Raw genomic sequence first — 288,358 nt, 5'->3', positions numbered from 1 at the left:
TTAAAGAAACATCACTATAAATACACATCACTATAAAGAGACATCGCTTTAAATACATATCACTATACAGAGGCATCACTTTAAAGAGACATCATTATAAGGAGACATCACTTAAAGAAACATCACAATAAAGAGACATCATTTTAAAGAGGTATTGCTGTAAAGAGGCATCATTGTAAGGAGACATCACTATAAGGAGACATCACTATAAAGAGACATCACTTTAAAGAGACATCACTTTAAAGAGGCATCGTTGTAAAGAGGCAACATTATAAGGAGACATCACTGTAAAGATACATCACTATAGAGACATCACTTAAAGATACATCACTTCAAAGAGACATCACTTAAAGAGACTACACTTTGAAGAGGCATCGTTGTAAAGAAGCATCATTATAAGGAGACATCACTATAAAGACACATCACTATAAAGAGGCATCGCTTTAAAGAGACATCACTATAAAGAGAGATCACTTTAAAAGAGACATCACTATAAAGAGACATCACTTCTAAAGAGACATCGCTATAAAGAGACATCACTTTAAAAGAGACATCACTATAAAGCGTCAGCACTATAAAGAGACATCACTATAAAGATCTATCACTATAAAGAGACATCACTTCTTAAGGGACATCACTTTAAAGAGACTTCACAATAAAGATACATCACTTAAAGAGACATTACTTTAAAGAGACATCACAATAAAGAGCCTTCACTTAAAGAGACATCACTTTAAAGATGCATCGCTGTAAAGAGGCATCATTATAAGGAGAACTCACTTAAAGAGACATCACTATAAAGAGACATCACTTAAAGAGACATCTCTTTAAAGAGACTTCTCAAATAAAGAGACATCGCTTAAAGAGATATCAATTTAAAGAGACAACACTTGAAAGAGGCATCGCTGTAAAAAGGCATCATTATAAGGAGACATCACTATAAAGAGACATCACTTCAAAGAGACTACACAATAAAGAGACATCACTTAAAGAGACATCACTATAAACACACATCACTTAAAGAGACATCACTTTAAAGAGAATTCACAATAAAAAGACGCCACTTAAGGAGACATCACTTTAAAGATACATAACTTTAAAGAGACATCACTTAAAGAGGCATCGCTGTAAAGAGGCATCATCATAAGGAGACATCACTATAAAGACACATCACTATAAAGAGACATCGCTTTAAATACATATCACTATAAAGAGGCATCACTTAAAGGAATATCACTATAAAGAGAAATCACTTAAAGAGACAACACTTAAAGAGACATCACTATAAACACACATCACTTAAAGAGACATCACTTTAAAGAGAATTCACAATAAAGAGACGTCACTTAAGGAGACATCAGTATAAAGAGACATCACTATAAAGAGACATCGCTTTAAAGAGATATCACTAAAATGAGACATCAGTATAAAGAGACGTCACTATAAAGAGACATCACTATAAAGAGGCATCGCTTTAAAGAGACTTCACAATAAAGAGACATAACTTAAAGAGACAATACTTTAAAGAGACATCACTTAAACAGACATCACTTTAAAGAGGCATCGCTGTACAGAGACATCACTATAAGGAGACATCACTATAAAGAGACATCACTTTAAAGAGACATCACTTTAAAGAGGCATCGTTGTAAAGAGGCAACATTATAAGAAGACATCACTGTAAAGATACATCACTATAGAGACATCACTTAAAGATACATCACTTCAAAGAGACATCACTTAAAGAGACTACACTTTGAAGAGGCATCGTTGTAAAGAAGCATCATTATAAGGAGACATCACTATAAAGACACATCACTATAAAGAGGCATCGCTTTAAAGAGACATCACTATAAAGAGAGATCACTTTAAAAGAGACATCACTATAAAGAGACATCACTTCTAAAGAGACATCGCTATAAAGAGACATCACTTTAAAAGAGACATCACTATAAAGCGTCAGCACTATAAAGAGACATCACTATAAAGATCTATCACTATAAAGAGACATCACTTCTAAAGGGACATCACTTTAAAGAGACTTCACAATAAAGATACATCACTTAAAGAGACATTACTTTAAAGAGACATCACAATAAAGAGCCTTCACTTAAAGAGACATCACTTTAAAGATGCATCGCTGTAAAGAGGCATCATTATAAGGAGACCTCACTTAAAGAGACATCACTATAAAGAGACATCACTTAAAGAGACATCTCTTTAAAGAGACTTCTCAAATAAAGAGACATCGCTTAAAGAGATATCAATTTAAAGAGACAACACTTGAAAGAGGCATCGCTGTAAAAAGGCATCATTATAAGGAGACATCACTATAAAGAGACATCACTTCAAAGAGACTACACAATAAAGAGACATCACTATAAACACACATCACTTAAAGAGACATCACTTTAAAGAGAATTCACAATAAAAAGACGCCACTTAAGGAGACATCACTTTAAAGATACATACCTTTAAAGAGACATCACTTAAAGAGACATCACTTTGAAGAGGCATCGCTGTAAAGAGGCATCATCATAAGGAGACATCACTATAAAGACACATCACTATAAAGAGACATCGCTTTAAATACATATCACTATAAAGAGGCATCACTCAAAGGAATATCACTATAAAGAGAAATCACTTAAAGAGACATCACTTTAAAGAGAATTCACAATAAAGAGACGTCACTTAAGGAGACATCAGTATAAAGAGACATCACTATAAAGAGACATCGCTTTAAAGAGATATCACTAAAATGAGACATCAGTATAAAGAGACGTCACTATAAAGAGACATCACTATAAAGAGGCATCGCTTTAAAGAGACTTCACAATAAAGAGACATAACTTAAAGAGACAATACTTTAAAGAGACATCACTTAAACAGACATCACTTTAAAGAGGCATCGCTGTACAGAGGCATCATTATAAGGAGACATCACTATGAAGAGACATCACTATAAAGAGACATCGCTTTAAAGAGATATCACTTTTAAGAGACATTGTAAGGAGACATCACTTAAAGAGAAATCACTATAAAGAGACATCACTTCTAAAGGGACATCACTTTAAAGAGACTTCACAATAAAGATACATCACTGAAAGAGACATCACTTTAAAGAGACATCACAAGAAAGAGACTTCACTTAAAGAGACAACACTTTAAAGAGGCATCGCTGTAAAGAGGCATCATTATAAGGAGACATCACTTAAAGAGACATCACTATAAAGAGACATCACTAAAAGAGACATAACTATAAAGAGAAATCGCTTTAAAGAAACATCACTATAAAGAGACATCACTTCAAAGACACTTCACAACAAATAGACATCACTTAAAGATACATCGGTATAAACACACATCACTTAAAGAGACATCACTTAAAGAGACATCACTATAAAGAGAAATCACTTAAAGAGACATCACTTTAAAGAGACTTCTCAAATAAAGAGACATCGCTTAAAGAGACATCAATTTAAAGAGACATCACTTTAAAGAGGCATCGCTGTAAAAAGGCATCATTGTAAGGACACATCACTATAAAGAGACATCACTATAAAGAGACATCACTTCGTAGACACTTCACAACAAAGAAACATCACTGAAAGAGACATCACTTTAAACAGACATCACAAGAGAGAGACTTCACTTAAAGAGACAACACTTTAAAGAGGCATCGCTGTAAAGAGGCATCATTATAAGGAGACATCACTTAAAGAGACATCACTATAAAGAGACATCACTAAAAGAGACATTACTATAAAGAGACATCACTTAAAGAGACATCACTATAAACACACATCACTTAAAGAGACATCACTTTAAAGAGAATTATCAATAAAGAGACGTCACTTAAGGAGACATCAGTATAAAGAGACATCACTATAAAGAGACATCGCTTTAAAGAGATAACACTAAAATGAGACATCAGTATAAAGAGACGTCACTATAAAGAGACATCACTATAAAGAGGCATCGCTTTAAAGAGACTTCACAATAAAGAGACATAACTTAAAGAGACAATACTTTAAAGAGACATCACTTAAACAGACATCACTTTAAAGAGGCATCGCTGTACAGAGGCATCATTATAAGGAGACATCACTATGAAGAGACATCACTATAAAGAGACATCGCTTTAAAGAGATATCACTTTTAAGAGACATTGTAAGGAGACATCACTTAAAGAGAAATCACTATAAAGAGACATCACTTCTAAAGGGACATCACTTTAAAGAGACTTCACAATAAAGATACATCACTGAAAGAGACATCACTATAAAGAGACATCACTAAAAGAGACATAACTATAAAGAGAAATCGCTTTAAAGAAACATCACTATAAAGAGACATCACTTCAAAGACACTTCACAACAAATAGACATCACTTAAAGAGACATCGGTATAAACACACATCACTTAAAGAGACATCACTTAAAGAGACATCACTATAAAGAGAAATCACTTAAAGAGACATCACTTTAAAGAGACTTCTCAAATAAAGAGACATCGCTTAAAGAGACATCAATTTAAAGAGACATCACTTTAAAGAGGCATCGCTGTAAAAAGGCATCATTGTAAGGACACATCACTATAAAGAGACATCACTATAAAGAGACATCACTTCGTAGACACTTCACAATAAAGATACATCACTGAAAGAGACATCACTTTAAACAGACATCACAAGAGAGAGACTTCACTTAAAGAGACAACACTTTAAAGAGGCATCGCTGTAAAGAGGCATCATTATAAGGAGACATCACTTAAAGAGACATCACTATAAAGAGACATCACTAAAAGAGACATTACTATAAAGAGACATCGCTTTAAGGAGACATCACTATAAAGAGACATCACTTCAAAGACACTTCACAATAAATAGACATCACTTAAAGAGACATCACTTTAAAGAGACATCACAATAAAGAGACTTCACTTAAAGAGACATCACTTTAAAGAGGCATCGCTGTAAAGAGGCATCATTATAAGGAGACATCACTTAAAGAGACATCACTATAAAGAGACATCACTATAAACACACATCACTTAAAGAGACATCACTTTAAAGAGAATTCACAATAAATAGACACCACTTAAAGAGACATCACTTTGAAGAGGCATCGCTGTAAAGAAGCATCATTATAAGGAGACATCAGTATAAAGAGACATCACTATAAAGAGACATCGCTTTAAAGAGATATCACTAAAAAGAGACATCAGTATAAAGAGACGTCACTATAAAGAGACATCACCATAAAGAGACATCGCTTTAAAGAGATATCACTTTAAAGAGACATTGTAAAGAGACATCACTATAAAGAGACATCACTTCTAAAGGGACGTCACTTTAAAGAGACTTCACAATAAAGATACATCACTTAAAGAGACATTACTTTAAAGAGACATCACAATAAAGAGCCTTCACTTAAAGAGAAATCACTTAAAAGAGGCATCGCTGTAAAAAGGCATCATTGTAAGGAGACATCACTATAAAGAGACATCACTTTAAAGAGACTTCACAATAAAGAGACAACACTTAAAGAGACATCACTTTGAAGAGGCATCGCTGTAACGAGGCATCATTATAAGGAGACATCACTTAAAGAGACATCACTATAAAGAGACATCACTATAAACACACATCACTTAAAGAGACATCACTTAAAAAGACATCACTATAAAGAGACATCACTTTAAAGAGACTTCTCAAATAAAGAGACATCGCTTAAAAAGACATCAATTTAAAGAGACATCACTTTAAAGAGGCATCGCTGTAAAAAGGCATTATTGTAAGGACACATCACTATAAAGAGACATCACTTCAAAGACACTTCACAATAAAGAGACATCACTTAGAGAGACATCACTATAAATACACATCACTTAAAGAGACATCACTTTTTTTTTTTTTTTTTTTATAAATTTATTTCTGATTTTTCCCTTTTTTCTCCCAATTTAGTGGCCAATTGATCCCTATTTTAATTCAAACACCCACCCTCGTATTGCATGCATTCGCCAACTGCATCTCTCCGGCCGGCAGTCTCGAAGGAAAGCGCCTCCCCACTTTCGTGACAAGGCGAATCCAAGCCGAACCACTGTTTTTCCGACACACACAGAGACGCATTCACATGACGAACACAAGCCGACTCCGCCCCCCTCCCGAAGACAGCGTTGCCAATGATTGCTGCTTCACCGAGTCCGGCCATAGTCGGATCTGACGAGACCGGGGCGCGAACCCCAGTCCCCAGTGGGCAACTGCATCGACACCAAGCCGATGCTTAGACCGCTACGCCACCGCGGACGAAGAGACATCACTTTAAAGAGGCATCGCTGTAAAGAGGCATCATTATAAGGAGATATCAGCATAAAGAGACATGACTATAAAGAGACATCGCTTTAAAGAGATATCACTAAAAAGAGACATAAGTATAAAGAGACATTACTTAAAGAGACATCACTTTGAAGAGGCATTGCTGTAACGAGGCACCATCATAAGGAGACATCACTATAAAGACACATCACTATAAAGAGACATCGCTTTAAATACACATCACTATACAAATGCATCACTTTAAAGAGACATCATTATAAGGAGACATCACTTAAAGAGACATCACTTTAAAGAGGTATTGCTGTAAAGAGGCATCATTGTAAGGAGACATCACTATAAGGAGACATCACTATAAAGAGACATCACTTTAAAGAGACATCACTTTAAAGAGGCATCGTTGTAAAGAGGCAACATTATAAGGAGACATCACTGTAAAGAGACATCACTATAAAGAGACATCACTAAAAGAGACATCACTATAAAGAGACATCGCTTTAAAGACACATCACTATAAAGACACATCAACTCAAAGACACTTCACAATAAATAGACATCACTTAAAGAGACATCACTATAAAGAGACATCACTAAAAGAGACATCACTATAAAGAGACATCACTATAAAGAGACATCACTATAAAGAGACATCACTTCAAAGACATTTCACAATAAAGAGACATCACTTAAAGAAACATCACTATAAATACACATCACTTAAAGAGACATCACTTTAAAGAGGCATCGCTGTAAAGAGGCATCATTATAAGGAGACATCACTTAAAGAGACATCACTATAAAGAGACATCACTATAAACACACATCACTTAAAGAGACATCGCTTTAAAGAGAATTCACAATAAATAGACGCCACTTAGAGACATCACTTTAAAGAGGCATCGCTGTAAAGAGGCATCATTATAAGGAGACATCACTTAAAGAGACATCACTATAAAGAGACATCACTAAAAGAGACATTACTATAAAGAGACATCACTTAAAGAGACATCACTATAAACACACATCACTTAAAGAGACATCACTTTAAAGATAATTATCAATAAAGAGACGTCACTTAAGGAGACATCAGTATAAAGAGACATCACTATAAAGAGACATCGCTTTAAAGAGATATCACTAAAATGAGACATCAGTATAAAGAGACGTCACTATAAAGAGACATCACTATAAAGAGGCATCGCTTTAAAGAGACTTCACAATAAAGAGACATAACTTAAAGAGACAATACTTTAAAGAGACATCACTTAAACAGACATCACTTTAAAGAGGCATCGCTGTACAGAGGCATCATTATAAGGAGACATCACTATGAAGAGACATCACTATAAAGAGACATCGCTTTAAAGAGATATCACTTTTAAGAGACATTGTAAGGAGACATCACTTAAAGAGAAATCACTATAAAGAGACATCACTTCTAAAGGAACATCACTTTAAAGAGACTTCACAATAAAGATACATCACTGAAAGAAACATCACTTTAAAGAGACATCACAAGAAAGAGACTTCACTTTAAAGAGACAACACTTTAAAGAGGCATCGCTGTAAAGAGGCATCATTATAAGGAGACATCACTTAAAGAGACATCACTATAAAGAGACATCACTAAAAGAGACATAACTATAAAGAGAAATCGCTTTAAAGAAACATCACTATAAAGAGACATCACTTCAAAGACACTTCACAACAAATAGACATCACTTAAAGAGACATCGGTATAAACACACATCACTTAAAGAGACATCACTTAAAGAGACATCACTATAAAGAGAAATCACTTAAAGAGACATCACTTTAAAGAGACTTCTCAAATAAAGAGACATCGCTTAAAGAGACATCAATTTAAAGAGACATCACTTTAAAGAGGCATCGCTGTAAAAAGGCATCATTGTAAGGACACATCACTATAAAGAGACATCACTATAAAGAGACATCACTTCGTAGACACTTCACAATAAAGATACATCACTGAAAGAGACATCACTTTAAACAGACATCACAAGAGAGAGACTTCACTTAAAGAGACAACACTTTAAAGAGGCATCGCTGTAAAGAGGCATCATTATAAGGAGACATCACTTAAAGAGACATCACTATAAAGAGACATCACTAAAAGAGACATTACTATAAAGAGACATCGCTTTAAGGAGACATCACTATAAAGAGACATCACTTCAAAGACACTTCACAATAAATAGACATCACTTAAAGAGACATCACTTTAAAGAGACATCACAATAAAGAGACTTCACTTAAAGAGACATCACTTTAAAGAGGCATCGCTGTAAAGAGGCATCATTATAAGGAGACATCACTTAAAGAGACATCACTATAAAGAGACATCACTATAAACACACATCACTTAAAGAGACATCACTTTAAAGAGAATTCACATTAAATAGACACCACTTAAAGAGACATCACTTTGAAGAGGCATCGCTGTAAAGACGCATCATTATAAGGAGACATCAGTATAAAGAGACATCACTATAAAGAGACATCGCTTTAAAGAGATATCACTAAAAAGAGACATCAGTATAAAGAGACGTCACTATAAAGAGACATCACCATAAAGAGACATCGCTTTAAAGAGATATCACTTTAAAGAGACATTGTAAGGAGACATCACTTAAAGAGACATCACTATAAAGAGACATCACTTCTAAAGGGACGTCACTTTAAAGAGACTTCACAATAAAGATACATCACTTAAAGAGACATTACTTTAAAGAGACATCACAATAAAGAGCCTTCACTTAAAGAGAAATCACTTAAAAGAGGCATCGCTGTAAAAAGGCATCATTGTAAGGAGACATCACTATAAAGAGACATCACTTTAAAGAGACTTCACAATAAAGAGACAACACTTAAAGAGACATCACTTTGAAGAGGCATCGCTGTAACGAGGCATCATTATAAGGAGACATCACTTAAAGAGACATCACTATAAAGAGACATCACTATAAACACACATCACTTAAAGAGACATCACTTAAAAAGACATCACTATAAAGAGACATCACTTTAAAGAGACTTCTCAAATAAAGAGACATCGCTTAAAAAGACATCAATTTAAAGAGACATCACTTTAAAGAGGCATCGCTGTAAAAAGGCATTATTGTAAGGACACATCACTATAAAGAGACATCACTTCAAAGACACTTCACAATAAAGAGACATCACTTAGAGAGACATCACTATAAATACACATCACTTAAAGAGACATCACTTTTTTTTTCTTTTTTTTTTATAAATTTATTTCTGATTTTTCCCTTTTTTCTCCCAATTTAGTGGCCAATTGATCCCTATTTTAATTCAAACACCCACCCTCGTATTGCATGCGTTCGCCAACTGCATCTCTCCGGCCGGCAGTCTCGAAGGAAAGCGCCTCCCCACTTTCGTGACAAGGCGAATCCAAGCCGAACCACTGTTTTTCCGACACACACAGAGACGCATTCACATGACGAACACAAGCCGACTCCGCCCCCCTCCCGAAGACAGCGTTGCCAATGATTGCTGCTTCACCGAGTCCGGCCATAGTCGGATCTGACGAGACCGGGGCGCGAACCCCAGTCCCCAGTGGGCAACTGCATCGACACCAAGCCGATGCTTAGACCGCTACGCCACCGCGGACGAAGAGACATCACTTTAAAGAGGCATCGCTGTAAAGAGGCATCATTATAAGGAGATATCAGCATAAAGAGACATGACTATAAAGAGACATCGCTTTAAAGAGATATCACTAAAAAGAGACATAAGTATAAAGAGACGTCACTATAAAGAGACATTACTTAAAGAGACATCACTTTGAAGAGGCATTGCTGTAACGAGGCACCATCATAAGGAGACATCACTATAAAGACACATCACTATAAAGAGACATCGCTTTAAATACACATCACTATACAAATGCATCACTTTAAAGAGACATCATTATAAGGAGACATCACTTAAAGAGACATCACTTTAAAGAGGTATTGCTGTAAAGAGGCATCATTGTAAGGAGACATCACTATAAGGAGACATCACTATAAAGAGACATCACTTTAAAGAGACATCACTTTAAAGAGGCATCGTTGTAAAGAGGCAACATTATAAGGAGACATCACTGTAAAGAGACATCACTATAAAGAGACATCACTAAAAGAGACATCACTATAAAGAGACATCGCTTTAAAGACACATCACTATAAAGACACATCAACTCAAAGACACTTCACAATAAATAGACATCACTTAAAGAGACATCACTATAAAGAGACATCACTATAAAGAGACATCACTAAAAGAGACATCACTATGAAGAGACATCACTATAAAGAGACATCACTTCAAAGACATTTCACAATAAAGAGACATCACTTAAAGAAACATCACTATAAATACACATCACTTAAAGAGACATCACTTTAAAGAGGCATCGCTGTAAAGAGGCATCATTATAAGGAGACATCACTTAAAGAGACATCACTATAAAGAGACATCACTATAAACACACATCACTTAAAGAGACATCGCTTTAAAGAGAATTCACAATAAATAGACGCCACTTAAAGAGACATCACTTTAAAGAGGCATCGCTGTAAAGAGGCATCATTATAAGGAGACATCACTTAAAGAGACATCACTATAAAGAGACATCACTATAAACACACATCACTTAAAGAGACATCACTTTAAAGAGAATTCACAATAAATAGACACCACTGAAAGAGACATCACTTTAAACAGACATCACAAGAGAGAGACTTCACTTAAAGAGACAACACTTTAAAGAGGCATCGCTGTAAAGAGGCATCATTATAAGGAGACATCACTTAAAGAGACATCACTATAAAGAGACATCACTAAAAGAGACATTACTATAAAGAGACATCGCTTTAAGGAGACATCACTATAAAGAGACATCACTTCAAAGACACTTCACAATAAATAGACATCACTTAAAGAGACATCACTTTAAAGAGACATCACAATAAAGAGACTTCACTTAAAGAGACATCACTTTAAAGAGGCATCGCTGTAAAGAGGCATCATTATAAGGAGACATCACTTAAAGAGACATCACTATAAAGAGACATCACTATAAACACACATCACTTAAAGAGACATCACTTTAAAGAGAATTCACATTAAATAGACACCACTTAAAGAGACATCACTTTGAAGAGGCATCGCTGTAAAGACGCATCATTATAAGGAGACATCAGTATAAAGAGACATCACTATAAAGAGACATCGCTTTAAAGAGATATCACTAAAAAGAGACATCAGTATAAAGAGACGTCACTATAAAGAGACATCACCATAAAGAGACATCGCTTTAAAGAGATATCACTTTAAAGAGACATTGTAAGGAGACATCACTTAAAGAGACATCACTATAAAGAGACATCACTTCTAAAGGGACGTCACTTTAAAGAGACTTCACAATAAAGATACATCACTTAAAGAGACATTACTTTAAAGAGACATCACAATAAAGAGCCTTCACTTAAAGAGAAATCACTTAAAAGAGGCATCGCTGTAAAAAGGCATCATTGTAAGGAGACATCACTATAAAGAGACATCACTTTAAAGAGACTTCACAATAAAGAGACAACACTTAAAGAGACATCACTTTGAAGAGGCATCGCTGTAACGAGGCATCATTATAAGGAGACATCACTTAAAGAGACATCACTATAAAGAGACATCACTATAAACACACATCACTTAAAGAGACATCACTTAAAAAGACATCACTATAAAGAGACATCACTTTAAAGAGACTTCTCAAATAAAGAGACATCGCTTAAAAAGACATCAATTTAAAGAGACATCACTTTAAAGAGGCATCGCTGTAAAAAGGCATTATTGTAAGGACACATCACTATAAAGAGACATCACTTCAAAGACACTTCACAATAAAGAGACATCACTTAGAGAGACATCACTATAAATACACATCACTTAAAGAGACATCACTTTTTTTTTTTTTTTTTTTTATAAATTTATTTCTGATTTTTCCCTTTTTTCTCCCAATTTAGTGGCCAATTGATCCCTATTTTAATTCAAACACCCACCCTCGTATTGCATGCGTTCGCCAACTGCATCTCTCCGGCCGGCAGTCTCGAAGGAAAGCGCCTCCCCACTTTCGTGACAAGGCGAATCCAAGCCGAACCACTGTTTTTCCGACACACACAGAGACGCATTCACATGACGAACACAAGCCGACTCCGCCCCCCTCCCGAAGACAGCGTTGCCAATGATTGCTGCTTCACCGAGTCCGGCCATAGTCGGATCTGACGAGACCGGGGCGCGAACCCCAGTCCCCAGTGGGCAACTGCATCGACACCAAGCCGATGCTTAGACCGCTACGCCACCGCGGACGAAGAGACATCACTTTAAAGAGGCATCGCTGTAAAGAGGCATCATTATAAGGAGATATCAGCATAAAGAGACATGACTATAAAGAGACATCGCTTTAAAGAGATATCACTAAAAAGAGACATAAGTATAAAGAGACGTCACTATAAAGAGACATTACTTAAAGAGACATCACTTTGAAGAGGCATTGCTGTAACGAGGCACCATCATAAGGAGACATCACTATAAAGACACATCACTATAAAGAGACATCGCTTTAAATACACATCACTATACAAATGCATCACTTTAAAGAGACATCATTATAAGGAGACATCACTTAAAGAGACATCACTTTAAAGAGGTATTGCTGTAAAGAGGCATCATTGTAAGGAGACATCACTATAAGGAGACATCACTATAAAGAGACATCACTTTAAAGAGACATCACTTTAAAGAGGCATCGTTGTAAAGAGGCAACATTATAAGGAGACATCACTGTAAAGAGACATCACTATAAAGAGACATCACTAAAAGAGACATCACTATAAAGAGACATCGCTTTAAAGACACATCACTATAAAGACACATCAACTCAAAGACACTTCACAATAAATAGACATCACTTAAAGAGACATCACTATAAAGAGACATCACTATAAAGAGACATCACTAAAAGAGACATCACTATAAAGAGACATCACTATAAAGAGACATCACTTCAAAGACATTTCACAATAAAGAGACATCACTTAAAGAAACATCACTATAAATACACATCACTTAAAGAGACATCACTTTAAAGAGGCATCGCTGTAAAGAGGCATCATTATAAGGAGACATCACTTAAAGAGACATCACTATAAAGAGACATCACTATAAACACACATCACTTAAAGAGACATCGCTTTAAAGAGAATTCACAATAAATAGACGCCACTTAAAGAGACATCACTTTAAAGAGGCATCGCTGTAAAGAGGCATCATTATAAGGAGACATCACTTAAAGAGACATCACTATAAAGAGACATCACTATAAACACACATCACTTAAAGAGACATCACTTTAAAGAGAATTCACAATAAATAGACACCACTTAAAGAGACATCACTTTGAAGAGGCATCGCTGTAAAGAAGCATCATTATAAGGAGACATCAGTATAAAGAGACATCACTATAAAGAGACATCGCTTTAAAGAGATATCACTAAAAAGAGACATCAGTATAAAGAGACGTCACTATAAAGAGACATCACCATAAAGAGACATCGCTTTAAAGAGATATCACTTTAAAGAGACATTGTAAGGAGACATCACTTAAAGAGACATCACTATAAAGAGACATCACTTCTAAAGGGACGTCACTTTAAAGAGACTTCACAATAAAGATACATCACTTAAAGAGACATTACTTTAAAGAGACATCACAATAAAGAGCCTTCACTTAAAGAGAAATCACTTAAAAGAGGCATCGCTGTAAAAAGGCATCATTGTAAGGAGACATCACTATAAAGAGACATCACTTTAAAGAGACTTCACAATAAAGAGACAACACTTAAAGAGACATCACTTTGAAGAGGCATCGCTGTAACGAGGCATCATTATAAGGAGACATCACTTAAAGAGACATCACTATAAAGAGACATCACTATAAACACACATCACTTAAAGAGACATCACTTAAAAAGACATCACTATAAAGAGACATCACTTTAAAGAGACTTCTCAAATAAAGAGACATCGCTTAAAAAGACATCAATTTAAAGAGACATCACTTTAAAGAGGCATCGCTGTAAAAAGGCATTATTGTAAGGACACATCACTATAAAGAGACATCACTTCAAAGACACTTCACAATAAAGAGACATCACTTAGAGAGACATCACTATAAATACACATCACTTAAAGAGACATCACTTTTTTTTTTCTTTTTTTTTTATAAATTTATTTCTGATTTTTCCCTTTTTTCTCCCAATTTAGTGGCCAATTGATCCCTATTTTAATTCAAACACCCACCCTCGTATTGCATGCGTTCGCCAACTGCATCTCTCCGGCCGGCAGTCTCGAAGGAAAGCGCCTCCCCACTTTCGTGACAAGGCGAATCCAAGCCGAACCACTGTTTTTCCGACACACACAGAGACGCATTCACATGACGAACACAAGCCGACTCCGCCCCCCTCCCGAAGACAGCGTTGCCAATGATTGCTGCTTCACCGAGTCCGGCCATAGTCGGATCTGACGAGACCGGGGCGCGAACCCCAGTCCCCAGTGGGCAACTGCATCGACACCAAGCCGATGCTTAGACCGCTACGCCACCGCGGACGAAGAGACATCACTTTAAAGAGGCATCGCTGTAAAGAGGCATCATTATAAGGAGATATCAGCATAAAGAGACATGACTATAAAGAGACATCGCTTTAAAGAGATATCACTAAAAAGAGACATAAGTATAAAGAGACGTCACTATAAAGAGACATTACTTAAAGAGACATCACTTTGAAGAGGCATTGCTGTAACGAGGCACCATCATAAGGAGACATCACTATAAAGACACATCACTATAAAGAGACATCGCTTTAAATACACATCACTATACAAATGCATCACTTTAAAGAGACATCATTATAAGGAGACATCACTTAAAGAGACATCACTGTAAAGAGGCATCATTGTAAGGAGACATCACTATAAGGAGACATCACTATAAAGAGACATCACTTTAAAGAGACATCACTTTAAAGAGGCATCGTTGTAAAGAGGCAACATTATAAGAAGACATCACTGTAAAGAGACATCACTATAGAGACATCACTTAAAGAGACATCACTTCAAAGAGACATCACTTAAAGAGACTACACTTTGAAGAGGCATCGTTGTAAAGAAGCATCATTATTAGGAGACATCACTATAAAGACACATCACTATAAAGAGGCATCGCTTTAAAGAGACATCACTATAAAGAGAGATCACTTTAAAAGAGACATCGCTATAAAGAGACATCACTTCTAAAGAGACATCGCTATAAAGAGACATCACATTAAAAGAGACATCACTATAAAGTGTCAGCACTATAAAGAGACATCACTATAAAGATTCATCACTATAAAGAGACATCACTTCTAAAGGGACATCACAATAAAGAGCCTTCACTTAAAGAGACAACACTTAAAAGAGGCATCGCTGTAAAAAGGCATCATTATAAGGAGACATCACTATGAAGAGACATCACTTCAAAGAGACTACACAATAAAGAGACATCACTTAAAGAGACATCACTATAAACACACATCACATAAAGAGACGCCACTTAAGGAGACATCACTTTAAAGAGACATCACTTAAAGAGACATCACTTTGAAGAGGCATCGCTGTAAAGAGGCATCATCATAAGGAGACGTCACTATAAAGACACATCACTATAAAGAGACATCGCTTTAAATACATATCACTATAAAGAGGCATCACTTAAAGAAACATCACTATAAAGAGAAATCACTTTAAAGAGGTATTGCTGTAAAGAGACGTCACTATAAAGAGACATCACTATAAAGAGACATCGCTTTAAAGAGACTTCACAATAAAGAGACATCACTTAAAGAGACATCACTTTAAAGAGAATTCACTTTAAAGAGACATCACTTAAACAGACATCACTTTAAAGAGGCATCGCTGTAAAGAGGCATCATTATAAGGAGACATCACTATAAAGAGACATATAAAGAGACATCGCTTTAAAGAGATATCACTATAAAGAGAGTTCTCAAATAAAGAGACATCACTTAAAGAGACAGCAATTTAAAGAGACATAACTTTAAAGAGATATCACTTTAAAGAGACATTGTAAGGAGACATCACCTAAAGAGACATCACTATAAACAGACATCAATTAAAGAGACATCACTTTAAAGACACTTCGCAAATAAAGAGATCAGTTAAAGAGACATCCATTTAAAGAGACATCACTTTAAAGAGGCATCGCTGTATAGAGACATCATTGTAAGGAGACATCACTATAAAGAGACATCACTATAAAGAGACATCACTTCAAAGAGACTTCACAATAAAGAGACATCACTTAAAGAGACATCACTATAAACACACATCACTTAAAGAGACATCACTTTAAAGATAATTCACATTAAAGAGACGTCACTTAAGGAGAAATCACTTTAAAGAGACATCACTTTAAAGAGACATCACTTAAACAGACATCGCGTTGAAGAGGCATCGCTGTAAAGAGGCATCATTGTAAGGAGACATCACTATAAAGAGACATCACTATAAAGAGACATCACTTCAAAGAGACTTCACAATAAAGAGATATCACTTAAAGAGACATCACAATAAACACACATCACTTAAAGAGACATCACTTTAAAGAGAATTCACATTAAAGAGACGTCACTTAAGGAGAAATCACTTTAAAGAGACATCACTTTAAAGAGACATCACTTAAACAGACATCGCGTTGAAGAGGTATCGCTGTAAAGAGGCATCATTGTAAGGAGACATCACTATAAAGAGACATAGCTTTAAAGAGACATCATTATAAGGACACATCACTTAAAGAGACATCACTATAAAGAAACATCACTTTAAAGAGGTATTGCTGTAAAGAGGCAACATTATAAGGAGACATCACTGTAAAGAGACATCACTATAGAGACATCACTTAAAAGAGACATCACTTCAAAGAGACTTCACAATAAAGAGACATCATTTAAAGAGACATCACTATAAACACACATCACTTAAAGAGACATCACTTTAAAGAGGCATCGCTGTAAAGAGGCATCATTATAAGGACACATCAGTATAAAGAGACATCACTATAAAGAGACATCGCTTTAAAGAGATATCACTAAAAAGAGACATCAGTATAAAGAGACATCACTATAAAGAGACATCACTATAAAGAGGCATCACTTTAAAGAGACTTCACAATAAAGAGACATCAATTAAAGAGACATCACTTTAAAGAGACATCACTTTAAAGAGACATCACTTAAACAGACATCACTTTAAAGAGGCATCACTGTAAAGAGGCACCATTATAAGGACATATCACTATAAAGAGACATCACTATAAAGAGACATCGCTTTAAAGAGATATCACTTTAAAGAGACACTGTAAGGAGACATCACTTAAAGAGACATCACTATAAAGAGACATCACTTCTAAAGGGACATCACTTTAAAGACCTTCACAATAAAGATACATCACTTAAAGAGACATTACTTTAAAGAGACATCACAATAAAGAGCCTTCATTAAAGAGACATCACTTTAAAGAGGCATCGCTGTAAAGAGGCATCATTATAAGGAGACATCACTTAAAGAGACATCACTATAAAGAGACATCACGTAAAGAGACATCACTTTAAAGAGACTTCTCAAATAAAGAGACATCGCTTAAAGAGATATCATTGTAAAGAGACATCACTTAAAAGAGGCATCGCTGTAAAAAGGCATCATTATAAGAAGACATCACTATAAAGAGACATCACTTCAAAGAGACTTGACAATAAAGAGACATCACTTAAAGAGAAATCACTATAAACACACATCACTTAAAGAGACATCACTTTAAAGAGAATTCACAATAAAGAGACGCCACTTAAGGAGACATCACTTTAAAGAGACATCACTTAAACAGACAACACTTTGAAAAGGCATCGCTGTAAAGAGGCATCATCATAAGGAGATATCACTATAAAGACACATCACTATAAAGAGACATCGCTTTAAATACATATCACTATAAAGAGGCATCACTTAAAGAAACATCACTATAAAGAGACATCACTTTAAAGAGGTATTGCTGTAAAGAGACGTCACTATAAAGAGACATCACTATAAAGAGGCATCGCTTTAAAGAGACTTCACAATAAAGAGACATCTCTTAAAGAGACATCACTTAAAAGAGAATTCACTTTAAAGAGACATCACTTAAACAGACATCACTTTAAAGAGGCATCGCTGCAAAGAGGCATCATTATAAGGAGACATCACTATAAAGAGACATCACTATAAAGAGACGTCGCTTTAAAGAGATATCACTATAAAGAGATTTCTCTAATAAAGAGACATCACTTAAAGAGACATCAATTTAAAGAGACATCACATTAAAGAGATATCACTTTAAAGAGACATTGTGAGGAGACATCACTTAAAGAGATATCACTATAAACACACATCACTTAAAGAGACATCACTTTAAAGATAATTCACATTAAAGAGACGTCACTTAAAAAGAAATCACTTTAAAGAGACATCACTTTAAAGAGACATCACTTAAACAGACATCGCGTTGAAGAGGCATCGCTGTAAAGAGGCATCATTGTAGGGAGACATCACTATAAAGAGACATCACTATAAAGAGACATCACTTCAAAGAGGCATCGCTGTAAAGAGGCATCATTATAAGGACACATCAGTATAAAGAGACATCACTATAAAGAGACATCGCTTTAAAGAGATATCACTAAAAAGAGACATCAGTATAAAGAGACATCACTATAAAGAGACATCACTATAAAGAGGCATCACTTTAAAGAGACTTCACAATAAAGAGACATCAATTAAAGAGACATCACTTTAAAGAGACATCACTTTAAAGAGACATCACTTAAACAGACATCACTTTAAAGAGGCATCACTGTAAAGAGGCACCATTATAAGGACACATCACTATAAAGAGACATCACTATAAAGAGACATCGCTTTAAAGAGATATCACTTTAAAGAGACACTGTAAGGAGACATCACTTAAAGAGACATCACTATAAAGAGACATCACTTCTAAAGGGACATCACTTTAAAGACCTTCACAATAAAGATACATCACTTAAAGAGACATTACTTTAAAGAGACATCACAATAAAGAGCCTTCATTAAAGAGACATCACTTTAAAGAGGCATCGCTGTAAAGAGGCATCATTATAAGGAGACATCACTTAAAGAGACATCACTATAAAGAGACATCACGTAAAGAGACATCACTTTAAAGAGACTTCTCAAATAAAGAGACATCGCTTAAAGAGATATCATTGTAAAGAGACATCACTTAAAAGAGGCATCGCTGTAAAAAGGCATCATTATAAGAAGACATCACTATAAAGAGACATCACTTCAAAGAGACTTGACAATAAAGAGACATCACTTAAAGAGAAATCACTATAAACACACATCACTTAAAGAGACATCACTTTAAAGAGAATTCACAATAAAGAGACGCCACTTAAGGAGACATCACTTTAAAGAGACATCACTTAAACAGACAACACTTTGAAAAGGCATCGCTGTAAAGAGGCATCATCATAAGGAGATATCACTATAAAGACACATCACTATAAAGAGACATCGCTTTAAATACATATCACTATAAAGAGGCATCACTTAAAGAAACATCACTATAAAGAGACATCACTTTAAAGAGGTATTGCTGTAAAGAGACGTCACTATAAAGAGACATCACTATAAAGAGGCATCGCTTTAAAGAGACTTCACAATAAAGAGACATCTCTTAAAGAGACATCACTTAAAAGAGAATTCACTTTAAAGAGACATCACTTAAACAGACATCACTTTAAAGAGGCATCGCTGCAAAGAGGCATCATTATAAGGAGACATCACTATAAAGAGACATCACTATAAAGAGACGTCGCTTTAAAGAGATATCACTATAAAGAGATTTCTCTAATAAAGAGACATCACTTAAAGAGACATCAATTTAAAGAGACATCACATTAAAGAGATATCACTTTAAAGAGACATTGTGAGGAGACATCACTTAAAGAGATATCACTATAAACACACATCACTTAAAGAGACATCACTTTAAAGATAATTCACATTAAAGAGACGTCACTTAAAAAGAAATCACTTTAAAGAGACATCACTTTAAAGAGACATCACTTAAACAGACATCGCGTTGAAGAGGCATCGCTGTAAAGAGGCATCATTGTAGGGAGACATCACTATAAAGAGACATCACTATAAAGAGACATCACTTCAAAGAGGCATCGCTGTAAAGAGGCATCATTATAAGGACACATCAGTATAAAGAGACATCACTATAAAGAGACATCGCTTTAAAGAGATATCACTAAAAAGAGACATCAGTATAAAGAGACATCACTATAAAGAGACATCACTATAAAGAGGCATCACTTTAAAGAGACTTCACAATAAAGAGACATCAATTAAAGAGACATCACTTTAAAGAGACATCACTTTAAAGAGACATCACTTAAACAGACATCACTTTAAAGAGGCATCACTGTAAAGAGGCACCATTATAAGGACACATCACTATAAAGAGACATCACTATAAAGAGACATCGCTTTAAAGAGATATCACTTTAAAGAGACACTGTAAGGAGACATCACTTAAAGAGACATCACTATAAAGAGACATCACTTCTAAAGGGACATCACTTTAAAGACCTTCACAATAAAGATACATCACTTAAAGAGACATTACTTTAAAGAGACATCACAATAAAGAGCCTTCATTAAAGAGACATCACTTTAAAGAGGCATCGCTGTAAAGAGGCATCATTATAAGGAGACATCACTTAAAGAGACATCACTATAAAGAGACATCACGTAAAGAGACATCACTTTAAAGAGACTTCTCAAATAAAGAGACATCGCTTAAAGAGATATCATTGTAAAGAGACATCACTTAAAAGAGGCATCGCTGTAAAAAGGCATCATTATAAGAAGACATCACTATAAAGAGACATCACTTCAAAGAGACTTGACAATAAAGAGACATCACTTAAAGAGAAATCACTATAAACACACATCACTTAAAGAGACATCACTTTAAAGAGAATTCACAATAAAGAGACGCCACTTAAGGAGACATCACTTTAAAGAGACATCACTTAAACAGACAACACTTTGAAAAGGCATCGCTGTAAAGAGGCATCATCATAAGGAGATATCACTATAAAGACACATCACTATAAAGAGACATCGCTTTAAATACATATCACTATAAAGAGGCATCACTTAAAGAAACATCACTATAAAGAGACATCACTTTAAAGAGGTATTGCTGTAAAGAGACGTCACTATAAAGAGACATCACTATAAAGAGGCATCGCTTTAAAGAGACTTCACAATAAAGAGACATCTCTTAAAGAGACATCACTTAAAAGAGAATTCACTTTAAAGAGACATCACTTAAACAGACATCACTTTAAAGAGGCATCGCTGCAAAGAGGCATCATTATAAGGAGACATCACTATAAAGAGACATCACTATAAAGAGACGTCGCTTTAAAGAGATATCACTATAAAGAGATTTCTCTAATAAAGAGACATCACTTAAAGAGACATCAATTTAAAGAGACATCACATTAAAGAGATATCACTTTAAAGAGACATTGTGAGGAGACATCACTTAAAGAGATATCACTATAAACACACATCACTTAAAGAGACATCACTTTAAAGATAATTCACATTAAAGAGACGTCACTTAAAAAGAAATCACTTTAAAGAGACATCACTTTAAAGAGACATCACTTAAACAGACATCGCGTTGAAGAGGCATCGCTGTAAAGAGGCATCATTGTAGGGAGACATCACTATAAAGAGACATCACTATAAAGAGACATCACTTCAAAGAGACTTCACAATAAACACACATCACTTAAAGAGACATCACTTTAAAGAGAATTCACATTAAAGAGACGTCACTTAAGGAGAAATCACTTTAAAGACATCACTTTAAAGAGACATCACTTAAACAGACATCGCGTTGAAGAGGTATCGCTGTAAAGAGGCATCATTGTAAGGAGACATCACTATAAAGAGACATAGCTTTAAAGAGACATCATTATAAGGACACATCACTTAAAGAGACATCACTATAAAGAAACATCACTTTAAAGAGGTATTGCTGTAAAGAGGCAACATTATAAGGAGACATCACTGTAAAGAGACATCACTATAGAGACATCACTTAAAAGAGACATCACTTCAAAGAGACTTCACAATAAAGAGACATCATTTAAAGAGACATCACTATAAACACACATCACTTAAAGAGACATCACTTTAAAGAGGCATCGCTGTAAAGAGGCATCATTATAAGGACACATCAGTATAAAGAGACATCACTATAAAGAGACATCGCTAAAAAGAGACATCAGTATAAAGAGACGTCACTATAAAGAGACATCACTATAAAGAGGCATCACTTTAAAGAGACTTCACAATAAAGAGACATCAATTAAAGAGACATCAATTAAAGAGACATCACTTTAAAGAGACATCACTTTAAAGAGACATCACTTAAACAGACATCACTTTAAAGAGGCATCACTGTAAAGAGGCACCATTATAAGGACACATCACTATAAAGAGACATCACTATAAAGAGACATCACTTCAAAGAGACTTCACAATAAAGAGACATCACTTAAAGAGACATCACTATAAACACACATCACTTAAAGAGACATCACTTTAAAGATAATTCACATTAAAGAGACGTCACTTAAGGAGAAATCACTTTAAAGAGACATCACTTTAAAGAGACATCACTTAAACAGACATCGCGTTGAAGAGGCATCGCTGTAAAGAGGCATCATTGTAAGGAGACATCACTATAAAGAGACATCACTATAAAGAGACATAGCTTTAAAGAGACATCATTATAAGGACACATCACTTAAAGAGACATCACTATAAAGAAACATCACTTTAAAGAGGTATTGCTGTAAAGAGGCAACATTATAAGGAGACATCACTGTAAAGAGACATCACTATAGAGACATCACTTAAAAGAGACATCACTTCAAAGAGACTTCACAATAAAGAGACATCATTTAAAGAGACATCACTATAAACACACATCACTTAAAGAGACATCACTTCAAAGAGGCATCGCTGTAAAGAGGCATCATTATAAGGACACATCAGTATAAAGAGACATCACTATAAAGAGACATCGCTTTAAAGAGATATCACTAAAAAGAGACATCAGTATAAAGAGACATCACTATAAAGAGACATCACTATAAAGAGGCATCACTTTAAAGAGACTTCACAATAAAGAGACATCAATTAAAGAGACATCACTTTAAAGAGACATCACTTTAAAGAGACATCACTTAAACAGACATCACTTTAAAGAGGCATCACTGTAAAGAGGCACCATTATAAGGACACATCACTATAAAGAGACATCACTATAAAGAGACATCGCTTTAAAGAGATATCACTTTAAAGAGACACTGTAAGGAGACATCACTTAAAGAGACATCACTATAAAGAGACATCACTTCTAAAGGGACATCACTTTAAAGACCTTCACAATAAAGATACATCACTTAAAGAGACATTACTTTAAAGAGACATCACAATAAAGAGCCTTCATTAAAGAGACATCACTTTAAAGAGGCATCGCTGTAAAGAGGCATCATTATAAGGAGACATCACTTAAAGAGACATCACTATAAAGAGACATCACGTAAAGAGACATCACTTTAAAGAGACTTCTCAAATAAAGAGACATCGCTTAAAGAGATATCATTGTAAAGAGACATCACTTAAAAGAGGCATCGCTGTAAAAAGGCATCATTATAAGAAGACATCACTATAAAGAGACATCACTTCAAAGAGACTTGACAATAAAGAGACATCACTTAAAGAGAAATCACTATAAACACACATCACTTAAAGAGACATCACTTTAAAGAGAATTCACAATAAAGAGACGCCACTTAAGGAGACATCACTTTAAAGAGACATCACTTAAACAGACAACACTTTGAAAAGGCATCGCTGTAAAGAGGCATCATCATAAGGAGATATCACTATAAAGACACATCACTATAAAGAGACATCGCTTTAAATACATATCACTATAAAGAGGCATCACTTAAAGAAACATCACTATAAAGAGACATCACTTTAAAGAGGTATTGCTGTAAAGAGACGTCACTATAAAGAGACATCACTATAAAGAGGCATCGCTTTAAAGAGACTTCACAATAAAGAGACATCTCTTAAAGAGACATCACTTAAAAGAGAATTCACTTTAAAGAGACATCACTTAAACAGACATCACTTTAAAGAGGCATCGCTGCAAAGAGGCATCATTATAAGGAGACATCACTATAAAGAGACATCACTATAAAGAGACGTCGCTTTAAAGAGATATCACTATAGAGAGATTTCTCTAATAAAGAGACATCACTTAAAGAGACATCACATTAAAGAGATATCACTTTAAAGAGACAATGTGAGGAGACATCACTTAAAGAGATATCACTATAAACACACATCACTTAAAGAGACATCACTTTAACGATAATTCACATTAAAGAGACGTCACTTAAAAAGAAATCACTTTAAAGAGACATCACTTTAAAGAGACATCACTTAAACAGACATCGCGTTGAAGAGGCATCGCTGTAAAGAGGCATCATTGTAGGGAGACATCACTATAAAGAGACATCACTATAAAGAGACATCACTTCAAAGAGACTTCACAATAAACACACATCACTTAAAGAGACATCACTTTAAAGAGAATTCACATTAAAGAGACGTCACTTAAGGAGAAATCACTTTAAAGAGACATCACTTTAAAGAGACATCACTTAAACAGACATCGCGTTGAAGAGGTATCGCTGTAAAGAGGCATCATTGTAAGGAGACATCACTATAAAGAGACATAGCTTTAAAGAGACATCATTATAAGGACACATCACTTAAAGAGACATCACTATAAAGAAACATCACTTTAAAGAGGTATTGCTGTAAAGAGGCAACATTATAAGGAGACATCACTGTAAAGAGACATCACTATAGAGACATCACTTAAAAGAGACATCACTTCAAAGAGACTTCACAATAAAGAGACATCATTTAAAGAGACATCACTATAAACACACATCACTTAAAGAGACATCACTTTAAAGAGGCATCGCTGTAAAGAGGTATCATTATAAGGACACATCAGTATAAAGAGACATCACTATAAAGAGACATCACTAAAAAGAGACATCAGTATAAAGAGACGTCACTATAAAGAGACATCACTATAAAGAGGCATCACTTTAAAGAGACTTCACAATAAAGAGACATCAATTAAAGAGACATCAATTAAAGAGACATCACTTTAAAGAGACATCACTTTAAAGAGACATCACTTAAACAGACATCACTTTAAAGAGGCATCACTGTAAAGAGGCACCATTATAAGGACACATCACTATAAAGAGACATCACTATAAAGAGACATCACTTCAAAGAGACTTCACAATAAAGAGACATCACTTAAAGAGACATCACTATAAACACACATCACTTAAAGAGACATCACTTTAAAGATAATTCACATTAAAGAGACGTCACTTAAGGAGAAATCACTTTAAAGAGACATCACTTTAAAGAGACATCACTTAAACAGACATCGCGTTGAAGAGGCATCGCTGTAAAGAGGCATCATTGTAAGGAGACATCACTATAAAGAGACATCACTATAAAGAGACATCACTTCAAAGAGACTTCACAATAAAGAGACATCACTTAAAGAGACATCACAATAAACACACATCACTTAAAGAGACATCACTTTAAAGAGAATTCACATTAAAGAGACGTCACTTAAGGAGAAATCACTTTAAAGAGACATCACTTTAAAGAGACATCACTTAAACAGACATCGCGTTGAAGAGGTATCGCTGTAAAGAGGCATCATTGTAAGGAGACATCACTATAAAGAGACATAGCTTTAAAGAGACATCATTATAAGGACACATCACTTAAAGAGACATCACTATAAAGAAACATCACTTTAAAGAGGTATTGCTGTAAAGAGGCAACATTATAAGGAGACATCACTGTAAAGAGACATCACTATAGAGACATCACTTAAAAGAGACATCACTTCAAAGAGACTTCACAATAAAGAGACATCATTTAAAGAGACATCACTATAAACACACATCACTTAAAGAGACATCACTTTAAAGAGGCATCGCTGTAAAGAGGCATCATTATAAGGACACATCAGTATAAAGAGACATCACTATAAAGAGACATCGCTTTAAAGAGATATCACTAAAAAGAGACATCAGTATAAAGAGACATCACTATAAAGAGACATCACTATAAAGAGGCATCACTTTAAAGAGACTTCACAATAAAGAGACATCAATTAAAGAGACATCACTTTAAAGAGACATCACTTTAAAGAGACATCACTTAAACAGACATCACTTTAAAGAGGCATCACTGTAAAGAGGCACCATTATAAGGACACATCACTATAAAGAGACATCACTATAAAGAGACATCGCTTTAAAGAGATATCACTTTAAAGAGACACTGTAAGGAGACATCACTTAAAGAGACATCACTATAAAGAGACATCACTTCTAAAGGGACATCACTTTAAAGACCTTCACAATAAAGATACATCACTTAAAGAGACATTACTTTAAAGAGACATCACAATAAAGAGCCTTCATTAAAGAGACATCACTTTAAAGAGGCATCGCTGTAAAGAGGCATCATTATAAGGAGACATCACTTAAAGAGACATCACTATAAAGAGACATCACGTAAAGAGACATCACTTTAAAGAGACTTCTCAAATAAAGAGACATCGCTTAAAGAGATATCATTGTAAAGAGACATCACTTAAAAGAGGCATCGCTGTAAAAAGGCATCATTATAAGAAGACATCACTATAAAGAGACATCACTTCAAAGAGACTTGACAATAAAGAGACATCACTTAAAGAGAAATCACTATAAACACACATCACTTAAAGAGACATCACTTTAAAGAGAATTCACAATAAAGAGACGCCACTTAAGGAGACATCACTTTAAAGAGACATCACTTAAACAGACAACACTTTGAAAAGGCATCGCTGTAAAGAGGCATCATCATAAGGAGATATCACTATAAAGACACATCACTATAAAGAGACATCGCTTTAAATACATATCACTATAAAGAGGCATCACTTAAAGAAACATCACTATAAAGAGACATCACTTTAAAGAGGTATTGCTGTAAAGAGACGTCACTATAAAGAGACATCACTATAAAGAGGCATCGCTTTAAAGAGACTTCACAATAAAGAGACATCTCTTAAAGAGACATCACTTAAAAGAGAATTCACTTTAAAGAGACATCACTTAAACAGACATCACTTTAAAGAGGCATCGCTGCAAAGAGGCATCATTATAAGGAGACATCACTATAAAGAGACATCACTATAAAGAGACGTCGCTTTAAAGAGATATCACTATAAAGAGATTTCTCTAATAAAGAGACATCACTTCAAGAGACATCAATTTAAAGAGACATCACATTAAAGAGATATCACTTTAAAGAGACATTGTGAGGAGACATCACTTAAAGAGATATCAATTAAAGAGACATCACTTTAAAGAGACTTCGCAAATAAAGAGATCACTTAAAGAGACATCCATTTAAAGAGACATCACTTTAAAGAGGCATCGCAGTAAAGAGACATCATTGTAAGGAGACATCACTATAAAGAGACATCACTATAAAGAGACATCACTTCGCAGAGACTTCACAATACAGAGACATCACTTAAAGAGACATCACTATAAACACACATCACTTAAAGAGACATCGCTTTAAAGAGAATTCACAATAAAGAGACATCACCTAAGGAGAAATCACTTTAAAGAGACATCAGCTTAAAGAGACATCACTTAAAGAGACATCGCGTTGAAGAGGCATCGCTGTAAAGAGGCATCATTGTAAGGAGACATCACTATAAAGAGACATAGCTTTAAAGAGACATCATTATAAGGAGACATCACTTAAAGAGACATCACTATAAAGAAACATCACTTTAAAGAGGTATTGCTGTAAAGAGTCATCATTGTAAGGAGACATCACTATAAAGAGACATCACTATAAAGAGACATCACTTTAAAGAGGCATCGCTGTAAAGAGGCAACATTATAAGGACACATCACTGTAAAGAGACATCACTATGAAGAGACATCACTTCAAATACACTTCACAATAAATAGACATCACTTAAAGAGACATCACTATAAACACACATCACTTAAAGAGACATAACTTTAAAGAGAATTCACAATAAAGAGACACCACTTAAGGAGACATCACTATAAAGAGAAATCACTTAAAGAGACATTGCTTAAAGAGACATCACTTTAAAGAGATATCACTTTAAAGAGGCATCGCTGTAAAAAGGCATCATTGTAAGGAGACATCACTATAAAGAGACATCACTATAAAGAGACATCACTTAAAGAGACATCACTTTAAAGAGGCATCGCTGTAAAGAGGCATCACTTAAAGAGACATCACTATAAAGAGACATCGCTTTAAAGAGATATCACTAAAAATTGACATCAGTATAAAGAGACGTCACTATAAAGAGACATCACTATAAAGGGACATCGCTTTAAAGAGGCATCGCTGTAAAGAGGCATCATTGTAAGGAGACATCACTTAAAGAGACATCACTATAAAGATACATCACTTGAAGAGACATTACTTTAAAGAGACATCACAATAAAGAGCCTTCACTTAAAGAGAAATCACTTTAAAGAGGCATCGCTGTAAAGAGGCATCATTATAAGGAGACATCACTTAAAGAGACATCACTATAAAGAGACATAACTTAAAGAGACATCACTTTAAAGAGACTTCTCAAATAAAGAGACATCGCTTAAAGAGATATCAATTTAAAGAGACACCACTTAAAAGAGGCATCGCTGTAAAAAGGCATCATTGTAAGGAGACATCACTATAAAGAGACATCACTTCAAAGAGACTTCACAATAAAGAGACATCACTTAAAGAGACATCACTATAAGCACATATCACTTAAAGAGACATCACGTTAAAGAGAATTCACAATAAAGAGACGCCACTTAAAGAGATCACTTTGAAGAGGCATCGCTGTAAAGAGGCATCATCATAAGGAGACATCAATATAAAGACACATCACTATAAAGAGACATCGCTTTAAATACATATCACTATAAAGAGGCATCACTTTAAAGAGACATCATTATAAGGAGACATCACTTAAAGAGACATCACTTTAAAGAGACATCACTTTAAAGAGGCATCGCTGTAAAGAGGCAACATTATAAGGAGACATCACTGTAAAGAGACATCACTATGGAGACATCACTTAAAGAGACATCACTTAAAGAGACTACACTTTGAAGAGGCATCGTTGTAAAGAAGCATCATTATAAGGAGACATCACTATAAAGACACATCACTATAAAGAGGCATCGCTTTAGAGACATCACTATAAAGAGACATCACTATAAAGAGGCATCGCTTTAAAGAGACATCGCTATAAAGAGACATCGCTATAAAGAGACATCACTTTAAAAGAGACATCACTATAAAGCGTCAGCACTATAAAGACACATCACTATAAAGATTCATCACTATAAAGAGACATCACTTTTAAAGAGACATCGCTATAAAGAGACATCACTTTAAAAGAGACATCAATATAAAGCGTCAGCACGATAAAGAGACATCACTATAAAGATTCATCACTATAAAGAGACATCACTTCTAAAGGGACATCACTTTAAAGAGACATCACAATAAAGATACATCACTTAAAGAGACATTACTTTAAAGAGACATCACAATAAAGAGCCTTCACTTAAAGAGACATCACTTTAAAGAGGCATCGCTGTAAAGAGGCATCATTATAAGGAGACATCACTTAAAGAGACATCACTATAAAGAGACATCACTTAAAGAGACATCACTTTAAAGAGACTTCTCAAATAAAGAGACATCGCTTAAAGAGATATCAATTTAAAGAGACAACACTTAAAAGAGGCATCACTGTAAAAAGGCATCATTATAAGGAGACATCACTATAAAGAGACGTCACTTCAAAGAGACTACACAATAAAGAGACATAACTATAAACACACATCACTTAAAAAGACATCACTTTAAAGAGAATTCACAATAAAGAGACGCCACTTAAGGAGACATCACTTTAAAGAGACATCACTTAAAGAGACAACACTTTGAAAAGGCATCGCTGTAAAGAGGCATCATCATAAGGAGATATCACTATAAAGACACATCACTATAAAGAGACATCGCTTTAAATACATATCACTATAAAGAGGCATCACTTAAAGAAACATCACTATAAAGAGACATCACTTTAAAGAGGTATTGCTGTAAAGAGACGTCACTATAAAGAGACATCACTATAAAGAGGCATCGCTTTAAAGAGACTTCACAATAAAGAGACATCTCTTAAAGAGACATCACTTAAAAGAGAATTCACTTTAAAGAGACATCACTTAAACAGACATCACTTTAAAGAGGCATCGCTGCAAAGAGGCATCATTATAAGGAGACATCACTATAAAGAGACATCACTATAAAGAGACGTCGCTTTAAAGAGATATCACTATAAAGAGATTTCTCTAATAAAGAGACATCACTTAAAGAGACATCACATTAAAGAGATATCACTTTAAAGAGACATTGTGAGGAGACATCACTTAAAGAGATATCAATTAAAGAGACATCACTTTAAAGAGACTTCGCAAATAAAGAGATCACTTAAAGAGACATCCATTTAAAGAGACATCACTTTAAAGAGGCATCGCAGTAAAGAGACATCATTGTAAGGAGACATCACTATAAAGAGACATCACTATAAAGAGACATCACTTCGCAGAGACTTCACAATACAGAGACATCACTTAAAGAGACATCACTATAAACACACATCACTTAAAGAGACATCGCTTTAAAGAGAATTCACAATAAAGAGACATCACCTAAGGAGAAATCACTTTAAAGAGACATCAGCTTAAAGAGACATCACTTAAAGAGACATCGCGTTGAAGAGGCATCGCTGTAAAGAGGCATCATTGTAAGGAGACATCACTATAAAGAGACATAGCTTTAAAGAGACATCATTATAAGGAGACATCACTTAAAGAGACATCACTATAAAGAAACATCACTTTAAAGAGGTATTGCTGTAAAGAGTCATCATTGTAAGGAGACATCACTATAAAGAGACATCACTATAAAGAGACATCACTTTAAAGAGGCATCGCTGTAAAGAGGCAACATTATAAGGACACATCACTGTAAAGAGACATCACTATGAAGAGACATCACTTCAAATACACTTCACAATAAATAGACATCACTTAAAGAGACATCACTATAAACACACATCACTTAAAGAGACATAACTTTAAAGAGAATTCACAATAAAGAGACACCACTTAAGGAGACATCACTATAAAGAGAAATCACTTAAAGAGACATTGCTTAAAGAGACATCACTTTAAAGAGATATCACTTTAAAGAGGCATCGCTGTAAAAAGGCATCATTGTAAGGAGACATCACTATAAAGAGACATCACTATAAAGAGACATCACTTAAAGAGACATCACTTTAAAGAGGCATCGCTGTAAAGAGGCATCACTTAAAGAGACATCACTATAAAGAGACATCGCTTTAAAGAGATATCACTAAAAATTGACATCAGTATAAAGAGACGTCACTATAAAGAGACATCACTATAAAGGGACATCGCTTTAAAGAGGCATCGCTGTAAAGAGGCATCATTGTAAGGAGACATCACTTAAAGAGACATCACTATAAAGATACATCACTTGAAGAGACATTACTTTAAAGAGACATCACAATAAAGAGCCTTCACTTAAAGAGAAATCACTTTAAAGAGGCATCGCTGTAAAGAGGCATCATTATAAGGAGACATCACTTAAAGAGACATCACTATAAAGAGACATAACTTAAAGAGACATCACTTTAAAGAGACTTCTCAAATAAAGAGACATCGCTTAAAGAGATATCAATTTAAAGAGACACCACTTAAAAGAGGCATCGCTGTAAAAAGGCATCATTGTAAGGAGACATCACTATAAAGAGACATCACTTCAAAGAGACTTCACAATAAAGAGACATCACTTAAAGAGACATCACTATAAGCACATATCACTTAAAGAGACATCACGTTAAAGAGAATTCACAATAAAGAGACGCCACTTAAAGAGATCACTTTGAAGAGGCATCGCTGTAAAGAGGCATCATCATAAGGAGACATCAATATAAAGACACATCACTATAAAGAGACATCGCTTTAAATACATATCACTATAAAGAGGCATCACTTTAAAGAGACATCATTATAAGGAGACATCACTTAAAGAGACATCACTTTAAAGAGACATCACTTTAAAGAGGCATCGCTGTAAAGAGGCAACATTATAAGGAGACATCACTGTAAAGAGACATCACTATGGAGACATCACTTAAAGAGACATCACTTAAAGAGACTACACTTTGAAGAGGCATCGTTGTAAAGAAGCATCATTATAAGGAGACATCACTATAAAGACACATCACTATAAAGAGGCATCGCTTTAGAGACATCACTATAAAGAGACATCACTATAAAGAGGCATCGCTTTAAAGAGACATCGCTATAAAGAGACATCGCTATAAAGAGACATCACTTTAAAAGAGACATCACTATAAAGCGTCAGCACTATAAAGACACATCACTATAAAGATTCATCACTATAAAGAGACATCACTTTTAAAGAGACATCGCTATAAAGAGACATCACTTTAAAAGAGACATCAATATAAAGCGTCAGCACGATAAAGAGACATCACTATAAAGATTCATCACTATAAAGAGACATCACTTCTAAAGGGACATCACTTTAAAGAGACATCACAATAAAGATACATCACTTAAAGAGACATTACTTTAAAGAGACATCACAATAAAGAGCCTTCACTTAAAGAGACATCACTTTAAAGAGGCATCGCTGTAAAGAGGCATCATTATAAGGAGACATCACTTAAAGAGACATCACTATAAAGAGACATCACTTAAAGAGACATCACTTTAAAGAGACTTCTCAAATAAAGAGACATCGCTTAAAGAGATATCAATTTAAAGAGACAACACTTAAAAGAGGCATCACTGTAAAAAGGCATCATTATAAGGAGACATCACTATAAAGAGACGTCACTTCAAAGAGACTACACAATAAAGAGACATAACTATAAACACACATCACTTAAAAAGACATCACTTTAAAGAGAATTCACAATAAAGAGACGCCACTTAAGGAGACATCACTTTAAAGAGACATCACTTAAAGAGACAACACTTTGAAAAGGCATCGCTGTAAAGAGGCATCATCATAAGGAGATATCACTATAAAGACACATCACTATAAAGAGACATCGCTTTAAATACATATCACTATAAAGAGGCATCACTTAAAGAAACATCACTATAAAGAGACATCACTTTAAAGAGGTATTGCTGTAAAGAGACGTCACTATAAAGAGACATCACTATAAAGAGGCATCGCTTTAAAGAGACTTCACAATAAAGAGACATCTCTTAAAGAGACATCACTTAAAAGAGAATTCACTTTAAAGAGACATCACTTAAACAGACATCACTTTAAAGAGGCATCGCTGCAAAGAGGCATCATTATAAGGAGACATCACTATAAAGAGACATCACTATAAAGAGACGTCGCTTTAAAGAGATATCACTATAAAGAGATTTCTCTAATAAAGAGACATCACTTAAAGAGACATCACATTAAAGAGATATCACTTTAAAGAGACATTGTGAGGAGACATCACTTAAAGAGATATCAATTAAAGAGACATCACTTTAAAGAGACTTCGCAAATAAAGAGATCACTTAAAGAGACATCCATTTAAAGAGACATCACTTTAAAGAGGCATCGCAGTAAAGAGACATCATTGTAAGGAGACATCACTATAAAGAGACATCACTATAAAGAGACATCACTTCGCAGAGACTTCACAATACAGAGACATCACTTAAAGAGACATCACTATAAACACACATCACTTAAAGAGACATCGCTTTAAAGAGAATTCACAATAAAGAGACATCACCTAAGGAGAAATCACTTTAAAGAGACATCAGCTTAAAGAGACATCACTTAAAGAGACATCGCGTTGAAGAGGCATCGCTGTAAAGAGGCATCATTGTAAGGAGACATCACTATAAAGAGACATAGCTTTAAAGAAACATCATTATAAGGAGACATCACTTAAAGAGACATCACTATAAAGAAACATCACTTTAAAGAGGTATTGCTGTAAAGAGTCATCATTGTAAGGAGACATCACTATAAAGAGACATCACTATAAAGAGACATCACTTTAAAGAGGCATCGCTGTAAAGAGGCAACATTATAAGGACACATCACTGTAAAGAGACATCACTATGAAGAGACATCACTTCAAATACACTTCACAATAAATAGACATCACTTAAAGAGACATCACTATAAACACACATCACTTAAAGAGACATAACTTTAAAGAGAATTCACAATAAAGAGACACCACTTAAGGAGACATCACTATAAAGAGAAATCACTTAAAGAGACATTGCTTAAAGAGACATCACTTTAAAGAGATATCACTTTAAAGAGGCATCGCTGTAAAAAGGCATCATTGTAAGGAGACATCACTATAAAGAGACATCACTATAAAGAGACATCACTTAAAGAGACATCACTTTAAAGAGGCATCGCTGTAAAGAGGCATCACTTAAAGAGACATCACTATAAAGAGACATCGCTTTAAAGAGATATCACTAAAAATTGACATCAGTATAAAGAGACGTCACTATAAAGAGACATCACTATAAAGGGACATCGCTTTAAAGAGGCATCGCTGTAAAGAGGCATCATTGTAAGGAGACATCACTTAAAGAGACATCACTATAAAGATACATCACTTGAAGAGACATTACTTTAAAGAGACATCACAATAAAGAGCCTTCACTTAAAGAGACATCAATTTAAAGAGACATCACATTAAAGAGATATCACTTTAAAGAGACATTGTGAGGAGACATCACTTAAAGAGATATCACTATAAACACACATCACTTAAAGAGACATCACTTTAAAGATAATTCACATTAAAGAGACGTCACTTAAAAAGAAATCACTTTAAAGAGACATCACTTTAAAGAGACATCACTTAAACAGACATCGCGTTGAAGAGGCATCGCTGTAAAGAGGCATCATTGTAGGGAGACATCACTATAAAGAGACATCACTATAAAGAGACATCACTTCAAAGAGACTTCACAATAAACACACATCACTTAAAGAGACATCACTTTAAAGAGAATTCACATTAAAGAGACGTCACTTAAGGAGAAATCACTTTAAAGAGACATCACTTTAAAGAGACATCACTTAAACAGACATCGCGTTGAAGAGGTATCGCTGTAAAGAGGCATCATTGTAAGGAGACATCACTATAAAGAGACATAGCTTTAAAGAGACATCATTATAAGGACACATCACTTAAAGAGACATCACTATAAAGAAACATCACTTTAAAGAGGTATTGCTGTAAAGAGGCAACATTATAAGGAGACATCACTGTAAAGAGACATCACTATAGAGACATCACTTAAAAGAGACATCACTTCAAAGAGACTTCACAATAAAGAGACATCATTTAAAGAGACATCACTATAAACACACATCACTTAAAGAGACATCACTTTAAAGAGGCATCGCTGTAAAGAGGCATCATTATAAGGACACATCAGTATAAAGAGACATCACTATAAAGAGACATCACTAAAAAGAGACATCAGTATAAAGAGACGTCACTATAAAGAGACATCACTATAAAGAGGCATCACTTTAAAGAGACTTCACAATAAAGAGACATCAATTAAAGAGACATCAATTAAAGAGACATCACTTTAAAGAGACATCACTTTAAAGAGACATCACTTAAACAGACATCACTTTAAAGAGGCATCACTGTAAAGAGGCACCATTATAAGGACACATCACTATAAAGAGACATCACTATAAAGAGACATCACTTCAAAGAGACTTCACAATAAAGAGACATCACTTAAAGAGACATCACTATAAACACACATCACTTAAAGAGACATCACTTTAAAGATAATTCACATTAAAGAGACGTCACTTAAGGAGAAATCACTTTAAAGAGACATCACTTTAAAGAGACATCACTTAAACAGACATCGCGTTGAAGAGGCATCGCTGTAAAGAGGCATCATTGTAAGGAGACATCACTATAAAGAGACATCACTATAAAGAGACATCACTTCAAAGAGACTTCACAATAAAGAGACATCACTTAAAGAGACATCACAATAAACACACATCACTTAAAGAGACATCACTTTAAAGAGAATTCACATTAAAGAGACGTCACTTAAGGAGAAATCACTTTAAAGAGACATCACTTTAAAGAGACATCACTTAAACAGACATCGCGTTGAAGAGGTATCGCTGTAAAGAGGCATCATTGTAAGGAGACATCACTATAAAGAGACATAGCTTTAAAGAGACATCATTATAAGGACACATCACTTAAAGAGACATCACTATAAAGAAACATCACTTTAAAGAGGTATTGCTGTAAAGAGGCAACATTATAAGGAGACATCACTGTAAAGAGACATCACTATAGAGACATCACTTAAAAGAGACATCACTTCAAAGAGACTTCACAATAAAGAGACATCATTTAAAGAGACATCACTATAAACACACATCACTTAAAGAGACATCACTTTAAAGAGGCATCGCTGTAAAGAGGCATCATTATAAGGACACATCAGTATAAAGAGACATCACTATAAAGAGACATCGCTTTAAAGAGATATCACTAAAAAGAGACATCAGTATAAAGAGACATCACTATAAAGAGACATCACTATAAAGAGGCATCACTTTAAAGAGACTTCACAATAAAGAGACATCAATTAAAGAGACATCACTTTAAAGAGACATCACTTTAAAGAGACATCACTTAAACAGACATCACTTTAAAGAGGCATCACTGTAAAGAGGCACCATTATAAGGACACATCACTATAAAGAGACATCACTATAAAGAGACATCGCTTTAAAGAGATATCACTTTAAAGAGACACTGTAAGGAGACATCACTTAAAGAGACATCACTATAAAGAGACATCACTTCTAAAGGGACATCACTTTAAAGACCTTCACAATAAAGATACATCACTTAAAGAGACATTACTTTAAAGAGACATCACAATAAAGAGCCTTCATTAAAGAGACATCACTTTAAAGAGGCATCGCTGTAAAGAGGCATCATTATAAGGAGACATCACTTAAAGAGACATCACTATAAAGAGACATCACGTAAAGAGACATCACTTTAAAGAGACTTCTCAAATAAAGACACATCGCTTAAAGAGATATCATTGTAAAGAGACATCACTTAAAAGAGGCATCGCTGTAAAAAGGCATCATTATAAGAAGACATCACTATAAAGAGACATCACTTCAAAGAGACTTGACAATAAAGAGACATCACTTAAAGAGAAATCACTATAAACACACATCACTTAAAGAGACATCACTTTAAAGAGAATTCACAATAAAGAGACGCCACTTAAGGAGACATCACTTTAAAGAGACATCACTTAAACAGACAACACTTTGAAAAGGCATCGCTGTAAAGAGGCATCATCATAAGGAGATATCACTATAAAGACACATCACTATAAAGAGACATCGCTTTAAATACATATCACTATAAAGAGGCATCACTTAAAGAAACATCACTATAAAGAGACATCACTTTAAAGAGGTATTGCTGTAAAGAGACGTCACTATAAAGAGACATCACTATAAAGAGGCATCGCTTTAAAGAGACTTCACAATAAAGAGACATCTCTTAAAGAGACATCACTTAAAAGAGAATTCACTTTAAAGAGACATCACTTAAACAGACATCACTTTAAAGAGGCATCGCTGCAAAGAGGCATCATTATAAGGAGACATCACTATAAAGAGACATCACTATAAAGAGACGTCGCTTTAAAGAGATATCACTATAAAGAGATTTCTCTAATAAAGAGACATCACTTCAAGAGACATCAATTTAAAGAGACATCACATTAAAGAGATATCACTTTAAAGAGACATTGTGAGGAGACATCACTTAAAGAGATATCAATTAAAGAGACATCACTTTAAAGAGACTTCGCAAATAAAGAGATCACTTAAAGAGACATCCATTTAAAGAGACATCACTTTAAAGAGGCATCGCAGTAAAGAGACATCATTGTAAGGAGACATCACTATAAAGAGACATCACTATAAAGAGACATCACTTCGCAGAGACTTCACAATACAGAGACATCACTTAAAGAGACATCACTATAAACACACATCACTTAAAGAGACATCGCTTTAAAGAGAATTCACAATAAAGAGACATCACCTAAGGAGAAATCACTTTAAAGAGACATCAGCTTAAAGAGACATCACTTAAAGAGACATCGCGTTGAAGAGGCATCGCTGTAAAGAGGCATCATTGTAAGGAGACATCACTATAAAGAGACATAGCTTTAAAGAGACATCATTATAAGGAGACATCACTTAAAGAGACATCACTATAAAGAAACATCACTTTAAAGAGGTATTGCTGTAAAGAGTCATCATTGTAAGGAGACATCACTATAAAGAGACATCACTATAAAGAGACATCACTTTAAAGAGGCATCGCTGTAAAGAGGCAACATTATAAGGACACATCACTGTAAAGAGACATCACTATGAAGAGACATCACTTCAAATACACTTCACAATAAATAGACATCACTTAAAGAGACATCACTATAAACACACATCACTTAAAGAGACATAACTTTAAAGAGAATTCACAATAAAGAGACACCACTTAAGGAGACATCACTATAAAGAGAAATCACTTAAAGAGACATTGCTTAAAGAGACATCACTTTAAAGAGATATCACTTTAAAGAGGCATCGCTGTAAAAAGGCATCATTGTAAGGAGACATCACTATAAAGAGACATCACTATAAAGAGACATCACTTAAAGAGACATCACTTTAAAGAGGCATCGCTGTAAAGAGGCATCACTTAAAGAGACATCACTATAAAGAGACATCGCTTTAAAGAGATATCACTAAAAATTGACATCAGTATAAAGAGACGTCACTATAAAGAGACATCACTATAAAGGGACATCGCTTTAAAGAGGCATCGCTGTAAAGAGGCATCATTGTAAGGAGACATCACTTAAAGAGACATCACTATAAAGATACATCACTTGAAGAGACATTACTTTAAAGAGACATCACAATAAAGAGCCTTCACTTAAAGAGAAATCACTTTAAAGAGGCATCGCTGTAAAGAGGCATCATTATAAGGAGACATCACTTAAAGAGACATCACTGTAAAGAGACATCACTATATAGACATCACTTTAAGACACATCACTTTAAAGAGACTTCACAATATAGAGACATCATTTAAAGAGACATCACTATAAACACACATCACTTAAAGAGACATCAATTTAAAGAGAATTCACAATAAAGAGACGCCACTTAAAGAGACATCACTTTGAAGAGGCATCGCTGTAAAGAGGCATCATCATAAGGAGACATCACTATAAAGACACATTACTATAAAGAGACATCGCTCTAAATACATATCACTATAAAGAGGCATCACTTTAAAGAGACATCATTATAAGGAGACATCACTTAAAGAAACATCACAATAAAGAAACATCACTTTAAAGAGGTATTGCTGTAAAGAGGCATCATTGTAAGGAGACATCACTATAAAGAGATATCACTTTAAAGAGACATCACTTTAAAGAGGCATCGCTGTAAAGACGCAACATTATAAGGAGACATCACTGTAAAGAGACATCACTATAGAGACATCACTTAAAGAGACATCACTTCAAAGAGACATCACTTAAAGAGACAACACTATAAAGAGGCATCGCTTTAAAGAGACATCACTATAAAGAGACATCACAATAAAGCGTCATCACTATAAACAGACATCACTTCTAAAGAGACATCACTATAAAAGGACATCACTATATAGAGACATCACTATAAACACACATCACTTAAAGAGACATCACAATAAATAGACATCACGTAAAGAGACCTCACTATAAACACACATCACTTAAACAGACATCACTTTAAAGAGAATTAACAATAAAGAGACGTCACTTAAGGAGACATCACTTTAAAGAGACATCCCTTTAAATAGACATCACTTAAAGAGACATCACTTTGAAGAGGCATCGCTGTAAAGAGTCATCATCATAAGGAGACATCACTATAAAGAGACATCACTATAAAGAGACGTCACTTCAAAGAGACTTCACAATAAAGAGACATCATTTAAAGAGACATCACTATAAACACACATCACTTAAAGAGACATCACTTTAAAGAGAATTCACAATAAAGAGACGCCACTTAAAGAGACATCACTTTGAAGAGGCATCGCTGTAAAGAGGCATCATCATAAGGAGACATCACTATAAAGACACATTACTATAAAGAGACATCGCTCTAAATACATATCACTATAAAGAGGCATCACTTTAAAGAGACATCATTATAAGGAGACATCACTTTAAAGAGGTATTGCTGTAAAGAGGCATCATTGTAAGGAGACATCACTATAAAGAGACATCACTTTAAAGAGACATCACTTTAAAGAGGCATCGCTGTAAAGACGCAACATTATAAGGAGACATCACTGTAAAGAGACATCACTATAGAGACATCACTTAAAGAGACATCACTTCAAAGAGACAACACTATAAAGAGGCATCGCTTTAAAGAGACATCACTATAAAGAGACATCACAATAAAGCGTCATCACTATAAACAGACATCACTATAAAAAGACATCACTATATAGAGACATCACTATAAACACACATCACTTAAAGAGACATCACAATAAATAGACATCACGTAAAGAGACCTCACTATAAACACACATCACTTAAACAGACATCACTTTAAAGAGAATTAACAATAAAGAGACGTCACTTAAGGAGACATCACTTTAAAGAGACATCCCTTTAAATAGACATCACTTAAAGAGACATCACTTTGAAGAGGCATCGCTGTTAAGAGTCATCATCATAAGGAGACATCACTATAAAGAGACATCACTATAAAGAGACGTCACTTCAAAGAGACTACACAATAAAGAGACATCACTTAAAGAGACATCACTATAAACACACATCACTTATAGAGACATCACTTCAAAGAGAATTCACAATAAAGAGACGCCACTTAAAGAGACATCACTATAAAGAGACATCACTTTAAAGAGACTTCTCAAATAAAGAGACATGCCTTAAAGAGACATCACTTTAAAGAGATATCACTTTATAGTGGCATCGCTGTAAAAAGGCATCATTGTAAGGAGACATCACTATAAAGAGACATCACTATAAAGAGACATCACTTAAAGAGACATCACTATAAACACACATCACTTAAAGAGACATCACTATAAAGAGACATCACTTAAAGAGACATCACTATAAACACACATCACTTAAAGAGACATCACTATAAACACACATCACTATAAAGAGACATCACTATAAAGAGACATCACTTAAAGAGACATCACTATAAACACACATCACTTAAAGAGACATCACTATAAACACACATCACTTAAAGAGACATCACTTAAAGAGACATCACTATAAACACACATCACTTAAAGAGACATCACTTTAAAGAGGCATTGCTGTAAAGAGGCATCATTATAAGGAGACATCAGTATAAAGAGACATCACTATAAAGCATCAGCACTATAAAGAGACATCACTATAAAGATTCATCACTATAAAGAGACATGGCTATAAAGAGACATCACTTTAAAAGAGACATCACTATAAAGCGTCAGCACGATAAAGAGACATCACTATAAAGATTCATTGCTATAAAGAGACATCACTTCTAAAGGGACATCACTTTAAAGAGACATCACAATAAAGATACATCACTTAAAGAGACATTACTTTAAAGAGACATCACAATAAAGAGCCTTCACTTAAAGAGACATCACTTTAAAGAGGCATCGCTGTAAAGAGGCATCATTATAAGGAGACATCACTTAAAGAGACATCACTATAAAGAGACATCACTTAAAGAGACATTACTTTAAAGAGACTTCTCAAGTAAAGAGACATCGCTTAAAGAGATATCAATTTAAAGAGACAACACTTAAAAGAGGCATCACTGTAAAAAGGCATCATTATAAGGAGACATCACTATAAAGAGACATCACTTCAAAGAGACTACACAATAAAGAGACATAACTATAAACACACATCACTTAAAAAGACATCACTTTAAAGAGAATTCACAATAAAGAGATGCCACTTAAGGAGACATCACTTTAAAGAGACATCACTTAAAGAGACATCACTTTGAAGAGGCATCGCTGTAAAGAGGCATCATCATAAGGAGACATCACTATAAAGACACATCACAATAAAGAGACATCGCTTTAAATACATATCACTATAAAGAGGCATCACTTAAAGAAAAATCACTATAAAGAGACATCACTTTAAAGAGGTATTGCTGTAAAGAGACATCACTATAAAGAGACATCACTATAAAGAGACATCGCTTTAAAGAGATATCACTATAAAGATACTTCTCAAATAAAGAGACATCACTTAAAGAGACATCAATTTAAAGAGACATCACTTTAAAGAGATATCACTTTAAAGAGACATTGTAAGGAGACATCACTATAAAGAGACATCACTATAAAGAGACATCACTTCAAAGAGACTACACAATAAAGAGACATCACTATAAACACACATCACTTAAAGAGACATCACTTTAAAGAGAATTCACAATAAAGAGACGTCACTTAAGGAGAAATCACTTTAAAGAGACATCACTTTAAAGAGACATCACTTAAAGAGACATCGTGTTGAAGAGGCATCGCTGTAAAGAGGCATCATTGTAAGGAGACATCACTATAAAGAGACATAGCTTTAAAGAGACATCATTATAAGGAGACATCACTTAAAGAGACATCACTATAAAGAAACATCACTTTAAAGAGGTATTGCTGTAAAGAGTCATCATTGTAAGGAGACATCACTTTAAAGAGGCATCGCTGTAAAGAGGCAATATTATAAGGAGACATCACTGTAAAGAGACATCACTATATAGACATCACTTAAAGACACATCACTTTAAAGAGACTTCACAATAAAGAGACATCATTTAAAGAGACATCACTATAAACACACATCACTTAAAGAGACATCAATTTAAAGAGAATTCACAATAAAGAGACGCCACTTAAAGAGACATCACTTTGAAGAGGCATCGCTGTAAAGAGGCATCATCATAAGGAGACATCACTATAAAGACACATTACTATAAAGAGACATCGCTCTAAATACATATCACTATAAAGAGGCATCACTTTAAAGAGACATCATTATAAGGAGACATCACTTAAAGAAACATCACAATAAAGAGACATCACTTTAAAGAGGTATTGCTGTAAAGAGGCATCATTGTAAGGAGACATCACTATAAAGAGATATCACTTTAAAGAGACATCACTTTAAAGAGGCATCGCTGTAAAGACGCAACATTATAAGGAGACATCACTGTAAAGAGACATCACTATAGAGACATCACTTAAAGAGACATCACTTCAAAGAGACATCACTTAAAGAGACAACACTATAAAGAGGCATCGCTTTAAAGAGACATCACTATAAAGAGACATCACTATAAACAGACATCACTTCTAAAGAGACATCACTATAAAAGGACATCACTATATAGAGACATCACTATAAACACACATCACTTAAAGAGACATCAATTTAAAGAGAATTAACAATAAAGAGACGTCACTTAAGGAGACATCACTTTAAAGAGACATCCCTTTAAATAGACATCACTTAAAGAGACATCACTTTGAAGAGGCATCGCTGTAAAGAGTCATCATCATAAGGAGACATCACTATAAAGAGACATCACTATAAAGAGACGTCACTTCAAAGAGACTTCACAATAAAGAGACATCATTTAAAGAGACATCACTATAAACACACATCACTTAAAGAGACATCACTTTAAAGAGAATTCACAATAAAGAGACGCCACTTAAAGAGACATCACTTTGAAAAGGCATCGCTGTAAAGAGGCATCATCATAAGGAGACATCACTATAAAGACACATTACTATAAAGAGACATCGCTCTAAATACATATCACTATAAAGAGGCATCACTTTAAAGAGACATCATTATAAGGAGACATCACTTAAAGAAACATCACAATAAAGAGACATCACTTTAAAGAGGTATTGCTGTAAAGAGGCATCATTGTAAGGAGACATCACTATAAAGAGACATCACTTTAAAGAGACATCACTTTAAAGAGGCATCGCTGTAAAGACGCAACATTATAAGGAGACATCACTGTAAAGAGACATCACTATAGAGACATCACTTAAAGAAACATCACTTCAAAGAGACAACACTATAAAGAGGCATCGCTTTAAAGAGACATCACTATAAAGAGACATCACAATAAAGCGTCATCACTATAAACAGACATCACTATAAAAAGACATCACTATATAGAGACATCACTATAAACACACATCACTTAAAGAGACATCCCTTTAAATAGACATCACTTAAAGAGACATCCCTTTGAAGAGGCATCGCTGTTAAGAGTCATCATCATAAGGAGACATCACTATAAAGAGACATCACTATAAAGAGACGTCACTTCAAAGAGACTACACAATAAAGAGACATCACTTAAAGAGACATCACTATAAACACACATCACTTATAGAGACATCACTTCAAAGAGAATTCACAATAAAGAGACGCCACTTAAAGAGACATCACTATAAAGAGACATCACTTTAAAGAGACTTCTCAAATAAAGAGACATGCCTTAAAGAGACATCACTTTAAAGAGATATCACTTTATAGTGGCATCGCTGTAAAAAGTCATCATTGTAAGGAGACATCACTATAAAGAGACATCACTATAAAGAAACATCACTTAAAGAGACATCACTTAAAGAGACATCACTATAAACAGACATCACTTAAAGAGACATCACTTTAAAGAGGCATTGCTGTAAAGAGGCATCATTATAAGGAGACATCAGTATAAAGAGACATCACTATAAAGCATCAGCACTATAAAGAGACATCACTATAAAGATTCATCACTATAAAGAGACATGGCTATAAAGAGACATCACTTTAAAAGAGACATCACTATAAAGCGTCAGCACGATAAAGAGACATCACTATAAAGATTCATCGCTATAAAGAGACATCACTTCTAAAGGGACATCACTTTAAAGAGACATCACAATAAAGATACATCACTTAAAGAGACATTACTTTAAAGAGACATCACAATAAAGAGCCTTCACTTAAAGAGACATCACTTTAAAGAGGCATCGCTGTAAAGAGGCATCATTATAAGGAGACATCACTTAAAGAGACATCACTATAGAGACATCACTTAAAGAGACATCACTTTAAAGAGACTTCTCAAGTAAAGTGACATCGCTAAAAGAGATATCAATTTAAAGAGACAACACTTAAAAGAGGCATCACTGTAAAAAGGCATCATTATAAGGAGACATCACTATAAAGAGACATCACTTCAAAGAGACTACACAATAAAGAGACATCACTATAAACACACATCACTTAAAGAGACATCACTTTAAAGAGAATTCACAATAAAGAGAAGCCACTTAAGGAGACATCAATTTAAAGAGACATCACTTTAAAGAGACATCACTTAAAGAGAAATCACTTTGAAGAGGCATCGCTGTAGAGTCATCATCATAAGGAGACATCACTATAAAGAGACATCACTATAAAGAGACATTGCTATAAAGAGGCATCACTATAAAGAGACATCGCTTTAAATAGACATCACTATAAAGAGACATCGCTATAAAGAGGCATCACTGTAAAGAGACATCACTATAAAGAGACATCACTCTAAAGAGACATCACTGTAAAGAGACATCACTATAAAGAGACATCACTTCAAATAGACATCACTATAAAGAGACATCACTTTAAAGAGGCATCACTGTAAAAAGTCATCACTTCAAATAGACATCACTACAAAGAGACATCACTATAAAGAGATCACTTAAACAGACATCACTATAAAGACACATCACTTAAAGAGACATCACTATAAAGAGACATCACTGTAAAGAGGCATCCTGTTTAAAGAGACATCACTTTAAAGAGACATCGCTATAAAGAGGCATCACTATAAAGAGACATCGCTATAAATAGACATCACTATAAAGAGACATCGCTATAAAGAGGCATCACTGTAAAGAGACATCACTATAAAGAGACATCACTTCAAATAGACATCACTATAAAGAGACATCACTTTAAAGAGGCATCACTGTAAAAAGTCATCACTTCAAATAGACATCACTACAAAGAGACATCACTATAAAGAGACATCACATAAAGAGACATCACTATAAAGACACATCACTTAAAGAGACATCACTATAAAGAGACATCACTGTAAAGAGACATCACTTTAAAGAGGCATCACTATAAAGAGACATCACTATAAAGAGACATCACTTTAAAGAGACATCACTATAAAGAGACATCACTATAAAGAGACATCGCTATAAATAGACATCGCTATAAAGAGGCATCACTGTAAAGAGACATCACTATAAAGAGACATCACTGTAAAGAGACATCACTTTAAAGAGACATCACTATAAAGAGACATCACTGTAAAGAGACGTCACTTTAAAGAAGCATCACTATAAAAAGTCATCACTTCAAATAGACATCACTACAAAGAGACATCACTATAAAGAGACATCACTTAAAGAGACATCACTGTAAAGACACATCACAATAAAGAGACATCACTTAAAGAGACATCACTTTAAAGAGACATCACTTAAACAGACATCACTTTAAAGAGACATCGCTGTAAAGAGGCATCATTATAAGCAGACATCACTTAAAATTACATCACTATAAAGAGACATCACTTTAAGAGACATCACTTCTAAAGAGACATCACTTTAAAGAGACTTGGCAAATAAAGAGATCACTTAAACAGACATCACTTTAAAGAGACATCGCTGTAAAGAGTCATCACTTAAAGAGACATCACTATGAACACACATCACTTAAAGAGACATCACTTTAAAGAGACATCACTTTGAAGAGGCATCGCTGTAAAGAGACATCCTGTTTAAAGAGACATCACTTTAAAGAGACATCGCTATAAAGAGGCATCACTGTAAAGAGGCATCACTATAAAGAGACTTCACTTTAAAGAGACATCACTTTAAAGAGACATCACTGTAAAGAGGCATCACTATAAAGAGACATCACTTCAAATAGACATCACTATAAAGAGACATCACTATAAAGAGACATCACTATAAAGAGACATCGCTATAAATAGACATCGCTATAAAGAGGCAACACTGTAAAGAGACATCACTATAAAGAGACATCACTCTAAAGAGACATCACTGTAAAGAGACATCAATTTAAAGAGACATCACTATAAAGAGACATCACTTCAAATAGACATCACTATAAAGAGACATCACTGTAAAGAGACGTCACCTTAAAGAAGCATCACTATAAAAAGTCATCACTTCAAATAGACATCACTACAGAGAGACATCACTATAAAGAGACATCACTTAAAGAGACATCACTATAAAGAGACATCACTGTAAAGACACATCACAATAAAGAGACATCACTTAAAGAGACATCACTTTAAAGAGACATCACTTAAACAGACATCACTTTAAAGAGACATCGCTGTAAAGAGGCATCATTATAAGCAGACATCACTTAAAATTACATCACTATAAAGAGACATCACTTAAAGAGACATCACTTCTAAAGACACATCACTTTAAAGAGACTTCGCAAATAAAGAGATCACTTAAACAGACATAACTTTAAAGAGACATCGCTGTAAAGAGTCATCACTTAAAGAGACATCACTATGAACACACATCACTTAAAGAGACATCACTTTAAAGAGACATCACTTAAAGACACATCACTTTGAAGAGGCATCGCTGTAAAGATACATCCTGTTTAAAGAGACATCAGTTTAAAGAGACATCGCTATAAAGAGGCATCACTGTAAAGAGGCATCACTATAAAGAGACTTCACTTTAAAGAGACATCACTTTAAAGAGACATCACTTTAAAGAGACATCGCTGTAAGGAGCCATCATTATAAGAAGACATCACTATAAATAGACATCACTAAAAGAGACATCGCTTTAAAGAGATATCACTTTAAAGAGACTTCTCAAGTTAAGTGACATCGCTAAAAGAGATATCAATTTAAAGAGACAACACTTAAAAGAGGCATCACTGTAAAAAGGCATCATTATAAGGAGACATCACTATAAAGAGACATCACTTCAAAGAGACTACACAATAAAGAGACATCACTATAAACACACATCACTTAAAGAGACATCACTTTAAAGAGAATTCACAATAAAGAGAAGCCACTTAAGGAGACATCAATTTAAAGAGACATCACTTTAAAGAGACATCACTTAAAGAGAAATCACTTTGAAGAGGCATCGCTGTAGAGTCATCATCATAAGGAGACATCACTATAAAGAGACATCACTATAAAGAGACATTGCTATAAAGAGGCATCACTATAAAGAGACATCGCTTTAAATAGACATCACTATAAAGAGACATCGCTATAAAGAGGCATCACTGTAAAGAGACATCACTATAAAGAGACATCACTCTAAAGAGACATCACTCTAAAGAGACATCACTATAAAGAGACATCACTTCAAATAGACATCACTATAAAGAGACATCACTTTAAAGAGGCATCACTGTAAAAAGTCATCACTTCAAATAGACATCACTACAAAGAGACATCACTATAAAGAGATCACTTAAACAGACATCACTATAAAGACACATCACTTAAAGAGACATCACTATAAAGAGACATCACTGTAAAGAGGCATCCTGTTTAAAGAGACATCACTTTAAAGAGACATCGCTATAAAGAGGCATCACTATAAAGAGACATCGCTATAAATAGACATCACTATAAAGAGACATCGCTATAAAGAGGCATCACTGTAAAGAGACATCACTATAAAGAGACATCACTTCAAATAGACATCACTATAAAGAGACATCACTTTAAAGAGGCATCACTGTAAAAAGTCATCACTTCAAATAGACATCACTACAAAGAGACATCACTATAAAGAGACATCACATAAAGAGACATCACTATAAAGACACATCACTTAAAGAGACATCACTATAAAGAGACATCACTGTAAAGAGACATCACTTTAAAGAGGCATCACTATAAAGAGACATCACTATAAAGAGACATCACTTTAAAGAGACATCACTATAAAGAGACATCACTATAAAGAGACATCGCTATAAATAGACATCGCTATAAAGAGGCATCACTGTAAAGAGACATCACTATAAAGAGACATCACTGTAAAGAGACATCACTTTAAAGAGACATCACTATAAAGAGACATCACTGTAAAGAGACGTCACTTTAAAGAAGCATCACTATAAAAAGTCATCACTTCAAATAGACATCACTACAAAGAGACATCACTATAAAGAGACATCACTTAAAGAGACATCACTGTAAAGACACATCACAATAAAGAGACATCACTTAAAGAGACATCACTTTAAAGAGACATCACTTAAACAGACATCACTTTAAAGAGACATCGCTGTAAAGAGGCATCATTATAAGCAGACATCACTTAAAATTACATCACTATAAAGAGACATCACTTTAAGAGACATCACTTCTAAAGAGACATCACTTTAAAGAGACTTGGCAAATAAAGAGATCACTTAAACAGACATCACTTTAAAGAGACATCGCTGTAAAGAGTCATCACTTAAAGAGACATCACTATGAACACACATCACTTAAAGAGACATCACTTTAAAGAGACATCACTTTGAAGAGGCATCGCTGTAAAGAGACATCCTGTTTAAAGAGACATCACTTTAAAGAGACATCGCTATAAAGAGGCATCACTGTAAAGAGGCATCACTATAAAGAGACTTCACTTTAAAGAGACATCACTTTAAAGAGACATCACTGTAAAGAGGCATCACTATAAAGAGACATCACTTCAAATAGACATCACTATAAAGAGACATCACTATAAAGAGACATCACTATAAAGAGACATCGCTATAAATAGACATCGCTATAAAGAGGCAACACTGTAAAGAGACATCACTATAAAGAGACATCACTCTAAAGAGACATCACTGTAAAGAGACATCAATTTAAAGAGACATCACTATAAAGAGACATCACTTCAAATAGACATCACTATAAAGAGACATCACTGTAAAGAGACGTCACCTTAAAGAAGCATCACTATAAAAAGTCATCACTTCAAATAGACATCACTACAGAGAGACATCACTATAAAGAGACATCACTTAAAGAGACATCACTATAAAGAGACATCACTGTAAAGACACATCACAATAAAGAGACATCACTTAAAGAGACATCACTTTAAAGAGACATCACTTAAACAGACATCACTTTAAAGAGACATCTCTGTAAAGAGGCATCATTATAAGCAGACATCACTTAAAATTACATCACTATAAAGAGACATCACTTAAAGAGACATCACTTCTAAAGACACATCACTTTAAAGAGACTTCGCAAATAAAGAGATCACTTAAACAGACATAACTTTAAAGAGACATCGCTGTAAAGAGTCATCACTTAAAGAGACATCACTATGAACACACATCACTTAAAGAGACATCACTTTAAAGAGACATCACTTAAAGACACATCACTTTGAAGAGGCATCGCTGTAAAGATACATCCTGTTTAAAGAGACATCAGTTTAAAGAGACATCGCTATAAAGAGGCATCACTGTAAAGAGGCATCACTATAAAGAGACTTCACTTTAAAGAGACATCACTTTAAAGAGACATCACTTTAAAGAGACATCGCTGTAAGGAGCCATCATTATAAGAAGACATCACTATAAATAGACATCACTAAAAGAGACATCGCTTTAAAGAGATATCACTTTAAAGAGACATTATAAGGAGACATCACTTAAAGAGACATCACTTTAAAGAGACATCGCTATAAAGAGGCATCATGGTAAAGAGGCATCACTATAAAGAGACATCACCTTAAAGAGACATCACTATAAAGAGACATCACTTCAAAGAGACTTCACAATAAAGAGACATCACTTAAAGAGACATCACTATGAACACACATCACTTGAAGAGACATAACTTTAAAGAGAATTAACAATAAAGAGACGTCACCTAAGGAGACATCACTTTAAAGAGACAACACTTTGAAGAGGCATCGCTGTAAAGAGGCATCATTATAAGGAGACATCACTATAAAGAGACATCACTATAAAGAGACATTGCTTTAAAAAGATATCACTATAAGAGACTTCTCAAATAAAGAGACATCACTTAAAGAGACATCAATTTAAAGAGACATCGCTATAAATAGACATCGCTATAAAGAGGCATCACTGTAAAGAGACATCACTATAAAGAGACATCACTGTAAAGAGACATCACTGTAAAGAGACATTACTTTAAAGAGACGTCACTCTAAAGAGACATCACTTTTAAAGAGACATCGCTATAAAGAGACATCGGTATAAAGGGGCATCACTTTAAAGAGACATAAGATTTAAGAGACATCACTGTAAAGAGACATCACTTTAAAGAGACATCACTATGAAGACACAGCAATTTAAAGAGACATCGCTATAAAGAGGCATCACTATAAAGAGACATCCTGTTTAAAGAGACATCACTTTAAAGAGACATCGCTATAAAGAGGCATCACTATAAAGAGACATCGCTATAAATAGACATCACTATAAAGAGACATCGCTATAAAGAGGCATCACTGTAAAGAGACATCACTATAAAGAGACATCACTTCAAATAGACATCACTATAAAGAGACATCACTTTAAAGAGGCATCACTGTAAAAAGTCATCACTTCAAATAGACATCACTACAAAGAGACATCACTATAAAGAGACATCACATAAAGAGACATCACTATAAAGACACATCACTTAAAGAGACATCACTATAAAGAGACATCACTGTAAAGAGACATCACTTTAAAGAGGCATCACTATAAAGAGACATCACTATAAAGAGACATCACTTTAAAGAGACATCACTATAAAGAGACATCACTATAAAGAGACATCGCTATAAATAGACATCGCTATAAAGAGGCATCACTGTAAAGAGACATCACTATAAAGAGACATCACTGTAAAGAGACATCACTTTAAAGAGACATCACTGTAAAGAGACATCACTTCAAATAGACATCACTATAAAGAGACATCACTGTAAAGAGACGTCACTTTAAAGAAGCATCACTATAAAAAGTCATCACTTCAAATAGACATCACTACAAAGAGACATCACTATAAAGAGACATCACTTAAAGAGACATCACTGTAAAGACACATCACAATAAAGAGACATCACTTAAAGAGACATCACTTTAAAGAGACATCACTTAAACAGACATCACTTTAAAGAGACATCGCTGTAAAGAGGCATCATTATAAGCAGACATCACTTAAAATTACATCACTATAAAGAGACATCACTTTAAGAGACATCACTTCTAAAGAGACATCACTTTAAAGAGACTTGGCAAATAAAGAGATCACTTAAACAGACATCACTTTAAAGAGACATCGCTGTAAAGAGTCATCACTTAAAGAGACATCACTATGAACACACATCACTTAAAGAGACATCACTTTAAAGAGACATCACTTTGAAGAGGCATCGCTGTAAAGAGACATCCTGTTTAAAGAGACATCACTTTAAAGAGACATCGCTATAAAGAGGCATCATTATAAGGAGACATCACTATAAAGAGACATCACTATAAAGAGACATTGCTTTAAAAAGATATCACTATAAGAGACTTCTCAAATAAAGAGACATCACTTAAAGAGACATCAATTTAAAGAGACATCGCTATAAATAGACATCGCTATAAAGAGGCATCACTGTAAAGAGACATCACTATAAAGAGACATCACTGTAAAGAGACATCACTGTAAAGAGACATTACTTTAAAGAGACGTCACTCTAAAGAGACATCACTTTTAAAGAGACATCGCTATAAAGAGACATCGGTATAAAGGGGCATCACTTTAAAGAGACATAAGATTTAAGAGACATCAATGTAAAGAGACATCACTTTAAAGAGACATCACTATGAAGACACAGCAATTTAAAGAGACATCGCTATAAAGAGGCATCACTATAAAGAGACATCCTGTTTAAAGAGACATCACTTTAAAGAGACATCGCTATAAAGAGGCATCACTATAAAGAGACATCGCTATAAATAGACATCACTATAAAGAGACATCGCTATAAAGAGGCATCACTGTAAAGAGACATCACTATAAAGAGACATCACTTCAAATAGACATCACTATAAAGAGACATCACTTTAAAGAGGCATCACTGTAAAAAGTCATCACTTCAAATAGACATCACTACAAAGAGACATCACTATAAAGAGACATCACATAAAGAGACATCACTATAAAGACACATCACTTAAAGAGACATCACTATAAAGAGACATCACTGTAAAGAGACATCACTTTAAAGAGGCATCACTATAAAGAGACATCACTATAAAGAGACATCACTTTAAAGAGACATCACTATAAAGAGACATCACTATAAAGAGACATCGCTATAAATAGACATCGCTATAAAGAGGCATCACTGTAAAGAGACATCACTATAAAGAGACATCACTGTAAAGAGACATCACTTTAAAGAGACATCACTGTAAAGAGACATCACTTCAAATAGACATCACTATAAAGAGACATCACTGTAAAGAGACGTCACTTTAAAGAAGCATCACTATAAAAAGTCATCACTTCAAATAGACATCACTACAAAGAGACATCACTATAAAGAGACGTCACCTAAGGAGACATCACTTTAAAGAGACAACACTTAAAGAGACATCACTTTGAAGAGGCATCGCTGTAAAGAGGCATCATTATAAGGAGACATCACTATAAAGAGACATCACTATAAAGAGACATTGCTTTAAAAAGATATCACTATAAGAGACTTCTCAAATAAAGAGACATCACTTAAAGAGACATCAATTTAAAGAGACATCGCTATAAATAGACATCGCTATAAAGAGGCATCACTGTAAAGAGACATCACTATAAAGAGACATCACTGTAAAGAGACATCACTGTAAAGAGACATTACTTTAAAGAGACGTCACTCTAAAGAGACATCACTTTTAAAGAGACATCGCTATAAAGAGACATCGGTATAAAGGGGCATCACTTTAAAGAGACATAAGATTTAAGAGACATCACTGTAAAGAGACATCACTTTAAAGAGACATCACTATGAAGACACAGCAATTTAAAGAGACATCGCTATAAAGAGGCATCACTATAAAGAGACATCCTGTTTAAAGAGACATCACTTTAAAGAGACATCGCTATAAAGAGGCATCACTATAAAGAGACATCGCTATAAATAGACATCACTATAAAGAGACATCGCTATAAAGAGGCATCACTGTAAAGAGACATCACTATAAAGAGACATCACTTCAAATAGACATCACTATAAAGAGACATCACTTTAAAGAGGCATCACTGTAAAAAGTCATCACTTCAAATAGACATCACTACAAAGAGACATCACTATAAAGAGACATCACATAAAGAGACATCACTATAAAGACACATCACTTAAAGAGACATCACTATAAAGAGACATCACTGTAAAGAGACATCACTTTAAAGAGGCATCACTATAAAGAGACATCACTATAAAGAGACATCACTTTAAAGAGACATCACTATAAAGAGACATCACTATAAAGAGACATCGCTATAAATAGACATCGCTATAAAGAGGCATCACTGTAAAGAGACATCACTATAAAGAGACATCACTGTAAAGAGACATCACTTTAAAGAGACATCACTGTAAAGAGACATCACTTCAAATAGACATCACTATAAAGAGACATCACTGTAAAGAGACGTCACTTTAAAGAAGCATCACTATAAAAAGTCATCACTTCAAATAGACATCACTACAAAGAGACATCACTATAAAGAGACATCACTTAAAGAGACATCACTGTAAAGACACATCACAATAAAGAGACATCACTTAAAGAGACATCACTTTAAAGAGACATCACTTAAACAGACATCACTTTAAAGAGACATCGCTGTAAAGAGGCATCATTATAAGCAGACATCACTTAAAATTACATCACTATAAAGAGACATCACTTTAAGAGACATCACTTCTAAAGAGACATCACTTTAAAGAGACTTGGCAAATAAAGAGATCACTTAAACAGACATCACTTTAAAGAGACATCGCTGTAAAGAGTCATCACTTAAAGAGACATCACTATGAACACACATCACTTAAAGAGACATCACTTTAAAGAGACATCACTTTGAAGAGGCATCGCTGTAAAGAGACATCCTGTTTAAAGAGACATCACTTTAAAGAGACATCGCTATAAAGAGGCATCATTATAAGGAGACATCACTATAAAGAGACATCACTATAAAGAGACATTGCTTTAAAAAGATATCACTATAAGAGACTTCTCAAATAAAGAGACATCACTTAAAGAGACATCAATTTAAAGAGACATCGCTATAAATAGACATCGCTATAAAGAGGCATCACTGTAAAGAGACATCACTATAAAGAGACATCACTGTAAAGAGACATCACTGTAAAGAGACATTACTTTAAAGAGACGTCACTCTAAAGAGACATCACTTTTAAAGAGACATCGCTATAAAGAGACATCGGTATAAAGGGGCATCACTTTAAAGAGACATAAGATTTAAGAGACATCACTGTAAAGAGACATCACTTTAAAGAGACATCGCTATAAAGAGGCATCACTATAAAGAGACATCGCTATAAATAGACATCACTATAAAGAGACATCGCTATAAAGAGGCATCACTGTAAAGAGACATCACTATAAAGAGACATCACTTCAAATAGACATCACTTTAAAGAGACATCACTTTAAAGAGGCATCACTATAAAGAGACATCGCTATAAATAGACATCGCTATAAAGAGGCATCACTGTAAAGAGACATCACTATAAAGAGACATCACTGTAAAGAGACATCACTTTAAAGAGACATCACTGTAAAGAGACATCACTTCAAATAGACATCACTATAAAGAGACATCACTGTAAAGAGACGTCACTTTAAAGAAGCATCACTATAAAAAGTCATCACTTCAAATAGACATCACTACAAAGAGACATCACTATAAAGAGACGTCACCTAAGGAGACATCACTTTAAAGAGACAACACTTAAAGAGACATCACTTTGAAGAGGCATCGCTGTAAAGAGGCATCATTATAAGGAGACATCACTATAAAGAGACATCACTATAAAGAGACATTGCTTTAAAAAGATATCACTATAAGAGACTTCTCAAATAAAGAGACATCACTTAAAGAGACATCAATTTAAAGAGACATCGCTATAAATAGACATCGCTATAAAGAGGCATCACTGTAAAGAGACATCACTATAAAGAGACATCACTGTAAAGAGACATCACTGTAAAGAGACATTACTTTAAAGAGACGTCACTCTAAAGAGACATCACTTTTAAAGAGACATCGCTATAAAGAGACATCGGTATAAAGGGGCATCACTTTAAAGAGACATAAGATTTAAGAGACATCACTGTAAAGAGACATCACTTTAAAGAGACATCACTATGAAGACACAGCAATTTAAAGAGACATCGCTATAAAGAGGCATCACTATAAAGAGACATCCTGTTTAAAGAGACATCACTTTAAAGAGACATCGCTATAAAGAGGCATCACTATAAAGAGACATCGCTATAAATAGACATCACTATAAAGAGACATCGCTATAAAGAGGCATCACTGTAAAGAGACATCACTATAAAGAGACATCACTTCAAATAGACATCACTATAAAGAGACATCACTTTAAAGAGGCATCACTGTAAAAAGTCATCACTTCAAATAGACATCACTACAAAGAGACATCACTATAAAGAGACATCACATAAAGAGACATCACTATAAAGACACATCACTTAAAGAGACATCACTATAAAGAGACATCACTGTAAAGAGACATCACTTTAAAGAGGCATCACTATAAAGAGACATCACTATAAAGAGACATCACTTTAAAGAGACATCACTATAAAGAGACATCACTATAAAGAGACATCGCTATAAATAGACATCGCTATAAAGAGGCATCACTGTAAAGAGACATCACTATAAAGAGACATCACTGTAAAGAGACATCACTTTAAAGAGACATCACTGTAAAGAGACATCACTTCAAATAGACATCACTATAAAGAGACATCACTGTAAAGAGACGTCACTTTAAAGAAGCATCACTATAAAAAGTCATCACTTCAAATAGATATCACTACAAAGAGACATCACTATAAAGAGACATCACTTAAAGAGACATCACTGTAAAGACACATCACAATAAAGAGACATCACTTAAAGAGACATCACTTTAAAGAGACATCACTTAAACAGACATCACTTTAAAGAGACATCGCTGTAAAGAGGCATCATTATAAGCAGACATCACTTAAAATTACATCACTATAAAGAGACATCACTTTAAGAGACATCACTTCTAAAGAGACATCACTTTAAAGAGACTTGGCAAATAAAGAGATCACTTAAACAGACATCACTTTAAAGAGACATCGCTGTAAAGAGTCATCACTTAAAGAGACATCACTATGAACACACATCACTTAAAGAGACATCACTTTAAAGAGACATCACTTTGAAGAGGCATCGCTGTAAAGAGACATCCTGTTTAAAGAGACATCACTTTAAAGAGACATCGCTATAAAGAGGCATCACTGTAAAGAGGCATCACTATAAAGAGACTTCACTTTAAAGAGACATCACTTTAAAGAGACATCACTGTAAAGAGGCATCACTATAAAGAGACATCACTTCAAATAGACATCACTATAAAGAGACATCACTATAAAGAGACATCACTATAAAGAGACATCGCTATAAATAGACATCGCTATAAAGAGGCAACACTGTAAAGAGACATCACTATAAAGAGACATCACTCTAAAGAGACATCACTGTAAAGAGACATCAATTTAAAGAGACAACACTATAAAGAGACATCACTTCAAATAGACATCACTATAAAGAGACATCACTGTAAAGAGACGTCACTTTAAAGAAGCATCACTATAAAAAGTCATCACTTCAAATAGACATCACTACAGAGAGACATCACTATAAAGAGACATCACTTAAAGAGACATCACTATAAAGAGACATCACTGTAAAGACACATCACAATAAAGAGACATCACTTAAAGAGACATCACTTTAAAGAGACATCACTTAAACAGACATCACTTTAAAGAGACATCGCTGTAAAGAGGCATCATTATAAGCAGACATCACTTAAAATTACATCACTATAGAGAGACATCACTTAAAGAGACATCACTTCTAAAGACACATCACTTTAAAGAGACTTCGCAAATAAAGAGATCACTTAAACAGACATAACTTTAAAGAGACATCGCTGTAAAGAGTCATCACTTAAAGAGACATCACTATGAACACACATCACTTAAAGAGACATCACTTTAAAGAGACATCACTTAAAGACACATCACTTTGAAGAGGCATCGCTGTAAAGATACATCCTGTTTAAAGAGACATCAGTTTAAAGAGACATCGCTATAAAGAGGCATCACTGTAAAGAGGCATCACTATAAAGAGACTTCACTTTAAAGAGACATCACTTTAAAGAGACATCACTTTAAAGAGACATCGCTGTAAGGAGCCATCATTATAAGAAGACATCACTATAAATAGACATCACTAAAAGAGACATCGCTTTAAAGAGATATCACTTTAAAGAGACATTATAAGGAGACATCACTTAAAGAGACATCACTTTAAAGAGACATCGCTATAAAGAGGCATCATGGTAAAGAGGCATCACTATAAAGAGACATCACCTTAAAGAGACATCACTATAAAGAGACATCACTTCAAAGAGACTTCACAATAAAGAGACATCACTTAAAGAGACATCACTATGAACACACATCACTTAAAGAGACATAACTTTAAAGAGAATTAACAATAAAGAGACGTCACCTAAGGAGACATCACTTTAAAGAGACAACACTTAAAGAGACATCACTTTGAAGAGGCATCGCTGTAAAGAGGCATCATTATAAGGAGACATCACTATAAAGAGACATCACTATAAAGAGACATTGCTTTAAAAAGATATCACTATAAGAGACTTCTCAAATAAAGAGACATCACTTAAAGAGACATCAATTTAAAGAGACATCGCTATAAATAGACATCGCTATAAAGAGGCATCACTGTAAAGAGACATCACTATAAAGAGACATCACTGTAAAGAGACATCACTGTAAAGAGACATTACTTTAAAGAGACGTCACTGTAAAGAGACATCACTTTTAAAGAGACATCGCTATAAAGAGACATCGGTATAAAGGGGCATCACTTTAAAGAGACATAAGATTTAAGAGACATCACTGTAAAGAGACATCACTTTAAAGAGACATCACTATGAAGACACAGCAATTTAAAGAGACATCGCTATAAAGAGGCATCACTATAAAGAGACATCCTGTTTAAAGAGACATCACTTTAAAGAGACATCGCTATAAAGAGGCATCACTATAAAGAGACATCGCTATAAATAGACATCACTATAAAGAGACATCGCTATAAAGAGGCATCACTGTAAAGAGACATCACTATAAAGAGACATCACTTCAAATAGACATCACTATAAAGAGACATCACTTTAAAGAGGCATCACTGTAAAAAGTCATCACTTCAAATAGACATCACTACAAAGAGACATCACTATAAAGAGACATCACATAAAGAGACATCACTATAAAGACACATCACTATAAAGAGACATCACTGTAAAGAGACATCACTTTAAAGAGGCATCACTATAAAGAGACATCACTTAAAGAGACATCACTTTAAAGAGACATCACTTAAACAGACATCACTTTAAAGAGACATCGCTGTAAAGAGGCATCATTATAAGCAGACATCACTTAAAATTACATCACTATAAAGAGACATCACTTTAAGAGACATCACTTCTAAAGAGACATCACTTTAAAGAGACTTGGCAAATAAAGAGATCACTTAAACAGACATCACTTTAAAGAGACATCGCTGTAAAGAGTCATCACTTAAAGAGAGATCACTATGAACACACATCACTTAAAGAGACATCACTTTAAAGAGACATCACTTTGAAGAGGCATCGCTGTAAAGAGACATCCTGTTTAAAGAGACATCACTGTAAAGAGACATCACTTTAAAGAGACATCACTATAAAGAGACATCACTTCAAATAGACATCACTATAAAGAGACATCACTGTAAAGAGACGTCACTTTAAAGAAGCATCACTATAAAAAGTCATCACTTCAAATAGACATCACTACAGAGAGACATCACTATAAAGAGACATCACTTAAAGATACATCACTATAAAGAGACATCACTGTAAAGACACATCACAATAAAGAGACATCACTTAAAGAGACATCACTTTAAAGAGACATCACTTAAACAGACATCACTTTAAAGAGACATCGCTGTAAAGAGGCATCATTATAAGCAGACATCACTTAAAATTACATCACTATAAAGAGACATCACTTAAAGAGACATCACTTCTAAAGACACATCACTTTAAAGAGACTTCGCAAATAAAGAGATCACTTAAACAGACATCACTTTAAAGAGACATCGCTGTAAAGAGTCATCACTTAAAGAGACATCACTATGAACACACATCACTTAAAGAGACATCACTTTAAAGAGACATCACTTAAAGACACATCACTTTGAAGAGGCATCGCTGTAAAGATACATCCTGTTTAAAGAGACATCAGTTTAAAGAGACATCGCTATAAAGAGGCATCACTGTAAAGAGGCATCACTATAAAGAGACTTCACTTTAAAGAGACATCACTTTAAAGAGACATCACTTTAAAGAGACATCACTTAAAGAGAAATCACTTTGAAGAGGCATCGCTGTAGAGTCATCATCATAAGGAGACATCACTATAAAGACACATCACAATAAAGAGACATCGCTTTGAATACATATCACTATAAAGAGGCATCACTATAAAGAGACATCCTGTTTAAAGAGACATCACTTTAAAGAGACATCGCTATAAAGAGGCATCACTGTAAAGAGGCATCACTATAAAGAGACATCACTATAAAGAGACATCGCTATAAAGAGGCATCACTATAAAGAGACATCGCTTTAAATAGACATCACTATAAAGAGACATCGCTATAAAGAGGCATCACTGTAAAGAGACATCACTATAAAGAGACATCACTCTAAAGAGACATCACTGTAAAGAGACATCACTATAAAGAGACATCACTTCAAATAGACATCACTATAAAGAGACATCACTTTAAAGAGGCATCACTGTAAAAAGTCATCACTTCAAATAGACATCACTACAAAGAGACATCACTATAAAGAGATCACTTAAACAGACATCACTATAAAGACACATCACTTAAAGAGACATCACTATAAAGAGACATCACTGTAAAGAGGCATCACTATAAAGAGACATCACTTCAAATAGACATCACTATAAAGAGACATCACTATAAAGAGACATCACTATAAAGAGACATCGCTATAAATAGACATCGCTATAAAGAGGCATCACTGTAAAGAGACATCACTATAAAGAGACATCACTCTAAAGAGACATCACTGTAAAGAGACATCACTTTAAAGAGACATCACTATAAAGAGACATCACTTCAAATAGACATCACTATAAAGAGACATCACTGTAAAGAGACGTCACTTTAAAGAAGCATCACTATAAAAAGTCATCACTTCAAATAGACATCACTACAGAGAGACATCACTATAAAGAGACATCACTTAAAGAGACATCACTATAAAGAGACATCACTGTAAAGACACATCACAATAAAGAGACATCACTTAAAGAGACATCACTTTAAAGAGACATCACTTAAACAGACATCACTTTAAATAGACATCGCTGTAAAGAGGCATCATTATAAGCAGACATCACTTAAAATTACATCACTATAAAGAGACATCACTTAAAGAGACATCACTTCTAAAGACACATCACTTTAAAGAGACTTCGCAAATAAAGAGATCACTTAAACAGACATAACTTTAAAGAGACATCGCTGTAAAGAGTCATCACTTAAAGAGACATCACTATGAACACACATCACTTAAAGAGACATCACTTTAAAGAGACATCACTTAAAGACACATCACTTTGAAGAGGCATCGCTGTAAAGATACATCCTGTTTAAAGAGACATCAGTTTAAAGAGACATCGCTATAAAGAGGCATCACTGTAAAGAGGCATCACTATAAAGAGACTTCACTTTAAAGAGACATCACTTTAAAGAGACATCACTTTAAAGAGACATCGCTGTAAGGAGCCATCATTATAAGAAGACATCACTATAAATAGACATCACTAAAAGAGACATCGCTTTAAAGAGATATCACTTTAAAGAGACATTATAAGGAGACATCACTTAAAGAGACATCACTTTAAAGAGACATCATGGTAAAGAGGCATCACTATAAAGAGACATCACCTTAAAGAGACATCACTATGAACACACATCACTTAAAGAGACATAACTTTAAAGAGAATTAACAATAAAGAGACGTCACCTAAGGAGACATCACTTTAAAGAGACAACACTTAAAGAGACATCACTTTGAAGAGGCATCGCTGTAAAGAGGCATCATTATAAGGAGACATCACTATAAAGAGACATCACTATAAAGAGACATTGCTTTAAAAAGATATCACTATAAGAGACTTCTCAAATAAAGAGACATCACTTAAAGAGACATCAATTTAAAGAGACATCGCTATAAATAGACATCGCTATAAAGAGGCATCACTGTAAAGAGACATCACTATAAAGAGACATCACTGTAAAGAGACATCACTGTAAAGAGACATTACTTTAAAGAGACGTCACTCTAAAGAGACATCACTTTTAAAGAGACATCGCTATAAAGAGACATCGGTATAAAGGGGCATCACTTTAAAGAGACATAAGATTTAAGAGACATCACTGTAAAGAGACATCACTTTAAAGAGACATCACTATGAAGACACAGCAATTTAAAGAGACATCGCTATAAAGAGGCATCACTATAAAGAGACATCCTGTTTAAAGAGACATCACTTTAAAGAGACATCGCTATAAAGAGGCATCACTATAAAGAGACATCGCTATAAATAGACATCACTATAAAGAGACATCGCTATAAAGAGGCATCACTGTAAAGAGACATCACTATAAAGAGACATCACTTCAAATAGACATCACTATAAAGAGACATCACTTTAAAGAGGCATCACTGTAAAAAGTCATCACTTCAAATAGACATCACTACAAAGAGACATCACTATAAAGAGACATCACATAAAGAGACATCACTATAAAGAGACATCACTTAAAGAGACATCACTATAAAGAGACATCACTGTAAAGACACATCACAATAAAGAGACATCACTTAAAGAGACATCACTTTAAAGAGACATCACTTTAAAGAGAATTCACAATAAAGAGACGTCACTTAAGGAGACATCACTTTAAAGAGACATCACTTTAAAGAGACATCATTTAGAGACATCACTTTGAAGAGGCATCGCTGTAAAGAGGCATCATTATAAGGAGACATCACTATAAAGAGACATCACTATAAAGAGACATCGCTTTAAAGAGATATCACTATAAAGAGACTTCTCAAATAAAGAGACATCACTTAAAGACACATCAATTTAAAGAGACACCACTTTAAAGAGGCATCGCTGTAAAGAGACATCACTTTAAAGAGGCATCACTATAAAGAGGCATCGCTGTAAAGAGGCAACATTATAAGGAGACATCACTGTAAAGAGACATCACTATAAAGAGACATCACTTAAAGAGACATCACTTAAAGAGACATCACTTTAAAGAGAATTCACAATAAAGAGACGTCACTTAAGGAGACGTCACTTACGGAGACATCACTTTGAAGAGGCATCGCTGTAAAGAGGCATCATTATAAGGAGACATCACTATAAAGAGACATCACTATATAGAGACATCGCTTTAAAGAGATATCACTATAAAGAGACTTCTCAAAGCAAGAGAGTCAAGATTGAGATGGCTTGGACATGTGTGGAGGAGAGATGATGAGTATATTGGGAGAAGGATGCTGAATATGGAGCTGCCAGGGAAGAGGAGAAGAGGAAGGCCAAAGAGGAGGTTTATGGATGTGGTGAGGGAAGACATGCAGGTGGCTGGTGTGACAGAGGAAGATGCAGAAGACAGGAAGAAATGGAAACGGATGATCGGCTGTGGGGACCCCTAACGGGAGCAGCCGAAAGTAGCAGTAGACTATGAAGAGACTTCTCAAATAAAGAGACATCACTATAAAGAGACATCACTTCAAAGAGACTTCACAATAAAGAGACATCACTTAAAGAGACATCACTATAAACACACATCATTTAAAGAGACATCACTTTAAAGAGAATTCACAATAAAGAGACATCACTTAAAGAGACATCACTATAAAGAGACATCGCTTTAAAGAGATATCACTATAAAGAGGAATCGCTTTAAAGAGACATCATTATAAGGAGAAATCCCAAAGAGACATCACTATAAGGAGAAATCATTTAAAGATACATCACTTTAAAGAGACATCACTTAAATAGACATCACTTTAAAGCGGCATCGCTGTTAAGAGGCATCATTATAAGGAGACATCACTATAAAGAGACAACACTATAAAGAGACATCACTATAAAGAGACATCACTTTTAAGAGACATCGCTATAAAGAGACATCGGTATAAAGAGGCATCACTTTAAAGAGACATCACTATGAAGACACAGCAATTTAAAGAGACATCACTGTAAAGAGACATCACTATAAAGAAACATCACTTTAAAGAGGCATCAATGTAAAAAGTCATCACTTCAAATAGACATCACTACAAAGAGAAATCACTATAAAGAGACATCACTTAAAGAGACATCACTATAAAGACACATCACTTAAAGAGACATCACTTTAAAGAGGCATCACTATAAAGAGAAATCACTTCAAATAGACATCACTATAAAGAGACATCACTATAAAGCGACATCACTTTAAAGAGACATCACTATAAAGAGACATCACTATAAAGAGGCAGCACTTTAAAGAGACATCACCATAAAGAGACATCGCTATAAAGAGGCATCACTATAAAGAGACATCGCTATAAATAGACATCGCTATAAAGAGGCATCACTGTAAAGAGACATCACCATAAAGAGACATCACTCTAAAGAGACATCACTGTAAAGAGACATCACTTTAAAGAGACATCACTATAGAGACATCACTTCAAATAGACATCACTATAAAGAGACATCACTGTAAAGAGACGTCACTTTAAAGAAGCATCACTATAAAAAGTCATCACTTCAAATAGACATCACTACAAAGAGACATCATTATAAAGAGACATCACTTAAAGAGGCATCATTGTAAGGAGACATCACTATAAAGAGACATCACTATAAAGAGACATCACTTCAAAGAGACTTCACAATAAAGAGACATCACTTAAAGAGACATCACTATAAACACACAACACTTAAAGAGACATCACTTTAAAGAGAATTCACAATAAAGAGACGTCACTTAAAGAGACATCACTATAAAGAGACATCACTTTAAAGAGACATCACTTTAAAGAGAATTCACAATAAAGAGACGTCACTTAAGGAGACATCACTTTAAAGAGACATCACTTTAAAGAGACATCATTTAGAGACATCACTTTGAAGAGGCATCGCTGTAAAGAGGCATCATTATAAGGAGACATCACTATAAAGAGACATCACTATAAAGAGACATCGCTTTAAAGAGATATCACTATAAAGAGACTTCTCAAATAAAGAGACATCACTTAAAGACACATCAATTTAAAGAGACACCACTTTAAAGAGGCATCGCTGTAAAGAGACATCACTTTAAAGAGGCATCACTATAAAGAGGCATCGCTGTAAAGAGGCAACATTATAAGGAGACATCACTGTAAAGAGACATCACTATAAAGAGACATCTCTTAAAGAGACATCACTTAAAGAGACATCACTTTAAAGAGAATTCACAATAAAGAGACGTCACTTAAGGAGACGTCACTTACGGAGACATCACTTTGAAGAGGCATCGCTGTAAAGAGGCATCATTATAAGGAGACATCACTATAAAGAGACATCACTATATAGAGACATCGCTTTAAAGAGATATCACTATAAAGAGACTTCTCAAAGCAAGAGAGGCAAGATTGAGATGGCTTGGACATGTGTGGAGGAGAGATGATGAGTATATTGGGAGAAGGATGCTGAATATGGAGCTGCCAGGGAAGAGGAGAAGAGGAAGGCCAAAGAGGAGGTTTATGGATGTGGTGAGGGAAGACATGCAGGTGGCTGGTGTGACAGAGGAAGATGCAGAAGACAGGAAGAAATGGAAACGGATGATCGGCTGTGGGGACCCCTAACGGGAGCAGCCGAAAGTAGCAGTAGACTATGAAGAGACTTCTCAAATAAAGAGACATCACTATAAAGAGACATCACTTCAAAGAGACTTCACAATAAAGAGACATCACTTAAAGAGACATCACTATAAACACACATCACTTAAAGAGACATCACTTTAAAGAGAATTCACAATAAAGAGACATCACTTAAAGAGACATCACTATAAAGAGACATCGCTTTAAAGAGATATCACTATAAAGAGGCATCGCTTTAAAGAGACATCATTATAAGGAGAAATCCCAAAGAGACATCACTATAAGGAGAAATCATTTAAAGATACATCACTTTAAAGAGACATCACTTAAATAGACATCACTTTAAAGCGGCATCGCTGTTAAGAGGCATCATTATAAGGAGACATCACTATAAAGAGACAACACTATAAAGAGACATCACTATAAAGAGACATCACTTTTAAGAGACATCGCTATAAAGAGACATCGGTATAAAGAGGCATCACTTTAAAGAGACATCACTATGAAGACACAGCAATTTAAAGAGACATCACTGTAAAGAGACATCACTATAAAGAAACATCACTTTAAAGAGGCATCAATGTAAAAAGTCATCACTTCAAATAGACATCACTACAAAGAGAAATCACTATAAAGAGACATCACTTAAAGAGACATCACTATAAAGACACATCACTTAAAGAGACATCACTATAAAGAGACATCACTGTAAAGACACATCACAATAAAGAGACATCACTTAAAGAGACATCACTTTAAAGAGACATCACTTTAAAGAGAATTCACAATAAAGAGACGTCACTTAAGGAGACATCACTTTAAAGAGACATCACTTTAAAGAGACATCATTTAGAGACATCACTTTGAAGAGGCATCGCTGTAAAGAGGCATCATTATAAGGAGACATCACTATAAAGAGACATCACTATAAAGAGACATCGCTTTAAAGAGATATCACTATAAAGAGACTTCTCAAATAAAGAGACATCACTTAAAGACACATCAATTTAAAGAGACACCACTTTAAAGAGGCATCGCTGTAAAGAGACATCACTTTAAAGAGGCATCACTATAAAGAGGCATCGCTGTAAAGAGGCAACATTATAAGGAGACATCACTGTAAAGAGACATCACTATAAAGAGACATCACTTAAAGAGACATCACTTAAAGAGACATCACTTTAAAGAGAATTCACAATAAAGAGACGTCACTTAAGGAGACGTCACTTACGGAGACATCACTTTGAAGAGGCATCGCTGTAAAGAGGCATCATTATAAGGAGACATCACTATAAAGAGACATCACTATATAGAGACATCGCTTTAAAGAGATATCACTATAAAGAGACTTCTCAAAGCAAGAGAGTCAAGATTGAGATGGCTTGGACATGTGTGGAGGAGAGATGATGAGTATATTGGGAGAAGGATGCTGAATATGGAGCTGCCAGGGAAGAGGAGAAGAGGAAGGCCAAAGAGGAGGTTTATGGATGTGGTGAGGGAAGACATGCAGGTGGCTGGTGTGACAGAGGAAGATGCAGAAGACAGGAAGAAATGGAAACGGATGATCGGCTGTGGGGACCCCTAACGGGAGCAGCCGAAAGTAGCAGTAGACTATGAAGAGACTTCTCAAATAAAGAGACATCACTATAAAGAGACATCACTTCAAAGAGACTTCACAATAAAGAGACATCACTTAAAGAGACATCACTATAAACACACATCATTTAAAGAGACATCACTTTAAAGAGAATTCACAATAAAGAGACATCACTTAAAGAGACATCACTATAAAGAGGCATCGCTTTAAAGAGATATCACTATAAAGAGGCATCGCTTTAAAGAGACATCATTATAAGGAGAAATCCCAAAGAGACATCACTATAAGGAGAAATCATTTAAAGATACATCACTTTAAAGAGACATCACTTAAATAGACATCACTTTAAAGCGGCATCGCTGTTAAGAGGCATCATTATAAGGAGACATCACTATAAAGAGACAACACTATAAAGAGACATCACTATAAAGAGACATCACTTTTAAGAGACATCGCTATAAAGAGACATCGGTATAAAGAGGCATCACTTTAAAGAGACATCACTATGAAGACACAGCAATTTAAAGAGACATCACTGTAAAGAGACATCACTATAAAGAAACATCACTTTAAAGAGGCATCAATGTAAAAAGTCATCACTTCAAATAGACATCACTACAAAGAGAAATCACTATAAAGAGACATCACTTAAAGAGACATCACTATAAAGACACATCACTTAAAGAGACATCACTATAAAGAGACATCACTGTAAAGAGACATCACTTTAAAGAGGCATCACTATAAAGAGACATCACTTCAAATAGACATCACTATAAAGAGACATCACTATAAAGCGACATCACTTTAAAGAGACATCACTATAAAGAGACATCACTATAAAGAGGCAGCACTTTAAAGAGACATCACCATAAAGAGACATCGCTATAAAGAGGCATCACTATAAAGAGACATCGCTATAAATAGACATCGCTATAAAGAGGCATCACTGTAAAGAGACATCACCATAAAGCGACATCACTCTAAAGAGACATCACTGTAAAGAGACATCACTTTAAAGAGACATCACTATAGAGACATCACTTCAAATAGACATCACTATAAAGAGACATCACTGTAAAGAGACGTCACTTTAAAGAAGCATCACTATAAAAAGTCATCACTTCAAATAGACATCACTACAAAGAGACATCATTATAAAGAGACATCACTTAAAGAGGCATCATTGTAAGGAGACATCACTATAAAGAGACATCACTATAAAGAGACATCACTTCAAAGAGACTTCACAATAAAGAGACATCACTTAAAGAGACATCACTATAAACACACAACACTTAAAGAGACATCACTTTAAAGAGAATTCACAATAAAGAGACGTCACTTAAAGAGACATCACTATAAAGAGACATCACTTTAAAGAGACATCACTTTAAAGAGAATTCACAATAAAGAGACGTCACTTAAGGAGACATCACTTTAAAGAGACATCACTTTAAAGAGACATCATTTAGAGACATCACTTTGAAGAGGCATCGCTGTAAAGAGGCATCATTATAAGGAGACATCACTATAAAGAGACATCACTATAAAGAGACATCGCTTTAAAGAGATATCACTATAAAGAGACTTCTCAAATAAAGAGACATCACTTAAAGACACATCAATTTAAAGAGACACCACTTTAAAGAGGCATCGCTGTAAAGAGACATCACTTTAAAGAGGCATCACTATAAAGAGGCATCGCTGTAAAGAGGCAACATTATAAGGAGACATCACTGTAAAGAGACATCACTATAAAGAGACATCTCTTAAAGAGACATCACTTAAAGAGACATCACTTTAAAGAGAATTCACAATAAAGAGACGTCACTTAAGGAGACGTCACTTACGGAGACCTCACTTTGAAGAGGCATCGCTGTAAAGAGGCATCATTATAAGGAGACATCACTATAAAGAGACATCACTATATAGAGACATCGCTTTAAAGAGATATCACTATAAAGAGACTTCTCAAAGCAAGAGAGTCAAGATTGAGATGGCTTGGACATGTGTGGAGGAGAGATGATGAGTATATTGGGAGAAGGATGCTGAATATGGAGCTGCCAGGGAAGAGGAGAAGAGGAAGGCCAAAGAGGAGGTTTATGGATGTGGTGAGGGAAGACATGCAGGTGGCTGGTGTGACAGAGGAAGATGCAGAAGACAGGAAGAAATGGAAACGGATGATCGGCTGTGGGGACCCCTAACGGGAGCAGCCGAAAGTAGCAGTAGACTATGAAGAGACTTCTCAAATAAAGAGACATCACTATAAAGAGACATCACTTCAAAGAGACTTCACAATAAAGAGACATCACTTAAAGAGACATCACTATAAACACACATCACTTAAAGAGACATCACTTTAAAGAGAATTCACAATAAAGAGACATCACTTAAAGAGACATCACTATAAAGAGACATCGCTTTAAAGAGATATCACTATAAAGAGGCATCGCTTTAAAGAGACATCATTATAAGGAGAAATCCCAAAGAGACATCACTATAAGGAGAAATCATTTAAAGATACATCACTTTAAAGAGACATCACTTAAATAGACATCACTTTAAAGCGGCATCGCTGTTAAGAGGCATCATTATAAGGAGACATCACTATAAAGAGACAACACTATAAAGAGACATCACTATAAAGAGACATCACTTTTAAGAGACATCGCTATAAAGAGACATCGGTATAAAGAGGCATCACTTTAAAGAGACATCACTATGAAGACACAGCAATTTAAAGAGACATCACTGTAAAGAGACATCACTATAAAGAAACATCACTTTAAAGAGGCATCAATGTAAAAAGTCATCACTTCAAATAGACATCACTACAAAGAGAAATCACTATAAAGAGACATCACTTAAAGAGACATCACTATAAAGACACATCACTTAAAGAGACATCACTATAAAGAGACATCACTGTAAAGAGACATCACTTTAAAGAGGCATCACTATAAAGAGACATCACTTCAAATAGACATCACTATAAAGAGACATCACTATAAAGCGACATCACTTTAAAGAGACATCACTATAAAGAGACATCACTATAAAGAGGCAGCACTTTAAAGAGACATCACCATAAAGAGACATCGCTATAAAGAGGCATCACTATAAAGAGACATCGCTATAAATAGACATCGCTATAAAGAGGCATCACTGTAAAGAGACATCACCATAAAGAGACATCACTCTAAAGAGACATCACTGTAAAGAGACATCACTTTAAAGAGACATCACTATAGAGACATCACTTCAAATAGACATCACTATAAAGAGACATCACTGTAAAGAGACGTCACTTTAAAGAAGCATCACTATAAAAAGTCATCACTTCAAATAGACATCACTACAAAGAGACATCATTATAAAGAGACATCACTTAAAGAGGCATCATTGTAAGGAGACATCACTATAAAGAGACATCACTATAAAGAGACATCACTTCAAAGAGACTTCACAATAAAGAGACATCACTTAAAGAGACATCACTATAAACACACAACACTTAAAGAGACATCACTTTAAAGAGAATTCACAATAAAGAGACGTCACTTAAAGAGACATCACTATAAAGAGACATCACTTTAAAGAGACATCACTTTAAAGAGAATTCACAATAAAGAGACGTCACTTAAAGAGACATCACTATAAAGAGACATCACTTTAAAGAGACATCATTTAGAGACATCACTTTGAAGAGGCATCGCTGTAAAGAGGCATCATTATAAGGAGACATCACTATAAAGAGACATCACTATAAAGAGACATCGCTTTAAAGAGATATCACTATAAAGAGACTTCTCAAATAAAGAGACATCACTTAAAGACACATCAATTTAAAGAGACACCACTTTAAAGAGGCATCGCTGTAAAGAGACATCACTTTAAAGAGGCATCACTATAAAGAGGCATCGCTGTAAAGAGGCAACATTATAAGGAGACATCACTGTAAAGAGACATCACTATAAAGAGACATCACTTAAAGAGACATCACTTTAAAGAGAATTCACAATAAAGAGACGTCACTTAAGGAGACGTCACTTACGGAGACATCACTTTGAAGAGGCATCGCTGTAAAGAGGCATCATTATAAGGAGACATCACTATAAAGAGACATCACTATATAGAGACATCGCTTTAAAGAGATATCACTATAAAGAGACTTCTCAAAGCAAGAGAGGCAAGATTGAGATGGCTTGGACATGTGTGGAGGAGAGATGATGAGTATATTGGGAGAAGGATGCTGAATATGGAGCTGCCAGGGAAGAGGAGAAGAGGAAGGCCAAAGAGGAGGTTTATGGATGTGGTGAGGGAAGACATGCAGGTGGCTAGTGTGACAGAGGAAGACGCAGAAGACAGGAAGAAATGGAAACGGATGATCCGCTGTGGCGACCCCTAACGGGAGCAGCCAATAGTAGCAGTAGACTATAAAGAGACTTCTCAAATAAAGAGACATCACTATAAAGAGACATCACTTCAAAGAGACTTCACAATAAAGAGACATCACTTAAAGAGACATCACTATAAACACACATCACTTAAAGAGACATCACTTTAAAAAGAATTCACAATAAAGAGACATCACTTACAGAGACATCACTATAAAGAGGCATCGCTTTAAAGAGACATCATTATAAGGAGAAATCACTTAAAAAGACATCACTATAAGGAGAAATCACTTAAAGATACATCACTTTAAAGAGACATCACTTAAATAGAAATCACTTTAAAGCGGCATCGCTGTTAAGAGGCATCATTATAAGGAGACATCACTATAAAGAGATATCACTATAAAGAGACATCACTATAAAGAGACATCGCTATAAGGAGACATCACTTTAAAGAGACATCACTATGAAGACACAGCAATTTATAGAGACATCACTGTAAAGAGACATAACTATAAAGAGACATCACTTCAAATAGACATCACTATAAAGAAACATCACTTTAAAGAGGCATCACTGTAAAAAGTCATCACTTCAAATAGACATCACTACAAAGAGACATCACTATAAAGAGACATCACTTAAAGAGACATCACTATAAAGACACATCACTTAAAGAGACATCACTATAAAGAGACATCACTGTAAAGAGACATCACTATAAAGAGACATCACTTCAAATAGACATCACTATAAAGAGACATCACTATAAAGAGGCAGCACTTTAAAGAGACATCACCATAAAGAGACATCGCTATAAAGAGGCATCACTATAAAGAGACATCGCTATAAAAAGACATCGCTATAAAGAGGCATCACTGTAAAGAGACATCACTATAAAGAGACATCACTTCAAATAGACATCACTATAAAGAGACATCACTGTAAAGAGACGTCACTTTAAAGAAGCATCACTATAAAAAGTCATCACTTCAAATAGACATCACTACAAAGAGACATCACTATAAAGAGGCATCATTGTAAGGAGACATCACTATAAAGAGACATCACTATAAAGAGACATCACTTTAAAGAGAATTCACAATAAAGAGACGTCACTTAAAGAGACATCACTATAAAGAGACATCACTTTAAAGAGACATCACTTTAAATAGAATTCACAATAGAGAGACGTCACTTAAGGAGACATCACTTTAAAGAGACATCACTTTAAAGAGACATCATTTAGAGACATCACTTTGAAGAAGCATCGCTGTAAAGAGGCATCATTATAAGGAGACATCACTATAAAGAGACATCACTATAAAGAGACATCGCTTTAAAGAGATATCACTATAAAGAGACTTCTCAAATAAAAAGACATCACTTAAAGACACATCAATTTAAAGAGACACCACTTTAAAGAGGCATCGCTGTAAAGAGACATCACTTTAAAGAGGCATCACTATAAAGAGGCATCGCTGTAAAGAGGCAACATTATAAGGAGACATCACTGTAAAGAGACATCACTATAAAGAGACATCACTTAAAGAGACATCACTTTAAAGAGAATTCACAATAAAGAGACGTCACTTAAGGAGACGTCACTTAAGGAGACATCACTTTGAAGAGGCATCGCTGTAAAGAGGCATCATTATAAGGAGACATCACTATAAAGAGACATCACTATATAGAGACACCGCTTTAAAGAGATATCACTATAAAGAGACTTCTCAAAGCAAGAGAGGCAAGATTGAGATGGCTTGGACATGTGTGGAGGAGAGATGATGAGTATATTGGGGGAAGGATGCTGAATATGGAGCTGCCAGGGAAGAGGAGAAGAGGAAGGCCAAAGAGGAGGTTTATGGATGTGGTGAGGGAAGACATGGAGGTGGCTGGTGTGACAGAGGAAGACGCAGAAGACAGGAAGAAATGGAAACGGATGATCCGCTGTGGCGACCCCTAACGGGAGCAGCCGAAAGTAGCAGTAGACTATAAAGAGACTTCTCAAATAAAGAGACATCACTATAAAGAGACATCACTTCAAAGAGACTTCACAATAAAGAAACATCACTTAAAGATACATCACTATAAACACACATCACTTAAAGAGACATCACTTTAAAGAGAATTCACAATAAAGAGACAACACTTAAAGAGACATCACTATAAAGAGACCGCTTTAAAGAGACATCATTATAAGGAGACATCACTTAAATAGACATCACTTTAAAGCGGCATCGCTGTTAAGAGGCATCATTATAAGGAGACATCACTATAAAGAGACAACACTATAAAGAGACATCACTATAAAGAGACATCACTTTTAAGAGACATCGCTATAAGGAGACATCACTATAAAAATACATCACTATAAAAAGACATCACTATAAAGACATCACTTTTAAAGACACATCGCTATAAAGAGACATCGGTATGAAGAGGCATCACTTTAAAGAGACATACGATTTAAGAGACATCACTGTAAAGAGACATCACTTTAAAGAGACATCACTATGAAGACACAGCAATTTAAAGAGACATCGCTATAAAGAGGCATCACTATAAAGAGACATCCTGTTTAAAGAGACATCACTTTAAAGAGACATCGCTATAAAGAGACATCACTATAAAGAGACATCACTTCAAAGAGACTTCACAATAAAGAGACATCACTTAAAGAGACATCACTATAAAGAGGCATCGCTTTAAAGAGACATCACTTAAAGAGACATCACTTTAAAGAGAATTCACAATAAAGAGACGTCACTTAAGGAGACGTCACTTACGGAGACATCACTTTGAAGAGGCATCGCTGTAAAGAGGCATCATTATAAGGAGACATCACTATAAAGAGACATCCCTATAAAAAGACATCGCTTTAAAGAGATATCACTATAAAGAGACTTCTCAAATAAAGAGACATCAGTTTAAGAGACATCAATTTAAAGAGATATCACTATAAAGAGACATCGCTTTAAAGAGATATCACTAAAATGAGACATCAGTATAAAGAGACGTCACTATAAAGAGACATCACTATAAAGAGGCATCGCTTTAAAGAGACTTCACAATAAAGAGACATCACTTAAAGAGACAATACTTTAAAGAGACATCACTTAAACAGACATCACTTTAAAGAGGCATCGCTGTACAGAGGCATCATTATAAGGAGACATCACTATGAAGAGACATCACTATAAAGAGACATCGCTTTAAAGAGATATCACTTTTAAGAGACATTGTAAGGAGATATCACTTAAAGAGAAATCACTATAAAGAGATATCACTTAAAGAGACATCACTTCTAAAGGGACATCACTTTAAAGAGACTTCACAATAAAGATACATCACTGAATGAGACATCACTTTAAAGAGACATCACAAGAAAGAGACTTCACTTAAAGACACAACAATTTAAAGAGGCATCGCTGTAAAAAGTCATCATTATAAGGAGACATCACTTAAAGACACATCCCTATAAAGAGACATCACTAAAAGAGACATCAGTATAAAGAGACATCACTTAAAGAGACATCACTTTAAAGAGACTTCTCAAATAGAGACATCGCTTAAGAGACATCAATTTAAAGAGACATCACTTTAAAGAGGCATCGCTGTAAAAAGGCATCATTGTAAGGACACATCACTATAAAGACACATCACTTAAAGAGACATCACTATAAACACACATCACTTAAAGAGACATCACTTTAAAGAGGCATCGCTGTAAAGAGGCATCATTATAAGGAGACATCAGTATAAACAGACATGACTATAAAGAGACATCGCTTTAAAGAGAAATCACTAAAAAGAGACATCAGTATAAAGAGACGTCACTATAAAGAAACATAACTATAAAGAGGCATCGCTTTAAAGAGACTTCACAATGAAGAGACATCACTTAAAGAGACATCACTTTAAAGAGACATCACTTAAACAGACATCACTTTTAAGAGACATTGTAACAAGACATCACTTAAAGAGAAATCACTATAAAGAGACATCACTTAAAGAGACATCACTTTAAAGAGACTTCACAATAAAGATACATCACTGAAAGAGACATCACTTTAAAGAGACATCACAAGAAAGAGACTTCACTTAAAGAGACAACACTTTAAAGAGGCATCGCTGTAAAGAGGCACCATTATAAGGAGACATCACTTAAAGAGACATCACTATAAAGAGACATCAGTATAAAGAGACATCGCTTTAAAGAGACATCACTATAAAGAGACATCACTTCAAAGACACTTCACAATAAATAGACATCACTTAAAGAGACATCACTATAAACACACATCACTTAAAGAGACATCACTTAAAGAGACATCACTATAAAGTGACATCACTTAAAGAGACATCACTTTAAAGAGACTTCTCAAATAAAGAGACATCGCTTAAAGAGACATCAATTTAAAGAGACATCACTTTAAAGAGGCATCACTGTAAAAAGGCATCATTGTAAGGACACATCACTATAAAGACACATCACTATAAAGAGACATCACTTCAAAGACACTTCACAATAAAGAGACATCACTTAAAGAGACATCACTATAAACACACATCACTTAAAGAGACATCACTTTAAAGAGGCATCGCTGTAAAGAGGCATCATTATACGGAGACATCAGTATAAAGACACATGACTATAAAGAGACATCGCTTTAAAGAGATATCACTAAAAAGAGACATAAGTATAAAGAGACGTCACTATAAAGAGACATTACTATAAAGAGGCATCGCTTTAAAGAGACTTCACAATAAAGAGACATCACTTAAAGAGACATCACTTTAAAGAGACATCACTTTAAAGAGACATCACTTAAACAGACATCACTTTAAAGAGGCATCGCTGTAAAGAGGCATCATTATAAGGAGACATCAGTATAAAGAGACGTCACTATAAAGAGACATCACTATAAAGAGGCATCACTTTAAAGAGACTTCACAATAAAGAGACATCACTTAAAGAAACGATACTTTAAAGAGACATCACTTAAACAGACATCACTTTAAAGAGGCATCGCTGTACAGAGGCATCATTATAAGGAGACATCACTATGAAGAGACATCACTATAAAGAGACATAACTATAAAGAGACATCGCTTTAAAGAGATATCACTCTAAAGAGACATTGTAAGGAGACATCACTATAAAGAGACATCACTATACAGAGACATCACTTAAAGAGACAACACTTCTAAAGGGACATCACTTTAAAGAGACTTCACAATAAAGATACATCACTTAAAGAGACATCACTTTCAAGAGACATCATAATAAAGAGACTTCACTTAAAGAGACATCACTTTAAAGAGGCATCGCTGTAAAGAGGCATCATTATAAGGATACATCACTTAAAGAGACATCACTATAAAGAGACATCACTATAAACACACATCACTTAAAGAGACATCACTTTAAAGAGAATTTACAATAAATAGACGCCACTTAAAGAGACATCACTTTGAAGAGGCATCGCTGTAAAGAAGCATCACTATAAAGTGACATCACTATAAAGAGACATCACTTCAAAGAGACTTCACAATAAAGAGACATCACTTAAACAGACATCACTTTAAAGAGACATCGCTGTAAAGAGGCATCATTATAAGGAGACATCACTATAAAGACACATCACTATAAAGAGACATCGCTTTAAATACATATCACTATAAAGAGGCATAACTTAAAGAAACATCACTATAAAGAGACATCACTATAAAGGGGCATCGCTTTAAAGAGACTTCACAATAAAGAGACATCACTTAAAGAGACATCACTTTAAAGAGACATCACTTTAAAGAGACATCACTTAAACAGACATCACTTTAAAGAGGCATCGCTGTAAAGAGGCATCATTATAAGGAGACATCACTATAAAGAGACATCCCTATAAAAAGACATCGCTTTAAAGATATATCACTATAAAGAGACTTCTCAAATAAAGAGACATCAGTTTAAGAGACATCAATTTAAAGAGACATCACTTTAAAGAGACATTGTTAGGAGACATCACTTAAAGAGACATCACTATAAAGAGACATCCATTTAAAGACACATTACTTTAAAGAGGCATCGCTGTAAAGAGACATCATTGTAAGGAGACATCACTATAAGGAGACATCACTTCAAAGAGACTTCACAATAAAGAGACATCACTTAAAGAGACATCACTATAAACACACATCACTTAAAGAGACATCACTTTAAAGAGGCATCGCTGTAAAAAGGCATCATTGTAAGGACACATCACTATAAAGACACATCACTTAAAGAGACATCACTATAAACACACATCACTTAAAGAGACATCACTTTAAAGAGGCATCGCTGTAAAGAGGCATCATTATAAGGAGACATCAGTATAAACAGACATGACTATAAAGAGACATCGCTTTAAAGAGAAATCACTAAAAAGAGACATCAGTATAAAGAGACGTCACTATAAAGAAACATAACTATAAAGAGGCATCGCTTTAAAGAGACTTCACAATGAAGAGACATCACTTAAAGAGACATCACTTTAAAGAGACATCACTTAAACAGACATCACTTTTAAGAGACATTGTAACAAGACATCACTTAAAGAGAAATCACTATAAAGAGACATCACTTAAAGAGACATCACTTTAAAGAGACTTCACAATAAAGATACATCACTGAAAGAGACATCACTTTAAAGAGACATCACAAGAAAGAGACTTCACTTAAAGAGACAACACTTTAAAGAGGCATCGCTGTAAAGAGGCACCATTATAAGGAGACATCACTTAAAGAGACATCACTATAAAGAGACATCAGTATAAAGAGACATCGCTTTAAAGAGACATCACTATAAAGAGACATCACTTCAAAGACACTTCACAATAAATAGACATCACTTAAAGAGACATCACTATAAACACACATCACTTAAAGAGACATCACTTAAAGAGACATCACTATAAAGTGACATCACTTAAAGAGACATCACTTTAAAGAGACTTCTCAAATAAAGAGACATCGCTTAAAGAGACATCAATTTAAAGAGACATCACTTTAAAGAGGCATCGCTGTAAAAAGGCATCATTGTAAGGACACATCACTATAAAGACACATCACTATAAAGAGACATCACTTCAAAGACACTTCACAATAAAGAGACATCACTTAAAGAGACATCACTATAAACACACATCACTTAAAGAGACATCACTTTAAAGAAGCATCGCTGTAAAGAGGCATCATTATAAGGAGACATCAGTATAAAGAGACATGACTATAAAGAGACATCGCTTTAAAGAGATATCACTAAAAAGAGACATAAGTATAAAGAGACGTCACTATAAAGAGACATTACTATAAAGAGGCATCGCTTTAAAGAGACTTCACAATAAAGAGACATCACTTAAAGAGACATCACTTTAAAGAGACATCACTTTAAAGAGACATCACTTAAACAGACATCACTTTAAAGAGGCATCGCTGTAAAGAGGCATCATTATAAGGAGACATCAGTATAAAGAGACGTCACTATAAAGAGACATCACTATAAAGAGGCATCACTTTAAAGAGACTTCACAATAAAGAGACATCACTTAAAGAAACGATACTTTAAAGAGACATCACTTAAACAGACATCACTTTAAAGAGGCATCGCTGTACAGAGGCATCATTATAAGGAGACATCACTATGAAGAGACATCACTATAAAGAGACATAACTATAAAGAGACATCGCTTTAAAGAGATATCACTCTAAAGAGACATTGTAAGGAGACATCACTATAAAGAGACATCACTATACAGAGACATCACTTAAAGAGACAACACTTCTAAAGGGACATCACTTTAAAGAGACTTCACAATAAAGATACATCACTTAAAGAGACATCACTTTCAAGAGACATCATAATAAAGAGACTTCACTTAAAGAGACATCACTTTAAAGAGGCATCGCTGTAAAGAGGCATCATTATAAGGATACATCACTTAAAGAGACATCACTATAAAGAGACATCACTATAAACACACATCACTTAAAGAGACATCACTTTAAAGAGAATTTACAATAAATAGACGCCACTTAAAGAGACATCACTTTGAAGAGGCATCGCTGTAAAGAAGCATCACTATAAAGTGACATCACTATAAAGAGACATCACTTCAAAGAGACTTCACAATAAAGAGACATCACTTAAACAGACATCACTTTAAAGAGACATCGCTGTAAAGAGGCATCATTATAAGGAGACATCACTATAAAGACACATCACTATAAAGAGACATCGCTTTAAATACATATCACTATAAAGAGGCATAACTTAAAGAAACATCACTATAAAGAGACATCACTATAAAGGGGCATCGCTTTAAAGAGACTTCACAATAAAGAGACATCACTTAAAGAGACATCACTTTAAAGAGACATCACTTTAAAGAGACATCACTTAAACAGACATCACTTTAAAGAGGCATCGCTGTAAAGAGGCATCATTATAAGGAGACATCACTATAAAGAGACATCCCTATAAAAAGACATCGCTTTAAAGATATATCACTATAAAGAGACTTCTCAAATAAAGAGACATCAGTTTAAGAGACATCAATTTAAAGAGACATCACTTTAAAGAGACATTGTCAGGAGACATCACTTAAAGAGACATCACTATAAAGAGACATCCATTTAAAGACACATTACTTTAAAGAGGCATCGCTGTAAAGAGACATCATTGTAAGGAGACATCACTATAAGGAGACATCACTTCAAAGAGACTTCACAATAAAGAGACATCACTTAAAGAGACATCACTATAAACACACATCACTTAAAGAGACATCACTTTAAAGAGGCATCGCTGTAAAAAGGCATCATTGTAAGGACACATCACTATAAAGACACATCACTTAAAGAGACATCACTATAAACACACATCACTTAAAGAGACATCATTTTAAAGAGGCATCGCTGTAAAGAGGCATCATTATAAGGAGACATCAGTATAAACAGACATGACTATAAAGAGACATCGCTTTAAAGAGAAATCACTAAAAAGAGACATCAGTATAAAGAGACGTCACTATAAAGAAACATAACTATAAAGAGGCATCGCTTTAAAGAGACTTCACAATGAAGAGACATCACTTAAAGAGACATCACTTTAAAGAGACATCACTTAAACAGACATCACTTTTAAGAGACATTGTAACAAGACATCACTTAAAGAGAAATCACTATAAAGAGACATCACTTAAAGAGACATCACTTTAAAGAGACTTCACAATAAAGATACATCACTGAAAGAGACATCACTTTAAAGAGACATCACAAGAAAGAGACTTCACTTAAAGAGACAACACTTTAAAGAGGCATCGCTGTAAAGAGGCACCATTATAAGGAGACATCACTTAAAGAGACATCACTTTAAAGAGAATTCACAATAAAGAGACGTCACTTAAGGAGACATCAGTATAAAGAGACAAAACTATAAAGAGACATCGCTTTAAAGAGATATCACTAAAATGAGACATCAGTATAAAGAGACGTCACTATAAAGAGACATCACTATAAAGAGGCATCGCTTTAAAGAGACTTCACAATAAGGAGACATCACTTAAAGAGACAATACTTTAAAGAGACATCACTTAAACAGACATCACTTTAAAGAGGCATCGCTGTACAGAGGCATCATTATAAGGAGACATCAGTATGACGAGACATCACTATAAAGAGACATCGCTTTAAAGAGATATCACTTTTAAGAGACATTGTAAGGAGACATCACTTAAAGAGAAATCACTATAAAGAGACATCACTTAAAGAGACATCACTTCTAAAGGGACATCACTTTAAAGAGACTTCACAATAAAGATACATCACTGAATGAGACATCACTTTAAAGAGACATCACAAGAAAGAGACTTCACTTAAAGAGACAACACTTTAAAGAGGCATCGCTGTAAAGAGTCATCATTATAAGGAGACATCACTTAAAGAGACATCACTATAAAGAGACATCACTAAAAGAGACATCAGTATAAAGAGACATCGCTTTAAAGAGACATCACTATAAAGAGACATCACTTCACAATAATTAGACATCACTTAAAGAGACATCACTATAAACACACGTCACTTAAAGAGACATCACTTAAAGAGACATCACTATAAAGAGACATCACTTAAAGAGACATCACTTTAAAGAGACTTCTCAAATAGAGACATCGCTTAAAGAGACATCAATTTAAAGAGACATCACTTTAAAGAGGCATCGCTGTAAAAAGGCATCATTGTAAGGACACATCACTATAAAGACACATCACTTTAAAGAGGCATCACTATAAACACACATCACTTAAAGAGACAACACTTTAAAGAGGCATCGCTGTAAAGAGGCATCATTATAAGGAGACATCAGTATAAACAGACATGACTATAAAGAGACATCGCTTTAAAGAGATATCACTAAAAAGAGACATCAGTATAAAGAGACGTCACTATAAAGAGACATTACTATAAAGAGGCATCGCTTTAAAGAGACTTCACAATAAAGAGACATCACTTAAAGAGACATCACTTTAAAGAGACATCACTTTAAAGAGACATCACTTAAACAGACATCACTTTAAAGAGGCATCGCTGTAAAGAGGCATCATTATAAGGAGACATCACTATAAAGAGACATAACTATAAAGAGACATAGCTTTAAAGAGACATCACTTTAAAGAGACATTGTAAGGAGACATCACTATAAAGAGACATCACTATACAGAGACATCACTTAAAGAGACAACACTTCTAAAGGGACATCACTTTAAAGAGACTTCACAATAAAGATACATCACTTAAAGAGACATCACAATAAAGAGACTTCACTTAAAGAGACCACTTTAAAGAGGCATCGCTGTAAAGAGGCATCATTATAAGGAGACATCACTTAAAGAGACATCACTATAAAGACACATCACTATAAACACACATCACTTAAAGAGACATCACTTTAAAGTGAATTCACAATAAATAGACGCCACTTAAAGAGACATCACTTTGAAGAGGCATCGCTGTAAAGAAGCATCATTATAAGGAGACATCACTATAAAGAGACATCACTATAAAGAGACTTCACAATAAAGAGACATCACTTAAAGAGACATCACTATAAACACACATCACTTAAAGAGACAACACTTGAAAGAGGCATCGCTGTAAAGAGGCATCATTATAAGGAGACATCAGTATAAAGAGACATCACTATAAAGAGACATCGCTTTAAAGAGATATCACTAAAAAGAGACATCAGTATAAAGAGACGTCACTTAAGGAGACATCAGTATAAAGAGACATCACTATAAAGAGACATCGCTTTAAAGAGATATCACTAAAATGAGACATCAGTATAAAGAGACGTCACTATAAAGAGACATCACTATAAAGAGGCATCGCTTTAAAGAGACTTCACAATAAAGAGACATAACTTAAAGAGACAATACTTTAAAGAGACATCACTTAAACAGACATCACTTTAAAGAGGCATCGCTGTACAGAGACATCACTATAAGGAGACATCACTATAAAGAGACATCACTTTAAAGAGACATCACTTTAAAGAGGCATCGTTGTAAAGAGGCAACATTATAAGAAGACATCACTGTAAAGATACATCACTATAGAGACATCACTTAAAGATACATCACTTCAAAGAGACATCACTTAAAGAGACTACACTTTGAAGAGGCATCGTTGTAAAGAAGCATCATTATAAGGAGACATCACTATAAAGACACATCACTATAAAGAGGCATCGCTTTAAAGAGACATCACTATAAAGAGAGATCACTTTAAAAGAGACATCACTATAAAGAGACATCACTTCTAAAGAGACATCGCTATAAAGAGACATCACTTTAAAAGAGACATCACTATAAAGCGTCAGCACTATAAAGAGACATCACTATAAAGATCTATCACTATAAAGAGACATCACTTCTAAAGGGACATCACTTTAAAGAGACTTCACAATAAAGATACATCACTTAAAGAGACATTACTTTAAAGAGACATCACAATAAAGAGCCTTCACTTAAAGAGACATCACTTTAAAGATGCATCGCTGTAAAGAGGCATCATTATAAGGAGACCTCACTTAAAGAGACATCACTATAAAGAGACATCACTTAAAGAGACATCTCTTTAAAGAGACTTCTCAAATAAAGAGACATCGCTTAAAGAGATATCAATTTAAAGAGACAACACTTGAAAGAGGCATCGCTGTATAAAGGCATCATTATAAGGAGACATCACTATAAAGAGACATCACTTCAAAGAGACTACACAATAAAGAGACATCACTATAAACACACATCACTTAAAGAGACATCACTTTAAAGAGAATTCACAATAAAAAGACGCCACTTAAGGAGACATCACTTTAAAGATACATAACTTTAAAGAGACATCACTTAAAGAGACATCACTTTGAAGAGGCATCGCTGTAAAGAGGCATCATCATAAGGAGACATCACTATAAAGACACATCACTATAAAGAGACATCGCTTTAAATACATATCACTATAAAGAGGCATCACTCAAAGGAATATCACTATAAAGAGAAATCACTTAAAGAGACATCACTTAAAGAGACATCACTTTAAAGAGAATTCACAATAAAGAGACGTCACTTAAGGAGACATCAGTATAAAGAGACATCACTATAAAGAGACATCGCTTTAAAGAGATATCACTAAAATGAGACATCAGTATAAAGAGACGTCACTATAAAGAGACATCACTATAAAGAGGCATCGCTTTAAAGAGACTTCACAATAAAGAGACATAACTTAAAGAGACAATACTTTAAAGAGACATCACTTAAACAGACATCACTTTAAAAAGGCATCGCTGTACAGAGGCATCATTATAAGGAGACATCACTATGAAGAGACATCACTATAAAGAGACATCGCTTTAAAGAGATATCACTTTTAAGAGACATTGTAAGGAGACATCACTTAAAGAGAAATCACTATAAAGAGACATCACTTCTAAAGGGACATCACTTTAAAGAGACTTCACAATAAAGATACATCACTGAAAGAGACATCACTTTAAAGAGACATCACAAGAAAGAGACTTCACTTAAAGAGACAACACTTTAAAGAGGCATCGCTGTAAAGAGGCATCATTATAAGGAGACATCACTTAAAGAGACATCACTATAAAGAGACATCACTAAAAGAGACATAACTATAAAGAGAAATCGCTTTAAAGAAACATCACTATAAAGAGACATCACTTCAAAGACACTTCACAACAAATAGACATCACTTAAAGATACATCGGTATAAACACACATCACTTAAAGAGACATCACTATAAAGAGAAATCACTTAAAGAGACATCACTTTAAAGAGACTTCTCAAATAAAGAGACATCGCTTAAGGAGACATCAATTTAAAGAGACATCACTTTAAAGAGGCATCGCTGTAAAAAGGCATCATTGTAAGGACACATCACTATAAAGAGACATCACTATAAAGAGACATCACTTCGTAGACACTTCACAACAAAGATACATCACTGAAGGAGACATCACTTTAAACAGACATCACAAGAGAGAGACTTCACTTAAAGAGACAACACTTTAAAGAGGCATCGCTGTAAAGAGGCATCATTATAAGGAGACATCACTTAAAGAGACATCACTATAAAGAGACATCACTAAAAGAGACATTACTATAAAGAGACATCGCTTTAAGGAGACATCACTATAAAGAGACATCACTTCAAAGACACTTCACAATAAATAGACATCACTTAAAGAGACATCACTTTAAAGAGAATTCACAATAAATAGACACCACTTAAAGAGACATCACTTTGAAGAGGCACCGCTGTAAAGAAGCATCATTATAAGGAGACATCACTATAAAGAGACATCACTATAAAGAGACATCACCTCAAAGAGACTTCACAATAAAGAGACATCACTTAAAGAGACATCACTATAAAGAGACATCACTAAAAGAGACATCACTATAAAGAGACATCGCTTTAAAGACACATCACTATAAAGACACATCAACTCAAAGACACTTCACAATAAATAGACATCACTTAAAGAGACATCACTATAAAGAGACATCACTAAAAGAGACATCACTATAAAGAGACATCACTATAAAGAGACATCACTATAAAGAGACATCACTTCAAAGACACTTCACAATAAAGAGACATCACTTAAAGAAACATCACTATAAATACACATCACTATAAAGAGACATCGCTTTAAATACATATCACTATACAGAGGCATCACTTTAAAGAGACATCATTATAAGGAGACATCACTTAAAGAAACATCACAATAAAGAGACATCATTTTAAAGAGGTATTGCTGTAAAGAGGCATCATTGTAAGGAGACATCACTATAAGGAGACATCACTATAAAGAGACATCACTTTAAAGAGACATCACTTTAAAGAGGCATCGTTGTAAAGAGGCAACATTATAAGGAGACATCACTGTAAAGATACATCACTATAGAGACATCACTTAAAGATACATCACTTCAAAGAGACATCACTTAAAGAGACTACACTTTGAAGAGGCATCGTTGTAAAGAAGCATCATTATAAGGAGACATCACTATAAAGACACATCACTATAAAGAGGCATCGCTTTAAAGAGACATCACTATAAAGAGAGATCACTTTAAAAGAGACATCACTATGAAGAGACATCACTATAAAGAGACATCGCTTTAAAGAGATATCACTTTTAAGAGACATTGTAAGGAGACATCACTTAAAGAGAAATCACTATAAAGAGACATCACTTCTAAAGGGACATCACTTTAAAGAGACTTCACAATAAAGATACATCACTGAAAGAGACATCACTTTAAAGAGACATCACAAGAAAGAGACTTCACTTAAAGAGACAACACTTTAAAGAGGCATCGCTGTAAAGAGGCATCATTATAAGGAGACATCACTTAAAGAGACATCACTATAAAGAGACATCACTAAAAGAGACATAACTATAAAGAGAAATCGCTTTAAAGAAACATCACTATAAAGAGACATCACTTCAAAGACACTTCACAACAAATAGACATCACTTAAAGATACATCGGTATAAACACACATCACTTAAAGAGACATCACTTAAAGAGACATCACTATAAAGAGAAATCACTTAAAGAGACATCACTTTAAAGAGACTTCTCAAATAAAGAGACATCGCTTAAGGAGACATCAATTTAAAGAGACATCACTTTAAAGAGGCATCGCTGTAAAAAGGCATCATTGTAAGGACACATCACTATAAAGAGACATCACTATAAAGAGACATCACTTCGTAGACACTTCACAACAAAGATACATCACTGAAGGAGACATCACTTTAAACAGACATCACAAGAGAGAGACTTCACTTAAAGAGACAACACTTTAAAGAGGCATCGCTGTAAAGAGGCATCATTATAAGGAGACATCACTTAAAGAGACATCACTATAAAGAGACATCACTAAAAGAGACATTACTATAAAGAGACATCGCTTTAAGGAGACATCACTATAAAGAGACATCACTTCAAAGACACTTCACAATAAATAGACATCACTTAAAGAGACATCACTTTAAAGAGACATCACAATAAAGAGACTTCACTTAAAGAGACATCACTTTAAAGAGGCATCGCTGTAAAGAGGCATCATTATAAGGAGACATCACTTAAAGAGACATCACTATAAAGAGACATCACTTAAAGAGACATCACTTTAAAGAGAATTCACAATAAATAGACACCACTTAAAGAGACATCACTTTGAAGAGGCATCGCTGTAAAGAAGCATCATTATAAGGAGACATCACTTAAAGAGACATCACTATAAAGAGACATCACTAAAAGAGACATTACTATAAAGAGACATCGCTTTAAGGAGACATCACTATAAAGAGACATCACTTCAAAGACACTTCACAATAAATAGACATCACTTAAAGAGACATCACTTTAAAGAGACATCACAATAAAGAGACTTCACTTAAAGAGACATCACTTTAAAGAGGCATCGCTGTAAAGAGGCATCATTATAAGGAGACATCACTTAAAGAGACATCACTATAAAGAGACATCACTTAAAGAGACATCACTTTAAAGAGAATTCACAATAAATAGACACCACTTAAAGAGACATCACTTTGAAGAGGCATCGCTGTAAAGAAGCATCATTATAAGGAGACATCACTATAAAGAGACATCACTATAAAGAGACATCACTTCAAAGAGACTTCACAATAAAGAGACATCACTTAAAGAGACATCACTATAAAGAGACATCACTAAAAGAGACATCACTATAAAGAGACATCGCTTTAAAGACACATCACTATAAAGACACATCAACTCAAAGACACTTCACAATAAATAGACATCACTTAAAGAGACATCACTATAAAGAGACATCACTAAAAGAGACATCACTATAAAGAGACATCACTATAAAGAGACATCACTATAAAGAGACATCACTTCAAAGACACTTCACAATAAAGAGACATCACTTAAAGAAACATCACTATAAATACACATCACTATAAAGAGACATCGCTTTAAATACATATCACTATACAGAGGCATCACTTTAAAGAGACATCATTATAAGGAGACATCACTTAAAGAAACATCACAATAAAGAGACATCATTTTAAAGAGGTATTGCTGTAAAGAGGCATCATTGTAAGGAGACATCACTATAAGGAGACATCACTATAAAGAGACATCACTTTAAAGAGACATCACTTTAAAGAGGCATCGTTGTAAAGAGGCAACATTATAAGGAGACATCACTGTAAAGATACATCACTATAGAGACATCACTTAAAGATACATCACTTCAAAGAGACATCACTTAAAGAGACTACACTTTGAAGAGGCATCGTTGTAAAGAAGCATCATTATAAGGAGACATCACTATAAAGACACATCACTATAAAGAGGCATCGCTTTAAAGAGACATCACTATAAAGAGAGATCACTTTAAAAGAGACATCACTATGAAGAGACATCACTATAAAGAGACATCGCTTTAAAGAGATATCACTTTTAAGAGACATTGTAAGGAGACATCACTTAAAGAGAAATCACTATAAAGAGACATCACTTCTAAAGGGACATCACTTTAAAGAGACTTCACAATAAAGATACATCACTGAAAGAGACATCACTTTAAAGAGACATCACAAGAAAGAGACTTCACTTAAAGAGACAACACTTTAAAGAGGCATCGCTGTAAAGAGGCATCATTATAAGGAGACATCACTTAAAGAGACATCACTATAAAGAGACATCACTAAAAGAGACATAACTATAAAGAGAAATCGCTTTAAAGAAACATCACTATAAAGAGACATCACTTCAAAGACACTTCACAACAAATAGACATCACTTAAAGATACATCGGTATAAACACACATCACTTAAAGAGACATCACTTAAAGGGACATCACTATAAAGAGAAATCACTTAAAGAGACATCACTTTAAAGAGACTTCTCAAATAAAGAGACATCGCTTAAGGAGACATCAATTTAAAGAGACATCACTTTAAAGAGGCATCGCTGTAAAAAGGCATCATTGTAAGGACACATCACTATAAAGAGACATCACTATAAAGAGACATCACTTCGTAGACACTTCACAACAAAGATACATCACTGAAGGAGACATCACTTTAAACAGACATCACAAGAGAGAGACTTCACTTAAAGAGACAACACTTTAAAGAGGCATCGCTGTAAAGAGGCATCATTATAAGGAGACATCACTTAAAGAGACATCACTATAAAGAGACATCACTAAAAGAGACATTACTATAAAGAGACATCGCTTTAAGGAGACATCACTATAAAGAGACATCACTTCAAAGACACTTCACAATAAATAGACATCACTTAAAGAGACATCACTTTAAAGAGACATCACAATAAAGAGACTTCACTTAAAGAGACATCACTTTAAAGAGGCATCGCTGTAAAGAGGCATCATTATAAGGAGACATCACTTAAAGAGACATCACTATAAAGAGACATCACTATAAACACACATCACTTAAAGAGACATCACTTTAAAGAGAATTCACAATAAATAGACACCACTTAAAGAGACATCACTTTGAAGAGGCACCGCTGTAAAGAAGCATCATTATAAGGAGACATCACTATAAAGAGACATCACTATAAAGAGACATCACTTCAAAGAGACTTCACAATAAAGAGACATCACTTAAAGAGACATCACTATAAAGAGACATCACTAAAAGAGACATCACTATAAAGAGACATCACTAAAAGAGACATCACTATAAAGAGACATCACTATAAAGAGACATCACTATAAAGAGACATCACTTCAAAGACACTTCACAATAAAGAGACATCACTTAAAGAAACATCACTATAAATACACATCACTATAAAGAGACATCGCTTTAAATACATATCACTATACAGAGGCATCACTTTAAAGAGACATCATTATAAGGAGACATCACTTAAAGAAACATCACAATAAAGAGACATCATTTTAAAGAGGTATTGCTGTAAAGAGGCATCATTGTAAGGAGACATCACTATAAGGAGACATCACTATAAAGAGACATCACTTTAAAGAGACATCACTTTAAAGAGGCATCGTTGTAAAGAGGCAACATTATAAGGAGACATCACTGTAAAGATACATCACTATAGAGACATCACTTAAAGATACATCACTTCAAAGAGACATCACTTAAAGAGACTACACTTTGAAGAGGCATCGTTGTAAAGAAGCATCATTATAAGGAGACATCACTATAAAGACACATCACTATAAAGAGGCATCGCTTTAAAGAGACATCACTATAAAGAGAGATCACTTTAAAAGAGACATCACTATGAAGAGACATCACTATAAAGAGACATCGCTTTAAAGAGATATCACTTTTAAGAGACATTGTAAGGAGACATCACTTAAAGAGAAATCACTATAAAGAGACATCACTTCTAAAGGGACATCACTTTAAAGAGACTTCACAATAAAGATACATCACTGAAAGAGACATCACTTTAAAGAGACATCACAAGAAAGAGACTTCACTTAAAGAGACAACACTTTAAAGAGGCATCGCTGTAAAGAGGCATCATTATAAGGAGACATCACTTAAAGAGACATCACTATAAAGAGACATCACTAAAAGAGACATAACTATAAAGAGAAATCGCTTTAAAGAAACATCACTATAAAGAGACATCACTTCAAAGACACTTCACAACAAATAGACATCACTTAAAGATACATCGGTATAAACACACATCACTTAAAGAGACATCACTTAAAGAGACATCACTATAAAGAGAAATCACTTAAAGAGACATCACTTTAAAGAGACTTCTCAAATAAAGAGACATCGCTTAAGGAGACATCAATTTAAAGAGACATCACTTTAAAGAGGCATCGCTGTAAAAAGGCATCATTGTAAGGACACATCACTATAAAGAGACATCACTATAAAGAGACATCACTTCGTAGACACTTCACAACAAAGATACATCACTGAAGGAGACATCACTTTAAACAGACATCACAAGAGAGAGACTTCACTTAAAGAGACAACACTTTAAAGAGGCATCGCTGTAAAGAGGCACAATTATAAGGAGACATCACTTAAAGAGACATCACTATAAAGAGACATCACTAAAAGAGACATTACTATAAAGAGACATCGCTTTAAGGAGACATCACTATAAAGAGACATCACTTCAAAGACACTTCACAATAAATAGACATCACTTAAAGAGACATCACTATAAAGAGACATCACTAAAAGAGACATAACTATAAAGAGAAATCGCTTTAAAGAAACATCACTATAAAGAGACATCACTTCAAAGACACTTCACAACAAATAGACATCACTTAAAGATACATCGGTATAAACACACATCACTTAAAGAGACATCACTTAAAGAGACATCACTATAAAGAGAAATCACTTAAAGAGACATCACTTTAAAGAGACTTCTCAAATAAAGAGACATCGCTTAAGGAGACATCAATTTAAAGAGACATCACTTTAAAGAGGCATCGCTGTAAAAAGGCATCATTGTAAGGACACATCACTATAAAGAGACATCACTATAAAGAGACATCACTTCGTAGACACTTCACAACAAAGATACATCACTGAAGGAGACATCACTATAAAGAGACATCACTTTAAAGAGACATCACTTTAAAGAGGCATCGTTGTAAAGAGGCAACATTATAAGGAGACATCACTGTAAAGATACATCACTATAGAGACATCACTTAAAGATACATCACTTCAAAGAGACATCACTTAAAGAGACTACACTTTGAAGAGGCATCGTTGTAAAGAAGCATCATTATAAGGAGACATCACTATAAAGACACATCACTATAAAGAGGCATCGCTTTAAAGAGACATCACTATAAAGAGAGATCACTTTAAAAGAGACATCACTATGAAGAGACATCACTATAAAGAGACATCGCTTTAAAGAGATATCACTTTTAAGAGACATTGTAAGGAGACATCACTTAAAGAGAAATCACTATAAAGAGACATCACTTCTAAAGGGACATCACTTTAAAGAGACTTCACAATAAAGATACATCACTGAAAGAGACATCACTTTAAAGAGACATCACAAGAAAGAGACTTCACTTAAAGAGACAACACTTTAAAGAGGCATCGCTGTAAAGAGGCATCATTATAAGGAGACATCACTTAAAGAGACATCACTATAAAGAGACATCACTAAAAGAGACATAACTATAAAGAGAAATCGCTTTAAAGAAACATCACTATAAAGAGACATCACTTCAAAGACACTTCACAACAAATAGACATCACTTAAAGATACATCGGTATAAACACACATCACTTAAAGAGACATCACTTAAAGGGACATCACTATAAAGAGAAATCACTTAAAGAGACATCACTTTAAAGAGACTTCTCAAATAAAGAGACATCGCTTAAGGAGACATCAATTTAAAGAGACATCACTTTAAAGAGGCATCGCTGTAAAAAGGCATCATTGTAAGGACACATCACTATAAAGAGACATCACTATAAAGAGACATCACTTCGTAGACACTTCACAACAAAGATACATCACTGAAGGAGACATCACTTTAAACAGACATCACAAGAGAGAGACTTCACTTAAAGAGACAACACTTTAAAGAGGCATCGCTGTAAAGAGGCATCATTATAAGGAGACATCACTTAAAGAGACATCACTATAAAGAGACATCACTAAAAGAGACATTACTATAAAGAGACATCGCTTTAAGGAGACATCACTATAAAGAGACATCACTTCAAAGACACTTCACAATAAATAGACATCACTTAAAGAGACATCACTTTAAAGAGACATCACAATAAAGAGACTTCACTTAAAGAGACATCACTTTAAAGAGGCATCGCTGTAAAGAGGCATCATTATAAGGAGACATCACTTAAAGAGACATCACTATAAAGAGACATCACTATAAACACACATCACTTAAAGAGACATCACTTTAAAGAGAATTCACAATAAATAGACACCACTTAAAGAGACATCACTTTGAAGAGGCACCGCTGTAAAGAAGCATCATTATAAGGAGACATCACTATAAAGAGACATCACTATAAAGAGACATCACTTCAAAGAGACTTCACAATAAAGAGACATCACTTAAAGAGACATCACTATAAAGAGACATCACTAAAAGAGACATCACTATAAAGAGACATCACTAAAAGAGACATCACTATAAAGAGACATCACTATAAAGAGACATCACTATAAAGAGACATCACTTCAAAGACACTTCACAATAAAGAGACATCACTTAAAGAAACATCACTATAAATACACATCACTATAAAGAGACATCGCTTTAAATACATATCACTATACAGAGGCATCACTTTAAAGAGACATCATTATAAGGAGACATCACTTAAAGAAACATCACAATAAAGAGACATCATTTTAAAGAGGTATTGCTGTAAAGAGGCATCATTGTAAGGAGACATCACTATAAGGAGACATCACTATAAAGAGACATCACTTTAAAGAGACATCACTTTAAAGAGGCATCGTTGTAAAGAGGCAACATTATAAGGAGACATCACTGTAAAGATACATCACTATAGAGACATCACTTAAAGATACATCACTTCAAAGAGACATCACTTAAAGAGACTACACTTTGAAGAGGCATCGTTGTAAAGAAGCATCATTATAAGGAGACATCACTATAAAGACACATCACTATAAAGAGGCATCGCTTTAAAGAGACATCACTATAAAGAGAGATCACTTTAAAAGAGACATCACTATGAAGAGACATCACTATAAAGAGACATCGCTTTAAAGAGATATCACTTTTAAGAGACATTGTAAGGAGACATCACTTAAAGAGAAATCACTATAAAGAGACATCACTTCTAAAGGGACATCACTTTAAAGAGACTTCACAATAAAGATACATCACTGAAAGAGACATCACTTTAAAGAGACATCACAAGAAAGAGACTTCACTTAAAGAGACAACACTTTAAAGAGGCATCGCTGTAAAGAGGCATCATTATAAGGAGACATCACTTAAAGAGACATCACTATAAAGAGACATCACTAAAAGAGACATAACTATAAAGAGAAATCGCTTTAAAGAAACATCACTATAAAGAGACATCACTTCAAAGACACTTCACAACAAATAGACATCACTTAAAGATACATCGGTATAAACACACATCACTTAAAGAGACATCACTTAAAGAGACATCACTATAAAGAGAAATCACTTAAAGAGACATCACTTTAAAGAGACTTCTCAAATAAAGAGACATCGCTTAAGGAGACATCAATTTAAAGAGACATCACTTTAAAGAGGCATCGCTGTAAAAAGGCATCATTGTAAGGACACATCACTATAAAGAGACATCACTATAAAGAGACATCACTTCGTAGACACTTCACAACAAAGATACATCACTGAAGGAGACATCACTTTAAACAGACATCACAAGAGAGAGACTTCACTTAAAGAGACAACACTTTAAAGAGGCATCGCTGTAAAGAGGCACAATTATAAGGAGACATCACTTAAAGAGACATCACTATAAAGAGACATCACTAAAAGAGACATTACTATAAAGAGACATCGCTTTAAGGAGACATCACTATAAAGAGACATCACTTCAAAGACACTTCACAATAAATAGACATCACTTAAAGAGACATCACTATAAAGAGACATCACTAAAAGAGACATAACTATAAAGAGAAATCGCTTTAAAGAAACATCACTATAAAGAGACATCACTTCAAAGACACTTCACAACAAATAGACATCACTTAAAGATACATCGGTATAAACACACATCACTTAAAGAGACATCACTTAAAGAGACATCACTATAAAGAGAAATCACTTAAAGAGACATCACTTTAAAGAGACTTCTCAAATAAAGAGACATCGCTTAAGGAGACATCAATTTAAAGAGACATCACTTTAAAGAGGCATCGCTGTAAAAAGGCATCATTGTAAGGACACATCACTATAAAGAGACATCACTATAAAGAGACATCACTTCGTAGACACTTCACAACAAAGATACATCACTGAAGGAGACATCACTTTAAACAGACATCACAAGAGAGAGACTTCACTTAAAGAGACAACACTTTAAAGAGGCATCGCTGTAAAGAGGCACAATTATAAGGAGACATCACTTAAAGAGACATCACTATAAAGAGACATCACTAAAAGAGACATTACTATAAAGAGACATCGCTTTAAGGAGACATCACTATAAAGAGACATCACTTCAAAGACACTTCACAATAAATAGACATCACTTAAAGAGACATCACTTTAAAGAGACATCACAATAAAGAGACTTCACTTAAAGAGACATCACTTTAAAGAGGCATCGCTGTAAAGAGGCATCATTATAAGGAGACATCACTTAAAGAGACATCACTATAAACACACATCACTTAAAGAGACATCACTTTAAAGAGAATTCACAATAAATAGACACCACTTAAAGAGACATCACTTTGAAGAGGCATCGCTGTAAAGAAGCATCATTATAAGGAGACATCACTATAAAGAGACATCACTATAAAGAGACATCACTTCAAAGAGACTTCACAATAAAGAGACATCACTTAAAGAGACATCACTATAAAGAGACATCACTAAAAGAGACATCACTATAAAGAGACATCGCTTTAAAGACACATCACTATAAAGACACATCAACTCAAAGACACTTCACAATAAATAGACATCACTTAAAGAGACATCACTATAAAGAGACATCACTAAAAGAGACATCACTATAAAGAGACATCACTATAAAGAGACATCACTATAAAGAGACATCACTTCAAAGACACTTCACAATAAAGAGACATCACTTAAAGAAACATCACTATAAATACACATCACTATAAAGAGACATCGCTTTAAATACATATCACTATACAGAGGCATCACTTTAAAGAGACATCATTATAAGGAGACATCACTTAAAGAAACATCACAATAAAGAGACATCATTTTAAAGAGGTATTGCTGTAAAGAGGCATCATTGTAAGGAGACATCACTATAAGGAGACATCACTATAAAGAGACATCACTTTAAAGAGACATCACTTTAAAGAGGCATCGTTGTAAAGAGGCAACATTATAAGGAGACATCACTGTAAAGATACATCACTATAGAGACATCACTTAAAGATACATCACTTCAAAGAGACATCACTTAAAGAGACTACACTTTGAAGAGGCATCGTTGTAAAGAAGCATCATTATAAGGAGACATCACTATAAAGACACATCACTATAAAGAGGCATCGCTTTAAAGAGACATCACTATAAAGAGAGATCACTTTAAAAGAGACATCACTATGAAGAGACATCACTATAAAGAGACATCGCTTTAAAGAGATATCACTTTTAAGAGACATTGTAAGGAGACATCACTTAAAGAGAAATCACTATAAAGAGACATCACTTCTAAAGGGACATCACTTTAAAGAGACTTCACAATAAAGATACATCACTGAAAGAGACATCACTTTAAAGAGACATCACAAGAAAGAGACTTCACTTGAAGAGACAACACTTTAAAGAGGCATCGCTGTAAAGAGGCATCATTATAAGGAGACATCACTTAAAGAGACATCACTATAAAGAGACATCACTAAAAGAGACATAACTATAAAGAGAAATCGCTTTAAAGAAACATCACTATAAAGAGACATCACTTCAAAGACACTTCACAACAAATAGACATCACTTAAAGATACATCGGTATAAACACACATCACTTAAAGAGACATCACTTAAAGAGACATCACTATAAAGAGAAATCACTTAAAGAGACATCACTTTAAAGAGACTTCTCAAATAAAGAGACATCGCTTAAGGAGACATCAATTTAAAGAGACATCACTTTAAAGAGGCATCGCTGTAAAAAGGCATCATTGTAAGGACACATCACTATAAAGAGACATCACTATAAAGAGACATCACTTCGTAGACACTTCACAACAAAGATACATCACTGAAGGAGACATCACTTTAAACAGACATCACAAGAGAGAGAATTCACTTAAAGAGACAACACTTTAAAGAGGCATCGCTGTAAAGAGGCATCATTATAAGGAGACATCACTTAAAGAGACATCACTATAAAGAGACATCACTAAAAGAGACATTACTATAAAGAGACATCGCTTTAAGGAGACATCACTATAAAGAGACATCACTTCAAAGACACTTCACAATAAATAGACATCACTTAAAGAGACATCACTTTAAAGAGACATCACAATAAAGAGACTTCACTTAAAGAGACATCACTTTAAAGAGGCATCGCTGTAAAGAGGCATCATTATAAGGAGACATCACTTAAAGAGACATCACTATAAAGAGACATCACTATAAACACACATCATTTAAAGAGACATCACTTTAAAGAGAATTTACAATAAATAGACACCACTTAGAGACATCACTTTGAAGAGGCATCGCTGTAAAGAAGCATCATTATAAGGAGACATCACTATAAAGAGACATCACTATAAAGAGACATCACTTCAAAGAGACTTCACAATAAAGAGACATCACTTAAAGAGACATCACTATAAAGAGACATCACTAAAAGAGACATCACTATAAAGAGACATCGCTTTAAAGACACATCACTATAAAGACACATCAACTCAAAGACACTTCACAATAAATAGACATCACTTAAAGAGACATCACTATAAAGAGACATCACTAAAAGAGACATCACTATAAAGAGACATCACTATAAAGAGACATCACTATAAAGAGACATCACTTCAAAGACACTTCACAATAAAGAGACATCACTTAAAGAAACATCACTATAAATACACATCACTATAAAGAGACATCGCTTTAAATACATATCACTATACAGAGGCATCACTTTAAAGAGACATCATTATAAGGAGACATCACTTAAAGAAACATCACAATAAAGAGACATCATTTTAAAGAGGTATTGCTGTAAAGAGGCATCATTGTAAGGAGACATCACTATAAGGAGACATCACTATAAAGAGACATCACTAAAAGAGACATTACTATAAAGAGACATCGCTTTAAGGAGACATCACTATAAAGAGACATCACTTCAAAGACACTTCACAATAAATAGACATCACTTAAAGAGACATCACTTTAAAGAGACATCACAATAAAGAGACTTCACTTAAAGAGACATCACTTTAAAGAGGCATCGCTGTAAAGAGGCATCATTATAAGGAGACATCACTTAAAGAGACATCACTATAAAGAGACATCACTATAAACACACATCATTTAAAGAGACATCACTTTAAAGAGAATTTACAATAAATAGACACCACTTAGAGACATCACTTTGAAGAGGCATCGCTGTAAAGAAGCATCATTATAAGGAGATATCACTATAAAGAGACATCACTATAAAGAGACATCACTTCAAAGAGACTTCACAATAAAGAGACATCACTTAAAGAGACATCACTATAAAGAGACATCACTAAAAGAGACATCACTATAAAGAGACATCGCTTTAAAGACACATCACTATAAAGACACATCAACTCAAAGACACTTCACAATAAATAGACATCACTTAAAGAGACATCACTATAAAGAGACATCACTAAAAGAGACATCACTATAAAGAGACATCACTATAAAGAGACATCACTATAAAGAGACATCACTTCAAAGACACTTCACAATAAAGAGACATCACTTAAAGAAACATCACTATAAATACACATCACTATAAAGAGACATCGCTTTAAATACATATCACTATACAGAGGCATCACTTTAAAGAGACATCATTATAAGGAGACATCACTTAAAGAAACATCACAATAAAGAGACATCATTTTAAAGAGGTATTGCTGTAAAGAGGCATCATTGTAAGGAGACATCACTATAAGGAGACATCACTATAAAGAGACATCACTTTAAAGAGACATCACTTTAAAGAGGCATCGTTGTAAAGAGGCAACATTATAAGGAGACATCACTGTAAAGATACATCACTATAGAGACATCACTTAAAGATACATCACTTCAAAGAGACATCACTTAAAGAGACTACACTTTGAAGAGGCATCGTTGTAAAGAAGCATCATTATAAGGAGACATCACTATAAAGACACATCACTATAAAGAGGCATCGCTTTAAAGAGACATCACTATAAAGAGAGATCACTTTAAAAGAGACATCACTATGAAGAGACATCACTATAAAGAGACATCGCTTTAAAGAGATATCACTTTTAAGAGACATTGTAAGGAGACATCACTTAAAGAGAAATCACTATAAAGAGACATCACTTCTAAAGGGACATCACTTTAAAGAGACTTCACAATAAAGATACATCACTGAAAGAGACATCACTTTAAAGAGACATCACAAGAAAGAGACTTCACTTAAAGAGACAACACTTTAAAGAGGCATCGCTGTAAAGAGGCATCATTATAAGGAGACATCACTTAAAGAGACATCACTATAAAGAGACATCACTAAAAGAGACATAACTATAAAGAGAAATCGCTTTAAAGAAACATCACTATAAAGAGACATCACTTCAAAGACACTTCACAACAAATAGACATCACTTAAAGATACATCGGTATAAACACACATCACTTAAAGAGACATCACTTAAAGAGACATCACTATAAAGAGAAATCACTTAAAGAGACATCACTTTAAAGAGACTTCTCAAATAAAGAGACATCGCTTAAGGAGACATCAATTTAAAGAGACATCACTTTAAAGAGGCATCGCTGTAAAAAGGCATCATTGTAAGGACACATCACTATAAAGAGACATCACTATAAAGAGACATCACTTCGTAGACACTTCACAACAAAGATACATCACTGAAGGAGACATCACTTTAAACAGACATCACAAGAGAGAGACTTCACTTAAAGAGACAACACTTTAAAGAGGCATCGCTGTAAAGAGGCATCATTATAAGGAGACATCACTTAAAGAGACATCACTATAAAGAGACATCACTAAAAGAGACATTACTATAAAGAGACATCGCTTTAAGGAGACATCACTATAAAGAGACATCACTTCAAAGACACTTCACAATAAATAGACATCACTTAAAGAGACATCACTTTAAAGAGACATCACAATAAAGAGACTTCACTTAAAGAGACATCACTTTAAAGAGGCATCGCTGTAAAGAGGCATCATTATAAGGAGACACCACTTAAAGAGACATCACTATAAAGAGACATCACTATAAACACACATCATTTAAAGAGACATCACTTTAAAGAGAATTTACAATAAATAGACACCACTTAGAGACATCACTTTGAAGAGGCATCGCTGTAAAGAAGCATCATTATAAGGAGACATCACTATAAAGAGACATCACTATAAAGAGACATCACTTCAAAGAGACTTCACAATAAAGAGACATCACTTAAAGAGACATCACTATAAAGAGACATCACTAAAAGAGACATCACTATAAAGAGACATCGCTTTAAAGACACATCACTATAAAGACACATCAACTCAAAGACACTTCACAATAAATAGACATCACTTAAAGAGACATCACTATAAAGAGACATCACTAAAAGAGACATCACTATAAAGAGACATCACTATAAAGAGACATCACTATAAAGAGACATCACTTCAAAGACACTTCACAATAAAGAGACATCACTTAAAGAAACATCACTATAAATACACATCACTATAAAGAGACATCGCTTTAAATACATATCACTATACAGAGGCATCACTTTAAAGAGACATCATTGTAAGGAGACATCACTTAAAGAAACATCACAATAAAGAGACATCATTTTAAAGAGGTATTGCTGTAAAGAGGCATCATTGTAAGGAGACATCACTATAAGGAGACATCACTATAAAGAGACATCACTTTAAAGAGACATCACTTTAAAGAGGCATCGTTGTAAAGAGGCAACATTATAAGGAGACATCACTGTAAAGATACATCACTATAGAGACATCACTTAAAGATACATCACTTCAAAGAGACATCACTTAAAGAGACTACACTTTGAAGAGGCATCGTTGTAAAGAAGCATCATTATAAGGAGACATCACTATAAAGACACATCACTATAAAGAGGCATCGCTTTAAAGAGACATCACTATAAAGAGAGATCACTTTAAAAGAGACATCACTATAAAGAGACATCACTTCTAAAGAGACATCGCTATAAAGAGACATCACTTTAAAAGAGACATCACTATAAAGCGTCAGCACTATAAAGAGACATCACTATAAAGATCTATCACTATAAAGAGACATCACTTCTTAAGGGACATCACTTTAAAGAGACTTCACAATAAAGATACATCACTTAAAGAGACATTACTTTAAAGAGACATCACAATAAAGAGCCTTCACTTAAAGAGACATCACTTTAAAGATGCATCGCTGTAAAGAGGCATCATTATAAGGAGAACTCACTTAAAGAGACATCACTATAAAGAGACATCACTTAAAGAGACATCTCTTTAAAGAGACTTCTCAAATAAAGAGACATCGCTTAAAGAGATATCAATTTAAAGAGACAACACTTGAAAGAGGCATCGCTGTAAAAAGGCATCATTATAAGGAGACATCACTATAAAGAGACATCACTTCAAAGAGACTACACAATAAAGAGACATCACTTAAAGAGACATCACTATAAACACACATCACTTAAAGAGACATCACTTTAAAGAGAATTCACAATAAAAAGACGCCACTTAAGGAGACATCACTTTAAAGATACATAACTTTAAAGAGACATCACTTAAAGAGGCATCGCTGTAAAGAGGCATCATCATAAGGAGACATCACTATAAAGACACATCACTATAAAGAGACATCGCTTTAAATACATATCACTATAAAGAGGCATCACTTAAAGGAATATCACTATAAAGAGAAATCACTTAAAGAGACAACACTTAAAGAGACATCACTATAAACACACATCACTTAAAGAGACATCACTTTAAAGAGAATTCACAATAAAGAGACGTCACTTAAGGAGACATCAGTATAAAGAGACATCACTATAAAGAGACATCGCTTTAAAGAGATATCACTAAAATGAGACATCAGTATAAAGAGACGTCACTGTAAAGAGACATCACTATAAAGAGGCATCGCTTTAAAGAGACTTCACAATAAAGAGACATAACTTAAAGAGACAATACTTTAAAGAGACATCACTTAAACAGACATCACTTTAAAGAGGCATCGCTGTACAGAGACATCACTATAAGGAGACATCACTATAAAGAGACATCACTTTAAAGAGACATCACTTTAAAGAGGCATCGTTGTAAAGAGGCAACATTATAAGAAGACATCACTGTAAAGATACATCACTATAGAGACATCACTTAAAGATACATCACTTCAAAGAGACATCACTTAAAGAGACTACACTTTGAAGAGGCATCGTTGTAAAGAAGCATCATTATAAGGAGACATCACTATAAAGACACATCACTATAAAGAGGCATCGCTTTAAAAAGACATCACTATAAAGAGAGATCACTTTAAAAGAGACATCACTCTAAAGAGACATCACTTCTAAAGAGACATCGCTATAAAGAGACATCACTTTAAAAGAGACATCACTATAAAGCGTCAGCACTATAAAGAGACATCACTATAAAGATCTATCACTATAAAGAGACATCACTTCTAAAGGGACATCACTTTAAAGAGACTTCACAATAAAGATACATCACTTAAAGAGACATTACTTTAAAGAGACATCACAATAAAGAGCCTTCACTTAAAGAGACATCACTTTAAAGATGCATCGCTGTAAAGAGGCATCATTATAAGGAGACCTCACTTAAAGAGACATCACTATAAAGAGACATCACTTAAAGAGACATCTCTTTAAAGAGACTTCTCAAATAAAGAGACATCGCTTAAAGAGATATCAATTTAAAGAGACAACACTTGAAAGAGGCATCGCTGTAAAAAGGCATCATTATAAGGAGACATCACTATAAAGAGACATCACTTCAAAGAGACTACACAATAAAGAGACATCACTATAAACACACATCACTTAAAGAGACATCACTTTAAAGAGAATTCACAATAAAAAGACGCCACTTAAGGAGACATCACTTTAAAGATACATAACTTTAAAGAGACATCACTTAAAGAGACATCACTTTGAAGAGGCATCGCTGTAAAGAGGCGTCATCATAAGGAGACATCACTATAAAGACACATCACTATAAAGAGACATCGCTTTAAATACATATCACTATAAAGAGGCATCACTCAAAGGAATATCACTATAAAGAGAAATCACTTAAAGAGACATCACTTAAAGAGACATCACTATAAACACACATCAGTTAAAGAGACATCACTTTAAAGAGAATTCACAATAAAGAGACGTCACTTAAGGAGACATCAGTATAAAGAGACATCACTATAAAGAGACATCGCTTTAAAGAGATATCACTAAAATGAGACATCAGTATAAAGAGACGTCACTATAAAGAGACATCACTATAAAGAGGCATCGCTTTAAAGAGACTTCACAATAAAGAGACATAACTTAAAGAGACAATACTTTAAAGAGACATCACTTAAACAGACATCACTTTAAAGAGGCATCGCTGTACAGAGGCATCATTATAAGGAGACATCACTATGAAGAGACATCACTATAAAGAGACATCGCTTTAAAGAGATATCACTTTTAAGAGACATTGTAAGGAGACATCACTTAAAGAGAAATCACTATAAAGAGACATCACTTCTAAAGGGACATCACTTTAAAGAGACTTCACAATAAAGATACATCACTGAAAGAGACATCACTTTAAAGAGACATCACAAGAAAGAGACTTCACTTAAAGAGACAACACTTTAAAGAGGCATCGCTGTAAAGAGGCATCATTATAAGGAGACATCACTTAAAGAGACATCACTATAAAGAGACATCACTAAAAGAGACATCAGTATAAAGAGACATCACTTAAAGATACATCGGTATAAACACACATCACTTAAAGAGACATCACTTAAAGAGACATCACTATAAAGAGAAATCACTTAAAGAGACATCACTTTAAAGAGACTTCTCAAATAAAGAGACATCGCTTAAAGAGACATCAATTTAAAGAGACATCACTTTAAAGAGGCATCGCTGTAAAAAGGCATCATTGTAAGGACACATCACTATAAAGAGACATCACTATAAAGAGACATCACTTCGTAGACACTTCACAACAAAGAAACATCACTGAAAGAGACATCACTTTAAACAGACATCACAAGAGAGAGACTTCACTTAAAGAGACAACACTTTAAAGAGGCATCGCTGTAAAGAGGCATCATTATAAGGAGACATCACTTAAAGAGACATCACTATAAAGAGACATCACTAAAAGAGACATTACTATAAAGAGACATCACTTAAAGAGACATCACTATAAACACACATCACTTAAAGAGACATCACTTTAAAGAGAATTATCAATAAAGAGACGTCACTTAAGGAGACATCAGTATAAAGAGACATCACTATAAAGAGACATCGCTTTAAAGAGATAACACTAAAATGAGACATCAGTATAAAGAGACGTCACTATAAAGAGACATCACTATAAAGAGGCATCGCTTTAAAGAGACTTCACAATAAAGAGACATAACTTAAAGAGACAATACTTTAAAGAGACATCACTTAAACAGACATCACTTTAAAGAGGCATCGCTGTACAGAGGCATCATTATAAGGAGACATCACTATGAAGAGACATCACTATAAAGAGACATCGCTTTAAAGAGATATCACTTTTAAAAGACATTGTAAGGAGACATCACTTAAAGAGAAATCACTATAAAGAGACATCACTTCTAAAGGGACATCACTTTAAAGAGACTTCACAATAAAGATACATCACTGAAAGAGACATCACTATAAAGAGACATCACTAAAAGAGACATAACTATAAAGAGAAATCGCTTTAAAGAAACATCACTATAAAGAGACATCACTTCAAAGACACTTCACAACAAATAGACATCACTTAAAGAGACATCGGTATAAACACACATCACTTAAAGAGACATCACTTAAAGAGACATCACTATAAAGAGAAATCACTTAAAGAGACATCACTTTAAAGAGACTTCTCAAATAAAGAGACATCGCTTAAAGAGACATCAATTTAAAGAGACATCACTTTAAAGAGGCATCGCTGTAAAAAGGCATCATTGTAAGGACACATCACTATAAAGAGACATCACTATAAAGAGACATCACTTCGTAGACACTTCACAATAAAGATACATCACTGAAAGAGACATCACTTTAAACAGACATCACAAGAGAGAGACTTCACTTAAAGAGACAACACTTTAAAGAGGCATCGCTGTAAAGAGGCATCATTATAAGGAGACATCACTTAAAGAGACATCACTATAAAGAGACATCACTAAAAGAGACATTACTATAAAGAGACATCGCTTTAAGGAGACATCACTATAAAGAGACATCACTTCAAAGACACTTCACAATAAATAGACATCACTTAAAGAGACATCACTTTAAAGAGACATCACAATAAAGAGACTTCACTTAAAGAGACATCACTTTAAAGAGGCATCGCTGTAAAGAGGCATCATTATAAGGAGACATCACTTAAAGAGACATCACTATAAAGAGACATCACTATAAACACACATCACTTAAAGAGACATCACTTTAAAGAGAATTCACAATAAATAGACACCACTTAAAGAGACATCACTTTGAAGAGGCATCGCTGTAAAGAAGCATCATTATAAGGAGACATCAGTATAAAGAGACATCACTATAAAGAGACATCGCTTTAAAGAGATATCACTAAAAAGAGACATCAGTATAAAGAGACGTCACTATAAAGAGACATCACCATAAAGAGACATCGCTTTAAAGAGATATCACTTTAAAGAGACATTGTAAGGAGACATCACTTAAAGAGACATCACTATAAAGAGACATCACTTCTAAAGGGACGTCACTTTAAAGAGACTTCACAATAAAGATACATCACTTAAAGAGACATTACTTTAAAGAGACATCACAATAAAGAGCCTTCACTTAAAGAGAAATCACTTAAAAGAGGCATCGCTGTAAAAAGGCATCATTGTAAGGAGACATCACTATAAAGAGACATCACTTTAAAGAGACTTCACAATAAAGAGACAACACTTAAAGAGACATCACTTTGAAGAGGCATCGCTGTAACGAGGCATCATTATAAGGAGACATCACTTAAAGAGACATCACTATAAAGAGACATCACTATAAACACACATCACTTAAAGAGACATCACTTAAAAAGACATCACTATAAAGAGACATCACTTTAAAGAGACTTCTCAAATAAAGAGACATCGCTTAAAAAGACATCAATTTAAAGAGACATCACTTTAAAGAGGCATCGCTGTAAAAAGGCATTATTGTAAGGACACATCACTATAAAGAGACATCACTTCAAAGACACTTCACAATAAAGAGACATCACTTAGAGAGACATCACTATAAATACACATCACTTAAAGAGACATCACTTTTTTTTTTTTTTTTTTTTTATAAATTTATTTCTGATTTTTCCCTTTTTTCTCCCAATTTAGTGGCCAATTGATCCCTATTTTAATTCAAACACCCACCCTCGTATTGCATGCGTTCGCCAACTGCATCTCTCCGGCCGGCAGTCTCGAAGGAAAGCGCCTCCCCACTTTCGTGACAAGGCGAATCCAAGCCGAACCACTGTTTTTCCGACACACACAGAGACGCATTCACATGACGAACACAAGCCGACTCCGCCCCCCTCCCGAAGACAGCGTTGCCAATGATTGCTGCTTCACCGAGTCCGGCCATAGTCGGATCTGACGAGACCGGGGCGCGAACCCCAGTCCCCAGTGGGCAACTGCATCGACACCAAGCCGATGCTTAGACCGCTACGCCACCGCGGACGAAGAGACATCACTTTAAAGAGGCATCGCTGTAAAGAGGCATCATTATAAGGAGATATCAGCATAAAGAGACATGACTATAAAGAGACATCGCTTTAAAGAGATATCACTAAAAAGAGACATAAGTATAAAGAGACGTCACTATAAAGAGACATTACTTAAAGAGACATCACTTTGAAGAGGCATTGCTGTAACGAGGCACCATCATAAGGAGACATCACTATAAAGACACATCACTATAAAGAGACATCGCTTTAAATACACATCACTATACAAATGCATCACTTTAAAGAGACATCATTATAAGGAGACATCACTTAAAGAGACATCACTTTAAAGAGGTATTGCTGTAAAGAGGCATCATTGTAAGGAGACATCACTATAAGGAGACATCACTATAAAGAGACATCACTTTAAAGAGACATCACTTTAAAGAGGCATCGTTGTAAAGAGGCAACATTATAAGGAGACATCACTGTAAAGAGACATCACTATAAAGAGACATCACTAAAAGAGACATCACTATAAAGAGACATCGCTTTAAAGACACATCACTATAAAGACACATCAACTCAAAGACACTTCACAATAAATAGACATCACTTAAAGAGACATCACTATAAAGAGACATCACTAAAAGAGACATCACTATAAAGAGACATCACTATAAAGAGACATCACTATAAAGAGACATCACTTCAAAGACATTTCACAATAAAGAGACATCACTTAAAGAAACATCACTATAAATACACATCACTTAAAGAGACATCACTTTAAAGAGGCATCGCTGTAAAGAGGCATCATTATAAGGAGACATCACTTAAAGAGACATCACTATAAAGAGACATCACTATAAACACACATCACTTAAAGAGACATCGCTTTAAAGAGAATTCACAATAAATAGACGCCACTTAGAGACATCACTTTAAAGAGGCATCGCTGTAAAGAGGCATCATTATAAGGAGACATCACTTAAAGAGACATCACTATAAAGAGACATCACTAAAAGAGACATTACTATAAAGAGACATCACTTAAAGAGACATCACTATAAACACACATCACTTAAAGAGACATCACTTTAAAGATAATTATCAATAAAGAGACGTCACTTAAGGAGACATCAGTATAAAGAGACATCACTATAAAGAGACATCGCTTTAAAGAGATATCACTAAAATGAGACATCAGTATAAAGAGACGTCACTATAAAGAGACATCACTATAAAGAGGCATCGCTTTAAAGAGACTTCACAATAAAGAGACATAACTTAAAGAGACAATACTTTAAAGAGACATCACTTAAACAGACATCACTTTAAAGAGGCATCGCTGTACAGAGGCATCATTATAAGGAGACATCACTATGAAGAGACATCACTATAAAGAGACATCGCTTTAAAGAGATATCACTTTTAAGAGACATTGTAAGGAGACATCACTTAAAGAGAAATCACTATAAAGAGACATCACTTCTAAAGGAACATCACTTTAAAGAGACTTCACAATAAAGATACATCACTGAAAGAAACATCACTTTAAAGAGACATCACAAGAAAGAGACTTCACTTTAAAGAGACAACACTTTAAAGAGGCATCGCTGTAAAGAGGCATCATTATAAGGAGACATCACTTAAAGAGACATCACTATAAAGAGACATCACTAAAAGAGACATAACTATAAAGAGAAATCGCTTTAAAGAAACATCACTATAAAGAGACATCACTTCAAAGACACTTCACAACAAATAGACATCACTTAAAGAGACATCGGTATAAACACACATCACTTAAAGAGACATCACTTAAAGAGACATCACTATAAAGAGAAATCACTTAAAGAGACATCACTTTAAAGAGACTTCTCAAATAAAGAGACATCGCTTAAAGAGACATCAATTTAAAGAGACATCACTTTAAAGAGGCATCGCTGTAAAAAGGCATCATTGTAAGGACACATCACTATAAAGAGACATCACTATAAAGAGACATCACTTCGTAGACACTTCACAATAAAGATACATCACTGAAAGAGACATCACTTTAAACAGACATCACAAGAGAGAGACTTCACTTAAAGAGACAACACTTTAAAGAGGCATCGCTGTAAAGAGGCATCATTATAAGGAGACATCACTTAAAGAGACATCACTATAAAGAGACATCACTAAAAGAGACATTACTATAAAGAGACATCGCTTTAAGGAGACATCACTATAAAGAGACATCACTTCAAAGACACTTCACAATAAATAGACATCACTTAAAGAGACATCACTTTAAAGAGACATCACAATAAAGAGACTTCACTTAAAGAGACATCACTTTAAAGAGGCATCGCTGTAAAGAGGCATCATTATAAGGAGACATCACTTAAAGAGACATCACTATAAAGAGACATCACTATAAACACACATCACTTAAAGAGACATCACTTTAAAGAGAATTCACATTAAATAGACACCACTTAAAGAGACATCACTTTGAAGAGGCATCGCTGTAAAGACGCATCATTATAAGGAGACATCAGTATAAAGAGACATCACTATAAAGAGACATCGCTTTAAAGAGATATCACTAAAAAGAGACATCAGTATAAAGAGACGTCACTATAAAGAGACATCACCATAAAGAGACATCGCTTTAAAGAGATATCACTTTAAAGAGACATTGTAAGGAGACATCACTTAAAGAGACATCACTATAAAGAGACATCACTTCTAAAGGGACGTCACTTTAAAGAGACTTCACAATAAAGATACATCACTTAAAGAGACATTACTTTAAAGAGACATCACAATAAAGAGCCTTCACTTAAAGAGAAATCACTTAAAAGAGGCATCGCTGTAAAAAGGCATCATTGTAAGGAGACATCACTATAAAGAGACATCACTTTAAAGAGACTTCACAATAAAGAGACAACACTTAAAGAGACATCACTTTGAAGAGGCATCGCTGTAACGAGGCATCATTATAAGGAGACATCACTTAAAGAGACATCACTATAAAGAGACATCACTATAAACACACATCACTTAAAGAGACATCACTTAAAAAGACATCACTATAAAGAGACATCACTTTAAAGAGACTTCTCAAATAAAGAGACATCGCTTAAAAAGACATCAATTTAAAGAGACATCACTTTAAAGAGGCATCGCTGTAAAAAGGCATTATTGTAAGGACACATCACTATAAAGAGACATCACTTCAAAGACACTTCACAATAAAGAGACATCACTTAGAGAGACATCACTATAAATACACATCACTTAAAGAGACATCACTTTTTTTTTTTTTTTTTTATAAATTTATTTCTGATTTTTCCCTTTTTTCTCCCAATTTAGTGGCCAATTGATCCCTATTTTAATTCAAACACCCACCCTCGTATTGCATGCGTTCGCCAACTGCATCTCTCCGGCCGGCAGTCTCGAAGGAAAGCGCCTCCCCACTTTCGTGACAAGGCGAATCCAAGCCGAACCACTGTTTTTCCGACACACACAGAGACGCATTCACATGACGAACACAAGCCGACTCCGCCCCCCTCCCGAAGACAGCGTTGCCAATGATTGCTGCTTCACCGAGTCCGGCCATAGTCGGATCTGACGAGACCGGGGCGCGAACCCCAGTCCCCAGTGGGCAACTGCATCGACACCAAGCCGATGCTTAGACCGCTACGCCACCGCGGACGAAGAGACATCACTTTAAAGAGGCATCGCTGTAAAGAGGCATCATTATAAGGAGATATCAGCATAAAGAGACATGACTATAAAGAGACATCGCTTTAAAGAGATATCACTAAAAAGAGACATAAGTATAAAGAGACGTCACTATAAAGAGACATTACTTAAAGAGACATCACTTTGAAGAGGCATTGCTGTAACGAGGCACCATCATAAGGAGACATCACTATAAAGACACATCACTATAAAGAGACATCGCTTTAAATACACATCACTATACAAATGCATCACTTTAAAGAGACATCATTATAAGGAGACATCACTTAAAGAGACATCACTTTAAAGAGGTATTGCTGTAAAGAGGCATCATTGTAAGGAGACATCACTATAAGGAGACATCACTATAAAGAGACATCACTTTAAAGAGACATCACTTTAAAGAGGCATCGTTGTAAAGAGGCAACATTATAAGGAGACATCACTGTAAAGAGACATCACTATAAAGAGACATCACTAAAAGAGACATCACTATAAAGAGACATCGCTTTAAAGACACATCACTATAAAGACACATCAACTCAAAGACACTTCACAATAAATAGACATCACTTAAAGAGACATCACTATAAAGAGACATCACTATAAAGAGACATCACTAAAAGAGACATCACTATAAAGAGACATCACTATAAAGAGACATCACTTCAAAGACATTTCACAATAAAGAGACATCACTTAAAGAAACATCACTATAAATACACATCACTTAAAGAGACATCACTTTAAAGAGGCATCGCTGTAAAGAGGCATCATTATAAGGAGACATCACTTAAAGAGACATCACTATAAAGAGACATCACTATAAACACACATCACTTAAAGAGACATCGCTTTAAAGAGAATTCACAATAAATAGACGCCACTTAAAGAGACATCACTTTAAAGAGGCATCGCTGTAAAGAGGCATCATTATAAGGAGACATCACTTAAAGAGACATCACTATAAAGAGACATCACTATAAACACACATCACTTAAAGAGACATCACTTTAAAGAGAATTCACAATAAATGGACACCACTTAAAGAGACATCACTTTGAAGAGGCATCGCTGTAAAGAAGCATCATTATAAGGAGACATCAGTATAAAGAGACATCACTATAAAGAGACATCGCTTTAAAGAGATATCACTAAAAAGAGACATCAGTATAAAGAGACGTCACTATAAAGAGACATCACCATAAAGAGACATCGCTTTAAAGAGATATCACTTTAAAGAGACATTGTAAGGAGACATCACTTAAAGAGACATCACTATAAAGAGACATCACTTCTAAAGGGACGTCACTTTAAAGAGACTTCACAATAAAGATACATCACTTAAAGAGACATTACTTTAAAGAGACATCACAATAAAGAGCCTTCACTTAAAGAGAAATCACTTAAAAGAGGCATCGCTGTAAAAAGGCATCATTGTAAGGAGACATCACTATAAAGAGACATCACTTTAAAGAGACTTCACAATAAAGAGACAACACTTAAAGAGACATCACTTTGAAGAGGCATCGCTGTAACGAGGCATCATTATAAGGAGACATCACTTAAAGAGACATCACTATAAAGAGACATCACTATAAACACACATCACTTAAAGAGACATCACTTAAAAAGACATCACTATAAAGAGACATCACTTTAAAGAGACTTCTCAAATAAAGAGACATCGCTTAAAAAGACATCAATTTAAAGAGACATCACTTTAAAGAGGCATCGCTGTAAAAAGGCATTATTGTAAGGACACATCACTATAAAGAGACATCACTTCAAAGACACTTCACAATAAAGAGACATCACTTAGAGAGACATCACTATAAATACACATCACTTAAAGAGACATCACTTTTTTTTTTCTTTTTTTTTTTATAAATTTATTTCTGATTTTTCCCTTTTTTCTCCCAATTTAGTGGCCAATTGATCCCTATTTTAATTCAAACACCCACCCTCGTATTGCATGCGTTCGCCAACTGCATCTCTCCGGCCGGCAGTCTCGAAGGAAAGCGCCTCCCCACTTTCGTGACAAGGCGAATCCAAGCCGAACCACTGTTTTTCCGACACACACAGAGACGCATTCACATGACGAACACAAGCCGACTCCGCCCCCCTCCCGAAGACAGCGTTGCCAATGATTGCTGCTTCACCGAGTCCGGCCATAGTCGGATCTGACGAGACCGGGGCGCGAACCCCAGTCCCCAGTGGGCAACTGCATCGACACCAAGCCGATGCTTAGACCGCTACGCCACCGCGGACGAAGAGACATCACTTTAAAGAGGCATCGCTGTAAAGAGGCATCATTATAAGGAGATATCAGCATAAAGAGACATGACTATAAAGAGACATCGCTTTAAAGAGATATCACTAAAAAGAGACATAAGTATAAAGAGACGTCACTATAAAGAGACATTACTTAAAGAGACATCACTTTGAAGAGGCATTGCTGTAACGAGGCACCATCATAAGGAGACATCACTATAAAGACACATCACTATAAAGAGACATCGCTTTAAATACACATCACTATACAAATGCATCACTTTAAAGAGACATCATTATAAGGAGACATCACTTAAAGAGACATCACTTTAAAGAGGTATTGCTGTAAAGAGGCATCATTGTAAGGAGACATCACTATAAGGAGACATCACTATAAAGAGACATCACTTTAAAGAGACATCACTTTAAAGAGGCATCGTTGTAAAGAGGCAACATTATAAGGAGACATCACTGTAAAGAGACATCACTATAAAGAGACATCACTAAAAGAGACATCACTATAAAGAGACATCGCTTTAAAGACACATCACTATAAAGACACATCAACTCAAAGACACTTCACAATAAATAGACATCACTTAAAGAGACATCACTATAAAGAGACATCACTAAAAGAGACATCACTATAAAGAGACATCACTATAAAGAGACATCACTATAAAGAGACATCACTTCAAAGACATTTCACAATAAAGAGACATCACTTAAAGAAACATCACTATAAATACACATCACTTAAAGAGACATCGCTTTAAAGAGGCATCGCTGTAAAGAGGCATCATTATAAGGAGACATCACTTAAAGAGACATCACTATAAAGAGACATCACTATAAACACACATCACTTAAAGAGACATCGCTTTAAAGAGAATTCACAATAAATAGACGCCACTTAAAGAGACATCACTTTGAAGAGGCATCGCTGTAAAGAAGCATCATTATAAGGAGACATCACTATAAAGAGACATCACTATAAAGAGACATCACTTCAAAGAGACTTCACAATAAAGAGACATCACTTAAAGAGACATCACTATAAACACACATCACTTAAAGAGACATCACTTTAAAGAGGTATCGCTGTAAAGAGGCATCATTATAAGGAGACATCAGTATAAAGAGACATCACTATAAAGAGACATCGCTTTAAAGAGATATCACTAAAAAGAGACATCAGTATAAAGAGACGTCACTATAAAGAGACATCACCATAAAGAGACATCGCTTTAAAGAGATATCACTTTAAAGAGACATTGTAAGGAGACATCACTTAAAGAGACATCACTATAAAGAGACATCACTTCTAAAGGGACGTCACTTTAAAGAGACTTCACAATAAAGATACATCACTTAAAGAGACATTACTTTAAAGAGACATCACAATAAAGAGCCTTCACTTAAAGAGAAATCACTTAAAAGAGGCATCGCTGTAAAAAGGCATCATTGTAAGGAGACATCACTATAAAGAGACATCACTTTAAAGAGACTTCACAATAAAGAGACAACACTTAAAGAGACATCACTTTGAAGAGGCATCGCTGTAACGAGGCATCATTATAAGGAGACATCACTTAAAGAGACATCACTATAAAGAGACATCACTATAAACACACATCACTTAAAGAGACATCACTTAAAAAGACATCACTATAAAGAGACATCACTTTAAAGAGACTTCTGAAATAAAGAGACATCGCTTAAAAAGACATCAATTTAAAGAGACATCACTTTAAAGAGGCATCGCTGTAAAAAGGCATTATTGTAAGGACACATCACTATAAAGAGACATCACTTCAAAGACACTTCACAATAAAGAGACATCACTTAGAGAGACATCACTATAAATACACATCACTTAAAGAGACATCACTTTTTTTTTTTTTTTTTTTTATAAATTTATTTCTGATTTTTCCCTTTTTTCTCCCAATTTAGTGGCCAATTGATCCCTATTTTAATTCAAACACCCACCCTCGTATTGCATGCGTTCGCCAACTGCATCTCTCCGGCCGGCAGTCTCGAAGGAAAGCGCCTCCCCACTTTCGTGACAAGGCGAATCCAAGCCGAACCACTGTTTTTCCGACACACACAGAGACGCATTCACATGACGAACACAAGCCGACTCCGCCCCCCTCCCGAAGACAGCGTTGCCAATGATTGCTGCTTCACCGAGTCCGGCCATAGTCGGATCTGACGAGACCGGGGCGCGAACCCCAGTCCCCAGTGGGCAACTGCATCGACACCAAGCCGATGCTTAGACCGCTACGCCACCGCGGACGAAGAGACATCACTTTAAAGAGGCATCGCTGTAAAGAGGCATCATTATAAGGAGATATCAGCATAAAGAGACATGACTATAAAGAGACATCGCTTTAAAGAGATATCACTAAAAAGAGACATAAGTATAAAGAGACGTCACTATAAAGAGACATTACTTAAAGAGACATCACTTTGAAGAGGCATTGCTGTAACGAGGCACCATCATAAGGAGACATCACTATAAAGACACATCACTATAAAGAGACATCGCTTTAAATACACATCACTATACAAATGCATCACTTTAAAGAGACATCATTATAAGGAGACATCACTTAAAGAGACATCACTGTAAAGAGGCATCATTGTAAGGAGACATCACTATAAGGAGACATCACTATAAAGAGACATCACTTTAAAGAGACATCACTTTAAAGAGGCATCGTTGTAAAGAGGCAACATTATAAGAAGACATCACTGTAAAGAGACATCACTATAGAGACATCACTTAAAGAGACATCACTTCAAAGAGACATCACTTAAAGAGACTACACTTTGAAGAGGCATCGTTGTAAAGAAGCATCATTATTAGGAGACATCACTATAAAGACACATCACTATAAAGAGGCATCGCTTTAAAGAGACATCACTATAAAGAGAGATCACTTTAAAAGAGACATCGCTATAAAGAGACATCACTTCTAAAGAGACATCGCTATAAAGAGACATCACATTAAAAGAGACATCACTATAAAGTGTCAGCACTATAAAGAGACATCACTATAAAGATTCATCACTATAAAGAGACATCACTTCTAAAGGGACATCACAATAAAGAGCCTTCACTTAAAGAGACAACACTTAAAAGAGGCATCGCTGTAAAAAGGCATCATTATAAGGAGACATCACTATGAAGAGACATCACTTCAAAGAGACTACACAATAAAGAGACATCACTTAAAGAGACATCACTATAAACACACATCACATAAAGAGACGCCACTTAAGGACACATCACTTTAAAGAGACATCACTTAAAGAGACATCACTTTGAAGAGGCATCGCTGTAAAGAGGCATCATCATAAGGAGACGTCACTATAAAGACACATCACTATAAAGAGACATCGCTTTAAATACATATCACTATAAAGAGGCATCACTTAAAGAAACATCACTATAAAGAGAAATCACTTTAAAGAGGTATTGCTGTAAAGAGACGTCACTATAAAGAGACATCACTATAAAGAGGCATCGCTTTAAAGAGACTTCACAATAAAGAGACATCACTTAAAGAGACATCACTTTAAAGAGAATTCACTTTAAAGAGACATCACTTAAACAGACATCACTTTAAAGAGGCATCGCTGTAAAGAGGCATCATTATAAGGAGACATCACTATAAAGAGACATATAAAGAGACATCGCTTTAAAGAGATATCACTATAAAGAGAGTTCTCAAATAAAGAGACATCACTTAAAGAGACAGCAATTTAAAGAGACATAACTTTAAAGAGATATCACTTTAAAGAGACATTGTAAGGAGACATCACCTAAAGAGACATCACTATAAACAGACATCAATTAAAGAGACATCACTTTAAAGACACTTCGCAAATAAAGAGATCAGTTAAAGAGACATCCATTTAAAGAGACATCACTTTAAAGAGGCATCGCTGTATAGAGACATCATTGTAAGGAGACATCACTATAAAGAGACATCACTATAAAGAGACATCACTTCAAAGAGACTTCACAATAAAGAGACATCACTTAAAGAGACATCACTATAAACACACATCACTTAAAGAGACATCACTTTAAAGATAATTCACATTAAAGAGACGTCACTTAAGGAGAAATCACTTTAAAGAGACATCACTTTAAAGAGACATCACTTAAACAGACATCGCGTTGAAGAGGCATCGCTGTAAAGAGGCATCATTGTAAGGAGACATCACTATAAAGAGACATCACTATAAAGAGACATCACTTCAAAGAGACTTCACAATAAAGAGATATCACTTAAAGAGACATCACAATAAACACACATCACTTAAAGAGACATCACTTTAAAGAGAATTCACATTAAAGAGACGTCACTTAAGGAGAAATCACTTTAAAGAGACATCACTTTAAAGAGACATCACTTAAACAGACATCGCGTTGAAGAGGTATCGCTGTAAAGAGGCATCATTGTAAGGAGACATCACTATAAAGAGACATAGCTTTAAAGAGACATCATTATAAGGACACATCACTTAAAGAGACATCACTATAAAGAAACATCACTTTAAAGAGGTATTGCTGTAAAGAGGCAACATTATAAGGAGACATCACTGTAAAGAGACATCACTATAGAGACATCACTTAAAAGAGACATCACTTCAAAGAGACTTCACAATAAAGAGACATCATTTAAAGAGACATCACTATAAACACACATCACTTAAAGAGACATCACTTTAAAGAGGCATCGCTGTAAAGAGGCATCATTATAAGGACACATCAGTATAAAGAGACATCACTATAAAGAGACATCGCTTTAAAGAGATATCACTAAAAAGAGACATCAGTATAAAGAGACATCACTATAAAGAGACATCACTATAAAGAGGCATCACTTTAAAGAGACTTCACAATAAAGAGACATCAATTAAAGAGACATCACTTTAAAGAGACATCACTTTAAAGAGACATCACTTAAACAGACATCACTTTAAAGAGGCATCACTGTAAAGAGGCACCATTATAAGGACACATCACTATAAAGAGACATCACTATAAAGAGACATCGCTTTAAAGAGATATCACTTTAAAGAGACACTGTAAGGAGACATCACTTAAAGAGACATCACTATAAAGAGACATCACTTCTAAAGGGACATCACTTTAAAGACCTTCACAATAAAGATACATCACTTAAAGAGACATTACTTTAAAGAGACATCACAATAAAGAGCCTTCATTAAAGAGACATCACTTTAAAGAGGCATCGCTGTAAAGAGGCATCATTATAAGGAGACATCACTTAAAGAGACATCACTATAAAGAGACATCACGTAAAGAGACATCACTTTAAAGAGACTTCTCAAATAAAGAGACATCGCTTAAAGAGATATCATTGTAAAGAGACATCACTTAAAAGAGGCATCGCTGTAAAAAGGCATCATTATAAGAAGACATCACTATAAAGAGACATCACTTCAAAGAGACTTGACAATAAAGAGACATCACTTAAAGAGAAATCACTATAAACACACATCACTTAAAGAGACATCACTTTAAAGAGAATTCACAATAAAGAGACGCCACTTAAGGAGACATCACTTTAAAGAGACATCACTTAAACAGACAACACTTTGAAAAGGCATCGCTGTAAAGAGGCATCATCATAAGGAGATATCACTATAAAGACACATCACTATAAAGAGACATCGCTTTAAATACATATCACTATAAAGAGGCATCACTTAAAGAAACATCACTATAAAGAGACATCACTTTAAAGAGGTATTGCTGTAAAGAGACGTCACTATAAAGAGACATCACTATAAAGAGGCATCGCTTTAAAGAGACTTCACAATAAAGAGACATCTCTTAAAGAGACATCACTTAAAAGAGAATTCACTTTAAAGAGACATCACTTAAACAGACATCACTTTAAAGAGGCATCGCTGCAAAGAGGCATCATTATAATAGACATCACTATAAAGAGACATCACTATAAAGAGACGTCGCTTTAAAGAGATATCACTATAAAGAGATTTCTCTAATAAAGAGACATCACTTAAAGAGACATCAATTTAAAGAGACATCACATTAAAGAGATATCACTTTAAAGAGACATTGTGAGGAGACATCACTTAAAGAGATATCACTATAAACACACATCACTTAAAGAGACATCACTTTAAAGATAATTCACATTAAAGAGACGTCACTTAAAAAGAAATCACTTTAAAGAGACATCACTTTAAAGAGACATCACTTAAACAGACATCGCGTTGAAGAGGCATCGCTGTAAAGAGGCATCATTGTAGGGAGACATCACTATAAAGAGACATCACTATAAAGAGACATCACTTCAAAGAGGCATCGCTGTAAAGAGGCATCATTATAAGGACACATCAGTATAAAGAGACATCACTATAAAGAGACATCGCTTTAAAGAGATATCACTAAAAAGAGACATCAGTATAAAGAGACATCACTATAAAGAGACATCACTATAAAGAGGCATCACTTTAAAGAGACTTCACAATAAAGAGACATCAATTAAAGAGACATCACTTTAAAGAGACATCACTTTAAAGAGACATCACTTAAACAGACATCACTTTAAAGAGGCATCACTGTAAAGAGGCACCATTATAAGGACACATCACTATAAAGAGACATCACTATAAAGAGACATCGCTTTAAAGAGATATCACTTTAAAGAGACACTGTAAGGAGACATCACTTAAAGAGACATCACTATAAAGAGACATCACTCCTAAAGGGACATCACTTTAAAGACCTTCACAATAAAGATACATCACTTAAAGAGACATTACTTTAAAGAGACATCACAATAAAGAGCCTTCATTAAAGAGACATCACTTTAAAGAGGCATCGCTGTAAAGAGGCATCATTATAAGGAGACATCACTTAAAGAGACATCACTATAAAGAGACATCACGTAAAGAGACATCACTTTAAAGAGACTTCTCAAATAAAGAGACATCGCTTAAAGAGATATCATTGTAAAGAGACATCACTTAAAAGAGGCATCGCTGTAAAAAGGCATCATTATAAGAAGACATCACTATAAAGAGACATCACTTCAAAGAGACTTGACAATAAAGAGACATCACTTAAAGAGAAATCACTATAAACACACATCACTTAAAGAGACATCACTTTAAAGAGAATTCACAATAAAGAGACGCCACTTAAGGAGACATCACTTTAAAGAGACATCACTTAAACAGACAACACTTTGAAAAGGCATCGCTGTAAAGAGGCATCATCATAAGGAGATATCACTATAAAGACACATCACTATAAAGAGACATCGCTTTAAATACATATCACTATAAAGAGGCATCACTTAAAGAAACATCACTATAAAGAGACATCACTTTAAAGAGGTATTGCTGTAAAGAGACGTCACTATAAAGAGACATCACTATAAAGAGGCATCGCTTTAAAGAGACTTCACAATAAAGAGACATCTCTTAAAGAGACATCACTTAAAAGAGAATTCACTTTAAAGAGACATCACTTAAACAGACATCACTTTAAAGAGGCGTCGCTGCAAAGAGGCATCATTATAAGGAGACATCACTATAAAGAGACATCACTATAAAGAGACGTCGCTTTAAAGAGATATCACTATAAAGAGATTTCTCTAATAAAGAGACATCACTTAAAGAGACATCAATTTAAAGAGACATCACATTAAAGAGATATCACTTTAAAGAGACATTGTGAGGAGACATCACTTAAAGAGATATCACTATAAACACACATCACTTAAAGAGACATCACTTTAAAGATAATTCACATTAAAGAGACGTCACTTAAAAAGAAATCACTTTAAAGAGACATCACTTTAAAGAGACATCACTTAAACAGACATCGCGTTGAAGAGGCATCGCTGTAAAGAGGCATCATTGTAGGGAGACATCACTATAAAGAGACATCACTATAAAGAGACATCACTTCAAAGAGACTTCACAATAAACACACATCACTTAAAGAGACATCACTTTAAAGAGAATTCACATTAAAGAGACGTCACTTAAGGAGAAATCACTTTAAAGAGACATCACTTTAAAGAGACATCACTTAAACAGACATCGCGTTGAAGAGGTATCGCTGTAAAGAGGCATCATTGTAAGGAGACATCACTATAAAGAGACATAGCTTTAAAGAGACATCATTATAAGGACACATCACTTAAAGAGACATCACTATAAAGAAACATCACTTTAAAGAGGTATTGCTGTAAAGAGGCAACATTATAAGGAGACATCACTGTAAAGAGACATCACTATAGAGACATCACTTAAAAGAGACATCACTTCAAAGAGACTTCACAATAAAGAGACATCATTTAAAGAGACATCACTATAAACACACATCACTTAAAGAGACATCACTTTAAAGAGGCATCGCTGTAAAGAGGCATCATTATAAGGACACATCAGTATAAAGAGACATCACTATAAAGAGACATCACTAAAAAGAGACATCAGTATAAAGAGACGTCACTATAAAGAGACATCACTATAAAGAGGCATCACTTTAAAGAGACTTCACAATAAAGAGACATCAATTAAAGAGACATCAATTAAAGAGACATCACTTTAAAGAGACATCACTTTAAAGAGACATCACTTAAACAGACATCACTTTAAAGAGGCATCACTGTAAAGAGGCACCATTATAAGGACACATCACTATAAAGAGACATCACTATAAAGAGACATCACTTCAAAGAGACTTCACAATAAAGAGACATCACTTAAAGAGACATCACTATAAACACACATCACTTAAAGAGACATCACTTTAAAGATAATTCACATTAAAGAGACGTCACTTAAGGAGAAATCACTTTAAAGAGACATCACTTTAAAGAGACATCACTTAAACAGACATCGCGTTGAAGAGGCATCGCTGTAAAGAGGCATCATTGTAAGGAGACATCACTATAAAGAGACATCACTATAAAGAGACATCACTTCAAAGAGACTTCACAATAAAGAGACATCACTTAAAGAGACATCACAATAAACACACATCACTTAAAGAGACATCACTTTAAAGAGAATTCACATTAAAGAGACGTCACTTAAGGAGAAATCACTTTAAAGAGACATCACTTTAAAGAGACATCACTTAAACAGACATCGCGTTGAAGAGGTATCGCTGTAAAGAGGCATCATTGTAAGGAGACATCACTATAAAGAGACATAGCTTTAAAGAGACATCATTATAAGGACACATCACTTAAAGAGACATCACTATAAAGAAACATCACTTTAAAGAGGTATTGCTGTAAAGAGGCAACATTATAAGGAGACATCACTGTAAAGAGACATCACTATAGAGACATCACTTAAAAGAGACATCACTTCAAAGAGACTTCACAATAAAGAGACATCATTTAAAGAGACATCACTATAAACACACATCACTTAAAGAGACATCACTTTAAAGAGGCATCGCTGTAAAGAGGCATCATTATAAGGACACATCAGTATAAAGAGACATCACTATAAAGAGACATCGCTTTAAAGAGATATCACTAAAAAGAGACATCAGTATAAAGAGACATCACTATAAAGAGACATCACTATAAAGAGGCATCACTTTAAAGAGACTTCACAATAAAGAGACATCAATTAAAGAGACATCACTTTAAAGAGACATCACTTTAAAGAGACATCACTTAAACAGACATCACTTTAAAGAGGCATCACTGTAAAGAGGCACCATTATAAGGACACATCACTATAAAGAGACATCACTATAAAGAGACATCGCTTTAAAGAGATATCACTTTAAAGAGACACTGTAAGGAGACATCACTTAAAGAGACATCACTATAAAGAGACATCACTTCTAAAGGGACATCACTTTAAAGACCTTCACAATAAAGATACATCACTTAAAGAGACATTACTTTAAAGAGACATCACAATAAAGAGCCTTCATTAAAGAGACATCACTTTAAAGAGGCATCGCTGTAAAGAGGCATCATTATAAGGAGACATCACTTAAAGAGACATCACTATAAAGAGACATCACGTAAAGAGACATCACTTTAAAGAGACTTCTCAAATAAAGAGACATCGCTTAAAGAGATATCATTGTAAAGAGACATCACTTAAAAGAGGCATCGCTGTAAAAAGGCATCATTATAAGAAGACATCACTATAAAGAGACATCACTTCAAAGAGACTTGACAATAAAGAGACATCACTTAAAGAGAAATCACTATAAACACACATCACTTAAAGAGACATCACTTTAAAGAGAATTCACAATAAAGAGACGCCACTTAAGGAGACATCACTTTAAAGAGACATCACTTAAACAGACAACACTTTGAAAAGGCATCGCTGTAAAGAGGCATCATCATAAGGAGATATCACTATAAAGACACATCACTATAAAGAGACATCGCTTTAAATACATATCACTATAAAGAGGCATCACTTAAAGAAACATCACTATAAAGAGACATCACTTTAAAGAGGTATTGCTGTAAAGAGACGTCACTATAAAGAGACATCACTATAAAGAGGCATCGCTTTAAAGAGACTTCACAATAAAGAGACATCTCTTAAAGAGACATCACTTAAAAGAGAATTCACTTTAAAGAGACATCACTTAAACAGACATCACTTTAAAGAGGCATCGCTGCAAAGAGGCATCATTATAAGGAGACATCACTATAAAGAGACATCACTATAAAGAGACGTCGCTTTAAAGAGATATCACTATAAAGAGATTTCTCTAATAAAGAGACATCACTTAAAGAGACATCAATTTAAAGAGACATCACATTAAAGAGATATCACTTTAAAGAGACATTGTGAGGAGACATCACTTAAAGAGATATCACTATAAACACACATCACTTAAAGAGACATCACTTTAAAGATAATTCACATTAAAGAGACGTCACTTAAAAAGAAATCACTTTAAAGAGACATCACTTTAAAGAGACATCACTTAAACAGACATCGCGTTGAAGAGGCATCGCTGTAAAGAGGCATCATTGTAGGGAGACATCACTATAAAGAGACATCACTATAAAGAGACATCACTTCAAAGAGGCATCGCTGTAAAGAGGCATCATTATAAGGACACATCAGTATAAAGAGACATCACTATAAAGAGACATCGCTTTAAAGAGATATCACTAAAAAGAGACATCAGTATAAAGAGACATCACTATAAAGAGACATCACTATAAAGAGGCATCACTTTAAAGAGACTTCACAATAAAGAGACATCAATTAAAGAGACATCACTTTAAAGAGACATCACTTTAAAGAGACATCACTTAAACAGACATCACTTTAAAGAGGCATCACTGTAAAGAGGCACCATTATAAGGACACATCACTATAAAGAGACATCACTATAAAGAGACATCGCTTTAAAGAGATATCACTTTAAAGAGACACTGTAAGGAGACATCACTTAAAGAGACATCACTATAAAGAGACATCACTTCTAAAGGGACATCACTTTAAAGACCTTCACAATAAAGATACATCACTTAAAGAGACATTACTTTAAAGAGACATCACAATAAAGAGCCTTCATTAAAGAGACATCACTTTAAAGAGGCATCGCTGTAAAGAGGCATCATTATAAGGAGACATCACTTAAAGAGACATCACTATAAAGAGACATCACGTAAAGAGACATCACTTTAAAGAGACTTCTCAAATAAAGAGACATCGCTTAAAGAGATATCATTGTAAAGAGACATCACTTAAAAGAGGCATCGCTGTAAAAAGGCATCATTATAAGAAGACATCACTATAAAGAGACATCACTTCAAAGAGACTTGACAATAAAGAGACATCACTTAAAGAGAAATCACTATAAACACACATCACTTAAAGAGACATCACTTTAAAGAGAATTCACAATAAAGAGACGCCACTTAAGGAGACATCACTTTAAAGAGACATCACTTAAACAGACAACACTTTGAAAAGGCATCGCTGTAAAGAGGCATCATCATAAGGAGATATCACTATAAAGACACATCACTATAAAGAGACATCGCTTTAAATACATATCACTATAAAGAGGCATCACTTAAAGAAACATCACTATAAAGAGACATCACTTTAAAGAGGTATTGCTGTAAAGAGACGTCACTATAAAGAGACATCACTATAAAGAGGCATCGCTTTAAAGAGACTTCACAATAAAGAGACATCTCTTAAAGAGACATCACTTAAAAGAGAATTCACTTTAAAGAGACATCACTTAAACAGACATCACTTTAAAGAGGCATCGCTGCAAAGAGGCATCATTATAAGGAGACATCACTATAAAGAGACATCACTATAAAGAGACGTCGCTTTAAAGAGATATCACTATAAAGAGATTTCTCTAATAAAGAGACATCACTTCAAGAGACATCAATTTAAAGAGACATCACATTAAAGAGATATCACTTTAAAGAGACATTGTGAGGAGACATCACTTAAAGAGATATCACTATAAACACACATCACTTAAAGAGACATCACTTTAAAGATAATTCACATTAAAGAGACGTCACTTAAAAAGAAATCACTTTAAAGAGACATCACTTTAAAGAGACATCACTTAAACAGACATCGCGTTGAAGAGGCATCGCTGTAAAGAGGCATCATTGTAGGGAGACATCACTATAAAGAGACATCACTATAAAGAGACATCACTTCAAAGAGACTTCACAATAAACACACATCACTTAAAGAGACATCACTTTAAAGAGAATTCACATTAAAGAGACGTCACTTAAGGAGAAATCACTTTAAAGAGACATCACTTTAAAGAGACATCACTTAAACAGACATCGCGTTGAAGAGGTATCGCTGTAAAGAGGCATCATTGTAAGGAGACATCACTATAAAGAGACATAGCTTTAAAGAGACATCATTATAAGGACACATCACTTAAAGAGACATCACTATAAAGAAACATCACTTTAAAGAGGTATTGCTGTAAAGAGGCAACATTATAAGGAGACATCACTGTAAAGAGACATCACTATAGAGACATCACTTAAAAGAGACATCACTTCAAAGAGACTTCACAATAAAGAGACATCATTTAAAGAGACATCACTATAAACACACATCACTTAAAGAGACATCACTTTAAAGAGGCATCGCTGTAAAGAGGCATCATTATAAGGACACATCAGTATAAAGAGACATCACTATAAAGAGACATCACTAAAAAGAGACATCAGTATAAAGAGACGTCACTATAAAGAGACATCACTATAAAGAGGCATCACTTTAAAGAGACTTCACAATAAAGAGACATCAATTAAAGAGACATCAATTAAAGAGACATCACTTTAAAGAGACATCACTTTAAAGAGACATCACTTAAACAGACATCACTTTAAAGAGGCATCACTGTAAAGAGGCACCATTATAAGGACACATCACTATAAAGAGACATCACTATAAAGAGACATCACTTCAAAGAGACTTCACAATAAAGAGACATCACTTAAAGAGACATCACTATAAACACACATCACTTAAAGAGACATCACTTTAAAGATAATTCACATTAAAGAGACGTCACTTAAGGAGAAATCACTTTAAAGAGACATCACTTTAAAGAGACATCACTTAAACAGACATCGCGTTGAAGAGGCATCGCTGTAAAGAGGCATCATTGTAAGGAGACATCACTATAAAGAGACATCACTATAAAGAGACATCACTTCAAAGAGACTTCACAATAAAGAGACATCACTTAAAGAGACATCACAATAAACACACATCACTTAAAGAGACATCACTTTAAAGAGAATTCACATTAAAGAGACGTCACTTAAGGAGAAATCACTTTAAAGAGACATCACTTTAAAGAGACATCACTTAAACAGACATCGCGTTGAAGAGGTATCGCTGTAAAGAGGCATCATTGTAAGGAGACATCACTATAAAGAGACATAGCTTTAAAGAGACATCATTATAAGGACACATCACTTAAAGAGACATCACTATAAAGAAACATCACTTTAAAGAGGTATTGCTGTAAAGAGGCAACATTATAAGGAGACATCACTGTAAAGAGACATCACTATAGAGACATCACTTAAAAGAGACATCACTTCAAAGAGACTTCACAATAAAGAGACATCATTTAAAGAGACATCACTATAAACACACATCACTTAAAGAGACATCACTTTAAAGAGGCATCGCTGTAAAGAGGCATCATTATAAGGACACATCAGTATAAAGAGACATCACTATAAAGAGACATCGCTTTAAAGAGATATCACTAAAAAGAGACATCAGTATAAAGAGACATCACTATAAAGAGACATCACTATAAAGAGGCATCACTTTAAAGAGACTTCACAATAAAGAGACATCAATTAAAGAGACATCACTTTAAAGAGACATCACTTTAAAGAGACATCACTTAAACAGACATCACTTTAAAGAGGCATCACTGTAAAGAGGCACCATTATAAGGACACATCACTATAAAGAGACATCACTATAAAGAGACATCGCTTTAAAGAGATATCACTTTAAAGAGACACTGTAAGGAGACATCACTTAAAGAGACATCACTATAAAGAGACATCACTTCTAAAGGGACATCACTTTAAAGACCTTCACAATAAAGATACATCACTTAAAGAGACATTACTTTAAAGAGACATCACAATAAAGAGCCTTCATTAAAGAGACATCACTTTAAAGAGGCATCGCTGTAAAGAGGCATCATTATAAGGAGACATCACTTAAAGAGACATCACTATAAAGAGACATCACGTAAAGAGACATCACTTTAAAGAGACTTCTCAAATAAAGAGACATCGCTTAAAGAGATATCATTGTAAAGAGACATCACTTAAAAGAGGCATCGCTGTAAAAAGGCATCATTATAAGAAGACATCACTATAAAGAGACATCACTTCAAAGAGACTTGACAATAAAGAGACATCACTTAAAGAGAAATCACTATAAACACACATCACTTAAAGAGACATCACTTTAAAGAGAATTCACAATAAAGAGACGCCACTTAAGGAGACATCACTTTAAAGAGACATCACTTAAACAGACAACACTTTGAAAAGGCATCGCTGTAAAGAGGCATCATCATAAGGAGATATCACTATAAAGACACATCACTATAAAGAGACATCGCTTTAAATACATATCACTATAAAGAGGCATCACTTAAAGAAACATCACTATAAAGAGACATCACTTTAAAGAGGTATTGCTGTAAAGAGACGTCACTATAAAGAGACATCACTATAAAGAGGCATCGCTTTAAAGAGACTTCACAATAAAGAGACATCTCTTAAAGAGACATCACTTAAAAGAGAATTCACTTTAAAGAGACATCACTTAAACAGACATCACTTTAAAGAGGCATCGCTGCAAAGAGGCATCATTATAAGGAGACATCACTATAAAGAGACATCACTATAAAGAGACGTCGCTTTAAAGAGATATCACTATAAAGAGATTTCTCTAATAAAGAGACATCACTTCAAGAGACATCAATTTAAAGAGACATCACATTAAAGAGATATCACTTTAAAGAGACATTGTGAGGAGACATCACTTAAAGAGATATCAATTAAAGAGACATCACTTTAAAGAGACTTCGCAAATAAAGAGATCACTTAAAGAGACATCCATTTAAAGAGACATCACTTTAAAGAGGCATCGCAGTAAAGAGACATCATTGTAAGGAGACATCACTATAAAGAGACATCACTATAAAGAGACATCACTTCGCAGAGACTTCACAATACAGAGACATCACTTAAAGAGACATCACTATAAACACACATCACTTAAAGAGACATCGCTTTAAAGAGAATTCACAATAAAGAGACATCACCTAAGGAGAAATCACTTTAAAGAGACATCAGCTTAAAGAGACATCACTTAAAGAGACATCGCGTTGAAGAGGCATCGCTGTAAAGAGGCATCATTGTAAGGAGACATCACTATAAAGAGACATAGCTTTAAAGAGACATCATTATAAGGAGACATCACTTAAAGAGACATCACTATAAAGAGACATCACTTTAAAGAGGCATCGCTGTAAAGAGGCAACATTATAAGGACACATCACTGTAAAGAGACATCACTATGAAGAGACATCACTTCAAATACACTTCACAATAAATAGACATCACTTAAAGAGACATCACTATAAACACACATCACTTAAAGAGACATAACTTTAAAGAGAATTCACAATAAAGAGACACCACTTAAGGAGACATCACTATAAAGAGAAATCACTTAAAGAGACATTGCTTAAAGAGACATCACTTTAAAGAGATATCACTTTAAAGAGGCATCGCTGTAAAAAGGCATCATTGTAAGGAGACATCACTATAAAGAGACATCACTATAAAGAGACATCACTTAAAGAGACATCACTTTAAAGAGGCATCGCTGTAAAGAGGCATCACTTAAAGAGACATCACTATAAAGAGACATCGCTTTAAAGAGATATCACTAAAAATTGACATCAGTATAAAGAGACGTCACTATAAAGAGACATCACTATAAAGGGACATCGCTTTAAAGAGGCATCGCTGTAAAGAGGCATCATTGTAAGGAGACATCACTTAAAGAGACATCACTATAAAGATACATCACTTGAAGAGACATTACTTTAAAGAGACATCACAATAAAGAGCCTTCACTTAAAGAGAAATCACTTTAAAGAGGCATCGCTGTAAAGAGGCATCATTATAAGGAGACATCACTTAAAGAGACATCACTATAAAGAGACATAACTTAAAGAGACATCACTTTAAAGAGACTTCTCAAATAAAGAGACATCGCTTAAAGAGATATCAATTTAAAGAGACACCACTTAAAAGAGGCATCGCTGTAAAAAGGCATCATTGTAAGGAGACATCACTATAAAGAGACATCACTTCAAAGAGACTTCACAATAAAGAGACATCACTTAAAGAGACATCACTATAAGCACATATCACTTAAAGAGACATCACGTTAAAGAGAATTCACAATAAAGAGACGCCACTTAAAGAGATCACTTTGAAGAGGCATCGCTGTAAAGAGGCATCATCATAAGGAGACATCAATATAAAGACACATCACTATAAAGAGACATCGCTTTAAATACATATCACTATAAAGAGGCATCACTTTAAAGAGACATCATTATAAGGAGACATCACTTAAAGAGACATCACTTTAAAGAGACATCACTTTAAAGAGGCATCGCTGTAAAAAGGCAACATTATAAGGAGACATCACTGTAAAGAGACATCACTATGGAGACATCACTTAAAGAGACATCACTTAAAGAGACTACACTTTGAAGAGGCATCGTTGTAAAGAAGCATCATTATAAGGAGACATCACTATAAAGACACATCACTATAAAGAGGCATCGCTTTAGAGACATCACTATAAAGAGACATCACTATAAAGAGGCATCGCTTTAAAGAGACATCGCTATAAAGAGACATCGCTATAAAGAGACATCACTTTAAAAGAGACATCACTATAAAGCGTCAGCACTATAAAGACACATCACTATAAAGATTCATCACTATAAAGAGACATCACTTTTAAAGAGACATCGCTATAAAGAGACATCACTTTAAAAGAGACATCAATATAAAGCGTCAGCACGATAAAGAGACATCACTATAAAGATTCATCACTATAAAGAGACATCACTTCTAAAGGGACATCACTTTAAAGAGACATCACAATAAAGATACATCACTTAAAGAGACATTACTTTAAAGAGACATCACAATAAAGAGCCTTCACTTAAAGAGACATCACTTTAAAGAGGCATCGCTGTAAAGAGGCATCATTATAAGGAGACATCACTTAAAGAGACATCACTATAAAGAGACATCACTTAAAGAGACATCACTTTAAAGAGACTTCTCAAATAAAGAGACATCGCTTAAAGAGATATCAATTTAAAGAGACAACACTTAAAAGAGGCATCACTGTAAAAAGGCATCATTATAAGGAGACATCACTATAAAGAGACGTCACTTCAAAGAGACTACACAATAAAGAGACATAACTATAAACACACATCACTTAAAAAGACATCACTTTAAAGAGAATTCACAATAAAGAGACGCCACTTAAGGAGACATCACTTTAAAGAGACATCACTTAAAGAGACATCACTTTGAAGAGGCATCGCTGTAAAGAGGCATCATCATAAGGAGACATCACTATAAAGACACATCACAATAAAGAGACATCGCTTTAAATACATATCACTATAAAGAGGCATCACTTAAAGAAAAATCACTATAAAGAGACATCACTTTAAAGAGGTATTGCTGTAAAGAGACATCACTATAAAGAGACATCACTATAAAGAGACATCACTTAAAGAGACATCACTTAAAGAGACATCAATTTAAAGAGACATCACTTTAAGAGATATCACTTTAAAGAGACATTGTAAAGAGACATCACTATAAAGAGACATCACTTCAAAGAGACTTCACTTAAAGAGACATCACTATAAACACACATCACTTAAAGAGACATCACTTTAAAGAGAATTCACAATAAAGAGACGTCACTTAAGGAGAAATCACTTTAAAGAGACATCACTTTAAAGAGACATCACTTAAAGAGACATCGTGTTGAAGAGGCATCGCTGTAAAGAGACATCATTATAAGGAGACATCACTTAAAGAGACATCACTATAAAGAAACATCACTTTAAAGAGGTATTGCTTTAAAGAGTCATCATTGTAAGGAGACATCACTTTAAAGAGGCATCGCTGTAAAGAGGCAATATTATAAGGAGACATCACTGTAAAGAGACATCACTATATAGACATCACTTAAAGAGACATCACTTTAAAGAGACTTCACAATAAAGAGACATCATTTAAAGAGACATCACTATAAACACACATCACTTAAAGAGACATCAATTTAAAGAGAATTCACAATAAAGAGACGCCACTTAAAGAGACATCACTTTGAAGAGGCATCGCTGTAAAGAGGCATCATCATAAGGAGACATCACTATAAAGACACATTACTATAAAGAGACATCGCTCTAAATACATATCACTATAAAGAGGCATCACTTTAAAGAGACATCATTATAAGGAGACATCACTTAAAGAAACATCACAATAAAGAGACATCACTTTAAAGAGGTATTGCTGTAAAGAGGCATCATTGTAAGGAGACATCACTATAAAGAGACATCACTTTAAAGAGACATCACTTTAAAGAGGCATCGCTGTAAAGACGCAACATTATAAGGAGACATCACTGTAAAGAGACATCACTATAGAGACATCACTTAAAGAGACATCACTTCAAAGAGACATCACTTAAAGAGACAACACTATAAAGAGGCATCGCTTTAAAGAGACATCACTATAAAGAGACATCACAATAAAGCGTCATCACTATAAACAGACATCACTTCTAAAGAGACATCACTATAAAAGGACATCACTATATAGAGACATTACTATAAGCACACATCACTTAAAGAGACATCACAATAAATAGACATCACGTAAAGAGACCTCACTATAAACACACATCACTTAAACAGACATCACTTTAAAGAGAATTAACAATAAAGAGACGTCACTTAAGGAGACATCACTTTAAAGAGACATCCCTTTAAATAGACATCACTTAAAGAGACATCGTGTTGAAGAGGCATCGCTGTAAAGAGTCATCATCATAAGGAGACATCACTATAAAGAGACATCACTATAAAGAGACGTCACTTCAAAGAGACTTCACAATAAAGAGACATCATTTAAAGAGACATCACTATAAACACACATCACTTAAAGAGACATCACTTTAAAGAGAATTCACAATAAAGAGACGCCACTTAAAGAGACATCACTTTGAAGAGGCATCGCTGTAAAGAGGCATCATCATAAGGAGACATCACTATAAAGACACATTACTATAAAGAGACATCGCTCTAAATACATATCACTATAAAGAGGCATCACTTTAAAGAGACATCATTATAAGGAGACATCACTTTAAAGAGGTATTGCTGTAAAGAGGCATCATTGTAAGGAGACATCACTATAAAGAGACATCACTTTAAAGAGACATCACTTTAAAGAGGCATCGCTGTAAAGACGCAACATTATAAGGAGACATCACTGTAAAGAGACATCACTATAGAGACATCACTTAAAGAGACATCACTTCCAAGAGACAACACTATAAAGAGGCATCGCTTTAAAGAGACATCACTATAAAGAGACATCACAATAAAGCGTCATCACTATAAACAGACATCACTATATAGAGACATCACTATAAACACACATCACTTAAAGAGACATCACAATAAATAGACATCACGTAAAGAGACCTCACTATAAACACACATCACTTAAACAGACATCACTTTAAAGAGAATTAACAATAAAGAGACGTCACTTAAGGAGACATCACTTTAAAGAGACATCCCTTTAAATAGACATCACTTAAAGAGACATCACTTTGAAGAGGCATCGCTGTTAAGAGTCATCATCATAAGGAGACATCACTATAAAGAGACATCACTATAAAGAGACGTCACTTCAAAGAGACTACACAATAAAGAGACATCACTTAAAGAGACATCACTATAAACACAAATCACTTATAGAGACATCACTTCAAAGAGAATTCACAATAAAGAGACGCCACTTAAAGAGACATCACTATAAAGAGACATCACTTTAAAGAGACTTCTCAAATAAAGAGACATGCCTTAAAGAGACATCACTTTAAAGAGATATCACTTTATAGTGGCATCGCTGTAAAAAGGCATCAATGTAAGGAGACATCACTACAAAGAGACATCACTATAAAGAGACATCACTTAAAGAGACATCACTATAAACACACATCACTTAAAGAGACATCACTATAAACACACATCACTATAAAGAGACATCACTTCAAAGAGACTACACAATAAAGAGACATCACTATAAACACACATCACTTAAAGAGACATCACTTTAAAGAGAATTCACAATAAAGAGACGTCACTTAAGGAGAAATCACTTTAAAGAGACATCACTTTAAAGAGACATCACTTAAAGAGACATCGTGTTGAAGAGGCATCGCTGTAAAGAGGCATCATTGTAAGGAGACATCACTATAAAGAGACATAGCTTTAAAGAGACATCATTATAAGGAGACATCACTTAAAGAGACATCACTATAAAGAAACATCACTTTAAAGAGGTATTGCTGTAAAGAGTCATCATTGTAAGGAGACATCACTTTAAAGAGGCATCGCTGTAAAGAGGCAATATTATAAGGAGACATCACTGTAAAGAGACATCACTATATAGACATCACTTTAAGACACATCACTTTAAAGAGACTTCACAATATAGAGACATCATTTAAAGAGACATCACTATAAACACACATCACTTAAAGAGACATCAATTTAAAGAGAATTCACAATAAAGAGACGCCACTTAAAGAGACATCACTTTGAAGAGGCATCGCTGTAAAGAGGCATCATCATAAGGAGACATCACTATAAAGACACATTACTATAAAGAGACATCGCTCTAAATACATATCACTATAAAGAGGCATCACTTTAAAGAGACATCATTATAAGGAGACATCACTTAAAGAAACATCACAATAAAGAGACATCACTTTAAAGAGGTATTGCTGTAAAGAGGCATCATTGTAAGGAGACATCACTATAAAGAGATATCACTTTAAAGAGACATCACTTTAAAGAGGCATCGCTGTAAAGACGCAACATTATAAGGAGACATCACTGTAAAGAGACATCACTATAGAGACATCACTTAAAGAGACATCACTTCAAAGAGACATCACTTAAAGAGACAACACTATAAAGAGGCATCGCTTTAAAGAGACATCACTATAAAGAGACATCACTATAAACAGACATCACTTCTAAAGAGACATCACTTCTAAAGAGACATCACTATAAAAGGACATCACTATATAGAGACATCACTATAAACACACATCACTTAAAGAGACATCACAATAAATAGACATCACGTAAAGAGACCTCACTATAAACACACATCACTTAAACAGACATCACTTTAAAGAGAATTAACAATAAAGAGACGTCACTTAAGGAGACATCACTTTAAAGAGACATCCCTTTAAATAGACATCACTTAAAGAGACATCACTTTGAAGAGGCATCGCTGTAAAGAGTCATCATCATAAGGAGACATCACTATAAAGAGACATCACTATAAAGAGACGTCACTTCAAAGAGACTTCACAATAAAGAGACATCATTTAAAGAGACATCACTATAAACACACATCACTTAAAGAGACATCACTTTAAAGAGAATTCACAATAAAGAGACGCCACTTAAAGAGACATCACTTTGAAGAGGCATCGCTGTAAAGAGGCATCATCATAAGGAGACATCACTATAAAGACACATTACTATAAAGAGACATCGCTCTAAATACATATCACTATAAAGAGGCATCACTTTAAAGAGACATCATTATAAGGAGACATCACTTTAAAGAGGTATTGCTGTAAAGAGGCATCATTGTAAGGAGACATCACTATAAAGAGACATCACTTTAAAGAGACATCACTTTAAAGAGGCATCGCTGTAAAGACGCAACATTATAAGGAGACATCACTGTAAAGAGACATCACTATAGAGACATCACTTAAAGAGACATCACTTCAAAGAGACAACACTATAAAGAGGCATCGCTTTAAAGAGACATCACTATAAAGAGACATCACAATAAAGCGTCATCACTATAAACAGACATCACTATGAAAAGACATCACTATATAGAGACATCACTATAAACACACATCACTTAAAGAGACATCACAATAAATAGACATCACGTAAAGAGACCTCACTATAAACACACATCACTTAAACAGACATCACTTTAAAGAGAATTAACAATAAAGAGACGTCACTTAAGGAGACATCACTTTAAAGAGACATCCCTTTAAATAGACATCACTTTGAAGAGGCATCGCTGTTAAGAGTCATCATCATAAGGAGACATCACTATAAAGAGACATCACTATAAAGAGACGTCACTTCAAAGAGACTACACAATAAAGAGACATCACTTAAAGAGACATCACTATAAACACACATCACTTATAGAGACATCACTTCAAAGAGAATTCACAATAAAGAGACGCCACTTAAAGAGACATCACTATAAAGAGACATCACTTTAAAGAGACTTCTCAAATAAAGAGACATGCCTTAAAGAGACATCACTTTAAAGAGATATCACTTTATAGTGGCATCGCTGTAAAAAGGCATCATTGTAAGGAGACATCACTATAAAGAGACATCACTATAAAGAGACATCACTTAAAGAGACATCACTATAAACACACATCACTTAAAGAGACATCACTATAAACACACATCACTATAAAGAGACATCACTTCAAAGAGACTACACAATAAAGAGACATCACTATAAACACACATCACTTAAAGAGACATCACTTTAAAGAGAATTCACAATAAAGAGACGTCACTTAAGGAGAAATAACTTTAAAGAGACATCACTTTAAAGAGACATCACTTAAAGAGACATCGTGTTGAAGAGGCATCGCTGTAAAGAGGCATCATTGTAAGGAGACATCACTATAAAGAGACATAGCTTTAAAGAGACATCATTATAAGGAGACATCACTTAAAGAGACATCACTATAAAGAAACATCACTTTAAAGAGGTATTGCTGTAAAGAGTCATCATTGTAAGGAGACATCACTTTAAAGAGGCATCGCTGTAAAGAGGCAATATTATAAGGAGACATCACTGTAAAGAGACATCACTATATAGACATCACTTAAAGACACATCACTTTAAAGAGACTTCACAATATAGAGACATCATTTAAAGAGACATCACTATAAACACACATCACTTAAAGAGACATCAATTTAAAGAGAATTCACAATAAAGAGACGCCACTTAAAGAGACATCACTTTGAAGAGGCATCGCTGTAAAGAGGCATCATCATAAGGAGACATCACTATAAAGACACATTACTATAAAGAGACATCGCTCTAAATACATATCACTATAAAGAGGCATCACTTTAAAGAGACATCATTATAAGGAGACATCACTTAAAGAAACATCACAATAAAGAAACATCACTTTAAAGAGGTATTGCTGTAAAGAGGCATCATTGTAAGGAGACATCACTATAAAGAGATATCACTTTAAAGAGACATCACTTTAAAGAGGCATCGCTGTAAAGACGCAACATTATAAGGAGACATCACTGTAAAGAGACATCACTATAGAGACATCACTTAAAGAGACATCACTTCAAAGAGACATCACTTAAAGAGACAACACTATAAAGAGGCATCGCTTTAAAGAGACATCACTATAAAGAGACATCACAATAAAGCGTCATCACTATAAACAGACATCACTTCTAAAGAGACATCACTATAAAAGGACATCACTATATAGAGACATCACTATAAACACACATCACTTAAAGAGACATCACAATAAATAGACATCACGTAAAGAGACCTCACTATAAACACACATCACTTAAACAGACATCACTTTAAAGAGAATTAACAATAAAGAGACGTCACTTAAGGAGACATCACTTTAAAGAGACATCCCTTTAAATAGACATCACTTAAAGAGACATCACTTTGAAGAGGCATCGCTGTAAAGAGTCATCATCATAAGGAGACATCACTATAAAGAGACATCACTATAAAGAGACGTCACTTCAAAGAGACTTCACAATAAAGAGACATCATTTAAAGAGACATCACTATAAACACACATCACTTAAAGAGACATCACTTTAAAGAGAATTCACAATAAAGAGACGCCACTTAAAGAGACATCACTTTGAAGAGGCATCGCTGTAAAGAGGCATCATCATAAGGAGACATCACTATAAAGACACATTACTATAAAGAGACATCGCTCTAAATACATATCACTATAAAGAGGCATCACTTTAAAGAGACATCATTATAAGGAGACATCACTTTAAAGAGGTATTGCTGTAAAGAGGCATCATTGTAAGGAGACATCACTATAAAGAGACATCACTTTAAAGAGACATCACTTTAAAGAGGCATCGCTGTAAAGACGCAACATTATAAGGAGACATCACTGTAAAGAGACATCACTATAGAGACATCACTTAAAGAGACATCACTTCAAAGAGACAACACTATAAAGAGGCATCGCTTTAAAGAGACATCACTATAAAGAGACATCACAATAAAGCGTCATCACTATAAACAGACATCACTATAAAAAGACATCACTATATAGAGACATCACTATAAACACACATCACTTAAAGAGACATCACAATAAATAGACATCACGTAAAGAGACCTCACTATAAACACACATCACTTAAACAGACATCACTTTAAAGAGAATTAACAATAAAGAGACGTCACTTAAGGAGACATCACTTTAAAGAGACATCCCTTTAAATAGACATCACTTAAAGAGACATCACTTTGAAGAGGCATCGCTGTTAAGAGTCATCATCATAAGGAGACATCACTATAAAGAGACATCACTATAAAGAGACGTCACTTCAAAGAGACTACACAATAAAGAGACATCACTTAAAGAGACATCACTATAAACACACATCACTTATAGAGACATCACTTCAAAGAGAATTCACAATAAAGAGACGCCACTTAAAGAGACATCACTATAAAGAGACATCACTTTAAAGAGACTTCTCAAATAAAGAGACATGCCTTAAAGAGACATCACTTTAAAGAGATATCACTTTATAGTGGCATCGCTGTAAAAAGGCATCATTGTAAGGAGACATCACTATAAAGAGACATCACTATAAAGAGACATCACTTAAAGAGACATCACTATAAACACACATCACTTAAAGAGACATCACTATAAAGAGACATCACTTAAAGAGACATCACTATAAACACACATCACTTAAAGAGACATCACTATAAACACACATCACTATAAAGAGACATCACTATAAAGAGACATCACTTAAAGAGACATCACTATAAACACACATCACTTAAAGAGACATCACTATAAACACACATCACTTAAAGAGACATCACTTAAAGAGACATCACTATAAACAAACATCACTTAAAGAGACATCACTTTAAAGAGGCATTGCTGTAAAGAGGCATCATTATAAGGAGACATCAGTATAAAGAGACATCACTATAAAGCATCAGCACTATAAAGAGACATCACTATAAAGATTCATCACTATAAAGAGACATGGCTATAAAGAGACATCACTTTAAAAGAGACATCACTATAAAGCGTCAGCACGATAAAGAGACATCACTATAAAGATTCATCGCTATAAAGAGACATCACTTCTAAAGGGACATCACTTTAAAGAGACATCACAATAAAGATACATCACTTAAAGAGACATTACTTTAAAGAGACATCACAATAAAGAGCCTTCACTTAAAGAGACATCACTTTAAAGAGGCATCGCTGTAAAGAGGCATCATTATAAGGAGACATCACTTAAAGAGACATCACTATAAAGAGACATCACTTAAAGAGACATTACTTTAAGGAGACTTCTCAAGTAAAGAGACATCGCTTAAAGAGATATCAATTTAAAGAGACAACACTTAAAAGAGGCATCACTGTAAAAAGGCATCATTATAAGGAGACATCACTATAAAGAGACATCACTTCAAAGAGACTACACAATAAAGAGACATAACTATAAACACACATCACTTAAAAAGACATCACTTTAAAGAGAATTCACAATAAAGAGATGCCACTTAAGGAGACATCACTTTAAAGAGACATCACTTAAAGAGACATCACTTTGAAGAGGCATCGCTGTAAAGAGGCATCATCATAAGGAGACATCACTATAAAGACACATCACAATAAAGAGACATCGCTTTAAATACATATCACTATAAAGAGGCATCACTTAAAGAAAAATCACTATAAAGAGACATCACTTTAAAGAGGTATTGCTGTAAAGAGACATCACTATAAAGAGACATCACTATAAAGAGACATCGCTTTAAAGAGATATCACTATAAAGATACTTCTCAAATAAAGAGACATCACTTAAAGAGACATCAATTTAAAGAGACATCACTTTAAAGAGATATCACTTTAAAGAGACATTGTAAGGAGACATCACTATAAAGAGACATCACTATAAAGAGACATCACTTCAAAGAGACTACACAATAAAGAGACATCACTATAAACACACATCACTTAAAGAGACATCACTTTAAAGAGAATTCACAATAAAGAGACGTCACTTAAGGAGAAATCACTTTAAAGAGACATCACTTTAAAGAGACATCACTTAAAGAGACATCGTGTTGAAGAGGCATCGCTGTAAAGAGGCATCATTGTAAGGAGACATCACTATAAAGAGACATAGCTTTAAAGAGACATCATTATAAGGAGACATCACTTAAAGAGACATCACTATAAAGAAACATCACTTTAAAGAGGTATTGCTGTAAAGAGTCATCATTGTAAGGAGACATCACTTTAAAGAGGCATCGCTGTAAAGAGGCAATATTATAAGGAGACATCACTGTAAAGAGACATCACTATATAGACATCACTTAAAGACACATCACTTTAAAGAGACTTCACAATAAAGAGACATCATTTAAAGAGACATCACTATAAACACACATCACTTAAAGAGACATCAATTTAAAGAGAATTCACAATAAAGAGACGCCACTTAAAGAGACATCACTTTGAAGAGGCATCGCTGTAAAGAGGCATCATCATAAGGAGACATCACTATAAAGACACATTACTATAAAGAGACATCGCTCTAAATACATATCACTATAAAGAGGCATCACTTTAAAGAGACATCATTATAAGGAGACATCACTTAAAGAAACATCACAATAAAGAGACATCACTTTAAAGAGGTATTGCTGTAAAGAGGCATCATTGTAAGGAGACATCACTATAAAGAGATATCACTTTAAAGAGACATCACTTTAAAGAGGCATCGCTGTAAAGACGCAACATTATAAGGAGACATCACTGTAAAGAGACATCACTATAGAGACATCACTTAAAGAGACATCACTTCAAAGAGACATCACTTAAAGAGACAACACTATAAAGAGGCATCGCTTTAAAGAGACATCACTATAAAGAGACATCACTATAAACAGACATCACTTCTAAAGAGACATCACTATAAAAGGACATCACTATATAGAGACATCACTATAAACACACATCACTTAAAGAGACATCAATTTAAAGAAAATTAACAATAAAGAGACGTCACTTAAGGAGACATCACTTTAAAGAGACATCCCTTTAAATAGACATCACTTAAAGAGACATCACTTTGAAGAGGCATCGCTGTAAAGAGTCATCATCATAAGGAGACATCACTATAAAGAGACATCACTATAAAGAGACGTCACTTCAAAGAGACTTCACAATAAAGAGACATCATTTAAAGAGACATCACTATAAACACACATCACTTAAAGAGACATCACTTTAAAGAGAATTCACAATAAAGAGACGCCACTTAAAGAGACATCACTTTGAAGAGGCATCGCTGTAAAGAGGCATCATCATAAGGAGACATCACTATAAAGACACATTACTATAAAGAGACATCGCTCTAAATACATATCACTATAAAGAGGCATCACTTTAAAGAGACATCATTATAAGGAGACATCACTTAAAGAAACATCACAATAAAGAGACATCACTTTAAAGAGGTATTGCTGTAAAGAGGCATCATTGTAAGGAGACATCACTATAAAGAGACATCACTTTAAAGAGACATCACTTTAAAGAGGCATCGCTGTAAAGACGCAACATTATAAGGAGACATCACTGTAAAGAGACATCACTATAGAGACATCACTTAAAGAGACATCACTTCAAAGAGACAACACTATAAAGAGGCATCGCTTTAAAGAAACATCACTATAAAGAGACATCACAATAAAGCGTCATCACTATAAACAGACATCACTATAAAAAGACATCACTATATAGAGACATCACTATAAACACACATCACTTAAAGAGACATCCCTTTAAATAGACATCACTTAAAGAGACATCCCTTTGAAGAGGCATCGCTGTTAAGAGTCATCATCATAAGGAGACATCACTATAAAGAGACATCACTATAAAGAGACGTCACTTCAAAGAGACTACACAATAAAGAGACATCACTTAAAGAGACATCACTATAAACACACATCACTTATAGAGACATCACTTCAAAGAGAATTCACAATAAAGAGACGCCACTTAAAGAGACATCACTATAAAGAGACATCACTTTAAAGAGACTTCTCAAATAAAGAGACATGCCTTAAAGAGACATCACTTTAAAGAGATATCACTTTATAGTGGCATCGCTGTAAAAAGTCATCATTGTAAGGAGACATCACTATAAAGAGACATCACTATAAAGAAACATCACTTAAAGAGACATCACTTAAAGAGACATCACTATAAACACACATCACTTAAAGAGACATCACTTTAAAGAGGCATTGCTGTAAAGAGGAATCATTATAAGGAGACATCAGTATAAAGAGACATCACTATAAAGCATCAGCACTATAAAGAGACATCACTATAAAGATTCATCACTATAAAGAGACATGGCTATAAAGAGACATCACTTTAAAAGAGACATCACTATAAAGCGTCAGCACGATAAAGAGACATCACTATAAAGATTCATCGCTATAAAGAGACATCACTTCTAAAGGGACATCACTTTAAAGAGACATCACAATAAAGATACATCACTTAAAGAGACATTACTTTAAAGAGACATCACAATAAAGAGCCTTCACTTAAAGAGACATCACTTTAAAGAGGCATCGCTGTAAAGAGGCATCATTATAAGGAGACATCACTTAAAGAGACATCACTATAGAGACATCACTTAAAGAGACATCACTTTAAAGAGACTTCTCAAGTAAAGTGACATCGCTAAAAGAGATATCAATTTAAAGAGACAACACTTAAAAGAGGCATCACTGTAAAAAGGCATCATTATAAGGAGACATCACTATAAAGAGACATCACTTCAAAGAGACTACACAATAAAGAGACATCACTATAAACACACATCACTTAAAGAGACATCACTTTAAAGAGAATTCACAATAAAGAGAAGCCACTTAAGGAGACATCAATTTAAAGAGACATCACTTTAAAGAGACATCACTTAAAGAGAAATCACTTTGAAGAGGCATCGCTGTAGAGTCATCATCATAAGGAGACATCACTATAAAGAGACATCACTATAAAGAGACATTGCTATAAAGAGGCATCACTATAAAGAGACATCGCTTTAAATAGACATCACTATAAAGAGACATCGCTATAAAGAGGCATCACTGTAAAGAGACATCACTCTAAAGAGACATCACTGTAAAGAGACATCACTATAAAGAGACATCACTTCAAATAGACATCACTATAAAGAGACATCACTTTAAAGAGGCATCACTGTAAAAAGTCATCACTTCAAATAGACATCACTACAAAGAGACATCACTATAAAGAGATCACTTAAACAGACATCACTATAAAGACACATCACTTAAAGAGACATCACTATAAAGAGACATCACTGTAAAGAGGCATCCTGTTTAAAGAGACATCACTTTAAAGAGACATCGCTATAAAGAGGCATCACTATAAAGAGACATCGCTATAAATAGACATCACTATAAAGAGACATCGCTATAAAGAGGCATCACTGTAAAGAGACATCACTATAAAGAGACATCACTTCAAATAGACATCACTATAAAGAGACATCACTTTAAAGAGGCATCACTGTAAAAAGTCATCACTTCAAATAGACATCACTACAAAGAGACATCACTATAAAGAGACATCACATAAAGAGACATCACTATAAAGACACATCACTTAAAGAGACATCACTATAAAGAGACATCACTGTAAAGAGACATCACTTTAAAGAGGCATCACTATAAAGAGACATCACTATAAAGAGACATCACTTTAAAGAGACATCACTATAAAGAGACATCACTATAAAGAGACATCGCTATAAATAGACATCGCTATAAAGAGGCATCACTGTAAAGAGACATCACTATAAAGAGACATCACTGTAAAGAGACATCACTTTAAAGAGACATCACTATAAAGAGACATCACTGTAAAGAGACGTCACTTTAAAGAAGCATCACTATAAAAAGTCATCACTTCAAATAGACATCACTACAAAGAGACATCACTATAAAGAGACATCACTTAAAGAGACATCACTGTAAAGACACATCACAATAAAGAGACATCACTTAAAGAGACATCACTTTAAAGAGACATCACTTAAACAGACATCACTTTAAAGAGACATCGCTGTAAAGAGGCATCATTATAAGCAGACATCACTTAAAATTACATCACTATAAAGAGACATCACTTTAAGAGACATCACTTCTAAAGAGACATCACTTTAAAGAGACTTGGCAAATAAAGAGATCACTTAAACAGACATCACTTTAAAGAGACATCGCTGTAAAGAGTCATCACTTAAAGAGACATCACTATGAACACACATCACTTAAAGAGACATCACTTTAAAGAGACATCACTTTGAAGAGGCATCGCTGTAAAGAGACATCCTGTTTAAAGAGACATCACTTTAAAGAGACATCGCTATAAAGAGGCATCACTGTAAAGAGGCATCACTATAAAGAGACTTCACTTTAAAGAGACATCACTTTAAAGAGACATCACTGTAAAGAGGCATCACTATAAAGAGACATCACTTCAAATAGACATCACTATAAAGAGACATCACTATAAAGAGACATCACTATAAAGAGACATCGCTATAAATAGACATCGCTATAAAGAGGCAACACTGTAAAGAGACATCACTATAAAGAGACATCACTCTAAAGAGACATCACTGTAAAGAGACATCAATTTAAAGAGACATCACTATAAAGAGACATCACTTCAAATAGACATCACTATAAAGAGACATCACTGTAAAGAGACGTCACCTTAAAGAAGCATCACTATAAAAAGTCATCACTTCAAATAGACATCACTACAGAGAGACATCACTATAAAGAGACATCACTTAAAGAGACATCACTATAAAGAGACATCACTGTAAAGACACATCACAATAAAGAGACATCACTTAAAGAGACATCACTTTAAAGAGACATCACTTAAACAGACATCACTTTAAAGAGACATCGCTGTAAAGAGGCATCATTATAAGCAGACATCACTTAAAATTACATCACTATAAAGAGACATCACTTAAAGAGACATCACTTCTAAAGACACATCACTTTAAAGAGACTTCGCAAATAAAGAGATCACTTAAACAGACATAACTTTAAAGAGACATCGCTGTAAAGAGTCATCACTTAAAGAGACATCACTATGAACACACATCACTTAAAGAGACATCACTTTAAAGAGACATCACTTAAAGACACATCACTTTGAAGAGGCATCGCTGTAAAGATACATCCTGTTTAAAGAGACATCAGTTTAAAGAGACATCGCTATAAAGAGGCATCACTGTAAAGAGGCATCACTATAAAGAGACTTCACTTTAAAGAGACATCACTTTAAAGAGACATCACTTTAAAGAGACATCGCTGTAAGGAGCCATCATTATAAGAAGACATCACTATAAATAGACATCACTAAAAGAGACATCGCTTTAAAGAGATATCACTTTAAAGAGACTTCTCAAGTAAAGTGACATCGCTAAAAGAGATATCAATTTAAAGAGACAACACTTAAAAGAGGCATCACTGTAAAAAGGCATCATTATAAGGAGACATCACTATAAAGAGACATCACTTCAAAGAGACTACACAATAAAGAGACATCACTATAAACACACATCACTTAAAGAGACATCACTTTAAAGAGAATTCACAATAAAGAGAAGCCACTTAAGGAGACATCAATTTAAAGAGACATCACTTTAAAGAGACATCACTTAAAGAGAAATCACTTTGAAGAGGCATCGCTGTAGAGTCATCATCATAAGGAGACATCACTATAAAGAGACATCACTATAAAGAGACATTGCTATAAAGAGGCATCACTATAAAGAGACATCGCTTTAAATAGACATCACTATAAAGAGACATCGCTATAAAGAGGCATCACTGTAAAGAGACATCACTATAAAGAGACATCACTCTAAAGAGACATCACTGTAAAGAGACATCACTATAAAGAGACATCACTTCAAATAGACATCACTATAAAGAGACATCACTTTAAAGAGGCATCACTGTAAAAAGTCATCACTTCAAATAGACATCACTACAAAGAGACATCACTATAAAGAGATCACTTAAACAGACATCACTATAAAGACACATCACTTAAAGAGACATCACTATAAAGAGACATCACTGTAAAGAGGCATCCTGTTTAAAGAGACATCACTTTAAAGAGACATCGCTATAAAGAGGCATCACTATAAAGAGACATCGCTATAAATAGACATCACTATAAAGAGACATCGCTATAAAGAGGCATCACTGTAAAGAGACATCACTATAAAGAGACATCACTTCAAATAGACATCACTATAAAGAGACATCACTTTAAAGAGGCATCACTGTAAAAAGTCATCACTTCAAATAGACATCACTACAAAGACACATCACTATAAAGAGACATCACATAAAGAGACATCACTATAAAGACACATCACTTAAAGAGACATCACTATAAAGAGACATCACTGTAAAGAGACATCACTTTAAAGAGGCATCACTATAAAGAGACATCACTATAAAGAGACATCACTTTAAAGAGACATCACTATAAAGAGACATCACTATAAAGAGACATCGCTATAAATAGACATCGCTATAAAGAGGCATCACTGTAAAGAGACATCACTATAAAGAGACATCACTGTAAAGAGACATCACTTTAAAGAGACATCACTATAAAAAGTCATCACTTCAAATAGACATCACTACAAAGAGACATCACTATAAAGAGACATCACTTAAAGAGACATCACTGTAAAGACACATCACAATAAAGAGACATCACTTAAAGAGACATCACTTTAAAGAGACATCACTTAAACAGACATCACTTTAAAGAGACATCGCTGTAAAGAGGCATCATTATAAGCAGACATCACTTAAAATTACATCACTATAAAGAGACATCACTTTAAGAGACATCACTTCTAAAGAGACATCACTTTAAAGAGACTTGGCAAATAAAGAGATCACTTAAACAGACATCACTTTAAAGAGACATCGCTGTAAAGAGTCATCACTTAAAGAGACATCACTATGAACACACATCACTTAAAGAGACATCACTTTAAAGAGACATCACTTTGAAGAGGCATCGCTGTAAAGAGACATCCTGTTTAAAGAGACATCACTTTAAAGAGACATCGCTATAAAGAGGCATCACTGTAAAGAGGCATCACTATAAAGAGACTTCACTTTAAAGAGACATCACTTTAAAGAGACATCACTGTAAAGAGGCATCACTATAAAGAGACATCACTTCAAATAGACATCACTATAAAGAGACATCACTACAAAGAGACATCACTATAAAGAGACATCGCTATAAATAGACATCGCTATAAAGAGGCAACACTGTAAAGAGACATCACTATAAAGAGACATCACTCTAAAGAGACATCACTGTAAAGAGACATCAATTTAAAGAGACATCACTATAAAGAGACATCACTTCAAATAGACATCACTATAAAGAGACATCACTGTAAAGAGACGTCACCTTAAAGAAGCATCACTATAAAAAGTCATCACTTCAAATAGACATCACTACAGAGAGACATCACTATAAAGAGACATCACTTAAAGAGACATCACTATAAAGAGACATCACTGTAAAGACACATCACAATAAAGAGACATCACTTAAAGAGACATCACTTTAAAGAGACATCACTTAAACAGACATCACTTTAAAGAGACATCTCTGTAAAGAGGCATCATTATAAGCAGACATCACTTAAAATTACATCACTATAAAGAGACATCACTTAAAGAGACATCACTTCTAAAGACACATCACTTTAAAGAGACTTCGCAAATAAAGAGATCACTTAAACAGACATAACTTTAAAGAGACATCGCTGTAAAGAGTCATCACTTAAAGAGACATCACTATGAACACACATCACTTAAAGAGACATCACTTTAAAGAGACATCACTTAAAGACACATCACTTTGAAGAGGCATCGCTGTAAAGATACATCCTGTTTAAAGAGACATCAGTTTAAAGAGACATCGCTATAAAGAGGCATCACTGTAAAGAGGCATCACTATAAAGAGACTTCACTTTAAAGAGACATCACTTTAAAGAGACATCACTTTAAAGAGACATCGCTGTAAGGAGCCATCATTATAAGAAGACATCACTATAAATAGACATCACTAAAAGAGACATCGCTTTAAAGAGATATCACTTTAAAGAGACATTATAAGGAGACATCACTTAAAGAGACATCACTTTAAAGAGACATCGCTATAAAGAGGCATCATGGTAAAGAGGCATCACTATAAAGAGACATCACCTTAAAGAGACATCACTATAAAGAGACATCACTTCAAAGAGACTTCACAATAAAGAGACATCACTTAAAGAGACATCACTATGAACACACATCACTTGAAGAGACATAACTTTAAAGAGAATTAACAATAAAGAGACGTCACCTAAGGAGACATCACTTTAAAGAGACAACACTTTGAAGAGGCATCGCTGTAAAGAGGCATCATTATAAGGAGACATCACTATAAAGAGACATCACTATAAAGAGACATTGCTTTAAAAAGATATCACTATAAGAGACTTCTCAAATAAAGAGACATCACTTAAAGAGACATCAATTTAAAGAGACATCGCTATAAATAGACATCGCTATAAAGAGGCATCACTGTAAAGAGACATCACTATAAAGAGACATCACTGTAAAGAGACATCACTGTAAAGAGACATTACTTTAAAGAGACGTCACTCTAAAGAGACATCACTTTTAAAGAGACATCGCTATAAAGAGACATCGGTATAAAGGGGCATCACTTTAAAGAGACATAAGATTTAAGAGACATCACTGTAAAGAGACATCACTTTAAAGAGACATCACTATGAAGACACAGCAATTTAAAGAGACATCGCTATAAAGAGGCATCACTATAAAGAGACATCCTGTTTAAAGAGACATCACTTTAAAGAGACATCGCTATAAAGAGGCATCACTATAAAGAGACATCGCTATAAATAGACATCACTATAAAGAGACATCGCTATAAAGAGGCATCACTGTAAAGAGACATCACTATAAAGAGACATCACTTCAAATAGACATCACTATAAAGAGACATCACTTTAAAGAGGCATCACTGTAAAAAGTCATCACTTCAAATAGACATCACTACAAAGAGACATCACTATAAAGAGACATCACATAAAGAGACATCACTATAAAGACACATCACTTAAAGAGACATCACTATAAAGAGACATCACTGTAAAGAGACATCACTTTAAAGAGGCATCACTATAAAGAGACATCACTATAAAGAGACATCACTTTAAAGAGACATCACTATAAAGAGACATCACTATAAAGAGACATCGCTATAAATAGACATCGCTATAAAGAGGCATCACTGTAAAGAGACATCACTATAAAGAGACATCACTGTAAAGAGACATCACTTTAAAGAGACATCACTGTAAAGAGACATCACTTCAAATAGACATCACTATAAAGAGACATCACTGTAAAGAGACGTCACTTTAAAGAAGCATCACTATAAAAAGTCATCACTTCAAATAGACATCACTACAAAGAGACATCACTATAAAGAGACATCACTTAAAGAGACATCACTGTAAAGACACATCACAATAAAGAGACATCACTTAAAGAGACATCACTTTAAAGAGACATCACTTAAACAGACATCACTTTAAAGAGACATCGCTGTAAAGAGGCATCATTATAAGCAGACATCACTTAAAATTACATCACTATAAAGAGACATCACTTTAAGAGACATCACTTCTAAAGAGACATCACTTTAAAGAGACTTGGCAAATAAAGAGATCACTTAAACAGACATCACTTTAAAGAGACATCGCTGTAAAGAGTCATCACTTAAAGAGACATCACTATGAACACACATCACTTAAAGAGACATCACTTTAAAGAGACATCACTTTGAAGAGGCATCGCTGTAAAGAGACATCCTGTTTAAAGAGACATCACTTTAAAGAGACATCGCTATAAAGAGGCATCATTATAAGGAGACATCACTATAAAGAGACATCACTATAAAGAGACATTGCTTTAAAAAGATATCACTATAAGAGACTTCTCAAATAAAGAGACATCACTTAAAGAGACATCAATTTAAAGAGACATCGCTATAAATAGACATCGCTATAAAGAGGCATCACTGTAAAGAGACATCACTATAAAGAGACATCACTGTAAAGAGACATCACTGTAAAGAGACATTACTTTAAAGAGACGTCACTCTAAAGAGACATCACTTTTAAAGAGACATCGCTATAAAGAGACATCGGTATAAAGGGGCATCACTTTAAAGAGACATAAGATTTAAGAGACATCAATGTAAAGAGACATCACTTTAAAGAGACATCACTATGAAGACACAGCAATTTAAAGAGACATCGCTATAAAGAGGCATCACTATAAAGAGACATCCTGTTTAAAGAGACATCACTTTAAAGAGACATCGCTATAAAGAGGCATCACTATAAAGAGACATCGCTATAAATAGACATCACTATAAAGAGACATCGCTATAAAGAGGCATCACTGTAAAGAGACATCACTATAAAGAGACATCACTTCAAATAGACATCACTATAAAGAGACATCACTTTAAAGAGGCATCACTGTAAAAAGTCATCACTTCAAATAGACATCACTACAAAGAGACATCACTATAAAGAGACATCACATAAAGAGACATCACTATAAAGACACATCACTTAAAGAGACATCACTATAAAGAGACATCACTGTAAAGAGACATCACTTTAAAGAGGCATCACTATAAAGAGACATCACTATAAAGAGACATCACTTTAAAGAGACATCACTATAAAGAGACATCACTATAAAGAGACATCGCTATAAATAGACATCGCTATAAAGAGGCATCACTGTAAAGAGACATCACTATAAAGAGACATCACTATAAAGAGACATCGCTATAAATAGACATCGCTATAAAGAGGCATCACTGTAAAGAGACATCACTATAAAGAGACATCACTGTAAAGAGACATCACTTTAAAGAGACATCACTATAAAAAGTCATCACTTCAAATAGACATCACTACAAAGAGACATCACTATAAAGAGACATCACTTAAAGAGACATCACTGTAAAGACACATCACAATAAAGAGACATCACTTAAAGAGACATCACTTTAAAGAGACATCACTTAAACAGACATCACTTTAAAGAGACATCGCTGTAAAGAGGCATCATTATAAGCAGACATCACTTAAAATTACATCACTATAAAGAGACATCACTTTAAGAGACATCACTTCTAAAGAGACATCACTTTAAAGAGACTTGGCAAATAAAGAGATCACTTAAACAGACATCACTTTAAAGAGACATCGCTGTAAAGAGTCATCACTTAAAGAGACATCACTATGAACACACATCACTTAAAGAGACATCACTTTAAAGAGACATCACTTTGAAGAGGCATCGCTGTAAAGAGACATCCTGTTTAAAGAGACATCACTTTAAAGAGACATCGCTATAAAGAGGCATCACTGTAAAGAGGCATCACTATAAAGAGACTTCACTTTAAAGAGACATCACTTTAAAGAGACATCACTGTAAAGAGGCATCACTATAAAGAGACATCACTTCAAATAGACATCACTATAAAGAGACATCACTACAAAGAGACATCACTATAAAGAGACATCGCTATAAATAGACATCGCTATAAAGAGGCAACACTGTAAAGAGACATCACTATAAAGAGACATCACTCTAAAGAGACATCACTGTAAAGAGACATCAATTTAAAGAGACATCACTATAAAGAGACATCACTTCAAATAGACATCACTATAAAGAGACATCACTGTAAAGAGACGTCACCTTAAAGAAGCATCACTATAAAAAGTCATCACTTCAAATAGACATCACTACAGAGAGACATCACTATAAAGAGACATCACTTAAAGAGACATCACTATAAAGAGACATCACTGTAAAGACACATCACAATAAAGAGACATCACTTAAAGAGACATCACTTTAAAGAGACATCACTTAAACAGACATCACTTTAAAGAGACATCTCTGTAAAGAGGCATCATTATAAGCAGACATCACTTAAAATTACATCACTATAAAGAGACATCACTTAAAGAGACATCACTTCTAAAGACACATCACTTTAAAGAGACTTCGCAAATAAAGAGATCACTTAAACAGACATAACTTTAAAGAGACATCGCTGTAAAGAGTCATCACTTAAAGAGACATCACTATGAACACACATCACTTAAAGAGACATCACTTTAAAGAGACATCACTTAAAGACACATCACTTTGAAGAGGCATCGCTGTAAAGATACATCCTGTTTAAAGAGACATCAGTTTAAAGAGACATCGCTATAAAGAGGCATCACTGTAAAGAGGCATCACTATAAAGAGACTTCACTTTAAAGAGACATCACTTTAAAGAGACATCACTTTAAAGAGACATCGCTGTAAGGAGCCATCATTATAAGAAGACATCACTATAAATAGACATCACTAAAAGAGACATCGCTTTAAAGAGATATCACTTTAAAGAGACATTATAAGGAGACATCACTTAAAGAGACATCACTTTAAAGAGACATCGCTATAAAGAGGCATCATGGTAAAGAGGCATCACTATAAAGAGACATCACCTTAAAGAGACATCACTATAAAGAGACATCACTTCAAAGAGACTTCACAATAAAGAGACATCACTTAAAGAGACATCACTATGAACACACATCACTTGAAGAGACATAACTTTAAAGAGAATTAACAATAAAGAGACGTCACCTAAGGAGACATCACTTTAAAGAGACAACACTTTGAAGAGGCATCGCTGTAAAGAGGCATCATTATAAGGAGACATCACTATAAAGAGACATCACTATAAAGAGACATTGCTTTAAAAAGATATCACTATAAGAGACTTCTCAAATAAAGAGACATCACTTAAAGAGACATCAATTTAAAGAGACATCGCTATAAATAGACATCGCTATAAAGAGGCATCACTGTAAAGAGACATCACTATAAAGAGACATCACTGTAAAGAGACATCACTGTAAAGAGACATTACTTTAAAGAGACGTCACTCTAAAGAGACATCACTTTTAAAGAGACATCGCTATAAAGAGACATCGGTATAAAGGGGCATCACTTTAAAGAGACATAAGATTTAAGAGACATCACTGTAAAGAGACATCACTTTAAAGAGACATCACTATGAAGACACAGCAATTTAAAGAGACATCGCTATAAAGAGGCATCACTATAAAGAGACATCCTGTTTAAAGAGACATCACTTTAAAGAGACATCGCTATAAAGAGGCATCACTATAAAGAGACATCGCTATAAATAGACATCACTATAAAGAGACATCGCTATAAAGAGGCATCACTGTAAAGAGACATCACTATAAAGAGACATCACTTCAAATAGACATCACTATAAAGAGACATCACTTTAAAGAGGCATCACTGTAAAAAGTCATCACTTCAAATAGACATCACTACAAAGAGACATCACTATAAAGAGACATCACATAAAGAGACATCACTATAAAGACACATCACTTAAAGAGACATCACTATAAAGAGACATCACTGTAAAGAGACATCACTTTAAAGAGGCATCACTATAAAGAGACATCACTATAAAGAGACATCACTTTAAAGAGACATCACTATAAAGAGACATCACTATAAAGAGACATCGCTATAAATAGACATCGCTATAAAGAGGCATCACTGTAAAGAGACATCACTATAAAGAGACATCACTGTAAAGAGACATCACTTTAAAGAGACATCACTGTAAAGAGACATCACTTCAAATAGACATCACTATAAAGAGACATCACTGTAAAGAGACGTCACTTTAAAGAAGCATCACTATAAAAAGTCATCACTTCAAATAGACATCACTACAAAGAGACATCACTATAAAGAGACATCACTTAAAGAGACATCACTGTAAAGACACATCACAATAAAGAGACATCACTTAAAGAGACATCACTTTAAAGAGACATCACTTAAACAGACATCACTTTAAAGAGACATCGCTGTAAAGAGGCATCATTATAAGCAGACATCACTTAAAATTACATCACTATAAAGAGACATCACTTTAAGAGACATCACTTCTAAAGAGACATCACTTTAAAGAGACTTGGCAAATAAAGAGATCACTTAAACAGACATCACTTTAAAGAGACATCGCTGTAAAGAGTCATCACTTAAAGAGACATCACTATGAACACACATCACTTAAAGAGACATCACTTTAAAGAGACATCACTTTGAAGAGGCATCGCTGTAAAGAGACATCCTGTTTAAAGAGACATCACTTTAAAGAGACATCGCTATAAAGAGGCATCATTATAAGGAGACATCACTATAAAGAGACATCACTATAAAGAGACATTGCTTTAAAAAGATATCACTATAAGAGACTTCTCAAATAAAGAGACATCACTTAAAGAGACATCAATTTAAAGAGACATCGCTATAAATAGACATCGCTATAAAGAGGCATCACTGTAAAGAGACATCACTATAAAGAGACATCACTGTAAAGAGACATCACTGTAAAGAGACATTACTTTAAAGAGACGTCACTCTAAAGAGACATCACTTTTAAAGAGACATCGCTATAAAGAGACATCGGTATAAAGGGGCATCACTTTAAAGAGACATAAGATTTAAGAGACATCAATGTAAAGAGACATCACTTTAAAGAGACATCACTATGAAGACACAGCAATTTAAAGAGACATCGCTATAAAGAGGCATCACTATAAAGAGACATCCTGTTTAAAGAGACATCACTTTAAAGAGACATCGCTATAAAGAGGCATCACTATAAAGAGACATCGCTATAAATAGACATCACTATAAAGAGACATCGCTATAAAGAGGCATCACTGTAAAGAGACATCACTATAAAGAGACATCACTTCAAATAGACATCACTATAAAGAGACATCACTTTAAAGAGGCATCACTGTAAAAAGTCATCACTTCAAATAGACATCACTACAAAGAGACATCACTATAAAGAGACATCACATAAAGAGACATCACTATAAAGACACATCACTTAAAGAGACATCACTATAAAGAGACATCACTGTAAAGAGACATCACTTTAAAGAGGCATCACTATAAAGAGACATCACTATAAAGAGACATCACTTTAAAGAGACATCACTATAAAGAGACATCACTATAAAGAGACATCGCTATAAATAGACATCGCTATAAAGAGGCATCACTGTAAAGAGACATCACTATAAAGAGACATCACTGTAAAGAGACATCACTTTAAAGAGACATCACTGTAAAGAGACATCACTTCAAATAGACATCACTATAAAGAGACATCACTGTAAAGAGACGTCACTTTAAAGAAGCATCACTATAAAAAGTCATCACTTCAAATAGACATCACTACAAAGAGACATCACTATAAAGAGACGTCACCTAAGGAGACATCACTTTAAAGAGACAACACTTAAAGAGACATCACTTTGAAGAGGCATCGCTGTAAAGAGGCATCATTATAAGGAGACATCACTATAAAGAGACATCACTATAAAGAGACATTGCTTTAAAAAGATATCACTATAAGAGACTTCTCAAATAAAGAGACATCACTTAAAGAGACATCAATTTAAAGAGACATCGCTATAAATAGACATCGCTATAAAGAGGCATCACTGTAAAGAGACATCACTATAAAGAGACATCACTGTAAAGAGACATCACTGTAAAGAGACATTACTTTAAAGAGACGTCACTCTAAAGAGACATCACTTTTAAAGAGACATCGCTATAAAGAGACATCGGTATAAAGGGGCATCACTTTAAAGAGACATAAGATTTAAGAGACATCACTGTAAAGAGACATCACTTTAAAGAGACATCACTATGAAGACACAGCAATTTAAAGAGACATCGCTATAAAGAGGCATCACTATAAAGAGACATCCTGTTTAAAGAGACATCACTTTAAAGAGACATCGCTATAAAGAGGCATCACTATAAAGAGACATCGCTATAAATAGACATCACTATAAAGAGACATCGCTATAAAGAGGCATCACTGTAAAGAGACATCACTATAAAGAGACATCACTTCAAATAGACATCACTATAAAGAGACATCACTTTAAAGAGGCATCACTGTAAAAAGTCATCACTTCAAATAGACATCACTACAAAGAGACATCACTATAAAGAGACATCACATAAAGAGACATCACTATAAAGACACATCACTTAAAGAGACATCACTATAAAGAGACATCACTGTAAAGAGACATCACTTTAAAGAGGCATCACTATAAAGAGACATCACTATAAAGAGACATCACTTTAAAGAGACATCACTATAAAGAGACATCACTATAAAGAGACATCGCTATAAATAGACATCGCTATAAAGAGGCATCACTGTAAAGAGACATCACTATAAAGAGACATCACTGTAAAGAGACATCACTTTAAAGAGACATCACTGTAAAGAGACATCACTTCAAATAGACATCACTATAAAGAGACATCACTGTAAAGAGACGTCACTTTAAAGAAGCATCACTATAAAAAGTCATCACTTCAAATAGACATCACTACAAAGAGACATCACTATAAAGAGACATCACTTAAAGAGACATCACTGTAAAGACACATCACAATAAAGAGACATCACTTAAAGAGACATCACTTTAAAGAGACATCACTTAAACAGACATCACTTTAAAGAGACATCGCTGTAAAGAGGCATCATTATAAGCAGACATCACTTAAAATTACATCACTATAAAGAGATCACTTTAAGAGACATCACTTCTAAAGAGACATCACTTTAAAGAGACTTGGCAAATAAAGAGATCACTTAAACAGACATCACTTTAAAGAGACATCGCTGTAAAGAGTCATCACTTAAAGAGACATCACTATGAACACACATCACTTGAAGAGACATCACTTTAAAGAGACATCACTTTGAAGAGGCATCGCTGTAAAGAGACATCCTGTCTAAAGAGACATCACTTTAAAGAGACATCGCTATAAAGAGGCATCATTATAAGGAGACATCACTATAAAGAGACATCACTATAAAGAGACATTGCTTTAAAAAGATATCACTATAAGAGACTTCTCAAATAAAGAGACATCACTTAAAGAGACATCAATTTAAAGAGACATCGCTATAAATAGACATCGCTATAAAGAGGCATCACTGTAAAGAGACATCACTATAAAGAGACATCACTGTAAAGAGACATCACTGTAAAGAGACATTACTTTAAAGAGACGTCACTCTAAAGAGACATCACTTTTAAAGAGACATCGCTATAAAGAGACATCGGTATAAAGGGGCATCACTTTAAAGAGACATAAGATTTAAGAGACATCACTGTAAAGAGACATCACTTTAAAGAGACATCACTATGAAGACACAGCAATTTAAAGAGACATCGCTATAAAGAGGCATCACTATAAAGAGACATCCTGTTTAAAGAGACATCACTTTAAAGAGACATCGCTATAAAGAGGCATCACTATAAAGAGACATCGCTATAAATAGACATCACTATAAAGAGACATCGCTATAAAGAGGCATCACTGTAAAGAGACATCACTATAAAGAGACATCACTTCAAATAGACATCACTATAAAGAGACATCACTTTAAAGAGGCATCACTATAAAGAGACATCGCTATAAATAGACATCGCTATAAAGAGGCATCACTGTAAAGAGACATCACTATAAAGAGACATCACTGTAAAGAGACATCACTTTAAAGAGACATCACTGTAAAGAGACATCACTTCAAATAGACATCACTATAAAGAGACATCACTGTAAAGAGACGTCACCTTAAAGAAGCATCACTATAAAAAGTCATCACTTCAAATAGACATCACTACAGAGAGACATCACTATAAAGAGACATCACTTAAAGAGACATCACTATAAAGAGACATCACTGTAAAGACACATCACAATAAAGAGACATCACTTAAAGAGACATCACTTTAAAGAGACATCACTTAAACAGACATCACTTTAAAGAGACATCTCTGTAAAGAGGCATCATTATAAGCAGACATCACTTAAAATTACATCACTATAAAGAGACATCACTTAAAGAGACATCACTTCTAAAGACACATCACTTTAAAGAGACTTCGCAAATAAAGAGATCACTTAAACAGACATAACTTTAAAGAGACATCGCTGTAAAGAGTCATCACTTAAAGAGACATCACTATGAACACACATCACTTAAAGAGACATCACTTTAAAGAGACATCACTTAAAGACACATCACTTTGAAGAGGCATCGCTGTAAAGATACATCCTGTTTAAAGAGACATCAGTTTAAAGAGACATCGCTATAAAGAGGCATCACTGTAAAGAGGCATCACTATAAAGAGACTTCACTTTAAAGAGACATCACTTTAAAGAGACATCACTTTAAAGAGACATCGCTGTAAGGAGCCATCATTATAAGAAGACATCACTATAAATAGACATCACTAAAAGAGACATCGCTTTAAAGAGATATCACTTTAAAGAGACATTATAAGGAGACATCACTTAAAGAGACATCACTTTAAAGAGACATCGCTATAAAGAGGCATCATGGTAAAGAGGCATCACTATAAAGAGACATCACCTTAAAGAGACATCACTATAAAGAGACATCACTTCAAAGAGACTTCACAATAAAGAGACATCACTTAAAGAGACATCACTATGAACACACATCACTTGAAGAGACATAACTTTAAAGAGAATTAACAATAAAGAGACGTCACCTAAGGAGACATCACTTTAAAGAGACAACACTTTGAAGAGGCATCGCTGTAAAGAGGCATCATTATAAGGAGACATCACTATAAAGAGACATCACTATAAAGAGACATTGCTTTAAAAAGATATCACTATAAGAGACTTCTCAAATAAAGAGACATCACTTAAAGAGACATCAATTTAAAGAGACATCGCTATAAATAGACATCGCTATAAAGAGGCATCACTGTAAAGAGACATCACTATAAAGAGACATCACTGTAAAGAGACATCACTGTAAAGAGACATTACTTTAAAGAGACGTCACTCTAAAGAGACATCACTTTTAAAGAGACATCGCTATAAAGAGACATCGGTATAAAGGGGCATCACTTTAAAGAGACATAAGATTTAAGAGACATCACTGTAAAGAGACATCACTTTAAAGAGACATCACTATGAAGACACAGCAATTTAAAGAGACATCGCTATAAAGAGGCATCACTATAAAGAGACATCCTGTTTAAAGAGACATCACTTTAAAGAGACATCGCTATAAAGAGGCATCACTATAAAGAGACATCGCTATAAATAGACATCACTATAAAGAGACATCGCTATAAAGAGGCATCACTGTAAAGAGACATCACTATAAAGAGACATCACTTCAAATAGACATCACTATAAAGAGACATCACTTTAAAGAGGCATCACTGTAAAAAGTCATCACTTCAAATAGACATCACTACAAAGAGACATCACTATAAAGAGACATCACATAAAGAGACATCACTATAAAGACACATCACTTAAAGAGACATCACTATAAAGAGACATCACTGTAAAGAGACATCACTTTAAAGAGGCATCACTATAAAGAGACATCACTATAAAGAGACATCACTTTAAAGAGACATCACTATAAAGAGACATCACTATAAAGAGACATCGCTATAAATAGACATCGCTATAAAGAGGCATCACTGTAAAGAGACATCACTATAAAGAGACATCACTGTAAAGAGACATCACTTTAAAGAGACATCACTGTAAAGAGACATCACTTCAAATAGACATCACTATAAAGAGACATCACTGTAAAGAGACGTCACTTTAAAGAAGCATCACTATAAAAAGTCATCACTTCAAATAGACATCACTACAAAGAGACATCACTATAAAGAGACATCACTTAAAGAGACATCACTGTAAAGACACATCACAATAAAGAGACATCACTTAAAGAGACATCACTTTAAAGAGACATCACTTAAACAGACATCACTTTAAAGAGACATCGCTGTAAAGAGGCATCATTATAAGCAGACATCACTTAAAATTACATCACTATAAAGAGACATCACTTTAAGAGACATCACTTCTAAAGAGACATCACTTTAAAGAGACTTGGCAAATAAAGAGATCACTTAAACAGACATCACTTTAAAGAGACATCGCTGTAAAGAGTCATCACTTAAAGAGACATCACTATGAACACACATCACTTAAAGAGACATCACTTTAAAGAGACATCACTTTGAAGAGGCATCGCTGTAAAGAGACATCCTGTTTAAAGAGACATCACTTTAAAGAGACATCGCTATAAAGAGGCATCATTATAAGGAGACATCACTATAAAGAGACATCACTATAAAGAGACATTGCTTTAAAAAGATATCACTATAAGAGACTTCTCAAATAAAGAGACATCACTTAAAGAGACATCAATTTAAAGAGACATCGCTATAAATAGACATCGCTATAAAGAGGCATCACTGTAAAGAGACATCACTATAAAGAGACATCACTGTAAAGAGACATCACTGTAAAGAGACATTACTTTAAAGAGACGTCACTCTAAAGAGACATCACTTTTAAAGAGACATCGCTATAAAGAGACATCGGTATAAAGGGGCATCACTTTAAAGAGACATAAGATTTAAGAGACATCAATGTAAAGAGACATCACTTTAAAGAGACATCACTATGAAGACACAGCAATTTAAAGAGACATCGCTATAAAGAGGCATCACTATAAAGAGACATCCTGTTTAAAGAGACATCACTTTAAAGAGACATCGCTATAAAGAGGCATCACTATAAAGAGACATCGCTATAAATAGACATCACTATAAAGAGACATCGCTATAAAGAGGCATCACTGTAAAGAGACATCACTATAAAGAGACATCACTTCAAATAGACATCACTATAAAGAGACATCACTTTAAAGAGGCATCACTGTAAAAAGTCATCACTTCAAATAGACATCACTACAAAGAGACATCACTATAAAGAGACATCACATAAAGAGACATCACTATAAAGACACATCACTTAAAGAGACATCACTATAAAGAGACATCACTGTAAAGAGACATCACTTTAAAGAGGCATCACTATAAAGAGACATCACTATAAAGAGACATCACTTTAAAGAGACATCACTATAAAGAGACATCACTATAAAGAGACATCGCTATAAATAGACATCGCTATAAAGAGGCATCACTGTAAAGAGACATCACTATAAAGAGACATCACTGTAAAGAGACATCACTTTAAAGAGACATCACTGTAAAGAGACATCACTTCAAATAGACATCACTATAAAGAGACATCACTGTAAAGAGACGTCACTTTAAAGAAGCATCACTATAAAAAGTCATCACTTCAAATAGACATCACTACAAAGAGACATCACTATAAAGAGACGTCACCTAAGGAGACATCACTTTAAAGAGACAACACTTAAAGAGACATCACTTTGAAGAGGCATCGCTGTAAAGAGGCATCATTATAAGGAGACATCACTATAAAGAGACATCACTATAAAGAGACATTGCTTTAAAAAGATATCACTATAAGAGACTTCTCAAATAAAGAGACATCACTTAAAGAGACATCAATTTAAAGAGACATCGCTATAAATAGACATCGCTATAAAGAGGCATCACTGTAAAGAGACATCACTATAAAGAGACATCACTGTAAAGAGACATCACTGTAAAGAGACATTACTTTAAAGAGACGTCACTCTAAAGAGACATCACTTTTAAAGAGACATCGCTATAAAGAGACATCGGTATAAAGGGGCATCACTTTAAAGAGACATAAGATTTAAGAGACATCACTGTAAAGAGACATCACTTTAAAGAGACATCACTATGAAGACACAGCAATTTAAAGAGACATCGCTATAAAGAGGCATCACTATAAAGAGACATCCTGTTTAAAGAGACATCACTTTAAAGAGACATCGCTATAAAGAGGCATCACTATAAAGAGACATCGCTATAAATAGACATCACTATAAAGAGACATCGCTATAAAGAGGCATCACTGTAAAGAGACATCACTATAAAGAGACATCACTTCAAATAGACATCACTATAAAGAGACATCACTTTAAAGAGGCATCACTGTAAAAAGTCATCACTTCAAATAGACATCACTACAAAGAGACATCACTATAAAGAGACATCACATAAAGAGACATCACTATAAAGACACATCACTTAAAGAGACATCACTATAAAGAGACATCACTGTAAAGAGACATCACTTTAAAGAGGCATCACTATAAAGAGACATCACTATAAAGAGACATCACTTTAAAGAGACATCACTATAAAGAGACATCACTATAAAGAGACATCGCTATAAATAGACATCGCTATAAAGAGGCATCACTGTAAAGAGACATCACTATAAAGAGACATCACTGTAAAGAGACATCACTTTAAAGAGACATCACTGTAAAGAGACATCACTTCAAATAGACATCACTATAAAGAGACATCACTGTAAAGAGACGTCACTTTAAAGAAGCATCACTATAAAAAGTCATCACTTCAAATAGACATCACTACAAAGAGACATCACTATAAAGAGACATCACTTAAAGAGACATCACTGTAAAGACACATCACAATAAAGAGACATCACTTAAAGAGACATCACTTTAAAGAGACATCACTTAAACAGACATCACTTTAAAGAGACATCGCTGTAAAGAGGCATCATTATAAGCAGACATCACTTAAAATTACATCACTATAAAGAGACATCACTTTAAGAGACATCACTTCTAAAGAGACATCACTTTAAAGAGACTTGGCAAATAAAGAGATCACTTAAACAGACATCACTTTAAAGAGACATCGCTGTAAAGAGTCATCACTTAAAGAGACATCACTATGAACACACATCACTTAAAGAGACATCACTTTAAAGAGACATCACTTTGAAGAGGCATCGCTGTAAAGAGACATCCTGTTTAAAGAGACATCACTTTAAAGAGACATCGCTATAAAGAGGCATCATTATAAGGAGACATCACTATAAAGAGACATCACTATAAAGAGACATTGCTTTAAAAAGATATCACTATAAGAGACTTCTCAAATAAAGAGACATCACTTAAAGAGACATCAATTTAAAGAGACATCGCTATAAATAGACATCGCTATAAAGAGGCATCACTGTAAAGAGACATCACTATAAAGAGACATCACTGTAAAGAGACATCACTGTAAAGAGACATTACTTTAAAGAGACGTCACTCTAAAGAGACATCACTTTTAAAGAGACATCGCTATAAAGAGACATCGGTATAAAGGGGCATCACTTTAAAGAGACATAAGATTTAAGAGACATCACTGTAAAGAGACATCACTTTAAAGAGACATCACTATGAAGACACAGCAATTTAAAGAGACATCGCTATAAAGAGGCATCACTATAAAGAGACATCCTGTTTAAAGAGACATCACTTTAAAGAGACATCGCTATAAAGAGGCATCACTATAAAGAGACATCGCTATAAATAGACATCACTATAAAGAGACATCGCTATAAAGAGGCATCACTGTAAAGAGACATCACTATAAAGAGACATCACTTCAAATAGACATCACTATAAAGAGACATCACTTTAAAGAGGCATCACTATAAAGAGACATCGCTATAAATAGACATCGCTATAAAGAGGCATCACTGTAAAGAGACATCACTATAAAGAGACATCACTGTAAAGAGACATCACTTTAAAGAGACATCACTGTAAAGAGACATCACTTCAAATAGACATCACTATAAAGAGACATCACTGTAAAGAGACGTCACTTTAAAGAAGCATCACTATAAAAAGTCATCACTTCAAATAGACATCACTACAAAGAGACATCACTATAAAGAGACGTCACCTAAGGAGACATCACTTTAAAGAGACAACACTTAAAGAGACATCACTTTGAAGAGGCATCGCTGTAAAGAGGCATCATTATAAGGAGACATCACTATAAAGAGACATCACTATAAAGAGACATTGCTTTAAAAAGATATCACTATAAGAGACTTCTCAAATAAAGAGACATCACTTAAAGAGACATCAATTTAAAGAGACATCGCTATAAATAGACATCGCTATAAAGAGGCATCACTGTAAAGAAACATCACTATAAAGAGACATCACTGTAAAGAGACATCACTGTAAAGAGACATTACTTTAAAGAGACGTCACTCTAAAGAGACATCACTTTTAAAGAGACATCGCTATAAAGAGACATCGGTATAAAGGGGCATCACTTTAAAGAGACATAAGATTTAAGAGACATCACTGTAAAGAGACATCACTTTAAAGAGACATCACTATGAAGACACAGCAATTTAAAGAGACATCGCTATAAAGAGGCATCACTATAAAGAGACATCCTGTTTAAAGAGACATCACTTTAAAGAGACATCGCTATAAAGAGGCATCACTATAAAGAGACATCGCTATAAATAGACATCACTATAAAGAGACATCGCTATAAAGAGGCATCACTGTAAAGAGACATCACTATAAAGAGACATCACTTCAAATAGACATCACTATAAAGAGACATCACTTTAAAGAGGCATCACTGTAAAAAGTCATCACTTCAAATAGACATCACTACAAAGAGACATCACTATAAAGAGACATCACATAAAGAGACATCACTATAAAGACACATCACTTAAAGAGACATCACTATAAAGAGACATCACTGTAAAGAGACATCACTTTAAAGAGGCATCACTATAAAGAGACATCACTATAAAGAGACATCACTTTAAAGAGACATCACTATAAAGAGACATCACTATAAAGAGACATCGCTATAAATAGACATCGCTATAAAGAGGCATCACTGTAAAGAGACATCACTATAAAGAGACATCACTGTAAAGAGACATCACTTTAAAGAGACATCACTGTAAAGAGACATCACTTCAAATAGACATCACTATAAAGAGACATCACTGTAAAGAGACGTCACTTTAAAGAAGCATCACTATAAAAAGTCATCACTTCAAATAGACATCACTACAAAGAGACATCACTATAAAGAGACATCACTTAAAGAGACATCACTGTAAAGACACATCACAATAAAGAGACATCACTTAAAGAGACATCACTTTAAAGAGACATCACTTAAACAGACATCACTTTAAAGAGACATCGCTGTAAAGAGGCATCATTATAAGCAGACATCACTTAAAATTACATCACTATAAAGAGATCACTTTAAGAGACATCACTTCTAAAGAGACATCACTTTAAAGAGACTTGGCAAATAAAGAGATCACTTAAACAGACATCACTTTAAAGAGACATCGCTGTAAAGAGTCATCACTTAAAGAGACATCACTATGAACACACATCACTTAAAGAGACATCACTTTAAAGAGACATCACTTTGAAGAGGCATCGCTGTAAAGAGACATCCTGTTTAAAGAGACATCACTTTAAAGAGACATCGCTATAAAGAGGCATCATTATAAGGAGACATCACTATAAAGAGACATCACTATAAAGAGACATTGCTTTAAAAAGATATCACTATAAGAGACTTCTCAAATAAAGAGACATCACTTAAAGAGACATCAATTTAAAGAGACATCGCTATAAATAGACATCGCTATAAAGAGGCATCACTGTAAAGAGACATCACTATAAAGAGACATCACTGTAAAGAGACATCACTGTAAAGAGACATTACTTTAAAGAGACGTCACTCTAAAGAGACATCACTTTTAAAGAGACATCGCTATAAAGAGACATCGGTATAAAGGGGCATCACTTTAAAGAGACATAAGATTTAAGAGACATCACTGTAAAGAGACATCACTTTAAAGAGACATCACTATGAAGACACAGCAATTTAAAGAGACATCGCTATAAAGAGGCATCACTATAAAGAGACATCCTGTTTAAAGAGACATCACTTTAAAGAGACATCGCTATAAAGAGGCATCACTATAAAGAGACATCGCTATAAATAGACATCACTATAAAGAGACATCGCTATAAAGAGGCATCACTGTAAAGAGACATCACTATAAAGAGACATCACTTCAAATAGACATCACTATAAAGAGACATCACTTTAAAGAGGCATCACTGTAAAAAGTCATCACTTCAAATAGACATCACTACAAAGAGACATCACTATAAAGAGACATCACATAAAGAGACATCACTATAAAGACACATCACATAAAGAGACATCACTATAAAGACACATCACTTAAAGAGACATCACTATAAAGAGACATCACTGTAAAGAGACATCACTTTAAAGAGGCATCACTATAAAGAGACATCACTATAAAGAGACATCACTTTAAAGAGACATCACTATAAAGAGACATCACTATAAAGAGACATCGCTATAAATAGACATCGCTATAAAGAGGCATCACTGTAAAGAGACATCACTATAAAGAGACATCACTGTAAAGAGACATCACTTTAAAGAGACATCACTGTAAAGAGACATCACTTCAAATAGACATCACTATAAAGAGACATCACTGTAAAGAGACGTCACTTTAAAGAAGCATCACTATAAAAAGTCATCACTTCAAATAGACATCACTACAAAGAGACATCACTATAAAGAGACATCACTTAAAGAGACATCACTGTAAAGACACATCACAATAAAGAGACATCACTTAAAGAGACATCACTTTAAAGAGACATCACTTAAACAGACATCACTTTAAAGAGACATCGCTGTAAAGAGGCATCATTATAAGCAGACATCACTTAAAATTACATCACTATAAAGAGACATCACTTTAAGAGACATCACTTCTAAAGAGACATCACTTTAAAGAGACTTGGCAAATAAAGAGATCACTTAAACAGACATCACTTTAAAGAGACATCGCTGTAAAGAGTCATCACTTAAAGAGACATCACTATGAACACACATCACTTAAAGAGACATCACTTTAAAGAGACATCACTTTGAAGAGGCATCGCTGTAAAGAGACATCCTGTTTAAAGAGACATCACTTTAAAGAGACATCGCTATAAAGAGGCATCATTATAAGGAGACATCACTATAAAGAGACATCACTATAAAGAGACATTGCTTTAAAAAGATATCACTATAAGAGACTTCTCAAATAAAGAGACATCACTTAAAGAGACATCAATTTAAAGAGACATCGCTATAAATAGACATCGCTATAAAGAGGCATCACTGTAAAGAGACATCACTATAAAGAGACATCACTGTAAAGAGACATCACTGTAAAGAGACATTACTTTAAAGAGACGTCACTCTAAAGAGACATCACTTTTAAAGAGACATCGCTATAAAGAGACATCGGTATAAAGGGGCATCACTTTAAAGAGACATAAGATTTAAGAGACATCACTGTAAAGAGACATCACTTTAAAGAGACATCACTATGAAGACACAGCAATTTAAAGAGACATCGCTATAAAGAGGCATCACTATAAAGAGACATCCTGTTTAAAGAGACATCACTTTAAAGAGACATCGCTATAAAGAGGCATCACTATAAAGAGACATCGCTATAAATAGACATCACTATAAAGAGACATCGCTATAAAGAGGCATCACTGTAAAGAGACATCACTATAAAGAGACATCACTTCAAATAGACATCACTATAAAGAGACATCACTTTAAAGAGGCATCACTATAAAGAGACATCGCTATAAATAGACATCGCTATAAAGAGGCATCACTGTAAAGAGACATCACTATAAAGAGACATCACTGTAAAGAGACATCACTTTAAAGAGACATCACTGTAAAGAGACATCACTTCAAATAGACATCACTATAAAGAGACATCACTGTAAAGAGACGTCACTTTAAAGAAGCATCACTATAAAAAGTCATCACTTCAAATAGACATCACTACAAAGAGACATCACTATAAAGAGACGTCACCTAAGGAGACATCACTTTAAAGAGACAACACTTAAAGAGACATCACTTTGAAGAGGCATCGCTGTAAAGAGGCATCATTATAAGGAGACATCACTATAAAGAGACATCACTATAAAGAGACATTGCTTTAAAAAGATATCACTATAAGAGACTTCTCAAATAAAGAGACATCACTTAAAGAGACATCAATTTAAAGAGACATCGCTATAAATAGACATCGCTATAAAGAGGCATCACTGTAAAGAAACATCACTATAAAGAGACATCACTGTAAAGAGACATCACTATAAAGAGACATCACTGTAAAGAGACATCACTTTAAAGAGACATCACTGTAAAGAGACATCACTTCAAATAGACATCACTATAAAGAGACATCACTGTAAAGAGACGTCACTTTAAAGAAGCATCACTATAAAAAGTCATCACTTCAAATAGACATCACTACAAAGAGACATCACTATAAAGAGACATCACTTAAAGAGACATCACTGTAAAGACACATCACAATAAAGAGACATCACTTAAAGAGACATCACTTTAAAGAGACATCACTTAAACAGACATCACTTTAAAGAGACATCGCTGTAAAGAGGCATCATTATAAGCAGACATCACTTAAAATTACATCACTATAAAGAGATCACTTTAAGAGACATCACTTCTAAAGAGACATCACTTTAAAGAGACTTGGCAAATAAAGAGATCACTTAAACAGACATCACTTTAAAGAGACATCGCTGTAAAGAGTCATCACTTAAAGAGACATCACTATGAACACACATCACTTAAAGAGACATCACTTTAAAGAGACATCACTTTGAAGAGGCATCGCTGTAAAGAGACATCCTGTTTAAAGAGACATCACTTTAAAGAGACATCGCTATAAAGAGGCATCATTATAAGGAGACATCACTATAAAGAGACATCACTATAAAGAGACATTGCTTTAAAAAGATATCACTATAAGAGACTTCTCAAATAAAGAGACATCACTTAAAGAGACATCAATTTAAAGAGACATCGCTATAAATAGACATCGCTATAAAGAGGCATCACTGTAAAGAGACATCACTATAAAGAGACATCACTGTAAAGAGACATCACTGTAAAGAGACATTACTTTAAAGAGACGTCACTCTAAAGAGACATCACTTTTAAAGAGACATCGCTATAAAGAGACATCGGTATAAAGGGGCATCACTTTAAAGAGACATAAGATTTAAGAGACATCACTGTAAAGAGACATCACTTTAAAGAGACATCACTATGAAGACACAGCAATTTAAAGAGACATCGCTATAAAGAGGCATCACTATAAAGAGACATCCTGTTTAAAGAGACATCACTTTAAAGAGACATCGCTATAAAGAGGCATCACTATAAAGAGACATCGCTATAAATAGACATCACTATAAAGAGACATCGCTATAAAGAGGCATCACTGTAAAGAGACATCACTATAAAGAGACATCACTTCAAATAGACATCACTATAAAGAGACATCACTTTAAAGAGGCATCACTGTAAAAAGTCATCACTTCAAATAGACATCACTACAAAGAGACATCACTATAAAGAGACATCACATAAAGAGACATCACTATAAAGACACATCACTTAAAGAGACATCACTATAAAGAGACATCACTGTAAAGAGACATCACTTTAAAGAGGCATCACTAAAAAGAGACATCACTATAAAGAGACATCACTTTAAAGAGACATCACTATAAAGAGACATCACTATAAAGAGACATCGCTATAAATAGACATCGCTATAAAGAGGCATCACTGTAAAGAGACATCACTATAAAGAGACATCACTGTAAAGAGACATCACTTTAAAGAGACATCACTGTAAAGAGACATCACTTCAAATAGACATCACTATAAAGAGACATCACTGTAAAGAGACGTCACTTTAAAGAAGCATCACTATAAAAAGTCATCACTTCAAATAGACATCACTACAAAGAGACATCACTATAAAGAGACATCACTTAAAGAGACATCACTGTAAAGACACATCACAATAAAGAGACATCACTTAAAGAGACATCACTTTAAAGAGACATCACTTAAACAGACATCACTTTAAAGAGACATCGCTGTAAAGAGGCATCATTATAAGCAGACATCACTTAAAATTACATCACTATAAAGAGACATCACTTTAAGAGACATCACTTCTAAAGAGACATCACTTTAAAGAGACTTGGCAAATAAAGAGATCACTTAAACAGACATCACTTTAAAGAGACATCGCTGTAAAGAGTCATCACTTAAAGAGACATCACTATGAACACACATCACTTAAAGAGACATCACTTTAAAGAGACATCACTTTGAAGAGGCATCGCTGTAAAGAGACATCCTGTTTAAAGAGACATCACTTTAAAGAGACATCGCTATAAAGAGGCATCACTGTAAAGAGGCATCACTATAAAGAGACTTCACTTTAAAGAGACATCACTTTAAAGAGACATCACTGTAAAGAGGCATCACTATAAAGAGACATCACTTCAAATAGACATCACTATAAAGAGACATCACTATAAAGAGACATCACTATAAAGAGACATCGCTATAAATAGACATCGCTATAAAGAGGCAACACTGTAAAGAGACATCACTATAAAGAGACATCACTCTAAAGAGACATCACTGTAAAGAGACATCAATTTAAAGAGACAACACTATAAAGAGACATCACTTCAAATAGACATCACTATAAAGAGACATCACTGTAAAGAGACGTCACTTTAAAGAAGCATCACTATAAAAAGTCATCACTTCAAATAGACATCACTACAGAGAGACATCACTATAAAGAGACATCACTTAAAGAGACATCACTATAAAGAGACATCACTGTAAAGACACATCACAATAAAGAGACATCACTTAAAGAGACATCACTTTAAAGAGACATCACTTAAACAGACATCACTTTAAAGAGACATCGCTGTAAAGAGGCATCATTATAAGCAGACATCACTTAAAATTACATCACTATAAAGAGACATCACTTAAAGAGACATCACTTCTAAAGACACATCACTTTAAAGAGACTTCGCAAATAAAGAGATCACTTAAACAGACATAACTTTAAAGAGACATCGCTGTAAAGAGTCATCACTTAAAGAGACATCACTATGAACACACATCACTTAAAGAGACATCACTTTAAAGAGACATCACTTAAAGACACATCACTTTGAAGAGGCATCGCTGTAAAGATACATCCTGTTTAAAGAGACATCAGTTTAAAGAGACATCGCTATAAAGAGGCATCACTGTAAAGAGGCATCACTATAAAGAGACTTCACTTTAAAGAGACATCACTTTAAAGAGACATCACTTTAAAGAGACATCGCTGTAAGGAGCCATCATTATAAGAAGACATCACTATAAATAGACATCACTAAAAGAGACATCGCTTTAAAGAGATATCACTTTAAAGAGACATTATAAGGAGACATCACTTAAAGAGACATCACTTTAAAGAGACATCGCTATAAAGAGGCATCATGGTAAAGAGGCATCACTATAAAGAGACATCACCTTAAAGAGACATCACTATAAAGAGACATCACTTCAAAGAGACTTCACAATAAAGAGACATCACTTAAAGAGACATCACTATGAACACACATCACTTAAAGAGACATAACTTTAAAGAGAATTAACAATAAAGAGACGTCACCTAAGGAGACATCACTTTAAAGAGACAACACTTAAAGAGACATCACTTTGAAGAGGCATCGCTGTAAAGAGGCATCATTATAAGGAGACATCACTATAAAGAGACATCACTATAAAGAGACATTGCTTTAAAAAGATATCACTATAAGAGACTTCTCAAATAAAGAGACATCACTTAAAGAGACATCAATTTAAAGAGACATCGCTATAAATAGACATCGCTATAAAGAGGCATCACTGTAAAGAGACATCACTATAAAGAGACATCACTGTAAAGAGACATCACTGTAAAGAGACATTACTTTAAAGAGACGTCACTGTAAAGAGACATCACTTTTAAAGAGACATCGCTGTAAAGAGACATCGGTATAAAGGGGCATCACTTTAAAGAGACATAAGATTTAAGAGACATCACTGTAAAGAGACATCACTTTAAAGAGACATCACTATGAAGACACAGCAATTTAAAGAGACATCGCTATAAAGAGGCATCACTATAAAGAGACATCCTGTTTAAAGAGACATCACTTTAAAGAGACATCGCTATAAAGAGGCATCACTATAAAGAGACATCGCTATAAATAGACATCACTATAAAGAGACATCGCTATAAAGAGGCATCACTGTAAAGAGACATCACTATAAAGAGACATCACTTCAAATAGACATCACTATAAAGAGACATCACTTTAAAGAGGCATCACTGTAAAAAGTCATCACTTCAAATAGACATCACTACAAAGAGACATCACTATAAAGAGACATCACATAAAGAGACATCACTATAAAGACACATCACTATAAAGAGACATCACTGTAAAGAGACATCACTTTAAAGAGGCATCACTATAAAGAGACATCACTTAAAGAGACATCACTTTAAAGAGACATCACTTAAACAGACATCACTTTAAAGAGACATCGCTGTAAAGAGGCATCATTATAAGCAGACATCACTTAAAATTACATCACTATAAAGAGACCACTTTAAGAGACATCACTTCTAAAGAGACATCACTTTAAAGAGACTTGGCAAATAAAGAGATCACTTAAACAGACATCACTTTAAAGAGACATCGCTGTAAAGAGTCATCACTTAAAGAGAGATCACTATGAACACACATCACTTAAAGAGACATCACTTTAAAGAGACATCACTTTGAAGAGGCATCGCTGTAAAGAGACATCCTGTTTAAAGAGACATCACTGTAAAGAGACATCACTTTAAAGAGACATCACTATAAAGAGACATCACTTCAAATAGACATCACTATAAAGAGACATCACTGTAAAGAGACGTCACTTTAAAGAAGCATCACTATAAAAAGTCATCACTTCAAATAGACATCACTACAGAGAGACATCACTATAAAGAGACATCACTTAAAGATACATCACTATAAAGAGACATCACTGTAAAGACACATCACAATAAAGAGACATCACTTAAAGAGACATCACTTTAAAGAGACATCACTTAAACAGACATCACTTTAAAGAGACATCGCTGTAAAGAGGCATCATTATAAGCAGACATCACTTAAAATTACATCACTATAAAGAGACATCACTTAAAGAGACATCACTTCTAAAGACACATCACTTTAAAGAGACTTCGCAAATAAAGAGATCACTTAAACAGACATCACTTTAAAGAGACATCGCTGTAAAGAGTCATCACTTAAAGAGACATCACTATGAACACACATCACTTAAAGAGACATCACTTTAAAGAGACATCACTTAAAGACACATCACTTTGAAGAGGCATCGCTGTAAAGATACATCCTGTTTAAAGAGACATCAGTTTAAAGAGACATCGCTATAAAGAGGCATCACTGTAAAGAGGCATCACTATAAAGAGACTTCACTTTAAAGAGACATCACTTTAAAGAGACATCACTTTAAAGAGACATCACTTAAAGAGAAATCACTTTGAAGAGGCATCGCTGTAGAGTCATCATCATAAGGAGACATCACTATAAAGACACATCACAATAAAGAGACATCGCTTTGAATACATATCACTATAAAGAGGCATCACTATAAAGAGACATCCTGTTTAAAGAGACATCACTTTAAAGAGACATCGCTATAAAGAGGCATCACTGTAAAGAGGCATCACTATAAAGAGACATCACTATAAAGAGACATCGCTATAAAGAGGCATCACTATAAAGAGACATCGCTTTAAATAGACATCACTATAAAGAGACATCGCTATAAAGAGGCATCACTGTAAAGAGACATCACTATAAAGAGACATCACTCTAAAGAGACATCACTGTAAAGAGACATCACTATAAAGAGACATCACTTCAAATAGACATCACTATAAAGAGACATCACTTTAAAGAGGCATCACTGTAAAAAGTCATCACTTCAAATAGACATCACTACAAAGAGACATCACTATAAAGAGATCACTTAAACAGACATCACTATAAAGACACATCACTTAAAGAGACATCACTATAAAGAGACATCACTGTAAAGAGGCATCACTATAAAGAGACATCACTTCAAATAGACATCACTATAAAGAGACATCACTATAAAGAGACATCACTATAAAGAGACATCGCTATAAATAGACATCGCTATAAAGAGGCATCACTGTAAAGAGACATCACTATAAAGAGACATCACTCTAAAGAGACATCACTGTAAAGAGACATCACTTTAAAGAGACATCACTATAAAGAGACATCACTTCAAATAGACATCACTATAAAGAGACATCACTGTAAAGAGACGTCACTTTAAAGAAGCATCACTATAAAAAGTCATCACTTCAAATAGACATCACTACAGAGAGACATCACTATAAAGAGACATCACTTAAAGAGACATCACTATAAAGAGACATCACTGTAAAGACACATCACAATAAAGAGACATCACTTAAAGAGACATCACTTTAAAGAGACATCACTTAAACAGACATCACTTTAAATAGACATCGCTGTAAAGAGGCATCATTATAAGCAGACATCACTTAAAATTACATCACTATAAAGAGACATCACTTAAAGAGACATCACTTCTAAAGACACATCACTTTAAAGAGACTTCGCAAATAAAGAGATCACTTAAACAGACATAACTTTAAAGAGACATCGCTGTAAAGAGTCATCACTTAAAGAGACATCACTATGAACACACATCACTTAAAGAGACATCACTTTAAAGAGACATCACTTAAAGACACATCACTTTGAAGAGGCATCGCTGTAAAGATACATCCTGTTTAAAGAGACATCAGTTTAAAGAGACATCGCTATAAAGAGGCATCACTGTAAAGAGGCATCACTATAAAGAGACTTCACTTTAAAGAGACATCACTTTAAAGAGACATCACTTTAAAGAGACATCGCTGTAAGGAGCCATCATTATAAGAAGACATCACTATAAATAGACATCACTAAAAGAGACATCGCTTTAAAGAGATATCACTTTAAAGAGACATTATAAGGAGACATCACTTAAAGAGACATCACTTTAAAGAGACATCATGGTAAAGAGGCATCACTATAAAGAGACATCACCTTAAAGAGACATCACTATGAACACACATCACTTAAAGAGACATAACTTTAAAGAGAATTAACAATAAAGAGACGTCACCTAAGGAGACATCACTTTAAAGAGACAACACTTAAAGAGACATCACTTTGAAGAGGCATCGCTGTAAAGAGGCATCATTATAAGGAGACATCACTATAAAGAGACATCACTATAAAGAGACATTGCTTTAAAAAGATATCACTATAAGAGACTTCTCAAATAAAGAGACATCACTTAAAGAGACATCAATTTAAAGAGACATCGCTATAAATAGACATCGCTATAAAGAGGCATCACTGTAAAGAGACATCACTATAAAGAGACATCACTGTAAAGAGACATCACTGTAAAGAGACATTACTTTAAAGAGACGTCACTCTAAAGAGACATCACTTTTAAAGAGACATCGCTATAAAGAGACATCGGTATAAAGGGGCATCACTTTAAAGAGACATAAGATTTAAGAGACATCACTGTAAAGAGACATCACTTTAAAGAGACATCACTATGAAGACACAGCAATTTAAAGAGACATCGCTATAAAGAGGCATCACTATAAAGAGACATCCTGTTTAAAGAGACATCACTTTAAAGAGACATCGCTATAAAGAGGCATCACTATAAAGAGACATCGCTATAAATAGACATCACTATAAAGAGACATCGCTATAAAGAGGCATCACTGTAAAGAGACATCACTATAAAGAGACATCACTTCAAATAGACATCACTATAAAGAGACATCACTTTAAAGAGGCATCACTGTAAAAAGTCATCACTTCAAATAGACATCACTACAAAGAGACATCACTATAAAGAGACATCACATAAAGAGACATCACTATAAAGAGACATCACTTAAAGAGACATCACTATAAAGAGACATCACTGTAAAGACACATCACAATAAAGAGACATCACTTAAAGAGACATCACTTTAAAGAGACATCACTTTAAAGAGAATTCACAATAAAGAGACGTCACTTAAGGAGACATCACTTTAAAGAGACATCACTTTAAAGAGACATCATTTAGAGACATCACTTTGAAGAGGCATCGCTGTAAAGAGGCATCATTATAAGGAGACATCACTATAAAGAGACATCACTATAAAGAGACATCGCTTTAAAGAGATATCACTATAAAGAGACTTCTCAAATAAAGAGACATCACTTAAAGACACATCAATTTAAAGAGACACCACTTTAAAGAGGCATCGCTGTAAAGAGACATCACTTTAAAGAGGCATCACTATAAAGAGGCATCGCTGTAAAGAGGCAACATTATAAGGAGACATCACTGTAAAGAGACATCACTATAAAGAGACATCACTTAAAGAGACATCACTTAAAGAGACATCACTTTAAAGAGAATTCACAATAAAGAGACGTCACTTAAGGAGACGTCACTTACGGAGACATCACTTTGAAGAGGCATCGCTGTAAAGAGGCATCATTATAAGGAGACATCACTATAAAGAGACATCACTATATAGAGACATCGCTTTAAAGAGATATCACTATAAAGAGACTTCTCAAAGCAAGAGAGTCAAGATTGAGATGGCTTGGACATGTGTGGAGGAGAGATGATGAGTATATTGGGAGAAGGATGCTGAATATGGAGCTGCCAGGGAAGAGGAGAAGAGGAAGGCCAAAGAGGAGGTTTATGGATGTGGTGAGGGAAGACATGCAGGTGGCTGGTGTGACAGAGGAAGATGCAGAAGACAGGAAGAAATGGAAACGGATGATCGGCTGTGGGGACCCCTAACGGGAGCAGCCGAAAGTAGCAGTAGACTATGAAGAGACTTCTCAAATAAAGAGACATCACTATAAAGAGACATCACTTCAAAGAGACTTCACAATAAAGAGACATCACTTAAAGAGACATCACTATAAACACACATCATTTAAAGAGACATCACTTTAAAGAGAATTCACAATAAAGCGACATCACTTAAAGAGACATCACTATAAAGAGACATCGCTTTAAAGAGATATCACTATAAAGAGGAATCGCTTTAAAGAGACATCATTATAAGGAGAAATCCCAAAGAGACATCACTATAAGGAGAAATCATTTAAAGATACATCACTTTAAAGAGACATCACTTAAATAGACATCACTTTAAAGCGGCATCGCTGTTAAGAGGCATCATTATAAGGAGACATCACTATAAAGAGACAACACTATAAAGAGACATCACTATAAAGAGACATCACTTTTAAGAGACATCGCTATAAAGAGACATCGGTATAAAGAGGCATCACTTTAAAGAGACATCACTATGAAGACACAGCAATTTAAAGAGACATCACTGTAAAGAGACATCACTATAAAGAAACATCACTTTAAAGAGGCATCAATGTAAAAAGTCATCACTTCAAATAGACATCACTACAAAGAGAAATCACTATAAAGAGACATCACTTAAAGAGACATCACTATAAAGACACATCACTTAAAGAGACATCACTTTAAAGAGGCATCACTATAAAGAGAAATCACTTCAAATAGACATCACTATAAAGAGACATCACTATAAAGCGACATCACTTTAAAGAGACATCACTATAAAGAGACATCACTATAAAGAGGCAGCACTTTAAAGAGACATCACCATAAAGAGACATCGCTATAAAGAGGCATCACTATAAAGAGACATCGCTATAAATAGACATCGCTATAAAGAGGCATCACTGTAAAGAGACATCACCATAAAGAGACATCACTCTAAAGAGACATCACTGTAAAGAGACATCACTTTAAAGAGACATCACTATAGAGACATCACTTCAAATAGACATCACTATAAAGAGACATCACTGTAAAGAGACGTCACTTTAAAGAAGCATCACTATAAAAAGTCATCACTTCAAATAGACATCACTACAAAGAGACATCATTATAAAGAGACATCACTTAAAGAGGCATCATTGTAAGGAGACATCACTATAAAGAGACATCACTATAAAGAGACATCACTTCAAAGAGACTTCACAATAAAGAGACATCACTTAAAGAGACATCACTATAAACACACAACACTTAAAGAGACATCACTTTAAAGAGAATTCACAATAAAGAGACGTCACTTAAAGAGACATCACTATAAAGAGACATCACTTTAAAGAGACATCACTTTAAAGAGAATTCACAATAAAGAGACGTCACTTAAGGAGACATCACTTTAAAGAGACATCACTTTAAAGAGACATCATTTAGAGACATCACTTTGAAGAGGCATCGCTGTAAAGAGGCATCATTATAAGGAGACATCACTATAAAGAGACATCACTATAAAGAGACATCGCTTTAAAGAGATATCACTATAAAGAGACTTCTCAAATAAAGAGACATCACTTAAAGACACATCAATTTAAAGAGACACCACTTTAAAGAGGCATCGCTGTAAAGAGACATCACTTTAAAGAGGCATCACTATAAAGAGGCATCGCTGTAAAGAGGCAACATTATAAGGAGACATCACTGTAAAGAGACATCACTATAAAGAGACATCTCTTAAAGAGACATCACTTAAAGAGACATCACTTTAAAGAGAATTCACAATAAAGAGACGTCACTTAAGGAGACGTCACTTACGGAGACATCACTTTGAAGAGGCATCGCTGTAAAGAGGCATCATTATAAGGAGACATCACTATAAAGAGACATCACTATATAGAGACATCGCTTTAAAGAGATATCACTATAAAGAGACTTCTCAAAGCAAGAGAGTCAAGATTGAGATGGCTTGGACATGTGTGGAGGAGAGATGATGAGTATATTGGGAGAAGGATGCTGAATATGGAGCTGCCAGGGAAGAGGAGAAGAGGAAGGCCAAAGAGGAGGTTTATGGATGTGGTGAGGGAAGACATGCAGGTGGCTGGTGTGACAGAGGAAGATGCAGAAGACAGGAAGAAATGGAAACGGATGATCGGCTGTGGGGACCCCTAACGGGAGCAGCCGAAAGTAGCAGTAGACTATGAAGAGACTTCTCAAATAAAGAGACATCACTATAAAGAGACATCACTTCAAAGAGACTTCACAATAAAGAGACATCACTTAAAGAGACATCACTATAAACACACATCACTTAAAGAGACATCACTTTAAAGAGAATTCACAATAAAGAGACATCACTTAAAGAGACATCACTATAAAGAGACATCGCTTTAAAGAGATATCACTATAAAGAGGCATCGCTTTAAAGAGACATCATTATAAGGAGAAATCCCAAAGAGACATCACTATAAGGAGAAATCATTTAAAGATACATCACTTTAAAGAGACATCACTTAAATAGACATCACTTTAAAGCGGCATCGCTGTTAAGAGGCATCATTATAAGGAGACATCACTATAAAGAGACAACACTATAAAGAGACATCACTATAAAGAGACATCACTTTTAAGAGACATCGCTATAAAGAGACATCGGTATAAAGAGGCATCACTTTAAAGAGACATCACTATGAAGACACAGCAATTTAAAGAGACATCACTGTAAAGAGACATCACTATAAAGAAACATCACTTTAAAGAGGCATCAATGTAAAAAGTCATCACTTCAAATAGACATCACTACAAAGAGAAATCACTATAAAGAGACATCACTTAAAGAGACATCACTATAAAGACACATCACTTAAAGAGACATCACTATAAAGAGACATCACTGTAAAGAGACATCACTTTAAAGAGGCATCACTATAAAGAGACATCACTTCAAATAGACATCACTATAAAGAGACATCACTATAAAGCGACATCACTTTAAAGAGACATCACTATAAAGAGACATCACTATAAAGAGGCAGCACTTTAAAGAGACATCACCATAAAGAGACATCGCTATAAAGAGGCATCACTATAAAGAGACATCGCTATAAATAGACATCGCTATAAAGAGGCATCACTGTAAAGAGACATCACCATAAAGAGACATCACTCTAAAGAGACATCACTGTAAAGAGACATCACTTTAAAGAGACATCACTATAGAGACATCACTTCAAATAGACATCACTATAAAGAGACATCACTGTAAAGAGACGTCACTTTAAAGAAGCATCACTATAAAAAGTCATCACTTCAAATAGACATCACTACAAAGAGACATCATTATAAAGAGACATCACTTAAAGAGGCATCATTGTAAGGAGACATCACTATAAAGAGACATCACTATAAAGAGACATCACTTCAAAGAGACTTCACAATAAAGAGACATCACTTAAAGAGACATCACTATAAACACACAACACTTAAAGAGACATCACTTTAAAGAGAATTCACAATAAAGAGACGTCACTTAAAGAGACATCACTATAAAGAGACATTACTTTAAAGAGACATCACTTTAAAGAGAATTCACAATAAAGAGACGTCACTTAAAGAGACATCACTTTAAAGAGACATCACTTTAAAGAGACATCATTTAGAGACATCACTTTGAAGAGGCATCGCTGTAAAGAGGCATCATTATAAGGAGACATCACTATAAAGAGACATCACTATAAAGAGACATCGCTTTAAAGAGATATCACTATAAAGAGACTTCTCAAATAAAGAGACATCACTTAAAGACACATCAATTTAAAGAGACACCACTTTAAAGAGGCATCGCTGTAAAGAGACATCACTTTAAAGAGGCATCACTATAAAGAGGCATCGCTGTAAAGAGGCAACATTATAAGGAGACATCACTGTAAAGAGACATCACTATAAAGAGACATCACTTAAAGAGACATCACTTTAAAGAGAATTCACAATAAAGAGACGTCACTTAAGGAGACGTCACTTACGGAGACATCACTTTGAAGAGGCATCGCTGTAAAGAGGCATCATTATAAGGAGACATCACTATAAAGAGACATCACTATATAGAGACATCGCTTTAAAGAGATATCACTATAAAGAGACTTCTCAAAGCAAGAGAGGCAAGATTGAGATGGCTTGGACATGTGTGGAGGAGAGATGATGAGTATATTGGGAGAAGGATGCTGAATATGGAGCTGCCAGGGAAGAGGAGAAGAGGAAGGCCAAAGAGGAGGTTTATGGATGTGGTGAGGGAAGACATGCAGGTGGCTGGTGTGACAGAGGAAGACGCAGAAGACAGGAAGAAATGGAAACGGATGATCCGCTGTGGCGACCCCTAACGGGAGCAGCCAATAGTAGCAGTAGACTATAAAGAGACTTCTCAAATAAAGAGACATCACTATAAAGAGACATCACTTCAAAGAGACTTCACAATAAAGAGACATCACTTAAAGAGACATCACTATAAACACACATCACTTAAAGAGACATCACTTTAAAAAGAATTCACAATAAAGAGACATCACTTACAGAGACATCACTATAAAGAGGCATCGCTTTAAAGAGACATCATTATAAGGAGAAATCACTTAAAAAGACATCACTATAAGGAGAAATCACTTAAAGATACATCACTTTAAAGAGACATCACTTAAATAGAAATCACTTTAAAGCGGCATCGCTGTTAAGAGGCATCATTATAAGGAGACATCACTATAAAGAGATATCACTATAAAGAGACATCACTATAAAGAGACATCGCTATAAGGAGACATCACTTTAAAGAGACATCACTATGAAGACACAGCAATTTATAGAGACATCACTGTAAAGAGACATCACTATAAAGAGACATCACTTCAAATAGACATCACTATAAAGAAACATCACTTTAAAGAGGCATCACTGTAAAAAGTCATCACTTCAAATAGACATCACTACAAAGAGACATCACTATAAAGAGACATCACTTAAAGAGACATCACTATAAAGACACATCACTTAAAGAGACATCACTATAAAGAGACATCACTGTAAAGAGACATCACTATAAAGAGACATCACTTCAAATAGACATCACTATAAAGAGACATCACTATAAAGAGGCAGCACTTTAAAGAGACATCACCATAAAGAGACATCGCTATAAAGAGGCATCACTATAAAGAGACATCGCTATAAAAAGACATCGCTATAAAGAGGCATCACTGTAAAGAGACATCACTATAAAGAGACATCACTTCAAATAGACATCACTATAAAGAGACATCACTGTAAAGAGACGTCACTTTAAAGAAGCATCACTATAAAAAGTCATCACTTCAAATAGACATCACTACAAAGAGACATCACTATAAAGAGGCATCATTGTAAGGAGACATCACTATAAAGAGACATCACTATAAAGAGACATCACTTTAAAGAGAATTCACAATAAAGAGACGTCACTTAAAGAGACATCACTATAAAGAGACATCACTTTAAAGAGACATCACTTTAAATAGAATTCACAATAGAGAGACGTCACTTAAGGAGACATCACTTTAAAGAGACATCACTTTAAAGAGACATCATTTAGAGACATCACTTTGAAGAAGCATCGCTGTAAAGAGGCATCATTATAAGGAGACATCACTATAAAGAGACATCACTATAAAGAGACATCGCTTTAAAGAGATATCACTATAAAGAGACTTCTCAAATAAAAAGACATCACTTAAAGACACATCAATTTAAAGAGACACCACTTTAAAGAGGCATCGCTGTAAAGAGACATCACTTTAAAGAGGCATCACTATAAAGAGGCATCGCTGTAAAGAGGCAACATTATAAGGAGACATCACTGTAAAGAGACATCACTATAAAGAGACATCACTTAAAGAGACATCACTTTAAAGAGAATTCACAATAAAGAGACGTCACTTAAGGAGACGTCACTTAAGGAGACATCACTTTGAAGAGGCATCGCTGTAAAGAGGCATCATTATAAGGAGACATCACTATAAAGAGACATCACTATATAGAGACACCGCTTTAAAGAGATATCACTATAAAGAGACTTCTCAAAGCAAGAGAGGCAAGATTGAGATGGCTTGGACATGTGTGGAGGAGAGATGATGAGTATATTGGGAGAAGGATGCTGAATATGGAGCTGCCAGGGAAGAGGAGAAGAGGAAGGCCAAAGAGGAGGTTTATGGATGTGGTGAGGGAAGACATGGAGGTGGCTGGTGTGACAGAGGAAGACGCAGAAGACAGGAAGAAATGGAAACGGATGATCCGCTGTGGCGACCCCTAACGGGAGCAGCCGAAAGTAGCAGTAGACTATAAAGAGACTTCTCAAATAAAGAGACATCACTATAAAGAGACATCACTTCAAAGAGACTTCACAATAAAGAAACATCACTTAAAGAGACATCACTATAAACACACATCACTTAAAGAGACATCACTTTAAAGAGAATTCACAATAAAGAGACAACACTTAAAGAGACATCACTATAAAGAGACCGCTTTAAAGAGACATCATTATAAGGAGACATCACTTAAATAGACATCACTTTAAAGCGGCATCGCTGTTAAGAGGCATCATTATAAGGAGACATCACTATAAAGAGACAACACTATAAAGAGACATCACTATAAAGAGACATCACTTTTAAGAGACATCGCTATAAGGAGACATCACTATAAAAATACATCACTATAAAAAGACATCACTATAAAGACATCACTTTTAAAGACACATCGCTATAAAGAGACATCGGTATGAAGAGGCATCACTTTAAAGAGACATACGATTTAAGAGACATCACTGTAAAGAGACATCACTTTAAAGAGACATCACTATGAAGACACAGCAATTTAAAGAGACATCACTTAAAGAGACATCACTATAAAGAGGCATCGCTTTAAAGAGACATCACTTAAAGAGACATCACTTTAAAGAGAATTCACAATAAAGAGACGTCACTTAAGGAGACGTCACTTACGGAGACATCACTTTGAAGAGGCATCGCTGTAAAGAGGCATCATTATAAGGAGACATCACTATAAAGAGACATCACTATATAGAGACATCGCTTTAAAGAGATATCACTATAAAGAGACTTCTCAAAGCAAGAGAGGCAAGATTGAGATGGCTTGGACATGTGTGGAGGAGAGATGATGAGTATATTGGGAGAAGGATGCTGAATATGGAGCTGCCAGGGAAGAGGAGAAGAGGAAGGCCAAAGAGGAGGTTTATGGATGTGGTGAGGGAAGACATGCAGGTGGCTGGTGTGACAGAGGAAGACGCAGAAGACAGGAAGAAATGGAAACGGATGATCCGCTGTGGCGACCCCTAACGGGAGCAGCCAATAGTAGCAGTAGACTATAAAGAGACTTCTCAAATAAAGAGACATCACTATAAAGAGACATCACTTCAAAGAGACTTCACAATAAAGAGACATCACTTAAAGAGACATCACTATAAACACACATCACTTAAAGAGACATCACTTTAAAGAGAATTCACAATAAAGAGACATCACTTACAGAGACATCACTATAAAGAGGCATCGCTTTAAAGAGACATCATTATAAGGAGAAATCACTTAAAAAGACATCACTATAAGGAGAAATCACTTAAAGATACATCACTTTAAAGAGACATCACTTAAATAGAAATCACTTTAAAGCGGCATCGCTGTTAAGAGGCATCATTATAAGGAGACATCACTATAAAGAGATATCACTATAAAGAGACATCACTATAAAGAGACATCACTATAAGGAGACATCACTTTAAAGAGACATCACTATGAAGACACAGCAATTTATAGAGACATCACTGTAAAGAGACATCACTATAAAGAGACATCACTTCAAATAGACATCACTATAAAGAAACATCACTTTAAAGAGGCATCACTGTAAAAAGTCATCACTTCAAATAGACATCACTACAAAGAGACATCACTATAAAGAGACATCACTTAAAGAGACATCACTATAAAGACACATCACTTAAAGAGACATCACTATAAAGAGACATCACTGTAAAGAGACATCACTATAAAGAGACATCACTTCAAATAGACATCACTATAAAGAGACATCACTATAAAGAGGCAGCACTTTAAAGAGACATCACCATAAAGAGACATCGCTATAAAGAGGCATCACTATAAAGAGACATCGCTATAAAAAGACATCGCTATAAAGAGGCATCACTGTAAAGAGACATCACTATAAAGAGACATCACTTCAAATAGACATCACTATAAAGAGACATCACTGTAAAGAGACGTCACTTTAAAGAAGCATCACTATAAAAAGTCATCACTTCAAATAGACATCACTACAAAGAGACATCACTATAAAGAGGCATCATTGTAAGGAGACATCACTATAAAGAGACATCACTATAAAGAGACATCACTTTAAAGAGAATTCACAATAAAGAGACGTCACTTAAAGAGACATCACTATAAAGAGACATCACTTTAAAGAGACATCACTTTAAATAGAATTCACAATAAAGAGACGTCACTTAAGGAGACATCACTTTAAAGAGACATCACTTTAAAGAGACATCATTTAGAGACATCACTTTGAAGAGGCATCGCTGTAAAGAGGCATCATTATAAGGAGACATCACTATAAAGAGACATCACTATAAAGAGACATCGCTTTAAAGAGATATCACTATAAAGAGACTTCTCAAATAAAGAGACATCACTTAAAGACACATCAATTTAAAGAGACACCACTTTAAAGAGGCATCGCTGTAAAGAGACATCACTTTAAAGAGGCATCACTATAAAGAGGCATCGCTGTAAAGAGGCAACATTATAAGGAGACATCACTGTAAAGAGACATCACTATAAAGAGACATCACTTAAAGAGACATCACTTTAAAGAGAATTCACAATAAAGAGACGTCACTTAAGGAGACGTCACTTAAGGAGACATCACTTTGAAGAGGCATCGCTGTAAAGAGGCATCATTATAAGGAGACATCACTATAAAGAGACATCACTATATAGAGACACCGCTTTAAAGAGATATCACTATAAAGAGACTTCTCAAAGCAAGAGAGGCAAGATTGAGATGGCTTGGACATGTGTGGAGGAGAGATGATGAGTATATTGGGAGAAGGATGCTGAATATGGAGCTGCCAGGGAAGAGGAGAAGAGGAAGGCCAAAGAGGAGGTTTATGGATGTGGTGAGGGAAGACATGGAGGTGGCTGGTGTGACAGAGGAAGACGCAGAAGACAGGAAGAAATGGAAACGGATGATCCGCTGTGGCGACCCCTAACGGGAGCAGCCGAAAGTAGCAGTAGACTATAAAGAGACTTCTCAAATAAAGAGACATCACTATAAAGAGACATCACTTCAAAGAGACTTCACAATAAAGAAACATCACTTAAAGAGACATCACTATAAACACACATCACTTAAAGAGACATCACTTTAAAGAGAATTCACAATAAAGAGACAACACTTAAAGAGACATCACTATAAAGAGACCGCTTTAAAGAGACATCATTATAAGGAGACATCACTTAAATAGACATCACTTTAAAGCGGCATCGCTGTTAAGAGGCATCATTATAAGGAGACATCACTATAAAGAGACAACACTATAAAGAGACATCACTATAAAGAGACATCACTTTTAAGAGACATCGCTATAAGGAGACATCACTATAAAAATACATCACTATAAAAAGACATCACTATAAAGACATCACTTTTAAAGACACATCGCTATAAAGAGACATCGGTATGAAGAGGCATCACTTTAAAGAGACATACGATTTAAGAGACATCACTGTAAAGAGACATCACTTTAAAGAGACATCACTATGAAGACACAGCAATTTAAAGAGACATCGCTATAAAGAGGCATCACTATAAAGAGACATCCTGTTTAAAGAGACATCACTTTAAAGAGACATCGCTATAAAGAGACATCACTATAAAGAGACATCACTTCAAAGAGACTTCACAATAAAGAGACATCACTTAAAGAGACATCACTATAAAGAGGCATCGCTTTAAAGAGACATCATTATAAGGAGAAATCACTTAAAAAGACATCACTATAAGGAGAAATCACTTAAAGATACATCACTTTAAAGAGACATCACTTAAATAGAAATCACTTTAAAGCGGCATCGCTGTTAAGAGGCATCATTATAAGGAGACATCACTATAAAGAGATATCACTATAAAGAGACATCACTATAAAGAGACATCGCTATAAGGAGACATCACTTTAAAGAGACATCATTATGAAGACACAGCAATTTATAGAGACATCACTGTAAAGAGACATCACTATAAAGAGACATCACTTCAAATAGACATCACTATAAAGAAACATCACTTTAAAGAGGCATCACTGTAAAAAGTCATCACTTCAAATAGACATCACTACAAAGAGACATCACTATAAAGAGACATCACTTAAAGAGACATCACTATAAAGACACATCACTTAAAGAGACATCACTATAAAGAGACATCACTGTAAAGAGACATCAGTATAAATAGACATCACTTCAAATAGACATCACTATAAAGAGACATCACTATAAAGAGGCAGCACTTTAAAGAGACATCACCATAAAGAGACATCGCTATAAAGAGGCATCACTATAAAGAGACATCGCTATAAAAAGACATCGCTATAAAGAGGCATCACTGTAAAGAGACATCACTATAAAGAGACATCACTTCAAATAGACATCACTATAAAGAGACATCACTGTAAAGAGACGTCACTTTAAAGAAGCATCACTATAAAAAGTCATCACTTCAAATAGACATCACTACAAAGAGACATCACTATAAAGAGGCATCATTGTAAGGAGACATCACTATAAAGAGACATCACTATAAAGAGACATCACTTTAAAGAGAATTCACAATAAAGAGACGTCACTTAAAGAGACATCACTATAAAGAGACATCACTTTAAAGAGACATCACTTTAAATAGAATTCACAATAAAGAGACGTCACTTAAGGAGACATCACTTTAAAGAGACATCACTTTAAAGAGACATCATTTAGAGACATCACTTTGAAGAGGCATCGCTGTAAAGAGGCATCATTATAAGGAGACATCACTATAAAGAGACATCACTATAAAGAGACATCGCTTTAAAGAGATATCACTATAAAGAGACTTCTCAAATAAAGAGACATCACTTAAAGACACATCAATTTAAAGAGACACCACTTTAAAGAGGCATCGCTGTAAAGAGACATCACTTTAAAGAGGCATCACTATAAAGAGGCATCGCTGTAAAGAGGCAACATTATAAGGAGACATCACTGTAAAGAGACATCACTATAAAGAGACATCACTTTAAAGAGAATTCACAATAAAGAGACGTCACTTAAGGAGACGTCACTTAAGGAGACATCACTTTGAAGAGGCATCGCTGTAAAGAGGCATCATTATAAGGAGACATCACTATAAAGAGACATCACTATATAGAGACACCGCTTTAAAGAGATATCACTATAAAGAGACTTCTCAAAGCAAGAGAGGCAAGATTGAGATGTCTTGGACATGTTTGGAGGAGAGATGATGAGTATATTGGGAGAAGGATGCTGAATATGGAGCTGCCAGGGAAGAGGAGAAGAGGAAGGCCAAAGAGGAGGTTTATGGATGTGGTGAGGGAAGACATGGAGGTGGCTGGTGTGACAGAGGAAGACGCAGAAGACAGGAAGAAATGGAAACGGATGATCCGCTGTGGCGACCCCTAACGGGAGCAGCCGAAAGTAGCAGTAGACTATAAAGAGACTTCTCAAATAAAGAGACATCACTATAAAGAGACATCACTTCAAAGAGACTTCACAATAAAGAAACATCACTTAAAGAGACATCACTATAAACACACATCACTTAAAGAGACATCACTTTAAAGAGAATTCACAATAAAGAGACAACACTTAAAGAGACATCACTATAAAGAGACCGCTTTAAAGAGACATCATTATAAGGAGACATCACTTAAATAGACATCACTTTAAAGCGGCATCGCTGTTAAGAGGCATCATTATAAGGAGACATCACTATAAAGAGACAACACTATAAAGAGACATCACTATAAAGAGACATCACTTTTAAGAGACATCGCTATAAGGAGACATCACTATAAAAATACATCACTATAAAAAGACATCACTATAAAGACATCACTTTTAAAGACACATCGCTATAAAGAGACATCGGTATGAAGAGGCATCACTTTAAAGAGACATACGATTTAAGAGACATCACTGTAAAGAGACATCACTTTAAAGAGACATCACTATGAAGACACAGCAATTTAAAGAGACATCGCTATAAAGAGGCATCACTATAAAGAGACATCCTGTTTAAAGAGACATCACTTTAAAGAGACATCGCTATAAAGAGGCATCACTGTAAAGAGGCATCACTATAAAGAGACATCACCTTAAAGAGACATCATTATAAAGAGACATCAATTTAAAGAGGCATCACTATAAAGAGACATCACTTTAAATAGACATCACTATAAAGAGACATCACTATAAAGAGACATCGCTATAAATAGACATCACTATAAAGAGACATCGCTATAAAGAGGCATCACTGTAAAGAGACATCACTATGAAGAGACATCACTGTAAAGAGACATCACTATGAAGAGACATCACTCTAAAGAGACATCACTTCAAAGAGACTTCACAATAAAGAGACATCACTTAAAGAGACATCACTATAAACACACAACACTTAAAGAGACATCACTTTAAAGAGAATTCACAATAAAGAGACGTCACTTAAAGAGACATCACTATAAAGAGACATCACTTTAAAGAGACATCACTTTAAAGAGAATTCACAATAAAGACACGTCACTTAAGGAGACATCACTTTAAAGAGACATCACTTTAAAGAGACATCATTTAGAGACATCACTTTGAAGAGACATCGCTATAAGGAGACATCACTATAAAAATACATCACTATAAAAAGACATCACTATAAAGACACATCACTTTTAAAGAGACATCGCTATAAAGAGACATCGGTATAAAGAGGCATCACTTTAAAGAGACATAAGATTTAAGAGACATCACTGTAAAGAGACATCACTTTAAAAAGACATCACTATGAAGACAGCAATTTAAAGAGACATCACTGTAAAGAGACATCACTATAAAGAGACATCACCTCAAATAGACATCACTATAAAGAAACATCACTTTAAAGAGGCATCACTGTAAAAAGTCATCACTTCAAATAGACATCACTACAAAGAGACATCACTATAAAGAGACATCACGTAAAGAGACATCGCTATAAAGACACAGCAATTTAAAGAGACATCGCTATACAGAGGCATCACTATAAAGAGACATCCTGTTTAAAGAGACATCACTTTAAAGAGACATCGCTATAAAGAGGCATCACTGTAAAGAGGCATCACTATAAAGAGACATCACTTAAACAGACATCACTATAAAGAGACATCGCTGTAAAGAGCCATCATTATAAGAAGACATCACTATAAAGAGACATCACTAAAAGAGACATCGCTTTAAAGAGATATCACTTTAGAGAGACATTATAAGGAGACATCACTTAAAGAGACAGCACTATAAAGAGACATCACTTAAAGAGACAATAGTTCTAAAGACACATGACTTTAAAGAGACTTCGCAAATAAAGAGATCACTTAAAGAGACATCACTGTAAAGAGACATCACTTCAAAGAGACTTCACAATAAAGAGTAATCACTTAAAGAGGCATCACTATAAACACACAACACTTAAAGAGACATCACTTTAAAGAGAATTCACAATAAAGAGACGTCACTTAAAGAGACATCACTATAAAGAGACATCACTTTAAAGAGACATCACTTTAAAGAGACATCATTTAGAGACATCACTTTGAAGAGGCATCGCTGTAAAGAGGCATCATTATAAGGAGACATCACTGTAAAGAGACATCACTATAAAGAGACATCACTTAAAGAGACATCACAATAAAGAGACGTGACTTAAGGAGACGTCACTTAAGGAGACATCACTTTGAAGAGGCATCGCTGTAAAGAGGCATCATTATAAGGAGACATCACTATAAAGAGACATCACTATATAGAGACATCACTTTAAAGAGACATCGCTATAAAGAGGCATCACTGTAAAGAGGCATCACTATAAAGAGACATCACCTTAAAGAGACATCATTATAAAGAGACATCAATTTAAAGAGGCATCACTATAAAGAGACATCACTTTAAATAGACATCACTATAAAGAGACATCACTATAAAGAGACATCGCTATAAATAGACATCACTATAGAGACATCGCTATAAAGAGGCATCACTGTAAAGAGACATCACTATAAAGAGACATCACTCTAAAGAGACATCACTGTAAAGAGACATCACTATGAAGAGACATCACTTCAAATAGACATCACTATAAAGAGACATCACTTTAAAGAGGCATCACTGTAAAAAGTCATCACTTCAAATAGACATCACTACAAAGAGACATCACTATAAAGAGACATCACTTAAAGAGACATCACTATAAAGACACATCACTTAAAGAGACATCAATTTAAAGAGACATCACTATGAAGAGGCATCGCTGTAAAGCGGCAACATTATAAGGAGACATCACTGTAAAGAGAAATCACTATAAAGAGACATCACTTAAAGAGATATCACTTTAAAGAGAATTCACAATAAAGAGACGTCACTTAAGGAGACGTCACTTAAGGAGACATCACTTTGAAGAGGCATCGCTGTAAAGAGGCATCATTATAAGGAGACATTACTATAAAGAGACATCACTATATAGAGACATCGCTTTAAAGAGATATCACTATAAAGAGACTTCTCAAAGCAAGAGAGTCAAGATTGAGATGGCTTGGACATGTGTGGAGGAGAGATGATGAGTATATTGGGAGAAGGATGCTGAATATGGAGCTGCCAGGGAAGAGGAGAAGAGGAAGGCCAAAGAGGAGGTTTATGGATGTGGTGAGGGAAGACATGCAGGTGGCTGGTGTGACAGAGGAAGATGCAGAAGACAGGAAGAAATGGAAACGGATGATCGGCTTTGGCGACCCCTAACGGGAGCAGCCGAAAGTAGCAGTAGACTATGAAGAGACTTCTCAAATAAAGAGACATCACTATAAAGAGACATCACTTCAAAGAGACTTCACAATAAAGAGACATCACTTAAAGAGACATCACTATAAACACACATCACTTAAAGAGACATCACTTTAAAGAGAATTCACAATAAAGAGACATCACTTAAAGAGACATCACTATAAAGAGACATCGCTTTAAAGAGATATCACTATAAAGAGGCATCGCTTTAAAGAGACATCATTATAAGGAGAAATCACAAAGAGACATCACTATAAGGAGAAATCATTTAAAGATACATCACTTTAAAGAGACATCACTTAAATAGACATCACTTTAAAGCGGCATCGCTGTTTAGAGGCATCATTATAAGGAGACATCACTATAAAGAGACAACACTATAAAGAGACATCACTATAAAGAGACATCACTTTTAAGAGACATCGCTATAAGGAGACATCACTATAAAAATACATCACTATAAAAAGACATCACTATAAGGACACATCACTTTTAAAGAGACATCGTTATAAAGAGACATCGGTATAAAGAGGCATCACTTTAAAGAGACATAAGATTTAAGAGACATCACTGTAAAGAGACATCACTTTAAAGAGATATCACTATGAAGACACAGAATTTAAAGAGACATCACTGTAAAGAGGCATCACTGTAAAAAGTCATCACTTCAAATAGACATCACTACAAAGAGAAATCACTATGAAGAGACATCACTTAAAGAGACATCACTATAAAGACAAATCACTTAAAGAGACATCACTATAAAGAGACATCACTGTAAAGAGACATCACTTTAAAGAGGCATCACTATAAAGAGACATCACTTCAAATAGACATCACTATAAAGAGACATCACTATAAAGCGACATCACTTTAAAGAGACATCACTATAAAGAGACATCACTATAAAGAGGCAGCACTTTAAAGAGACATCACCATAAAGAGACATCGCTATAAAGAGGCATCACTATAAAGAGACATCGCTATAAATAGACATCGCTATAAAGAGGCATCACTGTAAAGAGACATCACCATAAAGAGACATCACTCTAAAGAGACATCACTGTAAAGAGACATCACTTTAAAGAGACATCACTATAAAGAGACATCACTTCAAATAGACATCACTATAAAGAGACATCACTGTAAAGAGACGTCACTTTAAAGAAGCATCACTATAAAAAGTCATCACTTCAAATAGACATCACTACAAAGAGACATCACTATAAAGAGACATCACTTAAAGAGGCATCATTGTAAGGAGACATCACTATAAAGAGACATCACTTCAAAGAGACTTCACAATAAAGAGACATCACTTAAAGAGGCATCACTGTAAAAAGTCATCACTTCAAATAGACATCACTACAAAGAGACATCACTATAAAGAGACATCACTTAAAGAGACATCACTATAAAGACACATCACTTAAAGAGACATCAATTTAAAGAGACATCACTATGAAGAGGCATCGCTGTAAAGAGGCAGCACTTTAAAGAGACATCACCATAAAGAGACATCGCTATAAAGAGGCATCACTATAAAGAGACATCGCTATAAATAGACATCGCTATAAAGAGGCATCACTGTAAAGAGACATCACCATAAAGAGACATCACTTTAAAGAGACATCACTATAAAGAGACATCACTTCAAATAGACATCACTATAAAGAGACATCACTGTAAAGAGACGTCACTTTAAAGAAGCATCACTATAAAAAGTCATCACTTCAAATAGACATCACTACAAAGAGACATCACTATAAAGAGACATCACTTAAAGAGGCATCATTGTAAGGAGACATCACTATAAAGAGACATCACTTCAAAGAGACTTCACAATAAAGAGACATCACTTGAAGAGACATCACTATAAACACACAACACTTAAAGAGTCATCACTTTAAAGAGAATTCACAATAAAGAGACGTCACTTAAAGAGACATCACTATAAAGAGACATCACTTTAAAGAGACATCACTTTAAAGAGAATTCACAATAAAGAGACGTCTCTTAAGGAGACATCACTTTAAAGAGACATCATTTAGAGACATCACTTTGAAGAGGCATCGCTGTAAAGAGGCATCATTATAAGGAGACATCACTATAAAGAGACATCACTATAAAGAGACATCGCTTTAAAAAGATATCACTATAAAGAGACTTCTCAAATAAAGAGACATCACTTAAAGAGACATCAATTTAAAGAGACATCACTATAAAGAGGCATCGCTGTAAAGAGGCAGCACTTTAAAGAGACATCACCATAAAGAGACATCGCTATAAAGAGGCATCACTATAAAGAGACATCGCTATAAATAGACATCGCTATAAAGAGGCATCACTGTAAAGAGACATCACCATAAAGAGACATCACTCTAAAGAGACATCACTTTAAAGAGACATCACTATAAAGAGACATCACTTCAAATAGACATCACTATAAAGAGACATCACTGTAAAGAGACGTCACTTTAAAGAAGCATCACTATAAAAAGTCATCACTTCAAATAGACATCACTACAAAGAGACATCACTATAAAGAGACATCACTTAAAGAGGCATCATTGTAAGGAGACATCACTATAAAGAGACATCACTTCAAAGAGACTTCACAATAAAGAGACATCACTATAAAGAGACATCACTATAAACACACAACACTTAAAGAGACATCACTTTAAAGAGAATTCACAATAAAGAGACGTCACTTAAAGAGACATCACTATAAGGACACATCACTTTAAAGAGACATCACTTTAAAGAGAATTCACAATAAAGAGACGTCTCTTAAGGAGACATCACTTTAAAGAGACATCACTTTAAAGAGACATCATTTAGAGACATCACTTTGAAGAGGCATCGCTGTAAAGAGGCATCATTATAAGGAGACATCACTATAAAGAGACATCACTATAAAGAGACATCGCTTTAAAAAGATATCACTATAAAGAGACTTCTCAAATAAAGAGACATCACTTAAAGAGACATCAATTTAAAGAGACATCACTATAAAGAGGCATCGCTGTAAAGAGGCAACATTATAAGGAGACATCACTATAAAGAGACATCACTTAAAGAGACATCACTTTAAAGAGAATTCACAATAAAGAGACGTCACTTAAGGAGACGTCACTTAAGGAGACATCACTTTGAAGAGGCATCGCTGTAAAGAGGCATCATTATAAGGAGACATCACTATAAAGAGACATCACTATATAGAGACATCACTTTAAAGAGACATCGCTATAAAGAGGCATCACTGTAAAGAAGCATCACTATAAAGAGACATCACCTTAAAGAGACATCATTATAAAGAGACATCAATTTAAAGAGGCATCACTATAAAGAGACATCACTTTAAATAGACATCACTATAAAGAGACATCACTATAAAGAGACATCGCTATAAATAGACATCACTATAAAGAGACATCGCTATAAAGAGGCATCACTGTAAAGAGACATCACTATAAAGAGACATCACTCTATAGAGACATCACTGTAAAGAGACATCACTATAAAGAGACATCACTTCAAATAGACATCACTATAAAGAGACATCACTTTAAAGAGGCATCACTGTAAAGAGGCATCACTTCAAATAGACATCACTACAAAGAGACATCACTATAAAGAGACATCACTTAAAGAGACATCACTATAAAGACACATCACTTTAAAGAGACATCACTATGAAGAGGCATCGCTGTAAAGCGGCAACATTATAAGGAGACATCACTGTAAAGAGACATCACTATAAAGAGACATCACTTAAAGAGATATCACTTTAAAGAGAATTCACAATAAAGAGACGTCACTTAAGGAGACGTCACTTAAGGAGACATCACTTTGAAGAGGCATCGCTGTAAAGAGGCATCATTATAAGGACACATCACTATAAAGAGACCTCACTATATAGAGACATCGCTTTAAAGAGATATCACTATAAAGAGACTTCTCAAAGCAAGAGAGTCAAGATTGAGATGGCTTGGACATGTGTGGAGGAGAGATGATGAGTATATTGGGAGAAGGATGCTGAATATGGAGCTGCCAGGGAAGAGGAGAAGAGGAAGGCCAAAGAGGAGGTTTATGGATGTGGTGAGGGAAGACATGCAGGTGGCTGGTGTGACAGAGGAAGACGCAGAAGACAGGAAGAAATGGAAACGGATGATCCGCTGTGGCGACCCCTAACGGGAGCAGCCAATAATAGCAGTAGACTATAAAGAGACTTCTCAAATAAAGAGACATCACTATAAAGAGACATCACTTCAAAGAGAATTCACAATAAAGAGACATCACTTACAGAGACATCACTATAAAGAGGCATCGCTTTAAAGAGACATCATTATAAGGAGAAATCACTTAAAAAGACATCACTATAAGGAGAAATCACTTAAAGATACATCACTTTAAAGAGACATCACTTAAATAGACATCACTTTAAAGCGGCATCGCTGTTAAGAGGCATCATTATAAGGAGACATCACTATAAAGAGATATCACTATAAAGAGACATCACTATAAAGAGACATCACTTTTAAGAGACATCGCTATAAGGAGACATCACTTTAAAGAGACATCACTATGAAGACACAGCAATTTATAGAGACATCACTGTAAAGAGACATCACTATAAAGAGACATCACTTCAAATAGACATCACTATAAAGAAACATCACTTTAAAGAGGCATCACTGTAAAAAGTCATCACTTCAAATAGACATCACTACAAAGAGACATCACTTAAAGAGACATCACTATAAAGACACATCACTTAAAGAGACATCACTATAAAGAGACATCACTGTAAAGAGACATCACTTTAAAGAGGCATCACTATAAAGAGACATCACTTCAAATAGACATCACTATAAAGAGACATCACTATAAAGCGACATCACTTTAAAGAGACATCACTATAAAGATACATCACTATAAAGAGGCAGCACTTTAAAGAGACATCACCATAAAGAGACATCGCTATAAAGAGGCATCACTATAAAGAGACATCGCTATAAATAGACATCGCTATAAAGAGGCATCACTGTAAAGAGACATCACTTTAAAGAGACATCACTATAAAGAGACATCACTTCAAATAGACATCACTATAAAGAGACATCACTCTAAAGAGACATCACTTTAAAGAAGCATCACTATAAAAAGTCATCAATTCAAATAGACATCACTACAAAGAGACATCACTATAAAGAGGCATCGCTGTAAAGAGGCAACATTATAAGGAGACATCACTATAAAGAGACATCACTTAAAGAGACATCACTTTAAAGAGAATTCACAATAAAGAGACGTCACTTAAGGAGACGTCACTTAAGGAGACATCACTTAGAAGAGGCATCGCTGTAAAGAGGCATCATTATAAGGAGACATCACTATAAAGAGACATCACTATATAGAGACATCACTTTAAAGAGACATCGCTATAAAGAGGCATCACTGTAAAGAAGCATCACTATAAAGAGACATCACCTTAAAGAGACATCATTATAAAGAGACATCAATTTAAAGAGGCATCACTATAAAGAGACATCACTTTAAATAGACATCACTATAAAGAGACATCACTATAAAGAGACATCGCTATAAATAGACATCACTATAAAGAGACATCGCTATAAAGAGGCATCACTGTAAAGAGACATCACTATAAAGAGACATCACTCTATAGAGACATCACTGTAAAGAGACATCACTATAAAGAGACATCACTTCAAATAGACATCACTATAAAGAGACATCACTTTAAAGAGGCATCACTGTAAAAAGTCATCACTTCAAATAGACATCACTACAAAGAGACATCACTATAAAGAGACATCACTTAAAGAGACATCACTATAAAGACACATCACTTTAAAGAGACATCACTATGAAGAGGCATCGCTGTAAAGCGGCAACATTATAAGGAGACATCACTGTAAAGAGACATCACTATAAAGAGACATCACTTAAAGAGATATCACTTTAAAGAGAATTCACAATAAAGAGACGTCACTTAAGGAGACGTCACTTAAGGAGACATCACTTTGAAGAGGCATCGCTGTAAAGAGGCATCATTATAAGGACACATCACTATAAAGAGACATCACTATATAGAGACATCGCTTTAAAGAGATATCACTATAAAGAGACTTCTCAAAGCAAGAGAGTCAAGATTGAGATGGCTTGGACATGTGTGGAGGAGAGATGATGAGTATATTGGGAGAAGGATGCTGAATATGGAGCTGCCAGGGAAGAGGAGAAGAGGAAGGCCAAAGAGGAGGTTTATGGATGTGGTGAGGGAAGACATGCAGGTGGCTGGTGTGACAGAGGAAGACGCAGAAGACAGGAAGAAATGGAAACGGATGATCCGCTGTGGCGACCCCTAACGGGAGCAGCCAATAGTAGCAGTAGACTATAAAGAGACTTCTCAAATAAAGAGACATCACTATAAAGAGACATCACTTCAAAGAGAATTCACAATAAAGAGACATCACTTACAGAGACATCACTATAAAGAGGCATCGCTTTAAAGAGACATCATTATAAGGAGAAATCACTTAAAAAGACATCACTATAAGGAGAAATCACTTAAAGATACATCACTTTAAAGAGACATCACTTAAATAGACATCACTTTAAAGCGGCATCGCTGTTAAGAGGCATCATTATAAGGAGACATCACTATAAAGAGATATCACTATAAAGAGACATCACTATAAAGAGACATCACTTTTAAGAGACATCGCTATAAGGAGACATCACTTTAAAGAGACATCACTATGAAGACACAGCAATTTATAGAGACATCACTGTAAAGAGACATCACTATAAAGAGACATCACTTCAAATAGACATCACTATAAAGAAACATCACTTTAAAGAGGCATCACTGTAAAAAGTCATCACTTCAAATAGACATCACTACAAAGAGACATCACTTAAAGAGACATCACTATAAAGACACATCACTTAAAGAGACATCACTATAAAGAGACATCACTGTAAAGAGACATCACTTTAAAGAGGCATCACTATAAAGAGACATCACTTCAAATAGACATCACTATAAAGAGACATCACTATAAAGCGACATCACTTTAAAGAGACATCACTATAAAGATACATCACTATAAAGAGGCAGCACTTTAAAGAGACATCACCATAAAGAGACATCGCTATAAAGAGGCATCACTATAAAGAGACATCGCTATAAATAGACATCGCTATAAAGAGGCATCACTGTAAAGAGACATCACTTTAAAGAGACATCACTATAAAGAGACATCACTTCAAATAGACATCACTATAAAGAGACATCACTCTAAAGAGACATCACTTTAAAGAAGCATCACTATAAAAAGTCATCACTTCAAATAGACATCACTACAAAGAGACATCACTATAAAGAGGCATCATTGTAAGGAGACATCACTATAAAGAGACATCACTATAAAGAGACATCACTTCAAAGAGACTTCACAATAAAGAGACATCACTTAAAGAGACATCACTATAAACACACAACACTTAAAGAGACATCACTTTAAAGAGAATTCACAATAAAGAGACGTCACTTAAAGAGACATCACTATAAAGAGAGATCACTTTAAAGAGACATCACTTTAAAGAGAATTCACAATAAAGAGACGTCACTTAAAGAGACATCACTATAAAGAGACATCACTTTAAAGAGACATCATTTAGAGACATCACTTTGAAGAGGCATCGCTGTAAAGAGGCATCATTATAAGGAGACATCACTATAAAGAGACATCACTATAAAGAGACATCGCTTTAAAGAGATATCACTATAAAGAGACTTCTCAAATAAAGAGACATCACTTAAAGACACATCAATTTAAAGAGACACCACTTTAAAGAGGCATCGCTGTAAAGAGACATCACTTTAAAGAGGCATCACTATAAAGAGGCATCGCTGTAAAGAGGCAACATTATAAGGAGACATCACTGTAAAGAGACATCACTATAAAGAGACATCACTTAAAGAGACATCACTATAAAGAGACATCACTGTAAAGAGACATCACTTTAAAGAGGCATCACTATAAAGAGACATCACTTCAAATAGACATCACTATAAAGAGACATCACTATAAAGCGACATCACTTTAAAGAGACATCACTATAAAGAGACATCACTATAAAGAGGCAGCACTTTAAAGAGACATCACCATAAAGAGACATCGCTATAAAGAGGCATCACTATAAAGAGACATCGCTATAAATAGACATCGCTATAAAGAGGCATCACTGTAAAGAGACATCACCATAAAGAGACATCACTCTAAAGAGACATCACTGTAAAGAGACATCACTTTAAAGAGACATCACTATAAAGAGACATCACTTCAAATAGACATCACTATAAAGAGACATCACTGTAAAGAGACGTCACTTTAAAGAAGCATCACTATAAAAAGTCATCACTTCAAATAGACATCACTACAAAGAGACATCACTATAAAGAGACATCACTTAAAGAGGCATCATTGTAAGGAGACATCACTATAAAGAGACATCACTTCAAAGAGACTTCACAATAAAGAGACATCACTTAAAGAGACATCACTATAAACACACAACACTTAAAGAGACATCACTTTAAAGAGAATTCACAATAAAGAGACGTCACTTAAAGAGACATCACTATAAAGAGACATCACTTTAAAGAGACATCACTATAAAGACACATCACTTAAAGAGACATCAATTTAAAGAGACATCACTATAAAGAGGCATCGCTGTAAAGAGGCAACATTATAAGGAGACATCACTGTAAAGAGACATCACTATAAAGAGACATCACTTTAAAGAGGCATCACTGTAAAAAGTCATCACTTCAAATAGACATCACTACAAAGAGACATCACTATAAAGAGGCATCATTGTAAGGAGACATCACTATAAAGAGACATCACTATAAAGAGACATCACTTCAAAGAGACTTCACAATAAAGAGACATCACTTAAAGAGACATCACTATAAACACACAACACTTAAAGAGACATCACTTTAAAGAGAATTCACAATAAAGAGACGTCACTTAAAGAGACATCACTATAAAGAGAGATCACTTTAAAGAGACATCACTTTAAAGAGAATTCACAATAAAGAGACGTCACTTAAAGAGACATCACTATAAAGAGACATCACTTTAAAGAGACATCATTTAGAGACATCACTTTGAAGAGGCATCGCTGTAAAGAGGCATCATTATAAGGAGACATCACTATAAAGAGACATCACTATAAAGAGACATCGCTTTAAAGAGATATCACTATAAAGAGACTTCTCAAATAAAGAGACATCACTTAAAGACACATCAATTTAAAGAGACACCACTTTAAAGAGGCATCGCTGTAAAGAGACATCACTTTAAAGAGAATTCACAATAAAGAGACGTCACTTAAGGAGACGTCACTTAAGGAGACATCACTTTGAAGAGGCATCGCTGTAAAGAGGCATCATTATAAGGAGACATCACTATAAAGAGACATCACTATATAGAGACATCGCTTTAAAGAGATATCACTATAAAGAGACTTCTCAAAGCAAGAGAGGCAAGATTGAGATGTCTTGGACATGTTTGGAGGAGAGATGATGAGTATATTGGGAGAAGGATGCTGAATATGGAGCTGCCAGGGAAGAGGAGAAGAGGAAGGCCAAAGAGGAGGTTTATGGATGTGGTGAGGGAAGACATGCAGGTGGCTGGTGTGACAGAGGAAGACGCAGAAGACAGGAATAAATGGAAACGGATGATCCGCTGTGGCGACCCCTAACGGGAGCAGCCGATAGTAGCAGTAGACTATAAAGAGACTTCTCAAATAAAGAGACATCACTATAAAGAGACATCACTTCAAAGAGACTTCACAATAAAGAGACATCACTTAAAGAGACATCACTATAAACACACATCACTTAAAGAGACATCACTTTAAAGAGAATTCACAATAAAGAGACATCACTTACAGAGACATCACTATAAAGAGACATCACTATAAAGAGGCATCGCTTTAAAGAGACATCATTATAAGGAGAAATCACTTAAAGAGACATCACTATAAGGAGAAATCACTTAAAGATACATCACTTTAAAGAGACATCACTTAAATAAACATCACTTTAAAGCGGCATCGCTGTTAAGAGGCATCATTATAAGGAGACATCACTATAAAGAGATATCACTATAAAGAGACATCACTATAAAGACACATCACTTTTAAAGAGACATCGCTATAAAGAGACATCGGTATAAAGAGGCATCACATTAAAGAGACATAAGATTTAAGAGACATCACTGTAAAGAGACATCACTTTAAAGAGACATCATAATGAAGACACAGCAATTTAAAGAGACATCGCTATACAGAGGCATCACTATAAAGAGACATCCTGTTTAAAGAGACATCACTTTAAAGAGACATCGCTATAAAGAGGCATCACTGTAAAGAGGCATCACTATAAAGAGACATCACTCTAAAGAGACATCACTGTAAAGAGACATCACTATGAAGAGACATCACTTCAAATAGACATCACTATAAAGAGACATCACTTTAAAGAGGCATCACTGTAAAAAGTCATCACTTCAAATAGACATCACTACAAAGAGACATCACTATAAAGAGACATCACTTAAAGAGACATCACTATAAAGACACATCACTTAAAGAGACATCAATTTAAAGAGACATCACTATGAAGAGGCATCGCTGTAAAGCGGCAACATTATAAGGAGACATCACTGTAAAGAGAAATCACTATAAAGAGACATCACTTAAAGAGATATCACTTTAAAGAGAATTCACAATAAAGAGACGTCACTTAAGGAGACGTCACTTAAGGAGACATCACTTTGAAGAGGCATCGCTGTAAAGAGGCATCATTATAAGGAGACATTACTATAAAGAGACATCACTATATAGAGACATCGCTTTAAAGAGATATCACTATAAAGAGACTTCTCAAAGCAAGAGAGTCAAGATTGAGATGGCTTGGACATGTGTGGAGGAGAGATGATGAGTATATTGGGAGAAGGAAGCTGAATTTGGAGCTGCCAGGGAAGAGGAGAAGAGGAAGGCCAAAGAGGAGGTTTATGGATGTGGTGAGGGAAGACATGCAGGTGGCTGGTGTGACAGAGGAAGATGCAGAAGACAGGAAGAAATGGAAACGGATGATCGGCTTTGGCGACCCCTAACGGGAGCAGCCGAAAGTAGCAGTAGACTATGAAGAGACTTCTCAAATAAAGAGACATCACTATAAAGAGACATCACTTCAAAGAGACTTCACAATAAAGAGACATCACTTAAAGAGACATCACTATAAACACACATCACTTAAAGAGACATCACTTTAAAGAGAATTCACAATAAAGAGACATCACTTAAAGAGACATCACTATAAAGAGACATCGCTTTAAAGAGATATCACTATAAAGAGGCATCGCTTTAAAGAGACATCATTATAAGGAGAAATCACAAAGAGACATCACTATAAGGAGAAATCATTTAAAGATACATCACTTTAAAGAGACATCACTTAAATAGACATCACTTTAAAGCGGCATCGCTGTTTAGAGGCATCATTATAAGGAGACATCACTATAAAGAGACAACACTATAAAGAGACATCACTATAAAGAGACATCACTTTTAAGAGACATCGTTATAAAGAGACATCGGTATAAAGAGGCATCACTTTAAAGAGACATAAGATTTAAGAGACATCACTGTAAAGAGACATCACTTTAAAGAGATATCACTATGAAGACACAGCAATTTAAAGAGACATCACTGTAAAGAGACATCACTATAAAGAGACATCACTTCAAATAGACATCACTATAAAGAAACATCACTTTAAAGAGGCATCACTGTAAAAAGTCATCACTTCAAATAGACATCACTACAAAGAGAAATCACTATGAAGAGACATCACTTAAAGAGACATCACTATAAAGACAAATCACTTAAAGAGACATCACTATAAAGAGACATCACTGTAAAGAGACATCACTTTAAAGAGGCATCACTATAAAGAGACATCACTTCAAATAGACATCACTATAAAGAGACATCACTATAAAGCGACATCACTTTAAAGAGACATCACTATAAAGAGACATCACTATAAAGAGGCAGCACTTTAAAGAGACATCACCATAAAGAGACATCGCTATAAAGAGGCATCACTATAAAGAGACATCGCTATAAATAGACATCGCTATAAAGAGGCATCACTGTAAAGAGACATCACCATAAAGAGACATCACTCTAAAGAGACATCACTTTAAAGAGACATCACTATAAAGAGACATCACTTCAAATAGACATCACTATAAAGAGACATCACTGTAAAGAGACGTCACTTTAAAGAAGCATCACTATAAAAAGTCATCACTTCAAATAGACATCACTACAAAGAGACATCACTATAAAGAGACATCACTTAAAGAGGCATCATAGTAAGGAGACATCACTATAAAGAGACATCACTTCAAAGAGACTTCACAATAAAGAGACATCACTATAAAGAGACATCACTATAAACACACAACACTTAAAGAGACATCACTTTAAAGAGAATTCACAATAAAGAGACGTCACTTAAAGAGACATCACTATAAAGAGACATCACTTTAAAGAGACATCACTTTAAAGAGACATCATTTAGAGACATCACTTTGAAGAGGCATCGCTGTAAAGAGGCATCATTATAAGGAGACATCACTATAAAGAGACATCACTATAAAGAGACATCGCTTTAAAAAGATATCACTATAAAGAGACTTCTCAAATAAAGAGACATCACTTAAAGAGACATCAATTTAAAGAGACATCACTATAAAGAGGCATCGCTGTAAAGAGGCAACATTATAAGGAGACATCACTATAAAGAGACATCACTTAAAGAGACATCACTTTAAAGAGAATTCACAATAAAGAGACGTCACTTAAGGAGACGTCACTTAAGGAGACATCACTTTGAAGAGGCATCGCTGTAAAGAGGCATCATTATAAGGAGACATCACTATAAAGAGACATCACTATATAGAGACATCACTTTAAAGAGACATCGCTATAAAGAGGCATCACTGTAAAGAAGCATCACTATAAAGAGACATCACCTTAAAGAGACATCATTATAAAGAGACATCAATTTAAAGAGGCATCACTATAAAGAGACATCACTTTAAATAGACATCACTATAAAGAGACATCACTATAAAGAGACATCGCTATAAATAGACATCACTATAAAGAGACATCGCTATAAAGAGGCATCACTGTAAAGAGACATCACTATAAAGAGACATCACTCTATAGAGACATCACTGTAAAGAGACATCACTATAAAGAGACATCACTTCAAATAGACATCACTATAAAGAGACATCACTTTAAAGAGGCATCACTGTAAAAAGTCATCACTTCAAATAGACATCACTACAAAGAGACATCACTATAAGGAGACATCACTTAAAGAGACATCACTATAAAGACACATCACTTTAAAGAGACATCACTATGAAGAGGCATCGCTGTAAAGCGGCAACATTATAAGGAGACATCACTGTAAAGAGACATCACTATAAAGAGACATCACTTAAAGAGATATCACTTTAAAGAGAATTCACAATAAAGAGACGTCACTTAAGGAGACGTCACTTAAGGAGACATCACTTTGAAGAGGCATCGCTGTAAAGAGGCATCATTATAAGGACACATCACTATAAAGAGACATCACTATATAGAGACATCGCTTTACAGAGATATCACTATAAAGAGACTTCTCAAAGCAAGAGAGTCAAGATTGAGATGGCTTGGACATGTGTGGAGGAGAGATGATGAGTATATTGGGAGAAGGATGCTGAATATGGAGCTGCCAGGGAAGAGGAGAAGAGGAAGGCCAAAGAGGAGGTTTATGGATGTGGTGAGGGAAGACATGCAGGTGGCTGGTGTGACAGAGGAAGACGCAGAAGACAGGAAGAAATGGAAACGGATGATCCGCTGTGGCGACCCCTAACGGGAGCAGCCAATAGTAGCAGTAGACTATAAAGAGACTTCTCAAATAAAGAGACATCACTATAAAGAGACATCACTTCAAAGAGAATTCACAATAAAGAGACATCACTTACAGAGACATCACTATAAAGAGGCATCGCTTTAAAGAGACATCATTATAAGGAGAAATCACTTAAAAAGACATCACTATAAGGAGAAATCACTTAAAGATACATCACTTTAAAGAGACATCACTTAAATAGACATCACTTTAAAGCGGCATCGCTGTTAAGAGGCATCATTATAAGGAGACATCACTATAAAGAGATATCACTATAAAGAGACATCACTATAAAGAGACATCACTTTTAAGAGACATCGCTATAAGGAGACATCACTTTAAAGAGACATCACTATGAAGACACAGCAATTTATAGAGACATCACTGTAAAGAGACATCACTATAAAGAGACATCACTTCAAATAGACATCATTATAAAGAAACATCACTTTAAAGAGGCATCACTGTAAAAAGTCATCACTTCAAATAGACATCACTACAAAGAGACATCACTTAAAGAGACATCACTATAAAGACACATCACTTAAAGAGACATCACTATAAAGAGACATCACTGTAAAGAGACATCACTTTAAAGAGGCATCACTATAAAGAGACATCACTTCAAATAGACATCACTATAAAGAGACATCACTATAAAGCGACATCACTTTAAAGAGACATCACTATAAAGATACATCACTATAAAGAGGCAGCACTTTAAAGAGACATCACCATAAAGAGACATCGCTATAAAGAGGCATCACTATAAAGAGACATCGCTATAAATAGACATCGCTATAAAGAGGCATCACTGTAAAGAGACATCACTTTAAAGAGACATCACTATAAAGAGACATCACTTCAAATAGACATCACTATAAAGAGACATCACTATAAAGAGACATCACTTCAAATAGACATCACTATAAAGAAACATCACTTTAAAGAGGCATCACTGTAAAAAGTCATCACTTCAAATAGACATCACTACAAAGAGAAATCACTATGAAGAGACATCACTTAAAGAGACATCACTATAAAGACAAATCACTTAAAGAGACATCACTATAAAGAGACATCACTGTAAAGAGACATCACTTTAAAGAGGCATCACTATAAAGAGACATCACTTCAAATAGACATCACTATAAAGAGACATCACTATAAAGCGACATCACTTTAAAGAGACATCACTATAAAGAGACATCACTATAAAGAGGCAGCACTTTAAAGAGACATCACCATAAAGAGACATCGCTATAAAGAGGCATCACTATAAAGAGACATCGCTATAAATAGACATCGCTATAAAGAGGCATCACTGTAAAGAGACATCACCATAAAGAGACATCACTCTAAAGAGACATCACTGTAAAGAGACATCACTTTAAAGAGACATCACTATAAAGAGACATCACTTCAAATAGACATCACTATAAAGAGACATCACTGTAAAGAGACGTCACTTTAAAGAAGCATCACTATAAAAAGTCATCACTTCAAATAGACATCACTACAAAGAGACATCACTATAAAGAGACATCACTTAAAGAGGCATCATTGTAAGGAGACATCACTATAAAGAGACATCACTTCAAAGAGACTTCACAATAAAGAGACATCACTTAAAGAGACATCACTATAAACACACAACACTTAGAGACATCACTTTAAAGAGAATTCACAATAAAGAGACGTCACTTAAAGAGACATCACTATAAAGAGACATCACTTTAAAGAGACATCACTATAAAGACACATCACTTAAAGAGACATCAATTTAAAGAGACATCACTATAAAGAGGCATCGCTGTAAAGAGGCAACATTATAAGGAGACATCACTGTAAAGAGACATCACTATAAAGAGACATCACTTTAAAGAGGCATCACTGTAAAAAGTCATCACTTCAAATAGACATCACTACAAAGAGACATCACTATAAAGAGACATCACTTAAAGAGACATCACTATAAAGACACATCACTTAAAGAGACATCAATTTAAAGAGACATCACTATGAAGAGGCATCGCTGTAAAGAGGCAGCACTTTAAAGAGACATCACCATAAAGAGACATCGCTATAAAGAGGCATCACTATAAAGAGACATCGCTATAAATAGACATCGCTATAAAGAGGCATCACTGTAAAGAGACATCACCATAAAGAGACATCACTTTAAAGAGACATCACTATAAAGAGACATCACTTCAAATAGACATCACTATAAAGAGACATCACTGTAAAGAGACGTCACTTTAAAGAAGCATCACTATAAAAAGTCATCACTTCAAATAGACATCACTACAAAGAGACATCACTATAAAGAGACATCACTTAAAGAGGCATCATTGTAAGGAGACATCACTATAAAGAGACATCACTTCAAAGAGACTTCACAATAAAGAGACATCACTTGAAGAGACATCACTATAAACACACAACACTTAAAGAGACATCACTTTAAAGAGAATTCACAATAAAGAGACGTCACTTAAAGAGACATCACTATAAAGAGACATCACTTTAAAGAGACATCACTTTAAAGAGAATTCACAATAAAGAGACGTCTCTTAAGGAGACATCACTTTAAAGAGACATCATTTAGAGACATCACTTTGAAGAGGCATCGCTGTAAAGAGGCATCATTATAAGGAGACATCACTATAAAGAGACATCACTATAAAGAGACATCGCTTTAAAAAGATATCACTATAAAGAGACTTCTCAAATAAAGAGACATCACTTAAAGAGACATCAATTTAAAGAGACATCACTATAAAGAGGCATCGCTGTAAAGAGGCAGCACTTTAAAGAGACATCACCATAAAGAGACATCGCTATAAAGAGGCATCACTATAAAGAGACATCGCTATAAATAGACATCGCTATAAAGAGGCATCACTGTAAAGAGACATCACCATAAAGAGACATCACTCTAAAGAGACATCACTCTAAAGAGACATCACTATAAAGAGACATCACTTCAAATAGACATCACTGTAAAGAGACGTCACTTTAAAGAAGCATCACTATAAAAAGTCATCACTTCAAATAGACATCACTACAAAGAGACATCACTATAAAGAGACATCACTTAAAGAGGCATCATAGTAAGGAGACATCACTATAAAGAGACATCACTTCAAAGAGACTTCACAATAAAGAGACATCACTATAAAGAGACATCACTATAAACACACAACACTTAAAGAGACATCACTTTAAAGAGAATTCACAATAAAGAGACGTCACTTAAAGAGACATCACTATAAAGAGACATCACTTTAAAGAGACATCACTTTAAAGAGAATTCACAATAAAGAGACGTCACTTAAAGAGACATCACTATAAAGAGAGATCACTTTAAAGAGACATCACTTTAAAGAGAATTCACAATAAAGAGACGTCACTTAAAGAGACATCACTATAAAGAGACATCACTTTAAAGAGACATCATTATAAGGAGACATCACTATAAAGAGACATCACTATAAAGAGACATCGCTTTAAAGAGATATCACTATAAAGAGACTTCTCAAATAAAGAGACATCACTTAAAGACACATCAATTTAAAGAGACACCACTTTAAAGAGGCATCGCTGTAAAGAGGCATCATTATAAGGAGACATCACTATAAAGAGACATCACTATAAAGAGACATCGCTTTAAAGAGATATCACTATAAAGAGACTTCTCAAATAAAGAGACATCACTTAAAGACACATCAATTTAAAGAGACACCACTTTAAAGAGGCATCGCTGTAAAGAGACATCACTTTAAAGAGGCATCACTATAAAGAGGCATCGCTGTAAAGAGGCAACATTATAAGGAGACATCACTGTAAAGAGACATCACTATAAAGAGACATCACTTAAAGAGACATCACTTTAAAGAGAATTCACAATAAAGAGACGTCACTTAAGGAGACGTCACTTACGGAGACATCACTTTGAAGAGGCATCGCTGTAAAGAGGCATCATTATAAGGAGACATCACTATAAAGAGACATCACTATATAGAGACATCGCTTTAAAGAGATATCACTATAAAGAGACTTCTCAAAGCAAGAGAGGCAAGATTGAGATGTCTTGGACATGTTTGGAGGAGAGATGATGAGTATATTGGGAGAAGGATGCTGAATATGGAGCTGCCAGGGAAGAGGAGAAGAGGAAGGCCAAAGAGGAGGTTTATGGATGTGGTGAGGGAAGACATGCAGGTGGCTGGTGTGACAGAGGAAGACGCAGAAGACAGGAATAAATGGAAACGGATGATCCGCTGTGGCGACCCCTAACGGGAGCAGCCGATAGTAGCAGTAGACTATAAAGAGACTTCTCAAATAAAGAGACATCACTATAAAGAGACATCACTTCAAAGAGACTTCACAATAAAGAGACATCACTTAAAGAGACATCACTATAAACACACATCACTTAAAGAGACATCACTTTAAAGAGAATTCACAATAAAGAGACATCACTTACAGAGACATCACTATAAAGAGACATCACTATAAAGAGGCATCGCTTTAAAGAGACATCATTATAAGGAGAAATCACTTAAAGAGACATCACTATAAGGAGAAATCACTTAAAGATACATCACTTTAAAGAGACATCACTTAAATAGACATCACTTTAAAGCGGCATCGCTGTTAAGAGGCATCATTATAAGGAGACTTCACTATAAAGAGATATCACTATAAAGAGACATCACTATAAAGACACATCACTTTTAAAGAGACATCGCTATAAAGAGACATCGGTATAAAGAGGCATCACATTAAAGAGACATAAGATTTAAGAGACATCACTGTAAAGAGACATCACTTTAAAGAGACATCATAATGAAGACACAGCAATTTAAAGAGACATCGCTATACAGAGGCATCACTATAAAGAGACATCCTGTTTAAAGAGACATCACTTTAAAGAGACATCGCTATAAAGAGGCATCACTGTAAAGAGGCATCACTATAAAGAGACATCACTTTAAAGAGACATCACTTTAAAGAGACATCGCTGTAAAGAGCCATCATTATAAGAAGACATCACTATAAAGAGACATCACTAAAAGAGACATCGCTTTAAAGAGATATCACTTTAAAGAGACATTATAAGGAGACATCACTTAAAGAGACATCACTATAAAGAGACATCACTTAAAGAGACAATAGTTCTAAAGACACATCACTTTAAAGAGACTTCGCAAATAAAGAGATCACTTAAAGAGACATCAATTTAAAGAGACATCACTTTAAAGAGGCATCGCTGTAAAGAGGCATCATTGTAAGGAGACATCACTATAAAGAGACATCACTTCAAAGAGACTTCACAATAAAGAGACATCACTTAAAGAGACATCACTATAAACACACAACACTTAAAGAGACATCACTTTAAAGAGAATTCACAATAAAGAGACGTCACTTAAAGAGACATCACTATAAAGAGAATTCACTTTAAAGAGACATCACTTTAAAGAGAATTCACAATAAAGAGACGTCACTTAAGGAGACATCACTTTAAAGAGACATCACTTTAAAGAGACATCATTTAGAGACATCACTTTGAAGAGGCATCGCTGTAAAGAGGCATCATTATAAGGAGACATCACTATAAAGAGACATCACTATAAAGAGACATCGCTTTAAAGAGATATCACTATAAAGAGACTTCTCAAATAAAGAGACATCACTTAAAGAGACATCAATTTAAAGAGACATCACTATAAAGAGGCATCGCTGTAAAGAGGCAACATTATAAGGAGACATCACTGTAAAGAGACATCACTATAAAGAGACATCACTTTAAAGAGAATTCACAATAAAGAGACGTCACTTAAGGAGACGTCACTTAAGGAGACATCACTTTGAAGAGGCATCGCTGTAAAGAGGCATCATTATAAGGAGACATCACTATAAAGAGACATCACTATATAGAGACATCGCTTTAAAGAGAGATCACTATAAAGAGACTTCTCAAAGCAAGAGAGGCAAGATTGAGATGGCTTTGACATGTGTGGAGGAGAGATGATGAGTATATTGGGAGAAGGATGCTGAATATGGAGCTGCCAGGGAAGAGGAGAAGAGGAAGGCCAAAGAGGAGGTTTATGGATGTGGTGAGGGAAGACATGCAGGTGGCTGGTGTGACAGAGGAAGATGCAGAAGACAGGAAGAAATGGAAACGGATGATCCGCTGTGGCGACCCCTAACGGGAGCAGCCGAAAGTAGTAGTAGACTATAAAGAGACTTCTCAAATAAAGAGACATCACTATCAAGAGACATCACTTCAAAGAGACTTCACAATAAAGAGATCACTTAAAGAGACATCACTATAAACACACATCACTTAAAGAGACATCACTTTAAAGAGAATTCACAATAAAGAGACATCACTTAAAGAGACATCACTATAAAGAAACATCGCTTTAAAGAGATATCACTATAAAGAGGCATCGCTTTAAAGAGACATCATTATAAGGAGAAATCACTTAAAGAGACATCACTATAAGGAGAAATCACTTAAAGATACATCACTTTAAAGAGACATCACTTAAATAGACATCACTTTAAGCGGCATCGCTGTTAAGAGGCATCATTATAAGGAGACATCACTATAAAGAGACATCGCTTTAAATAGTTATCACTTTAAAGAGACATCACTTTAAAGAGACATCACTATAGAGACATCACTATAAAGAGACATCACTTTTAAGAGACATCGCTATAAGGAGACATCACTATAAAAATACATCACTATAAAAAGACATCACTATAAAGACATCACTTTTAAAGAGACATCGCTATAAAGAGACATCGCTATAAAGAGGCATCACTGTAAAGAGACATCACTACAAAGAGACATCACTATAAAGAGGCATCACTGTAAAGAGACATCACTGTAAAGAGACATCACTTTAAAGAGACATCACTTCAAACAGACATCACTATAAAGAGACATCACTTAAAGAGACATCACTGTAAAGAGACATCACTGTAAAGAGACATCACTGTAAAGAGACATCACTTTAAAGAGACATCACTGTAAAGAGACATCACTGTAAAGAGACATCACTTTAAAGAGACATCACTTCAAACAGACATCACTATAAAGAGACATCACTATAAAGAGACATCACTTTAAAGAGACATCACTATAAAGAGACATCACTATGCTGCTGCAGTAGCCCAGCCCCCTCCCACACCCACTGCCCCAGCCAAGACCGAGCTGGGAGAGATAAAGGAGGTGCTCGACACCCTGTGCTCCAGACTTCTGCATGGCAGCATCTAGGGCGACCTCTACGTGCCACCAGGTCTTGATGGGGTAACCACTTAGACGGGGGAATCCTGAGGGTTGGTTTGGCTCATGGTGTGTATAATAATTCCCACAATATCGATAGTGATGTATTTGGTAAGAGTTATCATGATATTTCATATATGTCTTCTTCCACTGTAACTTGATAATTCTCTGTCTCACAAAAGAGACTCATTGTATATTTTCATTTCATGCGTTCTTTTTCTGTATCTTGTTGGAACATCCAGGGTCTCTTCTCATCTTCCTTTGGGATGAAGAGTAGAGACCCTGACTTCTTAAAACACATCGATAACGTCGACACAGTCATATTAATTGAAACCTGGTGTTGTGAAGACATAACCACCCACTGTCCCTCAGGTTACAAAGAAATAATTATTCCATCAAATAAACTTAACTCAGTACAGCGTGGACGAGACTCCGGAGGTATTTTGATTTGGTACAGAGGATGTTTAGCCAACCACATTTCAAAAATTAAAATCGGAACATCCCACTGCTGGCTAAAACTCAGCAATAAAAGTTGCATATCAAACAAAGATATCTATCTCTGTGCTCTATATTCTCCCCCAACTGAATCTCTATATTATGATGAGGATTTCCTGAGTAACCTCCATGAAGAGGTAAGCCTTTTCCAGGCCCAGGGAAATGTGCTGCTGTGCGGAGATTTTAACGCAAGAACAGGTTCAGTAAGTGATACCATTGACCCTCAGGGTAACAGACATGTGTTTGGTCAACATTCCCTGTACCTCTCACCAAGCCTCATTAAAAGGAGCTCCCTTGACTGTACTCTGAACAAGGCTGGTAAGGAGCTAGCGCACCTGTGTCGCGCCTCTGGCCTGTACACGCTTAATGGTAGGATCAGAGGAGACTCTTTGGGAAGGTTCACATGTTGTTCAGGTCTTGGAGCTAGTGTAGTTGACTATGCAATAACTGACATGGACCCCACCTCCTTCAACGCATTCACTGTCAGACAACAAACTCCTCTTTCTGACCATAACCAAATTATGATTTTCTTCAAAACTATTAACCTGACTCAAATGCCTATAGAGGAACCCAGCAAGCTGTTCAAAATTAATAAGACCTACAGATGGGCTCCAGACAGTGCAGAAAAATTTATCAATATCCTGAATTCATCCAAGTTACTTAATATGATTACTAACTTCATTAACAAACCGTTTGAAACTAATAAGGACAATACCAACCAAGCTGTCAATGAAATCAATTGTATCTTTCAGATGGCAGCAAACATGGTCCTACCAAGGACCAACAACAGAAAAAAGAAACAATCTGAAAATGAAAAATGGTTTGACAATGATTGTAAAAATATAAGAAAAGAACTGCGTAAATTGTCAAACCTGAAACACTACCAACCTCAAGATATGCATATAAGAAAGAAATATAGCGAAACATTAAAACTATATAAACACACATTAAGAATGAAAAAACAAAGCCATGTAGATAGAACCCTACAGGAAATAGAAAATTCCCTGAATCAAAACCAATTCTGGGAAATGCGGAATAATTTGAGCGCTACAAAACCACAAGACCTGCCTATATAAAATGGAGAAATTTGGAAAAATAATTTTGAACATATCTATTCGGAAATCCAACAAGAACACTCAAATTCCAATTACAATCTGAACAAACAAAAATTACAATTGCTCAAATGCACTATAAAAGACAACCAAACCCCGCCGGATTTTCCAATAACACAAGAAGAATTGACACAGAAGCTCAAATCCCTAAAGCCCAATAAAGCTTGTGGCCTTGACAGCATCAGAAGCGAGATGCTTAAAAACAGCACACCTGAGGCACAGAACACAGAACACACTGAGTTCTTCACTCAGAATAGAGGGGTGAGACAGGGCTGTGGACTTAGCCCAACACTGTTTAATATATATATTAATGAACTGGCGGTGCAGCTGGAACAGTGTGCAACCCCAGGTCTCCCCCTGTATGACATGGAAGTGAAATGTTTTGCTTTATGCAGATGATCTAGTTTTATTGTCACCAACTGCAGATGGGCTGCAACAACTACTAGACCTGCTTGAGGACTATTGCCAGCACTGGGCCCTGGCAACAAATCCAAAAAAGCAATGATCTTCCAGAAGAAGCCCAGATGTCAGGAAAATAGATACCAGTTGACTCTAGGTAGCATCACCTTAGAGCATACGATGCAGTATACTTACCTTGGTCTAATTATTACAGCATCGGGGAGTTTCAGTAGGGCAGTGAATAACCTAAAACAAAAAGCTGGCAGAGCTCTATATGCAATTAGAAATACATTCTTTAACATTGATATACCAATCTCGATCTGGTGCAAACTGTTTGAAAGTGTAATTCTGCCCATTGCGCTATGTGGAAGTGAGGTATGGGGTCCATTCAGTCTTTCGAGACACACTAGATGGGACAAGCATGCAGCAGAAACCCTACATACTGAATTCTGTAGAATGATTCTGAAAACACAAAGGAAAACACCAAACAATGCATGTAGGGCAGAATTAGGCCGGTTTCCATTATTAATAAATGTACAAAAAAGATATCTAAATTTCTGGATGCACTTAAATACAAGCCCAACAAATACAATGCACTTTAAAGCTCTGAAAACCCAAGAACTGAACCCCGAAAAGAGTCCCCTGAAGCAGCTGGCTCTGAGACTCACTAACCCTTTAACAAATACTAAGACCAACCAACCTCAGGCCAGCACTGCGTTCCAAACAAAGATTACAATAAATCAGCTGTAAAACAAATGAGGATAAATCAGCTGTAAAACAAACATGAGGATAAATCAGCTATAAAACAAACAAACATGAGGATAAATCAGGCGTAAAACAAAGCAAGAACAATTATCTGAAACATTGGAACGCTGAAATCAAAACTCAAAACAAACTAGAAGTCTATCGGGCCCTAAAAACAAACTATGATTTGGAAGAATACCTCTTAACTGTCAGAGACAGGAAGCAGCGACAGACCCTCACCAAATACAGGCTCAGTGACCACAGTCTAGCCATTGAAAAGGGGAGACACAAAAAGACGTGGTTGCCAAAAGAGCATCGAACATGTGGTCAGTGCATGGCAGATGAGGTGGAGACAGAGGTGCACTTCCTCCTTAAATGTGACAAATTTGAAAAACAGCGCCGGGCTTTTGTCCAGGAACTGTAACATGTGACTCCAGAGTAGCAGGACATGGAGGACGCAGGTAAGCTGCGGGTGGTCCTGGGAGGGGGGCCAGCGGCGAGCATTGCAGCAAGATTTATATATATCTTGCCACAACCTGAGAGACAGTGGGTAATGGCACCTATTGCTACTGTTGTTGTTTAATATCATAATCGTTGTTGTTGCTGTTATTATTATAATCATTGTTGTTGTTGCTGTTATTATTATAATCATTGTTGTGTTGTGTTGTGTTGTTGTTGTTTTACATGCTTTGGCAACATGTACACAAACGTACACTACCGTTCAAAAGTTTGGGATCACCCAAACAATTTTGTGTTTTCCATGAAAAGTCACACTTATTCACCACCATATGTTGTGAAATGAATAGAAAATAGAGTCAAGACATTGACAAGGTTAGAAATAATGATTTGTATTTGAAATAAGATTTTTTTTACATCAAACTTTGCTTTCGTCAAAGAATCCTCCATTTGCAGCAATTACAGCATTGCAGACCTTTGGCATTCTAGCTGTTAATTTGTTGAGGTAATCTGGAGAAATTGCACCCCACGCTTCCAGAAGCAGCTCCCACAAGTTGGATTGGTTGGATGGGCACTTCTTTGAGCAGATTGAGTTTCTGGAGCATCACATTTGTGGGGTCAATTAAACGCTCAAAATGGCCAGAAAAAGAGAACTTTCATCTGAAACTCGACAGTCTATTCTTGTTCTTAGAAATGAAGGCTATTCCATGCGAGAAATTGCTAAGAAATTGAAGATTTCCTACACCGGTGTGTACTACTCCCTTCAGAGGACAGCACAAACAGGCTCTAACCAGAGTAGAAAAAGAAGTGGGAGGCCGCGTTGCACAACTGAGCAAGAAGATAAGTACATTAGAGTCTCTAGTTTGAGAAACAGACGCCTCACAGGTCCCCAACTGGCATCTTCATTAAATAGTACCTGTTAGAGCCTGTTTGTGCTGTCCTCTGAAGGGAGTAGTACACACCGGTGTAGGAAATCTTCAATTTCTTAGCAATTTCTCGCATGGAATAGCCTTCATTTCTAAGAACAAGAATAGACTGTCGAGTTTCAGATGAAAGTTCTCTTTTTCTGGCCATTTTGAGCGTTTAATTGACCCCACAAATGTGATGCTCCAGAAACTCAATCTGCTCAAAGAAGTGCCCATCCAACCAATCCAACTTGTGGGAGCTGCTTCTGGAAGCGTGGGGTGCAATTTCTCCAGATTACCTCAACAAATTAACAGCTAGAATGCCAAAGGTCTGCAATGCTGTAATTGCTGCAAATGGAGGATTCTTTGACGAAAGCAAAGTTTGATGTAAAAAAAATCTTATTTCAAATACAAATCATTATTTCTAACCTTGTCAATGTCTTGACTCTATTTTCTATTCATTTCACAACATATGGTGGTGAATAAGTGTGACTTTTCATGGAAAACACAAAATTGTTTGGGTGATCCCAAACTTTTGAACGGTAGTGTATGTCATGCGGATAAAGCACATATTGAATTGAATTGAATTGAATTGAATTGAATTGACATAATATCCCAAGACAGAAACACAACAGACCAAGACAGAGACATAATAGCCCAAGACAGAGACACAATAGACCAGGACAGATACATAATAGACCAGGACAGAGACATAACAGACCAATACAGATACATAATAGACCAGGACAGAGACATAACAGACCAAGACAGATACATAATTGACCAAGACAGAGATATAATAGACCAAGACAGAGACACAATAGACCAGGACAGAGACACAACAGACCAAGACAGGTGCATAATAGACCAGGACAGAGACATAACAGACCAAGACAGAGACATAATAGCCCAAGACAGAGACACAATAGACCAGGACAGATACATAATAGACAAGGACAGAGACATAATAGACCAAGACAGAGACATAATAGACCAAGACAGAGACATAATAGACCAAGACAGAGACACAACAGACCAAGACAGAGACACAACAGACCAAGACAGAGACACAATAGATCAGGACAGAGACATAACAGACCAAGACAGATACATAATAGACCAGGACAGAGACACAACAGACCAAGACAGATGAATAATAGACCAGGACAGATAATAATAGACCAGGACAGAGACATAATAGACCAAGACAGATACATAATAGACCAAGACAGAGACACAATAGACCAGGACAGAGACACAACAGACCAAGACAGATACATAATAGATCAGGGCCGATACATAATAGACCAAGACAGAGACACAACAGACCAAGAAAGATACATAATAGACCAGGACAGATACATAATAGACCAGGACAGAGACATAATTGACCAAGACAGATACATAATAGCCCAAGACAGAGACACAATAGACCAGGACAGAGACACAATAGACCAGGACAGAGACACAATAGACCAGGACAGATACATAATAGACCAAGACAGAGATATAATAGCCCAAGACAGACACGATAGACCAAGACAGAGACACAACAGACCAAGACAGATACATGATAGACCAGGACAGAGACATAACAGACCAAGACAGAGACATAATAGCTCATGCTTAATTGTCAATCTTATACCACAAGGGAATCTCATGGCAGAAGCAAGGTAACAGCAAATTTGACGTGACCATGGGCAGCTTCAACAGGGCAGAGACTTGTGAGCTAGTGGGCTTGTACTTGCTGTCCCAACTACAGGTCCTGCAAATCAACGTGGAGCTATATAGAGACGACGGGCTGGCAGTCTGCAACGAACTGGCAAGAGAAGTTGAGAGAATAAAAAAGAAAATGTGTAGTATATTCGCAAGCAGTGGACTAAACATTTCAGTTGAGGCTAACAGAAACCAGACTGACTTCCTCAACATCTCATTAGACCTTAGAAATGGTACATACAGCCCATACATGAAGCCAAACAATATACTGCAATACATCCACAGAGGAAGCAGCCATCCGCCCTCTATCTGGAAAAATATCCCAGTGAGCATAAACAAAAGACTCTCATGTTTATCATCCAGCGAAGCCATCTTTAACGAAGCAACCCCCTCCCCCCGTACCAGGAAGCCTTACAAACATGTGGATATGATTTCAGACTTAAGTACAATCCACCACCAACTAGCGACAGCCAGCAACAACAACAAAAATGCAGCAGAAGGCGGAACATCACCTGGTATAAGCCTCCTACAGCGACACCGTGAGGCCTCTAATACTGGAAAACTATTTTTCAAGCTTTTGGATGAGTGCTTTACCCCAGACCATCAGCTGAGAAAGATATTCAACAGAAACACAGTCAAAATGAGCTACAGCTGCAGGCCAGATGTTCAGCAGGTTATTTCATCCCACAACACAAGCATCATAGCCAAGACACAGACCCCCTCACCACAACCAAACACCTCCAACTGCAACTGCCACATTAAGACATTGTGTCCTCTTGAAGGAACATGCCAGACAGAGGGAATCATCTACCAGGCATCGGTGACAAGAGAAGACAACTGCAATGTGGACACTTATGTTGGATTAACTGAGGGCCCTTTTAAAATTAGGTTTAACGCCCATATGAGTAGCTTCAGAAATGAACATGCAAGAAATGCAGCAGCCTGAAGCCACCACATTTGGTCACTGGTAGACAAGAATATCAGTTATTCTGTCTCATGGAAAACCCTTGCAAAGAGTAGTGCATATTAAGTTAGAGGCAAATGATGTAACCTGTGCTTGGCAGAAAAGTATTGTATTATTTGCAGACCTGATATGTCCACCTTAAATAGTAGAAATGAATTGGCCACCAGACGTAGACACCGAAAAACAAGTCTCCTTTGTAACTATAAGTAAAACGTCTTTATTACCCCCCCCCCCATTAGATGATACACATATGACATTTATTAGGGATTTTTTTATGTTTTTTTCAATATTTTTTAATATTTTTTTTTATATTTTAACTGCCTGTCCTCCCAACTGTGCCCCAACACCCCATATATAATCCACATGTTGCCTTGTTATATTTCTAATGTAGGCCATTTCAACAGCGCCCTAGTCCCTACATGCTTTTCAAAACAAACCACAGTCCGACTGGCTGTAATGTTTTCTACCCCTCCATTGGTTGCTGTGTACCATAAGTACCTACCCTATTGGCTGTTATAATTTGAATGTTTCCCCATCTGATTGGTCACTGTCCAACCAAATGTAGGGGCGTGACGCTGGGCAACGTAACTGTATGGTTCTGTGTGTAAACACATTAGCAGCTGATGACTGCAAGATGCACAGAACAGGCCTGTACTGCTATGCATTCACATCTTTTTTCCTGTATCTGTGTTGATATATATATATATATATATATATATATATATATATATATATATATATATATATATATATATATATATATATATATATATATATATATATATGCAGTGATTATCAGTGTTATTACTGATTGTAGATGCCTTGATCATGAGCTGGTTGCACCAAGGCAAGACAGGATGAAATATTTTGCATTATAAAAAGCATAAAGCTAAAGTAATCTATAACTAAGCCATCACTGTCCAAGCAATTCACTGCAGTTACAGCCAGCATGTGATGTGTCTGGGGATGGGCAAGGTCACTTGGACGTCTTGCTCACACCCCATCTGCAGACTCAACCTGTTTCTTTTATCACTAGACATTAATTTGAGGAAAGTTTCTATTCTCAAGATGTTTAGTGTATTTCTTTATATTGTGTGTGTTTGGATTATGAGAGTTGTATTGACACTTTAGTTTCCCCCCTAGGGATCAATAAAGAACTATCTATCTATCTATCTATCTATCTATCTATCTATCCATCCCTCATCTATCTATCTATCTATCTATCTACAGTAAATATGGCAAATCTTTACTGTAACACTACTGTACACTACAATACACTAAATCTGCGCTGCAGTAAAGCTGTAGGTCTAAATGTAAAATGTGACAAGTTCTGGTCCCACTGCAAACTTCATGTATGACACAATGACAGTAGTGCAGTGCAGATTGTTTAGTGCTGAATTACTGTCCATTATATACACCCGTTCTCCCGACGAAATGTCGGAATAATTGAATTTACAGTGGTTCTCCCAACATTTGGCTGCACCCTTCGACCAGCCTCAGCCATTGTGAGGCCGTGATTGACAACATGATACACAATTGTAGCCCTAATTTCATCAGGAATCCGCCTATGTACTTGGCCTCTTCTTCCTCCTCCCCTGTTTTGTCCCCTTCCTCCCTGCATCCTCACCCCTCTTCCACGAGGCTGGCCTTCCATTTCTGTGTCACAGTATTGTAGAAATGGTACACACTATATCCTGCTTGGTTCATATATGCTTGTAAAGTGGGGGTTCATGGGATTCAGCTCTGAGTGACGGTGGAGAAGTGGCTTATCATTGGTTGCAACTAATGCTTCACACACCCCTTCTCATCAGTGAAAGCTGAGGTTCACCTGAGAGAAATTGTTTAATTTAGGAGACATTTTCAGGAGAAAAAAAAGATAAAAAAAACATATAAAATTTGCTTGACAGATTTTGACAACTAGTTCAACATTTTTGTATGTAATGACTCAAGCAATGAAATGAGGACTATTAGCTTTATAGGGAATGACTGTTCAGCATTCACAAGTATAGTTCATTTTGACTGACAGGACATAAGCAAATGATAATGTTATAAAACAGCAGAGAGTTGTATGAAAGCAGTTGATGCATGTCCAAAAGCATTTGCAATTTGTTGGAAGGAATGAGAAACTGCTACTATGATGTGCACAAATGACTAAATGTTGTGGAGGTTGAACTAACTGTTGTGCAAATGTTAACAGTGATGTGAGAAATGCACCAAAGCCACAGAGAAAAACTGTAAACAACAACAGTAGCATTAGGTGCCATCACCCACTATCTATCTATCTATCTGTCCGTTTGTCCGTCCGCCGTCATCTATCTATCTATCCATCCATCCATCCATCCATCATCTATCTATCTATCCATCCATCCATCATCTATCTATCTATCTACAGTGCATCCGGAAAGTATTCACACCCCTTCACTCTCCCCGCATTTTGTTATGTTACAGCCTTATTCCAAAATGGATTAAATTCCTTTTTTTTCTCATCAATCTACACACAATACCCCATAATGACAAAGCGAAAAAGGTTTTGTAGAAATTTTTGCAAATTTATTAAAAATAAAAAACTGAAATATTGCATGTACATAAGTATTCACAGCCTTTACTCAGTACTTGGTTGAGGCACCCTCGGCAGCGATTACAGCCTCAAGTCTTCTTGGGTATGAAGCTATAATTTTGGCACATCTATATTTGTGGTATTTCTCCCATTCTCCTCTGCAGATCCTCTCGAGCTCTGTAAGGTTAGATGGGGAGCGTCGCTGCACAGCTATTTTCAGGTCTTTCCAGAGATGTTCAATGGGGTTCAAGTCTGGGCTCTAGCTGGGCCATTCAAGGACATTCACAGACTTGTCCCGAAGCCACTCCTTCGTTGTCTTGGCTGTGTGCTTAGGGTCGTTGTCGTGTTGAAAGGTAAACCTTCGCCCCAGTCTGAGGTCCTGAGCGCTCTGGAGCAGGTTTTCATCAAGGATCTCTCTGTACTTTGCTCCATTCATCTTTCCCTCGATCCTGACTAGTCTCCCAGTTCCTGCTGCTGAAGAACATCCCCACAGCATGATGCTGCCACCCCCATGCTTCACTTTAGGGATGGTATTAACAAGGTGATGAGAGGTGCCTGGTTTCCTCCAGACGTGACGTTTGGCATTCAGGCCAGAGAGTTCAATCTTGGTTTCATCAGACCAGAGAATCTTGTTTCTCATGGTCTGAGAGTCCTTTAGGTGCTTTCTTGCAAACTCCAAGTAGGCTGTCATGTGCCTTTTACTTAGCAGAGGCTTCCATCTGGCCACTCTACCATAAAGGCCCAATTGGGGGAGTGCTGCAGAGATGGTTGTCCTTCTGGAAGGTTCTCCCATCTCCACAGAGGAACGCGGAGCTCTGTCAGAGTGACCATCAGGTTCTTGGTCACCTCCCTAACCAAGGCCCTTCTCCCCGATTGCTCAGTTTGGCTGGGCGGACAGCTCTAGGAAGAGTCCTGGTGGATCCAAACTTCTTCCATTTACGAATGATGGATACCACTGTGCTCTTCGGGACCTTCAAAGCTGTAGACATTTTTTGTACCCTTCCCCAGATCTGTGCCTCGATACAATCCTGTCTCGAAGGTCCACAGACAATTCCTTTGACTTCATGGCTTGATTTCTGCTCTGACATGCACTGTCAACAGTGGGACCTTATATAGACAGGTGTGTGCCTTTCCAAATCATGTCCAATCCATTGAATTTACTACAGGTGGACTCCAATCAAGATGTAGAAACATCTCAGGGATGACCAGTGGAAACAGGATGAACCTGAGCTCAATTTTGAGTGTCGTAACAAAGGGTGTGAATACTTATGTACATGCAATATTTCAGTTTTTTATTTCTAATAAATTTGCAAAATTTCTTCAAAACCTTTTTCCCTTTGTCATTATGGGGTATTGTGTGTAGATTGATGAGAAAAAAAAAGGAATTTAATCCATTTTGGAATAAGGCTGTAACATAACAAAATGTGGGGAAAGTGATGGGGTGTGAATACTTTCTGGATGCACTGTATCTATCTATCTATGTAATTGTGTCATACTTACAGGTAAATCATTATTCAGAGTGTCTGTTGTAGTGTGAGCTGCACACGGACACTGACGTTTGGTGAAGCGTACTGAACCAACCTGCTGAACATCACCGTTTTGGGAGAAGCGATGCAGACGGAGCCCAGCTGCTCAGCAGATTAGCAGCTGTATCGCAGCACAAGGCGCGGTGCTAATCTGAGCCCGTCAAGTGATCGTCTTCTCAGAAACTGCATTAGCCGTGTTATCAGCAGTGAGGAATCTTGTGTACTCGGAATGCATAGCGAGCAGCAAATGGCTCAGGAAGATGCAGGGGATTCTGGGAGAATTCACATTCCTCGGCCTCTGAAGTTTTTTTTTTTTAAGTAGCAGGGTAACCTCTACCAGATGTACGTGTAGGCTTCAGTCCACAGTTCAACCATATAAGTAGAATAATTAGACCTGCCAGCCACCACCCACACACAGAAACACCACAGCTGACCAGTGCTGGTTCCAGTGCTCTGCATCCCCTGCAGACCTGAACTCATACACCCAGAAGAAGGCCCGAAACCAGTACCCGTGTCAGTAGTGTCACAGAGTCTCGTACATTAGTTCAGATGTGAGTTATGCTGAATCAAAAGATGAATCTGACCTCACAGTGTGTTTACTGATCCATCTGCAAACCAAGCAGAGTGTGGTGATGCTGCCTGAGGGTGGGGTGTTGGCTTTCCTCCTCCTCCCACTTAATCACGCACATCTCCACAGTCCTCTTTCTTTGTGCCCTGGTGCTTCAACCAGCAATCAAGCCTGGGTGCAGCCAGCCAGAGCAGAAGGATTGGTGCCACCCTCCTCATCCACCCTCCCCATCCACCCTCCACATCCACCCTCCCCATCCACCATGGCAGCATACTGACCCTGTGTGTTTACCATGCACCGCTTCCATATGACCTAATCTCTAACAAATTGGAAAGATGATTGTCATCTGCAGGGGGCAGAAGCTGCATTATTCTCAACAGTAATCTTCAGAAAACCTTTCAGAAGGTAAAAAGGAAGAAAGAAAGAAAGACAATATGACAGCAGGGATTATTCAAAAGGCATTTCTCTTTTTTGTCTGGTGAGGAAACGTTGTGCAGTGAAACATCTTGTTTTGTTGCGTGAAACAGCAAAGACTCCAACACAGCTCTACCTCTATTTTTCTCTTTCATTCCTCCACCTCGCTCCCTCTTTCTCCGGCTCTCTCCCTCCCACTTTCATTCCTCCACCTCTCCCCCTCTTTCATTCCTCAACCTCTCTCCCACCCTCTTTCTCCGCCTCTCTCTCGTTCACCCTCTTTCATTCCTCCACCTCTCTCCCTCTTTCTCTGTCTCTCTCCCTCCCTCTTTCATTCCTCCACCTCTCTCCCACCCTCTTTCTCCGCCTCTCTCTTGTTCTCCCTCTTTCATTCCTCCACCTCTCTCCCTTTCTCCATCTCTCTCCCTCCCCCTTTCATTCCTCCACCTCTCCCTCCCTTTCTCCGCCTCTCTCCCTCTCCCCCCCTTTCTCTCCCTTGTTCTCTTTCTCCCTCTTTCACTCCTCCCTGTCCCTCTCCTGCTCTTTCTCCCTCTTTCATTCCTCCACCTCTCCCTCTCCCTCTTTCATTCCTCCACCGCTCCCTCTCCCTCTCTTCCTCTCTCTGTCCCTCTCGCTCCCTCTCACTCTCTTTCTCCCTCTTTCATTCCTCCACCGCTCCCTCTCCCTCTCTTCCTCTCTCTGTCCCTCTCGCTCCCTCTCCCTCTTTCTCCCTCTTTCATTCCTCCATCGCTCTCTCTCTCTCGCTCTCTCAACTCAATTCAATTCAATTCAATATTTGCTTTATTGGCATGACATATGTTTGTGTACATACGTTTCTCTCTCTCTCTCTTTCTCCCTCTTTCTTTCCTCCACCTCTCCCCCTCTCTCTCTCCCTCCTCTCTCAAGCGGAAGGGAGTGGAACTGTGAGTGAGTGATCGGAGTGACAGCGTTTTTCACTTCGGTGTGAGCGAAAATTCTATGCTTTTGCTTTATCTTTCTTTTCTGCGTTTACTTCCGTTTTGTTTGTTGTTATTAGGTGGTGGTGGTTAAGTTTTGGGGTGTAGTTTGGTAGTGCGGTTGGCAGCCAGCACTATGCTGTTGGGTGGAGGAGGCCAGCTATGCTGTTGGGTGGAAGGGGCCAGCTATGCTGTTCAGTGGAGGAGGCCAGCTATGCTGTTGGGTGGAGGAGGCCAGCTATGCTGTTGAGTGGAGGAGACCAGCTATGTGAAGGAGGCCAGCTATGCTGTTAGGTGGAGGCCAGCTATGCTGTTGGAGAGGTTGTCGGCTTTGAAAGTGTGACGTCTGCTTCACACATGAACAAAGCTATTGTCGTTTTCCATGGCCAGAGGTGAAGAGGTGGTTGAAAATGGCGTCATGATTCAGGATTCTTTGACCCCGTTCTCCCGCTGGTGAACCTGGCTGACAAGATAACTATTTCAAATGCATCTAGGTTTATTAAAACTGAAGTGTTGGCCATGGAGCTGTCATGTTTCGGGCAGCTGGTGTCCCCCATTAAACTGGTTCTGCTGGGGTCCAAGTCACCAAAACTAAGACACGTTGTGTGTCACAGAAGACAGGTCTTCATGATCCTCCAGGACAGCACAGGTGACTTAGACCTGACTTTCACATTCAAAGTGGACGGTTTTAGTTATAACGTGTTTGCCACCTCTGAGACCATGAAATGCTTTGGTTGCGGAGCAGAAGGACGTTTGGTTCGGTCTTGCCCTGAGGCCGGGGAGCAGACCAGCTCGAACCCGCCTGAAGCGCCGCGGCCTGAAGCGCCGCAGCCTGAAGCCGAGTCTGACTCGCCCGGTGCACAGCAGCCTGCAGAGAAAGTAGAGGAGACCGAGGCAGACACGCAGGACAGGGAGCAGACCAGCTCGAACCCGCCTGAAGCACCGCAGCCTGAAGCTGAGTCTGACTCGCCCGGTGCACAGCAGTCTGCAGGGAAAGCAGGGGAGACCGAGGCAGACACGCAGGACAGGGAGCAGACTGAGAAACAGGACCAAGCTAAGAGTGGAAATGAAGCCCACACTGCCCAGACCAGAGAGAAACCAGAAAAACACAAGCTGACAGAGGAGAAGACATGTGACAAAGATAAAACGAACTGCGGTCAGAGTGTGGAAAGTGTGGACAGTGATGAACTGATAGACGAACACATGTCTACGGAGGAGGAGAAGGGTCCAACAGCTGAACGTAGTAAAAGGAAAATCTCTGCTAATGAGCAGAGTGGTGCCAAGGCTAAGAGAGTGTTGGATGATTCCTCTGATGAGGAAAGTGAGGGGACACCATCACAAGAGGATGAAACCATTTTTCATCCCCCTTGAGAAAATAAGGACATGTTTAACTGAAACTAAAGGGCAAAGGGCGGTTAAAACTGAGAAGTTTGAGATCTTTTGTCAGGTCTGTGGCACGGCTGAGGAAGCAAGAGGGAGCTTTTAGTGACCAAGAGATGTACCGGCTCAAGAAAATATGACAAAGTCAAAGCACAACTAATCGATGATGATTAAGACAAAATGGATTCCCCACATATTGTCTGTATGTGTTTTTCTTGTTGCAGAGACAGCTTCTTTCCTTCATGGCTGAGTTGAAGATAGGGTCTTTAAATATAAATGGAGCCAGGAGCGATGTGAAAAGAGCTTCTCTCTTCACATTGGTAGAAATGAAAAGGGTGGATGTGGTCTTTACACAAGACACTCACAGTGACGTCGTGACTGGAGGAAGGAGCGGCCTGGGGAGGTCATCCTAAGCCACAAATTAACTAGCAGTGGTGGCATTGGTGTGCTTTTCTCAGAGAGATTCAGCCCCTCTTCTTCTGAGGTGGAAGAAATAGTGTGTGGCCACATTCTAATTCTATTCTATTTTTTTTTCCTGGGAGGAGATTTCAATTGCACAGAAAATGCCAAACTAGACAGGAACCATCTAGAGCCTCATCCCGCTTCTTCTGCCAGACTTAAGTGGTTGATTGAAAGCCAGGACTAAAAGATGTCTGGAGAGGTTTGAACAGGAGTGACAGGCAGTACACCTGGAGTCACTCCAAGGACTAGTTGTTATCTCTGGCCAGACTTGATCGCTTTTATTGTTTTAAACATCATTTTGGTATCTTTAAATCAAGTCAAATAACTCCTGTTGGTTTTTCTGACCATTGTCTTGTTCAGTGCTCTTTTTTCATTCACAATGTTAAGGTACAGGGTGCATATTGGCATTTTAATACTGGTCTTTTGCAAGATAGATCTTTCAGAGAGGCTTCTGAATTTATTTGGGCTTTACATAGGAAAAGGAAAAAACCCAGCCACTGAGGATGCACAAGCCAGTGCATCCTTAGTGCCGGTCCCAAGCCCGGACAAATGGGGAGGGTTGCGTCAGGAAGGGCATCCGGCGTAAAATCTTTGCCAAATCAAATATGCGGATCATAAATAAGACTTACATACCGGATCGGTCGAGGCCCGGGTTACCAACGACCGCCACCGGTACTATTAACCAGCAGGGTGTCGGTGGAAACTATGCTACTGTTGGGCGAAGGAGAAGGAGAGGAGGAAAGCATGTCCAGAGGCAGCTAGAGAGGAGGAAGGGTAGGCATGTGGAGGTGAGAGTTGGAACTTTGAATGTTGGCACTATGACTGGTAAAGGGAGAGAGCTGGCTGACATGATGGAAAGAAGAAAGGTAGGCATACTGTGTGTGCAAGAGACCAGGTGGAAGGGGAGTAAGGCCAGGAGTATCGGAGGTGGGTTCAAACTCTTCTACCATGGTGTGAATGGGAGGAGAAATGGGGTAGGGGTAATTCTGAAGGAAGAGTATGTCAAGGGCGTGCTGGAGGTGAAGAGAGTGTCAGACAGAGTGATGAGTATGAAGCTGGAAATTGAAGGTTTATTGCTGAATGTTATCAGCGCATATGCCCCGCAAGTTGGGTGTGAGATGGATGAAAAAGAAGAATTCTGGAATGAGTTGGACGACATGGTGGAGAGGGTACCCAAGGAGGAGAGAGTGGTGATTGGAGCGGACTTCAATGGACATGTTGGTGAAGGGAACAGAGGTGATGAGGAGGTGATGGGAAAGTATGGAGTCAAGAAGAGAAATGTGGAAGGACAGATGGTGGTCGATTTTGCGAAAAGGATGGAAATGGCTGTGGTGAATACATATTTCAAGAAGAGGGAGGAACACAGGGTGACGTACAAGAGTGGAGGAAAGTGCACACAGGTGGACTATATCTTATGTAGAAGGCACCATCTAAAAGGGATTGGAGACTGCAAGGTGGTGACAGGGGAGAGCGTAGCCAGGCAGCATCGGATGGTGGTCTGTAGGATGACTTTGGAGACCAAGAAGAGGAAGCGAGTGAAGACACAGCCGAAGATTAAATGGTGGAAGTTGAAGAAGGAAGACTGTTGTGTGGAGTTCAGGCAGGAGTTAAGACAGGCACTGGGTGGTAGTGAAGAGTTGCCAGATGGCTGGAAAACCACTGCAGAAATAGTGAGGGAGACAGCTAGGAAGGTACTTGGTATGTCATCAGGACAGAGGAAGGAAGACAAGGAGACTTGGTGGTGGAATGAGGAAGTACAGCAAATTATACAGAGGAAAAGGTTGGCAAAGAAGAAGTGGGATAGTCAGAGAGATGAAGAAAGTAGACAGGAGTACAAGGAGATGCAGCGTAAAGCAAAGAGAGAGGTGGCAAAGGCAAAGGAAAAGGCGTATGGTGAGTTGTATGACAGGTTAGACACTAAGGAAGGAGAAAAGGACTTGTACCGATTGGCTAGACAGAGGGACCAAGCTGCAAAGGATGTGCAGCAAGTTAGGGCGATCAAGGATAGAGATGGAAATGTGCTGACAAGCGAGGAGAGTGTGCTAAGAAGGTGGAAGGAATACTTTGAGGGGCTGATGAATGAAGAAAATGAGAGAGAGAGAAGGTTGGATGATGTAGGGATAGTGAATCAGGAAGTTCAGCGGATTAGCAAGGAGGAAGTGAGGGCAGCTATGAAGAGGATGAAGAATGGAAAGGCAGTTGGTCCTGATGACATACCTGTGGAGGCATGGTACCGATTTTCAAGAACAAGGGCGATGTGCAGAACTGTAACAACTACAGAGGTATAAAGTTGATCAGCCACAGCATGAAGATTTGGGAAAGAGTAATAGAAGCTAGGTTAAGAGGAGAGGTGACGATCAGCGAGCAGCAGTATGGTTTCATGCCACGAAAGAGCACCACAGATGCGATGTTTGCTTTGAGAATGTTGATTGAGAAGTATAGAGAAGGCCAGAAAGAGTTGCATTGTGTCTTTGTAGATTTAGAGAAAGCTTATGACAGAGTGCCGAGAGAGGAGGTGTGGTATTGTATGAGGAAGTCAGGAGTTGCAGAGAAGTATGTAGGAGTGGTGCAGGATACGTATGAGGGAAGTGTGACAATGGTGAGGTGTGCGGTTGGAATGACAGATGGGTTCAAGGTGGAGGTGGGATTACATCAAGGATCGGCTCTTAGCCCTTTCTTGTTTGCAATGGTGATGGACAGGTTGACGGACAAGATCAGGCAGGAGTCTCCATGGACGATGATGTTCGCGGATGACATTGTGATCTGTAGTGAGAGTAGGGTGCAGGTTGAGGAGAGCCTGGAGAGGTGGAGGTATGCACTAGAGAGAAGAGGAATGAAAGTCAGTAGGAGCAAGATGGAATACCTATGCGCGAATGAGAGAGAGGACAGTGGAATGGTCAGGATGCAAGGAGTGGAGGTGACAAAGACATCTGAGTTTAAATACTTGGGGTCAACTGTCCAAAGTAACGGGGAGTGCAGTAGAGAGGTGAAAAAGAGAGTGCAGGCAGGTTGGAGTGGGTGGAGAAGTGTGTCAGGAGTGATTTGCGACAGAAGGGTACCAGCAAGAGTTAAAGGGAAAGTTTACAAGATGGTTGTGAGACCAGCTATGTTATATGGTTTGGAGACAGTGGCACTGACGAAAAGACAGGAGGCGGAGCTGGAGGTGGCAGAGTTGAAGATGCTAAGATTTTCACTGGGAGTAACGAAGAAGGACAGGATTAGGAACGATTATATTAGAGGGACCGCTCAGGTTGGACGGTTTGGAGACAAAGCAAGAGAGGCAAGATTGAGATGGCTTGGACATGTGTGGAGGAGAGATGCTGAGTATATTGGGAGAAGGATGCTGAATATGGAGCTGCCAGGGAAGAGGAGAAGAGGAAGGCCAAAGAGGAGGTTTATGGATGTGGTGAGGGAAGACATGCAGGTGGCTGATGTAACAGAGGAAGATGCAGAAGACAGGAAGAAATGGAAACGGATGATCCGCTGTGGCGACCCCTAACGGGAGCAGCCGAAAGTAGTAGTAGTAGATAGGAAAAGGAAAAGCACTTTTTCTTCAGTACAGCAATGGTGGAATGTAGGAAAGAGCAAAATAAGACAATGATGTCAGCAGTGTACTCACAATGTCACTAAGCACATGACCAGATCTCTTAAAGAACTGGAGGCTGAAGTAGTAGAATTACAGAGTTTAGTGGATTCTACAGGAAATCAAGGGCATATCGAAGTCCTTAAAACTAAAAACCCCCTTGGTGAGCAACATTCCCTGAATCCTATTCTGATCCAAACCCCCAAGTAATCCCTTCAGCTGTCTTTCAGCCCCTACATAATTGGTCCCATTATCACAGTAAATGTCCTTTGGACAACCTCTATAAGCCATGAATCGGTGCAAACAGTGAATAGAGGAATCCATGTCAAGTGAGTGACTAATTTCGTGGTGGACGGCCCTGACCGTCATGCAGGTAAAAAAACACCAGTATCTTTTCAAACACTTCTGCCACGTTTCACCGTCAGTGGACCAAAGAAATCTATCCCCACGCCACTAAATGGCGGATAGGTGGCCTCCAATCTGCATTTGGGTAGATCTGCCATGCGCTGTGTAACTACCTTGGAACTCCACCTTCTACATGTAACACATTGTCCAAGGACCCTTTTAACGGCTTGCCTACCACTAATTATCCAAAATTTCTGTCTGACCATTGCTAATACATGTTCCTGGCCAACATGACCAAGAGTCTGGTGAACTTCACGCACTATTAAATCCACAATGTGATGTCGTTTCGGCAGGATAAGAGGATACTTCATTGTCTCCTCAAACTCCCCCCGTGATATCCTTCCACTGACCACCAGTAGGTCATCATCAGAGACACAAGGACTGAGAGAAACTAGCATGCCTCTTTGTGGCAACTCTTTCCCAAAGTACAATGGAAAATCTTTCTTCTGAACAAAGCAAATTATGGCAAGCTCTGCCTTTTCCATCTCCTGAAAATTAAAAGGCAGGGAGATATCAGACACATCGCCACCTGAGACCTTGAATCTTAGCCAAGCCTTGACTCTTAAAAGCAAAGCAACTCTCCTCTTGATTTGAAACCATGACGAGTGATACAAAATGAAGTCCTGAACAATGTCACTAGCAACACTCAGACTGACTTATGATGACTGTTTGACCTCAGGATCATTTGGATTTACCGTAGCCTTAACATCTGACATAGGCCAGTACTCTACAGGCTTAGCCAGAAACCATGGTCCCTTCTTCCACATACTGCTGTCAATGAGGGACTGCGCTGTTACACCATGAGAAAGGATATCTGCTGGGTTATCGTTAGAAGCCACATGGCGCCACTGATCAGGCCTGGAACCTGCCTGAATGGCCGAAACCCTGTTCGCAGCAAAGGTGTGATACCGCTTCTGGGGCTTTTTTTTATGTAGCCTAAAACTATCATACTGTCAGTCCAAAAATATTAGTTCTCAATCTCAATACGCAGTTCCCTTAGTAGCATACTGTCTACCTTTACTGCCAAAGATGCAGCAGATAACTCCAACCTAGGAATACTTAACTGCTTCAACTGAGCAAGTCTGGACCTTGACATCAGCAAATGACTATCAACGCTATTGCCCTCCGACATGATGCGTAAATAAGCGACAGAATCATATGCTTTGGTCGATGCATCGGCAAAGTGATGCAACTGAAACTTCATTGCACTAGTAGGTTTCACACATCTGTCAATTCGAAACCCTTGCAGCACTGGTAACTCAGCTGACCAATTCTTCAAATCTGTGACAATAGCATCTGGAGGCTGATCATCTCAACCTATTTCCAATCTCGCTAGTTCCTATATTATGAGTCGTCCCTTGACCACAAATGGCGTCACAAATCCAAGAGGGTCAAACACAGCACCAACCCCACTAAGCATGCCTCTTCTAGTGTGAGGTTTGTCTCCAGTACGTACACTAAATGACAAAGTGTCTGAGCCCAGTTCCCAAATTAGTCCTAGGGCCTTCTCATAAGCGACTTCATCTGAATTAAGGTCAAGATGCTGAACACCCTTAGCCCTGTCCTCTACAGGGATTAAATCCACAACTTCCCAGGAGTTGCTAGCAAATTTAGCTATTCTAAAGCTGCCCTCTGAAAGCATACACTACCGTTCAAAAGTTTAGGGTCACATTGAAATGTCCATATTTTTGAAGGAAAAGCACTGTACTTTTCAATGAAGATAACTTTAAACTAGTCTTAACTTTAAAGAAATACACTCTATACATTGCTAATGTGGTAAATGACTATTCTAGCTGCAAATGTCTGGATTTTGGTGCAATATCTACATAGGTGTATAGAGGCCCATTTCAAGCAACTATCACTCCAGTGTTCTAATGGTACAATGTGTTTGCTCATTGGCTCAGAAGGCTAATTGATGATTAGAAAACCCTTGTGCAATCATGTTCACACATCTGAAAACAGTTTAGCTCGTTACAGAAGCTACAAAACTGACCTTCCTTTGAGCAGATTGAGTTTCTGGAGCATCACATTTGTGGGGTCAATTAAACGCTCAAAATGGCCAGAAGAAGAGAACTTTCATCTGAAACTCGACAGTCTATTCTTGTTCTTAGAAATGAAGGCTATTCAATGCGAGAAATTGCTAAGAAATTGAAGATTTCCTACACCGGTGTGTACTACTCCCTTCAGAGGACAGCACAAACAGGCTCTAACCAGAGTAGAAAAAGAAGTGGGAGGCCGCGTTGCACAACTGAGCAAGAAGATAAGTACATTAGAGTCTCTAGTTTGAGAAACAGACGCCTCACAGGTCCCCAACTGGCATCTTCATTAAATAGTACCCGCAAAACACCAGTGTCAACATCTACAGTTAAGAGGCGGCTGCGGGATTCTTGGCTTCAGGGCAGAGTGGCAAAGAAAAAGCCATATCTGAGACTGACCAATAAAAGAAAAAGATTAAGATGGGCAAAAGAACACAGACATTGAACAGAGGAAGACTGGAAAAAAGTGTTGTGGATGGATGAATCCAAGTTTGAGGTGTTTGGATCACAAAGACGAATGTTTGTGAGACGCAGAACAAATGAAAAGATGCTGGAAGAATGCCTGACGCCATCTGTTAAGCATGGTGGAGGTAATGTGATGGTCTGGGGTTGCTTTGGTGCTGGTAAGGTGGGATATTTGTACAGGGTAAAAGGGATTCTGAATAAGGAAGGCTATCACTCCATTTTGCAACGCCATGCAATACCCAGTGGACAGCGCTTGATTGGAGCCAATTTCATCCTACAACAGGACAATGACCCTAAACACACCTCCAAATTGTGCAAGAACTATTTAGAGCAGAAGCAGGCAGCTGGTATTCTATCGGTAATGGAGTGGCCAGCGCAGTCACCAGATCTGAACCCCATTGAGCTGTTGTGGGAGCAGCTTGACCGTATGGTACACAAGAAGTGCCCATCCAACCAATCCAACTTGTGGGAGCTGCTTCTGGAAGCGTGGGGTGCAATTTCTCCAATTACCTCAACAAATTAACAGCTAGAATGCCAAAGGTCTGCGATGCTGTAATTGCTGCAAATGGAGGATTCTTTGACGAAAGCAAAGTTTGATGTAAAAAAAATCTTATTTCAAATACAAATCATTATTTCTAACCTTGTCAATGTCTTGACTCTATTTTCTATTCATTTCACAACATATGGTGGTGAATAAGTGTGACTTTTCATGGAAAACACAAAATTGTTTGAGTGACCCCAAACTTTTGAACGGTAGTGTACCTTTCAAATCTTGAACTAGACGTACAGCACTTTCAACTGTGTCAACAGCCACAAGGCAGTCGTCAACGTATAAATTCCTTTTGACTGTCTCTACAGCCAAACTACCATAATTTGGGACTACCCTGGTTGGCAACATGACACAGCACAAACCCACAACAAGCAGGTGACCAAGTACCACCAAATAGATGTGCCGCCATGCGATAGACTACCACATCATCATTCAGGTCCCCGTCCCTCCACCAAAGAAACCGGAGAACATCTCTGTCGCTGGGACAAACTTTGACCTGGTAAAACATAACTTCTATGTCCCCCTGTACTGCTATTGGTCCAAGTCTGAATCTGAGGAGAACACTAGCTAAATCATTGCTAACATCTGGGCCTTGCATGACATGCTTATTCAGCGAAACATCATTAACCTGTGCTGCACAGTCAAATACTACTCTCACTTTCTTTGGAGAAACAACTGGATGGTGTGGCAAGTACCACACTGGGCCATCAACAGCATCATGCTCTGATACCTCCTCTGCATGACCGTTCCTGAACAATGCGGCCATAATCTTCACATACTCATCCCTAAATTCCTGATCCTTTACTAACCTCTTACGGAGCGACTGAAGTCTTCTCTCAGCAAGAGGATGGCTATCCGGAAAACTGGGCTGACCCCTGAATGGAACCGGCAGCACATAACAGCTATCCATACCCTGAGTAATGGTACCCTTCCACAAACTCAATGTACGTTCATCCTCTAATGATAACGACTTCTCTGGACCATTTAGCTGTTCCCAACCCTCAACCTCCCAGAACTTTTCCAACTGGTCCTCTAAGTGACAGTCTACAAAATTGGCTGACAATGACATACCTGTACCTGGCGAAAGTGGCCCATTCAAAGCCCAACCTAATCTGGTCTTAACAGCGTACGGCATGCCAGGACCCGTTCCTTGCCTGACCTCCAAGGGTATCATCAATTCGGCGTTGTCTTGCCCAATAAGAACCATGACCTGATCACTTCTCACAACTGGTAGACGTAACCCTTTCAGGTGGGGGAATCTCTCCACATCAGCCTCTGTGGCGATGTGAGTCTTGTCACAAGGGATAGCAGACCTGGTGTACACAGGATTCAGCACATAAAACCCATCATGGTTAACAGCAGATATTTCAATAGTAACCACACTTGTATCAATTGTATTAGGCCTATCAATAGTGTTTAGGATCAAAGTTTCAACTTCTCCTCTCACCCCCAGTCTCTCTACTAGACCGTCTGTGCAAAACGTTGAGGTAGACCCATTGTCTAAAAGAGCATAAGTGCAAAATGTTAGGCTGCTACCAGGCGCTCTGACTCTTACGGGTACAATAGGTAAAGCTAGTCTGGATTTGCCTCCACCGACTGCATTACACCCCGCCTTAATGGTAACATCTGTACTCTCAGATTCTGAGTCTGGCTTCCTTTGTGACTCAGGCATATGCAATAACTTTGTGTGTTTTTGGGAACAACCATCTACGGTACAACGCCTATCCAACTCACAGCTGGATCACACATGACCTGTCCTGAGACAATTAAAACATAAGCGTTTGTTAAGTACATATTTCTTCCTACTTTGTGGAGTCATATCCTTGAACTTGCCACAACCAAACAGACTGTGGTTGCCATCCATACACAATTCACAGCTCGTTAGCTGTTACAGCCGGCCTACCTGCTTGACCTGAACGACCCCACAGAGGAACCACCAGGATCAAACTCCCGTGAGCGATCTGCTGCGACTGACAAACTACCTGACTGAGACCGATTAGAATGACCTACTGTCATAAAGGCACTGCCCTATCGCCTGCTTGGCTTATCATACAGTAAACTACTGTAGACTGGGTCATTGCCTTCTCCTGCTGCATTCTCTAGAAATTTAGCTAAATTTAACACATCTGGTGGCTTTCCACCCCTAGATCTTAGATTTTGAACCTCTCTCAACCATCTGGTTCTAAGGTACATGGGTAACCTTGATATAATTTGCACCATCACCCTCTGGGTACTTATCTCAGCCACATAACCCATAGCGCTAAGAGTATCAACGCAACAGCTTAAATCATCTGCCAGCTCCTGTAACTTAAATGCATCCTTGGGTCCAATCTGTTGGCCCTCTGCTACATTCCTAACCCAGGCTTGTGAAATTGTATAATCATCTTCAAATCGCTGTTTCAGTAATTCCCTTACCCGTGAATACCCATTTTCTAAACACACACAAGGCTCTATGAGGGCTTTGGCTTTACCTGAACAATACTGAATCAAGAGCATGAGTTTGGCAGCATCATCTACTGCAGTCACCCTACTGTCAAAAGCCTTGATAAAAACCCAATACTTAATGGATCCCTATCGAAACAAATCAGCTCTGGTTTGGGTAACTGTACAACATTTAACATCTGTTGCTGCCCAAAACGGACCGCCTCAGCAACATCTTGTAAAGACTCAACAGTCTTGACAGCTGCAGGTCGAGGACAAAACTCTTCTGCATCAGCATTCATTGTCCCGTTCTTTTTGCGGTCCATGTTTGTTAAAGTCCGTTGCTGTTCCTTGTTCGATCGGATGCTTGACACCCGGCTCCCCCCTGTGGCAGCCATCTCCGCCTGCACCGCAGCCAACTGGGTCCTCAGCTCCTCTTTCTGTTGGCGAATACGCAGTTCCTCCCTCTCCAGACGTTGACGCTCTTGCAGTGATTCTGCGATGACAGACAAGGATGCGGCTCTTCCTGACGCTCTTGAACTAGCTGCTCCACTGCAGCTTGATACTCGCGAACCTCCTGCACTGCTGCGACCGGCCTGGCTCGCAGAATCTTCAGGCTTCACACCATCAGCTAGGAACTGGAACGGGACAACCTTTCCTTCATTCAGCTTTATTTTTTCCTCCGTCCTCACTCTGACCTCACGGACTTCACGGTCTATACCTTGAAAATAGGCCTGCTGCTCTTCAATCTCATCTTCTTCATTTAAAAGTTCACATATTTGGTCTTGAATACTTTGCAATTTCGCATAAGCATCTAACATGGCATCCAGACTATTCTGTAACCGCTGGACATCATCCTCTGATTCATTCATTTCCTTTATCCTCTTGGTTAGCAGACCTCGCAGACCTCTACGGCTTGCCTTCAGCTGCGGAACCTCCGTGGACATTGTGAAAATCGCAGATAAACTGTGGACGTTGTTGAACTACAAACGTTTGGACTGACACAGATTTACTTTCTGTCGCAATTGTTGAGATTTAGTGGCGGTGTGAACGCAGCCCATAAATGACGAGATGACACAAATGTGTGTTGACAATGTATTTCCTCCCATACACGAGCTAACATTAGCTGTTTCCAAACTGTACATGAGCTAACATAAGCTGGTCGTTTGGTTGACTGATACACAGCTTCCTGAACAACAGCGTGCCGAATGACAAGATGCTGACCACGGCTGTGGGACCAGACACTGGCTGTACACGTGCTGTACACGTGCAGTACTGAGCTGTGATGAGCTGTGATGAAGCTGTAATGAGATGAGATGAAGCTGTAATGAGCTGTGATGAAGCTGTGATGAAGCTGGTTCAACCTGCATAAACATACATACATTTCCATTTAGTTCAATTGCACCACGCACTTACAGATTTTTCTTAACATCAAATTAGTAGATATTTACTCGGCATTTGCAGGAATAAACTAACGTTACCGAATACAATTTACAATGCGTCAAATGAAATTCACATCGGTAATAAGAAAACAAACAATATTATCGGCATTTTACATGCGTTTTCACAACAATATAATAGCTACTGCTATTAGCTCAGTCTGGTGATTATACAAGAATATATCGAGCTCATTTAGCTTTGTACAAAAATTCACACTCGATCTAACATTTGTATATAATACTCGGAATCCACATACAATTACAAAACAGTGTACTTACAACGTTTCCAATTTATCGCATTAAAATTAACCGTTTCCACTTTATCGCATTTAATTAACTTGTATTTTTCGGGAGCTCAACTCCATGCAACTATGTGCTTCGTTTCTTTGCATTGTTCTGAATCGCCTGCGCTGCATGATGACGTCAACTATGCGCCTCATATTACTGAGATTGGTGCCTCCATGGCTCCACCTGCTGGCCAGGTGGGCATGCAATTATCCAAACTACTGTACATAACTTAGACCTCACATGACTGAACCTCCTTCTCCACATCCTGATCCATACTAGGCCACCACACATACGATCTGGCGAGCCCCTTCATTCTCGTCATCCCTGCGTGTGTCTGGTGTAGTATCTTCGGTACGGTGTCTCTGCCTTTGGTCGGTATGATTACTCTAGCTCCCCAGAGCACACAACCATCTCTCACACTCAACTCAATTCTCCTCGGATGATACGGCTTGAGGTTAGTCTCTGTCTCGGCAGGCCATCCTTTCAGGACGTACTCGTGAACTCGGGATAGCGTGACATCCTTAGCTGTCCAGCGATTGATCTGGTTAGTGTCCAGGAGTGTGTCATCCAGTAGATCCATCATTAAGACTTGTTCCGTGGTGTCACCCTCCTGTCCTGTCTCCGGCACTGGCAGTCTGCTGAACGCGTCCGCATTGGCGTGTTGTTTTCCTGGCTTGTAGAGCATTTTGTGTTCATACGCACTCAGGTACACAGCCCATCTTTGTACTCTCGGTGAACCCATTTGTGGAATAGGTTTATTCTCGTTGAACAGGTAGATTAGCAGTTTGTGATCTGTATAGATGGTGAAAGCTCTTCCATACAAGTACTTACGGAACTTCTGGATGCCGAAGATGACAGCTAAGCCTTCTTTGTCAAGTTGCAAGTATCCTTTTTCCGCTGGGGAAAGTGTGCGAGACATGAACCCCACGGGTCGCTCACTTCCATCCTCCATCCGCTGGGATAGCAGAGCGCCCACGCCGTAAGGCGAGGCATCACAGCACAGGATCACGTCTCGGTCTGCACTGTAATGCACCAGCATTGCTGCTGAGTTGAGCAAGTCCTTTGATTTTTGAAAAGCTTCTTCTTGCTGCTTTTTCCACGTCCAGCGCACATCTTGTCTCAAAAGTTCGTGGAGAGGGGCGAGCAGGGTTGGAAGGAATTTGTGTAATTTAGTAAACCTACATAAGACTTGAGTTCTGTGACGTTTGTGGGGGTCGGAGCTTCCATGATGGCTTTTACTTTTTTCTTGACCGGGTGGAGCCCCTGCGCGTCCACTCTGTGCCTCAGATACTCAACCTCCTCTTGCATGAAGGTGCATTTGCTTCTCCTCAAACGCAACCCAGCCTCTCTCAAACTAGTCAGCACAGCGTCCAGATTCCTCAGGTGATCAGCTTCGTCGACGCCACTGACTAAGATGTCATCTAGACATACTGCTACGAGAGGGATCCCACGTAACAAACTCTCCATTGTCCTTTGGAAAATGGCTGGTGCGGACGCCACCCCAAAAGGAAATCTATTGTACGTGAACAACCCTCGGTGAGTATTCACTGTCAAGTATTTCTTGGATTCCTCGTCCATGACTCATCTAATTTAGAGAACCGTTTACCCCCGGATAGTGCTGTGAAGAGATCTTCCACTCTAGGAATTGGATACTGTTCGAGTGAGGAGACCGTGTTTACGGTAAGCTTGTAGTCTCCACACAGTCTGACGGTTCCCCCTGGTTTGAGAATAGGGACCAATGGCGCTGCCCAGCCTGAGTATTTTACTGGAGGGATTATGCCTTCTTTTATCAGTCTATCTATTTCTTCATCCACCTTTGCTCGCATAGCATAGGGGACAGACCGCGGGCGGAAGAATCGTGGGATTGTTACGGCTCGCCCATCCCGCGCCTGCATCCAATCAGCTCGTCAGGGCTGGGCTTAAATCGTCAGGATTGGGTTTAAGTTTGCTGGTCTCCCAGAGCTCGCTGCCAGTTCGTGCCGTAACCTCCTCGTCGAAGTTGTCACTCTTCCCTCCCTGCGTATTCCTTCCGAGTTTACCTCAGCCCGTGGATTCACTATGTTCTCTGTGGAGTTTTTCCCTGCGGAATCATCCTGCCGCGTCCCCAAAGTGGATTACCCGTGAGTTTTCTCGTACTTTCTCTGTTTGTTGGGGACTATCCGCAATTTGGATTACCAGAGAGCCTTCTTGTACTTTCTCTGTTTGTTGGGGACAACCCGCAAAGTGGATTACCGGGCTCCTTTTGTTGCCGTGCATGTTTTCCGTGTTGACCGTTGTATGAACTACTAATAAAATACGCCAGTTGTGGCGAACCCCATCTCTGCCTGGTGTCGTGCGCTTGGGGTCTTCCACAAACCCTAACAGTATGAACTGGCCATGATGACCCCAGCCGGCACAGAGAGCGTACCGACCAGTCCGGTTCAAGCAGCCCTCCTGTCATGCCCAATTTCCCCAGGCTGCTCCCGGCCCGTCCCCCCGATGTGCCCCTAGTGCCCCTCCTCCCGACCTCTCCTCGGTTCCCCCCATGTACCATGACCTAGGGGAGATTTTCAGCAAGACTCGGGCCCAATCTCTTCCTCCTCATCGGCCGTATGACTGTGCTATCGCCCTCTGCTCTGGGGCACCCCTTCCCAGCAGTCGCCTGTACAATCTGACCATCCCCCAGAAGGCTGCGATGGACGAGTACATCTCCGAGTCCTTGGCAGCGGGGCTCATTCGGCCCTCGTCCTCCCAGGTGGCAGCTGGATTCTTTTTCATGAAGAAGGAGGACGGGGGCCTCCGACCCTGCATTGACCATCGCCAACTCAATGAGATAACCATCAAGAACAAGTATCCCCTTCCCCTCATGAGTTCCACCCTTGAGCCCCTCACCCAGGCTACTGTCTTCACTAAGCTGGACCTCCGGTGTGCCTATCATCTGGTCCGGATCCGGAAGGGGGACGAGTAGAACACAGCCTTTAAGACGCCCCGAGGTCATTATGAGTACCTGGTCATGCCGTTCGGCCTCACCAACGCGCCGGAGGTATTCAAGGCTCTCATGAATGACATTATCCGCGACATGCTCGACGAGTTCGTTGTGGTCTACCTCGATGACATCCTCATCTTCTCCAGGACCCTCGAGGAACATGTCCAGCATGTCCGCCGGGTACTCGAACGTCTCCTCCGGAACCGGCTCTTCGTCAAGGCAGAGAAGTGCCGGTTCCATTCCCCTTCCGTTGACTACCTGGGCTTCGTCGTTGAGAGGGGACAGACCCGGGCCGACCCCCGCAAAATCCAGGCTGTGGTGGACTGGCCCGATCCCACATCCCGGAAGGAATTACAGAGCTTCCTCGGGTTTGCGAAGTTCATCAGGAACTACAGCCGCGTGGCAGAACCTCTCACCAGGCTGACCTCCCCCTCCCAGCCGTTCATCTGGTCCCCGGCTGCCCGCTCGGTGGTCCAGTCCCTCAAGGAGAGGTTCACCAGCGCCCCGGTCCTGCTCCACCCCAACCCTAAAAGGCAATTCATCATGGAGGTGGATGCTTTGGACACCGGGTTGGGGCTGTCCTCTCCCAGCGGTCAGCATCTGACCAGAACGTCCATCCACGCGCCTTCTTCTCTTGCCGGTTCCTCCCCGCCGAGGAGAACTACGATGTCGGGAACCGGGAGCTGCTGGCAGTGGTGGCTGCTCTGGAGGAGTGGCGCCATTGGCTGGAGGAGGCGGAACAGCCGTTCACCATCTGGACTGATCATAAGAACTTGACGTTCGTCCGAGCAACCAAGCGTCTCAATGGTCGGCAGGCACGGTGGGCCAGCTTCCTCAGTCGGTTTGACTTCACGCTGACTTATCGCTCCGGGTCCCGCAACACGAAGGCAGACTCCCTGTCCCGACAACACCCGAGGAGGGAGCCAGCTACAGAGGAGCCGACTCCCATCCTTCCTGAGGCCAGGGTGGTGGGCGTGGTTACCTGGGGCATCGAGACCATGGTCAGGCAGGCGTTGCGCTCCCTTCCCGCCCCGAGCCACGTGCCTCCACGACGTATGTTCGTCCCGAACTCAGTCCGGTCCCGGGTTCTTCAGTGGGGCCATGCCAGTCAGTTTGCTTGCCATCCGGGTGTCCACCGCACCTTCACCTTCCTGGCTCGGCGTTTCTGGTGGCCCACCATGAAGAACTACGTCAGGGACTTCGTAAAGGCCTGCACCGTCTGTGCTTGCAGCAAGGCCTCTCACCAGGCACTTGCGGGTCTGCTGCAGCCCCTCCCAACCCCAAGCCGGCCCTGGTCCCACGTGGCGTTGGATTTCGTCTCCGGACTGCCGCCCTCCCAGGGTAACACTGTGATCCTGACAGTGGTGGACTGCTTCAGTAAGGGCGTGCACGCTGGTAGCCCTCCCCAAACTCCCATCGGCTTCTGAGACAGCGGACCTCCTGACGAGCGACGTGTTCCGTCTCCACGGCCTTCCACTGGACGTCGTCTCGGACCGAGTGCCCCAGTTCGTCTCCCAGGTATGGCGGGCCTTTTGTAAGGGGTTGGGTGCCTCTGTAAGTCTCTCCTATGGATATCACCCACAGACTAACGGGCAGACGGAGAGGATGAACCAGAGCGTGGAGTCTGCCCTCCGGTGCGTTGCCGCCAAGAAGCCCAGCTCCTGGAGCCGGTTCCTCCCCTGGGTGGAAGTATGCCATCAACTCCCTGGTCAGCTCTGCCACCGGCCTCTCACCTTTTGGGGTGTCCCTGGGCTACCAGCCGCCTCTCTTTGCTGCTCAGGAGTCGGAAGTGGCAGTTCCCTCTGTGCAGGCCCATCTGGACTGGTGTCGTCGCGTCTGGGAAGTGACCAGAGCTGCTCTGCTCCGGGGAGCTGAGCGCGCCAGTCGGGGAGCCAACCGACGCCGGTTTCCCGGCGCCTACATACCTGACCCTGGCTGCTCACGGAGTTTCATCGTTCCCATCCCGACAAGCCTGGCAAGTCGCCTGGTGGCTTCCGTGGAGGGGGGGGTACTGTTACGGCTCGCCCATCCCGCGCCTGCAGCCAATCAGCTCGTCAGGGCTGGGCTTAAGTCGTCAGGGCTGGGCTTAGGTTTGCTGGTCTCCTAGAGCTCGTTGCCATTTCGTGCCGTAACCTCCTCGTCGAAGTGGTCACTCTTCCCTCCCTGTGTATTCCCTCCAAGTTTACCTTAGCCCGTGGATTCACTATGTTCTCTGTGGAGTTTTTCCCTGCAGAATCATCCTGCCGCGTCCCCAAAGTGGATTATGTGGTGTATTGATAAATGTTCTATCATTCACTGTGGATACGGAACTACTTATTGTTTACATGTTGTTGACCGGATGTAACCCCGCCCAGAAAGGATATAAATATAAGGTGCAAAAGCACCAAAACCCAGAACTGCGCTCTCCAATGCCTTGACAGTCAGGTGGACATGTACAGCCGAGAGATATGACTAAAAGCTCCTTTACATAAAGTCATCTCCGGGTACTTTGTCCATAAGAACACAACACTGGCGACGAGAGGGATTCGTTTTTTTTTTCCATGAAAACTTTTTCTTCTGAGACGGTGAAAACGGTGTGAGAAGAGAGAGTTAACCGGAGCAACTAGCAACGTCAGTCACGAAATGGCTGTGTTTAGCAGTGAGTCGGGTTTGTGCTTCAACGAGGCTAACGAAAGCTTCAGCACGTACGAGGATCGTTTTGCACACTTTACTGACTGACTTGGTAGCGCCAAAGAAGCCATCGGAAACGCCATTAGCTGATATTTTTAAAGCATTGAGGGACTTTTATGTGCCAAAGAAGAATGTCCTGAGCGAACGTTATAGCTTCCGTGCCCGCAAGCAACAAAGTGGTGAGTCTCTAGCCGAGTATGTTGCCGCGCTAAAAGGGTTAGCAGCCTCTTGCGCATTTAGCGCGACGCTAGAAGAACAACTGAGAGATCAGCTAGTATATGGTATCAGTAGTAAAGAGCTGAGAACTAAGCTGTTGAGTGCTGCTTATGGACAAGAGCTAAACTGGGCTAAAGTGATGGACACGGTGAACAATTTTGAGTGCACATCCACGAGTCTTAGAGCGTTCCAGCAAGCTCTGCTGAGAACAGACATTGTGAGAGCCAGCAGCTACAAAGGGAGCGCCAGTGCGCACAGAAACGCGGCACACGACATGAAAAAGGGCGCCAGGGACACGGCGTGCTACCGGTGCCTCGGAGAGGGACATCAAGCAGCGACATGCAGGTACAAAGAGTTCCAGTGCAGAGCCTGCAACCGGAAGGGCCATCTGGAAAGGGCGTGCAGGTCCACTGCATCATCGGAGTCAGAGACAGCCAACCACGGCGGCAGCTCCAGATGGGGACCTAGGACGAGCAGGAGGGCCACTCCTGCAGAGAGGCAGACTCGCTACATCACCAGGGAGGAGTCTCCCCATGAGCAGCAAAGTGCATCGGAGGAAGAGACTGATTATGAGGACTACAGGGCCTCCAACAAAACCCACAAGCTGACCATCATCGAGGTAACAGGAACTGAAAAGACTTGGGGTTGTTTTCCGTTACCGGTAGGCCTAAAAATGATAATGAATATGTCAGACCATTTATGGTCATGGTGAGATGTAATGGTGTAAAGATCAAAATGGAGGTAGATACAGGCGCAGCCATGAGTATCATAAATGAGAAATTGTACAGACAGAGGCTAGCAAGTGTCAACTAATGCCATGTGATTTAAGTTTAAAAACTTATTCTTCAGAACCGATTCCATTGTTGGGTAAATTCCAAGTGAAAGTACAGTGTGGGGAGCAAACAGAACAGCTATCTTTGTTAGTGTGTAAGGGACATGGGCCAACACTGACGGGTAGAAACTGGATCCAGTTCTTAAAGTTAGACTGGTCTAGAGTGAACCATGTACCGGTGGTAGTAGATCCACTGACTGAGATGTATCAGAAATACTCCCAGGTGTTTGAGAGAGACAGGGGGGTCATTTCAGGAGTAAAAGCAAGGTTACAGGTGGTTAGCGACGCCACGCCCAAGTTTTGCAAAGCAAGATCAGTGCCTTATGCACTGACTACAGCAGTAGAACAGCAGCTAGACAGACTGCAAGAAAAAGTAGTATGGACCCCGGTAGAATATAGTGAATGGGCTACTCCCATAGCATGTATCCCCAAAACCAATGGAGAAGTCAGAATATGCGGGGATTATAAAGTGACAATAAAAACCCAGCCACTGAGGATGCACAAGCCAGTGCATCCTTAGTGCCGGTCCCAAGCCCGGACAAATGGGGAGGGTTGCGTCAGGAAGGGCATCCGGCGTAAAATCTTTGCCAAATCAAATATGCGGATCATAAATAAGACTTACATACCGGATTGGTCAAGGCCCGGGTTACCAACGACCGCCACCGGTACTGTTAACCAGCAGGGTGTCGGTGGAAACTATGCTACTGTTGGGCGAAGGAGAAGGAGAGGAGGAAAGCATGTCCAGAGGCAGCTAGAGAGGAGGAAGGGTAAGCATGTGGAGGTGAGAGTTGGAACTTTGAATGTTGGCACTATGACTGGTAAAGGGAGAGAGCTGGCTGACATGATGGAAAGAAGAAAGGTAGGCATACTGTGTGTGCAAGAGACCAGGTGGAAGGGGAGTAAGGCCAGGAGTATCGGAGGTGGGTTCAAACTCTTCTACCATGGTGTGAATGGGAGGAGAAATGGGGTAGGGGTAATTCTGAAGGAAGAGTATGTCAAGAGCGTGCTGGAGGTGAAGAGAGTGTCAGACAGAGTGATGAGTATGAAGCTGGAAATTGAAGGTTTATTGCTGAATGTTATCAGCGCATATGCCCCGCAAGTTGGGTGTGAGATGGATGAAAAAGAAGAATTCTGGAATGAGTTGGACGACATGGTGGAGAGGGTACCCAAGGAGGAGAGAGTGGTGATTGGAGCGGACTTCAATGGACATGTTGGTGAAGGGAACAGAGGTGATGAGGAGGTGATGGGAAAGTATGGAGTCAAGAAGAGAAATGTGGAAGGACAGATGGTGGTCGATTTTGCGAAAAGGATGGAAATGGCTGTGGTGAATACATATTTCAAGAAGAGGGAGGAACACAGGGTGACGTACAAGAGTGGAGGGAAGTGCACACAGGTGGACTATATCTTATGTAGAAGGCACCATCTAAAAGGGATTGGAGACTGCAAGGTGGTGACAGGGGAGAGCGTAGCCAGGCAGCATCGGATGGTGGTCTGTAGGATGACTTTGGAGACCAAGAAGAGGAAGCGAGTGAAGACACAGCTGAAGATCAAATGGTGGAAGTTGAAGAAGGAAGACTGTTGTGTGGAGTTCAGGCAGGAGTTAAGACAGGCACTGGGTGGTAGTGAAGAGTTGCCAGATGGCTGGAAAACCACTGCAGAAATAGTGAGGGAGACAGCTAGGAAGGTACTTGGTGTGTCATCAGGACAGAGGAAGGAAGACAAGGAGACTTGGTGGTGGAATGAGGAAGTACAGCAAATTATACAGAGGAAAAGGTTGGCAAAGAAGAAGTGGGATAGTCAGAGAGATGAAGAAAGTAGACAGGAGTACAAGGAGATGCAGCGTAAAGCAAAGAGAGAGGTGGCAAAGGCAAAGGAAAAGGCGTATGGTGAGTTGTATGACAGATTAGACACTAAGGAAGGAGAAAAGGACTTGTACCGATTGGCTAGACAGAGGGACCAAGCTGCAAAGGATGTGCAGCAAGTTAGGGCGATCAAGGATAGAGATGGAAATGTGCTGACAAGCGAGGAGAGTGTGCTAAGAAGGTGGAAGGAATACTTTGAGGGGCTGATGAATGAAGAAAATGAGAGAGAGAGAAGGTTGGATGATGTAGGGATAGTGAATCAGGAAGTTCAGCGGATTAGCAAGGAGGAAGTGAGGGCAGCTATGAAGAGGATGAAGAATGGAAAGGCAGTTGGTCCTGATGACATACCTGTGGAGGCATGGAGATGTTTAGGAGAGATGGTAGTGGAGTTTCTAACTAGATTGTTTAACACAATCCTGGAAGGTGAGAGGATGCCTGAGGAGTGGAGAAGAAGCATACTGGTACCGATTTTCAAGAACAAGGGCGATGTGCAGAACTGTAACAACTACAGAGGTATAAAGTTGATCAGCCACAGCATGAAGATTTGGGAAAGAGTAATAGAAGCTAGGTTAAGAGGAGAGGTGACGATCAGCGAGCAGCAGTATGGTTTCATGCCACGAAAGAGCACCACAGATGCGATGTTTGCTTTGAGAATGTTGATTGAGAAGTATAGAGAAGGCCAGAAAGAGTTGCATTGTGTCTTTGTAGATATAGAGAAAGCTTATGACAGAGTACCGAGAGAGGAGGTGTGGTATTGTATGAGGAAGTCAGGAGTTGCAGAGAAGTATGTAGGAGTGGTGCAGGATACGTATGAGGGAAGTGTGACAATGGTGAGGTGTGCGGTTGGAATGACGGATGGGTTCAAGGTGGAGGTGGGATTACATCAAGGATCGGCTCTGAGCCCTTTCTTGTTTGCAATGGTGATGGACAGGTTGACGGACAAGATCAGGCAGGAGTCTCCATGGACGATGATGTTCGCGGATGACATTGTGATCTGTAGTGAGAGTAGGGTGCAGGTTGAGGAGAGCCTGGAGAGGTGGAGGTATGCACTAGAGAGAAGAGGAATGAAAGTCAGTAGGAGCAAGATGGAATACCTATGCGCGAATGAGAGAGAGGACAGTGGAATGGTCAGGATGCAAGGAGTGGAGGTGACAAAGACATCTGAGTTTAAATACTTGGGGTCAACTGTCCAAAGTAACGGGGAGTGCAGTAGAGAGGTGAAAAAGAGAGTGCAGGCAGGTTGGAGTGGGTGGAGAAGTGTGTCAGGAGTGATTTGCGACAGAAGGGTACCAGCAAGAGTTAAAGGGAAAGTTTACAAGATGGTTGTGAGACCAGCTATGTTATATGGTTTGGAGACAGTGGCACTGACGAAAAGACAGGAGGCGGAGCTGGAGGTGGCAGAGTTGAAGATGCTAAGATTTTCACTGGGAGTAACGAAGAAGGACAGGATTAGGAACGATTATATTAGAGGGACCGCTCAGGTTGGACGGTTTGGAGACAAAGCAAGAGAGGCAAGATTGAGATGGCTTGGACATGTGTGGAGGAGAGATGCTGAGTATATTGGGAGAAGGATGCTGAATATGGAGCTGCCAGGGAAGAGGAGAAGAGGAAGGCCAAAGAGGAGGTTTATGGATGTGGTGAGGGAAGACATGCAGGTAGCTGGTGTGACAGAGGAAGACGCAGAAGACAGGAAGAAATGGAAAATCGGATGATCCGCTGTGGCGACCCCTAACGGGAGCAGCCGAAAGTAGTAGTAGATAAAGTGACAATAAACCCATGGCTAGAGGTAGACAAATATCCTCTGCCAAAGACAAAAGACCTGTTTGCTAAACTAGCAGGTGGCCAGTATTTCACCAAGTTAGACCTCACACAAGCATATCAGCAAGTAGAGCTGGATGATGAATCCAAGAAGTACCTAACTATAAACACGCCTAAGGGGCTGTATCATCTAAACAGGTTGCCACATGGAGTAGCAAGCTCCCCAGCAATATTCCAACGCATCATGGATCAGGTATTACAGGGGCTGCCAAGGGTGGTGTGCTATTTAGATGATATACTCATCACAGGGACAACAAAAGCCGAACACTGGGAAAATGTAGAACGAGTGCTGGAGCGGTTACAAGACAGAGGTGTAAGGGTGAACAAAGACAAGTGTGCCTTCTGCCAGCCAAGTGTTACATATTTAGGGCACAAAATAGACAAGGAAGGGTTACACCCCATAGAAGAGAAGGTAACAGCCATAGCAAATGCTCCCACCCCAAAGAATGTCACAGAACTGAGAGCATTCTTAGCCCTACTGACATATTATGGGAAGTTTATGGACAACTTATCCACCATCATAAAGCCTATGACTGAGTTGTTACAGAAAGACAAGTCATGGGTATGGTCTAAGTGCCAGGAAGCCTTTGAGAAGGCCAAGAGCCAGTTAACATCAGACAGTGCTGACTCACTTTGACCCCCAGCTACCACTATTACTAGCGTGTGATGCAAGTGCCTATGGGTTAGGAGCAGTGGTAGCACATAGAATGGCAGATGGTAGTGAACGTCCAATCGCATATGCCTCACGCACGCTTAGCAAGACTGAGATCAACTACTCTCAAATTGAGAAAGAAGCACTAGGCATCATTTTTGGGATACAAAAATTTAGGGACTACTTATATGGAAGGAAATTCATAGTGACGGATCATAAGCCTTTAGTAAAGATTCTAGGGCCAACAACAGGGGTGCCAGTGTTAGTCGCTGCCCGCCTGCAGAGATGGGCATTACTCCTCTCTGCCTATCAGTACGACATAGTCTACAAACCCTCCTTATAGCATGCAAATGCAGATGGTCTGTCCAGGCTCCCAGTACAGGGAGAAGCACCAACGAGTAACCCAGAGTACAGAGTGTCTTGGTTAGAAGCAATGCCAGTCTCAGCCAAAGATATTAAAATCCAAACAGATAAAGACAGGGTGCTCACAAAAGTTAGGCATTTTATACAGACAGGATGGCCTAAACATGTAGCAGATGAAGAATTAAAGCCATACTGGAACAGACGTGACGAGCTCACAGTGGAAAACGGGTTTTATTTTATTTTTTTTGTTGTTCAGATGAAAATATGAGGGGTTTAAAGTTCCTGGGGAGGAATGTAGTGTATTGATAAATGTTCTATCATTCACTGTGGATACGGAACTACTTATTGTTTACCGGATGTAACCCCGCCCAGAAAGGATATAAATATTAGGTGCAAAAGCGCCAAAACCCAGAACTGTGCTCTCCAATGCCTTGACAGTAAGGTGGACATGTACAGCCGAGAGATATGAATAAAAGCTCCTTTACATAAAGTCATCTCCGGGTACATTGTCCGTACGAACACAACAGATTACCCGTGAGTTTTTCTCGTACTTTCTCTGTTCGTCGGAGACTACCCGCAATTCAGATTACACGTGAGTTTTCTCGCACTTTCTCTGTCTGTTGGGGACTACCCACAATTTGGATTACCCGTGAGTCTTCTTGTACTTTCTCGGTTTGTTGGGGACTACCCGCAAAGTGGATTACCGGGCTCCTTTCGTTGCCGTGCATGTTTTCTGTGTTGACCGTTGTATGAACTACTAACAAAATACGCCAGTTGCCGGCGAACCCTATCTCTGCCTGGTGTCGTGCGCTTGGGGTCTTCCACAAACCCTAACAGGGACAGCGTCAGCTTTCACATGGATGGTGGTTTTAAGCACCTTTCAAAGTACCAAGTTCGTTGTTGTGGTTACACCGCCCCGAGCTGCCTCCCCGGCACGTTCAAGCCACTCCCCCAGCTCGGACGTGCCGGAAACATCCGAGCGCTCGGCTCGCGCTCTGAGGAGACGAGCGCTGCACTGCACCAGGTGTTTGCCATCATCCATCAGGCACACCTGCGACAATCAGGCAGCCCTCTACAAGAAGTCTCCCAGAACACCACTCCGTGCTTCGACGTACTGAACCCTGCGGCAAAGCTCTGACAAGCCCCCTAGCGTTCCTTGCTATTCTGTTTATTTCCCCAGTGTCTTACCTTCGTGTCTCTCTCTCTCCTCCCAAGACTCTCCCTCCGCGACTTCCACGGCTCCCCGCGTCTCCATTGACCCTCACGTTTTTCCCCGGACCTCTCCAGCGATTTCCCCCCGTGTCCCCCTACCTGGATTCCTCCTTTCGGACTCGACTTCCCGGATCTCGGACCTGGACTTCCTCGGACAACCCCTCTTGGATCACGGACTGGACTTTCCTGCCAGATGCACGCACATTATTTCAACACCTTGTCATTTACATACCGCACCATACGAACACTCACACATAGTTATATACGCAAACCACTGGACACCACACATAGTTTATTCACACATCCCACTAACAAAACGTTTCTTTGCACCATACATTCCCCTCCCCCAATAAAACCCCCTTTTTGGATTTTGAAGTCATCCTGTGTCTGTCTGCCTTGGATTTCGCCACACGGATCGGGTTCTGGTGCGCGAGCATAACATTGGTCTTTGAAAACCTCTTCGTGATTACCTAACACTTGCTGCAGTGTTGTCTTCTTTTCTGTCTGTGGGGCGTTCTCTGTCACTTTCATGTGTTTCAGCTCTCTTGCTTTGTGGCAGCTCTTTATTTCTTTCCACTTGAACTGTATCTCCTCCAACCAGCCTCTACCTAGCAGGCTGGGACCCTTTCCTTTCGCTACTATGAGCGGTAGCTTCTGACTTTGCTGCTGGTACACTACCTTCACCTGTGCTGCCCCTATCACCTTGACAAGTCTCTAACTTGGTTTTGACTGGCTCAAGACTACTATTCTCTTTACATATCATCTGGAAGGCGTGTTCATTTTCTACCGTGATACTGCAGCCTGTATCTATCTCAAAGCTAGCCTCGCTTCATCAGATTTGCGGTTGCGTGAGTCAAACTTGTACCTCTGCACTATTTCGCTTGGCTTTGGATCAAAGTGATTCTTCATCAGAATTACAAGTTGCTGGTAGGTCTTGTCTTTCGGCTTCACTGGGCTCAGGAGGCTACGCATCAGACTGTATGTCGATGCCCCGACGACACTTATGAGTATAGCTCTCTGTCTGTCTCCATCGTCAACCGCATTGGCCGCAACAAACTGATCTGTATTTCACAATACTCTTCCCACGTCTGATTTTGCGCATCAAACGCCGCCAGCGTGCCAATCGTCGCGGTAGCCATGTTTTCTCTTTAGCTAGCTACTTTCCCCCTCTTCTAGCCGACAAACCTCCGTTCACGTTAGCTGCTAGCCGTCTTCTCCCTCGTTTCACTTCTGGCCACAAATCCATCTGCAAACGTCCTCATATGTTCCCAAACTGACCTCGTCGCCAATAAATGTTTTCCTAGGTTGATGAATCGAGCAAGCATGGATCAATGTTTACTTTCTTTTAATGAACGTCTTGCAGCATGGAACATTATTACATGTGCATCACTGTCTGGCTAGTCTGAACTAGTCTAGCACTCTGCAGTTATACTGTATCATCTAACTAATGGTAAGGTAGGAGCGGCCTGGTGGTATAACAGGTATATATAGTTCAAGATGCCACAGGCACTTATCTTGAATGAGGGGGGGGGGGGCAAATCCCTCCGCTGATGCTTGTAGGCCTCCGGTGGACTCGGCTCCGTGGCTGTTGCCGTCCGGTTCACGTCCTTCTACTTCAGCCTCAGAGTCCTTTTATCTGTCAACTGCTGCCAATTATGCCAGGCGCCACACCTGACGCTGCTCAAGTCAATTAGGGCAACTAGCACAGGTCGTTAGGTGTGAGGCAACTTCTCCTTTTTCAGTTCAGACAGTCCAGTTATAAAATGTCCGTACAAAACACCTTTACAACCAATGCTGTGCAATTGTCCATACCCATCACATTATACTCAGCAATTGTTAATACATACACGTCAATAAAATTAGTTACCCTTCCCCACTCAAATTCACTCCCACTTCCCTGCACTGGTTCCCCCTGGTGCCCCCTAGCGACAAGAACAGTTGCACTGGTGTCTTGGTCTAACCAAATTTCAGTTACAAACATCAAATTGAGATTGTGCTCGATGACAAAATCACTGATTAAAATAGTTTTCCTGTCAAAGACGTGATGTTTAGTGTTGTAAGTGTTATGAGTTAAACAGGACTATTATTCTTTTATGGGGTCCCCGGACCCTTTAGGGCGTCACACAGGAAGTAAATGTGTTCTGTCTGTCAGTCTATTGTGTATGTGCCGTGTGAGTAATCGCGGACGGCTAGTGCACTGGAATTCGGCCATGTATCGGTCCCATTCAGTCCAGTAAAGCTTTCTTATTATCAAGTAAACGTGTCGTTCCAGTTACTACATTTTTGGCGCCGAGGATAAAACGGGAGATAGAAGGCTGAAGTTTCGGCGAATAAAACTACATCTGATCGGTGTTTGCTAGCTAGTTGAGCTAAGTTCATGAGTTCGAGTGAGAACGCCGACAGAGGAAACGGCACCAGGGCCACGTTTGGGACTATCGGCGAGTTTGTGGAGGAGAACGGGGACTGGACGGAATATTATGTGGAACGGTTGAAACTGTGGTGATACACTATTGAGGGTAGATTAAGCAGGGGCTGCTGCTCCTTTAAGGCAGACATTCAGAGTGCTGACGTAGGCACTGCTTAGGGTTTCCGAGGTGGAGCCATGTTTGCAGCAACCTAGCGGTTAGCTGGTTGCTACGAGAGATTGTGCTGTATCGGTGTTGTTTTGTGTGGCGAGTAAACGGGATTGACTCGACTCGATCTCTCCGTCTCCTCATTCCTGCACTCCCATAAGACACTTTATCTGTGCTAACGGAATTACCGATGAGGATAAACAGCGCTCAGTTCTACTGAGTGTGTGTGGTGTGAAGACGTACAAATTAATGAAGAATTTGGCAACACCACAGAAACCAGGCGACCTTTCATTTGATGAGCTAGTCAAGGATCAGGATCGCCACAATCCCAGGCCATCGGTGATCGTCCAGAGGTGTTGACATATATGAAATGTGTGCTCTAAATTGTAGAAGTAAAACTATATTTTTTTATTAACACATAGGCAAACTTCAGTACATGCGGGTACTGTATGATGGACAATGATAACAGCCAATGAAATGCGCTGAGATTGACATGTGGTCTCTGCGTATATAGCAGTGCATCTGTCAATAACGTTTCTCTTTCTACGTTGAGAAGAACTGACACCCCACTGTGTATTTATTCCTCCGTAGAGTTAGCATATATTTGGGTCTAGCACTGGGTCTACACGCCAGAATCGCTGAACAGTTTAACTCTGACAGCAGGTTATGGGCCCAAAGTTACCCAGAGATAGTTATCAAGCGATTTGCCACCGAGAGAAATACCGCAACGTACCGCGTGTGTGGGTTAGCATGCTAGCACCATGAGCAGAAGGGTCGCCGAGTCAAATAGCAGGGGCGAAAGACCCACGATGGGAAGATCGAGCAGCCGTTGGTCTAGACTAGTCTTTCACAGAGATGAGAAGAACTGTGAACTGTGGGAGACGAAATTGTTGGGCCATCTTCGGTTACAAGGGCTAAAGAACACTATTTTAAATGAGCCTACCGACGACGATGGACGGGCAGTAGATGGAGCGAGAAATGCCGAGGTCTATGCTGAGCTAATCCAGTTTCTGGATGATAAAAGTGTCGCTGGTGATGCGGGAAGCAGCGGGCGATTGGCGGAAAGCGCTGAAAATCCTGAGACTATTATGCAGGGAAAGGGAAGCCGCGTATCATTAGCCTGTATACGGAACTGACGTCACTTCAGAAGTCGAGCAGTGAGCGTGTGACTGAATACGTTATCCGCGCAGAGACAGCCAGCACCGCATTGAGAAATGCTGGCGAGACACTGAGTGATGGGCTGTTAGTAGCAATGATTTTGAAGGGACTACCAGAATCATTCAAACCGTTCACTATTCATATCACGCAAAGTGATGTGACAAGGCCTTTCAAAATGAAACCACGGAGCCACGAGGACACAGAAAAAGCATGCAACAACATCCGACGACAACGTCATGAAGGCGCGAGTGCAGCCGAGTGCGAGATCCGCTCTGATGAGCACTGGTGATCAGGGAGCCAGAGTGCGGAAATAGTGTGCTTCAGATGTGGCCTGAAAAGACACAAAGCCAGAGCATGTCAACGTAAGCAGTGGTGTAGTCAGTTCAAAAGCACCACATATCGGGATGCAACCACATGACACCACAGTCATTGGCTGTATCACCAATAATGACGAGATGGCCTACAGAGACGAGATTCAGCACCTCACATCATGGTGTACTACCAACAATCTTGTCCTCAGTGTGCAGAAGACGAAAGAGCTGATTGTGGACTTAAGGAGGTCTAGAAGCAGCAGCCACTCCCCCATACACATCAATGGGGTGGAAGTGGAGCGTGTTTCCAGCTTTAAATTCCTTGGAGTTCACATCAGCGAGGACCTTTCATGGACATTAAACACCCAGGCCCTTGTGAAAAAGGCCCAACAACGCCTGCATTTCCTGAGGAGGCTGAGGAGCGCCCATCTACCCCTCCAAATTCTCACCAACTTCTACCACTGCACCATAGAGAGCATCCTGACCATCTGCATCTCAGTGTGGTACAGCAACTGCACCTCAGTAGACCAGAAAGCTCTGCAGCGGATCGTCAAGGCGGCCCAGCATATCACCGGTACCCAGCTCCCAGCCATAAAAGACAGTTATCACAAACGCTGCCTTCGAAGGGGTCTGAGCATCAGCAGAGATCCCACCCACCCTAACCATGGACTGTTCTCCCCCCTGCGCTCTGGGAAGCGCTACAGGAGCCTCAGAGCCCACACGACCAGGCTCAAAAACAGCTTCTTTCCACAAGCTGTTGCCCACCTGAACCTGGTTACCCACTGAATGTCTGTAGATATTTTTAAATATTTTGTACTCTTGCTTTTTTTTTTTTAACTTATTTTTAGATTTTGGTCCTCATGTGTATATATCTTATACTGTGTTTGTCTGTGTCTGTCTTTCACTGTTCAGTGAAGCCACAGCGCTCATTTTATTTTTAACATGTGCCTGCACATTGTTTTTAATGACAGTAAATTGAATTTAATTGAATTGAACCTGCAGACGGAGACAGCGGCGGGACAACGAGCGACAAGTGTCTGAGGAGGCGAGCAACAAAGCGTATGCATTCCAGACGAGCGGCAGGGACGTGGAGATCCAGCCAGGGCGCGGTGTCAAGATGAGAGGTCTGATGGTGGACATGGAAGCAACTTCACATATCATCACGGATATAGCAAAGTTCAAGAAATTGGACGACAGGTTCCAGGCCGAGACACACTGCGTGGAGTTGGCTGATGGAACAAGGAGCAACGGAATCGCAGAGCGCAGAGGAGACGCGGAGGTGTGCTTGATCGACAGCAGAGGGCGACGCCACAACACGACGCTGAGACGGGCGTTGTACATCCCCTCATACCCGCAGGACATCTTTTCTGTGAAAGCAGCTACTGCCAGCGGAGCGACCGTAATCTTCAGGGAAGGAAAGGACGTTCTACGAGACAGAGACGGTACACAATTCCACATTCATGAGCATAACAGACTGTACTACTTGCACACAGTAAATGATGAATGTGATGACCAATGTAAAGCGTGATTTGATATACAGACATGGCATGAGATTCTAGGGCACTGTAATTACGATGATGTTCAGAAATTACAAAATGTTGTTGATGGTATGACAATCAAGGGCAAAGTAGACAAACCTACTCTGACATTGCGAAGTGTGCACTCAGGAAAAATATATCCAAACTAGGAATAGGGAGCCTGATGTGAGAGCCAAAGCAGCTCTAGAGTTGGTACACACAGATCTAGCGGGACCAATAGACCCAGAGTCCAGAGGCGGGTATAGGTTTGCGTTATCATTCACAGATGACTATTCCAGCGCAGTGTTCGTGTATTTTCTAAAAAATAAGAGTGACACGGTGCAAGCAACAGAGAAGTTTCTTGCTGACACAGCCCCATACGGGAAAATTAAATGTATCAGTTCTGACAATGGTACAGAATTCATGGGAAAGTATTACCAGGCACTGATCAGCAGAACTGCAATTAAGCATGAGACCTCAGCACCATACTCACGACACCAGAATGGTACAGCTGAGCGAAACTGGCGAACGCTGTTTGACATGGCGAGGTGTATGCTAATAGAGAGCGAGTTGCCAAAAGTGTTATGGACCTATGCAGTGCAGACAGCAGCTGTAGTGAGGAACAGATGCTTTTGCAATCGCACAAAACAGATGCCTTACTTAATGTTGACAGGAAAACGGCCTAACATTTCTAGGATGCAAAAGTTTGGGTCAGTGTGTTATGCCTATAAGCATGACAAAAGAAAACTAGACTTGGGGTGTGAGAAGGAATCTTTGTCGGGTACGACAAGAATAGCCCAGCCTACATGGTCTATTATCCTGACAATGGGAAAGTGCAGAAGCACAGACTGGTGAAGTTTGTGACAAAAACGATTGCAGAGCAGCAGACACAGACTGACATGACACCTGATGACGATGACTTCGAGGTGCAGAATAGGGCTAGCAAGACCAGGTAAAATACTGATGTGAGTCCAGGATGTACTCAGAGCCAGGTCTTAGTAACTAGGCCTGAGGTGAACAGCCAAACACAGACGGGTGAGCCCTGCCATGAGCCTACACGATACCCTTCTAGAGTGAGGAAGGAACCAAGTTATTTAAGTGAATATGTATCTGGTGAGGAGAGTGATGATCAGGTACTGACGAACATAGATTACTGTTACAGACTGATGTGTAATGTACCCTTAACATTCAGGGAAACGGTAACCTCAACTACCTCAAAGGAATGGATTAATGCAATGGATGACGAAATGCAGTCGCTCAGAGAAAATGACACATTTACCCTGACCAACTTACCTGAGGGTAAGAATGTAGTGGGGGTAGATGGGTATATGCGATTAAGAACAATGTTGATGGATCTGACAAATACAAGGCACGGCATATAGCTAAGGGATAAAGTCAAAAGCTGGGTGTAGACTATGAGGAGATATTTTCTCCTACTGCTACCTTGACCAATATCAGAGTGCTGATGCAAAAATCAGTGTAGGAAAACCTGATTTTACATCAGATGGATGTCAATACTGCCTACCTACATGCCCCAATAGATTGCAAGATTTTCATGGAACAACCAGAGGGTTACGAGGTGAAATCTAGTACAAATGAAAAGTTGGTGTATAAGCTAGAAAAGTCATTATATGGGTTAAAACAGTCAGGCAGGAACTGGAACAAAATGTTGCATGGGTATCTGAACGAAAATGAGTTTTTGCAAAATCCAGCTGATCATTGTGTTTACCCAAGGGAAACAGAAAATGAGAAAGTGATAGTTATAATATAGGTTGATGACTTAATTATTGCCGCCAGTGATGAAAATGCACTGAAGGTTGTAAAGGAGATGTTCACAGCAAAATTCAAGATGAAAGACTTGGGTAAATTGAAACATTTTCTTGGTATTGATTTTGACCAGTGTGATGAATGTGTGAAAATGTCACAGAGGAAGTATGTGGAGAACATGCTAGAAAGGTTGGACCTGCAAGATTGCAAACCTAGAGCAACACCGTGTGAACAAAAATTGAACTACACTAATGATGCAGAAATGTTGAGTGATGCCAGACAATACAGCGATAGTAGGTAGCCTAATATATCTCACTACATGTACGAGACCTGATCTAAGTTTTGTAGTAAGTAAACTGTCACAGTACTTTACTGAGCAAACAGAAGAGCAATGGGTTACTGTAAAACATGTACTGAGATGTCTGAAAGGCACAATTGACAAAGAGTTGTGTTACAGGAAATGTGACGATGAGAAACTATGGCTATGGCTAAACTATGGCAGCACAACTGGTTATTGTATAAGCCTAAATGAAAATGGTCCTTTGGTTTCTTGGAAAACCAAAAAGCAGCCCACTGTTGCACTGTCCACTTGTGAGGCAGAGTATATGGCGTTAGCCGCAACTACACAAGAGTGTATGTACCTAGTGCAACTACTAGAAGGTATTGACAGACGTCAGTACGCACCACCTAAGGTCTATGAGGATAACCAAGGTGCAGTAGCGTTGGCAAAGAGTCCTGTAAGCAGACAGAGATGTAAGCACGTTGACATTAAGTACCACTTTGTAAGGTCAACTGTGAATGATGGAAAAATAAGTCTGGAGTATTGCTCAACAGACCAGATGGTAGCAGATGTGATGACGAAACCCGCAAAAAAAATTAAGTTGGTTAAGTTTGCAAAGTTTATGTTTGGAGAGTAACGGTGTAAGTTAAAGGTTACATGATGCAAGGTAGAAAACCTTATGATGTTTTGAGTTAAGACCATGAACAACGTGAGAGCAAGTGGGGGTGTTGACATATATGAAATGCGTGCTCAATTGTAGAAGTAAATCTATATTTTTGTATTAACACATAGGCAAACTTCAGTACATACGGGTACTGTATGATGGACAATGATAACAGCCAATGAAATGCGCTGAGACTGACATGTGGTCTGTGCCTATATAACTGTGCATCTGTCAATAAAGTTTCTCTTTGTACGTTGATTCTGGTAAGAGAAGAACTGACGCCCCACTGTGTATTTATTCCTCCGTAAAGTTAGCATTTATTTCGGTCTAGCGCTGGGTATGCACTCCAGAATCGCTGAACAATTCAACTCTGCCAACAAGAAGTTTAAATTCAACTTGTGGAAGTCAGGACAGTCCGTAGCCCAGTTTGTAGGAGAGTTACTTCAGTTCTCAGAGCATTGTGAGTACGGGCTGATTGTTACGGCCACGGGTGTGTCCGTGTCCATATAGTTGTTTTGTGTTGCCTTTTTGTATTTAACTCTGACTCTACATTCAGGTATCCGCCAGGTGCTCCTCATCACCTAAACAACCGGTCAACAAATCGTCCAATTTCCATCAGCTGTGCAGTCTCCCATTTAAACCCCCCACATGTCTTCAGTTCACCGGCCAGCTAGTTTAGTTTGTGTGATTTTAGTTAGTATGATGTAGCCGCTTTGTGTTGATGTCTTTTGTTTCTGTAGCTACTTTGTATTTGTAATGTCTGGCCCATTTTCGGTTGTTTGCATTTTCGACTTTTGAGTTATGTTTAGTGTTTAGTTCTTTTGGGCAAGGGGATCAAGGTAAGATGCCCATGGGCAAACACCCCATCACGTAGCTTACCTCTGTTAGACACACTAGGTTAGGAGCAGTTGCCACCTTCTGTCTTTAGGCTTGGTGCTTTTCAGCACTGTCAAGGATGGGTTACTTTTGTTGGTAGTTTATTGTTTTGGCAACCGTTCGGTTACCTTGTCCTGTCATGGTGTCAATGAATACTTGTATTTTATTATATTTAAACGTTTGTCTCACTGTGTTGTACCCTCACTGCTACCAGTACACTAATTGTTGCACCCTCTTCAGACCAAGGGTCGTAACACTTGTGTTAGAGGACATGCTCCGTGACAGATTTGTAGTTGGCAGTAATGACGACAGGATTCAGCGTTGTTTAGTAAGGGAGACCACGTTAACTTTCAAGAGAGCATTGGAATTGGCTCAATGAATGGAAATGGGTGATGACAATGCGAAAGACATTCAGAGTGTGTGCTGGTGCGCAGGAGGGGGATGTGCACCAGGTTAGGAGGGAGGCAGGTCTCGAGCAGTGGAGTGTTTCAGATGTGGAGGGGCACATTATGCAAATAACTGCAAGTTCAAGGAGGCAGTGTGTCAAAACTGCAATCTAAAAGGTGTAGGGGTGCTAAGGGTAAAACAAAGACTCGGCAGGGTAATGCTACCTTTAGGAAGCCACAGTCAGCTGCACACTATTTGAAAGACTCTGAGGAGGGGAGGAATGCTCCTACACTGCTCAACGTGAATGAGCCACAGGCAGAGTTAAAAAAAAGTGCAGCAAGGGTTCTAAGGGCAAAACAGAGACTGAGCGGACAACACTGCCTTTAGAAAGCCACAGTCAGCAGCACACTACCTGGATACAGAGCAGGAGGAGGAATGCTTTGTCAACATGTTCAAGGTGAATGAGCCACATGCTGAGCCTATCTACGCCACCGTGGTAGTCAACGGAAAAGAGATGAGGATGGACGTTGACACAGGGGCCTCTGCCTCTATCATCAGGGAGGAGACCTACAGAGAGACTTGAGGTGATACCAAGGCACCCACTATCACCCCAGCGAGTATTAATCTACAGATGTACACAGGATATACCATTGGTTGGTACACTAGAGGTGGACATTCAGTGTAACAGCCAGGAGGGGGCCCAGGACTGGCTCTAGAAAATTAAGCTGCACTGGGGTGAGATTAAACACACAGGGGTGATTTGAGGATGTCGTTCAAAAGTATGCTGAGGTTTTCAAGAATGAGCTGGGGGCACTGTGGGGAACTACAGTTAAACTGCATGTAGATCCTCAGGCTACCCCTTGCTTTTTCAAGCCCAGAAGAGTATCCTCTGCTGTGAAAGGCAAAGTGGAGGAAGAGCTGGACAAACTACAGAGGCTGGGAGTCATGCAGGCTGAGAACCTCAGGTTCCCAGCCTGGGCGACCCCCGTTGTCCCAGTTCTCAAGAGCGATGGCACGGTATGTATCTGTGGAGACTATAAACTCACCATCAACCACGCCTCCCAGCTAGATGAATACCCTCTCCCGACAGTGGAGGACCTGTTTGCAACCCTGGCTGGTGGTAAGACATTTTCAAAACTAGACATGAGCCATGCCTACCAACAGTTCATGGTGGACGAGGACTCTAAACGGTTCACCACAATCAACACCCACAAGGGGTTGTTTAGGTACAACCACCTAGTGTTTGGAGTGGCCTCCAGCCCAGCCATTTTCCAAAGGACAATGGACAGTCTGTTGCAGGGTATTCCCCATGTAGCAGTTTATCTGGATCATGTCCTGGTCACTGGAGAGACCGAGGAGGAGCACCTCGGCAACCTGGAGCAGGTGCTAAAGACACTCTCAGAAGCAGAGCTCCACTTGAAGCATAACAAGTGTATTTTCCAAGCGTGACATACCTGGGCCACACTATCACAGCCCAGGGTTTGTGTCCAGTGGAGGACAAGGTCAGGGCCATCAAGGAAGCTCCAAGCCCCAAAAATGTGCCTGAGCTCAGGTCATTTCTAGGCATGGTGAACTACTATGGTAAGTTCCTCCCAGACCTCTCAACATGGCTGGTGCCTATGTACTCACTACTCTGCAAAGGCTCTCGTTGGGAGTGGGGGCCTGCACACGAGACAGCTTTCACCAATGCGGAAAAAAAACTACTGCATTCAGCGAGGCTGCTGGTTCATTTCGACCCAGACAAAGAGATCATCCTGCCCTGTGATGCCTCACCAAATGGTGTCAGGGTAGTGCTTTTACATGTGATGGACGGGTCAGAAAAACCCATTGGATTCGCATCACGGTCATTGACATGAGCTGAGAAGGGCTACTCCCAGCTAGACAAGGAGAGTCTAGCTGTTGTGTTTGCTGTTAAACGTTTTCATCAGTACCTCTACAGTCAGGCATTTACCATATGTACTGACCACTGATTAGCCTTTTTAGTGAGCTTAAGTGTATTCCTTCCATGGCATCAGCGAGAGTACAGCGCTGGGCCCTCACGCTGTCAGCCTACCAGTACACTATAGTCAACAGAGCAGGGGAGGAAAACACACATGCGGATGCTCTGAGTTGGCTCCCTTTGCCTGACACACCCACCCAGACCGTGGTGCCTCCAGAGACAGTTTTCTTGCTGGAGAGACTGTCAACTTCTCCTGTGAAAGCCAAACAAATCAAACGGTGGACAGAGAGGGACCAGGTCCGGTATCAGGTGAAAAGATTCCTCATTCAAGGTTGGCCCCCTGTGGTAGAGGATCAGAGACTGAGGCCTTATGCTAAATGAAAAGATGAACTGAGCGTCCAAGACGGCTGTGTTCTCTGCGGCTCCAGAGTGGTGGTCCCACCTCAGGGGCATTCACAAGTAATGGAAGAGATCCATGAGGCCCACCCAGGGGCCTCCTGTATGAAAAGCTTAGCCAGGGCATGTGCATGGTGGCCTAACATTGACCAGGATCTAGAAAACAAGGTGAAATCCTATTCCTAGTGTCAGATAAACCAAAAAAGAGCACCGCCCGCCCCAATCCATCCATGGAAGTGGCCTGACCACCCGTGGTCCAGACTACATGTGGACTTGGGCAGCATCATCGGTGGGGAGGACATACTGCAGGGGAGGGGGCGCACTCAACAGGTAAGTCACTGACACTCTCCATCTCTGCATGGCTGGACTGATCACAGACCCAGGAAGCAGTGCGATCATGTTCACCCGGGTTCCGCCATGAGGATGAATCCGCTACTGAATGCTCGGCCTCACTGTCAGGCTCTGACACTGCCGTTTCAGGATCAGGCATGTGCAGCGTAGAGGTGTCATGGGACACTGTCAACACCCTGGACAAGATCACCCTCCATAACCAGTGTGTTGTCGAGAGGGAGGAAGTTGACTGAGAGGAGGAGGTTCCTGTGGACAACCCTCACACGACTATTGCGGTCCCTGATCCTGTAGATGTGGAACTGTGGCTTGGAAGCAACAACAGTGTGAACATTCGGCTCCCACTTGTCGTCTAGTTTCCGCTTGCCTCTGTTCGCCACTAGGACCCGGTCACTGACAAAAAGAGGTAAGCCCTTGACTCTTTGTTGTACTGGTCCGACTGATGTTTTCGCTCCACAGACGAGTTCTTCTGGGCCAGCAACATGGCAGACTGGAGATCGGCAGCCAGAGACTTCACATATTGATTGTAGTCGCAGACTGACTCGTCACGCAGGACGTTCTTGAACAACAGATCTACTGGCAGGCGCAGAACCCTCCCAAACATCAAATAGAATGTGGCAAAGCCAGTCGTCTCATGCTGCGTGCAGTTGTAGGCAAAGGTCATGATTTGGACCATTTGAGGCCACTTGTGCTTTGACTTTGGCGGGAGGAACCCAACATGCTACCCAGAGTACGATTGAAACGTTCGGTGCCCCCATTCCCCCATGGGATGGTATGGGGAGGTTTGGGACTTCCCAACGCCTGACAACTCCAGAAGCTCAGCAGTCAGCTCGCTTTCAAAATTAGCCCCCTGGTCAGAATGAAGGTGCTACGGGAAACCATAGACACAAAAAACGTTTTCCCACAGGTACTTGGCCACCCGCTTTGCAGTATGGTCTTGACAGGGGAAGGCATGTGCTAACTTGGTAAAATGGTCAGTTATGACGAGAACATCCACAGACTTTTTGTTGTTGTCTTCAGCATACCAAAAGACGATACACACAAGTTCCAGTGGAGCCGAAGTTGTAATGCTCTCCAGCAGAGCCCTTGCTGCCGGCTCTGGAGTCTTGCTGAGCACGCATCTGGGACAGTTCCTGACATAGCTTCGCACATCCCTCTCCATATCGTACCAGAAAAAGTGCTGACGGACCAGCGACAATGTACGAAGCTGACCCTGGTGACCAGTCAGGTCATGAACGCCACCCAAGGCCTGCGATTTCAGGGAGTCTGGAAGAACGAACTGGAACCTCCTGTGTTTGGTCACTTGGTCCTTTGAGACTCTGTACGGGGTTCCATCCACCACGGTAAGTTTCTCCCATTGCTTCAGAATCCGTAACACCATCATGCTCTCCTTATCCTACTCACGCCTCGAAGGTCTCCGCTTCCTCTCAACGACAGGCTCTGACAGGAAACGCTGACGTAGAGGTTTGACAAAGGGAGTCCTGCTGAGCGCATCAGCTACCACATTCAGTCTGCCCGGGACATGTTTGATCTCAAACGAGTATGGGGAAGTTTAGAGACCCAGCACTGCTCACACGCATCCAACCTCGGCTTCGTCATGATGTATGTGAGTGGGTTGTTGTCAGTCCAGACGGTGGATTTGTGGCCCTTGAGCCAGTGGCTGAATTTGTCACACACGGCCCATTTCAAAGTGAGGAACTCTAGTCTGTTAGTAGGATATGTCGCTTGGCTGCAACTGAGGGCTTTACTGGCAAATGCGATGGGTTGGGCTTTGTCTTCGCGGGCAGGGACCTGGGACAACACTACACCCAAACCATCCAGAGAGGCATCAGTAGAGAGGATGAACAGCCTGTTGAAATCTGGATGGGCCAGAACGACGGAGTGAAGCAGTGCAGACTTCAGGCCCTCACAAGCCGGATCCCAGTCCTGGGGAGTCAGTGTGTGGAACGTCCCCGCTCTCCCGCAGCTTCTAGAGCCCTTCGGCTTGCGCTTCTGTCCTCCAGTCAAAGCAAAGAGAGGCTTTGCCATCTTTGAACAACCAGGGATAAAATGCTGATAGTACAGCGCCATGCCAAGAAAAGACCTAATCTTCTTCTGGGAGAGGGTGCAGCCATCAGCTTCCATCAGATCATCTTTCTGGAACCCGGAGATGACAGTGACCTTTTCCTGGTCAACAGAGACTCCACTGAAATCAACCACATGACCTAGGAATCTCACAGACTTCCTCAAAAAGTTACACTTCTTCCGTGAGAGCTTCAGGTTACTGGCTCTGAGTCTGGTAAAGACGACCTCCAGCCGCCCCAGTGCTTCTTCCTCCAACGGAGCAAACACCAGCAGGTCATCCAGGTAACAGAGGAGGCTGGAGAAGTTGAGGTCACCGAAAATGCTAAGCATCATGCGCATGAAAGACGCCGGACTGTTGCACAGACCTTGGGGGAGCCGATTATATTCATACAGGCCGAGGGGTGTTGTGAAGGCTGTGAACCTCCTGTCAGACTCATGGAGCGGGATGTTGTAGAACCCTGAAGTCAGGTCCATGGTGCTGAACAGGGCGTTTCCTCCCAGGGCAGCGAGGCAGTCCGCCTGATGGGGCAACGGGTGAGCATCTTTGACAGTGTTGGCATTGAGACATCGAAAGTCGGTGCAGATCCTCAGGTCTCCATTCTTTTTCCAGACCATCACGAGGGGGGAGGCATACTCACTGATCAATTTACTGATAATGCCTTTCATCTCCATGCCTGACAGCACCTCTCTCAGCTGTTGATAGTGGCCGGAGGGGACACGGCGGTAAGGGAGGCGGAAGGGGCGGTCATCAGAGAGATGGATGCGGTGGACGAACCCCTTCGCTTCTCCACAATCCAAATTATCCCTGGAGAAGACATCCTGGTAAGAGAGCAAAAGTTCAGCCAACTTCCTCCTACAACTCTGTTACCTCACAGCCATCAACATCAATGTCTCCCAAGCCACAATCCTTCAGCAGCTGCACCGGGTCTCCAGCTGACTGGGGAGGCGTACTAGGTGAGTCAGAGGCGTCGATACCCGATCTGCACATCCCCTGAGTGATAGGCAAATCTTCCACAGCCAGGCAGGGGAAAACATCAGCTATCTTGGCGTTCCGGCGCAGTGTTATGAGTTTAGGTGTCGGGTTCAATACCTTGACAAGCACCCAGCGGTCCCCCAACATGGGTGTCACAACTCGTCCCACCAGGATGTTTCTGGGCGTCGAACGAGCAGCAGTCGGCTCCACCATCACGGTGCTCCCAGGTGAGATAGGAGACCCACTGGGAAGCTTCCCCCACACCACATACTCGCACTGGGGAAGGAGTGTGACAGCCTCTCTCAGTCACACAGTACCCACAACATCTGGCACCTCCGGCTCCTGACCACCGGGAAATACAGCTCAGCAGCTGGAGAAACTGCTCACAATCAGGATCAGTGTTGCTTGAGGAGATAAGCTTCCAATACATGTCATCCCCCTTCATTTTCTGAATGATAGGTCTGAGAACATTGCTCCCTACAATAAACTCATCCTTTTGGTTCGGAACAACGAATGATGGAACAGTGAATTTAAAACCATAAACATCAATCTCCAACTCAAATGCACTTTGGTCTAGTCATACCACCACCACAACCAACAAGGACAACATTGGGTGGCGCTGGCTGGGGACAGGGTAGAGCCCCAGAATCTCTAAGCTCACTCTCTGCAGCGTCACTGAGGGTACATGACATACTGCCCGAATCTAGCATACCTTTCAACACAACTTTGTCATCAATCTTAACAGGAGCATAAAACAACCCACTACTCTGCTGTACTCTCTGAGAGCCTGTCAGTATGTCTATCTCATCTCCAGGTGACGCACTACAGGTCTGTACATAAAGTGAATGCAAGTCTTCTTCTTTACTGAGGGTTAAATAACTACTGCCCCTGCTACCCCTCTCATCACACGGGCACTCTAGTTTAAATCAGCAGCGGGAGACTATGCTGGCATAACTGGGGGCTGGGGGCCCGTGGGGCATACATTCACAAAGTGCCCAGGCTGATGACAGTGGAGACAAAGTCTGCGAAACCTGCAGTGTGAATAGGTCGTGTGACTACTGTCACCACACACTGAGCATGCGGAACTGGACCGAGCGTGAGTGCGTTCTGGCATACTGGAATAGCCTCCTGACTGGCGGGGTTGGATCTGGGGCCGGCGGAAGTTACTCTGAGACCGGTGAGAGTAGTTCTGGGACTGGGTGGGAGCCTGGCCCGAGGTAGCTAGCGTTGCCATACACAGAGACAGGACCTTGTCAAACAGGGCGGTAACCTGCTGAACGTTCGCATCAGTAACAGGCACAGTAGGCATAGGCGGAGACTGAGCGGCCAACACAGGGGGTTGTTGAGACTGACTGGGAACAAGAGTATATGCAGTGGCAGGTGCAGACGAAACCGGTGGGGAGGTTACCACGACAGGCTGGTGCTGTGTGCCACAGTGAGGGGCTGGCACCATCCATTCATGTGTGCAGACTGAGACGTTTGCGTGTTGGGGATGGGCAGCTGTGCTCTTCAGACTCCTCACATGACCATCCAACCTCTCCTGGACTTCAGCTGCTGTCCACTGCTCCACGGGCTTGAACTGGAAATACACTGCCAGTCTGGGGTCAGGGCAATGAGTGATAAACATCATGACTACCTCAGCACTCGGATCCTCAACACTCTTGTCTCGCCTGCGGAGGCTCTCATCAGCAACATCAATGCCTTTGTTCAGTCAGATCCAATAATCCATTGCACTCTCTGATACGCGCGGCACAGTCCCATAAAAGCCCTTCATAGGCATGCTGGAGTATGTGAGTTCGCTGAAATTGCGCTTGAGGATGTCAAATATTGTGGTAGGAAGCTCAGCGGGACTGACTCCAGGACAACTACGGAGTGACACTTGCACCACATCCCTAGCTTTACCACTCAACCTGCTCATTATCAGGTCAGACCTCTCAGCATCTTAGCCGCAGGCCATCCTGCTCATGTAGCTCCTCACCATATCTTCCCACTCATGAATGGAAAATGTCTCAGATTTGTCACCTTTAAAAAGGGGAGGGGGCTTAGACTCTGACTGGACTATGACTTTAAGTTGTGTGGGATCGATAGTTACATTCTGGTTGTCTAGAGGCTGGGACTGAGACTGGGGGCTGCTGGCCAGGTGCATGGCATGGAAGCTAGCAGCGATATTGTCACTAATCTGCTTAGCTAAATCAGTAATAACACTGCCCAGTGTTTCAGTAGTAACAACAACTTGGGGGGGAAGTCTGCCGAGACAGGTGGGGGGCGTGTACGATAGGTGTTGAACTGGCAGACGGACCCGACACACTAAACAGTGACTCATCATTCCCCTGATCAAGGCCGCCCACAACAGGACACACGGACCTAAACCTAGCTCTCCCATACCCAACAGGCAATACTAACTGCCCTCTACCCACACTAGTGGGCTGTCCCCTTCCCATACCATGAATGAACTGTCCCCTTCCCACACCATCATGTCCATCAGAGAAAGAGCTAACAGGTGTATTGAAAATATCTCTGCTAGACATGTCTCAATTAGGCTATAAAAGTGCATAAACAAACAAAATGAAACAAAAGCAAACAAATTCACAGTATCAAAACATCTAGCCTATGGCTTCAAATTCCCCAACAAGATCACAGGAAATAGTTTACCTAAAACAAAACGAATTCTCTTTCACCCATAAATAAACACAGCTCTAGCCAGCACAATTTTCGGAAAAAAAACGACAGAAAGAAATTCCTCCCAACACGATCTCCCTTCCCCCGCACACAGTTGTCACCATTCAACACGGAGCTTAGCTAGCTGGCTAACATCTGTAGCACTATTAGCATAGCAGGCTAACCCTGATACCATGAATGGAGCGGGGCGGACTGAGAGAAGATGGCGGTTGCAGCAGGTGGCGACGCTTTCTCATCGGCGACGACGGATCGGACGGGTCATACGGCACCAAGTGTGACCGGTGTACTTTTTCATTGCGTTGTGTAGGAAAGACAGCACAACTTCTCTCATGCATGGGATCTGTATTCTGTCGCATATAAACAAAAGAGGAAGGTTTCAGAAAACTTCAGATCAGCTCCTGCTGTAGCCTCTTTCTATATGTCCAAAGCGGGAAAGAGCGTGTAGCTAGCAACACAATTTTATACAAAAAGAAATAAAACATACCTGTCGCATATAAACAAAACAGAACAGGTTTCAGGAAACTTCAGATCAGCTCCTGCTGTAGCCTACGCAAGAATCGGGACCCACATTAGACATAAGACACATTAGGAATGGATAAAATAGATTACAGGGGCAGACAAAATGAACACATACCTCTTTCTACATTTCCAGAGCGGGAAAGAGGCAGAGGTCAGGGGGAACATACGTTTTGGGGCTACTAACAGGAAACGAGGTCACAACAGGGAGGGGCTACTATAAGCGTTTCCTGATGATAAAATAAAATAAAATAATAATGTTAGCAATGAAAATAATAATAGTAATAATAGTAATAATAATAATAATAATAATAATCACGTGGTGATACTTTGTGTAATTATACAACATATTTTGGTTGTGACATTTTTAACCATGCTACATCAGCAGGGGGGCATACAGGGGAGACAGAACAAGGCCCAGTGCAGGTGCGACATCCAGGGGCCATGGTGACTACAGGAGTGAGTAATGAACTCAAAAGCTCACACATGCAACCCACTCCTGTGTTGACGAACCCAGGCCCAGTGGGAGACACCTCACCAGTGTCTGTTGAGACACCCCTATGATGCCCACTGGGAGAGACCCCACCAATGTCTGCTGAGACACCGGGGGTAGTACTACGCCGCTCTCAGTGTAGTCACAAACCGCCTGACCGACTAACCTATTGTATTTTTAAATCACGTCAGGACACAGCGCTGTCGCTCGACACAACCTCTCCGTGGCATTCTTTATTTAGACTGACACAGCATCAAAGGCAGACCCGATCAAACAACCCAGAGCCCGCAGACATCACCAATCGATCCCAGCACAATAGAACAGCACCAAATCAAATGCAGCACTGTCGATGTGTGCAGACATAACATCCCCCCCCCCCCCGGCAGGATTTCAAACATGAAAGGTTGACACAAAGTCCTCTAGGTGGCCAGGGCGTAAACGTGTGCGAACAGGTCGCGGGGCGGCTTGAGGCTGGGCAGGCCAAGGTGGGGAGGGAGATGGCAGGGGAAGCTGAGGCCCAGAAATGTCTGGGGCCCGTGTAGGAGCTGCATGAAGCCCCGGGGCGTCTCGCCATGCTGAGGGAATGGCTATGGTTGTGTCACCAGCTGTGTGTGGCGGAGCTGACACCTTCCGTAGACGACTGGAGTGCCACCGAGTGCCATCGCTGAGGAGGTAAGTGGCTGGGCCCAGCTGACGGGTGACTTGGAGAGGAGAGGACCAGTATGAAGCCATTTTATTGTCCCTGTGGGGCCTGCGGACCCTGACCCAGTCTGACACATTGATGTCTGGCACCCTGGTTCGTTTTGACTGGTCAAACCGTTGCTTCATCCGCGTCTGCTGACGAGTGACTGAGGCTCTGACCCCAGAGGGAGGTGCCTGAGGTGTGGAGGGGCGGAGCCTGTCAAGGGGCATGCACAGTTCCCGGCCTAGCATGAGAGAGGCTGGGGAGACGCCTGTGGTCGAGTGCTGTGTGGCCCGATAGTGCAGCAGAGTGTGACGGATGGCCTGCGTGAAAGAGCACCCTTGGGCCATGTGTGCTCTGAGGCCATTCTTCAGTGACTGGTGAAAACGTTCAACGCCGCCATTGGCCTGGGGGTGGTAGTACGCAGTGCGTATATGACGGATGCCCTTGCTTTCGAGATAAGCAGTGAACTCAGCAGAGACCAGCTGAGGGCCGTTGTCAGTGGTGATGGCCTTTTGGAGGCCCCAGCGAGAGAAAAGAGAGTCCAGGAAGTCGATGATGATCTGTGAGGTCACAGTGCCGGAAGTGGTGAGTTCAGGCCATTTTGAGTGTAGATCGTAGGCGACCACCATGAAGCGTTGGTGGTGGGGAACTCCATGGATCTCACCACAAATGTCCAACTGTAGGTGTTCCCAGGGCTGAGAGGGCCAGGCGAGAGGTTGCAGGGGTGGGGGAGCCTGGTGGCCAGTCTTGCCACTCACAAGACAGGCAGAACAGTCCTTCACCAGAGCCTCAATATCTCTGTCTATCCCCGGCCACCACACCAGGTCTCGGCAGCGCTGTTTCAGTTTCACAATGCCCAGGTGGCCTTCATGCGCCGTATTCAAAACACGTGCATGGAGAGCAGCTGGGACCACTGTGCAAAACCCACGTGCCACGCAGGTGTCGTTCCAGCAGGAGAGCTCCTGTCTGACTCGGGCGAACGCAGCCAGCTCCTCTGGGACCTTGTGAGGCCAGCCGTTCTGGATGTAGGTGCGGAGCTGGGAGAGGAAAGGGTCCTGTTCGGAGGCTGCCCTCAGCTCCTGCAGAGAGACAGTGGCCTGGAGGGGTGTGTGTAGCATTTGGACAATGTCCTTTTCCACACAGTCAGTGTCCGTCTGTGGAGCTGGGGTGGAGACAGAGCGAGAGAGCAGGTCGGCGACAACATTGTCTCTGCCTGGGGTGAACTGCAGGCTGAAGTTGTACTGGCGGAGGCGGTCAGACCAGCGGTGCAGCCTCAGGGGTTTGTGGCCTGTCCCAGATGTGGACAGCAGCGCTGTCAGGGCCTGGTGATCTGTCCTGAGGGTGAAGGAGCGGCCATAGAGGTAGAGGTGCCACCTTTCACAAGCCCAGATACAGGCTAACGCCTCACGCTCACCCACGGAGTACCGCTGCTCGGTCAGGTTGAGGGCATGGGAGGCGAAGGCAATGGGCTTCTCCACACCGTTCTGGGTTTGAGACAGCACAGCCCCTATCGCTGTGGCTGATGCGTCACAGGTCACAAAGGTGGAGCTGGAGATGTCGAAGTGAGCCAACACTGGTGGTGAAGTCAGTTGAGTCTTGAGATCACGCACAGCGTCACTGCATGCCTTTGACCACACCCATGGCTCGTCCTTACGCAGCAGCTGGCGCAGGGGGTTGTGGTCGCAGAGTACTGGGGAAGAAACCTCAGGTAGTAACTTGTCATACCCAGGAAGGAGGCGACCTGGGCAGCCGAGCTGGGCTTAGGGATGGCCTGAATGGCGTCCACGTTGGATTGTAGTGGAGTTACACCGCTCGCTGACAGCCGGAACCCCACGAAGTCGATGGCTGGCACAGAGAGGACACATTTCTCAGCATTGAGAGTTAGCTTGTGCTTGGACAGGGCTGCGAAGACCATGTTAAGGCGCTTGTCGTGGATTTCACTGGTGGGTCCGTGTACCACTATATCGTCCAGATAAATGGCCACGCCCAGTATGCCAGCCAGCACGGAGACCATGATTTTCTGGAAGCAGCTAGGGGCGGAGCTGAGACCGAAAGGCATCCTGGTGTAGCGAAACACTCCTGCATGTGTCACAAAGGCTGTGAGGTTTCGGCTGCTGGGGTGGAGGGGCACCTGTAAGTACCCCTGTCTGAGGTCGAGCTTGGAGAACACCTCAGAGCCATAGAACTGAGCAGTGAGTTCTTCTGAGGTGGGCAGTGGATACTTATCAGGGACCACTGCCTTATTTACTGCACGTAGATCGACGCAGACACGCAGGCCCCCCGACTTCTTCTTAGCCACCACGAGGTTTGAGACCCAAGGTGACGCGTCCACCGGTTCAATGATGCCAGCTTCCAGCAGTTGTTGCAGCTCGGCGGAGACCCCATCACGGAGAGCCAACGGGATGCGGCGCAGTGGTTGGATGACAGATTTCACAGCAGGGTTGAGGAGAGGTTGATGGGTGAAGGCGGAGAGGCAGCCCAGCCCTATAAACAGCGATGGCCACTTCTGCTGCCAAGGTGTGGCGACAGTCAGGATTGCTGCCCCCCTTGTGTCTAAGAGGGAGAACCCCAGAGCGGAGAACAGGTCCAGGCCCATCAGGTTGGCCCCATGGCGTGCCACATGAAAAACTGCATTGGGCACCAGCTTGGTTCCATAGCGGACAGTCACTTGGAGAGAGCCAACCAGATCGATTTTGGTGTCACCATACCCACAGAGGACAGCTGAGGGTGCGGACAGTGGCAGTGAACCGAAAAATTGACTGTAGGTATCAACATTCAGGAGAGACACACTTGCACCGGTGTCCAACAGCAGGGGGATGCACACATCATTAATGTTGACTGTGCATGATTTGAATGACACTGGCCCAGAGCTCACCTTGTGAATGACGGCGGTTGAAGACTGGGGGACGTGGCCCTCTGACCCAGCCGGGGAAGATCGACAGACGTTGGCAAAGTGATTGTGCTTACCGCAGCTACGGCATGTCTGGCCACGGGCAGGGCAGTTCTGAGCCCTTGAAACATGAGACCGAGACCCACAGTTACCACAGGACTGTTGAGGGCGGGGCCGAGAACGCCGTCGTTGCAGTCGCAAGACGTCCCCAGTGGAGTCCGCGCCCGCCTCGCTCTGGCTGAGTTGCGTCCCGAGGGGCAGCCGTGAGTAGAGGGAGGAGTCGTTGGCAGCTTGACTGGAGGTGGCCACTTGCTGTGTATTTAGCATAGCAGCACACTCAGCTGCTCCCTCAACCTGTAGTGCGATGGTAATTGCTCTGGACAGCAGCAGATCGTCTTTTTCCAGCAGGAGAGTCTCACGCACCTTTGCGTTGTTGGTGTGTTCGATTAGCTGGTCGCGAACCATCTCGTCCTGAAGCGCGCCAAACTTGCATGGGCTAGCTAGCCCTCGCAAATTAGCTACGTACTGCCGCACAGACTCACCAGGCAGTTGGTGTCGCTGACGGAATATAAATCGCCGAAGGAGGGCACTCTGTGGAGCAGCGAAATGGGTGCTCATAAGTCCCACAGCTTCGGCAAAGCTTGTGACGTTCCCCAGAGTCCCGAGCACACGATGACCCTCTGCTCCCAAGCAGTGTAGCAACAGAGCCGTCTTCCTAGCCTGGCTCACGTCGTCGAGCCCTGAGGCGATGATGTAATTTTCAAAACTATGTAGCCAGCGAGTCCATGGTACCGGAGGCTCGCCAGGTAATGCCAGGAAGGGGGCAGGTGGTGGGAGAGAGATATCAGCCATCCTCGTCGCCAATATTGTATTTTTAAATCACGTCAGGACACAGCGCTGTCGCTCGACACAACCTCTCCGTGGCATTCTTTATTTAGACTGACACAGCATCAAAGGCAGACCCGATCAAACAACCCAGAGCCCGCAGGCATCACCAATCGATCCCAGCACAATAGAACAGCACCAAATCAAATGCAGCACTGTCGATGTGTGCAGACATAACATAACCCTTTAAGACAGAGACGGAAGTCAGGGTGTTCGTGTGTTACATAAGTGACTTACCTACTTCCGATGTTTCCAGTGTCATGTGTCAGGTTATTGTTTATGTTCACTGGCCTATGCTAGCAAGTTTGGAGGTGTACAAGACTTCTGTTGTTAAATGTTTTTCTTTCCACAGGGGACATTTAGCTTAACGGGGGAGAAGTGTTGTGTTATAACGAGTTAAACATGACTAGTTTTATTATTATTCTTTTATGGGGTCCCCGCACGCTTTAGGACGTCATACAGGGAGTAATGTGTTCTGTCCGTCAGTCTATTGTGTATGTGCCATGTGAGTGTTCGCGGACGGTTAGTGCACAACAACTCGGCTATGCATCGGGTCTCATTCGGTTAAGTAAAGCTGTCTTATTGTAAAGTATACGTGTCGTTCAAGTTACTACATGTAGTAACACTAAATTTAGTGTGTTACGTTTTATCTGCTCACAGAACAGGGCATACTGAGAAGGACTGAGCTGATGCCATGACAACAGCGAGCTCCACGAATGAACAGGCCAAGCAGTCGTTATGCAGAGGAAGGCATAGGGATTTCCTGATCAAGGTGGAGGGCTTTTGTCCTAGTGGGTCCTCTGGAGACTCTCTAGCTAGTGCTCTTCCTGCCAATCCACCACTGTCCCCTTAACATCGGCTGATCTTGACAAGCCTAGGGTCGCACTCTAGTGACTGCCCACTGTGTCGTCATGGGCCTGAAAGCCCTAAACTCCAGCTTGAATGGCCAAGGCAGCCCTTAGAGAGGCTGGGCAAGCATCAATCATGATCTGTCAAAAGGAGGAGTGGTGAGGGGATTGCAGAGACTATCGGAGAAATGACCGTTACACGAGCAACCACAACATTAGTTTGTGTTAGCCTCAATTTAAATTGCCATTTGGGAATTATTGTGATCACACATTGTGAATGTTTTTATGTGGATTAAAAATCACAAAGAAAAAAGTCACATAAATCACAAAGCTAAGTCTGTAGTGTGTTTGTGTCAGAAATGGCCATGAAACATACTTTGACTGCCTCCACCACTGACCCTTCCCCCCTATTATATAAAGAAAAACATTCACGTAAAAGACCTCCTCAGTTTAAAAAGTTCACGCACACAGAACCATCTGTATTCACAGGTAATCTGATTCAATTCATCGAGTGGAGAGCCTCATTCATATCTCTCATAGATAAAAGGAACATTTCTTCAACTGATAAATGGCATTATTTGAGAAAGTATGTAGGAGGTCCAGCTCGCCAGACACTTGATGGCATATTTTATAGAAGTGACGATGAAGCCTACAAGGATGCATGGAACTGTTTTGACCAAAGGTACGGTCAGCCCTTTATGATACGGACTAGAAGAACCCCGCTACAATGTAGCGGTTTGGTTATCCACCCGTCTAAATCTCCCTCCTCTTCATCCTGCCAGCTAACCGCCTTCCCCCTGCCCCTAAACCCCCCCCCCACCTACAACTCCCTCCCCCCAAATGCTCAGAATCATCTGAAATGCCGAGAAATGTGGTTTTAGCCATTTTTAGAAAATGCCTATTTTGCATAATTATGCATAATTATTATAATTATTTTAATTTTCTGCTATTGTTCTGGTCCTCTCTGGAACAATACCTACCACCTCCAAAAAAATGAGGATCATAAGTGCATTTTTGCAAAAATGCATATATTTTGCATAATGCCAAAACATTTAAGTCCCAGAAATTTTTTTTTATATAGGTGAAAAAAATCAAAGATGCTCAGAATCACCTGAAATGCCGAGAAAAGTTGTTTTTAGCCATTTGTATAAAATGCATATTTTTCATAATTATGCATAATTTTAACTAGAAGAACCCCGCTACAATGTAGCGGCTTGGTTATCCACCCGTCTAAACAGAGACAGAGACTGTCTGCGTTTCTTCTGCTCAGAGCCGGCCCAAGGCATAAGCGAACTAAGCGGTCGGTTAGGGCTCCCGAGCCAGCAGCAGGCCCCCAAGAGCGCTTGAAATGTCAAACGCGACAGGTTGATAAATATATATATTTTTGTGTGTGTGATATATCATATCAGTAGTAATCACCAAAAAACAAAACTAAATATTTTTTTATCATGTTGTTAACAGACTGACAAATTAATGCTACTGGTTTAATAATTTCCACTGCCTATGTCAGAGCTGGGGTCAGGTTCATGCGCATTATAACTGTAAGCAAGTACATTGTGACAGTATTGTCGCAATGTAAAAAAACAATTTACAAGAACAATTTAAGAAGAGTACAAGAACAATTTAATCAGTTACAGGAGAACTGGTTTTAATGATGTACAGGTCTCAGCAAAAGAGATCTGTGAGCAAATGAACACTGAGACAGTGCTGAAGGAAAAGAGGTTGAGGACCACAAAAAGGATGTTCGCCTATGAGACAGCTGATGAGCCACAAGCTGAAGCCAGGAAGAGACTGGAAGTGTCCTTTTTAATGCTGTTGTAGACTGTAGCATTCAGTCTTTGGAAGACCGCTTTGAGTCGTTGGGAGAAGTCAGAGACAACTTTGGAGTGCTGCTGAATTTCAGCCAACTTGACCCACAGACACGAAGGGATCCATGTAGTCTTCTTGGGGAGAAACTCACATGTGGAGAAGAAGCAGACATTGATGGGAGTGAACTGGCTACAGAAATGGAGAGTTTCCAGAACTCCCCCAAGCCAGTATGACAGCATTGAGCTCCTGACTTACCTGTCTGAAAACCAGATTTGTGAGTTATATCCAAATCTTTGGGTAGCTCTAAGGATAGCCTGCACTCTCCCTGTGACTGTAGCTTCTGCAGAGCGCAGCTTTTCCAAGCTGAAATAGATAAAAACATACTTAAGATCTTCCATGGCTCAAGAGAGATTGGCTGGACGGGCATTTATAAGCATTAACAATACAGTTGGCCGCGAGATCTCCTACAATGGCGTCATAAATGACTTTGCCGCCAGAAAAGCAAGGAAACAAATATTTTAAGAATGATAAATTAAAGCACTTTATTTTGGGATATTTTCTGAACCATTAGCACACCTTTGAACACCATAGTTTTCCAAAAAAAGTTTTTATTCATCTACATATTCTTTAATCTTTATTGTTATATTGTTAGATGTTAGAAGTTCCTCTGTTCATTGTATGTCATTATTTAAGTTTCTATTTAATAGTGTCTGTTTTTGCATTTGCATTTTATGTAAGAAAATAATTTATTTCTTTGTTACTGTTCTGCACTTTTGGACAATTCAAAAGCAAATGCACTGTCTGCTGGTTTATTTTAAGACTTTCCAGCACAGTAGTAAGACATGACAATGGTATGGCAACGATCAAGCATGGACATAATATTGTTGGTGGTTGGAGGTAGGTTTAGCGTGGGGGGGCGGGGGGGGGGCAATCAAATTCTGCTTAGGGCCCCAGAAAGCCTTGGGCCGGCTCTGCCTCTGGTGGAAAGATGGCGACTTTAGTGTAGAACCACAGGAATTTCGCATGAAGGTTCATCTCTTTCGTGCCGCGTATTCTCCAGGATGCGCCAACTATGAACTGAAAACTTGCTATGGAAAATGAAAGCCTGTTTCCCCTTGCCTCACAATTCATCATGAAAGATTTCTATGTGGACGACGGTATTACTAGCGTGCCAAGCGCAGATGAAGCTATTCAGCTTGCAGAGGAGGCCCGGAAGCTCTGTGCTATGGGTGGTTTAAGACTGCAGAAGTTCGTGTGTAACAGATCAGTGATGGAGAGTTTACCACCATCTGAGCGTGCAGCCAAAGCGAAGGCTCTTGATCTGGCCTTGAATGATTCGACTATGGAGAGAGCCTTAGGAATCCACTGGCACATGGAATCGGACACGTTCAGATTTCGTGTCTGCCCAAATGACCAACCAGCAACACGACAAGGCATATTATCCACAGTTGCCTCCCTCTATGACCCACTGGGGTTTGTGGCCCCTTTCGTGCTTACTGGGGAAAGGGTGCTTCAGGAAATGTGTAGACACGGCACAGGATGGGATGAACCCCTTCCCAGTGAACTCCAACCAGTGTGGGAACGTTGGAAGAACGATCTTGCTTCTAGAGACTGTTTAACCCTCTAGTCAGTACATGGAGTCTTATGCACTAACGTCTGAAGAGTTAGAGGTCATACTGAGTTAAGGAATCATTCGGGTTTTACATTCCATACTGTTTTGAAAACCACTCATGATTGGGGGGGAGTGAAAATGACCATGTATTGAGTGTAATTTATTTTGTTTTGTTTTATTTTATTTATTTACGTATTTATTGTCTTCGTTCTTAGCACTGCATACATTTCTACATATATTGGTTTCTTACAACGGGGTTGTTTTCATTGTTTACATGTAAATCGTTTGAGGAGTTTTTATTTTGAAAACCCAAAACGGAAGTCACTGTATGGCATAACAAGGGGACTTGCAACTTACCTCACGCTATGCGCCACTTGCCAGAAAATCAGGAGAAGAAATAAGTTATATTGATGTTGTGACACACACAAATGTATGGTCACATTTTGTGTTTAATATTTGTGATGTGTTTTCCTTTGTGTGCGCCGGATTCATTATATAACTTTGTGAAACTATTCTTCCTACGTCCGCCACAAGGGGGAGCTCTGATTAAACGGGAGCGCTAGGTCGCAAAGTTGGGCCAGCCAGGCTTCCGTTCTTCAGACAGAGAACGGCCTGATTGACGCGAACACTAACATCTCCTGTCTCTCTACTTTTATCTGTTTAAATCAGGTTAGTAGTGTATATTATTCTCATCCAGTGCACTAAATGTAGATTTAACATGTTTAACTGTGTTAATCTCGAATTTGATGTCGTATTGAGTTGAAAAAATACGTGTTTACTGATGCAGCAAACATACGGATGTTTCCCTCCGTCCAACATGGATGTACGCTAGCCTGAAAGACGGCAGGCCAGCGAGAAAATGGCGTTCGCGCCGTCTGTATTTCCTTTGGTTACTTTTATGGCTCACTGACACTTTGCAAGCTAGCATGAAAGTAGGCCGGCGAGAAAATGGCATATATCCTTTTGTTATTTTGATGGCTCCTTGACACCTTTTATTTTGAGAAAACAGTGGAAAATAATTTATGTTACATACACCTGAGAAACGTAATGTATAAATGTTAAAAAAACGAAGTTGTTTGAATGTTTATTAGCTTACATGTCATCAGATTCAGTTCAGTAACCTTTATTTACACTTGACTGATTCACAATAGCCCCGTTCAGAAGGGTGAGTGGTGGTGGTACTGTGTCTGAACTGAGAATGTGAATTTAAAGTATACTGCTCAAAAAAATAAAGGGAACACATAAGCAATGCAATGTAGCGCCAAATCAATCACACTTTTGAGATATCAACCTGTCCAGTTAGGAAGCAACACTGATTTGTGAATCAATTTCACCTGTTGGTAAATTGTCTAATTTCCACCAGGTGGAAATTAGACAATTTGCAAGACAACCCCTATAACAGGAATGGATTTGCAGGTGGTGGCCACAGACCATTTGCCTGTCCTCATCTTTTCTGGCCGATCTTTGGTTAGTTTTTCATTTTGCTAGTGCCCTCACCACTAGAGGTGGCATGAGGCGGTATCTGCAACCTACAGAAGTTGCTCAGGTAGTGCAGCTCATCCAGGATGGCACATCAATGCGTGCTGTGGCAAGAAGATTTGATGTGTCTCCCAGCACAGTGTCCAGAGCATGGAGGAGGTACCAGGAGACAGGCCAGTACACCAGGAGACGTGGAGGGGGCCGCAGGAGGACAACAACCCCGCAGCAGGACCGCTATCTGGTCCTTTGTGCAAGGAGGAACAGGAGGAGCACTGCGGGAGCCCTACAAAACGACCTTCAACAGGCCACTAATGTGCAGGTTTCTGCTCAAACAGTGAGAAACAGAATGCATGAGGATGGTATGAGGGCCCGACGTCCACAATTGGGGTCTGTGCTCACAGCCCAACACCGTGCAGCCCGATTGACCTTTGCCAGAGAACATCTTGGTTGGCAGATTCGCCATTGGCGCCCTGTGCTCTTCACAGATGAGAGCAGGTTCACACTGAACACATGTGACAGACGTGAGAGAGTCTGGAGACGCTGTGGAGAACGTTCTGCTGCCTGCAACATCCTCCAGCATGACCGATTTGGCGGTGGGTCAGTGATGGTCTGGGGAGGCATATACTTGGAGGGCCGCACAGACCTCTACGTGCTAGCCAGAGGTACCATGACTGCCATTAGACACCGGGATGAGATCCTCAGACCCATTGTCAGACCATATGCTGGTGCAGTGGGCCCTGGGTTCCTGCTCATGCATGACAATGCTCGTCCTCATGTGGCCAGAGTGTGTCAGCAGTTCCTGTATGTCGAGGGCATTGATGCTATGGACTGGCCTGCACGTTCCCCAGACCTGAATCCAATCGAGCACCTCTGGGACATCATGTCTCGTTCCATCCGCCAACGCGATGTCACACCACAGACTGTCCAGGAGTTGACCGATGCTCTGATCCAGATCTGGGAGGAGATCACTCAGGAGACCATCCGTCGTCTCATCAGGAGCATGCCCAGACATTGTAGGGAGTGCATACAGGCACGTGGAGGCCACACACACTACTGAGCCTCATTTTGAATCGTCTTGAAGAATTTCCACAGAAGTTGGATCAGCCTATGTTCTCATTTTCCACTTTGATTTTGAGTATGATTCTGAATCCAGACCTTAATGGGCTAATGATTTTGATTTCCATTGATCATTCTTAGGTTATTTTGCTCTAAACACATTCCTCTGTCTAATAAATAAAGATTTTCAGCTGAAATATTTCATTCATCGAGGTCTATATTGTGTTTTTAGGTGTTCCCTTTATTTTTTTGAGCAGTGTATTTGCCTGTGGCTACGTACCTGCAATTCTTCTATTATTGTGTTTTGATGTTGTTTTAAATCAGTAGGCTGGTTCCACTATAATTACTACAAACGTTTGTTTATATTTATTTAATGTTGATAATTTCAAAGACTACACAAGTAGTGACTGAGGGCCAGGCACGTAGCCAGGTAGGTGGTTTTCGTGTCTGACCCCCCCCCCCCCCCGAAACCCCACGGCCCGTCTGAAATGGCACCAATAATTATTTAGTTATCGTTTTGATTATTTGTCACCGCCCCTCTAGCCTACTCATACACTGCATCTATCGTGACTGACAGGCATTAAACCTGTCAGTTAATTTGTTTCCAAACATGATGTATCTTATTGGTCTGTTTCGTAAAACAAATAAAATCACACGCTTTTGATTGGCTCAGGGGTCTGACGAGTCAGCGAAGCAACCTGCCACTGGTTATGCTAGCTAAATGGTCGATCTATAGTTTGCTTTTCAAAAGCAATGGAGCCGCCGAAAGCTACCTGTAAATCAGGCAAGAGCAGTAAAGTTACTATTCGTAAAATCAGTGATTTTTTTTGTTTTCAACGTGTCCCGACTCAAAAAAGAAAAACAAGAACATTACAGGTGATCTGGTCACTAACGTTACCGACTTTCCAGAGCAAGTGTTAGCAGACCCACTGCCCTCCTCCTCGGAAACGGAGCCAGAGTTAGCAGACTCGCCCGCCGTCCTCTACCTCGGAAACGTTTTCACACGACTTTGTGGATTATATTGGTGGGAAAATATCAGACGAACAGAGAAGAGAAATATACTCACTGGACTGGACGGCCAATATCGGACAAACATTCCCTACAAAACTAGGAGGTAAACTACGTTTCCAACGTCATGGGATTGACCAGTTTAGCTGGCTAGTATACTCAACAAGGTCCGACGGTTGTTTTTGTAAGCACTGTGTTGCGTTTGCAGTCGAGCATGTGGGCAAGGGAGGGCACAGAAAAGCTGGCAGGCTAATTAATGTCCACTTCTCAGACTGGAAACATGCTTTAGAGACGTTCAAAGACCATGCACAAAAGGCATATCACAAGGATGCATGTTTGAAAGCGGACAATTTCCAAATGGTTCTCAACAATAAAATGGATGCAATCTCACTGAGGCTAGATTCTGAGAGAAAAAAACGAGTCCAAGAAAACAGAGAAAAACTCAAAAGCATCATTGCAATGTTGATTTTTTGCGGTCGCCAAGAACTCGCCCTGAGAGGTGATATTGATTCAGGACCAGTGACATTGAATGAGCCAACTCACAATGACGGACATTTCAGGGCTTTACTCAGGTTTAGGGCTACATCTGGCGACACAGTACTGTTACAACACTTGAGTAAATGTGCAGCAAACGCTAGCTACTGCAGTCCTGATGTACAAAATGAAATAATCAGCATAATTGGAGATGTGATAACAAACAAACTGGTGCAGAAAGTAAACTCCGCGCAGTGTTTCGCTGTGTTGGCAGATGAAATGAAAGATGTTTCAGGACGGGAGCAGCTTTTTGTCTGTGTCAGATACGTGAACCAGCATGACAGCCAATATAGCATCAGAGAGGATTTTTTGTCCTTTGTTGATATCGAGAAGTTAACCGGGGAGGCAATCGCCAATTCAATCGAAAGTCAGTTGACAAATGCAGGCGTTGATTTACAGTTTTTACGTGGCCAGGGATACGATGGCGCATCTGCCATGAGTGTCCCTTTAAATGGTGCCCAAGCTAAAATCAAAGAGAAGCACAAGCAAGCAGTTTATGTACACTGTGCCAGCCACAGTTTGAATTTGGTCCTAAACAAGCGCTGCACTGTACAAATGGTGCGAAATTGCTTTGGAATTATCTCGGAAATCTGCACTTTTTTCCATGATTCGGCTTTGCGGTCTGCCAGTCTGCGACACGAGACGGAGTGTCTTTTACCCGACTGCAAGAAAACGCGACTGACGAAGTTGTGTGAAACGAGATGGGTCGAACGCCACGACGCAATATTTACATTCAACGAGCTTTTAGACCCTGTGCGATCTAGCCTGCAGAAAATCAGTGAAACCTTCACAGGAGACACATCTGTCAAAGCCACTCAGCTCTTTAATTCAATTGACAATGCAGAATTCATGCTGTCCATGAATGTGAGTGAGAAGATGCTTGCAAAAACCTACCACCTGTCCACCTTCCTTCAGAAGGAAAATTGTGACTTGGTGAGTTGCGTTTCAGCTGCTGATGCTGTTATTAAGCAGGTAGATGAGATGAGGGCTAACTCTGAGATGGAGTTCGGGCAGATTTTCCAAAATACCTCTTCCCAAGCAGCCAAGTATGGGGTTGAATTTCGACCACGAAGAGGCATGGACTGCAATGAGGATCCATTTAAGGCCTGTGAAAATCACTACCGGCAAAAGCTTTTCATAGTCATGCTTGACTTTTATTCATCACAGATGAAGGAACGCTTCAGCAAACACAGAAATGTGATCTCCAACCTCTGCTCTTTACTGCCATCTAAGGTCAGCATGCTGAACGACAGCTCAGCTCAAGCGCTCTCCAACCTGTATCCTGATGAAGTGTCACCGCATCTGGAATTTGTAAAGTCAGAAATTGACACCTGGCGGGATAAATGGAAAGATGCAACTTATGTTCCACAAAATGCCATTGAGGCATTAAATGCCTGTAACAGTGAGTTGTTTCCAAGCATCTTCAAGCTTCTCCGCGTTTTGACCACGCTTCCTGTCACCAGTGCCCATGTCGAGAGAAGTTTTTCCCGTCTGGGGAGGATCAAGGACAAAATGCGCAGTACAATGACGGAAAGACGGCTTAATGGACTGGCATTGCTCTCGGAGCACAGAGACATTGTGGTGACGCCGGAAGAAGACATCTTTTGCAGACAAAAAAGACGATTGGACCTGCTTTTATAAGGTAAGACCCACTTTTATTTATTAATGCATTGATTATTATCTATGGGCCATTAATACGTTGACATTTACCGTACGGTTGGGTATTAGGCTATAGTATACAGTGTGGGAATTTTATTTACCGTTAGCTTTCGGCA

This window comes from Lampris incognitus, chromosome 3 (genome assembly GCF_029633865.1).
Source record: "Lampris incognitus isolate fLamInc1 chromosome 3, fLamInc1.hap2, whole genome shotgun sequence".
NCBI classification, from domain to species: domain Eukaryota; kingdom Metazoa; phylum Chordata; class Actinopteri; order Lampriformes; family Lampridae; genus Lampris; species Lampris incognitus.
This window is presented reverse-complemented; position numbering follows the sequence as displayed.